This window comes from Gopherus flavomarginatus, chromosome 5, assembly GCF_025201925.1.
Source record: "Gopherus flavomarginatus isolate rGopFla2 chromosome 5, rGopFla2.mat.asm, whole genome shotgun sequence".
NCBI lineage: Eukaryota > Metazoa > Chordata > Testudines > Testudinidae > Gopherus > Gopherus flavomarginatus.
The window spans coordinates 161293053-161581410 of NC_066621.1; the positions used below are offsets into that span (position 1 = coordinate 161293053).

Consider the following 288358-nt stretch of genomic DNA (forward strand, 5'->3'; position numbering starts at 1 on the left):
CTTGAAGAGGTGGGAACCTGCTCTATCGATCCAGAGGCTGGTAGAGGGTTACTGATTTGAATAATTTGCATGTTAGACATGTTGCTGTTCTTGCAACTCTGGTGCTAAATTCAGTGAGTGCTTGAGGGGAGCTGGGATGACATGGAAAATAAGTTTTTTGTTGTTTTTTAAATATCTGTGGTTCATATTTCACGAAGCTTGAGTCTGACAATGCTGCATTTTTTAGTGTTGCTTCCCCACATCCCCAGCCCTGCAATGAATTCTGAGTTACAGATGGTAGCAGTCTGAAGCTGCATTGGGCTCTCAGATAAAAGGCCTCGCTGCAGACAGGTGGAGTTTGACGCTGGCAAATAAAAACCATGTGTATGTGCATCTGCATTTCAGTCAACAGGTAGTGGATTTCCATGGATGATCCAAAGGTGTCTACTTTGGGCACTTTAATTTCTCTAGTGAAAGTGCTTCTAGGACAGTCATCACTGTACAGTAAAACCTCAGTTAAGAACGCATCAGGAATGGAGGTTGTTTGTAACTCTGAAATGGTCACAACTTTGAACAAAATGGTTTGTTTGTTTGTTTGTTTTTAAAGTTTACAACTGACCATTGACTCAGTACAGCTTTCAAACTTTACTATGCAGAAGAAAAATGCTGCTTTTCCATTGTTTGTTTGTTTTTAAGTAGTTTACATTTAACACAGCACTGTATAGGGGTGTTGGAACAATTTTTATAGTGGGGGAGCTGAAAGCCAATGAACCAAACTGAAAACCCTGGATATAATGGAAACCACCTCAAGTCAGAACCGCTAGTCCCAGCACTTATGGTACTGTACTAGATTTGGGTTTTTTGGTCTCTGCTGCTACCTGACTGCACACTTCCAAATGAGGTGTGTGGTTGACTGGTCACTTTGCATCTCTGGTGTTCAGAATTCGACGGTTCTGCTGTCCTTTCTAAGCACCAACACAGTAATTAGAGATGTCAAAACCAGGTCTCGCTCAGAGCCAGTGCCATTGGGAGAGTTTAGTACCTTTTGTCTCTGATAGTTTTACATTTTTATTCAGTGAATAGTCATTGAGCCACAGGAAGAAAGTGCCCCCCCATAAATGTAGGAGACTGAAATTCAAGTACCTGCTCCAATAATTATTTATTTATACAAAGTGGACCAACCTCAACAGGAGAAATTGAGAGCCATGGCCCTATGGCTGGGGAACAAAGATCATGTTCAAATCCCTTCTCCACATCAGGCGGAGAGGGGACTAGACCGGTCAGTCTCCCACATGTCAGGTGAGCACTGTAACTTCTGGGTGAGAGCTGATAAGGGGAGGTGGGGGCAGCAGCGGCACTTCCCCTTTAGTGACTCTAGACTGCTTGTCCTTTGCTTCTGTCCCAAAAGCCTGAAATGGAAACAGGTTTTCAAGTGTCAAAATGAAATTTTTCATTGGGACCTGACTCAATTTTTTATCAACTTCTCAGTCCACCAAAAATTTATGAGATTTCATTTTCGGTTTGACCCAGAATGATTTTTTTCTATTGTTTCAGAATTCCCAGCTGTCATAAACAGATAAGTAAGAGTTAATAGAACAGAAGTACATCATGTCTCTTTTGCCTGTAAAGGGTTAACAAGATCAGTAAACCTGGCTGTCACCTGACCAGAGGACCAATCAGGGGACAGGATACTTTCAAATCTTGAGGGAGGGAAGTTTGTGTGTGTGCTGTGAGTGTTTGGTGGTTGTTCTCTCTGGGTTCTGAGAGTGACCAGACGTGCAACTAGGTTTCTCTCCAATCTCTCCGATACAGGCTCTTATAAGTTCAGACTAGTGAGTACTAGGTAGATATGGCGAGTTAGGCTTATGTTTGTTTTCTTTATTTGCAAATGTGTATTTGGCTGGAAGGAGTTCAAATTTGTATTTTGCTGAAAGGATTTTAATTTGTACTTGTATACTTAGGCTGGGAGGGTATTCCCAGTGTCTATAGCTGAAAGACCCTGTAACATATTCCATCTTAAATTTACAAAGATAATTTTTACTGTTTTTTCTTTCTTTAATTAAAAGTTTCTTGTTTAAGAACCTGATTGTTTTTTTATTCTGGTGAGACCCCAGGGGACGGGGTCTGGATTCACCAGGGAATTGGTGGGGAGAAAGGAGGCAAGGGGGAGAGAAAGGTTAATTTCTCTCTGTGTTAGGATTACTTTCTCTCTCAGGGACAGTCTGGGAGGGGGAGAGAGAAGGAGAGGAGGGAGGTGAATTTTCCTCTCTGTTTAAAGATTCAAGGAGTTTGAATCACACAGTGATCTTTCAGGGTAACCCAGGGAGGGGCAGCCTGGGAGAGGCAACGGTGAGGGAAAGGGTTTACTTTCCTTGTGTTAAGATCCAGAAGGACTGGGTCTTGGGGGTCCCCGGGCAAGGTTTTAGGTGGACCAGAGTGTACCAGGCACTGGAATTCCTGGTTGGTGGCAGCGCTACAAGTACTAAGCTGGTAATTGAGCTTAGAGGAATTCATGCTGGTACCCCATCTTTTGGACGCTAAGGTTCAGAGTGGGGAATTATACCATGACACCAGCAAACCAAAAAACATCCATGATTCACCTTGCTCTAGCAGGACAGTGGGGGGGCTTAGCTTCTTTTACGGCTTCTCCCCATGGAAACTCATAATTTGCTCCCTCGCTTTGTTTTTTACCATATGGGATTTTTGTCTGTCTGATCGTTGATGTTATGAAACTGATGTTATGAAACTATTCGTCATGGAGAAGGATGAGAGTAAATTGGCACGTGGTTTGTTCTAGCTTTAATCTAATGCAGCGTCAATTTCATATCATTGAATAATGAATGGCCTCATACCAGGGAGCAGGGAGGATTAGAGAAAAGGTGTTGCCCATTTAATGCTTCTGGGCAGACAACTCTGTAACTCCAGCCTGATACTGACCCACCTGTAGAGCTTGTTTAAAAAGCAGGAGTGATGACTGGCTGTGTGTGAAAGTGTCCTTGCACTGAACTGTTTGGATGCTGAAAGGGCTTAGTTCTGCCGCCATATCTGCAGACAGAAACAAAGGATTTACATGTCAAAACTAAAGAGGTACCACGCTGCAAAGCAATCAGCATTCTGAATCTGCTGCACAAGCAGCCAAGATCTAATGGGCCAGATGCACTAGTAGCTTTGTTTTCCGCTACCTCGGAAATACTCAGCGTAACTCACCGCTGGCAGCCTGAGGGATACGGTGTGCAGGCCTGGCAGTGGTCACCCCAGCTGAAAGAGCAAATGCAGAGCTCGGAAGGGTTCAGAGAGAAGCAATGAGCATAACTGAGAACCTAGAAAAACTCTTTTCGGGGGAGAGATTGAATAGAGTGGGATTATTTCATGTAGAAAGGAGATGAATAGAAAAGGACATGATAAAAGTAGATGAAATAATGAATGATAAAGAGGGTAGATCATAACTGGAGCTAGAACAGATTCTCCATCAGAAAATGCCATTTTGACAAAACAAACCATTTTATTTCACTGATAAAACTTTGCAAAAAAGAATTGAAAGACAAATTGGAATAAAACATTTCAAAAAATGCGGAAGTATCCTGTTTCACTATTTTCTGACCCCCAAGGTGAGGCAAATAGAACAAGCCCAGACTCCCTGCGAGTTATCTGGGTGCTGATAGAAGTTGCTGATGCACCGTGATGTCACATAGCCTGCGCGGCCTGTGATTTGTCGGCCCTGCTGCTGTTCTAAGAGCGCTTTGGTCACTGCGATGACGAGCTTGGAGATGGTTGTTTCTCAGCTTTCCTTTGTGCCTGAGGCAACACGTTGTGCGAGGTCGTGGCCACTCATTCCCTGTGTGCTTGGTCAGGCCACAGACCCTCACTCTCAGCTCAGGTCTCCTTTGCTCCCAATCCCATGAGCCTCCATCTTCCCCTGCAGAAAACTGCCCCTGGGCCTCCCCTGCTCTCCACACATGCATCCCAGGTCTCTCTCAACCCCAAATCCACAGTGGGCCACTGCCAAGTTACCCACAGGCTGCTTTCCAGGCCAGGTCTGGCTTCTGACCCTTCTCTTCCTGGCTGCTAGGGGCTGCCTGGCGTGGGACTTCATTGTCCCTGTGGCACATTCTGGGTAGGAACAAAGGTACACAACACACAGAGCAGTTGTTGCAGCAGGTGTGTTAAGCACACTGAAGTCCAGCACAATGCAGCCAGTCTCCAGGAGTGTTTACTGGTGTATCCAAAACCCGCTGTGGGTGGGCTTTGGTCCCGCTGGAGAGGGAGCTGGTAACTTAGTGCCAATGTAGCATTGTTACCTGCTCTCCTTGGGGAGCGTCAGGTTGCACCCCTGGGGCATGAGTAACTCTCTCTGCACAGACATCCCCCTCTGGCTGTAGTGCATGTCTGGAGCACAGGGTGGTCTCCCAGCTGTAGGTTTTAGGGAGGCAGCTCCCTCTTCTGGACATGACCCCAGTCCAACACAACAGAAAAGACACACAAAATAATTCTGCAGCCCAGCAAGCCGCCCAGGCTCATGCCAGTTCCCTGCAAGGCAGAAGGTAAATAGCCTCTGTGAGAGGGGCTGGGTTCCAAACCCCAAACATCTGGAAGGCCCAGGCTGTGTGCCCTGGACTCGCATGGAAACCAGCATGAGGATGGTTTCTGTCCCTCTCCCGAGGGCCAAGCGGCAGAGACTCTTCAGCAGCTTTGTGGATAAGCAGCCCCTGCTCTGGGCAACCAGGTTGCTTGGTCTGCTAATCTGCTTCTCTGCATCTGCCCAGCCCCAAGCAGGGTCCTGCCAGGTTCACCAGGCCTCATGGGTGCACCGGGGGCGGGGAGGCTGATTGTGCCAGGGGAGCTCTTGAACCCCTTCCTTAGCAGGGTGGAAACCTGTCTCTCCACAGAGGAGGAGAGACTCTAGGAACTCCTCAGGGCCAACTGGCAACGGGTTCCTGTTCTAGAGCAGCAGCTCCTGACAGACTCACTACCCAGCTCATCGCTTTTGAGTGTTTATCCCTAAAGAATGTCAGGTGAGATCCTGGCTGAAAGCCAGAATGACTCTGGTTATTAGTAGAAAGCCAGGTGAGATCTACACACACACCCCATGGCTGAAGTTACACATACATATACTGGAAAATACGTGTTCAAGTCCAAACTGAGTAGGGTTAACAAATAGTTTTGCCAGGCAAAGGGATATGTATTCCCTTGTCTGCCACGTAACTGAGCATGGTAACCCAATGCAATGGAAGTCCCATTTGCATCTGAAATCAACGTGCAGCTGTTATGTCAACATGAAGTCAGCACACCAAAGAAGAGGGCTACCCTGAGACCGGGGCTATCTTGATATTGGGATCCAGCAGTGAATGATGGCAATGGCGGTTATAAGGAGAAGGCGAAAGGACACTTTTTCATCCCTCCCTGAGGAAGTGACAAGGACAGCGGTTTCTGCATTCATGAAAGGGATTTCCCAGCTAGGTTGCTTGGAGACACTGGGAGATTGCTGTAGGTTGGATAAATACTTTAGACTAGGGTTTGGCCCACTACAATTATGTTTAGACTCTGACAGACCTTTTGTTGTGTATGTAACCATTTCTGTGTCTGTTGTTTACTCACACAAACTCTCAGGTCTTAGCCATTAGCAATAAATGGATGATTGTTTTCACTCTCAATCTGTCTCAGTGCTGTGATGGTGTTGAGGGGCTGAGCCTCAGCTGGCTCAAACGAGCTAGTGTGGACGCTGTCTCTGTGGTACAGAGACCTGGTGGTTTCTGCGCGTGCCCAGTGGTGAGGGGCTGGACACTGCAGGGAGCGCACCAAGGTGGACATGGGCCTATACCGAGCATGTACAGACACAGCGAGGCCTGAGGAGGCCTAGCAGGCAGGACTTGTGTTGCCAGAGTCTGTGGGTTTCAGGGAACTGAGATACATCAGGCACTCACAAGGCTGTTTTGTGCACAAGACCCCTGGCAGAGAAGTTCCTCTTGACCTGGGGGAGCCCTGGGAAGGGCCCCAGTGGGATTTCACACAGGCCTCCCTATGTCTCTATTTACAGGCTCAGAATTTGTGGTGAAAGGATGTACTCTAGCAGGTGCTGCGCTTTCAGACACTAAGAGCTGGGCCAGAGCTCCCACAGCTGAAAGCTGGCGTCTCTGCCCTTGAGCAAGTAGCCAGGTGCCATAGCCGGGCTGTTAACAGGCTCCATACGCAGACCAGCGACACATCAGCACTGACCAGCATCTCACAGAGCCGAGGGGGAGGCTGTCTGGGTTCTCCCTGTGTCAATGAGGATGACATGATCCTTGACGTTTCAAGAGTGCCTCCGGCAGTGTGGGAATATCCTCACAGCACCACATGTGGGGCTGAGGTCTAGCTTTTGATGGGCACATTATCCTTCATTTCTTCATTTTTCTGGTGCTGTCCAGCTTCCTAATGTCGGTGCTGCTGGCTGAGTGAGGATTGCCAGGCTCTTGTAGACTGCATTAACCGAGCTGATTCACTGTGTCCCTGGGGGAAGATAATAACCACCCTGCTGACAAGTGCCCTTCAAGAAGCATTAATGTGAGCTTCAAAGCTACCTGCTGCCTCTCTCCCTGAGCAGAGAGAAGTGTGAGAAGAGCAGCAGGCACAAGACGAATGCCAGCGAAAGAGGAATTAGAGGAAGCATCTTTCCAGGACAAAGCCCCTTGAGTTCTGCCTTCATTTCCGGTTTCAAAGCCTGCCAAAAGGCACCATAGGCCCACCTGGATAAGGTGATGGGTGACATGCCCAGGTTAACCAGGAGAATGATGAAAAATCTGTGGCAGTGCCCAGCCAGGACCGTATTCAGTGAGGTCCAGCCTGGTAGTGACCTTTGACCCCGCTGCTGTGCAGAGAATTACAGGGCAGACACGGCTTTTCATTCTGGTTCTGGTTCTGCCACTGCTGAACGAGCTTCTCCCGTCCCCTCTGCAGCCTTGGCCTGAAACTGTCTTAGCTCTGCTTTCCCTGGCAAACAGAAATGCTGATGTCACCGAAGATCACAGGCACTTTCATTTATCCCTCTTTGCAGGGCCAGGTCTTGAACTGCAGTTGCAGCATGCGTATTCATCATCATCAGAGAGCCGAGCAGTGGAGTAACCAGAAACAATTAGATGTTGATTTGCGAGACCTGGCTGTAGCATATTTGCCCATTAAATAGAACTGTGTACAGGAGTGAGGCTTTTAGGCTCCTGGCCAGTGGAAAGCAAGCACATTGTGGAGGTGATGCACTTAGTCTGTGGTGAGGAGGAAGCGGTCAAACCGCACATGTTCTGTGCTGTGCTCAGCAAATGGTAAGTGTGTCAGGCACTTTCCTGGGGAAAAGTGCTGCTACTGCAGCTGCCAGAGAGAGCAAGAGAGCTGGGTCTGTGGAAAGAGCAAATGAATGGCCTGAACAGTGGAGGCCAAAGCGAGCCTGAGAGAAGGATTGCCTAGAGCTGCTCAGAATGCTGACAATTGTAACATTTAGCAATTAAAATACAGGACACACTTTTTGCAAAAAAATTTGCAACAACTGTCATGTGCAAGGGACGCAATATTGATCTTCACAGCAATGTGACAGCTTGTGCATCTCTGCTCTCTTTATGGCTGACAGCAAGGTGCGCTGTCTGCTGTCCGTCTGGAGTTATCCCTCAGAGAAAAACTTTAATGCACAGATATCCCAGGTAAAATCTGTCTCTGTTCTAGTAAAAACAGCATGTGAAAGCTTTCCTTCCCTCTCAGTGAGGTGATGGAGAAGGAATGAAGGGTATGCTTTGATCCGCCATCCTGCATTGCAGATAACACAAGCCAGCAGCTTTCCTAGCAGCCTTTTGGGAAGGACCTGGCTACCACAGGCACTCTTGTAAGTCCTGCATTGCTCGATTTGTACATGCAGTGGCTTCCTTGCTGTTTACATGTGTGGAGGAGAGCAGCACTCAGTGGGTCCCAGCGGGGAGGGAGGAGGGGGAGAGCTGGCTATCTGGCACTGTTCTCCTTCCCCAGCCCTGCCTAACACTAAGGCGTTCTGCCCTGCTCCCTGAACCTGTCCCTGTGATTCCAGTTCTCCAGTCACCTCCCCTCTCCCTCATCTCTTCCCTGCCTTCATCTTCACCACTCCCTGTGCCGCTTCCTTTCCCTCCTGACTCACCCTTTACTGCCCCCACTCCAGCAGCAAGGGTCTCGAACTTGCTGGCTGCTCCAGGCCCTTCGACTTACTTTCCTGTCGCTCCCCCGTGCTGGCTTCTGCCTTCTCCGGTCCACAGAAACTGCCCTCACTACAGTTACTGTTGGTCTTTCCTCCCCTCTTTCTCGCGCTCATTCCCCATGGTGTCTCTGGTCCTGGGGCCTTGGGCACCATCCTTGGCTCCCTGAGCCCACGTTCCTCTGGCTCTTTCATGTTGCTGCCTCTGCTTCAGCCATTCCTCCACTTCTCCCTTGTGTAGACGCTTGCCTATGCTCTGTCCCGGTCTCCTCCCTTCCCATGCCAGTCGCCCAGGACGTTCATTACCATCAGCATGCTAAGGGCTTCCACCCCTGGTCTCCTGTCCCTGGTAGCATCAGTGCTCACTGCCACATCTCTGCCGTGCTCAGCACCGCTGCTGTGCAGTCCCTTGCTCACACTCCTAGGAGTCATTTCCTTCCCAGCAAACCGGCTTTGCTCATGAAGAAGCCCCACCCTGGCCTCCCAAACGCCCCAGCCCACCAGCATGAGCCAAAAAAACTGGGAGGCGCCCCGTCTCCCCTTCTCAGAACCAATTCCTGTTCCCCTTCCTGAACAGGGCTCTGTTCCCATCCCCACAGAAGGCCTGAGGGTCCGGTGCAGCCCTCCCTCGTCACACATCCCTAGAACGAGGTCAACTCATGGGGGACCCTTACCCTGGCATGGCTGCTGCTGAGAATAGAACTAGTCTTGTTTAATCAAATTAATGACAAATGAACAAAACCATTGTCACTGTTACCTTAGGTCAGGATATCCCTTACCACCCCGGGCCAGCCAAACGCCTGCATTCCTAGCAATGCCGCCCAGAGATATGCTAATCCTGCCTCGGCCTTGGCTTACACATGGAGAGCCCTGGAGACCATGCTCCAATGGCCACCACCAGCTCTCAGTCCTGGCACCCTGGTGGAGGGGACGGGGCCCCTAGGCTGGGTGCCTACAGCCTAATACTAATTAAAGTATCAAAGTGTTAATGCCCAGCAATGGTTTCAGCTGCTAACCTTTGGGAGAGGTACAGTTCCAGGAATGCAATATCCATTTTGATCCGATTTGTTCTTCCAGGCTGTGACAGGGCGAGATCAGTCCAGAGGCCCAGATTAGACTCCATTTATTTGAAAATTCAATTGGGTTTTATGGCTCTAAGGGTCAGACCATTTTTTAGGGATGGGCACTCCTAAATAATGAAGACAAATATTAGCCCACTTCAAGGGGAGCAAGCATGTAAGAGCTGTATAATTACTATCATCTCGGGGCATTATCAAAGGTGTAGTCCTGGGTATCTTGTAACCTAAAATAGCTCCAGAAGATGACATCATTTCTCAGACAATTGGTAAAGAGGCTACAGGGTCATTAATGTACAATAAAATGTCTGCATTAGGGAGGTGGAATGAACATGTGATTCCTCCTTATGATATAAATCCTGAACTCTCTTACCTACAGACACCAGCACCTGCGTAGTTAATTAGGTTGTATCTACAGTAGCTTCCTTCTCTGAGCCTGATTTTAACATGTATCACCCACTTGTCTGGGTCAAAACAGAGCTGATCAACTTGAAATTTCATATATATGAGTTAAACTTATGGAAGAAATTTTCTGGCTAGTGTAGGGCAAATCAGACGAGGTGTTTGAAGAATATGGAGGTTCAAAAATGGAGGTAAAGAGCACTCAGAGTTGTTTTCTTTTTTTCCCCCGTCACACTTAGAAATTCTACATGTCTGTTCATGGTCAGGCTGGTAACTACTGGGGCACCCACTCGTGAGCACCGGTTCGCTTTATAGAGTTCAGGCAGCTGTGAGACATGTCATCCAGACCCCTAGTCATGGCCCCGCATGCTGCAGAAAACACGCCTGGGTAATACAGAATGTAGTAAAGCCATAGCAGCACCAGGCTTAAATGATTAAAGGTCTCAAAAACAAGACCTACAAGGGAAGATGGTAAAAACTGGGTTTGTTTAATTTGGAGAAGAGGAGCCGGCGGGGGAAGATGATCACAGTCTTTAAGTATGTAAAAGGCTGTTATGAGGAGGAAGGGGATAAATTGTTCTCCTTAGCCACTAAGGACAGAGCAGGGAGCAATGGGCTTAAATTGCAGCAAGGGAGATGTAGGTTCAACATTAGGAAAAAAGTGCGAACTGTCAGGGTGGTTAAGCACCAAAACAAATTACCCACACAGAGGGTGTGGAAGCGCCATCACTGGAAGTTTTTAAGAGCTAATTAGACAAACACCTGTCAGGGATGATCTAGATACTATTTAGTCCTGCCTCGGGGAAGGAGACTACGCTAGATGGCCTCTCAAGGTCCCTTCCAATTTTCTATATCTATGATTCTCTGAGTTATGTCCCAAGGGGTGTGAGCTCCTGAGGTTCAGCTTGGGAAGGTGACACCCACCTCCTCAAAATTGGCTGCCCAGCGCCTAGAGAAACTAGCACAACTGGGAGCCAGTAGGTCCCGTGAAGTCTGTTCCCATGTCTTCTTCTGAGAGGAGTTCACCCTTTGCAGGCGTTATGTAATCAGGCCTCCCTGTGAGTTCAACATTCATCATCAGCCCCTGTCTGCAGCTAGGGCCAATGCTACGTGGGGCAGAGTCTCTGGCTTTCTCCTCTCCAGCACAGCAAATGTGAGTGAGAACTTCCACAAGTCCCTGCTAGGAACCGCCAGGTGTGGGGGAGTCTCTAACCAGTGGAGCCAGCTCCTAGGCTACCTGCCCTGCACCACTCCAGAGTATCAGGGACCAGGAGGGGCACGGTCAAGTGGAGAGGAGCAGGAAGGGGCCAACGCTGTGGCTAATGCCAGCATTGCCCTTCAGTGCAATATGCAAAGGTCCTGCATTTGCTGGGACCTTTTCCTCCTTTGAAATGAATGAGAGCTTCCAACTGACTGTCTGGGCACTACTATTGATACCTGCCTCTAGCACTGCCAGAAATTGGCCAGAACATCATGGGGCCCCAGGCCACGGGCCATACGAACCACAACAATTGCCTTGGTATACTCTGCAGCCGAATACTGTGTGCCAGTGCAGTCTCACAGTCGTCACACTAAACTCCTTGATACTCAACTCAATAATGCCAGGGATGCTCCAATAGACTCCAGTTCACCGGCTCCTGGTCCTATCACACATCCAGCCTCCACAGATGAGAAGAGCTGCCCAGACATCTTGCTTTCGCAACCACATCAACACAAACAACAAGGATCCCGCTGCACAATGACCTGCAGAACCCACCAAAGTCAAGATTAAAATCCCGCTACCCTCTGTGGAACTGCATCGAGACCCTGACACTCAGCTGTGCCACTGTGGCTCAGTGGAGAGTTACATGGAGCACTTCGACCAAGCAAAACAAACAGCTCCTCACTGACCTGCCGAGGAACCCCTGGGCTTTGATTTATGTCAGAGAGACTGGTGCAAACTGAATCGCAACAGAATAGTTCATGGGAGAGGTGGACACACCCTCTTTAAATGGAAAATGAGGCAAACACCTGTAGACGACGCTGGTCACCAGGCACAAGTGATGGAGCATGTCACAGCTGAGTGTCCCCTTCGTTCTTTCGCTGGGGCCCTGAAGGACATTTACCAGCCCGCTGCTGTGGCAATGTGCTGGCTAGATATGACCGTGTAGCCACGCGCAGGAAGAAGTGCTGCCCCAGGGCATGAGGCAGGCATCCTGGGCAGTGGCTGCAATTACACTGTTGTCCTTTGTCATTTGAAAGCCAATATTACAGAGATTCCCATTCACAGCTGGTGCACTTCAGAGCAGCACCAGAAGGATGGTAATCTGAGGTCCCCGTCCCTTCCTGATAAGGAGAGATCCTCTGGAAAGAGTAAAGGTAAATGTAAACTGCATAATAATGTGTGTCTCTGCTTTGGGATGATCCATTCTCTCAGTAAGGTGGCTTTAAAAAGAAAGCCAAGAGCACTGTGCTGGTTGCAGATGTATTTCTGCTAATTTGACCATTGGAATGGTTTCAGGTGTATATTGCTCTGGCCACAGCTTCCTCACAGACTGTCATGCCACCAGTTTATATTTCTCGGTCTTCCCATATACTTGGGTTTACGTACGTAAACTTAAATTCAGCCACTGTCCTATTCAAAGTATTAAGCCTGAATTTTGTATTCAGCAGTAATTTTGTGTGTGTCAGCACTGGTCATCTATCTATGATGGTTCCAAGTATCAGAGGGGTGGCCGTGTTAATCTGGATCTGTAAAAGCAGCAAAGAGTCCTGTGGAATTTATAGACTAACAGACGTATTGGAGCATGAGCTTTCATGGGTCCTACCAACAGAAAGTTAGTCCAATAAAAGATATTACTTCACTCACTGTGTCTCTCTGATATCCTGGGAACAACATAGCTGCAACATTGCAAATGTTTAGAGTGTAATTCAGTGAAAAGAAATGTGAAACTAATAATTGTTTGTGAACTGTCTTGTGGTAAAGACTGGTACTCGAAGCTCGAAGCCTTTGGTAAGTGGCTGAGCCTTAATCAGTGGGCGGGGCATTCACTCAGGCCAGGGCTTTATAAAGCTGCGCACAAGCGACCAGGGAACTTTGCAAACAGGGGCTGCTAACAGGGAGTTTCGCAAGGGAGTTCTCCAGGTGAAGGAGGAGCAAATACAGCATCTGTGGGGTAAGTGACTCTCTGTAGTGTGTGTGTGTTTGTGTTTGGGGGTTACTTGCTGTGTGCTGAGCTTGTGTTTGTCAGTCTGTTTGGTTGGTTGGTTGTTTGAAGGACCATGTGCTGTGGCTGGCAGTTGGAGGCTGTGAGCTTCAAAGGAAGGTTTGAAAGCTTGAAGCCTCTGGAAATTGGCTGAGCCTTAATCAGTGGGCGGGCATTCACTCAGGCCAGGGCTTTATAAAGCCACGCACAAGTGACCAGAGAACTTTGCGAACAGGGGCTGCTAACAGGGAGTTTCGCAAGGGAATTTGGAAGGGGAGTGGGAAGGGAGCGGGGGTCCCTTGTCGGTCCTATCTGTTCCCCTGCAGTCCCCTTAAAACCTATAATCCAAACCACATTTCAAAACCTCTTTCTCTAAAACACCCTTTTTTTAACTAGGAGATAATGCAGGCAGAAGCCCAGCAGCAGAGTGAGGGCTATCCAGTTTATTGCGCTGAGTGTAGCATGTATGATTACTTGCCCTGTGGGCGGGTGGCATATGTGTGCAGTCGGTGCAAGGAGCTCCTGGCCCTCAGAGACCACGTACGGACTTTGGAGGCCAGAGTGGTGGAACTGGAGGAGCTAAGAGAGGCAGAGAGGTATGTTGATGAGGCTTTCAGGGACACTGTAGAATTGTCCCACCTCCGCTCAGACAGACCCTGTGCTGTTGAGGAGGAAGAAAGGTCCAGGGAAGCAGAGCAGTCAATGGGAGCAGAGGGAAATGTTCCCATAGTTGGGACCCTCCTTCCAGATGGTGCTGGGGTTGCCTCTTGCACTGAGATTACCTCTCCGGGGGAGGGAAGTCCAGTTTCTAGGAAAAGGCAAGTGTTAGTAATGGGAGATTTGATCATTAGAAACGTAGATAGCTGGGTTTGTGATGACTGGGAGAACCGTATGGTGACTTGCCTGCCTGGTGCGAAGGTTGAGGATCTCTCAAGGCATCTAGACAGACTTATGTGTAGTGCTGGGGAGGAGCCAGTGGTCATGCTACGTGTAGGTACCAATGACATAGGGAAGGGTAGGAGAGATGTCCTGGAATCCAAATCTAGGCTGCTAGGGAAGAGACTGAAATCCAGGACCTCTATGGTGGCATTCTCAGAAATGCTCCCAGTTACACGCGAACGGCCAGGTAGGCAGGCAGAGCTTCAGAGTCTCAATGCGTGGATGAGACGATGGTGTAGAGAGGAGGGGTTTACGTTCATTAGGAACTGGGGAAACTTCTGGGATGAGGGGAGCTTATACAGGAAAGATGGGCTCCACCTAAACCAAAGGGGAACCAGACTGCTGGCACGAAACATTGAAAAGGTTGTAGAGCAGTTTTTAAACTAGGAGATGGGGGAAAGCTGACTGCTGCAGAGGAGCATGTGGATGGGACACAGACTTCTCTTAGGGGAGAGTCTGATGATAGGGAATCTCCAGGTTATAGACAGGAACAGAGGACGGAAGAGGATTATGTAAGGGCCGGATCAGATGATAAACAGTCACATAAAAAAGAATCTGGCACATCAGAAAAGGACAGACAAAGAAACAGGGACAAGTTTTTAAAGTGCTTGTACACAAATGCTAGAAGTCTAAACAATAAGATGGGTGAACTAGACTGCCTCGTGTTAGAGGAGGATATTGATATAATAGGCATCACAGAAACCTGGTGGACTGACAGCAATCAATGGGACACAATCATTCCGGGGTACCAAATATATCGGAAAGACAGAACAGGTCGTGCAGGGGGAGAAGTGGCACTATATGTGAAAAAAAAATGTATGTTCAAATGAAGTAAAAATCTTAAGCGAATCCACATGTTCCATAGAATCGCTATGGATAGAAATTTCATGCTCTAATAAAAATATAACATTAGGGATCTATTATCGACCACCTGACCAGGACAGTAATAGTGATGATTAAATGCTAAGGGAAATTACAGAGGCTATCAAAATTAAGAACCCAATAATAGTGGGGGATTTCAATTATCCCCATATTGACTGGGAACATTTCACTTCAGGACGAAATGCAGTGATAAAATTTCTCAATACTTTAAATGACTGCTTCATGGAGCAGCTGGTACAGGAACCAACAAGGGGAGAGGCAACTCTAGATTTAATCCTGAGTGGAGCGCAGGAGCTGGTCCAAGAGGTAACTATAGCAGGGCTGCTTGGAAATAGTGACCATAATACAATAGCATTCAACATCTCTGTGGTGGGAAGAACATCTCAACAGCCCAACACTGTGGCATTTCATTTCAAAAGGGGAAACTACACAAAAGTGAGGAGGTTAGTTAAACAAAAGTTAAAAGGTACAGTGACTAAAGTGAAATCCCTGCAAGTTGCATGGGCCCTTTTTAAAGACACCATAATAGAGGCCCAACATCAATGTATACCCCAAATTAAGAAACACATTAAAAGAACTAAAAAAGAGCCACCATGGCTTAACATGTAAAAGAAGCAGTCAGAGATAAAAAGACTTCCTTTAAAAAGTGGAAGTCAAATCCTAGTGAGGCAAATAGAAAGGAGCACAAACACTGCCAACTTAAGTGCAAGAGTGTAATAAGAAAAGCCAAAGAGGAGTTTGAAGAACGGCTAGCCAAAAACTGCAAAGGTAATAACAAAATGTTTTTTAAGTACCTCAGAAACAGGAAGCCTGCTAAACAACCAGTGGGGCCCCTTGACAATCAAAATACAAAAGGAGTGCTTAAAGACGATAAAGTCGTTGCGGAGAAACTAAATGGATTCTTTGCTTCAGTCTTCACGGCTGAGGATGTTAGGGAGATTCCCAAACCTGAGCTGGCTTTTGTAGGTGACAAATCTGAGGAACTGTCACAGATTGAAGTGTCACTAGGGGAGGTTTTGGAATTAATTGATAAAGTCAACATTAACAAGTCACTGGGACCAGACGGCATTCACCCAAGAGTTCTGAAAGAACTCTAATGTGAAGTTGCGGAACTATTAACTAAGGTTTGTAACCTGTCCTTTAAATCGGTTTTGGTACCCAATGACTGGAAGTTAGCTAATGTAACATCAATATTTAAAAAGGGCTCTAGAGGTGATCCCGGCAATTAGAGACCGGTAAGTCTAACGTCAGTACCAGGCAAATTAGTCGAAACAATAGTAAAGAATAAAATTGTCAGACACATAGAAGAACATAATCTGTTGAGCAATAGTCAACATGGTTTCTGTAAAGGGAAATCGTGTCTTACTAATCTATTAGAGTTCTTTGAAGGGGTCAACAAATATGTGGACAAGGGGGATCCATTGGCCATAGTGTACTTAGATTTCCAGAAAGCCTCTGACAAGGTCCCTCACCAAAGGCTCTTACGTAAATTAAGCTGTCATGGGATAAAAGGGAAGATCCTTTCATGGACTGAGAACTGGTTAAAAGACAGGGAACAAAGGGTAGGAATTAATGGTAAATTCTCAGAATGGAGAGGGGTAACTAGTGGTGTTCCCCAAGGGTCAGTACTAGGACCAATCCTATACAATTTGTTCATAAATGATCTGGAGAAAGGGGTAAACAGTGAGGTGACAAATTTTGCAGATGATACTAAACTACTCAAGATAGTTAAGACCAAAGCAGATTGTGAAGAACTTCAAAAAGATCTCACAAAACTAAATGATTGGGCAACAAAATGACAAATGAAATTTAATGTGGATAAATGTAAAGTAATGCACATTGGAAAAAATAACCCCAGCTATACATATAATATGATGGGGGCTAATTTAGCTACAATGAGTCAGGAAAAAGATCTTGGAGTCATCATGGATAGTTCTCTAAAAATGTCCACACAGTGTGCAGAGGCGGTCAAAAAAGCAAACAGGATGTTAGGAATCATTAAAAAGGGGATAGAGAATAAGACTGAGAATATATTATTGCCCTTATATAAATCCATGGTACACTCACATCTCGAATATTGTGTACATGTTTGGTCTCCTCACCTCAAAAGAGATATACTGCCACTAGAAAAGGTTCAGAAAAGGGCAACTAAAATGATTGGAGAGGGTCCCTACAAGGAAAGATTAAAGAGGCTAGGCCTCTTCAGCTTGGAAAAGAGGAGACTAAGGGGGGATATGATAGAGGTCTATAAAATCATGAGCCATGTGGAGAAAGTGGATAAGGAAAAGTTATTTACTTATTCCCATAATACAGAACTAGGGGTCACCAAATGAAATTAATAGGTAGCAGGTTTAAAACAAATAAAAGGAAGTTCTTCACACTGTGCACAGTTAACTTGTGGAACTCCTTGCCTGAGGAGGTTGTGAAAGCTGGGACTATAACAATGTTTAAAAGAGAACTGGATAAATTCATGGTGGCTAAGTCCATAGATGGCTATTAGCCAGGAAGGGTAAAGAATGGTGTCTCTAGCCTCTATTCATCAGAGGATGGAGATGGAAGGCAGGAGAGAGATCACTTGATCATTGCCTGTTAGCTTCGCTTCCTCTGGGCAGGGCCGGCGCTACCATTTAGGCAGCCTAGGCAATCGCCTAGGGCGCCAGCATTATTAGGGGGCGGCATTTTGCCGGAGGGGGCGGCAGGCAGCTCCGGTGGAGCTGCCGCAGTGGTGCCTGCGGACAGTCGGCTTCTCGCGCGCCTCCGGTGGTCCTCCCACAGGGACGACTGCGGCAGCTCCACTGGAGCCGCGGATCACCGGACCCTCCGCAGGCACCACTGCGGCAGCGCGCGTGGCGGTGAAATTGCTGGCCCCCTAGGGCGCTCAAACCCCTAGCGCCGGTCCTGCCTGTGGGGCACCTGGCATTGGCCACTGTCAGTAGACAGATACTGGGCTAGATGGACCTTTGGTCTGACCTCGTACGGCAGTTCTTATGTTCTTATGTACTGGATTTCTAAGAAGAAAAAGAAATAAAATAAATCCTATTACAATTTCCACTTTTACCATTTAGAGAGTTCCTATAGCAAATCCAGCTGTGGTTTCTTCCAACGGTATGAATTCATGGTCTGTGCAAACACTCTGAGTCAGATAAAGAAGTTCTGTAATACAGAATTGGTAAGTAAATCAGCTGACCTCCTCTCCATGTAGGTTACATGACCGGCCACAGCACTCCCTCCTGAGGTCAGTTTTATTAGTGTAAAAGACACTCAAAATTCCATCTCTATCTGCCCAGTCCCAAGCTGGGCACAGCTCTGTCTGGGTTCACACTCCCGACCTAGGCTTAGCTCTGTCTGGGTTCACACTCCCGAGGTGGGCACAGCTCTGTCTGGGTTCACACTCCCGACCTAGGTTTAGCTCTGTCTGGGTTCACACTCCCGAGGTGGGCACAGCTCTGTCTGGGTTCACACTCTCGAGCTGGGCACAGCTCTGTCTGGGTTCACGCTCCCGAAGTGGGCACAGCTCTGTCTGGCTTCACACTCCCGAGCTGGGCAAAGCTCTGTCTGGGTTCACACTCCCGAGGTGGGCACAGCTCTGTCTGGGTTCACACTCGCAAGGTGGGCACAGCTCTGTCTGGGTTCACACTCCCGAGGTGGGCACGGCTCTGTCTGGGTTCACACTCCCGAGGTGGGCACGGCTCTGTCTGGGTTCACACTCCCGAGCTGGGCACGACTCTGTCTGGGTTCACACTCCGGAGCTGGGCACAGCTCTGTCTGGGTTCACACTCCGGAGCTGGGCACAGCTCTGTCTGGGTTCACACTCCGGAGCTGGGCACAGCTCTGTCTGGGTTCACACTCCGGAGCTGGGCACAGCTCTGTCTGGGTTCACACTCCGGAGCTGGGCACAGCTCTGTCTGGGTTCACGCTCCCGAGCTGGGCACAGCTCTGTCTGGGTTCACGCTCCCGAGCTGGGCACAGCTCTGTCTGGGTTCACACTCCAGAGCTCGGCACAGCTCTGTCTGAGTTCACACTCCGGAGCTGGGCGCGGCTCTCTCTGGGTTCACACTTTCGAGCTGGTCACATCTCTGTCTGGGTTCACACTCCGGAGCTGGGCACGGCTCTGTCTGGGTTCACACTTTCGAGCTGGTCACAGCTCTGTCTGAGTTCACACTCCTGAGGTGGGCACGGCTCTGTCTGGGTTCACACTCCCAAGGTGGGCACGGCTCTGTCTGGGTTCACACTCCGGAGCTGGGCATGGCTCTGTCTGGGTTCACACTCCGGAGCTGGGCGCGGCTCTGTCTGGGTTCACACTCCCGAGCTGGTCACAGCTCTGTCTGGGTTCACACTCCCGAGCTGGTCACAGCTCTGTCTGGGTTCACACTCCGGAGCTGGGCACAGGTCTGTCTGGGTTCACACTCCGGAGCTGGGCGCGGCTCTGTCTGGGTTCACACTCCCGAGCTAGTCACAGCTCTGTCTGGGTTCACACTCCGGAGCTTGGCGCGGCTCTGTCTGGGTTCACACTCCAGAGCTGGGCGCGGCTCTGTCTGAGTTCACACTCCGGAGCTGGGCGCGGCTCTGTCTGGGTTCACACTTTCGAGCTGGTCACATCTCTGTCTGGGTTCACACTCCGGAGCTGGGCGCGGCTCTGTCTGGGTTCACACTTTCGAGCTGGTCACATCTCTGTCTGGGTTCACACTCCTGAGGTGGGCACGGCTCTGTCTGGGTTCACACTCCCAAGGTGGGCACGGCTCTGTCTGGGTTCACACTCCGGAGCTGGGCACAGGTCTGTCTGGGTTCACACTCCGGAGCTGGGCGTGGCTCTGTCTGGGTTCACACTCCGGAGCTTGGCGCGGCTCTGTCTGGGTTCACACTCCGGAGCTGGTCACAGCTCTGTCTGGGTTCACACTCCGGAGCTGGTCACAGCTCTGTCTGGGTTCACACTCCGGAGCTGGTCACAGCTCTGTCTGGGTTCACACTCCGGAGCTTGGCGCGGCTCTGTCTGTGTTCACACTCCGGAGCTGGGCGCGGCTCTGTCTGGGTTCACACTTCCGAGGTGGGTGCAGCGTTTCAGCCCTTCCCAGGCTCCCCTCAATCTCCTCACAGCGCACCCTGGGCTCCTTTGGGTCACTCTCTGCTCTCTCTGAACAGCCACTCCCAGGCCTTGCTCCCAGGCTCACATTGCCCAGGTGCCTCTGCTGGCCTGACCCTTCCCCTGGGCAAGAGTTTCCTGCAGGGGCCTTCTGTTCTCTGCAGCCTTTGCTGTGATGTCTTCATTCACCCTCAGGGCCTCCCTTCCATTCCTAGGCCTGGCCCCGCTGAGTCCTAGTCTGCCTGCGACTTGGCGCGTGTGCTCCACCTGGGGAGGTGAGAGAGTCTCGCATAGGTGAGGCAGAAACCAGATACCCAGCTGCCTAGAAGACTGAATTCCAGGGGAGGGAGTTTGTCCCGGTGCTTAGAGTAAGGACTTGGGAACAAGCTTCCTGGAGTCCCTTCCTGACCCAGCTGCTGACGTGCTTTGCATCCTTGAGAAGACTCCTTTGCTCGGCTGTGCCTCGGATTTCCCATTAAATAGGTCTAGTGATCCCCTCCATCTCTACCTCACAGGGTTAGTGTGGGGCTAAAAAGTCACCTAAAGTCCCATCCTTGGTTACAAGGTGCCAGTAAAATGCAAGAGTGATTAATTAGTATCATGATTGTCGAAACAAAACCTGGCAACTGAATTTTCATTTCGTGGAAAGTTCTGAAACTTTGGCTTTTCATTCGGATTCAGAAGAACAGCAGCAGCAAACCTGAAATGTCAGAATGTCTGGCAGATGGAAATTTCACTTTCTGGCCTCCGCTAGTTGTTACCAGTAGATCTCTGGGTCATAGGTGAAAGCTGCCCAAGATGGCCTTGTGGGGACAGTACTGCACTAGGACTCACGAGTGCTGGGCTCAATTCCTGGCTCTGACCCAAGCCCCTTTGGGCTTGCAGGACGAGTCACTTAATGTTAGTTCTCATCAGTGCAATGGGGAAAACACCGCCTGCTTCACCCTGGGGCCGTGGTGTGTATTGACACTGTCTCTGACTATGTCTATGTACAGCTCCCAGCACACTAGTGTCCTGGTATCGACTGCGGTTGCTAGGGGTATAGGTATCGACTGCGGTTGCTAGGGGTATAGGTAAGTAGATCTCACTGACTTTGGGTAGACACATGCTTCTGCTGTTCTCTGGCTTCAAGGTCTCCTGATCAATAACCTGTTGTTGTGGCATCTTTGCTGACACCATTGGGAGGACACATTTCCGCCAGCGAGGAGGACTGGACTTGCTGTGCATTAGAGGCGAACGATTAATATAAAACCCACCCCACCCAAACACCATTCCTTCAGAGTGCCTGGGACCACTGCCCTAGATTCCTGGGGGGAGCGCTGAGCACTTTTCCATAGATTCTTAGGCCATATGGGATCACTGTGATCATCTGGTGGGACCTCCTATATTGCACTTCTCTGAATTAATTCCTTCTGAACGAGAGCAGGTCTGTTAGACAAACATCCAGTCTTGACTTAAAAATGGCCAGTGAGGGAGAATCCACCACAACCCCTGGTAAATTGTTTCAGTGATTAATTACCCTGAGTGTTAACAAACTTACACAATATTGCCAGTCTGAATCTGTCCAGCTTCAACTTACAGCTATTGGATCATGTTTGACTTTTGTCTGCTATACTGAAGAGCCTATTATCAATTTCTCTCCCATGTACTCAAAGATTATGATCATGTCAGCCCTTAACCTTCTCGTTAAGGTAAATACATTGAGCTCCTTGAATCTGTCACTATACGGCAGGTTATCTAATCCTTTCATCATTCTCCTGGCTTGTCTCTGACCCCTCTCTGATCAGCATGGCACAGTATGCCAGCAGCAGTCACAACTGTGCCAAATAGAGAGGTAACATTATCTCTCTCCTTCTTCTCAAGATTCTCCTGTTTATACAGTCTACGGACAAGCCTAAGGAAAGCCAGACTCGTTTGCTTTCCGTAGGGTGACGGTGCTCTTTGACTTTCAGGGACTGTGTCCTGAGGACTTGCTGAGCCATATCAATTAATGCTAGTACGTAGGTTATGAAGAAGAAAAAAGTCAGATGTCCCTAGGTGATAGACAAGCCCATGACAAGTCAAATGGAAGCCCCAGAGCCTGGCAGCCCCCCTTCTAGCATAGAGTAAGACCTGCCTTCATGTGTCTCTGTCTGTATGGAAAGCAGCCCGCTCTGATGCCATCCTCAGCGAGGATACCAGTGCCGGCACTCACAGGAGCACCCTCAGAATCAGATACTCAGCTACTCCCCCAAGACCCAGCTGATCACTCTTAAAGGACAGCACACATCATCCTGGTTGAAATTGGCCGTGCTCGGCTAGCCGGCTAGGCTTTCGCCTCAGCACTGCAGGACATGGTTAGGCATTCAGCAGCCATAAAAACAGCAGGTAGCCACGCTCTAGAGGAGTCCACACACGAGACAAGGATTCACACAGGCTTTTGTTGACCAGCTGCGATTAAAGCTCTTCACATTCTGCCTCGTGCGGTGAGCAGCAGCTTGGGCTAATGTTGCTCCAATATGAGAATTTCCTCCATTAACGGACTGAATGCAAGTGGCAGATGAGAGCAAAGCCCCTACCTCTTGAGACTGGGTCTGCTAGGTCTGCTCTCTTCTCAGCCCCCTGCCCCTGCTCTGCATAGGCACAAAAGCTGAAAAACAGGGCCAGTGGTTGGCACTGTCACCTCCTGGCACTTACAGACTGATAGACTGGCCATCCACTCTCACAGCTGGTCACCAGCCCCCAAGGAATGTCCTGGGCCTCTGGAGCCCTTGGGTCATCAAACACCGAATGAAAAGCAGCTCCCGTTTGCACTGAAGATGTGACGGGCAGTTCATCTCTGTCTCTTCAAAGATGACATCCGGTACCATTAGTGACTTTGCAGACTCAGCCAGGGTTGGGTTTTTTAAGGGTGGCAGCAGCACATGGCTGAAAACAGCAACGTTGCTAAGACCAAGCATGCCAGTGCTAGGCAACCAGACAGGGAAAAGATTGCTGAACCACGGGGCTTATCATGCAAATGCCATCAGATGCTGCACGGTCGTGATGGGACCACATGGCACTGAAATGACAACAGAGCCCACTGCCATTTGTACTGCCATGAGCTGCAACCCCCGCTGTGCAATGAGCAGCCTGTGACAAGCGAGGCCGCCCACCTGAGTCTCACAGCAAGATGGCAATGCAGCTGTCGGCACCGGGGCCAGAGCCACGGACATATTTATATGCCTAGCAGTCCTGGATGTCAATGGAATTTAGTGACCTAAACACCTTTGTTGGTCTGGGCCCTGGGCCCTAGATCTCAGGGCCATGGGTGCACTATAGAGACACACAGACAGACTGAGATGGACGGACAGATGGATTGACAGACAGACAGACTGATGGACTGACAGACAGACAGACGTCGTCTTTGTTGCTGCCAACTCTGCTGTAGATCTGCTGATGTCAGAAGGGGCTCCATGCTGATGATAGGGGAAGTGGTCCCTTGCGTACAGGGGGCCATATGCAGCCATGGCGGTGCAGGGATGTGCAAACGACACCCTCTGGCATCATTCTGGCCTCTTGTGGCCCAGACCTTTGCCCTCAGGGTAGGGCCGATGGTGGATTCCCTTAGGGGGCACCTACAGAGATAGCAGCTTTAGTACGTAGGAGCTCCAGATGCAGAGGATGATACCTCCTCCAGGCACGCTAGCCATGACCCCTCCTAGCCAGCTGCACTGATTCTGGTCACTGCTTTGGCCAGCTGTGGCCCCAGCCCTACCTGGCAAGTGGGATGTTGTGCCGCTTTGCACTGCTCCCTCCCTCTGATGGCCTCTCCTTCCTGGGGGCTGGGAATTACGATCGCCTCTGGCTGCTGGCAAACACAGCTCTGGGGAGCATCTTGTGCAGCCAGTGATATGCTGACAATGGTCAACAAGAGTCGCCCGCAAAGTCTTCTTAGTCTGCAGTGTACCTTGGGCCAGGAGGAGGCCATGTGCTGTCAGAGGGGAGCCAGGGCACCTGGTCATTGGTTTCCATCTGAGCCAAGAGCAGGGAGTTGGCCCCCACCTGGAGAACCAGCATGTCACGCTGCACTGCCCTCACCTGGGCACGTAGAGTGCAGCGATAGGAGATGCTCAGGGAGCCAGCAAGGGGCACTGGGGCTTTCGTCCCCCTCAGAGCTACGTGCGCCTGTTCACTTTACAGCCCTGCAGCTGGCTGAGATCTGGCCCATTCCTGGGCAACCAAATGTTCTTCTGACTCACGTGGGACTCAGGGAGCTGCAGCAGTAGCTCCTGCCCAGGCACAGAAAGGATGTGGAAAAATTGGAGAGAATCCAGTGGAGGGCAATGTAAATGATTAGGGAGGTGGGGCACATGACTTCTGAGGAGAGGCTGAGGGAACTGGGATTGTTTAGTCTGCAGAAGAGAAGAATGAGGAGGGATTTGATAGCTGCTTTCAACTACCTGAAAGGGGGTTCCAAAGAGGATGGAGCTCGGCTGTTCTGAGTAGTATCAGATGACAGAACAAGGAGCAATGGTCTCAAGTTGCAGTGGGGGAGGTCTAGGCTGGATATTAGGAAGCAGTATTTCACTAGGAGAGTGGTGAAGCACTGGAATGGGTTCCCTAGGGAGGTGGAATCTCCTTCCTTAGAGGTTTTTAAGGCTCGGCTTGACAAAGCCCTGGCTGGGATGATTTAGGTAGGGATTGGTCCTGCTTTGAGCAGGGGGTTGGACAAGATACCTCCTGAAGTCCCTTCCAACCCTGATGTTCTATGATTCTAGGATTCCCTGCAGTTTGGTGGCAGAATTGTGAGCAGAGGCCCTTAGGAGCCTGCTTCAGCCCATGGCTGTCTGCAGGGCTGTGAGACATGTAGGAGGACACGATCAGCACAGACGGATCAAGGCAGGAGAAGAGCTTGTTGGTTGGAAGCGGTTGAAAGGGAAATCACAAAGATGGATGCATGGAAAGATTTTAAAATTGAAATAAAATCCACCAAACTGACAGCAAAGCTGGTGGCAGTGTGACGGTGACACAAACCGACCTGTAGAACAGGCTGCTGCCTGGTGAGGTGCTGTGTCCTGTGTATTCTCAATGAGGCACTTGCAGCCTGCCTCACCTGTAGGGTGACCAGGTGTCCTGATTTTATAGGAGCAGTCTATGTGTTCTATAGGTACCTATTACCCCCCACCCCGTTCCCCATTTTTCACACTTGCTGTCTGGTCACCCTACTGACCCGCACATCTCCTGCATGGCCGCAGAGCAGAAATCATTGTGCAGTGTGACATGCTTTGGCCTTGTCTGGGTTATAGTGGGTGGATTTATACCTGGTGAAGTAAAAGATCCATTTTAATTCATTAAGGGAGGAAAATATCCACCAGTGTCCATGTGACGAGTCCTCTGGCTGGGCCTTTGGCTTTTCCAATCAAACTGTTAAACAGGCAGTGTTGACGTGCGCTGGAGGAGAAAAGTGTGAGAACACATTTTGAAATCTTCCTTCAAGTACAAGACCTGAATCTGAGGGTGCAAATCAGGTTGCTGAGTTAGCAGTTACCAGGTGCCAGGTTTTGCACACACATCTGACCCTATGGAAAAGTCCCATAGCATTCGATAACATCGACAACCCCATTATGAAATCCTGGAGGATGGTATAAAACCTATAGAAAGGGTCTAATCTCCATTGCATTCTTTAGATTTTTAGAAACATGTATATGGAACCCTATTACTTTTCTATCCACCGCTATAGTTTTCTCATCCCTGTTACAGTATATAGGACTTATCCATTAAGATGCATATGCCAAACCTATAACTGTTTCCAAACGCAGTCATTTCCAGTGCTAATCTCATGTAGTTAGCCATGCAAAGCTGTGACATTTGTATTTGGATAGTGAAGATACAAATGCATGTTTTGCGCACACAGAAAAATGAAGACTTGCTGAAAAATTGGCCTTTGGAGTTAAGGTCACTGTGTTCTGCTAGGAGAGTTGGAGATGTACTTATGTACTTCAAAGGGACCTGAGCATTATTAAAATGTCTCTTTTTATTTTTTGTTAAATAAGTTTAGTATAAAATGGTGGCGGTGCCTGAAGACTCCACTGCATTCACTACTAGCTGCAGTAGCAACACGTCCTCTCCCTTTCGGAAATGCTGCATGAAGGCCTCTCGCATTCGGACTCCTGGGATGTTAGGAAAGGGACTCCCAGCCTTAGCAGACAAAACCCAGCTCCGTTACTGTGCAAAAATATATTCATCAGCAACTCATGAATAATTCACAGCAACGGACTAAAACAAAAGTTATAAGTGAAATCAGTTTGGATCTGTCAGGTGAAGCAGCCAGCACTGCAGTTTTCTCCTGCCAGGATTCATCGGCATATTCGTCTTTTCTTCATGTGGTGGCTCTGACGGGAGGTTGTTGATTGCCCCTTTCCACCTTTGCCGTCAGGACAGAGTTGCAAACATCCTCTCTCCCGGCAGGGCCGGCTCTGGCTTTTTTGCCGCCCCAAGCAAAAAATAATGAAAAAAAAATCAGGGCGGCCAGAAAGGCAAAGCAAAAAAAAATTAAAAAATTAAAAACTAAATTAAAAAAAAAATCCCGTGTAGAGCGGCCGGAGCCAGGGTGTAGGGTGACTCCTTGCGCTGCAGACGTGCCCCGGCTAGCAGGGGGAGAGAGGGAAGGGGGCCAGCCCGGGCTTCAGCGGGGCGTTCACCACACGGCCCTGACTGCGGCACCGCCTGCCGGGAGGGCTCCGCGCCGCTCCGGTCGGCGGGGAGGGAAGGACGCTGGCTGCCCTGCCAGGCTTGCTGCAGACCTGGCACCGGCTGGGGCAGACGGAGCGCGCAGCCCGCTCCCAGCAGGGCGCTCCCTCCTCCGCACCGCCGCCCCCTACAGGGCGGCCAGAGCAGCGAACAAAACCAAACCAAAAACCAAAACAACAACAACAACAAAAGGGCGGCACGTGACTGGCCTTCCAGAAGGGGCTCTCTAAGGGCGGGTGAACCTCGAGGGGTCCAGGGCTTTGGTGCACAGGAGAGAACTAGTGACTCACCAGCTGCCAGGATTACGGAGCTGAACGGAGGCCCCACTGAAACCCTTTCCTGCAGCACACGGCTCAGACTGCCCAGCCCGTTACTAAGTGCAGCTGCGCTAGCACTGAGCAAGGTGCCAGGTGGTGGAGCCTGCTGCCCGCCCCAAAGCTAAACTCATCAGGGGCCTGCTCCTGGGCCTCCCTTGGGAGCTTGGAGCTCAGAATCATTGGTGGGAAGTGGCCCTGGGTGGGGGCCTGACAGAAGGTCTTAGCTCCAGCAGCCCAGGGCGTGGGGCACGCAATGATGAGACTCTGCCCACACATTCTTCGAAGGATTTTCACACTCTTTCCCTCAGACACACACAATCGTCCCCCCTTCCCTCTCACACACACACACAGCTGCCCCCAGCTTGGGCACATGGACATGCATGCACTCCCCCCCCACACACACATATGGACATGCATGTGCACAGACACACACATGGACCTACACACACACACACGGATCTACACACACACAGAGCCAAGCACAAACACATGGCCAAGCACATGTGTATGCATGCACATGCGCGCACACACACACACACATATATTGCATTGCAAAGCAGAGGTCAAACAGCTGGCACTCAGGAAGAAGGATGGCAGAGCAGCTTTTGGCACCCGTGCTGCCAGTGTGATCCCTCCCCGCCCAGGGCATGAGCGTTGCCTCTCCCCTTCCCCAGACCCTGCTGCCTGGGAGTCTGGACAGCTGAGCCTTCCCCCGCCACCCCCACCTCTACCCAAGCCTGCTTGTCCCTCCGGTCTGCACTGGTTTAAATTAATCTCTCCTCCCTTTCCCTTCATCCCACTTCTGTTACCATCTTATTCAGTTCCCAGCACCTCCCTTGCACCCACAGCTCTGCTCCCTCAGCTCACCACAACAGCAACACCCTGTTACACAACAACAGCAACACCCTGTTACACAACAACAGCAACGCCCTGTTACATAACAGCAGCAATGCCCTGTTACACAACAGCAGCAACACCCTGATACAACAACAGCAGCAACGCCCTGTTTCACCACAACAGCAACACCCTGTTACACAACAGCAGCAATGCCCTGTTACACAACAGCAGCAACGCCCTGTTACACAAGAACAGCAATGCCCTGTTTCACGACAACAGCAACGCTCTGTTACATAACAGCAGCAATGCCCTGTTACACCACAACAGCAACGCCCTGTTACATGACAGCAGCAACGCCCTGTTTCACAGCAATAGCAACACCTTGTTATGCAACAGCAGCAATGCCCTGTTACACCACAACAGCAACGCCCTGTTACACCACAACAGCAACGCCCTGTTATGCAACAGCAGCAGTGCCCTGTTTCACCACAACAGCAACACACTGTTACACAACAGCAGCAATGCCCTGTTTCACCACAACAGCAATGCCTTGTTTCACCACAACAGCAATGCCCTGTTACATGACAGCAGCAACTCCCTGTTTCAAAGCAATAGCAACACCTTGTTATACAACAGCAGCAGTGCCCTGTTTCACCACAACAGCAATGCCCTGTCACACGAGAACAGCAATGCCCTTTTTCACCACAACAGCAACACCCTGTTACACGAGAACAGCAATGCCCTGTTTCACCACAACAGCAACATCCTGTTACATGACAACAGCAATGCCCTGTTTCACCCTAACAGTAACACCCTGTTTCACCACAAAAGCAACACCCTGTTTCACCACAATAGCAACACCGTTACACAACAGCAGCAATGCGGTTACACAACAGCAGCTGTGCCCTGCTTCACCACAACAGCAACACCCTGTTACATGACAACAGCAATGCCCTGTTTCACCCTAACAGTAACACCCTGTTTCACCACAAAAGCAACACCCTGTTTCACCACAATAGCAACACCGTTACACAACAGCAGCAATGCGGTTACACAACAGCAGCTGTGCCCTGCTTCACCACAACAGCAACACCCTGTTACATGACAACAGCAATGCCCTGTTTCACCCTAACAGCAACGCCCTGTTTCACCACAAAAGCACCACCCTGTTTCACCACAACAGCAACATCCTGTTACACAACAGCAGCAATGTCCTGTTTCTCTACAACAGCAACGCTCTGTTTCACTACAACAAAAATGCCCTGTTCTATGACAACAGAAACACCCTGTTACATGACAGCAGTAATGCCGTTACACAACAGCAGCAGTGCCCTGTTTCATCACAACAGCAACACCCTGTTACATGACAACAGCAATGCCCTGTTTCAATACATCAGCAATACCCTGTTCCACCACAACAGCAACACCCTGTTCCTTCACTGAGCAGATATTTGAAATGACGACTCATTGGGAGCACTCGTGTGCCATCCTTTCTGTCTGCTGACCCTAACTCCCCTGCTCGTCCCTTACCTGTCTTATCAATGCTCTCCGTTAGTTCTTCTGACCCCTCTCCCACTACTGACGAAAGTGTCCTCCATTTCTTTGCTGGGGGCAGGGTACATTTATCTCTTAGCTTGCTGAGTCTCATTGGCTTGGCTGCACCATAACCATACCCATACAATGGCACTGGTTTCATTCCCCCACTCATAAAGGAACTCAGCCTAGTGTGTCGATAGCTACAGACACAAAGTGGAGCCCTCTCCTGCTCCTCAGTTACTCTGCGGCAAAGCTTCCAAGGGTGTGAGATCAGATGCTTCTGTTGAAAGCTGGCGAATGTTTGGGGATTGACTGACTGACCTGAGGCAGGTGGGGCGAATCCAGCACTGGTGGTTGACTCAACCCCAGTGAAGGATTCTGCAGCACCCGTTGAATCCAGGGAGCTGTGATGACTCTCACCGGCCTGGTTCTTTGCTCCTACCACGTGATGTAATTTGCAAGGTTTGCCAATCAATGTGCCACTAAATGAGTGTGTTCCACAATGGTGACGTTGTTCTTTGGTGATAGGAGGATGCAGTCCTAAATCTGAATCAAGTGCCCAATGTGTAGACATGCTTTGAGCCTGTACTAAATAGCAGCTGTCCAGGGTCACCAATACAGCAGCAGACTCGCTAATTATTATTTGCCATCAGAATGCAGTCCTCAGAAAAAGTGCTTCACGTTTCTCCTTGCAAATCCTGATTCATGACTCTGGCAAAGCCTGTCACTACAGAAGGTGGCTTGCTAACGAATACCAAGCTGACGGGCGAGACGTACCTTGACAATTAATTAAACGGCTATAAAGAGGAATCAGCAAATGAAAAGAAACGCTGCTATGTGCATGAAAGCTTGAAATTGAAGCTATGGAACAAGGTAGTAACATGATATTAATATGAAATGAAACCGTGAGAGCTAAGCTGGCCCATGCCTGGAGGTCTGGGAGCTAGTGTTCTGGTTGAGTAGAACTTTCTGCAGCTGCATAGGCTTGGAGGTTGACAGAGAATTTGAAAAGGAGGCAATCTAGGTCTGATCCTTTCTCTAGAAATTGTGGGGTTTGCATCATAGATCCACATCTTATTTAGTGAGGCATTTGTCTTGGAGGCTTGAATGACACTTGTCTCTTTAGGGAAAGGTCCTGTGCCCTTTGGCTCCTGCAGTGGGCTCCAATATGAGATGTGGTGATGTATGGGCACCAGTTTCTATGTCATACAAACTAAATACGTTTCTTGGCAAAATTAATATAAGCCTTTTTTCAGACTGGAGACAAGCACACCCAGGCAGTACAGCATCAAACCCATGGTCGTGTTCTGGGTATTTCCAAGGAACAGGTAAATACCATTATTACAATCCATGTAAAACAGAGTGTGGGCTGTGACACTCATTGCAAGCGTGAGGGTGGTAAGTTCAGTTCCTGATCCACATTGTAATTACATTTTGCTTCTTTAAAATCCTCTTGAAATGTCAAGTGAATATGGAATTGTTCTGCTCCTCCCGTCCTAAAGGCCACCCCTTTACACTGCTTGCTCTCTGGGGCAGGGACTGTATTGTTGATATATTTGTACAGCAGCAAGCAGAATGGGCCCTGCCCTAGGCACGGCCCTGAGGCCTTAGTGCAACACAAACAGAAATAATACTAGTTACTCGGAGCTGTTAAATAGATGTTCTCATGAGCTGTCTGCTTTCCTGTGCCTCGTGCAGACACTGTAATGGTGGCGTCTGTAAGGCCGTTTGAGATCCTTGCAGAGAAAGGCACGTGCATCCCCAAACCCTCTAGCTGAAGAATAGTCTGCACCTTGAACCGTTCAGTGTCACAGGGCAGCGGCAGGCACGTGTGGAATGCAGGAGGCCCTGCACTCTGGCCCTAGCTCCCCGCTGACGGGTTGTGTCTCCACGAGGGAGGCTCGTCAGCTGGCTGTATCATAGGGCTCACGAGACACCGGGGCATTGGGAGGAGTGTGTGGAATGTTCAGCAGGTCACGTGCCCAGTGTGAGATCCAGTCTCTGTTGTCAGAGGTGCCATCATTTGGCTGAGACATAACCCACACCTGACCATGCCGAGAGAAGCGGTGTTAGGCCTGGTGCCCAGGCCTCATGGCAACTTGATTTAGTGCATGGTCAGTGGCTTCCTCACTACCTACATTTCCCCTGCAGTATTGATGGGATGCAGTGTTCTGAGCCACTTGCAAAGGGAAGGGAGGAAGACTCAGGGCACACCCTGTGCTGGGAAAACAGATGGAAAATACATAATCCCCCAGTGCCACCCAGAGCACCAAACAGCACAACAAACATGTTCTTCTGCAGGGTCTTCTTGAGCCAAGGGGAAGAGTTGTTCTTGGCACAGATGGCTCAGTAGTGCCCAGAGAGGGAGGAAGGGATCTGCTTGCTACTGAGCTATTCTACCGGAATGAGCACAGCATAAAGGGTGGACAGATGCTGTAGGGAGATAGGAAGAATTCCAGGGGAGCCAGGTGAAATACTTCTAGTGCCTCTTTAAATGCAAACACTGATTACTCTTCTTCTCTCTGCCTTAAACCAGGCTGTGTGTTGCACAAACAGCTGCCAAGTGCCAGCCTCAGAAGGGGAAGCATGTTATTAGGGGGAGGGGTGAATTGATTAGTGTTAAATCATAGAAACATAGACTTTAAGGTCAGAAGGGACCACTATGATTGTCTAGTCTGCACAACACCTCCTGCACAACGCAGGCCACAGAATCTCACCCACCCACTCCTGTAACAAACCCCTAACCTACGTCTGAGTTATTGAAGTCCTCAAATTGTCATTTAAAGACTTCAAGGTGCAGAGAATCCTCCAGCAAGTGACCCGCATCCCACGCTGCAGAGGAAGGTGAAAACCCCCTAGGGCCTCTGCCAATCTGCCCTGGGGGAAAATTCCTTCCTGACCCCAAATATTGCGATCAGCTAAACCCTGAGCATGTGGGCAAGACTCACCAGCCAGCACTCAGGAAAGAATTCTCTGCAGTAACTCAGATCCCATCCCATCCAACATCCCATCACAGACAATTGGGCATATTTATCACTAATAGTCAAAGATCAATTATTTGCCAGAATTAGGCTATCCCATCATACCATCCCCACCATAAACTTATCAAGCTTAGTCTTAAAGCCAGATATGTCTTTTGCCCCCACTACTCCCCTTGGAAGGCTGTTCCAGAACTTCACTCCTCTCATGGCTACAAACCTTCGTCTAATTTCAAGTCTAAACTTCCTGATGGCCAGTTTATATCCATTTGTTCTTGTGTCCATGTTGGTACTGATCTTAAATAATTACTCTTCCTCCGTGGTATTTATTCCTCTGATATATTTAGAGAGAGCAATCATATCTCCCCTTCGCCTTCTTTTGGTTAGGCTGAACAAGCCAAGCTCTTTGAGTCTCCTTTCATAAGGCAGGTTTTCCATTCCTTTGATCATCCTAGTAGCCCTTCTCTGTACCTGTTCCAGTTTGAATTCATCCTTCTTAAACATGGGAGACCAGAACTGCACACAGTATTCCAGATGAGGTCTCACCAGTGTCTTATATAACGGTACTAACACCTCCTTATCTCTACTGGAAATACCTCGCCTGTTGCATCCCAAGACTGCATTAGCTTTTTTCACGGTGATATCACATTAGCGACTCATAGTCATCCTGTGAACAACAAATACTCTGAGGTCCTTCTCCTCCTCTGTTACTTCTAACTGATGCCTCCTCAGCTTATAATAATAGTTCTTGTTATTAATCCCTAAATGTATGACCTTGCACTTTGCACTATTAAATTTCATCCTATTACTATTACTCCAGTTTACAAGGTCATCCAGATCTTCCTGTATGACATCCCGGTCCTTCTCTGTTTTGGCAATACGTCCCAGCTTTGTATCATCTGCAAACTTTATTAGCACATTCCCACTTTTTGTGCCAAGGTCAGTAATAAAAAGGTTAAATAAGATTGGTCCCAAAACTGATCCTTGAGGAACTCCACTAGTAACCTCCCTCCAGCCTGACAGTTCACCCTTCAGTACGACCCGTTGGAGTCTCCGCTTTAACAAGTTCCTGATCCACCCTTCAGTTTTCATGTTGATCCCCATCTTTTCCAATTTATCTAATAATTCCCCACGTGGAACCGTGTCAAATGCCTTACTGAAATCGAGGTAAATTAGATCCACTGCATTTCCTTTTTCTAAAAAGTCTATTAGCTTCTCAAAGGAGATCAGGTTGGTTTGGCACGATCTACCTATTGTAAAACCATGTTGTATTTTGTCCCAATTACCATTGACCTCAATGTCCTTAACTACTTTCTCCTTCAAAATTTTTTCCAAGACCTTACATACTACAGATGTCAAACTAACAGGCCTATAGTTACCTGGATCACATTTTTTAACTTTCTTAAAAATAGGAACTACGTTAGCAATTCTCCAGTCGTACGGTACAACCCCTGAGTTTACATATTCATTAAAAATTCTTGCTAATGGTCTTGCAATTTCTTGTGCCAGTTCCTTTAATATTCTTGGATGAAGATTATCTGGACCCCTCGATTTAGTCCCATTAAGCTGTTCAAGTTTGGCTTCTACCTCAGCTGTGGTAATATCCACCTCCTTATCCTCATTCCTGTTTGTCATCCTACCCTGTGAGGTGCGTAGGGATGCTTTGGAAGGAATGGCATCATAGACCTGGTACAATCAGTTAGCATTTGCCAAGCCCTGCCTTTATAAATCAGTCAGCAGGCACACTCTGCCATAGTAAAATGTTTATTTGTTAAGGTGATATAAGTTACTGAGCGCTTTACAGTCTGTGAATTCACCACTGGCAACATTTAACACGAGGTCATATGGAAGCTGTTGCCACCATATTATTTATTTAAAAAAATCTTGAAGGCCAGAAAAGATATTTATAATAAATGTCAAAGTTGGGGGGTGCGGAATCCAGGAACCAGGAAAACATGTTAATCCAACGGAGCCCGACTCCATGGTCTATTGGTGCAGGCTGTAGATGTCAAATGAGAGTTTCTGCTTGGGTGAGAATTGGTTCAACAGATTAATCTTCAGTGAGTTGGATCATGTTGCTTTTTGCTGAGTGAAAACATCAATGGTAACACTTTCTGGAGGTGGCAGAGGGCAGGTGTTCTTCAGCTCAGTTCCCGGGTCTGTGAAAAGAACCAAAACAAAGACAATAAGGAAATAGGGGGTATGCCTCAGCCAGGCAGTTAATCCCATGTCCTACAAATGCAGGGCAAAGGAGAGGAGCAGAAAAGCTTTTCAGACAGGTATAGCCCAACTAGCACAGCATAACGAGACCAGCACACTCTGTGCCTGTGAGCTGCAGCCGAACGAGGAGACAGGGTTTGGCAGATCAGTTTTGAAAGGTCAAATAGAAATGAGACCACTTGCCATTTAGCCACCCGCAGCTGACCAGCTGACCAGCGCTTCTCAGCACAAGGGGGGGGGGTGAAAAGAATCCCTCTTGCACTATTATAGGGTGGCTGTTTGCAAACACAAATGCCAACCCATGGCAAGCAGAGCCGGGGGAATAATGAAGAAAAAACAACGAATGGAATAAGTTATTCCCCGCTCCCCCCAAAAAATTGCAGTTAATTGAATACATTATTTAACGAACCCCTCGTATTCAACCAGCAGTAAATGAAAGGCAGAAGCCAGAGTGATGGAGCCCACTGGAGTGCAAATGACTAAGACAAAACACATGGCTCTGTAATCGATCTTTTGTCTGTAAATTCCAGGGCTGCTCCTTCTCTCATTCAAGCCAATGACAGAACAGTTATTTGCTTCTGTGGAGGGAATCTCACATTTCGTGTGCTTTGACGGATCTGTACTGAATCCCCTCCCCCCCGACACACACACACACACACACACACACACACACACACACACTGTCCCAACAACAAAACTTCACCTGACCCCTTCCTAGCTCATCTAGCACCCCGTTGGGTGGGGAAAAGGAAGGAATTTTTTAGACACCAGTCGAATAGCTGACATTTTAAAATGCCATGTTGTATGTGTGGCAGTTTAATAGGACCTAGACTCTCTATTTCAAAACTGCTTCCTAGTTTGCTGAGTTTTTCGGAGGCCTTCAGCCTGCTCCCCAAGATTAGTTATTCCAGGTCCAGCGGTCCCATCCGGTGGGTCCAGTCTGCAGAAGGTTGAAGCTGGGCTGTGCTACCCACTCCAGTGGAAATAGGATACATTCTACAAATACAGTGGCAAAATGCAACCAGCTTTCTACCTGCTGCACCATCTTGGGGTGGGATTTTCCCTTGCAGGGCAGGCGGAGAGATCTGTATACAACCCCCTTGGCCCAGGATCCTGAGGGGTTGGGGGGATTCCAGAGGATTCCCATGGAGACCCCATGGCTGCACCCGAGTTCCAGCTCCCCATTGCCACCCTCCCTGTCCTGCCCCCACAGTACAGCGCCAATGGTGTGCAATGGGTGTGAATCCCAGGGCTTGTAGGTCTGAAGGGAAGTGTCATGAAGCTTGTTGGAAATGAGGACTAGGAGCATGACTGGGCCAAAGGCTCCCTATGCAAACTGGGATGGGGTGAATTTTCAGATGGCCTCCTGTCTCTGACATGCAGCAGGTGACATTTCCATGGAGGGATCATCTGTCTTCTGTAGCACTCAGAAGCCCCAATGAAGGGCAGGGCCCCATTGGACCAGGCCCTAGATACGAACATGGAAGTGGAAGATGGTCCTGCCCTAGGGTGACCAGACAGCCAGGGTGACAGTTTGGGACAGGTGGGGGGTAATAGGCGACTCTATGAGACAAAGCCCCAAATATCAGGACTGCTCCTATAAAATGGGGACGTCTGGTCGCCCTCTCCTGCTCCAAAGAGCTGAGTCTCAGGCAAGTGACAAAGGCGCACGGGTTAAATGCACATCACTGCAGAGGTGGGGCGAGAGTTCTACAGGCAGGGAAAACCACCTCCTGGTCTCAGCATCGTGGGGGGCACGTGTCACCCTCAGCTTCCAAAACCTGCTGCTGCTCCAGTGCTGGGTGGGCACTTGTGCGGGTGCAGTTTGAGTCAGCGTCCTTGCAGGCAGGCGAATGGACACCCAGAAATGAAGTGGTATTTTTCCAGGAAGTTGGTTGTCTGAAAGCAAATGAGTGCACAGCCAGCTAGCTGTGTTATCTTGGTCCTAAGTGCTGGCTTTATCAGGAAACAACCTGTCCCTACAGTGCAAAAGTAGGATACAGAGCTCTTAAAAATCTTCTTACGCAATGTAGCTTGTCACAGACAGCAGGTTTTTTCTTCAGCCCAAACAGACAGGCAATGCTCTTCATTGGATTCAGTGCTTGTGTGGTAGTGGATTCTCCAGGAACAGTCAGTTATCATCTCTGCAGATTAAGCTTACTCCTTTCTTATGACATCATCCTGGACACTTGACTCTTGGGAGTTGGCCAGTTGCATCCAAAGCCTCCTGTGAGTAAGGTGAGCAGAGTTTGGTAGGATTCGACTATCCACTCTGCTGGTGTTGCTCAGATGTATTTACGTAGGTGGGGTGACCAGATGTCCTGATTTTATAGTGACAGTCCCGACATTTGGGGATTTGTCTTATAGAGATGCCTATTACCCCCCCCCACACACCCACACAAAAAACCCCTGTCCTCATTTTTCGCCCTTGCTATCTGGTCACCCTATATAGATCCTCCTGTAACCGGAATGCCCTGCATGCCCCATTGCCCCCCTGCAAGCAATGGTGGATTTGGGTCTCTCAGGAAAGTAAGTCATACACACGTTGTACTGTCAAAGGGAGACCACTTAGCTGGTACAAATTGTTACTTACAGTGTTGACTTACTCTGACAGTCGAAATCTAATGGCTAATTTATCTTCCCACCCCTGTATAGAAAAAAGAAAGAATAACGGCATCACTCTTAGCTGGTGTCCCGGTTCGATAGGCTTCAGAAAACAAAGCAATGCTAGACTGCTGTGAGCGCTAGAAGTTGTAATTTGTTGCACCCACATGATCTGAAGTGGCACTTACATTGTGAAAGGCGAGAATAAGAGGGATAAGAGCTCTACATGCAGGGCTATAGGCGGAATCAATATTTTGATACTTCAAAGTAGAGCAATGTCAGGAGACACCACTTAGCCCAGCACTGGTCTGGAACTGCAAGCAAGCGCCATGATGCAGGAAGTGTGCAGAAGCAGAACCCAGACATTTGTAATGCAAGAAATGTAATGCGGTTTAGGTTTCTTACTTGAATGAACACTCCTGATAGAACAGAGTTAAATTCTATCTGTCAGCACCTCTGGCACAAGGGGAGACAACTGTCCCTGGAGACAATTTCCTAAAATGTTTGATGATACGCAGTAAAGCCCAACATAGCTAGGAAAAGACAATACAGCCATTTATGTGATTACAGGAAACTAGCCAATGACACAACCAGAAGCTAATAAGAGAGGTGGCCCATGGGGCTGCCTCACTCATTGGTAGCTTCTGTAGCAAACTCTTTAATATAAATGATACTGCATCTGTCACACCTAGTGGTATCCTAAAAGGTCTGTAGGCACCGGTTTGCAAATAACAAGCACTGGCTAGATGGTTGTAGTGAATAGGACACTGCCAACTGGTTGGTTTGTTTTTTAACCAGAAACCCGTGCCGCCTTAAATAATTAAATCTGTTTGGTGAATTGCCTGGGGCAAGTAATTTTTTGTATAGAGGGGTTCAAATACTTTACACTCAGCAGGGTAACAGTGACGGGGAGACTTTGCGACTGAGCCAGTAAATGTTGATACAGATTTAGTGAGGCTACAAACTAGTAATTCTGCTGAGCAGCAACTTCTAGAGTCACTGTTTGCTTTTAATAAGTACGAGGCAATGGGAAATAATAACAAGGACAACCCCTAATACTATATTACGAGATGGGCCTGCGTATAAACTCCCCTTCTGCTGCTTGTTGTATTAACTAATTAGAAAAAAACATGTTTCTCCCTCCTCTGCATGGTGCATGTTGCCACTATTGTCGCCAGTGTTGCTGCTGGAGAAACAGACCAGGAATTCCACAGAAGGATTCACATTGACGTTGCAATATCAGGAACATAGTAAAATGTAGCACAGTGTTTGCTACAGGCAAAAGCAAGCATCAGAGCCTCAGCTTGTGTAAATGGAAGTAGCGCCATCGACACGCCGATTTACACCATTTGAGGATCTGATTTGTAATGTGGTTTTCAGCCTTCTGAAAGGTTATTGCCTAAATAATGGACAACAAGAGCATGAAAAACAGTTGCCAGTTCTTTTGAATGTTCCTTGGGAAATATGACCATGTTTTCCTTAGCAGCAAAGCCAAGCCTTCTTACAGCATTGCAAAGGCCTCGCTCTTCCCAGCTGGTCTAGCAGATTGTTACCGCTCTTCTGCTCTGGAACCACGCATTATGCACCAATCAAAGGCAAGCTCCCAATTTTGCTTTCAAACTCGCACACAAAAGCGTAATGCTGATTAGAGGAGTGCTCTGTGAATAGTGCAGCGGGGGCTCCAGTTTAGAGGTGCCCATGGCTCCTGCGGGCGCCGCCGTTTGCAGAGAGGTATAATGCAGCAGTGCAGGGGCTCCTCTGAATTAACGCACTAGCAAACCTTCTCTGATTTGACACCCTGTATTTATAAGGCGCTCAGGTTCCGTTTACGGGGAAAAGGGTTGAGCTAGACTTGGCTGATGTTTACAAGGTTTGCAAGTCAGCGACCAAGAGTCCAGTGTGAATGTTCGCCTGGCACGCACACTGAGAAAGTGGAGTTCTACCTAAAGGTATGTGATGCTCATGATGCACCTGAGCACTGCAACAGAGGTGGGTCAAAGAGTTTTCGAACTATAACAATGATTTCACCTGGGTATTGTGGACAGACTAGGCCACAAAACATGAGGGAGCAGAGTTTTCCATGGGACAGACAAGATTGGCTAATTTAGGAACAGTACTTAGTAATGGGATAACCATCCACATCCTTGAGAGGCTGAATCTTCTCCAGTACTCTCGGATACTAACACATCCAGTGGCATTTACCCTCTGCTTTCCCAGCTGCACGGTTCTGCATGCAAACCATGCTTCACTGGCGGGCCCTTGCCTCTACTTTCTGCATTCCCTGAGAGCCAAGGCAGGGAGCCAGAATTTGGGCTAAAGGACAACGTGGAGCTGAATGGAAGCTCGACAGGCTGACAGCTGGGACTCCATCTTTTCCTGGAGGGGGCGAGGCTGGGACACGTTGTTCTGACTGATGGTTCTACTGTTGCTCTTTTGCATAGGAGCATGAGGAAAATGGAGCATTTTCAAGTAAATAAAAGCACAATGGACAAGCCACATCTGCACCTAGAACTGAACTGTCCCATATTGAGCACAGAGCAAGGAACCCCCCAAAGCCCAACCAGAAAGGCAGCACGTGTAACAACTAACACAGCAAACACACTCTGCACCCAGCTCTGTTCCTCCCACCAAACCCAGGGCATTTTCTCTCAGTAGAACAGTTAATGTCGTCAGAAGGGCTGGGAAAGGAGACACGTGCTAGCAAATTTTAGAACCAATGACACACTTGTGAATTTCCCGCCTCTGGTGATTCTAGGAGAAGACACCATTTCACTGCTGAGCTCTTGGCAGTGTAATCCAAGTTGCACTGCCCCTTTGGGTGTGTATTTTACAAGCCACAGACACTGAAGTAATTCATTGCGGAAAGTCCTCTGCTGACTAAGGGCTAAACACAATCACTACTGGGTGAAAGGCGCCCGTGCAGGGAGCCAGCATATGAGGTAGGTGCCACTATGTTCCACTTACTGCCCGAGGATTTAGAGGTACCTAGTTCTTATGCTGGCCTCCCTGCACAGGGGCCTTGCTAACCATCTCTCTTCTTTTCTGCAGGGTGTCCAGTAGTTCACACTGCGCACGTGTGGGTGAGTTTTGTTCTTCTGAATAATGAATGCCTTTGCCCCAGCACTCTGCCCAAGCAATTGGCACAGCTGGCTTTGCAGAACTGGAAGAATACAGATTCCCCTCCGTCCTAGGGCGTTCCACCCTTTGGAGGAGTCGAGTCCCTAGAAAACCTGAATAAAATGAAAGGTCCTGTTGTACATTTATTACAGTGGAATAGCAGACATTTTATCCCCAATGCATATACACGGCATATCTTTCAGATGAAGGGAGAGAGAGCCATGTGAATAACCTTCTCTGATATCCAATCTAAGTATTCCTGTAATGTTATCATAGAATTAAACCAAACGGTGCCAGCTGGTTCCCGTAAGCCTCTGATAGAAATGCATGGTGGATGGAGTTTTTAGCTTTAGATTTATAAAACTGACTCTTTCATGTAAAGAAGAAAAGCCCAAGAAGCTATTAATATTTTGGTACTTGCACAGCACATTAGACACACATTAGTTCCAATTCAGACAACAGATATAGCATTGTCGTTTGGTACTTTTAAACTGCACATGACTGAAACAAACCGATCAGCAGAAAACCCTGTGAAGCTACCTTCTCACCTACACACAGGTTCAATACGCCAGCTCCAGAGGTTTTTATTCCCTCCGAACAGATCATGTCTGACAACACCTTCACTTTAAGACTATGGGAATTAGAATAACGAGGTGGGGTCCTTCGTGACATAGCATTTTAGCAGCTAGCGGTGTGTGCCCCTGCCAAAAGGAACCAATAATGCATGGATGGCAGGGAAACCCTGAGGTTTTTAACTTGCTCATTGGGAATTGAATATCATCATTTTGGGCTTAGGTTTCCTTGTGAGTCTCTGCAGTTGCATGGGGAAAAGTGGGCTCTTTTAGAAAAAGGGTTTCTCTCCTTCCAGCACAGCATGACAACATGGTCTGTCTTCTAGAACACTCTGATGGGGCCCTTTCTGAGCCCAATCCTGCAATGCCTTTGCAGATGCAATCCAATGATGACAATAGGAATGCTGCAATATCGGCCTGATGAGAGGCTAAACTGATGCAGAACAGGGCTGTCCTGCAACAGATCATTGGGATTTATTTGGTTTCAAGCACCAAATTACTGGATATAAAATAAGATTTTGACCAGAGTGCAAAATCTCTCACTCGGTTACTGTAATCCACATAACACCAATACCGCTAAGGAAAAATGGCCTGCAAGCTTAACTTCTGTATAGGTCTGATCTGTTGCCAAAGTGAGGCTAAAACTATTGACTTGCGTTCAGCAGCATATTACTATTGTCACACCACTGAAATATCTCTGATGTAGACACGGAGACTAAATAAGCTGAGGTGAAGTGAAGAGTGGAATGGGGCGAGGGGGTAATGGACACAACAGAGCAATAGAAACACTTGTTTTCCTTGTGAAAATGACGGTTCCAGTAGTTATGGATCTATTTCTGCACACTGATGTTTTATGCAACAGACTGGAGTGGCTCTGTCAGCAGCTCTATCCCACCACTCCTTCACGGCACTGCTCTTCTCTCTTTGTTTCCTACTGTAACATTGAAAAAGGGATTTAAATCCCAAGGCACAACAATCGCATAACAGCTGAGTTCATGGCTGGGACTGCCTTCCATGTCCCTTGTTATACCCAGGCAGCGGAGAAATCGCCAGACAGTATGTGAACATACAGAAATGCCAACCAAAAGAAGCACCAGGGCTGGGAAAGGATTGCATTAATTATGAATTAATTATTAATTAATATTATTAATTTGCCAGAAGATGATCCACCCGCCTAGTCCGGCTCTGCAGCCTCAGAGATTTATCTTACCATGAAAGTGGAAGTGCCTTCCTTTCAGCCATCACTAATAGTCATGCTATGCCCTCACATCTTATCCAAGGCCGGTATCGGGCCTGTACTGGGGACAGTGTCTTGACAGATCTGCTATTTCCCATGTATGAGAACAGTTGGGTTGTCACCAGGCAGGGTCATGGGAAGACTCCAGCACCTGGGACCCAGGCCGCTAGTCTCAGATGGCTAAACTGAGCACTGGTGTTGCCTGGCACTGCAGTGTACTGTGGCTGGGTACAGTGTCAAGGCTGCCATCCTGCCAGGTCCTTGCTAAAGTGAGGATGAAGACTGGGCAGGTTTCCTGCTAGCGAGGGTGGCTGCAAATTTCTGAGCCTGATACTCCTGCCCTTGCACTCGTAACCCCCCATTGCAATCACCATGTGTCTTTACTGATTAGGGATGGTAGCTCTGGGCCCTGCATTATTGTTTTTCTCCATTTATTCTGAGCCTAATAAACCAGGCCTTAAACTCCCCCATCTCATGAGACCCAACTATGCTCACAAGGAAAGACCTGTCATGCTCTGAGCCTTTGCTGCCCCCCACATAACACACATCAATGCCCTGAATGCCGACACATCTGCATTTGGGATTCTGGCTCGGAGCCAGGTCCTCTGCTGGTGCACAAGCATTGTCACTGGCTGTGGAGAAGCAACACCTGTCTCCACCAGATGAGGATCTGGCCCCGTGTCTTCATTCCTGCACACTAAAACAGAGCTTTTACTCACCCCAGAACACTGAAGGCATCTCCTTTCTCCTCCCTTCCCTGCCCCAGCTGGGAAAACGGCTGGTAATGTCAGTACCAGGGAACCCCTGAGGAACCTACACCAAGAAGACTGCTTCCAAGGGGACTTCCTTTAACACTGGCTGGGTACACTTATTGAGTCTTTTATTTTACACAACATAACAACACAGAGTTGTTGTTTCTGTACAGCACTTGCCTAAAAACAAAGGCAACACCATTGTCACTGAAAAGAAACATACAGTCTGATCATTTTAAAAAATATCATTTTACTGATTGATCCATAAGTTGTCTTTTGTTAGCATGGAGGAAAGAGCATTTCCTTTAGAAAAGGCTTTTTCTGTGAAACTCTCTTTTGTTTTCTGCTACTGCAGAACCAGGAAACCAGTCCTAGAGTAGGGGAAGGCACTGGTGCTGTTTCATGCTTTTTTCCTTTAATCATTTTATCTTTGAATGTTGCCTTCGGTTGTTATATTAAATAAAATAAAATAAACAGAACAAAACCTGTGTGCCCCGGGCAGCTCACACACAACCCTGCCTGGACAAGCCAGAACTCAGTAAGCCAGGAGTGGATTCCAAAGCCCCATCTCCTAGCAGGGAGGTCTCAGACAGTGTTTGCTGTTTTGTTTTTCATGACAATAAAATAAAATACACTTTAAAAAGCAGGTCACACAGTGCTTTCCAATATCCACTCAGAACTCGAGAAAGTTGCTTTTCCACTATCCACATCAGAATTGTCTGACTGAATTAGCATCCCATTCATAGACATGCTCCTTTTAGACCATAATCCACCTGTGCTGTGGGAGTTACCATACCAATGGCATTCCATTAATTCTCCGTTCAGGGAGTACCTGCGCTTTGCTCTGGATGTTTCAGCTGGCAAAGTGAGAAACTTACTTGGCTTTGCTTGTGCTCTTTTGTAGGTGGGGGGCCCTTTGGCAGGGGCCGGGGAACGACTAGCTAGCTGCAGCGCAGTGGAGTTATTTCGGTTAGTGTTCTGGGACTCGGTATTTGTGAGAGCTTCGCTTGGTGGCTCGTTGCTTGGCTTTGGCCCAGGCTTTCTCTTCTGCTTTTGGGAGGCAGAAGCGCTGGAAGTCCACGTGTGAGGCAGTGCAGAGGTAGTGGTACTGGAGTCCTGGCTCGAGCAAGTGTCTGAGGACTGAGTCACACTGTCATTGGGGACTCTGGAACACTGGACGCTCTCCTCATGCCCGACGGCCTGTTTGGACATTGACGGGGGCATTGCACCACTGCAGCCTTGTATCTGAGCGCCGTTGGTCTGAGAATAAACATTGCTGACCTTGGTCACCTTGTGCTGCCCGTTGTTGTTACATACCTTGTAGCGGATCATGAGGATGATGATGAACACGAGCACAGAGGCCACGATAATCCCACCAATGATGATAATCATGGTGCCGCCCAGGAACTGGGATTGCATGAAATGGCAACGGACATAATCCTGCTCGGTAGTGAACTGTATGCACCCAACGACCCTGGTGGCCGTGAGGGAGGTGATGCCGTCGTCATAGATTGCCAAGACACACAGGTCATAGACAGTCCCAGCGGCCAGGTTGTTGACCAGGAAAGTTTTGCTCGTGGGAGGTATCATTCTGGGGGACAAGGGAACTGATGTTATTAAACAAGTCACTCAACGTCATCTCCCATCTCCAAATCTCAAATCACTCACGAAGGCGATCGCCCTCCAGGGACACTAACATGCTGCACCTGTGGAGTTACTCAGGGCCGACTCCAATGGCTCTGAGCCCATGGCGGATCTGGCCCTGCATTAGCAGCACTGGATCTCCCATTGGCAAGCCCACTAATTGCCTTGCTCAGCAGCGCAAAGCTCCTGAGACGAGCCACTGCTAAATAAAAAAAAAAAATCATTTATGACAAATTGGTTTTGAAAGGTGTGACTGTTACATTAGCTGACTTGAAAACAAATCCACTTAGCACATAAAACACCTCTGCGTGCACTGCACCAGGCTGAGCAGCAGAGAGACTGACGACAGAATTAGAGGGCCTTAGTGGACATACATTTATGGACATCTTTCTCCCAGGCCTTCAAAAACTGAGGGTGTAAGATCCATTTAACTCATCTAACTTTTCAATACTTCTGCTAATCAGATTACCGCAGGGGATAAAGGTCAGATTGGATTATCCAAAAATAACACTATTCAAAGTAATTTTCCTATTTGTTAGTTGAAAATTGCATTAGTTTTTCACAAGCCCTGCACCATATGCTTCTGAGGACAGTGTTCTGATCTGGTTAAGTGGTACTGTAACCACTCCTCAATAATGGACTGCAATGGAACAGCGCATTAATAAATCAATAGGAAACAAGAGCTAAGTGCACATACAGATGTCATTGGATCTGTCTTACCTGTAAACAAGTGAGTCATCGTAAGTACCATTGTACTGGATTTGGAACATACGTATTCCAGGTATATTTCTTTGAAAATTAAATTTGAGTAGCGCAGTGGATGATGTTGCTTCTGCTACTACAACTTTCTTATCCTGGCTGACTTTAGTATCCCCATTATTACTACTTGCATTTGACCCTGACTTGGTGGATGTCGAGATGTCCGAGGAGCCAGGGTCAGGCTCGTGAATGTGGTTTGTACTGTTTAGCAAATGAGGAAGTTTGATTATGTGAAGATCCACCATTTGAGTGGCTTCTCCTGCAGGGTTTGATGCTATGCAGGTGAAGGAGCCTGTATCCTTCACAGTTGTTATAAGTATGTCTAGTGTTCCATTGTTGTACACCAGCGACCTTGTTGCATTTGAAATAAGTTTGCCTTCTGGTGAAATCCAATGAATGGCTGGCTCTGGATCACCCCGGGCCTTACATCTCAGAGTTGCCCGTTGACCCTCCAGCACTCTAAGCTCATGGGTATGTCTAGTAATGAGAGGTGGTTCACACAGGAACTCTTCCTCTGGAATTGACCAAAAATACCGACCAGATAACAGTGGAGGAGAAGCGCAAGTCTCTAGGTCATCTTCTCTGGAAAGACGCCTCAGCCACAGGAGTTCACAGTTGCAATGCAAAGGGTTTCCACCAAAGCTTAATGCAAAAGTAGAAGGGCTGATGATTCCTGAGGTTGCTAATACCTGAGCTCGTTGAAAGAGAGGATCAGGTGGCAGCTTCTGCAATTTATTTGATGTGACATCTAACCTGGTCATCTTGTGGAGGTGGGAGAAAGTTCCCTTAGGAATGTGGTCAATCATATTGTGGTCTAAACTGAGTGTGTGCAAACTAACCATCTTCTCCACGGCATCCCAAGGGATAGTTTCTAGATTGTTATAGGACAAATCCAGTTCCTCAAGAGCTAAAACATCATCAAAGGCTGTGGAAGAAATTAAAGTCAGCTGATTGTTGTTAAGTATCAAATGGTGCAGGTTGGAAAGCCCACTGAACATGTCATTGGTGATCTTAGTCAGCCTGTTGCTGTTCAAATGCAAAGCTCGCAAATTGCGCAAATCAGCAAATGCATGAGGTGTAATAAAACTTATTGTGTTCCTGGATAGCGTCAGGTCCACGAGGCTGGTCATGTTGGCAAAATCTTTCCTTTTGATGTTTGTAACAAAATTGTCCGCCAGTCGCAGTTCCACAGTCCTTCTGTCAATGTTTGGGGGAACAAATAGAAGCCCTTTCTTGGCACAAAGGGTTGCAAGATTTGGAGACAAAATCTGACAGACACAGCGCTTGGGGCAGATCTGGGCTCTCACTGCTATGCCAATGAACAGCAGATACAAAAGCAGCTTTTCCATTGTAGATCAGGTTTCAGAGCCTGCAAGAGAGCGCAAAGCACATTGTTAATATCCCCCATGTGGAACACAATCCATGCAAAGACAGGAAGGATGGGCTAGTGGATACAGCACTGGGTGTGGCCCAAGGGATTGGGAAGCTGCCCATGTCTATTTCGACTGTAAGCTCTTTGGGGGAGTGGCTGTCTCTCAATACATGTCTGTACACTGAGTAGCACAATGAGGCACCAGTCTTGGTGCTACTGCAGTAAAAATGATGACACCAACAGGAAGTGGTCCCATAGGCTGAGAAGAACCCCACTACAATGAATATGTGATAATAACAATGGACATTCATAAGCCATGGATTTACTTTTTAACTGTGACAGGTGTCATCCATTATCAAGCAGCAGAGCAATACAGGAGTCTTCGGTGGTTTATACGTTATTTGTTTGGTCTTATGGAAATAGCAGTTGGATAACAGAGGCACAGAATTTTATTTTCTATCAGCAGCACATTTTGAAGCCCCTGCCAACGCAACTCATTCTTGGACCTGCATCACCTGGTTATGCCGCTCCTTGGCCTCTCCTGAGCAGACACTGTCAACCCCTTAATTTTTTGTGTGTCTTTGTGATACTGCTAAGTAGTCATCTGGGTGGAAAAGGAGTCTTGCACCTGTTTGTACAGACCTTGCAGCTGTTCGGCCAGTCTCCCTAAAACCAGCAAGTGGAACACACAGGTCTACCCAGCACCTAAGCTCTTAGTGTTATGTGCAGAACAAACTTTAAGGAGTTTGTTGTCTACCATTCATAAATTGTTAACCATTTGGTTGGCGGAGGGCTAGATAAATAGGGAAGCCAACCAAATTTTAGATGATTATCACTTTCTCCAACTCTCTGGGTAGCAACACTGTATTCCTCCAGCCCCCAGAAAATTCTGCCAGTATAATTACAGCCTGAGACTTAGAACTGGGTTCTAGCAGATCCGCACACACCACAATTACACAACCACTTCACCAGCTACATAAATATACTACTATAAAGAGAGTACATTTGAAATTGCCATAACACACAGAAACCAGGTGGGTGAGGTAACAGCTTTTATTGAACCAACTACTACTGGTGAGAGAGACAGAAGTTGGTCCAGTAACAGATAGCACCTTGCCCACCTTGTTTCTCTAATATCCAGGGACTGACATGGCTCCCACAGGCCTGCATACACAAACATACAAGGTGTTTCACACCTGTCCAGGGTTCAAAGCTTGTGACAGTCGTTAGGCAAGCCCTGGGAACTTTGAACGGGGAACAGTAATCCAGTCTGTCCATGAACTGGGAAATGAAATGAAGTAAGAGTCTGTAAGATGCAAAGATAATCAGTGATGATATCAAGCCCCAAAGCACTGTTCCTCAGAGATGCTGAGCACCTAAAAGTCCTTCTGAAGCTAATGTAAGCGGGAGCTGTTCCAAACCTCTGACTCAGACCACTGAGTTCCTCGGACAAGAGGGGTTCACCCAACAAATTATAGTTTAAAAAATTAACACGGCCTTGAGGGTGAGGTTGATGATTCTTAGTGCTGCTGACCATCTCCAACACATGATGAACTCCTGCAGAAGGTTTATTTCTAATAAAGTCAATATACTGAGCTACCTATTTCTGATCTTGAATTAAAAAGTTCTTACTCAACATAAACTATTGCTGTATCATTCGTTAGCAAGACAGTATTTGCACTTCTATGCAGGTGCTGAGGTTTTCCTCTCTAACAAATTCCTTTTAGGCAGGTTGTATTTTTAAACAGAGAAGAGCATATCACCTGGGGACTAGAAAATCGTCCTTCATCACTGAATCAATCTCTCCGCCAATGGCTCTCCCATAATACATGCTCTAGAGAATCAGCATTTATCTGACAACTGGAAAAGGATATAAAAACAAATTTATTTTTTACAGCCAGCTGAGAATGTAATTCTTTCTCTGTAGAATCCAATGTTACACCAATTTATACTGGACTCCTTCAGAGACAACTGGCTATTCTTGGACTATAAATGCACCAATTAAATTAGTTCCCTTTTCTGCTAGCCTTAAACTCATGGGAAGCAGGCTGTTCCTTTCAGAAACAGTAAAATTTTAGAATAAAACCTTTTGTAGCTCCACGGAGCATCATTTTTGCATTAATTTTGACAGCAAGTGAACTTCGAGGGTGATGTTTAAATACATTCTGAGGATTACGTTTCAGGCCTTTTATGTAAGTAATATATGTTGGAAAGATTGTACTCCTGTAAATGGAATCAACACAGTGGGAATTCAGATGCTGAATAGGGACTAGAACACCACAAAAATAACCTTTCTAGACAACAACTAAGAAGCTTAATTCATGATGATGCTTGTTTGCACCTGTTTAGTACGTTTCATGTTATTTACTATGCAGCATGATTTAAGGTCCATAAATCTTGTTCAATGTTTTCCTCTGGTCTTGTTGTGTCAAGGCCAATAGATATTAGAGCATGTATCCATGTTCCCAACGAACGTGCATCCAGGCAGCTTTCATCCTGTGTCCTAAATATTCTCACCATTGCTCCGGTGTCTAAGCATGCTATTATTTATATAATACAGCAATGACAACAATGTGCTAGACATGCACAGATGCCCAGCACAAACTGCACAGACACACCCAGAGCACACTGCACAGAGACATAACACAGACACACCCACAGGCACAGTGCACAGATACACTGTGGCACACAGCACAGAAATGTGGGGCACATTGCACAGACACACCTGGCGCACACTGCACAGATAAATGCAGGGGCACACTGCACAAGCACACCCAGAGCACACTGCAAAGATAAATGCAGGGGCACGCTTCACAGACACACCCAGGGCACACTGCACAGACACACCCAGGGCACACTGCACAGACACATCTGGTACACACTGCACAGACACACCCAGGGACACACTACACAGACACATCTGGTACACACTGCACAGAGACACCCAGGGACACACTACATAGACTCACCCAAGGACACACTACACAGACATGACCGGGGCCACACTGCACAGAAACACCCAGGGCACACTGCACAGATAGGCACAGGGGCACACTGCACAGATACACCAGTACACACTGTGCAGACACACCCAGGGACACACTACACAGACACATCATAGGGTGCACTGCACAGATACACCAGTGGCACACTGCACAGAAACATGTGGGGCACACTACACAGACACACCCGCAGGCACACTCCACAGATACACTTTGGAACACTGCACAGAAACACATGGGGCACATTGCACAGACATACTCAGGGGCACACTGCACAGACACACCGAGGACACACTACACAGACACACCCGAGGCCACACTGCACAGATACACCAGTGGAACACTGCACAGAAACAAGTGAGGCATACCATACAGACACATCCAGAGCACACTGCACAGACACACCTGCGGCACACTACACAGAGACACTCGCAGACACACTGCACAGATAAATGCAGGGACACACTGCACAGGCACACCAGTATGCACTGCACAGACATACCCAGGCACACTGCACAGACACATCTGGTACACACTGCGCAGAGATACCCAGGGACACACTACACAGACACATCAAGGGACACACTGCACAGAAACAATCAGGACACACTACACAGAAACACCCAAGGGCACGCTGCACAAATACACCAGTGGCACACTGCACAGAAACACCTGGGGTACACTGCACAGAAGCACATGGGGCACACTGCACAGACACACCCAGACCACACTGTGCAGACAAATGCAGGGGCACACTGCAGAGGCACACCAGTACACACTGAACCGACACACCCGGGGCAAATTGCACAGACACATTCAAGGACACACTGCACAGGCACACCAGGGCACACTGCACAGACACACCCTGGGGCACACTGCATAGGCACACCCAGGGTACACTGCACAGACAAATGCAGGGGCACACTGCACAAGTACACCAGTACATATTGCACAGGCACACCAGTACACACTGCACAGACACACCCAGGGCACACTACACAGACACACCCGAGGGAACATTGCACAGATGCACCAGGGGCACACTGCACAGATGCACCAGGGGCACACTGCACAGAAACACCTGGGGCACAATGCACAGAAACACCTGGGGCACACTGCCCAGGCACACCTGGACCACACTGCCCAGGCACACGCTGGGCACATTGCATAGACACACTCAGGGACACACTGCACAAACACACCGAAGGCACACTGCCTAGGCACACCGGTACACACTGTGCAGGCACACCACTACACACTGCACAGACACACCAGGGCACACTACACATTATCCCTGCTCCAAATACCCAGCACTAGAGTAGCTCTCAAGAGGAGAGGGAGTGCACAGCTGCTGGTGGCTGCCATCCCCAGTCTCAGCATGACATGGTGAGGAAGTACTGCCTTGGCAGAATGCAGCACAGGGTGGGGATCAGGGGAGAATTGCATCTGAATGGACTCATAGACTCATAGACTCTAGAACTGGAAGGGACCTCGAGAGGTCATCGAGTCCAGTCCCCTGCCCTCATGGCAGGACCAAATACTGTCTAGACCATCCCTGACAGACATTTATCTAACCTACTCTTAAATATCTCCAGAGATGGAGATTCCACAACTTCCCTAGGCAATCTATTCCAGTGTTTAACTACCCTGACAGTTAGGAACTTTTTCCTAATGTCCAACCTAAATCTCCCTTGCTGCAGTTTAAGCCCATTGTTTCTTGTTCTATCATTGGAGGCTAAGGTGAACAAGTTTTCTCCCTCCTCCTGATGACACCCTTTTAGATACCTGAAAACTGCTATCATGTTCCCTCTCAGTCTTCTCTTTTCCAAACTAAACAAACCCAATTCCTTCAGCCTTTCTTCATAGGTCATGTTCTCAAGACCTTTAATCATTCTTGTTGCTCTTCTCTGGACCCTCTCCAATTTCTCCACATCTTTCTTGAAATGCGGTGCCCAGAACTGGACACAATACTCCAGCTGAGGCCTAACCAGCGCAGAGTAAAGCGGAAGAATGACTTCTCGTGTCTTGTTTACAACACACCTGTTAATGCATCCCAGAATCATGTTTGCTTTTTTTGCAACAGTATCACACTGTTGACTCATATTAAGCTTGTGGTCCACTATGACCCCTAGATCTCTTTCTGCCATACTCCTTCCTAGACAGTCTCTTCCCATTCTGTATGTGTCAAACTGATTGTTCCTTCCTAAGTGGAGCACTTTGCATTTATCTTTATTGAAGTTCATCCTGTTTACCTCAGACCACTTCTCCAATTTGTCCAGATCATTTTGAATTTTGACCCTGTCCTCCAAAGCAGTTGCAATCCCTCCCAGTTTGGTATCGTCCGCAAACTTAATAAGCGTACTTTCTATGCCAACATCTAAATCGTTGATGAAGATATTGAACAGAACCGGTCCCAAAACAGAACCCTGTGGAACCCCACTTGTTATACCTTTCCAGCAGGATTGGGAGCCATTAACAACTACTCTCTGAGTACGGTTATCCAGCCAGTTATGCACCCACCTTATAGTAGCCCCATCTAAATTGTACTTTCCTAGCTTATCTATAAGAATATCATGAGAGACTGTATCAAATGCCTTACTAAAGTCTAGGTATATCACATCCACCGCTTCTCCCTTATCCACAAGGCTCGTTATCCTATCAAAGAACGCTATGAGATTAGTTTGACACGATTTGTTCTTTACAAATCCATGCTGGCTATTCCCTAGCACCTTACCACCTTCCAAGTGTTTGCAGATGATTTCTTTGATTACCTGCTCCATTATCTTCCCTGGCACAGAAGTTAAAGTAACTGGTCTGTAGTTTCCTGGGTTGTTTTTATTTCCCTTTTTATAGATGGGCACTATATTTGCCCCCTTCCAGTCTTCTGGAATCTCCCCCGTCTCCCATGATTTCCCAAAGATAATAGCTAGAGGCTCAGATACCTCTTCCATAACTCCCATAATGGAGTTATGTCCCGATGTAAAGCTTGAAGCCTTTGTGTGGGCCATATGCAGAGCAGTGATCACCCAATGGCTGCAGCTGCCACTCGCGCCATCCCAGCCACTCTGACTGGTTTCTGTGTAAATGTGCTGATTGGACAGAATTGAACTTTCCATCGGCACACGTCAAATCTATCAAAATGTTCAATGGAAAGCAGGCTGGGCTGTGGGCGGGTCAGGCAGTCAGGGGCACACTGCCTGCCCGGTAGCCAGGCAGCGGGGTGCTGAAACGGATGGTTCCATTGGGCAGGAAATCCCGCAATGTCAACGCAGAACAAAGAAAGTGAAATGAATTGTCAACGTCCCAGAATTCCCATTCCCTTTCCTGGCCAGCTCCTGCTGCCACCACACTTGGTATGTCTACACGGGACCTGGAGCTGGGATTCAGAGGCATTCCCTCACTAGATCTGATCTCATTAGCACACTTAAAACTGAGCCTTGCCACGGCTGCATACGGGGTTAGCTGCCCCCTGTATGTACCCAGCACCGCAGATGGGATGGCTCTCCCCTCCCACCACTCCCACTGCTGCGTCTACACTCTTAGTTCCAAGGCAATAACTTGGTTAGAGAGAGTGCAGGCAAGCCTCCTCAAGCTGGAGTGCACACCGCCAGGGAGACATGTAGATGCAGTCTTGAACTGGACCGGAAGGAGCCTCTGTATTGGTATAAAAATCAAGGGATGGGGCTGCTGCTCCTTACCCAGAAAATGCGGATATTGCTGGGGCCAGTTTGAAAATCAGAGCAAAGATTCGGTGTTAAACTGCTCTCATATTTACGTGTAATGCTTCCCACTGGCAAGCTATGAAGCCAGGAGAACCTCTGGCCCCAAACTCCCTCAGATATGTCCCCACTTGCCTTCGGCCAGGGGCAGTGATGTGAACACAAGGCCAGCCAAAGGGGCAACAGCACTGCTACTGGCACCCACAGGCTGGGGTCTGAAGCCTTCTCCCACACAGCTGTGACCTGCTGGCCAAAAGCAACCGTGACTGGCTAGTTCTCTGCAATGGTTTGCTACCAGACAGTTTAATAACATTGTTTTAAAAAAAAACAATCTATTGAGTGTTCTGTTATTTCTCTCTCTTTCCTGGTCCTTTCCCTCCATCCGCCTCTCATTCTGTATTCCTAATAATGATCATTTCTTCCTCACCTTCATGTGCCCACCACCTTCCTCATTGCAACTGCTCCCAGCTCACCACAACTCTTGGCCCTCAGGAAAGCAGCAACCCTTTGCATTGGTAACGTGCCATACCTTTTCTGAGCCCTGTGCAGAAATACAGGGCCTGGCCCAGGCCTGTAGGCATGCCAGGCACACAGATATGAGTGACATCACTGCAGGGAGACCTGAGGCAGAGAGTCAGGTGACTTTCCCAAGGCCACATGGCGCCTCAGTGGCAGGGACAGGATTGGAACTCAGAAGTGCCTAACTCACATCCCGGTGCTCGCTCCCCAGAGCACAGTGACTCTGTTGCTAGCTGGGGGCTGGGGCATGGGAAGGGCGCCTGTCGGGAAAGACGCAGTCGTCCCCTCTGCCTCCTGCCTTTCTCCTTGCATGGTCCCTCCCCCATGCCCATGACTCCCTCCCCCCTTCCTACTTCTGGCCTCTCCTTTCTACTCTCCTGCTCGTTCTCCTGCTCCAGGCGTTTTCGTCCTATCTACATTGCCATTCCCAGCTGGCCTGTTCCCCCCCCCCTCACTCTGGGGGGGCTAAGTAGGAGAATATGGTTTCAAGACTCCACATTAAACAAAATAGTCAGTGATGGAGAATCCACTAGGACCCCTGCTCGGCTGTTCCAATGGCTAATTCCTCTCACTGTTATACAATTTATGCTTTATGTACCGTCTGAATTTGTCTAGCGTTAGCATCCAGCCATTGCATCATATTACACCTTCCTCTGCTAGACTGAAGAGCCCACTGCTAAATATTTGTTCCCTATGCAGATACTTACAGAGTTTGATTGTCATCACTTAACCTTCTCTTCGTTAAGCTAAATTGATTGTGCTCTTTTGAATTTATCACTATAAAACAGATTTTCTAATCCTTTAATCATTCCCATAGCTCTTCTCAGAACCCTCTCCAATTTATCAACAGGCATCTTGAATTCAGCACACCAGGACACAGTTATCCTAGCAGTGGCCTCACTACTCCCAAATATCGAGGTAAAATAACCTCTCTACTCCTACTTATGATTCCTCTGTTTACGCATCCCTGGATCGCATTAGCTCCTTTGGCCTCAGTATTGCACTGGGAGCTTGTGTTCAGCTGATTATCCACCATGGCCCCAAAATCTTTGTCAGAGTCGCTGCTTCCCAGCACAGAGTGCCCCGTCCTGCAGGAATGGCCCACATTCTATGTTCCTAGATGTGAACGTTTATATTTAGGAAAATTAAAACACATTTTGTTTGCTTGTGCTCAGTTTTCCAAGTAGCCAGAACACTCTGAATCAAGAACAGGAGTACCTGTCGCACCTTAGAGACTAACAAACTTATCTGAGCATGAGCTTAACATGGCTGCTACTCTGAACTCTGAATCAGTGACATGTCATCTTCATTAGTTAGCACACCCCCATTTGTGTGTTATCTGCAAACTTTATCAGTGAAGATTTCATGTTTTCTTCCAGGTTATTGATTAAGATGCTTAAATGGCACAGGGCCAAGACCCAGTCCCTGTGGAACCTCATTTGAAAACACAGCCGCTCAATGATCATTCCTCATTTACAATAACATATTGAAACCTATCCGTTAGCCAGACTTTAATCCATTTAATGAGTGCCATGTCAAATTTATACAGTTCTAGCTTTAGAATCAAAATGTCATGAGGTGCCAAGTTGAATATCTCACAGAAGTCTAAATATCTTAGATCAATACTATTACCTTTATCAACCAAATGTGACATAAAAAAAATCAAGTTAGTTTAATAGGATCTATTTTCCATAACCCTTTTTGATTTGCATTAATTACATTATTCTTCTTTAGCTGACGATTAATTGAGTCCTGTATCAGCCGCTCCCTTATTTTGCCCAGGATCAATGTCAGGCTGAACAGATCAATAATTACCCAAGTCATCCCATTTACCCTTTTTGAATATTGGCACAACATTAGCTTTCTTACAGTCTTCTGGAACTTCCCCAATGCTCCAAGACATATTGAAAATCAGCATTAACAGTCCAGCGAGCTCATCAGCCAGCTCTTTTAAAACTCTTGGATGCAAAGTATCAGGGTCTGATGATTTTAAAATGTCTAATTTTAGTTACTTCTGTTTACCATGCTTCCGAGATATTAGTGGATTTGAAAGTATGTTATTACCACACCATGAGGCTGCATCATCTCTTTTATCCCCAATTACAGAACAGAAATATTTATTGCACACATCTGCCTTTTCTGCATTATTATTGATCATTCTTCCATTTCCTTCCTGTAACAGTGCAGTACCAGTGTCAGGGTTCCTTTTCTCCCCCTCTTATATATATATATATTTAAATTCCTTTTTATTGTCCTTAACTCAGATGACCATAGATTTCTCCTTGTGTCCATGTTTCCCTCATCAATTTTCTACATCTAACAACTTTTGATTTACATTACCATCAACTTCCCCTTTCTGCCATTTGTTATATTATGTTTATTCATTTATTTTTTACAGCTGCCTTCACTTCCCTTCTAAACCAGGTCGGTTTTTAGCCAGCACAGTCTCCTTCCTCAATTGGGAAATTGCGGCTTTGGGGCCATCTAATAGGGTGTTCTTAAATGATTCCTAATTATCATTCACATTTTTCTGGTTAGATTCTTCCTCCCAGCTGATGCGGTTCATAATTGTTTTTAGTGTTGTGAAATTGGCTCTCTTAAAGCATCACATAGACATATCACTGGTCTGGACTATATTCTTTTTGCACATTAGAAATGTGACCAGGTCATGATCGTTTGTATCTAAGTTATCATTAATTTTCTGTGCTGTGATCAGTTCCCCTTTATCTGTCAAGACAAGATCTAATATAGAATTCCCTCATGTTGGATGCAAGATTTTTTGAGTTAGGAAATTGTCATCTATCATGTTTAGAAATTCCAAGGATGTTTTAGTACTGGCAGCATAAGACCTCCAGTGTATGTCACTGAAACTGAAATCTCCCATGATCACACAGGTTGTTTCTCCCCTACACAGAGGTGAAAGTAAATGGGTACGGGCCAATACGGAGGACCAGTAAGAAAAGGAAACTGCCTGAGGGAGCGAGAAGCCGCCTCCTGCATAAGAATAGTTTAAACTCAGCTGTTCTCAGAGTGATTCAGCCCTTGGTGTTAGGAGTGGTTTCTGGCATCTTTGTTAATTTCACTCACAGTAGCTGGGGTGAGTGGGGAGGGTGTGTTTGACATGGCAGGGGCAGTCCTTGTCTAACCCCAGGATAAGGGGATCTCTCCAGTACTAATATACACAACAAATACAAGCATTTGGCTGCACAGCTTAAATCCAGAGCTAATAAAAGCAGGTGGAAGAGGAAAACTCACTGTCACATTGGTTTCTCATCTCCTCTCTCCCCCTCCTCCAGCCAGGCTGCAGACAAGGCTCTGCATTCCTCCTCCCCGCAGCAGGGGTTCTCCTCTAGGCTCTAGCTTGCAGTAGGGACACTGGCTGAGATGCCTGCTGCTGCTGCCTGCATAAGAACAGTTTAAACTCAGCTGTTCCCTGCGCAGTTCAGCCCCCAGGGTTAGAAGACGTTTCTGGCATCCTTGTTAATTTCACTGTCAGTTGGTGGTGGTGGTGGGGAGGGTGTGTGTGACCATGGCAGGGGCAGTTCTTTTCTGCCCCTGGGATGAGGGGATCTCCTATACATGAAAAACACAATCAAAATCAGGAACCATTTCCAAGTTCAAATCTATCCCATTCCCTCCCCAGCAGAGGATCATGGTTGTGATGTCCAAACTGTTCGCAGATCCTCTTTGAAACGTTACTGAACCACACAGGGTACAGCTGAGTTTAAACTGATCTTATGCAGGAGACAGGGTTCTCCCTCCCTCAGCCGGTCTCCCTGCTGCAAGCTAGAGGGAAGCCCCTGCAGCTGCTGCTCAGTGCCAGGCAGGGAGAAAGCATGGAGCTTAGTGTCCGCAGCCTGGCTGGAGGAGGAGGGAAGACACGGAGAAAAATGTGATAGTGAGTTTTCACTTTTTCAGGCTTATTTCAATAGTAAAGTTTTATTACAGACAGTACTGGTAGTAGTAATAGTAGCTTTATTTTCTCTATCTATGTCATGCAATGGGAGGGATCCAGGAAGTACGTAGGAAAGGTGGGTTGCTTGCAATTGGACCATATGGGTAAAAAATGTAAATTACTTTCACCCCTGCCCAAACCCCAGGGCTCCCAGCTGCCTCTGCATCTGATAACTCCAGGGGTGATTTAAAGGGCCTGGCTTCTAGCTTCGGCTGAATCCCTGAGCCCTTTAAATCCTGATTTAAAAGCCCTGGGATTTAAAGGCCCCACCTCTTCTGTTAGAGGCCACGCCTCTTCCGGTTCAGCCCCCTCCTTCTCTGCAGGACTGTGGAGTACCAGCAAGTCCTTTAAGTTAGTTTCACCCCTGCCCCTACACATTGTAGATAGGTGCATGAGGAGCCAATCACCCTGCTCCCTAAAGTGATTTGGGGGTCTGCAGCAGACGCCAAGTAACACCCCATCTCTTATGCTTTATCTGTTAGGACATTGATCCAAAAGCATTCAAAATCATTTCCTTCTGACTTACCAGTGACCTGGGAGCTGGAAAAGCCATTGTCCAGGTCTAGACTGGTGCGCCGTGAGTGAGAGACTCCACAGACGGAAAAGGCAAAGGTCTCCTAGCACAGTGTAAGAACTTGGCATGGGAACAGAAGTTATCTGAATGTAAGATGGTAGTTCAGCTTTGAGGTCCCACTGCCACACTCCATCCCTCCTGGCCCTGCGAGTCCAGCGGCGGGAAGATCCCTGACCCCAGAACGGAGAGCAGAGAAGGGGAGGATCCCGGGGCCTGGGGACTGTGAAGGCCCCAGGGGAGGAGCTTGCTGAGGGAACCCAGACCTCAGCCTGGAGTCTGGAGCTGCCTGCAAACTCAGGCTGATGCTTGTGCATGTCCAATCGCCAGTGCCCAGCCTGATCAGGGAAGGCGCTGGGACTCCGGGTGCCCGGCATGCACACTCCTCACAGAGAGTCAGTCGCGTGAACCTCAAGAGGAGGCACAAGCTACATCCAGACACCAGAAAGTGGCCGTGCCAGCGGGGATGGGAAGGGATCTGGAAACAGGTGAGATGCAGCTACCTCTGGGAACCATGGGAGGAGCCAGAGGTGGCTCCGGTCCTCGGGCTCAGGAGCAAAGGCTTGGCAGGCAGTCCCGCAGCTGCTCAGAGGAGGTGAGCGGGACGAAAGGAAGAAGCTGGTGTTTCATAGATCTACAGAGATTAAGGCCAGAAGGGGCCATTGGATCATCTCGTCTGATCTCCTGTAGAGCACAAGTTCTTACATCTCACCAGTTACTCCTGTACTGAGCCCCATAACTTGTGTTTGGCTGAAGTATTTCTGAGGTTATAGAACTGGATCCCATGTGCAGCAGGGATGGAAAGTTCAGGTCCCAGCCCCAGAACCTTTAAAGCACCCCTGGCATCCAGGACCATTTAAACAGAAATGGGGCATGTGTTGGGGTTAAGCTCTCCTGCTCTGCTCAACTCTGCCAGGCTGCTGCAGGCAGATGTCCTACATCTGTCTGTTTCCTTCCATCTCTATCTTCTCTCTCCCTGACCCTTTCTCCGCTGTCTCATCTTTGCCTTCCTCTGCCCTTGCCAAGCGGCTCAGCCATTGCTCGCAGAAGGAAATCCTGCAATCTTATCTAGCTCATGTTGATGCAGAAGCAGATTACATGTTTCTTAAATTCTGGGGTACCATGATGCTTGTATTAAAAGCCAAATTCCATCAGGAAATCCAGCATGGCAAAGACTGCAGGGATGCTGAAGAGAGACCCTCCTCATTCCCCCAGGCTACAGCTGGCCAGGTGTGATGTGACTATTTCCTCTTTCAACTTTTTTGATCCTGAGAGCTACTTTGTGACTGAATTCACAGCCCAATCATTGGGGAAGCAGAGGAGGAGCACAGGGGCAGGACAGTGCTGTCTGCTGGACTCTGCCTCTTCCAGGTATATGGGAGCGTGCACCAGCATGGAGTCCATCAACCTTGTATAGAGGAAGCACCTGCTGTTGTCCCCACTCGTCCTGCCTGGTCTGTTGTGGGGAGCTGCATGCTGGTAGTGCTGCTGCCCTCCTTCAATCTCTGGGGATACACTGACTCCTGAGCAGGATGGGGAGGTAGGAGGCTCTCTGCAGCCTTTGTGCCTCACACACAGGGTCCATCACACTCCCCGTCTGGCTGACACTCCTGAGAGGAATAGTTGAAAACCCTGATGCTAAAGGTAAGTAATGAGGCTGAGACTTTCAAAAGTGCTCAGCACAGGCCTAACTCTGTTTCACTGAACCCGTGGGCCTTTCACCACTGATTTGCATGGGAGCACAGTTAACAGAGTCACAGCTGTTAAGGCCAGAAGGGAACATTGTGGTCATCTAGCCTCACCTACTGTGTAGCACAGGCCGGAGAATTTCACCTGCTGAATCCTGCATCAAGCCCGGAACTTCTATTTGAGCTGCGGCATCTCTTCAAACAGACATCCAGTCTTGACTGTAAGGGATGGAAAATCCACTCCCCCCCTTGGTAAGTTGTTCCAATGGTCAGTTGCCTTTATTGTTCATAGAACCATAGAATATCAGGGTTGGAGGGAACCTCAGGAGGTCATCGAGTCCAACCCCCTGCTCAAAGCAGGACCAATCCCCAACTAAATCTAAACGCAGGTGGAATTGAAAATTCATGCCTTATTTCTAGGGTGAGCTTGTCTCGCTTCAGCTTCCAGGCATGGGATCTTGTTATATCTTTGTCTGGTGGACTGAAGAACCCAGAGGCTACGTCTACACAGCAATTAGATAACCACAGCTGGCCTTGGGCTCACAGGGCTTGGGCTAAGGGGCTGTTTAACTGATGTGTAGATATTCCAGCTTGGCAGGAGCCTCCCACTTCGTAGGGTATGAGAGCCCGGAACTGCAGCCTGAACCCAACTGTCTACAACACAGTTAAACAGTCCATTAACATGAGCCCCACAAGCCTGAGTCAGCTGGCACAGGACCACCACAGGGTTTTAATTCCAGTGTAGACACACCCACTGTGACAGATTGGGGATATGTCACATCAAACTGTTTGTGATGTATCCACCTTGTGTGTGAACACCATTTCTTTTCAAGGGCTCCACTTTAAACTGTAAACTTCATGTTGGAAAGCAACCTCCCCTGTGAACTAGAAGAGCTTACACTTTGTAGCAAGGGCTTGACACATAATGGAACAACTGTCTGAGAAGCTATCACAGCTCAGCCAAGGACCATCAGCTCTGATTGTCTCTCAGTGACCGATCCATCCACAAAAACTATGAGATTTCTATCTAGAAGCATGGCTGGGGGCAGCAGCCTGGATACATGGCCAAAGGGATCAGAACCGGTACTAAGGAGGAATGCTTTCTTTGAACGTCCTCCCAGTCCCCGACCTCCATATCCAAGAAAACCAGGCTAAGGAAAGCGAAGGCAGGAAGGGCTGGCTAGGATATTGATGCTGACCAGGATTCACAGGAAGGGATTGTGTTCAGGACTGTTTGGTGTTAACATTTGTAACTCTAGTGATTTCAAGAGTAAAGTGCCTGTGGTTAAGAAATCCCTTTACTAAGCTTAGAATCGTAGAATCATAGAGTATCAGGGCTGGAAGGAACCTCGGGAGGTATCTAGTCCAACCTCTTGCTCAAAGCAGGACCAATCCCCAACTAAATCATCCCAGCCAGGACTTTGTCAAGCCTGACCTTAAAAACCTCTAAGGAAGGAGATTCACCACCTCTCTAGGGAACCCATTCCAGTGCTTCACCACCCTGCTAGTGAAATAGTGTTTCCTATATTATATATTATTAATATATTATTACCCTTATATAAATCCATGGTACGCCCACATCTCGAATACTGCGTACAGATGTGGTCTCCTCACCTCAAAAAAGATATTCTAGAACTAGAAAAGGTTCAGAAAAGGGCAACTAAAATGATTAGGGGTTTGGAGAGGGTCCCATATGAGGAAAGATTAAAGAGGCTAGGACTTTTCAGCTTGGAAAAGAGGAGACTACGGGGGGATATGATAGAGGTATATAAAATCATGAGTGATGTGGAGAAAGTGGATAAGGAAAAGTTATTTACTTATTCCCATAATACAAGAAGTAGGGGTCACCAAATGAAATTAATAGGTAGCAGGTTTAAAACAAATAAAAGGAAGTTCTTCTTCACACAGCGCACAGTCAACTTGTGGAACTCCTTGCCTGAGGAGGTTGTGAAGGCTGGGACTATAACAATGTTTAAAAGGGAACTGGATAAGTTCATGGTGGTTAAGTCCATAAATGGCTATTAGCCAGGAAGGGTAAAGAATGGTGTCCCTAGCCTCTGTTCATCAGAGGATGGAGATGGATGGCAGGAGAGAGATCACTTGATCATTACCTGTTAGGTTCACTCCCTCTGGAGCACCAGGCATTGGCCTCTGTCGGTAGACAGATACTGGGCTAGATGGACCTTTGGTCTCACCCGGTACGGCCGTTCTTGTGTTCTTATGTTCTTAATATCTAACCTAAACCTCCACCACTGCAACCTGAGACCATTGCTCTGTGTTCTGTCATCTGCCACCACTGAGAACAGATGAGCCCCATCCTCTTTGGAATCCCCTTTCAGGTAGTTGAAAGCAGCTATTAAAACCCCCTCATTCTTTTCTTCTGCAGACTAAACAATCCCAGTTCCCTCAGCCTCTCCTCATAAGTCATGTGCTCCAGCCCCTTAATCATTTTTGTTGCCCTCCACTGGACTCCTTCCAATTTTCCCACATCCTTTTTGCAATGGGGGGGGGACCAAAGCTGGACACAATTCTCCAGTTGTGTCCTCACCAGTGCCGAATAGAGGGGAATGATCACTTCCCTCGACCTGCTGGCAAAGCTCTTAGTAATACAATCCGATATGCCATTGACCTTCTCCTATTCCTTGTTTGCCTGCCACATTTCTTGAGAAACCCAGAGAACCTCAGCCAGGCGGGGGAGTGTGTATACTCAGCTGGGGAATCAGGAGAGCTGTGGAACTGGTTTTGGGGTCCAGGCAACCAAACTGTGGGTCCCACTGCCCAGGGGGATCAGAACCAGAGGGTGCACTGGAAGTGTGCCTGAGAAGCCCAGAGCTGGGAACAGTGACCAGTCACTAACCAGACCTAGGAGGCTTGGAGGTACCAAGGTTGGGTCCACTCCTAACAGACTGGCATCTGTCCAGATGGGGGGTTGTGCCACCCTCATCTATCAGAAATCTCTTCCCTCTGTGGGTACTCACACCTTACTCACCCCAACCCTTCTTTTGGATAAATTAAATAATCTGAGCTTCCTTATTGTCTTTCTTCCTCTCTCTGTGTAAGGCAAGTTTCACAGCCTTCAAATCACTCTTGTAGCTCTTCTCTGAACCCTTCCCAATTTGGCAGCATCCTTTCTGAAGGCTGAGCACCAGAGCTGGATGGAGTTAGCTACTGCTAAGCGTTTTTAAAGATCCCACCAAGTCTGTCAGAGTGCAGAGCAAATATTTCCCTGCAGAGCTCTGACAGGGCTGAACAGCTATGAAGTAGAAGTGAGCTGTGCCTGGGGGTGCTCTCAGCTGATCACATTTCTTTGGGGGAACTCCCGGCACGGCAGGAAGTGAGGGAGGAGCACACTGCCCTCTCTCCTAAATGTCCTTCCACTGTTTGGTTTTACAACAGAGATAGGATGTCCAGAGCCTGTGACTGTGCAGAGGAAGCCGTGCTAGACTCAGGGCATGGGCAGAGCTGGTTAGGCAGAGGGGGCAGCATGCTGGCCGGGTGTGCAGCACCAAAAGCAGTGTAGTAACTTTCTCCCCTCCCTACCAAGAGGAATTGAGACTCTGCTCTGCTCCTAGAATGGTCCAGCTAGGCACCGCCCCAGCCTCTGGGCACAGCATAGCAGGAGGATCTAGCCAAGAAGTGACCATTGGGAAACAACATGAAAGAAGTTTCAGTTGGCGACTCCAGCACAAGGATTATACGTATCCAGCACGTGCCTTTTGCTTTGCTATAACCCCCTCATGTCTGACACCTGAGACTGAGCCAGAGACCTCCAGCGCTGACAGCAGGCATCAGGCTCTGTAGCTGGGCTGTAACAGAATCACATCCTCTGAGAACTGGGCCCCGAGGGAGACACAGAACATGCACTGACCCCTTGGCCACACCCTCACTTGTCTATCCAAGTAATAAAGAATTGGAAGCCAGGATGTCGGGCTCTACCACTGGAGTCTCTTCAGACTAGGAAGACTGCTGAAAAGTGGGTCCCTGTGGACTCCTCATGGCTGTTCATAGCTCACTGAGCTATTGCATCTGCAATATTGTTCTGGAGGATTCATAATGATTGCTTTAAAAGTATCCTACACTGTAATATAAATGTAAGCAAAGCTTGAAATGAAACCGAATACACAATTCCATGCCCATGTTTCATAATCTGTAGATACTGCAAAGATTTGCTGACATGTATAACAAGAGATCTTTGCTTTGTTCAGCTAAAACACATATCTTTGCCAGGCAACCATCACAGTCAGGACCTTGTGACTAGCTTGCTCTGCCCATGGCATCATTTCTTGGCTGTAGGAACAGAAGCACAAACCTTCAGCTTGCTGAAAGAAAGCAGAGGATTTTCTAATAGGAATTTTCTAGTAATGATGAAGAAGGGGGGCTTTCCAAATGGTGTCTGAAGTGACGGTTCAGATGAGCTATGGAGGAGTAAACGCACGAACCTGACTCAGAGCCGAACCTTCTGTACTAAAAACTGAACAGGCTTGGCCCAGGTCCCCAAGCGAGGCAGCTGGAAACTCTGATACACACTCTCCAGTTTGTTTCTCTCCTCTTCATTTCTGATCCTCCTCATGCCCCTGGTTGTCACAGATAACTCACAGATGCAGCATCGCTGCAAAGCACAAGAACCATTTCAGAAAACAGCTCCTGGGTCATAGCAAATCACAGCTTTTCTGCTGCTAGCCGCTTTGTAAACAATACATTTAAAAAACAACGTCCTCTTAAGGAAAGGAGACACACTGCTTTCATTTACACTCTCATTGGCAGGTACACAAAAGGTTTGAGAATCTCATATTTCTGAATTGAGATTTGTAATTCCAATAAAGAGGCCATGCAAATGAAATGGGTTTTTAAAAATCAGCTTCACTATGACATCTGATACTTCAAGGCATTCAATCTGTGTATTAAAAACTGAACTGCGGCCACATTTACACTGTCTTATAGAAGAGCCCTCCTCAGAAGAAGCCTGACAAAATAAATCAACAGTCACTGGTTTGCCTTTTAATTAGCTGGATGTAAGAGTTCCAAATAGCCAATGCACTCTCTTCTGCCAAGTTCACAGATTAAAAAAAAATAGTTGTGATTAATTGCAACTTTAATCATGTTGTTAAAGAATAACTGGTTACCAATTTAAATCCATTATAAATATTTTGCCTGTTTTTCTACTTTTTAAAATATATTGATTTCAAATTTTAATTACAACACAGAATAGAAAGTGCACAGTGCTCACTTTATATTATTATTTTTATTATAAATATTTGCACTGGAAAAAAGATTAGTTGAAGCAAGTCAACGCATGAATGCACCTAATAATGTTTAGCACATCTGGCACATAAATACCTTGCAACACCAGCTGCAATAAAGCCATGTGAATGCCTGCTCTCACTTTCAGGTGACATTGTAAATAAGAAGCAGGCACCATTATCTCCTGTACATGTAAACAAATGTGTTTATCTTAGCAATCAGCTGAACAAGTAGGACTGAGTGGACTTGTAGGTTCTAAAGTTTTGTTCGAGTGCAGTTATGTGGAAAAAAAATCTACATTTGTAAGTTGCACTTTCACGATAAAGAGATTGCACTACAGTACTTGTATGAGGCGAATGGAAAAAATACTATTTCTTTTCATTATCTTTTTACAGTGCAAATATTTGTAACAAAAATAATAATATAAAGTGCGTACTGTACACTTTATATCAGGTGGGCAGAGGTGGGGCCTTGGGGAAGGGGTGGAGTGGGGGCGGGGCCTGGGCAGAGCCAGGTGGGAGCACCCCCAGCAGGTTAGAAACTTGGCTCCTATGTCCTGGGCCCTGCATCCTCCTAGGGATGGCCCTGACTCCAGCTGAGGCCTCACCAAAGCAAAGTAGGGTGGGACAATTACCTTCCATTTTATAGTTGTGCATTTAATTGTTCCTTCCTAAGTGCAGTACTTTGGACTCGTCTTTATTGAATTTCATCTTGGTTTCGACCAGTTCTCTTTTTTCAAGGTTGCTTTTAGTTCTAATCCTATCCTCCAAATTGTTTGCAACCTCTCCCACTATGGAGTCATCCACCAATAATATAAGCATCCTCTCCACTCCATTATCCAGACATTATTGAAAAATGAAGACCATTACTGGACTGCAGACTGACCCTTTGGGTCATGAGATATGTCTTCCCAGCTTGACAGCAAACCACTGCTAACTACTCTTTGAGGATGGGCTTTCAACCAGGTGTACAGTCCTTTATAGAAATTTCATCTAGATCTCATTTACCTAGCTTGCTCCTGAGAATGTCAGGTGGGATTGTGTCAAAAACCTTATTAAAATTAGGATATCTCTCATCTACTGCTTTGCTCCTATTCACTAGGTCAGTACCCTGTCAAAAAAGGAAATTAAGTTGGTTTGGCAGAATTTGTTCTTGACAAATTCATGCTGGCTATTCCTTGCAATCCTCTTATCCTCTAGCAGCTTACAATTGATTGTTTAATCATTTATTCCATTATCTTTCCAGGTATGGAATTTAGATTGACTGGTCTTTAATCCCCCATGTTCGTCTTTGTTCCCTTTTTAAATATGTTGCCCTTCTCCAGTTCCAAAGGTCCATCTAGCTCAGTTTTCCAACAGTGGCCAATGCCAGGTGCCCCGGAGGGAATGAACAGAACATAGAATCATCAAGTGATCCACCCCCTGTTGCCTATTCCCAGCTTCTGGCAAACAGAGGCTAGGGACACCATCCCTGCCCAGCCTGGCTAACAGCCATTGATGGACCTATCCTCCATTAACTTATCTAGCTCTTTTTGGAACCCTGTTATAGTCTTGACCTTCACAACATCCTCTGGCAAGGAGTTCCACAGCTTGACTGTGCATTGTCTGAAAAAATACTTCCTTCTGTTTTAAACCTGCTGCCTATTCATTTCATTTGGTGGCCCCTAGTTCTTGAGTTATAAGAAGGAGTAAATAGCATTTCTTTATTAACTTTCTCCACACCAGTCATTATTTTATAGATTTCAATCATATTCTCCCCTAAGTCGTCTCTTTTCCAAGCTGAAAAGTCCCAGTCTTATTAATCTCTCATCATACAACAGTCGTTCCATACCCCTCATCATTTTTGCTGCCCTTTTCTGAACCTCTTCAAAATTCAAATTACTTTTTTTTTAGATGGGGTGACCACATCTGCATGCAGTATTCAAGATGTGGGCATACCAGGGATTTATAGAGAGGCAATGTGATATTTTCTTATTATTATCTATGCCTTTCTTAATGAGTCCTAACATTGCTCACTTTTTTGACTGCCGCTGCACATTGAGTGGATGTTTTCAGAGAACTATCCACAATGACTCCAAGATTTTTTTCTTGAGTGGTAACAGCTAATTTAGACCCCAGCATTTTATGTATATACTTGGGAAGATGTTTTCCAATGTGCATTACTTTCCATTTATTGAATTCAGTCATGTCACCTCTTACTTTTCTCTGTTAAGTTAAATAAGTGGAACTCTTTGAATGCTCACTACAAGGCATGTTTTCCTCATCCTTTAATCATTCTCATGGTGCTTTTCTAAACCCACTCCATTTTATCAACATCCTTCTTGAGTTGTGAACATCAGAGCTGGTCACAGGATTCCAGAGGTGGTCACACCAGTGCCAAATACAGAAATAAAGTAATCTCTCTACTCCTACTTGAGATTCCCTCATTTATACATCCCAGAACTGCATTCGTTCTTTTGACCCCAGTGTCACACTAAGAGCTCATAAGAACATAAGAATGCCCATACTGAGTCAGACCAAAGCTCCACCTAGCCCAGTATCCTGTCTTCCAACAGTGGCCTCTGCCAGGTGCTTCAGAGGGAGTGAACAGAGCAGGGCAATTTATTGTATCCGAGGGGTAGCCGTGTTAGTCTGGATCTGTAAAAGCAGCAAAGAGTCTTGTGGCACCTGATGGACTGTTAGGACGCCTGTTAGTCTATCAGGTGCCACAGAACTCTTTGCTGCAATTTATTGTGTGATCCAACCCATCATCCAGTTCCCGCTTTCGGCAGTGAGAGGCTTAGAATCCCCAGAGCATGGCTAATAGACACTGATGGACCTATCGTCCATGAATTTACCTAATTCTTTTTTCAATATAGTTTTATTTTTGGCCTTCATGACATCCTTTAGCGAGTTCCACAGTTTGACTGTGTGTTGTGTGAAGAAATACTTCCTCATGTTAGTTTTAAAACTGCTGCGTCTTGTTTTTGTGTTATGTGAAAGAATAAATAACACTTCCTTATTCACTTTGTTCACACCATTCATGATTTTATAGAACTCTAACTTATCCCACCTTAGTTGTCTCTTTTCTAAGATGGCAGAGCCCATTCTCTCTAATCGTTCTTCCTACTGAAGCTGTTCCATCCCCCTAATCATTTCTGTTGCCCTTCTCCGCATTTTTTCTATTTCTAAAATATCTTTTCTGAGATGGCGTGACTAGATTTGCACGCAGTATTAAAGAAGTGGGCGTACCATGGATTTACATAATGGCATTATGATATTTTCTGTCTTATCATCTATCCCTTTCCTAATAGTTCCTAACATTGTTAGCTTTTTTGATTCCCGCTGCACATTGAACAGATATTTTCTAACTATCCATGATGACTCCAAGATCTTTTTCTTCAGTGGCAGTGGCTAACTTACATCCCTACATGGTGTGTGTATAATAGGAACTTTTTTCCAATATGCCTTACTTTGCACTTATTAAAATTGAATTTTGTCTGCCATTTTCTTGCCCAGTCACCTAGTTTTGTGAGATCCCTTTGTAACTCTTTGCAGTCAGTCAGTAATGGACTTAGTTATCTTGAGAAATTTTGCATAGTCTAAAAACTATGCCACCTCATTATCTTCTTTTCCAGATAATGTATGAATAAATTGAACACCATAGGTCCCAGTATAGATCCTTGGGGAATCCTTCTCTTACTGATCTTTTATTCCAGTCTCTTGTGTCCTGTGTTTTAATCACTTCCTGATCCATGAGAGGACCTTCCCTCTTATCCCATGACTGCCTACTCCAGGGGCTGGCAACCTTGGGCACATGGCCCAACAGGGTAAACCACTGGTGGGTCGTGAGACATTTTGTTTACATTGACCATCCACAGGCATGCGCCCCTCCCCCCACAGCTCCCAGTGGCTGCAGTTCGCCGTTCCTGGCCAGTGGGAGCTGCAGTAAATGGCAGGCCGCAGGGACATGCTGGCCACCACTTCCCGCAGCTCCCATTTGCTGGGAATGGTGAACTGTGGGCTCTGGGAGCTGCCAGGGGCCAAGCCTGCAGACAGTCAATGTAAACAAAATGTCTCACGGCCCTCCAGCGGATTACCCAGATGGGTTTTGTGCAGAAAGTTGCCAATGCCTGGCCTTCTTTGTTTAACTGCCTTTGGTGAAGTACCTTATCTGAGGCTTTCTGAACATCCAAGAAACTATATCCACTGGATCACCCTTGTTCACATGTTTTTCACACCCTCAAAGAATTCTAGTAGATTAGAGAGGCATTATTTCCCTTTACAAAGGCTGTATTGACTCTTCTGCAACAAATCATGTCCATCTATTTGTCTGATAATTCTGTTCGTTTCTGTAGTTTTAATCAATTTACCTGGTACAGCCTGTAATTGTCTGGATCACCTCTGGAGCTTTTTAAAAAATGTGGTGTGACATTAGCTATCCTCCAGTCATCTGGTACAGAAGCTGATTTAAATGATATGTTACATACTACAGTTAGCAGTTCTGCAATTTCATATCTGAGTTCCTTCAGAACTCTTGGATGAATACCATTTGGTCCTGGTGACATGTTACAGTGTAATTTATCAGACTGTTCCCAAACCTCTTCTATCAACCTCAATTTGGGACTGTATCTCAGTTCTGTCATCAAAATGAAAGGCTCAGGTGTGGGAATCTCCCTCACATCTTCTGCAGTGAAGACCGATGCAAAAAATTCATTGAGCTTCTCTTCAATGGCCTTGTCTTCCTTTAACACCTCTACTGTCTACTAGCACCACTGATTGTTTGGAAGGCTTCATCCTTCTGATAGCAAAAAACAAAAACAAAAACAAACCCCACCCGTTTATTTTTGCATCTTTGCTAGATGCTCTTCAGTTCTTCTTTGGTCTCTCTACCTATATTTTTATTTGACTTTCCAGAGTTATGTTCCTTTCTATTTTCCTAATTTTCAGCTGATTATCCACCACAACTCCCAAATCTTTTTCATAGTCACTGCTTCCCAAGATAGAGTCTCTCATCCCCTAAGTATGGCCTACCTTCTTTATATTACATGTATACATTTACATCTACCTATTAAAATGCATATCGTTTACTGTGCCCAGCTTACAAAATGATCTAGAGAGCTCTGTATCAGGAACCCGTCCTCTTCATTATTTACTAGTCTCTCAACTTTTGTGTCATCTGAAAGTTCTATCAGTTGCGATTTCATGTTTTCTCTCAGGTCACTGATAAAAATGATAAATAGTACAGGGCAAAGAACATATCCCTGCTTCATGATGATTCCCCATTTATAATTACATTTTGAGACCAATCAGTTAGCCAAGTTGTATCCATTTAATGTGTGTCATGTTAATTTTATATCATTCTAGGGTTTTTTAAATCAAAATTCCATGCATTACAAAATCCAATGCCTAACAAATGTCTATGTCTGTTACATCAACACTATTACCTTTGTCAGCCAAACTTGTAATTTCACCAAAAAGAGATAAGTTATTTGGACAGGATCCATTTTCCACAAACACATATTGATTGGTATTGATTATATTACCCTCCATTCATTTTTATTGAGTTCTTTATAGAGTCATAGAAAAGTAGGACTGAAGGGGACCTGAAGAGGTCATCTAGTCCAGTCCCCTGCATTCATGGCAGGATTAAATATTATCTAGACCATCCCTGACAAGTATTTGTCCAACCTGCTCTTAAAAATCTATAATGATTGAGATTCCACAACCTCCCTAGGCAATTTATTCCAGGGTTTAACCACTTTGATAGTTTTCTAATGTCCAACCTAAACTGAACCCCAATTTAAGCCCATTGTTTCTTGTCGTACCCTGAGGGTTAAGAAGAACAGTTTTTCTCCCTCCTCCTTATAACAACCTTTTATGTACTTGAAAACTGTTATCATGTCCCCTCTCAGCCTTCTCTTCTTCAGACTAAGCAAATCAAATATTTTTAATCTTCCCTCATAGGTCATGCTTTCTTGACCTTTAATCATTTGTGTTGCTCTTCTCTGGATTTTCTCCAATTTTTCCACATCTTTCCTGAAATGTGGCACCCAGAACTGGACACAGTACTACAGCTGACAACTAATCACAGCATGTGTGAGGAAGTGGGAATGTTCTTGCTGTGTTATGTTAATGCTGAGTGGGGAGTATTGACCGGGGAAGGTTGCACGGGAGTTTTGCTGGGATGGCCTGCCTTGGGGAAGGGAGGATACCTGAGCAGGTAATCTGAGAACCCAGGAGGGGTGTTGGAGGCCAGGTAACACCTCTGCCTGGGAAATTGGACAAAGGACACAAAGGCTGGGAGAGTAGCTGGGGGAAGGCCAGAAAGGAGTTGGCTGGAGGGAGTTTCAGTTTGGAGCTGGCTGGGAAATGGAGAAGGGCGCCCCAGCGGGGCTTGGGCTTCCCAATGGGGCTGTGGCCTCCCTGGGGCCCCAGATGGACCTAACTAAAGGGGGTCTTGTTGTCTGTACTGGCAAGACCTGTCCTGGACTGTTCCTGTCATCTAAATAAACCTTCTGTTTTACTGGCTGGCTGAGAGTCATGGTGAACTGCAGGAAGCCGGGGTGCAGGGCCTGGTCTCCCCCAAATTCCATGACAGTGTGGACTAGAGCAGAAGAATTACATTTTGTGTCTGGCTTACAACATACCTGCTAATACATCTCAAAATGATGTTTGCTTTTTTTGAAACCGTGTTACACTGTTTACTGATATTTAGCTTGTGATCCACTATGACCCTGAGAGTCTTTTCTGCAGCTTTCCTTCCTAGGCAGTCATTTCCCATTTGGTATGTGTGCAACTGATTGTTCCTACCTAAGTGGAGTATATTGAATTTCATCCTATTTACTTCAGACCACTTCTCCAGTTTGTCCAGATCATTTTGAATATTAGTCCTGTCCTCCAAAGCACTTGGAACTCCTCCCAACTTGGTATTGTCCGCACATTTTATAAGAGTACTCTGTATGCTATTATCTAAATCATTGATGAAGATATTGAACATAACCGGACCAAGAACTGGTCCCTGTGGGACCCCACTTGTTATGCCCTTCCAGCATAACTGTGGACTAGTGATAACTACTCTCTGAGAATGGTTTTCCAACTAGTTATGCACTCGGCCTGCAGAAGTTTGGTCGTATTTCCCTAGTTAGTTTTTTTTTAATAAGAAGGCTACGCGAGACAGTGTCAAAAGCCGTACTAAAGTCAAGATATATCACATCTACTGCTTCCCCCCATGCACAAGGCTTGTTACCCTGTCCAAGAAAGCTATTGGGTTGGTTTGACACAATTTGTTCTTGACAAATCCATGCTGACTGTTTTTTATCATCTTATTATCTTCTAGGTATCTGCAAACTGATTGCTTAATTAGTTTCTCCATTATTTTTCTGGATGCTGAAGGTGAGCTGACTGGTCTGTTATTTCCTATTGTCCGTATTTCCCTTTTTGTAGATGGGCACTATATTTGCCCTTTTCCTGTCCTCTGTAATCTCTCCCATCTTCCATGACTTTTCAGAGATAATTGCTAATGGCTCAGATATCTCCTCAGTCAGCTCCTTGAGTATTCTAGGATGTATTTCATCAGGTTCTGGTGACTTGAGGATGCCTAACTTTTCTAAGTAATTTTAACTTGATTCCCCCTCCCTCCATATTTTAGCCTCATTTTCACTGGCATTCACTATGTTAGCTGTCCAATTGCTACTAACCCCTTTGGTGAAAACTGAAACAAAGAAGTCATTAAGCACGTCTGTCATTTCCACATTTTCTGTTATTGTTTTCCTTGCCTCACTGAGTAATCACTGAGTATCAGCAACTTGATAATCTTGCTCAGGATAGATGTCAGGCTCTACTGCCTATAATTTCCTGAGTTATCCCATTTGCTCTTTTAAAATATTAGCACATTAGTTTTCTTCCAGTTTTCTGGAACTATACCAGTGCTCCCGAGCCCATTCTTTTAAAACTCTTGGATGCAAGTTATCTGGATACGCTGATAGAAATAAGGGCACAAGGATGTATTCTTATAGGAAGCAGCCCCAAGCCTGATGAAGGAACTCTCCACTGTGAGAAAGAACATTTATATTCCAATACAACATGTCAGAATATCCAGATTCTTAACTGATGAACAGATCTTCATACTCTTCCCTCTCAGTGTTTGTGGAAGGTGCTTGCTTCCCCTACGGCAATGGGAAACTTATATAGGCTCCTATTACCCCCCACCCCTGTCCCAATTTTTCACACTTGCTGTCCAGTCACCCTACCTGAAAGACTCTTCTTCACCATTTCTGTGGTTCTGGTTTTCTGCGCTGTCGCTCGTTCTTAGGGTTAAATGCCACTTTTGCTTAAATGTTTTAACATTAAAAATAACAATTGAGGTGTTAGACAATGAGTAACCACCCTCAGCTCAACGAACTCTGCCACGTCCATGTCGTAGGGCAAGGCTATGCCACACGGTACTTCGCAGTGCAGTCTGTGAACAGAGACCAAGGGAAACTGCTGTCATTTTTTACAGCTAAAATGCAAATTGATGCCAAATCCCCCCTAAAACCTAATAGTGGTTGAGATAGTGTCCATGGAGTCAGGTGACTTTGGCGCTGAGGTGGTTAAGCTGTGGCTCCGTCTCAGCATGGACCAAAGGGTTCCCTATAAGCAGCGTGCTATAGAAATGAATGACTAGCTGCTGCCCTAATGACAAACTGAGGTCATGTGAAGAGCTAATGAAATTGAAATTATAATCTGGAATTAATTCAGTGAGCAGGGGAATGAAATATCACGAACATCACAGAGAAGTAATGCTCTTATTCACTGTGCTGCCTACCTCTAGTATTACCTTTCCTCCCTCTCCCCATCTTTTATCAGAACAAATTCATTTCACCTGATGTGGCAGCAGCTGCCATGTCTCTGTGTGGGGAAGTTTAACGCATTTTCATTTTGTGCATCACAACTGAGGGAAACTTTGGAGGACAGCGTCAAAATTCAAAATGTTCTGGACAAATTGGAGAAATGGTCTGAGGTAAACCAGATGAAGTTCAATAAAGACAAATGCAAAGTGCTCCACTTAGGAAGGAACAATCAGTTTCACACATACAGAATGGGAAGAGACTGTCTAGGAAGGAGTATGGCAGAAAGAGATCTAGGAGTCATAGCGGACCTCAAGCTAAATATGAGTCAACAGTGTGATACTGTTGCAAAAAAGCAAACGTGATTCTGGGATGCATTAAAAGGTGTGTTGTAAACACGACACGAGAAGTCATTCTTCTGCTCTACTCTGAGCTGGTTAGGCCTCAACTGGAGTATTGTGTCCAGTTCTGGGCACTGCATTTCAAGAAAGATATGGAGAAATTAGAGAGGGTCCAGAGAAGAGCAACAAGAATGATTAAAGGTCGTGATAACATGACCTATGAAGGAAGGCTGAAAGAATTGGGTTTGTTTAGTTTGGAAAAGAGAAGACTGAGAGGGGACATGATAGCAGTTTTCAGGTACCTAAAAGGGTGTCATTAGGTGGAAGGAGAAAACTTGTTCACCTTAGCCTCTAATGATAGAACAAGAGGCAATGGGCTTAAACTGCAGCAAGGGAGATTTAGGCTGGACATTAGGAAAAAGTTCCTAAATGTCAGGGTGATTGAACACTGGAATAAATTGCCTAGGGAGGTTGTGGAATCTCCATCTCTGGAGATATTTAAGAGTAGGTTAGATAAATGTCTATCTGGGATGGTCTAGACAGTATTTGGTCCTGCCGTGAGGGCAGGGGACTGGACTCGATGACCTCTCGAGGTCCCTTCCAGTCCTAGAATCTATGAATCTATGAACCTATGCATCAAAGGGAAAGCAGCTCATTAGAAGCTAACCTAGAAAATTAACAAAACAAACCCAACTTCTTTACAGTGAACATTTCAGGTAGCTGATGTGATTCCGAGCACAAGGAGGGTCTCCCTCCGTTGGAGACTCACCATGGAAGCAAGTTTTTGGTAGGAATGAAACACAACAAACTCTAGTGGCTGCTGCTATCACATCTGATTCAAATATTATCTGTGAGCACAAAGGTCAAGTCAGAGGGCTGTTGAGCACATCTCCTGCTCCTCCAGTCCTTGAGAGAAGTCATGATCATCAAGGCTTCACAAATGGGTAGAAGAGACCAAAGGAAAGGCCGGGGCACTCCCTCCACTAGGAAGGGAGGGCAGGAGGGGTTAATTTTGTGGGCTTTCCTGGGGGACTTTCAATCAGATTCTTTGAGCAGAAGTTTGCGCTCCTCACCAACAGCAGCAGGGCATCCCACCAGCAGAGCCAATGATCTACACTCTGTGGTAGGCCGGTGCCGTCCATGGGATGGTTGTGTGCCTGTGCACTGGCCCTGGGGCTCTTGCTTCCATTCATGATGATGATGAATCTGCACTTCCAGCTGCTCCCAGCACCCTCACCCCCTAGAGAGAAACCCCAGTGCACAAAGGGGGACTGCGAAGAGCTAATTCAGTCTGAGGGCTGGGGGATGGAGGGTGTATTTTTCACTTAGCCCCATCTCCATCTCCGCTCCTGGATGCCTGGCCCCACACAGGTTCCCCTGTGGTGTGAAGGGAAAGGGGAAAGGAATAGTGCCCCTCCCTTCCGTGCTGGAGCGAGATCAGTGTGTAGGGGCATCCTGAAGGGCCACATTCACTGACCTGCTCCGGATACTCCATGCTGCTCTGCTGATGCAAAGCAGCTGCATGTGTTGCTCAAGTGCCCAGTGGACTACGTGTACAAGCTGCTATGAACGGCAGCACAAGGTAGCCAGGTAGCCATGGCAGTGTCAATCAATGAGCTGCTGCCCTGCTAACACACCTCACAGGAATCCGTCTCTGGCTGAAGAGTAGCAATAAACAATGGTTGTCTCCTGCACCCCACTCATCCAACAGGGTCTGAACTCTACTCTCCAGGGAGATGTACTTCAAAGCCTGCTTGGGCCCATGCAGTGATGATGATGATGATGATGATGATAGTATTGTCATAACATTTTTCCCAGATTTGGACCTTAGCGTCCAAAATATGGGTGTTAGCATGAAAACCTCCAAGCTTAGTTACCAGCTTGGACCTGGTAAAGCTGACACCAGCCAGGGATTTATACAGTGCCTGGTGCACTGTGGTCTCCCCAAAACCTTCCCTGGGGGACCCCCAGACGCAGATGCCTTGAGTCTCACAACAAAGGGGAATAAACCATTTCCCTTCCTCCCCTCCAGGTGTTCCCTCCCTGGGTTCCTGGAGAGATACACAGAAGCAAGCTCCGTGAATCTAAACAGAGGGACTCCACCCTCCCTGTTTCCAGTCCTGGAAAACAGAAGTACCGAGATAGCTGATCTCCCTTCCCTCTTACCCAGAGGGTATGCAAAGTCAGGCTAGTAAATCTAACACAAAGGGATTTTCCCCCTGACTTCTTCCTCCCACCAATTCCCTGGTGAGCTGCAGACTCAATTCCCTGGAGTCCCCACTAAAGAAAAACTCTAACAGGTCTTAAAAAGAAAGCTTTATATAAAAAAGAAAGAAAAGGACATAAAAATGGTCTCTCTGTATTAAGGTGACAAATACAGGGTCATTTGCTTACAAGAAAAAAATGAATAAACAGCCTTATCCAAAAAGAATACAATTTAACACATTCCAGCAACTACACACATGTAAATACAAAAGAAAACAATATAAACCTATTGTCTTTCTATCCTTGTACTTACAACTGGGAAACAGAGATTAGAAAGCCAGGAGATAGAAAAATCACTCTCAGAGCTGAGAGGGTCAGACACAAGACAAAGAACAAAGAACTCACACCCAAAGTTCCCTCCACCCAGATTTGAAAAAGTCTTGTTTCCTGATTGGTCCTCTGGTCAGGTGTTTCAGGTTACTGGTGTTACCCTTTTACAGGTAAAAGAACATTAACCCTTAGCTATCTGTTTATGACAAGTATACCTCACCCTTCTATAGCACTGATGACAGGAAGCCCAGAAAGTGGTGCTGCTGCTGCACTAATTTAATTAACTCTTATCACAGACCCATGAAGGTACTTTAGGTTGACTGTTTTCGCCATGTTGCAGACGTGGAATGGAAACAAAGTGATAAGTGACTAGCCTGTGGTACCCAGGTTAACTGCGGTGCTAGAACAGAATTCCGGTCTCTTGCCTGCTGGTCCCGTGTTCTAATCTCTGGACCAAGTTCACTCCCATGTGTTTTTACCCATTCTGCACTGACCAGGAAAGACATCCTCAAACCATGCTAAAACAGGGTCAGCTAAATAAGCTTATTTTTATAATGGAAATGAGGCCTTTAACGCGACCATTATTTAACATGGGCAATCTAAGACCTCACTTCTTTAATCAAAGTCAGTGGTACTGAAGCATGTGGTTAGGTGTTTTGCAGAATCAGAACCTAAGAAACAAATCACAGCTGAAGCTAAACCACTTTTAAAGCGTTGTTGTTGCTAATGTTTGCACTAGGCCAGGCTGTTTTTGACAGGCACGGTGTTTTGTGGGAGGAACCATGGCAAGAGTAACAAGAGCAACTTTCAACAGTTAAAATTAGAACCAAGTGCCCAGATCACCAGCTGACATAAGCTGGCTGAGATCCACTGAGGTCTTCACACCGTATCAGAATCTGACCTAAGCTATACAAAAGGATTTGAGACACATAACTAGAACTTTCAAATCAACACCAGGTTCTCATTATGGAAACTTTGGAGATATCTCTCAATATTCAGAAAGTCCAAGGGAATGGAGAGGCATAGGGGATATGTGTGGATGGCAGCTTGGCCAAACCTGTAGGAAAACCACGCTTACCCACAGAGAATTCTCCAACCATCCATGGAAAACATATGATTCTTGCTGGAGATTCAATACCTAGAAGAAGAGAAAGAATATTCTCAGGGGGACCGGCAGACAAGAGGACAGTGTGCTGACTTCCCAGAGGCATGGCATAAAACATCACTCTAAGATTGGATAGGATTTGAAGTCTATGGGCTTGGATAAACTGGTGATGGTTCACGTCGGTACTAATGACACTGTGTTGTGAGATATCTTGCAGATAGCAGATGACTTCAGGGAACTCAGAAGCATGCTGAAGAAGAAGAATGTCCAAGCAATCTTCTCTGAGATCCTTCCTGTCCCATGAGCAAAGGAAGGACTCAGGCAGAAAATTCTGGAAGAGAACTGCTAGCTAGAGAAGTGGTGTAGAGTGGAGGATTTGGGTTTTGTGGAACTCTGGTCCACCTCCTGTAGGGAGAGGAAGCTGGATAGTTTGGATGGCCTCGACTCAGTAGAAGAGAGACCAATATCCTTGGGGACAGACTGGCTTCAGTTGTCAGGAGTGGCTTAAACTAACAGCAAAAGGAAAAGGTAAAAAGAGGGAAGATATGAGCACTTAGCACAAATTCAAGATGTTGAGAAAAAAACTAATCAAGAAACAAAAGAACATGAAGAGAAGAAATTCCTGAATTGCCTATATGCCAATGGTAGGAGCTTAGGTAGCAAAAAGAAGAAAAGGAAATGTTTATTAGCATAAATTAGCATAAATTGAATCTAGTTAGCATTACTGAAACCTGGTGGGATGATTCACAATACTGGAATGTTGAAGTCAATGGTTATAATCTATTTAGGAAGCAATGAGTGGGTAAAAGGGGAGGAAAGAATGACACCTTATGTGAAAAAAAATGGCATTTTCTGTTTCTGAGTCACTGATAACTCAGAAGAAAATGATCCTGAATGCTTATGGATCTCTATCCTAACAGATAAAACACAAGATGGGGTCTTAGTTGGTGGCTGCTAGAGACCCCCAGATCACACTAGGGAACAGTATGACTGCCTCATTACATCTATCTATATGTGATAATTGGGGACTTCAATTTAAGTGACATATGATCAGATGTCATCCTGCCAGTAATAACGAGTTTGGAATTTCTAAACATTACACATGACAGTTTCCTAACTCAGAAAGCACTGCAGCCAACACAGAGAAGTTCTATATTAGACTTTATTCTACCAGATGAAGAGGAACTGATCACAGAAGTAAAAGTTAACATTAGTTTGGGTACAAGTGATCATGCCTTGACTACATTTATATGTGCAAGCAGAATAAAGGCCAGACCAGTAGTATATATCCTGGTGCTTTAACAGGGCCAGTGTCCCAAAGATGAAAACAAGTATGAGCCAAATCAGCTGGGAGGAATAATTTAATCAGAGAAATGTGAACAATCGTTGGGAATCATTTAAGAGCACCTTACTAGATGCCCCTAAAGCCACAACTCCAAGGAAGGAGGCTGTGCTGGTAAAAAAGTGACCTAATTTAGATGGGAGGTGAAAGCAGCCCTGAAATAAATAAATAAATAAATAAATATAACAAATGGAAGAAAGGGGAAATAGTAATGAATATAAATCAGAAGTTAAGAACTGTAGAAAACTGAAAAGAGAAACCAATGGACACAAGGAGAAATCTAAGGCCAGAAGAATCAAGGACAAGATAAAGATTTTTTTTTTTAAATACATTATGAAAAAAAAATCTTGACTATAATACTGGTCTGTTACAAGGTAGAGATGGTAGAAATATCAACAGTAACACAGAAAAGGAAGAGACATTCACTAAATATTTCTGTTCTGTAATTGGGGATAAAACAGATGATGCAGTCTCATGATATGGTGATGATAACACTATTTCCATTCCACTGGCACTCTGGAGGCTGTAACTCAGATGTTATTAAAGTCAGACATTTTAAAATCAGCAGGTCCAGATAATTTGCATCCAAGAGTTTTAATAGAGCTGGCAGAGGAGCTGACTGGACTGTTTATGTTGATTTTCAATGTCTTGGAACGCTGGGGTAGTTCCAGAAGACCTAATGTTGTGCCAATTTTTAAAAAAGGTAAACTGGATGATGCAGGTAATTTACAGGCTGTCAGCCTGACATTGATCCTGGGCAAGATAATGGAGCGGCCGGTATGGGACTCAGTTAATAGTGAACTAAACGAAGATAATGTAATTAATACAAATCAATATGGGTTTATGGAAAATAGAACCTGTGAAACTAACTTGATATCTTTCTTTATGAGATTTCAAGTTTGGTTGATAAAGTTAACATTGTTAATATAATACATTTAGACTTTTGTATAGCATTTGCTGTGGTGCTGCATATTTTGATTAACAAATTAGAATGATATAACATTACCATCGTGCACATTAAGTGGATTTAAAAACTGGCTAACTGATAGGTCTCAAAATGTAACTGTAAACAAAGAACTATCATTGACCAAGTCTGTTGGGGGCGGGGGGAGAGGTTCTACAGAGTTCAGTTCTTGGCCCTGTGCAATTTCACATTTTTATCAATGACCTGGAAGAAAACACAAAATCATCAGTGATAAAATTTATAGATGATTAAAAAAACATGGAGGGAGTATTAAATAATGAAAAGGGCCAGTAATTGATACAAAGTGATCTGGATCTCTTGGTAAACTGGATATAAGCAAACAATATGCATTTTAATACATCTAAATGTAGTCTAGGAACAAAGAATGTAGACCATGTTTACCAAATGGAAGACTCTATGGATAAAATGATTGACAAAGATTTGGGGGTTGTGATGGATAATCAGCTGAACATGATCTCCCAGTGTGACACTGTGACCAAAAGAATTAGTGCAGTCGTGGGATGTATAAACAGTGGATTCTTGAGTAGGAGCAGAGAGGTTATTTTACCTCTGTATTTGGCACTGGCGCAACTGCTGCTAGAATACTGTGTCCTGTTCAAGAAGGATATTGATAAATTGGAGAGGGTTCAGAGAAGAGCCATGAGAATGAGGAAGGATTAGAAAACATGCTTTGTAAGACTGAAGGAGAGCAATCTATTTAGCTTAACAAAGAGGAGGTTAAGGAATGACTTGATTACAGTCTACAATTACCTACATGGGGAACAATCCAACAGAGGAAGGTGTGACACAATCCAACAGCTGGACGTTGAAGCTAGTCAAATTCAAATTGAACATAAGGCACACATTTTTTAATGGTGAAAGTAATTGACTAATGGAACAATTTTCCAAGAATTGTAGTGGACTCTCCATCACAGTCAATGTTTAAATCAAGACTGGATATTTTTCTGAAAGCTCTGCTCTAGGAATTATTTTGGGGAATTTCTCTGGCCTGTGCTATGAAGAAAGTCAGACTAGATGATCACAATGGTCCCTTCTGGCCTTCAAATCTATGATTCTATGAGACATAACTGAATCTCATATTTTAGTAGTAGTAACACATATTAATAGGCTCTGCTGAGTGGCTACATGAATCTTTAGGGCTATCATATGAAAAACTCTAAAGTTACTTTTTAATCTCATCTTCATAGACATTTTGTGCTATCAGGATTGTCCATCACATTTGCAGTACACACATTTTGCACAGGCACAGGTATCTTGATGTTTAGTAACTGCTTCTGAACTCATTTCAATCCATATTAGATTATGATCCTGCGTACTGGCATTGTATGCACTTCACACTGTATATTTCAGATTCAGATACAAAGGCAGAAGTTTCAACAGTTTCTGACTCAGACTCTTTGTGCCCAGTATACTACAGAGCTTACTAAATTCTTTTTGTTTGAAAGAGAAATAATTATACCCAAGGTAATTTGAGTATGCGTAAGAACTGGTGTTGAGTTGCAATGATATAGCTTGCTCTTTTTTTTAATACAGGCAGAATATGCCATGAACTTTTCATCACTACAATGTATATTATTGAGGCCAACTATTTAACAAGATTTTTAACACAGAGACATGAATAGAACAATGCTCAAGCCAACCTTAACTGAATTAAAAAGTTACAAGAGATAAAATTCTCATGCTTCAGGGCATCCCTGTTTATGTGTGCCCCTCGTCACAGCTGCCGAAAGCACAGCTGATCAGGTTCATGATGGGGGGTTAGATCCTGTGGTAAATAATGAAGTATAAGCCATTGCTGGAGGCAGGATAATGAGGCAGTCTGTCTAATGGTCTGTTCCAATGTAGCGATTCTCATGTTACTACAACCTTAGTGCCACAAATGATGCACATTCAAAACAAAACAAAAAAAAATGCATTTGAAAGCAGCTCATGAGACAGAAATTTCTTTCAATATCTAGATCTAAACTAGCAACATTAAGATGAATGATAATAATGCATTAAAACTATAGCTAGAAACAGGACAAACATCAATAAGGACCGTAACAAAGTCTACACACTGCTGCAGTCTGTCAATGTACTATTGTTCACTTCACGGCACCCAATGGTGCGCTAGCCACCGCACAAAGCTATGAGACAAAGCAGCTCTGGTCCCAGGGAGCTCACAGTCCAACGTCAACAACATGAGACAGACTAGAAAAGCCATCCAGAGTGGCGACGGTTACTGCAGCGCTTATTATGGCCTATTGCATCTGGTTTGAATATTCCAGAATGGAACATGGTGAATGCTGAAGCCCGGGTTTGCCAAGCACCTGAGCGCTTTTGGATGTTTAAGCAGGTTGGAAGTTGAAGTCCCATTGAAGTGAATGAGGTTTCACCAGGTGGTGAAATGCTTTGCGGAGTTGGGCTGTTAGTCCGGCACTGGGCCTTGGTGGAGCCCAGCAGACACCATGCCAGCCGGGGCAGCTGCTGTGCGGAGAGCTGTGTCTGACTAACATCTGCTCAGGAGGGAACCACTGTCTATGTGAGAAGGCACATGCAAGACCCATTCAGACCACTGCCTCCGCAGGGCCTGCCAGCCATGCAGCCACATAAGTGCCAGATGGGACAGGGGTCTGTGACATGGAAACGGATGGACACCAGCAATGGACTTCACACAGACAGACCCCAACCCCCGGCTAGCTGGTAATAGCGGGTCGGTGTCAGATACAAACCCGTGACCCAAGAGCCATCTGCCTCCCAGTAGCAATGCTCCGAGCCATCCCTCGGAAGCTGGTTTTCAGGGCTAGTTTGCACCTAGATTCTACAGAGGTGTGTGGGGCACGGGAGGGCTCAGGGACCTAACCCCACCCCTGGCCACACGGCCCATGGAACAGCAATGTCTGACTGTGACTCTCGTGCTCAGGGGGCAAAGACGTGCTCACAAGGTCGCCATGATGCCCAATGACCTTCCGAGGGTGACCACCTGTCCTGAATGGGCGGGACAGTTCCGAAATGCAGTGCTCAAGTCACAGTCCTGGGCTGAATGACTCCGGGATGGTATTTGTCCCAGATTCCACGGACAGCACAGCCTCTTCCCAGTGGGGGGAGAGGGCTGAGATGGGCCTTAGTCCCTCCTTGTCAAAGCCTCCCCCCCGGGCCAGGCCAGAAGCCAGAGCTAGGCAGTAGTAAGAGCTGCCCAGAGAGACCAGGCTGCTATGGGGAGTCCTGGACCCTCCACCTCGGTGGGGAAACAGGGGCAGAGGCCAAGCGGGGGGTGGGGGCTCAGGGGAAGAGGGGAAGGGGCGGGACGTGTAAGAGTAGGAGCAGGGGTGGGGCCACACAGCAACCGGGGCTCCTGCATGTGTCCTGCTTTTGTCTTTTAAAAAGATGGTCAACCTAGGCCTGCCCTATTCCCCAGGGGCGTGCAGTGCTCACCGGGCTGGGTGGTGGGGGTGGGGGGCAGAGCCTGTTATCCCTCCCGCCCCTCACACACACTCTGGGGGTGGAGGCAGAGCTTGTTATCCCCCCCCCACCAGACACACACAGACACACACACTCTGGGGGTGGAGGCAGAGCCTGTTAACCCCCCCCCCAGACACACGCAGACACAAACATTTTGGGGTGGAGGCAGAGCCTGTTATTCCCTCCTCCCTCGACACACACAGAAACAAACACTCTGGGGGTGGAGGCAGAGCCTGTTATCTCCACAAACACACACACGTGTGCACACACACACATACGTACACGTGCGCACACGCACACGCACACACATGAACACCTGTGCACACACACGCTTGCAGAACTGGGTCAGCAATGCAGGGACAAAAAGCTTCACCCCACTCCTGCCCCACTGGAGGGGTTAGCGTTCAGTGACACAGGGAAAGGGCAGAGCTGAGCCCCTAGATGTGCCTGCAGAGCTCATAGATTCATAGACTCTAGGACTGGAAGGGACCTCGAGAGGTCATTGAGTCCAGTCCTCTGCCAAATACTGTCTAGACCATCCCTGATAGACATTTATCTAACCTACTCTTAAATATCTCCAGAGATGGAGATTCCACAACTTCCCTAGGCAATTTATTCCAGTGTTTAACTACCCTGACAGTTAGGAACTTTTTTCCTAATGTCCAACCTAAATCTCCCTTGCTGCAGTTTAAGCCCATTGCTTCTTATTCTATCATTGGAGGCTAAGGTGAACAAGTTTTCTCCCTCCTGCTGATGACACCCTTTTAGATACCTGAAAACTGCTATCATGTGCCGTCTCATTCTTCTCTTTTCCAAACTAAATAAACCCAGTTCTTTCAGCCTTCCTTCATAGGTCATGTTCTCAAGACCTTTAATCATTCTTGTTGCTCTTCTCTGGACCCTCTCCAATTTCTCCACATCTTTCTTCAAATACAGTGCCCAGAACTGGACAAAACACTCTAGTTGAGGCCTGACCAGCGCAGAGTAAAGCGGAAGAATGACTTCTCATGTCTTGCTCACAACACACCTGTTAATGCATCCCAGAATCACGTTTGCTTTTTTTGCAACAGCATCACACTGTTGACTCATATTTAGCTTGTGGTCCACTATAACCCCTAGATCCCTTTCTGCCATACTCCTTCCTACACAGTCTCTTCCCATTCTGTATGTGTGAAACTGATTGTTCCTTCCTAAGTAGAGCACTTTGAATTTGTCTCTGTTAAACTCCATCCTGTTTACCTCAGACCATTTCTCCAATTTGTCCAGATCATTTTGAATTATGACCTTGTCCTCCAAAGCAGCTGCAATCCATCCCAGTTTGGTATCATCTGCAAACTTAATACGCAAACTTTCTATGCCAACATCTAAGTTGTTGATGAAGATATTGAACAGAGCTGGTCCCAAAACAGACCCCTGCGGAACCCCCCTTTTTATACCTTTCCAGCAGGATTGGAAACCATTAATAACTACTCTCTGAGTACGGTTATCCAGCCAGTTATGCACCCTCCTTATAGTAGCCGCATCTAAGTCATATTTGCCTAGTTTATTGATAAGAATATCATGCGACACCGTATCAAATGCCTTACTAAAGTCTAGGTATACCACATCCACCGCTTCTCCCTTATCCACAAGACTCGTTATCCTATCAAAGAAAGCCATCAGATTGGTTTGACATGATTTGTTCTTTACAAATCCAGGCTGGCTATTCCCTATCACCTTACCACCTTCCAAGTGTTTGCCGATGATTTCCTTAATCACTTGCTCCATTATCTTCCAGATGCAGCAGGTGCAGGGTTAAGGTCTGAGTGGGACTTTCACACAGCAATGAACCAAAGCCGTTACCCCTTGTCCCGGGCAACAGGGGCTGTGAGGAGCCGGCCCAGGCTTCTCTTTGTCCCTGATGTGTTCCATGGGCCAGTTGTGCCGCGTGGGCTGGGGGGATCAGGGCTAGGTCTCAGGTGGAGGGGAGCAGCCGTGTGACAGGACCGGCAGGAAAGTGATGATCCTGCGGAGAAAAATAAGCCCTTTCTGAGGTGAATGTTGAAGCCAGACATCTTGTGGCTTCGTCCCCCCGCGGCAAGACCCAAGGAAGCCAGGCCTCAGGCTGTGTGTGGAGGGTGTTTGTGGCTGGATGGCAGGAGAGGGGGTAGGGTGAGGCACACACTGAGGACAGAATTTGAAGGGTAATGTGGCCACTAAGGCTCTGTGACAGCAGGCCCTGCTGAATATCCCTGAAGCACCGAGGAGGGCCCGTTAGGAAGGCACCCAGGCCCACAGGCAGATGCAGCAAGAAAGCTCACCCTGCCCCCCCACGCTGCTCCTCAAACCAGCCCAGGTTATTCCTTTCCATCCCCTGTGCTCATGGGCGGCTGATGGGAGCCACAGCAGCTCCCTGTGAATAATTTACAAAATGAATAATCTGGATCAAGAGCCCAGAGAATAGGGACCCACAGGGCCATCACGGAGGCTCTGTAAAGAGCAGGCTGCTGCAGTGTGCAGGAGCATTCGGCTCCTGGGAACACTGCTACCAACACCTCCTATAAACCTCAAAGAACCTCAGAAAACAAATGCAATTTTTTCAGAGCAGCTTTTCTCCCTCCCACAGCACCCTCCATGGCAGCCAATTAACTGGCATTTGCAGAGAAGGAATAAGGAAAACAACAGCAGAAGGGGCATGAAAAGCTAAGTCACAAAACCAGAGCCGCAAACAGTCAGTGAGGACATCTACACTGGTGAATACAAGCGTGGAGAGGAAGGCAGCATCGAGAATGAGAAGAGATAAGGCCGAGGAAAGAAGAGGAATACATGACAGTTAAAGTTAATGGGGCTGCTGGACTCGTAAAGGGTTTATCTCCGTTTCAGCGGTAGCTGCGTGCCTGTTCCCAAGTGCAGAATGTAACTGGATCGTGCTGCATGGATGGAAGAGTGGTGTAAGCAACTTCCCAGCCTCGCAGTCCAGCTCTGCAGCAGGCTAGCCAGTCCAGAGCCCCGTACTGCAAGGACTGAGGAGCTCTCCCCCTTCCTCATCTGGAGCAATGGAGCCACAGGAACAGAAGCCTCCTGCAGAAGGGCTTCCCACCCACTCTAGCAGCCTTCGCAGGATCTCAGAGGGCTGGGTTACTTCCGATGGGCCCTGGCTCCTCTCCTGCCTATCAGCTCTCTTTCAAGTATAATGAATTAAGAACAGCTCTGCTGCGGTCCAGAAGGGGAGGAGTGCAGACTAGGAAGGCTTAGTCAGCCAGACTACAGAGACCCATCACACAGCTTGCTGCAGTTCTAATGAAATGTCATTTATTTCTGCACACGGGGACACAAGACGCTAGAAAGATACAGCAAGAGTTAATTCATCCATGAGCATCATCCCTGGTGGATTTGTTTTGCCCTGTATCTTAGCGCTCTTGATTTGGTTTATTCTGTCTGATCAGCTCTTGTTGGGGCAAGTTACTCAGAAGTGTGTCATATGGGATCGCGGGAGCTGAGCACAAGGACTCCAAAGACTCTGAGAATGCAAAACTCATAATTTAGGGGCACAGAGCAGGTGCATGTTCCAGACAGAGACTGCTGTATCATCACATTCCATAAACTGGGCTCAATGAGACTGTTCTAGAGATCAGACACAGAAAGCCGGGCATGAAGCATAATCTTCTCCCTGCTCAGACAAAGACAAAGGCAATTGTGTGTCCTGTCTTATTGCCACACACTGAATACAGCCTTGAGGGGGCATGGTCCCCGTTCACTGTGCAGCTCTTAATGTCACTGGGAGTGGTGTCTCAGAACTCTGGTTCTCAGAATATGGTAATTAACTACTTCAGGCTAATGCAGTAACATCACTAACTATGAATGAATAAATCTGAAGACTGAAGGTCTATGTTTCTAAAGGAAGCTCTAACGAGTCAGTGGCATATCGGGCAACCAATTCTCATCTCTCTGTGTCTGCTCTACTCCCACCACTTCTCTTGCAGGCTACCTTGATATATCATGTGTTTTAGGTTAGGGTTGCGCCGTACAGATGGTTATAATGAAACACAGCGGGACAAAGTGCCAAGCAGGTCAGGATACAAACCGTATATGGCATCTCTGCATTCACGTGGATTAGGGTTGCCATGTGTCCGGTTTTCCATGGGAACACACAGTCAAACAGGGACCCTCCCCAGCCCAGTGAAAATGAGCGAGTGAGTGAGAGTGCTAGCAACACTGAGATGAGAATACCTTTGGACCGTTTGTCTGGAAGATCTGAATTACAGTTCAGAAAAAGAATAGGCATTTAGATGGGAACAGGAACAACCAGACCAGACTAGTAAATCTTAAGAAAAGATAAAAAAACAAATGAGCATTTGTAAGGGCTGCAAACCCCCCTGCTTCAGGGCCTGAGCTGCCCTGTAACTGCTGGAGGTCAGCTGGGAACTTTCTGTGGGGCAGCTGTGGGGTTTCCTGCACCTTGCTCTGCGGTATCAGATACTGGACAGGTCAGAAAAAAGATCCTGGATCAAATGGACCTCGGGTCTGAGCCAGTCTGGGAATTTGTTTCTACATACAGCGATTGCATTCTAATAGATCCCAGAGGTGGTACTATAGTCCTCTCTGAACAACAGAAACAAGTAAGGCCATAGCATTCATATCTCAGCTCTTGAATATCAGCTCAGCACATGTAAACCCCCAACACCATCCCACAACACTAGGCCATGTCTTTCCCCTCCTGCCCTTATCTCAGCTGAAATTGATCATCTACTTTACTGATTTATAAGATGAGGAAGCTGGACTACAATTGTCCTTCTGACTTGCTGTAGCTCTTTGATTCATTTCTGCCATGTACATTGGCCAAGCCGGACAGTTTCTATGCAAAAAAATAAATGGACACAAATCTGACATGAGGAATCATAACATTAAAACACCAGTAGCAGAACATTTCAACTTCTCTGGTCACTCAGTAACAGACTTAAAGGTGACAATTTTGCAACAGAAAAGCTTCAAAACAGACTCTAACGAGAAACTGCTGAGCTTGAATTAATATGCCAACTAGATACCATTAACCTGGGTTTGCATAGAGACTGGGAGTGGCTGGGTCATTACACATATTGAATCTATTCCCCATGTTAAGTATCCTCACAACTTCTTGTCAACTGTATAAAATGGGTCATCTTGATTATAACAACAAAAGTTTTTTTTTTTCTACCGCTGATAATAGCTCCTCTTAATTAATTAGCCTCTTACAGTTGGTATGGCTACTTCCACCTTTTCATGTTCTCTGTATGTATATATATTTCTTACTATATGTTCCAATCTATGCATCTGATGAAGTGGGCTGTAGCTCACGAAAGCTTATGCTCAAATAAATATGTTAGTCTCTAAGGTGCCACAAGTACTCCTGTTCTTTTTGCAGATACAGACTAACACGGCTGCTACTCTGAATCTCAAACTTTTAAATCTTCCTTAATGTAACAGTTTTTCCAGGTCCTTGATCATTCTTGCTGTCGTTCTCTGACTTCCTCTACTTCTGAACTCTCGTATTTCAGATGGGGTGATGATGAGTATTGCACACAGTATTCCAGATCAGGCTGTACCACTGATTTATACAAAACAGTAATATTCACCATATTGTTAACTATCCCATTCATAATGGAATTTAACATTTTGTTTGTTTGTTTTGACTGCAGCTACACGCCGAGCAGAGATTTTCATTGACCTGTCTATGGTGAGACCTTTCTTGAGTTGATACAGTGAATTTAGTATCCTGTAAAGTGTATGAGTAGTTTAAAATTTTACCCTTTAATGTGTGTTGCTTTGCATTTATCAACATTGGCTATTAGCCAGGATGGGCAAGGATGGTGTACCTCATCTCAGTTTGCCAGAAGCTGGGAATGGGCCACAAGGGACAGATCACTTGATGACTAGATTTCCCTCTCCTGTGCTGTGGCTGGCTATGGTCTCACAGTGACATGGAGCACTTATACGTTAAAGCACATCCATACATTAAATTTCAGTTCAGAGCTGCTGCAAGGAGAAAGGGAGAAGTCGGTGATACCTTAATTTGTGCTGTAAACAGGTGGTCTACGAACCAATATATTTTATTTTATTCTCTGGTTAGGCCTCAATTGGAGTATTGTGTCCAGTTCTGGGCACCGCATTTGAAGAAAGATGTGGAGAAATTGGAGAGGGTCCAGAGAAGAGCAACAAGAATGATTAAAGGTCTTGAGAACATGACCTATGAAAGAAGGCTGAAGGAATTGGGTTTATTTAGTTTGGAAAAGAGAAGACTGAGAGGGGACATGATAGCAGTTTTCAGGTATCTAAAAGGGTGTCATCAGGAGGAGGGAGAAAACTTGTTCACCTTAGCCTCTAATGATAGAAGAAGCAGCAATGGGCTTAAACTGCAGTAAGGGAGATTTAGGTTGGACATTAGGAAAAAGTTCCTAACTGTCAGGGTAGTTAAACACTGGAATAGATTGCCTAGGGAAGTTGTGGAATCTCCATCTCTGGAGATATTTAAGAGTAGGTTACATAAATGTCTATCAGGGATGGTCTAGACAGTATTTGGTCCTGCCGGGAGTGCAGGGGATTGGACTTGATGACCTCTCGAGGTCCCTTCCAGTCCTAGAGTCTATGAGTCTATGAGTCTTTTAAGTCTCCTAATTAAATAAGATACATGGATTGAGATGGTTGCTAGCAAATTTCAGGCCACACAAACACAGCACACATTTTTTAACTGACCCGCTCAAGCGTTGCCTACGTTTTCATTTTCAGATGTGCGCACGGCATTAGAATTATGCACTTGCTCTCACAAAATGAGCCTTTCAATGTATTTACGTATTATTTTGAATGGAACAGTAACTTTTGCTCACTTTCTAGGCTTTATTGTTTCAACTCATGTAGCTCATCTAAAACTAATTTAGATGTTTCACTTAAACATTAGTTTTCTCCACGTTTCAAAGCAATCACAAGGAAATGACTTATGAGTGTACATGATCATAGAAAAGCCGTTTCACAGCACCGAGATAAAGCTTCACAAGGAAAATGAAGCTATGCACAGGACTGGGAGGACAAGGTTACAGCGCACATCCTGCCTCCTGCGTCTAACCAGGGAGTCACTCCTGGTCCTACTGGACCCTGATCTGCCCACAATGGTCCTTACATCTACAACCCACAGCATCAAGTCTTGCAATCCCTACCCTGGGGAAGGAAACGCGATGGCCTGAGGAAGGCATCAGCTCCCCATAAACCACTCCCTGCACTGGCTGATTACAGAATCCATTTCAAGGTCAGTGCATTGATTTTCAAAGCCCTGCAAAGTACCGGCCCCAGAGATGCCTCTCCTTCTTCAACAGTGATCTTGTATGACAGCTTCCTTCCACAGCAACAACAGAAGAAGATGCATATCGATGAGACACAGATGCATTCCTGCAGGACCCAGCTGTACGGAACCCATGGCTGGATGACATAGGAGCAATCACAAAGCCAGCTGCACTGAGAGCTGGCTGCAAAATCACAGCTCTCCTGCTATAACCCACTTTCACGCAGATCATCGGCCACACACTGGGTTAGGTGACCAGACGCCCCTAGATTAGAGGCTTTGTCTTATGTAGGCAACCATTGCCTCCGCTGGTCCTGATTTTTCCCACTTGTTACACATCCTCCCCCCACAATGGAATGAATCCCAATAATAATTTTAAACTTGCTCATGTCATCGGGAAGGTATTACCTCCATATAGGGGACAGTAGTGAGACGTTACCAAATACTATATGAAGTTCCGAGGTTCACATTTCACAAGGACATTGACAGACTAGAAGAGGTTCATAAAAGAGCTACTAGAATGACCTGAAGTCTGGAAACCAGGCTTTAGAGTAAGAGACTAAAGAAGCACAATCGACTCAGTTTATCCAAGAGAAGGGTAGAGGTGACGTGACTGTGGTCCATAAGAACACTCATGGGGAAGGGATTTCTGATACTGGAGGGTCCTTGATTCTAGGAGAAAAGGGCAGAAAAAGGAGCCTGCTGGTGAGAGTTGAAGTTGAAGCTCAGAACAGAAATAAGATACACATTTTTAACAGTGAGGCTAATTAAGCACTGGAAAAGCTGTCCAAACCACGTGGTGGATTTGCCATAACTTGCAGGTCATCGTAAATGATCTTCTCTGACACAAGCACAAGCCTGGGCTGGAAGCAGGAGTCTCCAGGTGGAATTATCTGGCCTGTGCTATGCAGGAGGTCAAACCAGATGATCCCAATGTTCCCTTCTGATCTGTGAATCTATGAATAGTTTCAAACCAGGTGCTGATTCTACTCTCACTTACACTGGTGCAAATCAGCGCTGACTCCACCAAAGCCAAGTTAGTTACACTCATGTCTAACTCTTATGAAGAAAGGGGACTTGTCCCTGCAATGGCTAAGCCTTTGACAGTGTTCTTTGGTTTCATTATGGAACACAATACATATACCTGGCTCTCCCATGCTGTTTCAGCCATCTCACCACCACAGGCGCTAGCTCGCTCGTTCTCTCTCACATCCAACCACCCTTAACTGCAGCCACCTTGTAAGAGCCAAGAGGATCTCTCCCCGCTCACCTTAGACTGCCCACTGGGCAGCAACCTGGCCAGCTCCTTCCTCCTCAGGGGGAGTTGGCTGGTTCACTTCCCACCTCCTGCTTCTTGATGGGGAAGGACTCTGGTACCCTGCCTGCCAACCACTGCACCAGTGGGACTGGGCATATGCTCAAGAGCACTTCTTGGTTTTTCATTCACAGTTGTTATAGAGCCTACACTGATGCATTGCCATAAACACGCTCCATGAACCCAGCCTGAGAGTTTCTAATGCAGATTTTGGGTGTCTTGTCAGGACACCTTCTTAGGCAACAGGTTAAGAAGAGGGCTCTATATTGGATTGTTCTAATGGCAGCCTATTACCTCTAAGCATCCCTTCCCCACATCGCAGCTGTCACTCTATCTGGGAGAAGATGTGTCAGAGCAGGAGGGGTTGTGGTGTTGTAGCAGTTGATTTCTCTTTTCATGGTTCATCTGCTTCATGAGAAACTAAATTTCCCTAATCTATTTGTAATCCTCAATGTAATTTGCAAGTTTAAACCCCTGCTATTTGTGTATCTTTTTTCTGCTAATTTTGCTGTAACCCAAAACATACACACACACACACATGTGCTCAATGTGCGGTGAGCCTCACTTTGATGATATTACCCAAGGCAGAACTGCTGGGTTTTCTACTGACAGATACACAAATATTTATGACCTATGCCATATGGGGAAGATAAACCACAACTTCCCCCCTTCCCTGTGGCAATGAGCTCTGAGCAGTGCTAGCACTTCCCTGACTCTCATCCACTCCTTTGTTACCCCCCAGCCTGGCTGGCAAAGCACCTTGTTGGGTAACACAAGGAACGAAAACAGGTTCTGGGCGCTGGTGTGCAGCTGTGTTATTCATTCTGAAGAGCGAACAAGAGTGTGTGTTTTGTCCAGTGATCCCGAGCTGTTTGTACTACTAAGAGGCAAACTGGCTTGGTGAGGCCAGTAACTTCTCTCTCGCTCGCTGTAAACCAAGGAAAATGCCCCCCTAATGCAGCTTAATGAATGCACAGTTAAGGCTCAGGATTTAAATGCCGTGAGTAAGCTGAGTTCTGGCCTGGTTTTCATCAGAGTGCCAGTCAGGACAGAAGCTGGCCCAGTTCTCACCTCAGATCCCCAAGACATTTTCCACATTAGCCATTATGCCCCTGTGATGCAGTAGGGACTGTCTGTGTGGGGAGTGGGAGAGCAGGGGAGGACTTTAGGGGATGGACGATGCCAGGGCCTGTAACCTGAGCTAGGTAAGGGAGGGGAAAGGTCAAACACCTTTGCCCGGGAAGGGGAACAAAGGAAGGGAGTGGCAGGAGGGAAGCAGTTTGAGTTTGGGCTTGGGGCTGTGTGGGTGGAATTCAGGGTATCCTAGCTAGGATCCAAGCACCCTGAAAGCCCAGAAGGACTCGGTGGAGGGGTCCTGACTGTGCCTGCAAGCTCTGCTGTAACCGGTGTTCCTGTTGTCCAATAAACCTTCTGTTTTACTGGCTGGCTAAGAGTCACTGTGGGTCCCAGGAAGAGGGGTGCAGGGCCGGACTCCCCACACTCCGTGACAACTGGTGGCAGCGGAGGGAGATACTGCACCCCGTGGACGGCGCTTCCTGCAGTAAGTGACTGGGGAGCAGTAAAATGAACGGGTGGTTAACCCCTGGGAGTGTGTGCCCAGTGAGAAGGACTTTGCAGTAACAGGGTCCCCCGAGGGATTGCAGCGAGCGGTCCCAGGGGCGGAGGAGTCTGCAGCTCGACCCTGGCAGAGAGGTGGTGACCTCACGAAGGGCTGGTGCACTAGGGGTCCCCCTGGAAACCGTGGGGAGCGGCGAGCACCCCGGCCTGTGAGTGGCCAGCAGGAAGATGTATGCCAAGCGGCGCAAGTGTGACCTGCTGGAGCTGTGTAAGCAGAGGGGGCTGCACCCAGGGAGGCTCAGCAAGGACCAGCTGATTGCCCAGCTGGAGCAGGGAGACCGCATGAATGAACGGAGCCCTGTCTCTGAGGGAAGCAGCCGAGAAGATGCAGCGCAGGCACCAGTGACTGTCCCCGCTGGGAGTGGTCAGCCGGCGGACGAGGGCTTCCCGAGACCCCCCCTTCCTAGGCGTAGAGGAAGGGTGGGGAGGAGCCCAGTGTATACCGAGGGCACCGTGACACCCCCGGCCAGCAGGGGAGCCCCACGGCGAAGCTCACCCCCCAGCAGGGGATCCTCCCGGCAACGCTCAGCATCCGTGGAGCGGATGCGGCTGGAATATGAAAGGGAGCTGAGACGGGAGGAGCTCGAGTTAAAGAGGCGAGAGCTGGAGAAGGCGAAACAACGTGAACATGAGCTGGAGGAGAAGGCGAAACAGCGTAAACATGAGCTGGACCTGGCCCGGCTGAGGAGCAGTGAGGCCCCGGCTGCGGTGAGTGAGGGGGGACCCAAGCCTACAAAGAGCTTTGATAAGCACTTGCTGCCCCGGCGTAAGGAGGGGGAGGACATAGATACCTTCCTGACGGCTTTTGAGAATGCCTGCGAGCTGCACAGGGTTGACCCTGCAGACAGGATTGCAGTTCTCACCCCCTTACTGGACTCCACAGCCGTGGAGGTGTACAGCCGACTGAAAGGGGCGGAGGCAGGGGACTATGAACTGTTCAAACAGGCCCTGCTCCGCGAGTTTGGGCTGACTCCTGAGATGTACCGGAAAAAGTTCCGGAGCCAGCGTAAAACCCGTGAGGTCACATACCTACAACTGGTCAACCGGGCGCAGGGGTATGCTCGCAAGTGGACAGCTGGGGCCCAAACTAAAGAGGACCTGCTTGACCTATTTATACTGGAGCACCTGTACGAGCAGTGCCCGTCCGACCTGAGGCTGTGGTTGATGGACCAGAAGCCGGAGAACCCGCAGCATGCAGGCCAGCTGGCCGACCAATTTGTGGACAGTCGGGCAGGGGATGGCAGGGAGGAGTCTCGAAGGAGCAGGCCTGCCTCAACGCAGAGAGAGAGTCATCATGGGACCTCCCAAAGGGGGCCTATGGAGAACCCCCCCCCAAAAGGGGAACATCCAGCGGCAGGTCCCTCCGACCCACTCAAGGGGACCCACGAGATATGGGCTGCTATCGCTGTGGCCAACGAGGTCACATACGGGCCCAGTGCCCCAAGCTCAGGGACAGACCAAGCAGACCCAACCCGCAGAGGGTGGACTGGGTAAAAACCCAATCGGAGGAGGGGCTACGTTCCCAGGAAAGGGGGGTTGGCAACATACCACCTGTTGATGCTCCCGGTTCCGGGTTTTTGGTTTACCGGGTGGGCGCGGGGCTGCCCCTCCGGAAAGAGTGCATTGTTTCCCTGGAAGTGGATGGGAGGAAGGTCACTGGGTACTGGGACACGGGCGCAGAGGTGACGCTGGCCCGGCCCGAGGTGGTGGCCTCAGATCGGATGGTGCCCGACACCTACCTGACCCTGATGGGCGTGGGCGGGACCCCATTCAAGGTACCCGTGGCAAGGGTACACCTGAAATGGGGGGCCAAGGAGGGCCCCAAGGATGTGGGGGTACACCAATATTTGCCCACTGACGTGTTAATGGGAGGGGACCTTGAGGACTGGCCTAGTAACACCCAGAGTGCCCTGGTCGTGACTCGTAGTCAGAGTCGGCAAATGGCACTGCTCCCCGACAACGGGGAAGGTACTCGACCTGAGGTGCAGGCCCCTAACTCAGGGAGCGGGGAACGCCCAGGGGCACGGTGCAGAGAGGCTGCGGCCTCAGACCCAGCCAGCAAGAGAGAGCCGGTCCCCATTCCTGTCCCAGCTGCTGAGTTCCAGGCCGAGTTGCAGAAAGATCCCTCCTTGCGGAAGCACAGGGACCGGGCTGACCTTAGTGCGGTACAGACAATGAGGAGAGGTTGCAAGGAGAGGTTCCTGTGGGAGAAGGGGTTCCTGTACCGAGAATGGGCTCCCCCAGGGGAAGTAGAGTCATGGGGGATCAGGAGGCAGCTGGTGGTTCCCCAGAAGTTCCGTCACAAGCTGTTGTACCTGGCCCATGACATCCCTCTCGCAGGGCACCAGGGAATCCGGCGCACCAGGCAGAGGCTGCTACAGAACTTTTACTGGCCTGGGGTCTTTACCCATGTCCGACAGTACTGCCAATCCTGTGACCCCTGCCAGAGGGTGGGGAAGGACCGGGACAAGGGGAAAGCGGCTTTGAGGCCTTTACCCATCATAGAAGAACCTTTCCAGAAGGTAGCCATGGACATAGTGGGACCTCTCAGCAAGACGACCCGGTCAGGGAAGAAATACATCCTGGTGGTCGTGGATTTTGCCACTCGCTACCCCGAGGCTGTGGCCTTGTCCTCTATCGAAGCAGACACAGTGGCAGATGCGCTGCTGACAATTTTCAGCCGGGTGGGGTTCCCCAAGGAGGTCTTAACGGACCAGGGGTCCAACTTCATGTCGGCCCTGCTCCGGTCCTTATGGCAGAAATGTGGGGTCCAGCACAACTGGGCCTCAGCGTATCACCCCCAGTCCAACGGGCTGGTAGAAAGGTTCAACGGGACGCTGAAGATGATGCTAAAAACATTTATGAACCAGCATCCGCAAGATTGGGACAAGTACTTACCTCACCTGCTGTTTGCGTACAGGGAGGTACCCCAGGAATCTACTGGGTTTTCACCTTTCGAACTGTTGTATGGAAGGCAGGTGAGGGGGCCCCTAGACCTGATGAGGGACGAATGGGAGGGGAAGGCCGCTCCCGAGGGAGAGTCAGTGGTGGAGTATGTCCTGACCTTCCGGGAAAGACTGGCCGAGCTCATGGGCCTGGCCAGGGAGAATCTGGCCCGAGCCCAGAGGAGGCAGAAGGTCTGGTATGACCGCACAGCACGAGCCCGTACCTTCGCCACCGGGGATCAGGTGATGGTTCTTATCCCCGTGAGGAGAAACAAACTCCAGGCCGCCTGGGAAGGGCCCTTCAAGGTTATCAAGCAACTGAATGAGGTAAACTATGTGGTGGAGCTGTCAAACCGGGCACATCACCGTCGGGTGTACCATGTGAACATGATGAAACCATACTATGACAGGGGGAATGTGGTGTTGGCCGTGTGTGGACATTGGGAGGGGCAGGGAGATGACCCCTTAGTGGATCTATTCCCTGGGACAAAAGCTGGTTCCCCCCTGGAGGCGATTCCCCTCTCTGAGCAACTGACCCCGGGCCAGCACGCTGAGATCAGAGGGGTGCTGCATCTGTACCGACAGCTGTTTTCCAACCAGCCTGGACGCACTAATTTGACTGTCCACCGGGTGGAGACTGGGTCACATCCCCCTATAAGATGCTCCCCTTTTCGGGTCACTGGTAAAACTGCCCAGGATCTTGAAAGAGAGGTCAGGGACATGCTGGCTTTGGGGGTGATCCAGCCGTCTTCCAGCCCTTGGGCCTCGCCAGTGGTGCTAGTCCCCAAGAAGGATGGGTCAATCCGGTTCTGTGTGGACTATCGAAAGCTCAATGCCATCACCGTATCTGATGCCTACCCTATGCCCAGGCCTGACGAGCTCCTAGACAAGCTAGGAGGTGCTCGGTACCTCACCACTATGGATCTTACCAAAGGCTACTGGCAAGTGCCGCTGGACGCAGATGCCAGGCTGAAATCGGCCTTTATCACCCCTCTGGGGCTCTATGAGTTTCTGACCCTGCCCTTCGGCCTCAAGGGAGCGCCAGCCACCTTCCAGCGCCTGGTGGATCAGCTACTGAGGGGGATGGAGAGTTTTGCCGTGGCGTATATTGACGACATCTGCATCTTCAGCCAGACCTGGGAGGACCACATGTCCCAGGTTAAACAAGTCCTAGACCGACTCCGAAAGGCTGGGTTAACCGTAAAGGCTGAGAAGTGCAAGGTGGGGATGGCCGAAGTATCTTACCTGGGCCATCGGGTGGGGAGCGGCTGCCTGAAGCCGGAACCAGCCAAGGTGGAGGTGATCAGAGACTGGCCTGCTCCCCAAACCAAAAAGCAGGTACAGGCCTTTATTGGGATGGCGGGGTACTATCGAAGGTTCGTGCCCCACTTTAGTGCCATAGCCGGCCCCATCACTGAACTATGCAAAAAGGGGAAGCCAGACAAGGTGATCTGGACTGAGCAGTGCCAGGAGGCTTTCCGGGCGCTGAAGGAGGCTCTGGTTAGTGGCCCAGTTCTGGCAAACCCAGATTTTGACAAACCCTTTATGGTGTTCACTGATGCCTCAGACACGGGACTGGGGGCAGTGTTAATGCAGGAGGATGAAAAGGGGGAGAGACACCCCATCGTGTACCTGAGTAAGAAGCTGCTACCCCGGGAACAAAGCTACGCAGCCATCGAGAAGGAATGCCTGGCCATGGTGTGGGCCCTTAAGAAACTAGAGCCATATCTCTTTGGGCGACACTTCACCGTGTACACCGACCACTCTCCCCTGACCTGGCTGCACCAGATGAAAGGAGCCAACGCCAAGCTCCTGAGGTGGAGCCTGCTCCTGCAGGACTATGACATGGACGTGGTCCATGTGAAAGGAAGTGCCAACCTGACAGCGGATGCGTTGTCCCGGAGAGGGGGCCCTGAACTTCCCCAGGTCACTGGGCAGAGTGACCCCGCTCAGTTCAGTCTCGAAGGGGGGAGAGATGTGATGCAGTAGGGACTGTCTGTGTGGGGAGTGGGAGAGCAGGGGAGGACTTTAGGGGATGGACGATGCCAGGGCCTGTAACCTGAGCTAGGTAAGGGAGGGGAAAGGTCAAACACCTTTGCCCGGGAAGGGGACAAAGGAAGGGAGCGGCAGGAGGGAAGCAGTTTGAGTTTGGGCTTGGGGCTGGATGGGCGGAATTCAGGGTATCCTAGCTAGGATCCAAGCACCCTGAAAGCCCAGAAGGACTCGGTGGAGGGGTCCTGACTGTGCCTGCAAGCTCTGCTGTAACCGGTGTTCCTGTTGTCCAATAAACCTTCTGTTTTACTGGCTGGCTGAGAGTCACTGTGGGTCCCAGGAAGAGGGGTGCAGGGCCGGACTCCCCACACTCCGTGACAGCCCCACATTACAACAGTGTCTTGCCAGTCAGAATCACATGACATAGAGCGTTTACAAGAGGGCAGACACTGCGGCAGCATGGGGCACGAGCTAGGGAGCAACTTACTGGAGCATCGCTGGGCTGCAGTCTTGGGCCACACACCCCACACCCTCCCACGCCCAGCTGTGCCTCTCCTTTGCAATCTTCCCAACTCAGTGTCCACCCCCTCAAGCCACAGGAGAGAGAACGACAACATGGGAGTCAGAATATCACTCCCAGCCACGGCCCGTGGGCAGAGCGCCCTGAACGGGATGCTATGAGGGTTTCGGAGGACCTGATGTGGCTGACTGTTGAGAGGAGGCTTCCCCAACAGCAACAGGGGGCTCCCCCCACTCTCTGTGGCTGCAGGAACCTTCCTCCAGAGAGCCCCTGCCCTTCCCTGACCAGCAGGAGTTTGAGCACCGGGAGATATGGGTGGGTTGTTGCTGTCCCTGCTGAATGTTACGGGGCCTCCCTGGTGTGAGGTATGGTGTCTGGAAAGCATTGCAGCTGGTGAGGCTTCCATGAGGTGCTACGTGCCTTGAGGTGCTATTACCAGAGAGAGAGAGAAGAGCTGCAGGTCTGGGCCTGGTTCCATCAGCACAAAGCGGGGTGGGTGGTACCTGAACTGGCCCCTGGGCTCTGTGGCTTGGGAGACTGGCAAAGCTCAGGGAAGGTTGATATTTAGTGCAAACTGGTTCAGGGAACCCTACCTGAACTGTGGGCATAGGGCAGGAGCAGACAGGGGTGGAACCCTGCATGCTGGGAGACCTACATGAATTCTGTGTATAAAACTCAGTCTTCACTTTCCAGGACCAGGTATTTCCTTGAACAGAGACCACACACCCAACACCTCCAGTTCCACTCATCCCCTTGCGGGCTCCTGCAGCATCCCCCTTGTTCTCACACTCACTTCCAGCCACCCTGGCCTGCTGGCTCTGGGAGCTTAGACCTGGCTCGCCCGGCATGCTGGTAACACGGACTCCCGGTCAGTGAGAAGGGCAATACTGGGACCTGCCTCCCATCTCAGCGAGGGAGGGCTCCGCAGGGATCGAGGAATTTAGAAAAAGAGAGTATGGTGCCCCCATTTGACTCCTTGTGTGACTAACTCAGAGTCTGTGACTGGGCTGCTTGAACTGGTCCGTATATATAAGTGCTGATCCAAGCCTCTTTCTGAGCCCAAACCTTTATCCTCCCAGCATCCCTCTGGGACAGGGTATTCCTCATCAATTACCTCTCCCCAAAGGAGCTACCCAGCACCACAGCACTGACAATACATGTCTTTGTCACTTGTACCGGCCGCACTAGGCACATAAGCCAGAGAGAAGAGGGAGAAGATGCATTATCAAGATGCTACAGCCATTGTGAGGTATCTTCCATGTGATCACCCCAATCAAACATTTGGCTCTGCTTTGACACTATGCACCCCTGATTTATCAGCTGAAAAGCAGAGCTTACTCTGAAAGAGCAGAACAGATTGTGGAGGGAGGAAATCATCCTGATTTGCATCACCACAGCCTGACAGCATCAGCCTACTCCTCTGACTGCAGTAATGGTGACTGATGCTCATTGAGATCAGTAACCTGGGAAAACAAGATTTGCTATACAAGATCAGATCACTGGGCCATCTAATCCAGTATCTCACTTCTAACAGCAGCCAATATGTGATGACTAAGTGGAAAGGAAACCAACACAAATAACATGAACATGCACATAACCATTTCTCCCAGGGAGAGGAATACACCTTCCAGGTCCCTCTAACTCATCCACATATGCCCTGAAACATGGGATATGAGTACCCCACCTCAGCTGGAACCGATAGTAACGGCGATAAATTTACCCATCCCTTGCAGAAACCTGCCTCCGTTTGGCCTCTCAGCCCTCCTGCAGCAGTGAGTTCCACAGGGTGACCGCACAGCATGAGGAGAAATCTTTGTACTTGTCTTAAAATTTAGCAGCCATTAAATATCTGATAGGTTTTCACGACATCCTTCATTATTCTCAACACCTCAGTCAAATCCCTTTGAATGCTGGTATTTCCCAGTTCTCTTCTGCTTCAATCTCGCCCCTCACACTCTCAGCCACCAATGACACTCGTTTGCATCCACTGTCTCTGCCACTGCCATCTGCACCCCTACAACACATTCACTTTCAAAGGTCCGTAGAGCTTAGTAAATCGCAGTGCTGCATCCTATGCAGAACGCTCACTTCCCTCATTGCTCTTCCTCATATGGATGTGGAAATAGTCAAATTAAGTCGTGTTAAGGAGAGAACCCTTGATTGTCCCACGTATCATTCTCTTACAGCGCTCCTAGTTATCCTAGCTTTGGACCAGGTGCTGAACTCCCCTCCCCCCTGATAGCAGAAGTCTCAACCCTCATTCCTTGGATGGACCCTACTGAAATCCACTGGAGTTTGGTCATTGGACTGGGCCTCGTGACATCAGAGGGTGCTCTCGTCACCCGGCGGGAGCACTAGCACCTCACCATCTCGTATCCTTCCAGCTAGAGAGGGTGGGAGAGCTAACGGAACAGCTCCCTGGCCTGGTCTCAGTGCCTCTGCCCCTACCCCTGTGTCCCTGGGGCATGCACATGACCACAAATGGCCATGTTTCAGTCACCAGGTTTCCCAGGAGCACACTCAGCTGGGAATATTTTAAAATGTCTGTGTTAATCCTGCTTCGTCACAGAGTCTTTTCAACGATGCAGCAAATGAACACAAGGGCTCAGGGAACTGGTCTGCCACCCATCACTCCAGCTTTTTTAATCAATTCTGTGAAGACTTCCTAGGCCCATTCAGTGGATCACACACTGTACGCAATCCACATCCATTTTAATCCTAGCGTTGTACCAAAGCTCGTGGGGCTTTTTCTAGAATCCAGACAAATCAAAGGCCTTTGACATCTGTGGCTCATGTGCAAATCATATGAATTCCTCCTTGCACAGCACAGGACTTGAAACATTCTTAATGAGGGGTAGCCATCATGGAAAACAGCACAGCATACGACCTGCCCAGGCCCCAATGTGGGATGCAAAGTCTGATAAAAGCCCAGCATGATGGACACAAAAAGAGAGTTCCCAACTGTCACCAGTGTATTATACGTCTTACAATATTTGGTGTTTTTCCAGAGGGTATGTCTACCCTAGAAATTCTACAGCGGGACAGCGGCAGCTGCACCACTGTAGCACAACAGGGTAGATAAATATTGCAGCAATGGAAAGAGTAAATTCACTTCACCAAGAGTTGGTACCTAGGTTGATGGAAGAATCATGGTGTTTACACTGGTGCTTAGGTCAGATTAATTACATCACACGGGGCATGCAATTTTTCACAGCCCTGAACAATGTAGTCAAGTTGACCTAACTTTGCAGTGTAGATCAGCCCTTAAGGCCCCAGCTTCTTGAGTCATGTGATTACTGAAAAAATCAGCTTTCATTTAAAATACTATTTCTAGCCCTCATGTTTGCAGAGAAAAGCTTAAAACTGTAACTTGAGTGTCCCCCTGAAGCCACAGAAACCAGAAGGCAAATACAAACAAGCTCGAAACTTATTGATTTGTTAAATGTCATTATTTTGTAGGCCTAGTTATGATTTTCCAATGCTTGCGGTTGACAATACCACGTAAGCATCACTACTGCAGGGAAATTAACATGCTGCAGGATACCTTCCTTTAGTGCAAATAACTCTCTCGGTAACCTCAGATTCATGGTTCATTATGTCTTGTGTAAATAATTTTCACCAATAAAAGTGAGGGGGTATAAACTCTGGGTAGAATGTAGTTATTGTGGGGATTAAAATGGATAATGTCCCCCAAAATGAGGGCCAGAGGAGAAGTACGCTGCATATCAAGTGACTTGGAAGGGCATTGATCTTTGTTCTGGTCAGCTATTGGGACATCTTGAAATGTTTCCTATTTGCCCCAAAATAAATCAGTGGGAGACAACACCATTAGGCAAATGTATTCAGTTGTCAAAATTACATCAGCATGTGTTTATCTGTTTGCCCATTGATGAAAAACTGGCAGCTATGACAAAAAAGAACAACAAGGACACTTTTAGCCATGGAGAGACTACTTACTTCTTTCAACTTTTGTTTCCAAAAGAAATGTCCTTTTGAGAGAGCTAGTGATGAGCCAGGTTTAAACTTTACTTTGTTCAGAGATTCCAAGGCCAGAATGACCACTGTGATAGTCCAGTCTGACTTCCTGTACAACACAGGCCAGAGAACTGCCTCACAATAATCCCTAGAGCAGAGCTTTAAAAAATCAGAAGAAGTGAAATACAGACTATATCAATATAGGCTTTTACATATAAATATAGAGTGTGCTAGCTTCTTGCCAGCACAAACAGAGAAAGAGAAGGTCCTTATAATCTAGTTCAGGTGCAATGGGTGGGATTATCCAGTGCTCAGATCAACTCTGCTTCCCTCCTTTATGACAGACTTCAATGGACGTTGAGTCAGGCCAATGCTAAGTGCTTTAGAAATCCCCTCTTCCCTCCCCCCACCGACATAGCCTGCGTGGGCCAGATTGGTGATAACATGAACAGTCAGTTGAAGAAGTAGAGATGTGGTGTTTTCAATTATTACAATTTGTTTGATTTTGGTTTTTGTTCTCTTTCCTTCTCTACACCAGTGATGTCCATAAACAAACAGCAGAACCCCCTGCATCCTTCTCACCATTAACCCCCTGCCTGGTCTCCATTAGTTGTGGGCATGTGATAGAGAATATCATGGTAATTCATCCTCACCAGGAAACGGAGCCTTCTGCAATGTCTAGAACATGCCTGACATGGTCCTTTGTCAGAATACTTCACTCTGAGACAAAGTTAACAGACATCAAAAGAACAATGCACAATACTGTACCACTTCCCTGCCAGTAATGAGCTAAAATTAATACATTTGAAACTTAATAAACCAAATACAGAGGAAGGAATATTCAGATGCACAAATAAAAAATGAAGGCAACTCATTAAGCAATAGCATCACAGAAAATGAGCTCGGAGATATACATTGAATGAGTCATGGCAATAGTGTAGGAACAAGACAAAAACTCTGCTGGGTTGCAGTTTATTAATAGTGGTATCATATGCAAACCAAGCAAGGTAATCACTCCTCTCTCCCTCTTTACAATATGGTAGGAGCACCATTCAGATACTGCAATTAGTTTGGGAAAATGAATTTTAAAAAAGATGCAGACAAATTGGAATTGGTTCAGAGAACAACAAAGGTGACAAATGGCTTCAAAAGCGAGATCTACACAATGATGACAAATAAAGAGAACTGGCCATGTTCATTCCAGACAAAAAGGATCACTGAAAGACAGGAGACACAAACAGATGTCACAGAAAGGGCAGGAACTGGTTAGTTTCATTGGATGTTCAGGACAGAATAAAGTAATGGGCTTAAGAAGAAGCCAGGGAAATTGTGGTTGAATATAATGAAGAGCTGTATCAGTGCATGAACAGTTGGGAGATGAAGCACACTGTCAAGAGGGGCTGTGGAGTTACTTTAATTTGAGATAATCAAGGATCCTGGGTGGTTTACGGCCAAAGAAATCACTTGCCATGATGCAATTGGAGGATGCATGGCCCACTGGATAGCCATCTAATCTAACCCTAATATGTTAGGGAGGACAGTTATGCAGAAACTAATATTGGCATTAAGAGCCTCTGTCTTACAAGTGTCCAAAGAGAAAGCATTTAGCCAGCCCTCACCACTTTGGGCCAGGAATATCTTGGCTCCCTTTTTTCTCATGTCTCTTCTCCATAGGGAGGGTTTTCTTTTTTAAATAATATATGGAGATATACCTATCGCATAGAACTGGAAAGGACCCTGCAAGGTCATTGAGTTCAGCCCCCTGCCTTCATTAGGCAGGACCAAGTACTGATTTTGCCCCAGATTCCTAGAGTGGCCCCCTCAAGGAGGGAACTCTCAACGCTAAGTTTAGCAGGCCAATGCTCAGACCACTGAGCTATCCTTCCCCTCCAAAGTGGCCTATGACAAAGGAACAAGACTAAAACCTGACATTGCAGAAAAGGGAGTGTCAGCCATATGAGACCAGTCTCTGAGAAAGTGATATCTGCCCACTTTCCCTTCCTCTACAAAGGGCAGGTCTGGTTCCGCAAGGCAGGTATCTGTTATTTCACTCTATTTCTCTCATGAATGTTCTTAATGGAATAATAACTTTAAAACCTATGTGATACTACAGCCCATTAGGCCCAAAAGGTTTGGCTCTACAGCTGGACTTTGCATGGCTTATCCAAACCAACCCTTTCTTAGCTTGCCAGTTGTGAGTGCTTAATACATTTCTGAAAACTATCTGGAAAATTTCAAATTGTTATTAACATCTGCATCACTCATTATTTCACAGCATTGCTACATCAGCTCTTACTACCCACATCCTGCCTCCAGATTTATAAATAAGCAGGTTGATTATCGTTTGGAATGTTTTGTTATTCTGCTACATTGAAATACGTTTTGCTTTGAGAACGTATTTGTTCTCTCATGTACATCTGGGCCTTCCTCCCAGTATCTGAGCACCAAGACGCAGTGTTTCTCAGCTTGCTAACTCTGGAAGAAATGGCCTATTTCATCATTCACATTTTAAAGAGGAGGGGTCAAACTCTAATTTCAGTTACTCCACTGCAAAGCTAGATTAATTCCATGGACTTTCATGGCCTGGATTCAGATGACGGCAGAACCTGGCCCTGGTGCTCGTTCTGATTTTTCCCAGCTCCTGAAATAGCATGTCCCAGTGATTCATCTGTGCTGCTAGAGAAGCACTGATCTCAACAACCAAATTAATTTATAGAACAAGTCTAAGAAATTTTATAACAACAATTATCCACAAAGGAATGATCATATCAATGAATTAGACAGTCCCAGTACATGTGTGTGTATATCTAGGCATGGACAGAAGAGTATCTTCAAAAAAATCAGTTTGCACAGGAAGAGAAAGCAAATGAGTAGTTAATGGGTCTACCATCAATCAAACATTGACCTCTGACCTCATAAGGCCCTCCCCATGGGGTATTACTTCCAGGGTAGAAGTTGTCATGTGACTGGAAGCAAAGGGTGGCATGTGACCCCCCTAAAAACTACCCCCTGCCCCGCTCTACCAATCAGAATGGGTTTCAGTCCCATAGAGTGGATTTGACCAATCAGGGCAAGTTCTTGTGACCCGTCTAAGAAGCAACTAGAGGGGATTTCAGCCCTGTAGGACCTCCTTGAAGGGAAACGTAAACCAAGTAGAACAGCTATAGCTCCGGGGTCTAGGCTGGAAACCCCCAGAAGCGTAATGGTTGGCTAGCTGGCTGGCATCACTGCCCCGAAAGACCATCACTGGTTGGAAGAGGCCACCATGTTTCAAAAGTGTATTTTCGGAAACCATGGAAACACTGAGAGGAAACATGTCTTCCTTCACCACTGAAATGAGCACTACAGAACACTTTATATCTCTGAGGGTCCTCAGCTGTCTGTAAAGAAAGCACTGCACAGCACCCTTCTGAGAAGGAGGGAGCAACAATGGGGAGCCCCTTGGCTCAGCCATTGCTAGAGATGCTAGAACCTGACAGTAATCACCAGTCAGACTGACCAGCATCATGAACCCATGGAAGAAGGCAACCATGGCTCGTCAGACTTGGACAAGGGGAACTGTGAAGACATTGCACAGACAGAATACAAAATGTGAAGGTCAAGGATTATAATGGAGTAGGAACTGGGTTACATAAATCTAAAATGGGATTTACAGCTCCTTCTTTTCTAAAACTCTCTCAAAAGCTCAAGGATGACTTTCTAGAGGACACACAGAACCTAGACTCAGTTGCATCAGAGAGTAAAGATGAATCTGGCCCAATTTGTTTTTGCTCAATACTGAGGCAAATTGTTCAAGTGGACACCACGTGCAAAGAAAACTGTGGCTTTGTGAATTTAAGGAATACCCTTGGCATAGAACTAACTGAGGAAGTGCCATGTTGCGAGTGGAAAAGAGGTATGTGGTCTGTTGTACCTGTTTCTGTTCATGCTGTCCTTAATCATTGTCTTAGGGAGAAGATTTTTTGAAGAGTGTCAAGGTTGTGTTATAGATGTGCCAGGCCAGCAGCATCATGACTGTGTGAATTGGTCTTCAGAGGATATAAACTGCAGGCTTCAGATCCTGTGTGCTGATCCACATTTAGAAAGCTTATTAATCGTGGATATTGCCACAGGTTATGCAATGTAGTATCTGTGCTTAACTCAAGAAAATGCCATGCAAAACATTCACGACCCTAACAGTGTTTTAAAACAAAATTACCAAATCTAAGGATACCCACTTAATATAGTGTATTGATCACCTGATCTGCACAAAAAGTAACACAATCCTGCTGAGGAAAAAGACTATTTATATGAAATCTAAAATGATTAAGTTAGAGACTGGTGAGGAGACAAACTGGAGATAAAATATAATAAAACTTGGTATCTGTTAGTAAAAATACCTATTGAAAAGGCTTTTGTGAATATCTGTTTCTGTAATGTACAAGGTCTGTGTGGTCCTTAAATAAAATGAAGGGTTTGATGTGACATTTGCTTCGTTTTCAAGGGCCATCGTCTTTTAAATAAAATACTTTTGTGGCCCCTGCTATTGGGAAAAAAGGAGAAATTTACAGCAAAAAGCTGAAATGCAGCCAGTAGAAAATTTTAAAAAACGGCGTTAAAAAAAATCAAAAGCTTTATAAAACTTGGAGATTTGAGATACCTACCTGAGTACAGTGGAGCTGACTCAACCCCACTGAACTGAACAGGCTGAGCGCAACCTACTGAACAAAGGGCGTTGGTGGAACTATTGCCTTCAAATGTAATCACCCACCTGGGGCTCCTTCACATCTCATCAACCGTACAGATACTACGCCTCATGGAGGCTGCAACTTTATCACTAAACCAGTTTGATGAGTGCTCAGACTGAGCATCCCCACAGGCAGGGGGTGTGCATGGATTAGCATCCAAAATGCTGTGAGGTATTCTTCCTGGGAACTCAGAAAGACATGAAATGTTTAAAAATAATATATTTCCAAAAAATAAACCCAGGTCTAATCTATAGTCTGCAGAGAGAGCCCACCCTCGAGAAGGCAGAATTCCAAGCACGATGTCAAGCAGTAGGAGATGTATGACAAACAGGACAAATGTACAGAGCTCAAGAGATGGAAATAAAAAGATGTGGGGTGACTGCGACACATCGAAGAGGTCAGAAGAGAAGGATAGCCGGGGGAGCGGCTGTAGCTAGGGATCGGTAACAAGCTATGTGACTAGCTGTATTTCCGCTACAAGGGCCGTAATTCAAAAGGGGGTCAGAGGGGTTTTCAAGGGGCTGTATGTCTTTTAAATAAACATAGTCTGTGAGAATCCTGCTGCTGAGTCTGGCAACCTAATTGCAACAAACAGCTAAAATGTTTGCAGTAGAACCTGGAGGAAACAAAAAAGCCATGAGTATAAAATAAAGCAAAGAACTGCTGCCCTTCACAACTTTATAAACCAGGGATGTTTGAGATGGGCTTGAGGACAACAGTGATCACTCAGCTCCTGTGAAAAACATTGGCGTAGTTTGGGCTTACCCATGCCCCAGCGAAATGGCCAGAGTGACTGTATTGCCTTGGTCATGCTGCAAGCATTGGTCTCGCTGTGATCCACCTAAGTTTCCCTAACATTCTGCCAGGGTTAAAGATAGTGTGACTTGGTGGTGGTTGGAAAAATGATCAGTAAATAGGTCTGGCGAGTCCACCCGCAGAAACATCAGTCAATAAGTTTGCTGAGTGATCACCCACAGAAAAGGGAGTTGTGAGTGCTGATTATTATTATATTAAATTAAACCTCAAGAGTTTGTAGATGCTATTGGTCAATCTTACTAGCAACTCAAAAAATCACAAAAAGTTTACAAATCATTTATTTTCAATACTACTCCCTGGTCTAACCCAAAACTGAAAAGCTGCAGGGAGCCACAAAGCATCACTGGGTTTATCAAAATAAGCATGTGCTTTAAGAACAAACAGCAAAGAATCCTGTGGCACCTTATAGACTAACAGACGTTTTGGAGCATGAGCTTTCGTGGGTGAATACCCACTTCCTCAGATGCATCTGAGGAAGTGGGTATTCACCCACGAAAGCTCATGCTCCAAAACGTCTGTTAGTCTATAAGGTGCCACAGGATTCTTTGCTGCTTTTACAGATCCAGACTAACACGGCTACCCTCTGATACTTGATTTAAGAACAAAATCACCCTATTAAAAAGTGGAGGGTCTTTGGGCTCAGCTTGCTACTTAATACTACACAGACAGAATGGGCTCTGTCCATTTTTTTATTTAAAAACAAAACAAAACTTTAAGCGCATATGAAATATAATTGACATTGAAAAACAAGCAAACAAGAAAACCCATGAGACATTCACTAGCAGCTGCAAGGTAAGCAGTCAGGTGTGAGGGTACAGAAACATTCATCTTTAATATTGTCTGAAGGCTCTGTAGTGCTCTGCTTTTAATTGAAACAGAAAATATATTTTAATTAAAAATTAACCCAAAGCAGTCCTGTTGTGTAGACAGATTAATTTTCACCCAGAGGTCATAGAAGGGAACGTTTGGGGTAGGGTACATAAATTCCTTACTTATCTATTAATTAAGAGCTGGAGTCAAATCAATCTGCTAACTGCAGACATTGAAGTTTGTTTGAGACAAAGAGGTAGGTTAGTATAAAAACCTAAGCTTTTCTGGAGACTCTCTTTTTACAGCAGGAATCATCCAACAGAAGGGCTGCTGCTGGACTGCAAGGGGAGGTAGGTTGCTCGTTTTAGAAGTGTGAATACATATATTGTATGTTCTAATTCTTTGTACACACTGTCCTAACTAATAACCATTACTGCAGTGTGTTCTGTTTAGTATAGAAACAGCAACCTCAAGCTAAAATTCACCAGAGCAAGCTAAATCCCTGTTTTAACTATGGATAAAATGATTTAGGAAAAATGCAATGCTTTGTTAGAAAACTGATGGACAGCGTATCTTCTGGGGTTCAAAGGAACAAGTGAGTGGAAACTGTCAACAATACACAAGCTCTTGTGGCTGACTGAGAAATACGTGTTTTCCTTAGGGTGGTTCTGGTTCTGAGCAGGTCTGACTAGTCGTGGAAAGGGGCACAGTAAAAAGGGTAATCTCCAGGGTATGTATCAGCTGTCAGGAGACAAACGGGGGTCGCCAATTGTATCTTCAGGGTGTGGGGGACAAACAGATGGCTGCAAAAAAGCTATGACTCAAAGTGGTCGACTTTTTTTTTTAAAGACTAGAGAGGTGATGAGGAGAGAAGAAAAAAGAGGCCCCCTAGTGGAGACTTTCAAATGGCCATGTCAGAGAATGAGGACCAGCCAACCAGTAAGCTCAAGAGGTCAGCATTTCTAGCCTATACCTATTTTGATTGGTATGCATACCCCTACAGGGAGGCGCTGGGGGCTAAAACCCACTCTGATTGGTTGAAGGCAATGAGAGGAGTTCTTAGAAGGGTCACATGACCCTCTTCTGGATGGGTCACCCCCACCCCAGAACTTGCCTTGACTGTCAAATCCACATTTGGGGGAGGTGGTCCTACAGGGCTGATATCCACTCCCACTGGTAAAGGGCAACTGGGAAAAGTTCTTAGAGGGGTCACATGCCACCCCTTGCTTCCAGACACACATCAAACTCTGCCCTGAAAGTGATACCCCGGGGAAGGGTTGTATGGGAACAAGGGGCAGGGTCCAAGTGGTCAGGAGGTGGAGTCAGCATTTTACAGTGGACCCTTTAACTACTCAGATGTTCCAAGCAGTTTGCTTACTCTAGTGTGGAAGGTAGCTCAGATCTATAAACACATTCAAGTGTGCAATGATAGACTGCTTTTCCTGCCCGATGTCTATAACCTCTGTGTTCTACAAAGTGCTTTCCTCACCTCTATGCCACCAACTGCTCTTCATATCACTTTATCTGTAGAAGTAAATATGGTGTAATTTTCTTAATTATGTTATGTTAATATGATGCCAGCTTTCAGAGAACAAGATCATATTCCAGCAATAAGGTACTTATTTTCCTCTTAATAAATTGGGATTTATATGCATAAGTCACCATGTGTTGAGATGAGACTACGACCCAGGGCCTCCTCCAAGACTTCTGTTACCATTCTGACCGTCGCCTAATGCTTATAATGTTAGGTAGGCTAAATAGTGATGCACTTGCAGACTAGCTTATTGCACAGAAAAGATGATGGCTTCTCTGACCGATGCATCAGGTAGCAGCACATACACCCAGCCAATTCCCTGCCACCAAAGGTGCCATGTGCTCTCTATAATGACTGCCAGCTTTAAGCACTACAGGACTATTTTCTCTTGCTATGTAGTTAGCACAGGCATGGAAAGCATTTGAGAAGACTATAGGCATGTTGGGAGGTACCGATATAAGATGTGCACATGAACGCTTTCCCCAGCGAGGGCACACCACGCCTGTCAGGAGGAGGGGCACAAAGGGAGCATAATCCGGCACATATGTCTAGGACTGACACTGTATAAAACCAGGCCAAGGGAGCGGGTGCCTGAGGACAACGCCAGACAAGAGAACTTAATCCTGTTACAATAAGCCACTAACCACCCAATGTAAATATCACTAAAGCAGCCTGCCGAGGGCTGCTTGGGGAAGGGTCTCCTCCAGTTGGAGACCCTGGGAAAGGAGGATGACTTTGGGCCATGACTCTAACAGGCCGCGCTGACACCAAGTGCACAGGGTGCGGCACTGAAGAATCAAAGAACTTAGCTTTCCCTCAATAAGTGCTTCATTTTCATCTGGCCACAGAAAGAAGATTCCAAGAACTGCCAGCATTCCCAGCTGCTCTAAGGACAGCTCTGCACAGGGCATCGGGGTAACGCTACAGGATTTGGAAACAAACCACCGAACGCTTCTAGCTGACAGAATATGCAACATATGGGGCCCCAGATGACTCTGGTGCATCCTCTCGGCGGTAACCCCTAAGTTAGAAAACCTGACACTGTGCAAAGCAAAGAGCTAACTGCCCTCCCCACTGCCCCACAACCAACACCCTAGCTTCCCCATCGAGACACAGAGAGGGCAACACAGACGGATATTTACTTTTAAACAAAATGCAAATCAGATCTGTCAGGGGGTTTTCCTCTCTCTCTTCTAAGTCAGGAAATAATGTCGGTAACAGGAATGTGGAGAATGCACCCAAACAGGGCTCGCTCACTGGGACTCTCCACGCAGGACACCAATCCCCCAAACCAGGTCATGCAACGCTGCTCCTTCCCCCGTTTCCCAGATAGCCTTTCCAAGCTACAGGCACCAGGAACACCAAGTACACGTCTCAGTCACTTACTATCTGCAAACACAGGCTCCAGGCCCTCAGTCATTGGACCTTTATCCCATGGTTTCCCCTATCCCCTGATCTCAGACTAAACCCTCTCTAGAAGAAACAAGGAACTAATCTTCATTCTATTGCTTCCATATTAATCCATGTAACTCTCATTTTATTTTTTTCCTTGCAGTTGCTTGGTCTGCTTTGCTCTAAACCCCGCTGGCCACTAAAATGTGTTAGCTAGCTCAGAAAGGCAAGCAAAACCAGCAGTGTCATGGCTCTGTGCTACCATATTCTCTGCACTTTTTTCTTTTGCTCTTTTAAAGTCAGATCTTTATATAAAATGGAAGCCCCAGGTCCATGGGCAACTAAGCGGCTACCTTTACATATTGAACTGCCACAGCTGTACATTCAGCAGGAGCAAAGGGGTAACCATCTGTCGCTAGAGTTGCTCAGACAATGCAGTTCTGTGTCATGGAATTTCTGATACTTCAAAATCTGGTGTCATTCCAAATCAGAACAACAAGTAAAATTTCTCACAGAATGGAACCTCTGAACAATTTTGATTTGGAATCATCAACGTGTTACATTTTGATAATACAGAATCATCATAACATAAAATAAATATTAAATATATAATATAATTAATATTACAATGTAATATGAAAGTTAAAACAAAAATAAATGAATGATATACTTGAAACAAAATGTTTTATCTTATCAAAACAAAACCTCTGAATGTTAACAAAACGTTTCCACATCATCAAAACAGAGCAAGAAACTGGAAGTGATTTGCTTCAACATTTTTCCATTAAACTTTTTTCCAAAACTCACCATTTCTGTGAAATGTTCGGATTTTGACAAAACTAAACTTTCCGATGGAAAACTGTGCCACTGTGAACTTTCCGACTAGCTGCACCTGTGAGGAATGTGAGGGTGCTCTTTGGTATTATTATCATCGAATCAGGACCCGCCCACAATGTGGCCTTCTGTCCCATATACAGGGATGGATATCTCACCCGGGGGCAGGCAGAACATACACACCTAGCGAAACAGGAGATGTTGCTAATGGTCACTCAGCAGCTTACACTTAAGGTTGTTAACAGCCCAGCGCCAGCTCAAGTAGCTACAAGGGTCGTCTAGCCCGCTGTCTCTGGGCAGCACCCAGCCCAGTTTTTAAAGGGTGGCTCTAGGGGACTGCGGAAGACTGTGTCACGGCCTAGCTAGGATATTTCCGCTTTCTCAGCGGCCTTGTGGAAAGCCCCTGTTTGTCTAGTGGCCAGTCATTGTAGGACATGGCATGCCAGTTATAACTTGCTTTTAACTGGTTGAAACTAGTTTGTATGGCCTTAGGCCAGAGGGCGTACACTGCCCGTGGACAGTCCCTGGCCTTTGGCCAAGGGGCGGACATAGCCTGTGGGAAGTCCCTTTTTGCATATGTATGAGTTACTGTATTGTGTCTATATAGCTGTCTGCTCCCGGTCCCGCCTTTGGACTCCGACCAGGCCGAGCTGAGCTTCGGTGGTGGGTTCCCCGCCAAAGTGACAGCAACGTCGGGGGTCCCCGTTGCGGATGTGTCACTTTACCTTCATTAAAGCCAAATAACTCAGAGTGTGTGTGGGCCTCGTTCTTGCAGAGCATCCAAGCACGTTACAGTGGCTGAAGCAGAGAACCGGAGTGAGAGTCACACAGACTCACAGGAGGCGCTGGGCGGGGCAGTGGAAGAAAGCTACCTTCCCTGAGCTCATAGGGAGCCTGTTAGATTACACGAAACATGGCTGGAGGCTCTTCATTGTTTTAAAATCCTTTATCCTCTGATGCTTTTTCCAACTGCTAAGGAAAGATACTTTGGTCACTACTGCTGGTAACTGGTTCCCAAGAGACGAAACGCCTGTGCCTGAAGCCAGTCAGATCTGCAGGCTGATGAGTGCTTGGTAGACAGGGCAGCATACCCAGCCTGGTCTAAGAGTGGAAGAATCACTAGATTTCCACACTGCCTCCACCTCCCGAGGTAGGTAGGGGGCAGAGATGCAGCTAGCGCCATAACCACGACTTATCGAAATAGCTCAGTGCACAGCGGGCTGCCCAGTTTGGTGTATAAGTGCACACACACTTTTGCAAAAGCACTTCAGTTCCCAGTTTTCTAGAACGTAACTTGGACAATCTGAACCAAATATGTTTGATGAAAGGAGCTGGAAAGTGCTTTTAGAGCAGTGGTGAATGGTGGGGGATCAAAGAAGATAGAGACAGACGTGATCGGGGATTTTTGGTCAAGTGGCTGCAACTTTGTTAATAAACTGTGCAAGTTAATCAGGATAACTCCTCAAGTCAGCCTAGCTGGCTAGCAGCAAGGAGCAGGAGTGAAGCAGCCACCCAGAGCGATTGCCGGCAGGATCAGATCAAGGCACAGGCACCATAGCCCCACGCCAAGGGCCCCTATTCATGGAGCCATGAGCTCACTGCAGAACTGAACTCGCAGACCTTATTATTTATTTTCTAGCCCCTCCTAGCTGGGAAAAGCTGGAAAACAGGAAATAGGCATAATAGGGGGTGTGATGTCTGCCTGAATCTGCAGAGAGCCTGAAACAGCTCTGCATGTCCTGAATTGCCCTACACCTACAGCTGTGTCTTGACCAGCCTAGGCTACAACATGCCCAGCCAGAGGGAACTGCAGGGCCACCGACTCCTGCCATTGCTCCTCCAGGCGTGAGAGCAGAGCCCTGCTACTCCCAAGGAAGGGGCCCTGGCCGCCGCTCCTGAGCTGCCCCGGCTCATGAGGGGAAGGGACACAGGGCCAAGGGACAAGGATGGGACCACAGGGGCTGATCCACAAGGTGGGTTATGTTGTGTGGTGCCCAGGGCCCCGAATTGCCTTAACCCAGCCCTGGCCACTGATCTGTCTCACCTTTTGATGCCAAATCATCTCAAGTACCCTGGGCTTAGTCTGGCCAATCTGAGCAAGGCTAACCGCCCCCCCCCCCAACAGGCTCCTCCCCTTGGAGAACCACTGGGCCTTGGCAGAGGTCAGCCATTCCTGCAAACCAAACCCCTTTCTGCATGGCAGGGGGGCTGATGTCTATTTCCCAGGAGTCCCCACCACCCCAGCCCCTTTGGGTTCAGCAGAACTGCTACCACCTCCCAGCTGAGGGTTTGTGTAGCATCCTGTGCAGCACATCTGCAGCCATGTCAAATCAGCTACCACAAAATAGCCAGCACAGTTCAAAGCAGCAGCATAGCTAGATTTTTTTAGCTGTGCTTTGCAGGGGGTGACATGCTGAGCACCCCTGGCTACAATGGGCTACTAAATCCATGTCCCGAGCGCACATGTACTGAACGACCTGGTGCCCACAGACTTCAAGTTATAACTGAGGTCCAACCAAATACTCTGCTGACTCTGACAATACTATTAGGTGGGGACATAAGTGGAGGAAGGGCGGCGAGACAGGCTGGGCCACAGTCATTCAGGACTGAGTGCAAGGCAGTGAACTTTGAAATCAATACGGGATTCGGAAAGAAGCCAATGCAAAGACTTTCAGACAGAGCAATATGCTTGGGCAGGCAAGCGTCTTGAAGGATGAGAGCTGCTGTATGTTGAATCTGCTGCATCTTCTATCGAACGTTAAGGGAAGCTCCTGAAAACAAAGGCACTTGTCAGCGGCTTTCTATCTGCTTTGCTGAGCTCTGTGTGTCACAGAAGGTTAAAAACAAACAGTAATGCACCCAGGCTGCATCTCCATGGCTAGGCCTGCGGGTAGTCTAACACCCAGACGGTTCAGGCTTGCCGCTGGAGTCAGTAATACATTATGGAACAGCACAGCCAGAGTGGGAGCAGCTCTCAGTCACTGCTGAGCACTGACAAACAAGGGCTTCAGCTTGGTTTGGATTCTGCTTTACGGAGCAGACAGGGCAGAACAGCCCTTAAACGACTCGTCAGGGCAGGATCTGCATTACAGCTCTTGGACAGAGGAGAGCTACAGAACTCAGCATCACCAGCACCGCTGTCTTGCTGCCAATTCCACTGCTGTATGGCAGTGCGGAGTGGAGGATCGGAAACAGTGGGGAAGAGGCCTTAGCGAACATTCCCCAAGGGACACTGTAAGAAAAGGAGGCAGATTCTCAGGTCTATACCGACCTTCCCCAAGCAATTTAAACCATACCGGAGATAAACCAAACAGCCTCAAAATCAGCTGCACAGGTGCAAACAGAACTCCCTCACCACCCCCGCTAACCCTCTGCAGAGACTGGGGACACCAATGGCGACAAGGTCCAGCTTCCAACTCAGTGGCAAATCACTGCATGTCCTTAGCAGTGCTCTCTCGGGGCTCTGACAGACTCCAGTCAGGTTTGGGAGTGTTTCTAATAGAGCAAGATGAATAATGTTGTTTACGACTGTCTGGCATTGCTCAGATGTGCAGAGCAAGGACGCTGTCAGGCATGACTTCCTCTGGATGCTCGCATGCAGCAGCAGCATTCCTCAGAACAGAGCTCTCCAGCCTGGAGACTCTCATAAATAACTAAATTTCCATACAAACGGACTTCACTGAAATCAGACAGGAAATCTAAATTACTCACTTCACCTCTCTGCAAAGGAAAAAGGACTGTAAGCTGTCTAAACTCCTACCTGCCACATGGGGCCACAACCGTGGTACCCCCAACACACCCAGCAATATCGTCAATCTATCCAACCGCACACTCAGCCCAGAAGAAAAGTCTGTCCTATCTCAGGGACTCTCTTTCTGCCCTGCCACCCCCACCAACATGATACAGTTCTGCGACGATCTGGAAGCCTACTTTCGCTGTCTCCGACCCAAAGAATACTTTCCGGATAACACTGAACAGCCCACTGATACACAGTTACCCTCCCACATGGACTCCTCTGGAGGGTCGAAATGACAGTCTGGACCTATACATAGAATGCTTCCGCCGACGTGCACAGGTAGAAATTGTGGAAAAACAACATCGCTTGCCTCATAACCTAAGTCGTACAGAACGCAATGCCATCCACAGCCGAAGGTTTCTAACCATTAGAGGAATGAAGTTCTGGAACAGCCTTGCAAGGGGAGTAGTGGGGGCAAAAGTCATATCTGGCTTTAAGATTAAGCTTGATAAGTTTATGGAAGGGATGGTATGATGGGATAGCCTAATTTTGGCAACTGATCTTTGATTATCAGCAGATAAGTATGCCCAGTGGTCGATGATGGGATGTTGGATGGGATGGGATCTGAGTTACTGCAGAGAATTCTTTTCTGAGTGCTGGCTGGTGAGTCTTGCCGACATGCTCAGAGTTTAGCTGATCGCCATATTTGGGGTCGGGAAGGAATTTTCCTCTGGGGCAGATTGGCAGAGGCCCTGGAGGTTTTTCGCCTTCCTCTGCAGCATGGGGCACGGGTCACTTGCTGGTGGATTCTCTGCAGCTTGAGGTCTTCAAACCACAATTTGAAGACTTCAATAACTCAGACATAGATTAGGGGTTTGTTATAGAAGTGGATGGGTAGGGTTCTGTGGCCTGCTTTGTGCAAGGGGTCGGACTAGATGATCACATTGGTCCCTTCTGACCCTAGAATCTATGATTCTATGAGTCTACCTCATCATCTCGGGCATTGGCACTCTCACTGAAGGACTGTCTGGATATGTGGACTCTCTACTCAGACCCTATGCCACCAGCACTCCCAGCTATCTCCGTGACACCACTGATTTCCTGAGGAAACTACAACGCATTGGTGACCTTCCAGAAAACACCATCCTAGCCACCATGGATGTAGAGGCTTTCTACACAAACATCCCACACACAGATGGAATACAAGCTGTCAGGAACACTATCCCTGATGATGCCACAGCACAACTGGTTGCTGAGCTCTGTGCCTTTATCCTCACACACAACTATTTCACATTTGATGACAATATATATCTCCAGATCAGTGGCACCGCTATGGGCACCTGCATGGCCCCACTGTCATGGTACAATTCCCCACTCTGAACCTTAGCGTCCAAAAGATGGGGTACCAGCATGAATTCCTCTAAGCTCAATTACCAGCTTAGTACTTGTAGCGCTGCCACCAACCAGGAATTCCAGTACCTGGTACACTCTGGTCCCCTCAAAATCTTGCCCGGGGAGCCCCAAGACCTAGTCCCTCTGGATCTTAACACAAGGAAAGTAAACCCTTTCCCTCACCGTTGCCTCTCCCAGGCTTCCCCTCCCTGGGTTACCCTGGAAGATCACTGTGATTCAAACTCCTTGAATCTTAAACAGAGAGGAAAATGCACCTTCCCCCTTTCTTCTCTCTCCCCCTCCAAGACTCTCCCTGAGAGAGAAAGTAATCCTAACACAGAGAGAAAATAACCTTTCTCTCTCCCTTCCCTCCTTTCTCCCCACCAATTCCCTGGTGGATTCAGACCCAGTGCCCCGGGGTCTCACCAGAATAAAAAAACCAATCAGGTTCTTAAACAAGAAAAGCTTTTAATTAAAGAAAGAAAAAAAAACAGTAAAAATTATCTTTGTAAATTTAAGATGGAATATGTTACACGGTCTTTCAGATATAGACACTGGGAATACCCTCCCAGCCTAAGTATACAAGTACAAATTAAAATCCTCCCAGCCAAATACACATTTGAACTCCTTCCAGCCAAATACACATTTGCAAATAAAGAAAACAAACATAAGCCTAACTCGCCTTATCTACCTAGTACTCACTATTCTGAGCACATAAGAGCCTGTATTGGAGAAACTGGAGAGAAACCTGGTTGCACGTCTGGTCCCCCTGAGCCCCCAGAGTGAACAACAACCAAAATCTAACAGCACACACACAAACTTCCCTCCCTCAAGATTTGAAAGTATCCTGTCCCCTGATTGGTCCTCTGGTTAGGTGACAGCCAGGCTCACTGAACTTAACCCTTTACAGGCAAAAGAGACATGAAGTACTTCTGTTCTATTAACCCTTGACTATCTGTTTATGATACCCACAATATGCCAACATTTTTATGGCCGACCTGGAACAACGCTTCCTCAGTTCTCGTCCACTCACGCCCCTTCTCTACCTACACTACATTGATGACATCTTCATCACCTGGACCCATGGGAAGGAGACTCTGGAAAAATTCCACCACGATTTCAACAGCTTCCACCCCACCATCAACCTCAGCCTGCACCAATCTACACGGGAGGTCCACTTTCTAGACACCACGGTGCAAATAAGCGATGTTCACATTAACACCACCCTATACTGAAAATCTACCTACCGCTATGTCTACCTTCATGCATCCAGCTTCCATCCCTGGCACACCACATGATCCATCGTCTACAGCCAAGCACTGAGGCACAATCGCATCTGCTCTAACCCCTCAGACAGAGACCAACACATACAAAATCTCCACCAAGCATTCTCAAAACTACAATACCCGCATGAGGAAATAAGGAAACAGATCAACAGAGCCAGACGTGTACCCAGAAGCCTCTTACTGCAAGACAAACCCAAGAAAGAAACCAACAGGACTCCACTGGCCATCACATACAGTCCCCAGCTAAAACCCCTCCAACGCATCATCAAGGATCTACAACCCATCCTGGACAATGATCCCACACTTTCACAGGCCAGGTGGCAGGCCAGTCCTCGCCCACAGGCAACCTGCCAACTTGAAACATATTCTCACCAGTAACTGCACACCACACCATAATAACTCTAGCTCAGGAACCAATCCATGCAACAAACCTCGATGCCAACTCTGCCAACGTATCTACACAACGACACCATCACAGGACCTAACCAGATCAGCCACACCATCACCGGTTCATTCACCTGCACGTCCACCAATGTAATATATGCCATCATATGCCAGCAATGCCCCTCTGCTATGTATATCGGCCAAACCGGACCATCCCTATGGAAAAGGATAAATGGACACAAATCAGATATTAGGAATGGTAATACACAAAAACCTGTAGGAGAGCACTTCAACCTCCCTGGCCACACCACAGCAGATCTTAAGGTGGCCATCCTGCAGCAAAAAATCTTCAGGACCAGACTTGAAAGAGAAACTGCTGAGCTTCAGTTCATCTGCAAATTTGACACCATCAGCTCAGGATTAAACAAAGACTGTGAATGGTTTGCCAACTACAAAACCAGTTTCTCCTCCCTTGGTTTTCACACCTCAACTGCTAGAACAGGGCCTCATCCTCCCTGATTGAACTAACCTCATTATCTCTAGCCTGCTTCTTGCTTGCATATATTTACCTGCCCCTGGAAATTTCCACTAAATGCATCTGACAAAGTGGATATTCACCCACGAAAGCTCATGCTCCAAAACATCTGTTAGTCTATAAGGTGCCACAGGCCTCTTTGCTGCTTTTACAGATCCAGACTAACAGGGTTACCCCTCTGATATTCCTCAGAACAGCAGTAGTTCTGCTTCTCTGTAAAGCGATCACCTCTGGCCACCTAGAATACATCTGTCCCTCTTGTCCTGTGTGCAGTCAGGATGAGTTCCCTGTCACAGGCTCTGCACACATTCCCAAGGAGGTCAGGGTGCTCTGGCAGGAGCATCACAGGCCCACTAGCCCAAATCACTCTCTGCATTTACCAGGTGTGTGGGCTGGAGTCACCTTCGCTGGTGTGAGTCTCACAATGGTGCATCCTTGTGCATCAGCCATGTCTCTTCCTTCCTCCTGGGGCAGGGGCTGCTAGCGCCAACCACAGCATGGAATGGGGGCAACAGGAAACTTGCTTCACAGTAACCCATTACAGCCAGCTCCCACACCAGGGTCGCTGCACCGGGATGGGTTCTGCCAGAAGAGAACCTGGTGAATTGATCCCTATGTCCCTCATGGGAGTGGCTCCTACTGACAGCTCTTCTTGTTCCTGCTTGGATTTCACGCAATTTTGCTAATAACCTGGGGGGCGGGATTTTCCACCTAAATGATTTTGTGAAGGAAAATGCAGTTTCCATAAAATGGAAGTCTCCTGCAAGAAATAGCTCAATGTATCAAACTGTTCTTGATTTTCCATCAGAGGAAACAAAATTCAATATGTTATTTTTGGTCGGTTTGACCCAAATAGGAACATTGTTTTAAACTAGACTGAACTGTTTTGTTCTGAATCGGTTCAATACAATGTTAAGCTGCAGTTCCTTGCACTTCTGGCCCGTGTTCTTCCCTCTGGGCCACGCTCCCGGGAGGACTTACACTTACCACCAAACAATGCAGATTCCCCCTGACCAAGCTCTAAGCGGTTCATCGTGGGAGTGTCAACACTCCTGGAGGATCATTGGAGATGCAGGCTGGCCAGGGAGCTGAGCCCACTGGGGAGAATAAGAGCATCCGGCTGCAGAACTACAGAACTCCATGAATCCATGTGCCTGCGACACAGACGTGCATTGGTGGTTCACTACTCTGTGTCAGCAACACCTGCTCACTGCACCTCACAGACTGTTGCCAGAAGCTGTATCCTACACAAACCGGTAACATGCTGGCCAAAAATCACTGCCTGGCATGCAGGGTGTGCACAGAGATACATAGATATGCTGGGATGATGTTCCCAAAGTGTCTGGCAAGCGGTGCACAAGCCCAGCCTGGCCTAGACGAAGGAATGTGCATTGGCTTGTCTCATCAGTCTGCTCGTCAGGCAGAGGCAATGAAGGTCCATTTACATGCAAGGTAAACAAAGCCATCAAAGTAACAAGCAGGGGAGGAGCCGGCATGAGTTCTTCACCAGACCGTAGAGCATCTCTTCCCAGCTGGAGAAAAGAGTTGTATTTACGAATCCATTGCAAAAGTTTACTGGGCTATAGAGACAGGTGTGTGTGTCTCAAGTGCTAAGCGACTGAATCACAGATTGTATGCACTAGTACGGTACTAGAAAAGTGTACCTAGAACGGTGTTTTGTGAAAGGCTGTGACACATTGGTGATAAAGGGCACTGCGAAGCATGCACGGTAACACTGCGCAGAACTATGGATGCTTAGAAAGGCAACCATGCTGTGATTGACATTATCTCCCAGCTTAGAGGGTTACAGATAAGAGAGAGGAAAACCCCAGGGCATGATCTGTCTTTTTTAAATTCTTAAATTTCAGATTTTTGTCCTGATTTGGGACAAACACAAATGTTGGAGTTTCCCATGGGATGGAAATTCCAATTTTCACTCTGCTCTTCTAACAATCTCACCTTGCAAGGGCTTTGGTCTCATCCCAGAGGGAGGAAGGGGGGATCCGTGCCTAGGCACTAGCCTGGAACTTCGGAGATGTTGGTTTAATGTCCTGTTTCGCCACAGGCTCCCTGTGTAGCCTTGGGGCAAGTCACTGACTCTTGCAGTACCTCAGTTCCCCTGGTGACATGGAGATGACGAAACTGCCCTATTTTGCAGGGACCCTGTGGGGATGGCCAGGTGCTCCAATACTATCAGAATGGAGACACAGATGTGCCCAAGATAGAGATGGAAACTGCACCATATACCGGACTGGGAGCTCCCCTTTGAAGATGGTGTGGCTTAGATAGCTTGTCATACCAAATGTATGTGCTACCCCCTAATGTGGGTATTTTTTAAGAAAGGGTATTTCAGGCTCCTCAGCAATTTATGTATCAGAGGGGTAGCCATGTTAGTCTGGATCTGTAAAAAGCGACAAAGTCCTGTGGCACCTTATAGACTAACAGATGTATTGGAGCATGAGCTTTCGTGCGTGAATACCCGCATCTGACGAAGTGGGTATTCACCCACGAAAGCTTGTGCTCCAATACTTCTGTCAGCAATTTATGCAAGCAAAAAGAGTTTCTGAAAATGAAACAGGTTGTGGTGCAATTTTCAACTCAAATACCACTTAGGATCGCGTATTAGGATCTCCATCTGCATCAGAGGGCTGATATCTGCTCTCACAGATCAATTTTTCAAATATATCACAAAGCTGAGTTCATTCAACCCTGGCCCCCTAGCTCTCCCAGCATGGGCCAGGCAGCTCTTCCCAGCCCCGTGCCACAACAGATCCCTGAATATCACCTCTCTCCCAACTCCCACTCCACAGAAAAGGACGACAGTGAACAGATCCATGGATTTCCAATCACTCGGTTCCCTATTTCAGGTGGAGACTTAGTCTGTAACTTATGGGATGGCTCTAGAAACAGACCAGCTCAGCAAAGACATAACAGCACGCACTAGAGATAGCATCATCGTTCCTTTTCAATGCGCTTAGCCATTCTCTCTCAGCCTTGACGATGCTCAGGAGCTGCTTTCCCCTACGTTAGTGACTGCCCAATTAGTACAGGTTAGGGTGATATCTACTGACCCTTATCTGACAAAGGCGGTCGCCAAGCACTGCAGAGCTTAACATATCAGTCAGGGTCCCTCTGCACACACACCTAGATCTGCAGCAATACCTCTTTGATTCTTTATACACCTCTACCCTGATATAACACTGTCCTCGGGAGCCAAAAAAATCTTACGGCGTTATAGGTGAAACCGCATTATATTGAACTATAGTATACAATTATAAATAAAATGAGAAAGACTAAAACAAAATAAATAAAAAAAATTAGGACAATATACTGTATTTCAATTTTGAAAACTGTCAAAAATCTACCTACTCCTGCAAAACTTTTCAGTTTCAATGAAACAGCATTTTATGGAAAACTGTTCCCTTGAAAATCCTTCAACCAGCGCTGTCACTATCTAAACTATTCTGCCCAAGCCTACAGGCGCATTTCACACAGCAAAACACAACATTTCCAAAAAGCTCTTGGGGACAATTTTTTGTTTCAGACAGCGGAGAAAGAAACCAGGGGAAGAGGCCTTTTAAACTTGATCCTGACAGACAGGGAGGAATGGGTTGCAACCTCTGAAAGAAGAAGGCAATTTGGGTGAAAGTGACCATGAAATGGTAGATTTCACGGGTCTCAGAAAAAGAAAAGAAAGACAGGAAGAATATGAGCTGTTTAATTATGTGAAAATCGAAAAGGAATGCTACAAAAAGTGGAAACATGAACAAACCGCTGAGTACAAACAAATAGCACAGGCATGTAGGGACAACCTAAACACAGTTAAAGTGCCAAATGAGTTACTCCAGCAAGGGACATAAAAGAAGAGGTTCTTCAAATGAATTAAGAGCAAGAGAAAGATGCAAAAAGTGTAGAGGGAACAAAGAGTACCCATCAGCCTAACTTTTAAACCTGTACAAATACTGGAATCCGTTGATAAATACCTAGAGGGGATTAGGGTTATGAGGAATAGCCAGCATGGATTTGTCAAGAACAAATCATGCCAAACCAACCTAATTCCCCTCTTTGACAGGGTTCATGGCCTCATGGATGGGGGGTGGGGGAAGCATTAGATGTGATAGATCTTGATTTTAGGGAGGGTTTTGACACAGTCCCACATGACAGTCTCATAAATAAACTAGGGAAATATGTTCTAGATTAAATGACTATAAAGTGGGTGCACAACTAGTTGAAAGGCTGTACTCAGAGAGTAGTTATAATAGTTCACAGTCAAATGGGGAACATACATCTAGTGAGGTTCTGTAGGGATTATTCCTGCTTCCTATACTATTCAATATTTTCATTAATGACTTGGATAATAGAGTAGAGAACATGTTTATAAAATTTGCAGATGATACTAAGCTGGGAGGGGTTGCAAGCACTTTGGGGGACAGGATTAAAATTTAAAACAAACTTGACAAATTGGAGAATTGGTCTGAATTCAACAAGATGAAATTCAATAAACACAAAATGCAAAGTACTAGGCTGGGGAATAACTGACTAAGTGGTAGTACTGTTGAAGTGGATCTAAGGGTTATAGTGGGTCACAAATTGAATATGATTCAACACATGATGCAGTTGTGAAAAATGGCTAATATCATTCTGAGGTGTTTTAACAGAAGTGCCATATGTAAGACACACCGATAACTGTCCCACTCTCCTTGGTGCTGGTGAGGCCCCAGCTGGAGCATTGTGCCCATTTCTGGGCACCGCACCTTAGGGAAGATGTGGACAAATTGAAGAGAGTTCAGAGGAGAGCAACAAAAATGACTGGAGGTTTAGAAAACCGGATCTATGAGGAAAGGTTAAAAAAACCTGAGCATGTTTAGAGTAGAAAAAGAAGACTGAGGGGGGACCTGATAAAGGTCTTCAAATGTGTTAAAGGCAGCTACAAAGAGGACTGCGATCAACTGTTCTCCCTGTCCACTGAAAGTAGGACAAGAAGTGAAGGGTTAATGGGCCACAAGGGAGATTTATGTTAGATAGTAGGAAAAACTTTCTAAATATAAGCACAGTTAAGCACTGGGATAGTCTTCCATTGGATGTGGTAGAATGCCTGTTCGTGGAGGTTTTTAAGAACTGGTTGGACAACCACCTGCCAGGGATGGTCCAGGTTTATTTGGTCCTGCCTCAGTGCAGGAGGCTTGACTTAAGGTGCACTCCAGCCTAACACTTCTATGATCAGCTCTCTCCCTTTTGAGATTTAATGTCCACCTTCCATTGTCACATTCTTCCAGGGAGATCTCCTCTGCTAGATGCATTGACCCAATGGGCTGGAGCACGGTACACCACCACCTGCAGCACAGGAACAAATTAATATGCACAGGGCATGGATTATTTGTCTTCCAAATAGCCCTTGTGATTTATAGAAGCAATTCTTATTCATAGGCCAAGGTTGCCCTAGGCAGGCATAACATAATGGAGAACGCGCTAATGTGTCCCATAAGAAGGGACTGCAGAATGCCCAATCCTCATTCCATGCAATGCAGAAAGCAAGGCCTAGCAAAGAAGTAATTCATCATTTTATTCTGCATAGGAGTGTCATCTCACTAATTTCTGCAAAAAGCTGGCATCTCTGCACAGCTGCACCTGAAACCCAGCCTGGCATATCACAGTATGCCAGAGAAAGTAAACAGACGAAGGAGCCAGTGGGAACTGCAAAGCCCAGACAACAGCTGATGTTACGCTCCAGTACAGGAGCGGGGACATAATGCACAAAGGGAATGGCAGACTTCTGGGTCAGAAAACCAGCAGGCCACAAGATCCTGTCAGAACAGCTCTCCTTGGAAAACAGACAGGTTTGGGTCTCCTCTGAGTCCAACTCACTCCTGCGCAGAGGGGCCTGGGCACCACTTAGGACCTATTCTGAAGGGTTAAGTGTGTAGAGCTTGTGATAGTTTCTGCAGGGGGTGAATTTCACGCTCTCAGAACTTCAGTCCCCTCTCTTGGGGCTCCAATCGGGGAAGGCTGAGTGCTCTTAGAGTGCATGACATTCTCAAGACTAAGCTTTTCATAAAGAATTCAAACATTTCTATTTCGACATGGAATTATTCCAGCACCGGGATAACCAACAGGGCTGTAGTGTAGTGTCACATCTGAATGAAGACAATCCTCACCTTTGCCTGGCACTGAATCTAGAATCTGGCATGGTCTAGATACTACTTAGTCCTGCCATGACAGCAGGGGACTGGGCTAGGTGACCTCTTGAGGGCACTTCCTGTCCCATGATTCTATGATTCTTCCTCCCTCTCTAATCACTGATCTGGGACTCACACTTGGAAACTGCCAATTTAGCACCTTTGCAGAAGCCTTTGGCACAGGATTTCGCAGCCACCATCTCACACATGTCTGCGCTCAGAGATAAGTGCCTGACGCGGTTTGAAAGCTGAGATCCCAAACTGTTCGAGCGTATAAAGCAGCTGATTGAGCTCAACCTTGGAGTCAGACGTGGGTCACAAACACGTTTCCTGAGGATCATGTCTTCTGCAGAGTATGTGCTTTCACCTTCTTTCTCCATTTCACGCAAGGAGCAGCAGGGCAGGCGACTGGGACTGTAAAAGGACATCACTGCCTCTCGACACCCCCTCCCACAGCTGAATGTGGTGCTGCTGCCTCAGTTTCCCCCTCAATGAGGTCTCTTTAGCTGCTCTGTCAAGGAGAAGCCAAATACTCAGTGTATCTCCATTTAGTAACACATTCACTAAGGAGCACTTCTGTAATGGTTACCTCCGAGCCCAGGCAAATTGAGATGTCCCAGAACCACACTGCCAGAATCGGCTCAGACAGCTCATCAGAGAGCGAGGCCAGGATCAGTCCCCTGCCAGATGTGTCGCTGCCTGAGCAGTTGTCTCAGTTTCCACTAGCAGCAGCAGCAACTTTGGCCGCCCGGTCCCAGGCTTCTGTGCTGCCGGAACAGCTTTTCAGTCTGTCCCCTGCTAGGTTAGGGTCTCTCTCCTGGTTCCCTGCCTGTCCTCCCTTCTCTCTCTTTTACTCTGATCCCTGCGGAGGAGGAAGTAATCACTCAGATCCTAGGGTGGGGCAGATCCAGGCTCCAGTCTGTTCCCCTTCTCCGGCACTGGTGCTTTCACAATGACCGTCCTCTGTGATGATACACAGCTGCACACGGTCCTCAGCTCCTTGTGCACCTACACACAGGCTGACATTGCCGTACTTTACTGTGCCTCATCGAGTTCATGCTGCAAACATTTCTATCCTCACGGAATCTTACTTGCAAATAGGCTGGAGAGCAGAAATATGAAAGTGACCTGGAGGCTGATCATAGAAGCAAATTAGATATGAATTTGCAATGCTCTAGCACGGTAAAAGACTACATCAGGGAAGGGAGAGGATTTACATCACTGAGCGGAGATGCAATCATCCTTCTCAAGGCAGCACTGGCCAAACGGGCTGGAATATTGTGTTTTGATGGATTCAGATTTTAAGGCCAGAAGTTGTGTGTATTACGATGACATCTAATCTCATTCATTGCACAAGATGGAGAATTTCACCCAGTGAGTCCTGGCTGAGCTGGAGCAGGTCTTTTAGAAAGAGACATTGAGTCATGATTTAAAGTCTTCATGCGATGGAGATGCTAAACATCCCCCCAAAAGTTGTGCCAGTGGTTAATGATCCTGCCTGTTAACAATTCACATATTATTTCTAGTCTGAATCCACCCAGCCTCAGCTTCCAGCCACTGAACCCTGATGTGCCTTTTTACGCAAGATTAAAGAGCCACCTACTATCAAAGGTCTTCACCTCATTTCGATACTTATGAGAGAGACATCTCTTCACCTTCTGTGGGACAAATATAACTAGACTGAGCTTTCGCCTCTCGCTTTCAGACACGGTTTCTGATCGCTCTTGCTGCAGGTTTCTGAAACCTTTCCAGTTTGTCCACAGCCCCTCTGAACTGCAGATCCCCGAAGTGGTCATCGTCTCCAGTCCTGCTGTCATAACCAGAGGCAATACCACCTCTTTACGCCTACTTCACGTCCCCAGGCTACAGATCCCAAGATCACGATTGCTCTCTCAGAAAACTCGGCAGAAACCTAAGACCTTCCAGGGTCATTGCTTACCTGGCTACTGCCTCCAGTGACCTTGCAATTGCTTGATTTAAATGCAGTTAACATAGAGGCATGTGCGTCGGGCTGTGGGAGGAGGGTGAGTGTCGAGCTGCAGGAGGAGGTTGTGCATTGGTCTGTGGGAAGATGGCATGTGTCGGGCTGCGGGAGGAGGGCATGTGTCGGGCTGCGGGAGGAGGGCATGCGTAGGGCTGTGCAAGGAGGGTGTGTGCGTAGGGCTGTAGGAGGAGAACGTGGGCGTAGGGCTGCAGGAGGAGGACGTGTGTAGCGCTGTGCAAGGAGGGTGTGTGCGTAGGGCTGCAGGAGGAGGGTGTGCGTCAGGCTGTGGAAGGAAGGCGTGTGTAGGGATGCGGGAGGAGGGCGTCTGTCGTGCTGCGTGAGGAGGGTGTGCATAGGGCTGTGGGAGGAGGGCGTGCGTAGTGCTGTGCAAGGAGGGTGTGTGCATAGGGCTGCAGGAGGAGGGCGTGCGTCAGGCTGCGGGAGGAGGGCGTGTGTCGTGCTTCGTGAGGAGGGTGTGCGTAGGGCTGCAGGAGGAGAGTGTGCGTAGAGCTGTGGGAGGGCGGTGTGTGTAGGGTTGCGGGAGGAGGGTGTGCGTCAGGCTGCGGGAGGAGCATGTGTCGTGCTGCGTGAGGAGGGTGTGCGTAGGGCTGCAGGAGGAGGGTGTGTGCGTCAGGCTGCGGGAGGAGAGTGTGCGTAGGGCTGCGAGAGGAGGGTGTGCGTAGGGCTGTGGGAGGAGGGTGTGCGTAGGGCTGCAGGATTAGGGGGTGCGTCGGGCTGCGGGAGGAGGGCGTGTCGTGCTGTCTGAGGAGGGTGTGCATAGGGCTGTGGGAGGAAGGTGTGCGTAGGGTTGCGGGAGGAGGGCCTGCGTCAGGCTGTGGGAGGAGGGCGTGCGTCAGGCTGTGGGAGGAGCTTGTGTCATGCTGCAGGAGGAGGGTGTGCGTAGGGCTGCAGGAGGAGGGTGTGCGTAGGGCTGCGGGAGGAGGGTGTGCGTCGGGTTGTGGGAGGAGGGCGTGTGTCGTGGTGTGTGAGGAGGGTGTGCATAGGGATGAGGGAGGAGGCGTGTGTCGGGCTGTGGGAAGAAGGTGTGCGTCGGGCTGCGGGAGGATGGCGTGTGTCAGGCTTCGGGAGGAGGTGCGTAGGGTTGCGGGAGGAGGACATGTGCGTAGGGCTGCGGGAGGAGTGTGTGTGTAGGGCTGCAGGTGAGGGCATGTTGGGCTGTGTGAGGAGAGTGTGCGTAGGGCTGCAGGAGGAGGGTGTGTGTGTCGGGCTGCGGGAAGAGGGTGTGCATAGGGCTGTGGGAGGAGGCGTGTGTCGGGCTGTGGGAAGAAGGCGTGTGTCAGGCTTCGGGAGGAGGGTGTGCGTCGGGCTGCGTGAAGAAGGCGTGCATCGGGCTGCGAGAGGAGGGTGTGTGTAGGGCTGAGGGAGGAGGGTGTGCGTCAGGCTGCGGGAGGAGGGCGTGTCGGGCTGTCTGAGGAGGGTGTGCGTCAGGCTGCGTGAAGAAGGCGTGCATTGGACTGCGAGAGGAGGGTGTGCGTAGGGCTGAGGGAGGAGGGTGTGCATAGGGCCGCGGGAGGAAGGTGTGTGTAGGGCTGCGAGAGGAGGGTGTGCGTCGGGTTGCGGGAGGAGGGTGTGCGTAGGGCTGCAGGAGGAGGGTGTGCGTAGGGCTGAAGGAGGAGGGTGTGCGTAGGGTTGCGGGAGGAGGGCATGTGTCGTGCTGTGTGAGGAGGGTGTGTGTAGGGCTGCAGGAGGAGAGTGTGCGTCAGGCTGCGGGAGGAGGGCGTGTCGGGCTGTCTGAGGAGGATGTGCATAGGGCTGCGGGAGGAAGGTGTGTGTAGGGCTGCGAGAGGAGGGTGTGCGTCAGGCTGCGGGAGGAGGGTGTGCGTAGGGTTGCGGGAGGAGGGCGTGTGTCTGGCTGCGGGAGGAGGGTGTGCATAGGACTGCAGGAGGAGGGTGTGCGTCAGGCTGCGGGAGGAGGGTGTGCGTAGGGCTGAGGAAGGAGGGTGTGCATCAGGCTGCGGAAGGAGGGTGTGCGTAGGGCTGCGGGACGAGGGTGCGTAGGGCTGAAGGAGGAAGGCATGCGTAGGCCTGCGGGAGGAGGGTGTGTGTCGGGCTGTGGGAGGAGGGTGTGCGTAGGCCTGCGGCAGGCGAGTGTGCGCAGGGTTGCAGGAGGAGGGCGTACATAGGGCTGCGGGAGGAGGGCGTGTGCATAGGGCTGTGGGAGGAGGGTGTGTGCAGGCCTGCGGGAGGAGGGTGTGTGCGCAGGGTTGCAGGAGGGGGGCGTGCATAGGGCTGCTGGAGGAGGGCATGCATAGGGCTGTGGGAGGAGTGTGTGCGCGTAGGGCCGCGGGAGGAGGGTGTGTGCATAGGGCTGTGGGAGGAGTGTGTGCGCGTAGGGCCGCGGGAGGACAGCATGTGCATAGAGAGGAGGGCGTGTGTCAGGCTGCGGGAGGAGCGTGTGCGTAGGGCTGCAGTAGGAGGGTGTTTGCATAGGGCTGCAGGAGGAGGGCGTGTGTCAGGCTGTGGGAGGAGCGTGTGCACAGGGTTGCGGGAGGAGCGTGTGCATAGGGCTGTGGGAGGAGGGCGTGCGTAGGGCAGCGGGAGGAGGGCGTGTGTAGGGCAGCGGGAGGAGGGTGTGTGTAGGGCTGCGGGAGGAGGGTGTGTGTAGGGCTGTGAGAGGAGGGTTTGTGTGCAGGGTTGCAGGAGAAGGGCGTGCATAGGGCTGCTGGAGGAGGGCGTGCACAGGGCTGCGGGAGGAGGGTGTGTGTAAGGCTGTGGGAGGAGGGTGAGTGCGCAGGGTTGCAGGAAGAGGGCGTGCACATGGCTGTGGGAGGAGGGTGTGTGTAGGGCTGCGGGAGGAGGGTGTGCATAGGGCTGCGGGAGGAGGGTGTGTAGGGCTGTGAGAGGAGGGTTTGTGTGCAGGGTTGCAGGAGAAGGGCGTGCATAGGGCTGCTGGAGGAGGGCGTGCACAGGGCTGCGGGAGGAGGGTGTGTGCGTAGGGCTGCGGGAGGAGCGTGTGCATAGGGCTGCGGGAGGAGGGTGTGTGTAAGGCTGTGGGAGGAGGGTGTGTGCGTAGGACTGCAGGAGGAGCGTGTGCATAGGGCTGCGGGAGGAAGGCATGTGTCAGACTGCAGGAAGAGATGATGTGATAAGCATCTTACAAGTGCTACGTGGGAACAGAATGTCTGCAAGGAGGGAGAGTTGCATAGGGTGTGTAAAGAGTAGAACCTCAAGGGCCCTTTGCTGGCTCCCCGCTGGTACAGACAAGCACTCGCTCGAGTATGCATGCCGGGGCCCTGCTTCTCCAGAACAGGGCAACAGGCCACCCAGATTGCCCTGAAAGGTATTAGCAGAGAGCTCTTGGAGGAAAGAAAAGTAGGCACTGTGATATCATGATGAGGAGCACCATCAAAGAACCTAGACAGACAGATAAGACCTGACGTGTCCCTTGGGCAACGCAGAAGAGGGAATTGGCTGTCCAGCCTCCATTTTTCTGTGCTGGAAGGAGGATAAAGCATACTAGCCACAGTACCCTTGAGCCCCATAGTGCCCCCCTGGGTAAGCCGGCAGCCGCCACTCCTCGGGCCCGCAGTGGTGTTGGAGAAGAGAGGAATCGGGCAATGCTCTGGCCATCCATCAAGTTTTGATAGTGGTGCAGTCTGCATGTCCTGGAGCCGTGAGCAAGACCCTGACGCTCTGCAGGACCTTGTTGCTTGGGGGGTACAGGCTCCTGTGTGTTGGAGAGCTCAGCACCTTGGCAAGGAGCTCCCAGACTAAGTATCAGCAACTGCACTTCGTGCATCTCCAGACCAAAGTACGTGTCTTCACTTCCTAGACCCTTTGTGGACTTCAGTGGGTTTCAGATCAGCCCTGAACTGCACCTCTCATTGTCGGCCAGGATCTCAAACTGATCTAGAGAAAGAGCTTTTCTATCTGCCATCCCCAGATGCCCCAGGGCTGGGAAGAAATAAGCAGGGCATTAGCATTGTGTTGTGGTAGTGCTTATGCATCCCAGTCCTGGGCTAGGACTCCACTGGGTAGGCACTGCACAAATACAGAATAAAAACAGATGACCCCCACCTCAAAGAGCCATTGTTGTAAATTTAGATGGACTACGTGGGCCCAAAGAGGTACCAGAGTTACCATGACTCCAAAACTGTCCAACCTCAAACAGTTCCAAACAGCATCTGGGGGTTTGTATACAGAGACCTCAGCCTGCTTAGTACACTGGCAAATATGCCATTACACACTCTTGAAATCTTTTATTAAGGATATGGAAAAAATCATCTGCTTATTTCTTCCCAACTCTGGGTATCTGGTGATGCTGCCTGTGTAGAAGAGATGTACACAACAGCTGTATGTCAACCACAAACACACCGGGCAGCCCGATGAGGATTCCCTTCTGGTCAGGATTACATATGAACTCAGCCACATTCAGGAGAATCGTATTTGGAGGCTTACATGGGATGGTGAGATTCACTCCCTGCTCCTTTTGAAGAGTTTGCAGCCTCTAAAGGAGGAAGCTTGACTAATGCAGACTGGGAACAAGGCATCCATTTTTAACGCTAACCAGGGTTGTGGGGAATTCTCCATCACTCACCATTTTAAAATCAGGATAGGATGTTTTTCTAACGGATCTGTTCTAGGAATTATGGTGGGGCAGGTCTCTCGTCTGCAACGTACAGGAGCTAAGACTGGTCCGTTCCGCCCTTGGAATCTATGAATCCTCCCTCTATGTCACTGTACCAGTAAAATCATTTTCTCAGAAAACTGAGAGCTACTTGGCTATGACAAGACTTGGGATGCTCTGAAGCACATGCCGACTGACAACAATACGCTGCGTTATAGCAACACACAGGACTCTGGGCACACTGAGCAGCAAGGCTGAGGGTCTGCTTTTGGGAGGGGGAGAAATAGGAGATACATTTCCAGCTAATAAATAAAACATTAGCTTGCTGGGCACAGCAGTCCCAGCCGACTGTCCCAAGCACGTCACACGTCAGTGCTTTCAGGCGCTGAAGCTGGGCTGTTACTGCAATTCTCTGGCATGTGTTTACAACCTGGGAATGGTTCTCCTCATTTTAACCCTGAGTCCTTAGTGGGCTTGTGCAAATCCTGCATGTCTGGGCTTGCACAGTCTCCGCAAACCCCAACTGGTGATTCTGGTCAGCAGAACATGGAATCATAGAATATCAGGGTTGGAAGAGACCTCAGGAGGTCATCTAGTCCAACCCCCTGCTCAAAGCAGGACCAATTCCCAACTAAATCATCCCAGACAGGGCTTTGTCAAGCCTGACCTTAAAAACCTCTAAGGAAGGAGATTCCACCACCTCCCTACATAACCCATTCCAGTGCTTCACCACCCTCCTAGTCAAAAAGCTTTTCCTAATATCCAACCTAAACCTCCCCCACTGCAGCTTGAGACCGTTACTCCTTGTTCTGTCATCTGCCACCACTGAGAACAGTCTAGATCCATCCTCTTTGGAACCCCCTTCAGGTAGTTGAAGGCAGCTATCAAATCCCCCCTCATTCTTCTCTTCTGCAGACTAAACAATCCCAGTTCCCTCAGCCTCTCCTCAGAAGACATGTGCTCTAGCCCCGTAATCATTTTTGTTGCTGTCCGCTAGACTCTTTCAAATTTTTCCACATCCTTCTTGCAGTGTGGGGCCCAAAACTGGACACAGGACTCCAGATGAGGCCTCACCAATGCTGAATAGAGTGGAATGATCATGTCCTTCGATTTGCTAGCAATGCCCCTAATTATACAGCCCAAAATGCCATTAGCCTTCTTGGTAAAAAGGGCCCACTGCTGACTCATATCCAGCTTCTCATCCACTGTAATCCCTAGGTCCCTTATGCAGAACTGCTGCCTAGCCACTCGGTCCCCAGTCTGTAACAGTGAATGGGCTTCTTCCGTTCTAAGTGCAGGACTCTGCACGTGTCCTTGTTGAACCTCATCAGGTTTCTTTTGGTCCAATCCTCTAATTTGTCTAGGTCCCTCTGTATCCTATCTACCACTCCTCCCAGTTTAGTGTCATCTGCAAATTTGCTGAGGGAGATTATGAAAATTTGCCCTTGCTGCTTGGCACATGTGAAGGACCTGGAAATCCAGGACACAGGAAAAAGCCTTTAAACCACTGGGCATGAGTCTTGGCAGCCACAGCCTGGGTTTGCTTCTGCTAAAGGAGAAGTGGAGAAGATGTAGGGAAGGTGAGCAGAAACCCAGCTCCCTGAAGATTTCTAACCTAAGATTTGAACAGTCAGCCATCCACCCATTGACGATCCTGAGAGTGGGAGATTGCCAGCTTGCTATCCCATGACACCAGGCCACTACCTCACCAAGAAGACAACCAATGGTAAGGCACGGTTCCCAGGCCTGCTGGCAGGGTTGAGATACTGGGGGGAAGGAGTCTGCGATTGGCCAGAGGGTCTGATGAAGTCAGAGGCTACCTCAGCTCACATCCTCTCTTCCCCCAGCTTACATGCCTCTTAAAGAACATAAGACTATAAAAAGAAACAGACTGCATTAGACCAATGGTTCATTGAGCCCAGTATCCTGTCTTCTGACAGTGGCCAATGCCAGGTGCTTCAGAGGGAATGAACTGAACAGGGCAATTATCGAGTGATAAACCCGCTCTTGTCCACTCACAGCTTCTGGCAGTCAGAGGCTGGGGACATTCAGAGCATGGGGTTGGATCCCTGACCAACTTGGCTAATAGCCATTGATTGACCTATCCTCCATGAACTTACCTAGTTCTTTTTTCAATCAACTTATACTTTTGGCCTTCACAACATTCTCTGGCAAGGAGTTCCACAGGTTGACCATGTGTTGTGTGAAGAAATACTTCCTTTTGTTCATTTAAACCTGCCTATTAATTTCATTGGGTGACCCCTATGTCTTGTGTTATATCAAGGAGTAAATTCATGATTTTATATATCACAGGGGTAGCTGTGTTTGCTGCCTTTACAGATCCAGACTAAGAGTCCTGTGGCATCTTATAGACTAACAGACGTATTGGAGCATGAGCTTGCATGGGTGAATACGACAAAGTGGGTATTCACCCATGAATGCTCATGCTCCAATACGTGTGCTAGTCTACAAGGTGCCACAGGACTCTTTGCTGCTTTTACATGATTTTATAGACTTCTTATCATCTTCCATTTTAGACATCTCTTTTCCAAGCTGAAAAGTCCCAGTCTTTATAATCTCTCCCCATATGACAGCTGTTCCATAACCGTCATCATTTTTGTGCCCTTTTCTGTGCCTTTTCCAATGCTAATATATATACATTTTTAAGATCAGGTGACCAGAACTGCACACAGTATTCAAGATGTGGGTGTACCATGGATTTATATAAAGGCAATATAATATTTTTTGTCTTCTTATTTATCCCCTTCCTAATGATTCCCAACATTCTGTTCGCTTTTTTGACTGCCGCTGCATATTGAGTGGATGTTTTCAGAGATCTATCCACAGTGACTCCAAGATCTCTCTTGAGTGCTAACAACCAATTTAGACCACATCATTTTATATGTATAGTTGAGATTATGTCTTTCAATGAGCACTACTTTGCATTTATAAACACTGAATTTCATCTGACATTTTGTTGCCCAATCACTCAGTTTTGTGAGGTCCTTTAGTACCGCTTGGCAGCCTGCCTGGGACTTCACTATCTTAAATAGTTTTGTATCATCTTCAGATTTTGCCACCTTACTGTTTACCCTTTTTTCCATATAATTTACGAATATGTTGAAGAGGACTGGACCTAGTGCAGACCCCTGGGGGACACCACTATTTACCTCTCTCCATTCTGAAAACTGACCATTTATACCTACCCTTTGTTTCCTATCTTTTAACCAGATATGGATCCACAAGATGACCTTCCCTCTTATCCATTGACAGCTTACTTTGCTTTTCTTTGGTGAAGGAATTTGTCAAAGACTTTCTGAAAGTCCAAGAACACTATGTCCATGGGATCACCCTTGTCCACATGTTTGTTGACACCTTCAGAGAATTCCATTAGATTGGTGAGGCATGAATTCCCTTTACTAAAACCATGTTGACTCTTCCCAAACAAATTGTGTTCATCTATGGTCTGACAATTCTGTTCTTTACTAGAGTTTCAACCAGACGATGATTTAAATGATAGATTAGAGACCACAGTTAGTAGATCTGCAATTTTACATTTGAGTTCCTTCAGAACTTGGGTGAATATCATCTGGTCCTGATGAATTATTGCTGTTTAGTTTATCACTTTGTTTCAGGAATGTGCGCAATAATTTAAATTTGACCCTTTTATTTCAGGGGGGGTGGACAGAAGCTTGCTGCCCCCCTCACCCGCAGCCCTAGAAGGAGCTTGTTGCTCCCCTCCCCACTCAGCTCTACTCATTGCCCCCCCCTTTCACATCCCCTGGGAGGAGATTGCTACCTCCCCCTGCATCCTGCCCCAGCCTCAGCTGAAGCTTTATCTTTCCTGTCTCTGTGGCCCTGGGGCCCGAAGATTATGGAGGGGGGGCATTCCCTTGCTTCCCCCCGCCCTTGTGCATGCCCCTGATTTCTTCCAAAATCTTCTGAACTGACAACTGAATCTGGGACAGTTCCTCAGATCTGTCACCTAGAATGAACAGCTCTGGTTTGGAAATCCCCCTCACATTCTCTTCAGTGAACATCCATGCAAAGTATTCATTTACCTTCTCCACAATGGCCTTGTCTTCCTTGAGTGCTCCGTTAGCATCCTGATTGTCCAGTGGCCCCACTGATTGTTTGGCAGGCTTCCTGCTTCTGATGTACTAAAAAAATGTTTAGCTGTTAGTTTTTGTGTGTCTGGCCAGCTGTTCAAATTCTTTTTTGACCTGCCTAATTATACTTTTATACTTGATTTGCCAGAGTTTATGCTCCTTTCTATTTTCTCAGTAGGATTTAACTTCCAGTTTTTAAAGATGCCTTTTTGCATGTAACCTCCTCTTTTACTTTCTGTTTAGCCATGGTAGGACCTGGGATTTCATTTTTGTAACTGTGCCTTTTACTGTCCATTTAAGTAGCTGCTTCTTTTTTTGTGTAGTTCCCATTTCTGAAGTTAAACTGTCAACATGGATTCACCAAGGGCAAGTCATGCCTGACTAACCTAATTGCCTTCTATGAGGAGATAACTGGGTCTGTGGATGAGGGGAAAGCTGTGGATGTGTTATTCCTTGATTTTAGCAAAGCTTTTGATATCCACAGTATTCTTGCCAGCAAGTTAAAGAAGTCTGGGCTGGATGAATGGGCTATAAAGTGGTTAGAAAGCCAGCTAGATTGTCGGGCTCAACGGGTAGTGATCAATGGCTCCATGTCTAGCTGGCAGCCAGTGTCAAGCTGTCTGGGGGCCAGTTTTGTTCAACATCTTTATTAATGATCTGGATGACGGGATTAATTGCAGCTTTAGCATGTTTGCAGATGACACTAAACTGGGGGGAGAGGTAGATATGCTGGAGGGTAGGGATAGGATACAGAAGGACCCAGACAAATTGGAGGATTGGGCCAAAAGAAATCTGATGAGGTTCAACAAGGGGAAGTGAAGAGTCCTGCACTTAGGAAAGAAGAATGCACTGCTACAGGCTGGGCAGCGATTGGCTAAGCGGCACTTCTGCAGAAAAGGCCCTGGGGATTACAGTGGATGAGAAACTGGATATGAATCAGCAGTGTGCCCTTGCTGCCAAGAAGGCCAATGGCTTATTGGGCTGCATTAGTAGGAGCACGGCCAGCAGATCGAGGGAAGTGATTATTCCCCTCTATTCGGCACTGATGAGGCCACCTCTGAAGTATTGTGTCCAGTTTTGGGCCCCACACTACAAGAAGGATGTGGAAAAATTGGAAAGAGTCCAACTAAAATTATTAGGAGGCTGGAGCAAATGACATATGAGGAGAGGCTGAGGGAGATGGGATTGTTTAGCCTGCAGAAGAGAAGAGTGAGGGGGGATTTGATAGCTGCTTTCAACTACCTGAAAGGGGGTTCCAAAAAGGATGGATCTAGAATGTTCTCAGTGGTACCAAATGATAGAACAAGGAGAGGCAGCAAAGAATCCTGTGGCACCTTACAGACTAACAGACGCTTTGGAGCATGAGCTTTCGTAGGTGAATACCCACTTCGTTGGATTCATGTAGTGGAAATTTCCAGGGGCAGGTATATATATGCAAGCAAGAAGCAAGCTAGAGATAACGAGGTTAGTTCAGTCAGGGAGGATGAGGCCCTCTTCTAGCAGTTGAGGTGTGAAAACCAAGGGAGGAGAAACTGGTTTTGTAGTTGGCAAGCCATTCAGAGTCTTTGTTTATTCCTGAGCCGATGGTGTCAAATTTGCAGATGAACTGAAGCTCAGCAGTTTCTCTTTCAACTCTGGTCCTGAAGTTTTTTTGCTGCAGGATGGCCACCTTAAGGTCTGCTATAGTGTGGCCAGGGAGGTTGAAGTGTTCTCCTACAGGTTTTTGTATATTGCCATTCCTAATATCTGATTTGTGTCCATTTAGCCTTTTCTGTATGGACTGTCCAGTTTGGCCGATGTACATAGCAGAGGGGCATTGCTGGCATATGATGGCATATATTACATTGGTGGATGTGCAGGTGAATGAACCGGTGATGGTGTGGCTGATCTGGTTAGGTCCTGTGATGGTGTCGCTGGTGTAGATATGTGGGCAGAGGTGGCATCGAGGTTTGTTGCATGGTTTGGTTCCTGAGCTAGAGTTACTATGGTGCGGTGTGCAGTTACTGGTGAGAATATGCTTCAGGTTGGCAAGTTGTCTGTGGGCGAGGACTGGCCTGCCACCCAAGGCCCGTGAAAGTGTGGGATCATTGTCCAGGATGGGTTGTAGATCCCTGATGATGTGTTGGAGGGGTTTTAGCTGGGGACTGTATGTGATGGCCAGTGGAGTCCTGTTGGTTTCTTTCTTGGGTTTGTCTTGCAGTAGGAGGCTTCTGGGTACACATCTGGCTCTGTTGATCTGTCTCCTTATTTCCTCGTGCGGGTATTGTAGTTTTGAGAATGCTTGGTGGAGATTTTGTAGGTGTTGGTCTCTGTCTGAGGGGTTAGAGCAGATGCGGCTGTAACAAGGAGAAATGGTCTCAAGTTGCACTGGAGGAGGTTTAGGTTGGATATTAGGAAACACTATTTCACTAGGAGGGTGGTGAAGCACTGGAATGAGTTACCTAGGGAGATAGTGGAATCTCCTTCCTTAAAGGTTTTTAAGGTCAGGCTTGACAAAGCCCTGGCTGGGATGATTTAGTTGGTGTTGCTCCTGCTTTGAGCAGGGGGTTGGACTAAATGGCCTCCTGAGATCTCTTCCAACCCTAAACTTCTATGATTTTTTATGCCACTCTGGTGGGTGTGTTTGGTATCCTCCGAAAAAGATATTAAAAATAATTATGTTACGGTTGCTATTGTCAAGCAGTTGAACTATATTCACCTCTTAGATCAGATTCTGTGCTTCACTTAGGACTAAATCAAGAATTATCTCTTCCCTTGTGGGTGCCAGGGGCACCTGCTCCAAGAAGTAGTCATTTATGGTATCAGAAACTTTACCTCTGCTTCCTCGCTTGAGATTACAGGTACCCAGCAAATACTGGGATAGCTGAATTCTCCCTTTATTAAATTTTCTGTTTTTTAACCTCTATAATCTCCTGGAGTATTTCACACTCAGTATCACCATCCTGGTCAGGTGGTCGGTACTATATCCCTACTGCTATAGTCTTATTATTCAAGAGTGGAATTTCAATCTATAGAGATTATGTGTTACAGTTTGATTCATTTATGATTTTTACTATATTTGACTGTCTGCTTTCTTTCACATACAATGTCACTCTCCCACCAGCACGACCTACTCTGTCATTTCTACATATTTTGTACCCGAATATTACCATGTCTCACTGACTATTATTATTCCACCAAGTTTCTGTGATGCCTATTACATCTATATCCTCATTTAATGCCAGGCACTCAAGTTCACCCATTTTACTATTTAGATTTCTAGCATCTGTATACAAGCATTTATAGCATTCATCACTTTTTAGCTGTCTGTCATTATATGATGTAATTGAATGCGACTCGTTTTCATTTGACTGTTTCACTTCAGTTCCTACCTGTATTTTATCGTATTCCATCCTTTTCTCCTTACTAGGACATAGAGAATCTCCATTAATAGATGCTCCCCCCGGATATCTCTGTCCGAACTGTGTGCTCCTCTGCACTTCTTTGCTTTCCCTCAGTCCTTAGTTTAAAAACTCCTCTACGACCTTTTTAATTTTACATGCCAGCAATCTGGTTCTATTCTGGTTTACATGGAGCCCATCCTTCCTGTACAGGCTCCTCCTTTCCCAAAAGGTTCCACAGGTCCTAATAAATCTAAACCCTCCTCCCTACACCATCATCTCATCCACACATTGTGACCCTGCAATTCTGACTACCGAACTGGCCCTGCGCGTGGAACTAGAAGCATTTCAGAGAACGATACCATGGAGATCCTGGACTTCAAACTCTTTCCCAACAGCCTAAATTTTGCTTCCGGGACCTCGCCCATATCCTTCTCTATGTCATTGGTACCTACATGTACCACGACCACCAGCTTGTCCCCAGCACTGCACATACATCTATGTAGACGTCTTGAGAGATCCGCAACCTTCGCAGCCAGCAGGCAAGTCACCATGAGGTTCTCCTGGTCATCAGAAACCCAGTTATCTACGTTTCTAAAGATCAAATCCCCCATAACTATTACCTCTCCCTTCTAATAACCGGGGTTCCCTGCCCCCGGGGGGGGGTATCCTCACTGTGGGCGGATACCATGGCATCATCTGGAATCAAGGCCCCAAATATGGGATTGTTTCCCTCTGCTCCAGTTGGATGTTCTCCTTCCCAGCAACTGACATTCTCCTCAGCAGCACAGAGGCTGTCAGACTGGGGGTGCCCCAAAAAGGCTCGTCTCTGTCTCCCTTAGCTCCACCAGTTCAGCCACCCTATTGTCCAGAGCCCATACTTGGTCTCTGAGTGTTGCAGGCTGCATGGACTGAATGCAGACATACGCCACCTGTCCACAGAGCAAGTAACCATACATGCTGCATGGAGTGAGATATACTGGGTAGCCCCACTCTGCTGCCGGACTCCTGCCTGCAGTCTCTTTATCCCTGAAGCTTGTGCTGTGTTTTGGTTTTTGATTTGTTTTTTTTGGCAGAGGGGGTGTTAATTGCCCTACCTTTAGAAAACGTTAATCAAGTCTAACTAGCGCTCACCTTCCCTCTCTAAAATCCTTCCACAAACTCCCTTCTTAGCTGCTCCTGTGTGCGAGACTCCAGTTTGCACCGAGCTTGTTTAGATGTGAGGGGCTCATCAGAGATCCTGATGCAAACCCACAAAGTCAGTGGGCAGATGGACCAGCTCTCATTGACTTCATTACATTTTAGATCAACCCTGGACTGCAACTCTCTTTGAGAGAGAATCTATCAGCCAGGATCTCCAACTGAGCTAGAGAATGATCTTTTCTGTACAAACAGCCTGGCACATGGTAACTATTAAACACACACACACACACACAGAGCTTAGGCCAACATTTTGCACATCTGGAACTGCAACCAGAATAATGATATTTTAACATCTTGTGTTTCTGTGTATAATATACACAGGGAGGAAGCCTTTGAATTCCCTGCTCTGCCACAAACTCCCTGTGTGACAGGGGGCGTTACTTAGGGTCAGATTTTCAAAGACCTTTAGGCACCTACAGACGGAGATTAGAGACCAAGTAGGATTTTCAGAAGTGCCTGTCTGCATCTTCTGGTGCCTAAATACCTTTTAAAATTCTGGTCTTTAGCTTCTCTGTGCCTCAGTTCCCCAGCTGCAGAATGGGAACTGTTGCTCATCCCCACGTCCCAGGAAACTGTGAGAATAAATACACTAAGGAGGGTGCCCAGATACCCCGACCATAGGGGCCAGATCAGTATCCAAACCAGACAGATCATTTACCAAGAAGAGCTTGTTACATGTAATCTCCTTTTAAAGAAACAGGAACAAAGAGAGGAAGTTATCCATCGCCTATTGCATCTACACTCTAGTCCCGATCAGGACTTACAACCTTAGTCATTTCGAACCTTAGTGCCATGACAGAAATATAATTACATTATCCTGGATGTTTGCTTTCCTAAGTACAACATCTATTTTTGACACTGTAGCAATCTTTAGATGCATCATTTTACTCCGCCGGCAAACCTCCATTATTAGTCTCTCAGGAGCGTGGGATGAACCTGACTCAGGAATAACACACGTCAGGGAAGACTGTTCACCATCCCAGACGCAAAGCTGATCTGGAGGCACAATGCTGTCGTATGTCGATTTTAAACAATACTCCTGTCTCGTCACTATGTATCTACCTGACACTTGTCAGTAATAGTCACAGTTGCTGCAACTCCAGGTTCTTCATGAAAATGCAAAACAATGAGAGAAAGTAAAATAATCTAACTAGGTGTTTTTTTTAATAATAAGGCAGCAAATATTAGGCTGGGGATGGTAGGAGCATCAAGGTGAGGTGAACAGTGACTGGCACAGATGTACCACGTACAAACACATGATAATTGCTACAAAGTGATGAGTCTTGTTGACATTTGAACCCTTGATGCAGGGAGAAGACTGCAGCCTGAGGAGAGAGACATTTTACCCCATTAAAGACCGCAAACTGTTCCCCCACTCCCACACAGTCATGCTGCCTACAGAACATCCAGTTCTTCCAAATCAGAGACCTAGAAAAGGGTGGAAATAGTCGGCTGATATGAGCTGTAAACAGAAGGGCAGGGAAGGAGATGAAAGGAGTAGGGAATCCCAGGGGAAAGGTGTGAGAACATGCAGGGAATGGTGACCGATGAGCACACTTGCTGGTTGAATCGTCTCAGCCAGCAGCGTTAGAGGAACTAAAATGCTGCAGGGGTGTCTCTCCTGGAGAAGGCTTTGGACTCTCATGTTCACAATATTTGAGAACCCTGCAGCATGTATCCTTATTCACACCAGGATGCACCTGGCAATATGCAAGAAGTATAGGGAATAAATAGGAGGAAATGGAAGTATTAGTATATAAGCTAAATTATGACTTAATTGGCATCACTGGGACTTGATAGGATAAATTGCATGACTGGAGCGCTGGTACAGAGCAGCATGGCATGCTCAGAAAGAACAGGCAGGGAAAAGGAAGGAGGTGTTGCATTACACATCCAGAATAGATAGACTTGTTCTGAGGTCTGGAAAGAGGTAAGAGGCAAACCAGTTGAAAGTCTCTTAGTAAAGCTAAAAGGGGGGAAATATAGGGGTGACATCATAATAAGGGTCTATTACAGACTGCCAAATCAGGAAGAGGAGGTGGATGAGGCACTTCTAGAATAAACAACAGCTCTATTCAAAACACAAGACCTGGTAGTACAGTAATGGGGGAGTTTAACTATCCAGACATCTGTTGGGAAAGTAACACAGGAAACACAATATTTCATATAGGTCCTTTGGGGACAACTTTTTGTTTCAGAAAGTGAAGGAAGTAACTGGGGGGAGGAGAGTGGCAGCCATTTTAGACTTGGTTCTGACCAACAGGGAGGAACTGGTTGACACTACGGACCCTGGACTTCAGAAAAGCAGAGTTTGACTCCCTGAGGGAACTGATGGGCAGGAGCCCCAGGGAAGCTAATATGAGGGAGAAAGGAGTCCAGGAGAGCTGGCTGTATTTTAAAGGGGCCTTATTGAAAGAATAGCAAATATGACAGGCGACCAGCTTGGCTTAACAGTGAAATCTTCAGTAAGCTTAAACACAAAAAGGAAGCTTACAAGAAGTGGAAACTTGGACAACTGGTTAGGGAGGAGTACAAAATATTGCTAGAGCATGCAGGGGTGTCATCAAGAAGCCAAGGCACAACTGGAGTTGCAGCTAACAAGGGATGTGAAGGGTAACAAGAAGGGTTTCTACAGGTATGTTAGCAACCAGAAGATGGTCAGGGAAAGTGTGGGACCCTTACTGAATGAGGGAGGCAACATAGTAACAGATGATGTGGGAGAAGCTGAAGTACTCAATGCTTTTTTTGCCTCGGTCTTCACAGACAAGGTCAGCTCCCAGACTGCTGCACTGGGCAGCACAGTATGGGGAGGAGGTGAGCAGCCCTCTGTGGTGAAAGAACAGGTTAAGGACTGTTTAGAAAAGCTGGATGAGCACAGGTCAATGGGGCCAGATCTAATGCATCCAAGAGTGCAGAGGGAATTGGCGGATGTGATTGCAGAGCCATTGGCCAGTATCTTTGCAAACTCATGGTGATCGGGGGAGGTCCTAGATGACTGGAAAAAGGCCAGTGGAGTGCCCATCTTTAAAAAAGGGAAGAGAGAGAACCTGGGGAATTACAGACCGGTCAGCCTCACCTCAGTCCCTGGAAAAAACATGGAGCAGGTCCGCAAGGAAACCATTCTGAAGCACTTGGAGGAGAGGAAGGTGATCAGGAACAGTCAGCATGGATTCACCAAGGGCAAGTCATGCCTGGCCAACCTGATTGCCTTCTATGAGGAGATAACTGGCTCTGTGGATATGGGGAAAGCGGTGGATGTCATACATTTTGACTTAGCAAAACTTTTGATACAGTCTCCCACAGTATTCTTGCCAGCAAGTTAAAAAAATATGGGCTGGAGGAATGGACTATAAGGTGGATAGAAAGCTGGCTAGATTGTCTGGCTTAACGGGAAGTGATCAATGGCTCCATGTCTAGTTGGCAGCTGGTATCAATCAGAGTACCCCAAGGGTTGGTCCTGGGGGCGGTTTTATTAATTTATTAATGATCTGGATGATAGGATTAATTGCACCCTCAGCAAGTTCGCAGATGACATCAAGCTAGGGGGAAAGGTAGTTATGCTGGAGGGTAGGGATAGGGTCCAGAGTGACCAACACAAATTGGAGGATTGGGCCAAAGGAAATCTCATGAGGTTCAACAAGGAGAAGTGCAGAGTCCTGCACTTAGGACGGAAGAATCCCATGCACTGTTACAGGCTGGGGACCGACTGGTTAAGCAGTAGTTTTGCAGAAAATGACCTTGAGATTACATTTGATGAGAAGCTGGATATGAATCAGCAGTGTGCCCTTGTTGCCAAGAAGGCTAATAACATATTGGGCTGTATTAGTAGGAGCATTGCCAGCAGATCAAGAGAAGTGATTATTCCCCTCTATTCGGCATCAGTAAGGCCTCATCCGGAGTACTGCATCCAGTTTTGGGCCCCACACTACAAGAAGGATGTGAAAAAGCTGGAAAGAATCCATCGGAGGGCAACAAAAATGGTTAGGGGGCTGGAGCACATGAGTTATGAGGAGAGGCTGAGGGAACTGGGATTGTTTAGTCTGCAGAAGAGAACAATGAGGGGGGATTTGATAGCCACTTTCAACTACCTGAAAGGGGGTTCCAAAAAGGAAGGATCTAGATTGTTCTCAGTGGTATTTGATGACAGAACAAGGAGCAATGGTCTCAAGTTGCAGTGGGGGAGGTTTAGGTTGGATATTAGGAAAAACTTTTTCACTAGGAGGGTGTTGAAGCACTGGAATGGGTTCCCTAGGGAGGTGGTGGAAGCTCCTTCCTTAGAGGTTTTTAAGGTCAGGCTTGACAAAGCCCTGGCTGGGATGATTTAGTTGGGGTTGGTCCTGCTCTGAGCAGGGGACTGGACTAGATCATCTCCTGAGGTCCCTTCCAACCCTGATATTCTATGAGTCGGAAGGTAGGAGGCAATTTGGGTAAAAGTGACCATGAAATGATAATGTCATGATTCTATGGGAAGGAAGGAGTGAGAGGAGCAGAATAAGGACAATGGACTCAAACCAGCCGACATTAACGAGCTCAGGGCACTGGTAGGTAGCCCCATGAAAAGAAAATCTAAGGGATAAAGGATTTCAGATGAGCTTGCAGGTTCCCAAGGAGACACTATTAAAAGCACAAGTGCAGCCTATCCCAATGCAAAGGGAAGAAAGGAAGAACAAAGAGAGGCCAACATGGCTCATCGGGAGTTATTGAATGACCTAAAATCAAAAAGTGGAAACATGGGTGAGTTGCAAAGGAGGAGTAGAAAAGAACAGCACACGCATGTAGGGACAAAATCAGAAAGGCGAAGGCACAGCATGAGTTCTAGCTAACTAGGAACATAAAAGGCTATAAGAAGCCAAAGGAAGAAAATGAAAGGGACCACAAGAGGCCAGGTACACAGCCGGTGTAGAGCCAGAAAGTGCAGAGAGACGTGGCAGTAACTAGACCTTGCATTTGCCCAAGAGAGCTGGGTGGCACTGACAATACGTAGCATATGCCTTGGCAGCTGGAAAGCAAGAACTAGTGAAATTATTCTTGTCCAATAAAAAGTACGTTGTGCCTGTTGGTTCTTGGCATCTGTCCCTCTTAAAGGATGGAAGGGGGAGTGTTATCGAATGCTCAAGAGCTATGGAAGGCACTCGCATACTATAGCAATAGGGCCATGTATGAATTCAGTGAGCTAGATAGATATGTACATTGTTCATGTCCAGACTAATTGATTGTTTTGTGAAGCACCATGTCAATAGCCTGGAACTTCATTTCATTCCCCATAACAACTCACTGTAAACACGATTCAAGAAGGGAAATGTTTAGCGTTCAGTTCTGCCACCCGCACTCATGTTGGAATTCTCTGAGGGTAGGGTCCTGAGGAAGGGTGCTAAGATTAGGCCTTACTAATCCAGACCTGATCTGAATTCCATAATATGGCCACAGAGATGGGGCTTGCAAACACTTATGCATGTACTTAGCTTTAGACATCTGAATAGTTCCATTTAAATATGTGCATAATTTATTTACAAGATTGGGGCCATAATTTATACATAAGTTGCTAAGAATACAGCACAGAGCACTTTTCCAGAAAAGTATGGTCCACAATAAGAACGAGATGTATGAATGAAAGACCAAAAAATGTCAGGCGTGCCCTACATGTATAAATCTGACTTGCACCAAAAATCTCTTCTGCTATGTATTATATTTAAATCAAATCTCTATTTCTTACTTTTAAAACATAACTATGATTTGAATGTGGTATTCTGAAAACAGAAGAAACTGCACAAAACTAAGCAAGAGATTCTGAATATTATATACCAGAAAATTAAACCTTGTTTTAACATAATTAAACTTCCAAATCTAAATATTTAGTGGGTTTTGTCTAAATGCTGTAAAACTAGTTTGCAGTCTGACTGCCTCACGTATGCACACTTTGCAAAACTTAATCTGAAAACTAATGCTGATTTAGTTGAGTGTTATTTATTAGCTGAATAAAATATCTTGCATTAATATAAGATTAACTGAGGTCTATTCTTCTCCTAGTGGCTCTATTCTTTCATAAACATAATAAATTGAATGATATGAGAACAGATGAACATTTATTATAGCTCTTCGCATACCTGCCTGTGGCATCATTTGTAGATTTGTATCATAAAAGAAGCTGGGGTTTTATTTTTCACCTTCTTTCTCAAGTTTAATGTAACATTAGCAAACACTGGTATCTATGTGTAGCTTTCTCTTCAGGAGGAGTACGTTTGCTATCTGGGCCAAACCATTTCATTGATAAATCAGGTGACTCACTGCATACTCATACTACTATAGACAATACTCGGAATGGTCTCAGGGTACTAAAGCCTCATAAATACTGAAGACAAAGTCAAGGAATCCCAAGGAGATAAAGTATTTTTATCAAAATAAAAAAATTCAGTTTAGGTAAAATACATGTAAGAAAACAAGGACAAGAGCTTAAATGGAAATTTATTCTGCAGAAGCCAAGAATGGTAAATGATTTCTAAGCACTTATTTTAATTTATTTTTGGGCTCAGTACAATTTTTCTTAAGTCATCAAAAATGAATAAGCCACAGAGAAAGGAGTTTTAATAAACTGAAACGTAGGGGCACCTAATGAGCTCGGCTCCCCTGAATGGATATTAGCATTGTACTGTCTAATTAATCTGCTGTGTTGTCTCAACTGGCAATACCCTCTTTCTCCCAGAAACTCATCAATGACAGAGAGTTGCCCACTGATACAAAAAGAATTTTGCATGTCCAATACCATTAAGAAACCATCCAAGGGTAGGCTGAGTCCTTCACTCAACACAAGCGAGTTGCAAGTAGCATTTGGTCTCTGAATGAATCTGTCTTGATAAACTCTGCTGGTCTCTCCTAGCTAACGAGCTTCACCCATTCAACAGATCCGTCATCCCTCCAGATTCTGGAATGGGCCCCTCCCTCACACACACAGCGTTTGGCTCTGTTTGCTTTCCGGACAAGGACAAATCCACACACAAGCTGCCCCACCCCTCTATGTGACAAAGCGCGTGGGAGAAGGCAGGCGGGTTAGGGGCATGTTTGCGGAACCCCTGGTGAGTGTATTTCACGGCCTTGCAGTGCTGATCCACAGAGGATAGGGGTTGTTACCGCCCCCACGTCCAGGGGCTTGACTCTTCAGCTCAAACTGTGGCAGCTCATGCTTTTAACTTTGGTGGTCCCTGATTCAGGCCCTAGGGTGTCAGCCAACATGGCGGCCCTGCAGCACGTAGCAGTGCAGCCTCCCAAGTGATGTGTGAGGCTCCAGGCTGCTGGGAGGGGGTAACGGCAGAGCTGATCTTCCCCTCCTCAGAGCAAGCATCCTGAGGAAACCTGGGGCAGCTGCTGGCAGAATTCCCTGCCTGGGGGGTGCTGAAAGCCTGGTTCGCTATCCTCCTAGAGGGAGCAGTCGACTCAGCTCCCAGCTTGGGGGCCATACAGAGCAGGCGGTAACACCCTGTCACAGATCAGGGAACCCTCAGCTATACAGACCCGTGTCTGCTGGGGATGGGGAGGAGTGAGGTGGAGATGTGCCCCCATGGGCAGCTTGGGCCGTGATCCTCTCGGTACCCTCAGGCTCTGGGCTATCACACGACACGGCTCTCTTCACGGTGGCTGAGGAGGGAGGCTGTCTCCACTCTCCAGCTGGCACCACCCAGAAGGAACTCTTTCTCTTCCTTGGATTTCCCCATGGCAGCAGATTGTTTGGCTGGAAGTCACTTGACCATGTACCAGCAGCACCAATAAGTCTTTCCAACCTCCAAATCTGGGCATTCTACATGAGGCCAAGATGCTGGCAGTTGTCAGTGCCCAGGCAATTTCCGCGCGGTTACCTCATTCTGAGGGGCATTTATGAAATCCTTACAACACTGGTTACAGATTGTATCCCCCGGTTAGCACACTGCGCAGCATACACGACGGCATGGTCATGAAAGGGACCAGAGAAGAGCCCATTTTCCTTGTTTTACAATAAATGACACAATACAAACTTTTAAAAAAGGACACAAGTTTTTTAATTGTCTTGATCTGGCTGGACACTCCTAAAAGCGTCCGTCTTTGCCTGACTCACCCCAAATCTAAGTCATCCTGATCCCAGGTGACTCTAAACTGATCAGACCCTTCACTGTCCTTTACAAGTAATCCCAAAGGATCTTCCTTTAGTGTGAACTCTCCTGAAATTCATCCCATCTCAAATTTAAATCTCTCCAACTCTGAACTGATTCAACATTTAGACTGGCCCTGAGATAAGATCCACTCAGATTGTGGTTCAGAGTTCAAATTGCCTCAAGGTTTAGATCATTACAAAGAGAAAATGCTTGATAGCACTGCTAATGCTGTGCACCACTTTAGCTGTTTAGATTGACCTATAAACTTAATGGCAATTACCATTGTGCCTGCGTGAAATATCCCACTTTCAATGTCCAGAACTTCAAAACGACTAAACCAATCTTCTTCAAACTTCCCTTAATCCTCAGTTCAGAATGAGACTTACAAAACAAACCAACTTTGAATGAAATTGGTTCAGGGCTTTGGAGGCACATGTGCACAACCTTTCTGATCAGGGAAAATGGGAAGAGTGAATTCATCGATTTTAAAAATAGAGGGGACCATTCTGATCATCCAGTCTGTCCTACTTCATCACGCAGGCCATAGAATCTCGCTGAGTAAGATACTGAATAGCATTGGGCTGAAAATTGATCCCGGCTGGACCCCGCTAGAAATATCTTCGCTAGGATATGATTCAATGTCTATTGATTCTGTATAGTGCTAGGATGTGCTTTTTCTTCCCCAATCAGAATGTCATGAAGGACAAGGTTGAATCCACGAAGAAGTCAAAATATATTATGTCTACACAGGTACCTTTGTCAACTGAACTTATAATCACATCAAACAATGATATCAAATTTCTTTGACAAGACCAATTTTCAACAGAACCATGTTGACTGGTATTAATTATGTTACCATCCTTTAAATCTTTACTGATCCTGTAGCTCCACTAAAGCCTCGCCATGATAGCCTGAAAATGGCATTAGGCTCACTGGCCTCTTGTTACCTGGGACATCCTATTTATCCGTATTTAAATATTAGCACAGCCTTAGGCTGGGTTTTTGCCAGTCCTCTGGAACTTCCTCAATGTTCCAAGATTTGTTAAAAATCAATTTTAATGGTTCAGATAGCGTGACAGATATTGTCATTTCCTTAGTACCCTAGACAAAACATACTGAACCAAGTTAAACCTTACTGAATTACATGCAAGTCTCTTAGCAGCTCATTGTACTAAAAATGCACATTTGTGTGTCATTGTGGGATTGTGTGTAACTTGTCCAGGGGACATGACTAAGAGAAAGCCTGGAAAGTGTTATGAGCTTCAAAGGACTTGTAAACAATGGGCTAAGACAAAAATGAAATATTAGTTGAGTGGGTTTCCTAGGAAATACTTGGAAGGAGAAGAATGGCAACTACCCACCAATGAATCCATCCTTTAGCAGCTTCACCCTGGGGAGGGGACATTTCTCTGTGCATCACCAGCTCCCAGGATCAAAAGGCCCAAACAGCAAAAAGAAATAACTTACAGATTAACTGGGGAGGGGGAGTATTCTGAGCAAAAGAAGTTATGAACTTGCAACCACAGGAAAAACCCTGGGTGGAGTTTGAAGGATTGTTCACCTGCCAGCCCTTGTTGGAGCTGGGGCAATCTCTGGTAAGCTGTTTAGCAGGCATGTAGGTTCTTTTATTGTTTTAAATATGTTTCCCCTGTAATTCTTTTACCTTAAGAATAAATGTGCTTGCTTAGAAAGAGCTGGGTGGTAACTTAACTGTGGCAATGATCCTTTTTACGGTCCCCAAAGAGAAACACGGAGCAGGCCTGCTTAGGCAGTCTGACTTTGCTGAGAGATTCACAGCATAGGCAGGGAGTTGTGCAGCCTGGAAATATCCCAGTCAGCGGGGAGAAAGACATGTGTCTCTGCCCAAGAGAGGTGATGGTTCTGGAGCCGGAAGACTTGGAGCAGGTGCCCTTGCTGGACAATAGAAGAGGAATACAGATTCAGTTGCCCTGTACTCTGACAGAGAGCTCCTCAGCCAATTCCTTTAATACTCTCAGGTGCAAGTTAAGCAGTCCTGCCAATTTAAAAATGTTTTACTTTAATAGATGCTATTTAATATCCTCCCTACAATAGAAACTATTTCATTATCTGTGTAAGATTTCATCGTCCTATTTCTTTCAACATACAGAAGAGCTACGATTATAGAATCCATCTCCTTTTCTGTGTAGTGATTGACAAATTTACCATCATTATCTAATATTTGACCTAGATCATGGTTAGGATTTTATTTGTTCCTGAAACTGAGTTATTTTTATGTACATAAAGCCTGAAATTTAACTAAAAGACTTACATTGACTTAGGATCAGGCCCACAGAATGTAAAAATCACTGTGAAACTTAAAAATGTTCTCCTCAGGGCTTAGACAAAGCATGACCAAATGTCAGCCAGGAAGAAATTCGCTTCAGAAAATTATGTGCAACTGCAGGGAAAAAAGGAGGTTAAATAAGGGAGGTTGTTGGAATTCTCCCTGAATTACAACACATGCTCCCACACCCATTCTGCTCAGAGTATATAAAGAGGAGACCTGCATTTCAGAGGAGACTGGTATTGCATCTGTGCCTCATTGTTGTACTGAAGCAGGAAAAGCTGTTTTATTCTGACACTTTTAAATAGGTATTTGACTAAGTGACTGCACCATGACTTCATTTGTTAATTAGCTATTTTTCCATCCTGTATTACATCACATAAATAAACCTTGTTGTTTAGTCTAGGCAGGATAAGAATCTACATAAGTGTTTACTGGTCATTAAGCACTGAGCTTTTGCTAATTAATAAAGTATCCAGCTGAAATTAAGGTCAGTTCCTTCAACAGCACTGCACCCAGTCCTTCAAAAAGGGATTTACTGGTTAATAACTTAACTGACCCATGCACAGGATCTAGAATAATTATTAGTAGAGACTCGAACCTAATTTCTGTGTTACAGTTTGGAACTGTTTCTGAAATTAATTATTGCAAATCATTTTAATTAATCCAGGAAGGGCTCACAGAAAAGTATTCTATCTTTCTCTGTCTTTTCAAAAAGACAGATCAAACTTCTGACCAGATCTGAAAAAAACTCATACAAAGCAGGCTTCCTTTTAACTAGACAGAGTCAAAATCTGCAAGACATTTTTTTGGAATGGGAAAACATCCCAAACCCTTTGTTAATTTTCAAGGCACCTTTCCTAGCAAGTATAATTATCCCAGAAAGTCTCCCCCACTCCCCCTTAACCCTGGCATGTATAAAAACTATCAGATCCGCATTGTGAGATTGAGCAAGTTTACAGGTTTTATAGCTCTCTTTCTGTGCCAGAGAATTTTATTGGTCTCTTGGTCCCTATGTTCTTAACTCAGTAACGTGTCTGAGCGTCATAGATAAGAGACATACTTAAAAGCTCTGGCAAGGAAGAAAATTTTAGATTTTAATTGCGACATCAAAAATTGATCAAGGGTGTTTCTGCTGCAAGGTCTTCATACGTGAACTCAGAGAACAACTTTCTCTGGGACACTTATAAAGCCCAGACTTTCTCCTATTGGACTCCATTTAAGTACAAAGATGAGCAAAACTAAAAGTATTTATTTCATTTTGTAAGTTTGATACATCAGAATAATCTAATCTGGGTTTCACACCTGTGATCATTTTTATTATTTCATAATTCTTTTCCTGGCAGGATCAGAGCCCAATTTTTGTAGGCGCTGTACAACAGACACAGATGAAAATGTTTCCTGTCTCAAAATACTTACAATGTAAGGCCCCAGCCCCACAAGCACCTACATATGGGACTCGAAGGAGCAGTCCCATTGACTTCAATGTTATTCACCAGTCTGCAGAATCAAGCTGTCAAAATGAAACCTAAATCCTGTGCCTCTGGGATGTGTTCCTAGAGCTCACATACCATTCCCCGTACTGATTACGGGCCATAGGACATGACTGCTCTGAGCAGAACAGTGCCCTTGTGGGGTAACTCACTGAGGACAGCCGCCCCAATCTCTAGGCTCTGTTGAGTTCTGTGGGAGGCCGTTCCAATTCCCACCTTATCTCAGTGCATTATAACCTCTAATTGCTTGTTCTTACATCTCAAGTGATAAATTCAGGCTCCAAGTGCTTTTAGACCCATGCACAGTAACATCAGCATTCATGTGGGCCAAGCCCCAGACCAACCACCCCCAGATAAACTACCAGGAACCGTCCACACAGGCCACCATCCAGACAGGCCCAGCTCACTGGAGACAGGGGGCTGTAGGTGCTCAGACACAGAGACCACAGCCCTGTTCCCAAATGCCTTTTGTAGGGCACAGGTCACAAAGGACCTGTCCAGTTTGTGGCCTCCACACATCAGAGAAGATGAGAGTGAGGCACAAAAAATTTGCCCTGTAATTTCCCTGTGTGGTCACAGCCTGTAATATTTGAATTTCTCTCAAATCTTCCCAAAAAAAGGTCTCTCAAACTTTATACAGGGAGAATCTCATGCACAATGAACCCTAGTGCTAACCTAAAGGCAGCTGATGGCAAAATGTTCACAGATTTCTGAGAATCAAAGCACTCAATAAGAATATCCATTTTCCATTGCAAAGATGATTCAGCATCAGGACATTTCCTAAATGTGAATGGCTTCCGCCCACCAAAGTATTTTTCCTGATGCATCCGATGGGCGAGTTTTCATAAAAGGCCTTTGTAAACATCATCATCTTGTTCAGGCACCTTAGGGCCTTACAGCTCATCGAGTGAACCTGGTTGCAGGACGGTTTTGTGCAGTTTTGGTTATAAAACAAAAGGGCCCGGAGATGTCATGGGACTGTCTGCCATTGAGCTCAGCAGAAGCAGAACTGGGCCCTGTCCCAAGCAGAACTGCCGAGAACCCGAGATAGGAGGAGAGCCAGAGACTCAGCAGAGTCCACGAGGGACTTGTTGCCGATCTAGTTAACATAGTACAATAGCAGGTGGCAGCACAAACCCTCGGGGAGACAGACACCGACAAAGGTGATTCGGACTGAAATCATTGGGATTCTTTACCCCAAGTGATTCTTCTTCCTCACTGAACACGGAACCCAAAGTGCCAGCCAGAGGAGACCCTCCTGCTTGTCACAGGTCACAGATGTTCCAGAAACAACTGAAGATAAAAACGAGCAGACCCTCACACTTGGATGTTTTCATCCTCCCAGCAACGATCAGTTCAGAACATGGTTCCTCTCATGCCACATGCCCAGCACCCTACGGTGCCTCTGCCAGGCGAGGGGCAGCGGGACCCAGAGGGCAGCACAGGCTGCTCCTTCCTTGCTGCAAGTGCCACTAAAATGACAACTCTCTGAAGCCCTTGTACCCGTACTCTAGCCTAATTCATTTATTTTAAACAGTCTATTGTAAATAACAAACTGGTCAACTTCACTTTAGTCTACCATATATGGACAACTGAGTATGCAAACCGCTATAGAGACACTGTAAAAACCACTAGCCACGCCAAGTCTAACTGTGATTTAAACTGTATATTATTAAACAAAGTGAGTGCATCCATATACCCGCAGTTGTAAATCTTTCTCAGTGGATTTGGTTATTGTGTAAAAGCAAATGGATATCTACTGTATACTTCTATGTAAGCTCATATAATAGCTTCTTCTCAGGAACATGCGCATAGGATGACCACAAAGCAAATGTGAAAGATCGGGACACTTTTTTGGGGGGTGGGAGGGTGGCATAGTAGCATGTGTAAGACAAAGCCTATAATATCAGGATAGTCCCAATAATATCAGGACTTCTGGTCACCCTACATGCACATGACTCAAAAGCTGGGCAAAAGACTATTATGTGGTTTAGTATCTTTTAAAACAGGAGACTCCAAAATCTAGATGGAATTATTGGTTACATTTCAAAATTATCTGAATCTGTCCCTCTGCCCTGAGCCCCACAGCCCCGCACATGCCCCAGCCCCCTGCCCTGAGCCCTGTACCCCCCTCACACATACCCAGCCCTCTGCCCTGAGCTGCCCATGCCCTGTGCCCCCCTCATACAAACCCAGCCCTCTGCCCTGAGCCCTGCAGCCCCGCACGCACCCCATGCCTTGAGTCTTGTACCCCACTCATACACACCCAGCGTTCTGCTTGACTCCTTCACCACACCCCCCATGACCCCAGCCCTGACTCTGGCACCCCCTGACATACTAACCCCCCTACCCCCTGCCCTGACACCTGCACCCCACTCTTGTGCCCCCAGCCCTCTGCCCTGACTCTTGCACTCCCACACATATTCCCATCCCCCCCACACCCCATGCACCCCTCACATTCTGAATCTTATACCCCTCACATCCCCACCCCCACCCTGAGCACAAAACAGGAGCACTTGCAGCCCCCCCCCCCGCCCACATTTCCCCTGCACCCCTCACACCAAATGGGAGTTGCCCAGGTAAGTGCCCCCACACTCAAACCTCCTGCCCCAACCCTGAGCCCCCTCCTTCATTTTAGCTCCTGGCCAGACCCTTCACCCCCAGCCCTGTTCTCAGTGCAGAGAGAGGAAGAGAATGGGCCAGAACCAGGGAGAAGGTAGGTACCCACTCTCAGTGGGCAAGGCCAGGACCCCAGACCGGCAGTGGGCTGAGCGGGTCTGGCAGCTGGGATCCCGGCTGGTAGGAGCCGGCAGATGGACCCCTGAGTGGCAGTGGGCTGAGCCGCTCAGCCCACAGCCGGTCTAGGGTCCCGGCCACCAGCCCCGCACAGCCCGCTGCCGGTCTGGGGTTCTGGCTGCCGGACCCTTGCCAAGCCTGGGTCCTGGCTGCAGGCCCTGCTCAGCCCACTGCCGGCTTAGGTGAACAGAACCCCAGACCAGCAGCGGGCTGAGCTGGCCGGCGGAATAAGATCAACATTTTAATTTAATTTTAAATGAAGTGTCTTAAACATTTTGAGAACCTTGTTTATTTTACAATACAACACTAGTTTAGTTATATAATATGTAGACTTATAGAGAGAGACCTTCTAAAAACATTAAAATGTATGACTGGCACGCAAAACTTAAATTAAAGTGACTAAATGAAGACTCAGCACAGCACTTCTGAAAGGTTGCCAACCCCTGCTCCAGGGAGTGGAAACCGTCCCTAGTCCTATAATTTCTGGTATTGAGGGCCTGGCTACTGAGAAACAGAACACCATTTACAATGTGCACGACTTTGCTACTCTGTCTATTCAAACACAAGTGAAAATTAACAAACTAGCTGCAGTAAGAAATATGAAGGCATGCAAAACCTGGTTTCATAAAGCAATTATGTATACTGCTCATGGGAGTTACATGGTAACTACCATAACCAACTCCTTAGGGAACACAGAAAAAGGAAATTGGCTTGACCCTGTTAGTGATGAACAGTTAGGGCAATGTAAGTTAGCTGAGCATGTAACAAAAATACGGGTAACTGGCAACATGTTGAACCTTGCAGACAAATTCCCTTTTAGTACCAGTCATAATCTGGGGCTAGAGACACCACCTGCTAATCAAGGAATATGCTTTTCACAACAATCTTGCTCAGTATCTGGTTCCACGTACATTTCTTTTGTGGTATCACTACCAATACCGGATCGTGCCACAGCAATATTTGAAAAATTGGTTACTGTCCATCCGGCAGGTTATCCGGACAGCAGCATTTAGAAGAAAGAACTGTATCTATGTCAGCTATCAGTGTATCACTCTGCAATGCAAACATGAAGAGCACCACACACAGCTTGTTATGCCAGGGATGTTTTTGATATCGCAACCCCCGTGAGTGGCCACACTGGCTCAGCCTAGTACAAAGAGACAGAGAAGCTAGCCTCTCCTGTCTCCTTCCCGGGAAAGATTTCCAAATGCTGACAGCCAGCTATAAGGATGGACAGTACTGTGTAGTAACTAATTACAAGAAGTGTATACATGGAGGCCTCACTTGTAATGCCATTACTCCAAATTTCTCTTCTAGGCGGAGCACTATGGGGTACACGATAATAAAACCAATCCCAGTTTTTCAAAATGGATCTATTACCCAAAGTGAGCCCCAATACCAGGATGAAGTTGAAACTTATCTACCAGTTTTAACCTGCATAATAATCACTTTACATTTTAAAACAGCATTAGACAAAGGAGCAACACACTTTATTCAGATTAGCAGTGACATGCACAAGGCACAAAGAGCCTTGAATGACTTTAGCCATGATGAGGATCTTGAAATACTAATTTCCCACCCTTGAATAAAAAATGCATGTAAGGCTTTGCTTGTCTTACACGGTGTATTAGTTTTAGCTGTGTTAATTATTTATTGCCACTTACGCAGTTTGTTAAAACACTTTAAATCACATACAAAGGCCTTCATCACTAACTCATGCATTAATTTGGCAAAGGTATCGCCTTAACTATAACAATCATCAAGGCGACAAGTGGGCGGGGGAGGACTGTTGACTAATATATGCTGGCTGGTATACAAATAGATATATGAATAATATGTATTATCCACACCCTAGAATATTAGTATGTATTAAGCACCAATAAACTTAAACACAAATATTCTAACAGTGATATAGACTAAGCTGGCCTATACCATCATCCTGTTCACTTATGCTAATATCCCATAACTCCTTGCATTTGCTGAAGTGACCATTTGGCATAAGCAGAAAGGAAACTTGTTAAAATCAAGATACGTTTGTTCTAAATCTAAGCTAGGGAAATACCTTCTCTTCACTGACCAGTACCTGGAATTCTAGTATCCAAACGAAAGATAAGGAGGAACACATCAGCAAGTTAGGAAACAGGGGCAAACTGATGGGGTAACTAATAAAATCATCATATAAGTAACACCAGCTGAAATGTGTAACTTGGGGAGCCCACCTTCTGCATAGGGTGAATGTAATATCGCTGTACAGGATGGCTCCATAGAGACCAGTATCACATTTGTTCCTGTACCATACTAATAAACCTGATTGGCATTGGTTACTTGGTCTCTTGAGCATATTTCATAATGAACCGAAGTGTAGTCAAGCAGCTGACTGTAAAATTTATCAACACTAACTTCTCAGATGTGTGCTCTTCCAGTTTTGGTGCTACACTCACACATATTTGAAATCATATTTGAACTTTATGTACCCTGAAAAGAAATTGTTATAGACAAAAGGAAAAAAGACTGTATGATACATGTAATGATGTGTACTTGCAGCATAATATTCAGCCACTAGATGTCTTTATATGCCAATAGAATTGCAAAAAGGTTATGGTCCTTGGTGATCAACAGAGACAATGCTGGAACTCAAGCTATGTGGAAGCATGTTTCTATAGTTGTAATTGTTTTCTAGAATAAACACCAGCTGTTTAAGGGCTGTGATTCCACATGTCATGAACCATAGAATCACAGAAGATTAGGAAGCGACCTCAGGAGGTCATCTAGTCCAACCCCCTGCTCAAAGCAGGACAAAACTCAATTAAATCACCCCAGCCCTTAAAAGATGGAGATTCCACCACCTCCTTGGAGAACCCATTCCAGTGGTTCAACACCCTCTTAATGAAATAGTGTTTCCTAATATCCAACCTAGATATGTCTGTATACCTCAAATAGCTGACTAACCAAGTGTTCTTGGTTTGTTGTGGAGTTGCAATATAAGGGTAATTTTAACAATGTCTCAAGCCATTGTTTTAACACACAACAGATCTTCAGAATTCAAAACAGTAACAAAGAAAATACATACAATTTTTCAGGAGATATAATTTAAAGCTCATCAATCTTTGTGAGTTTAGTCCTTGAGGGGGCCACTTGGGGATCTGGGGCAAAAATCAATACTTGGTCCTGCTAGTGAAGGCAGGGGGCTGGACTCGATGACCTTTCAAGGTCCCTTCCAGTTCTAGGAGATTGGTATATCTCCTATTATTATTATTATTATTAACAGGGTCACTCTTTGTCAACCCAGACATAAACTTTTTCCAGCTCCAAAATTCTTCCAAAGTCATGCATATAAAGCAGGTAGTTGTAAAATATTTTGCAGTCTGTGTTCCTTAGCATCTGGTGACATCAGCTGATCAGTGCAATATCAGATACTTAGGAATCCCGCCATTAAAATCTCTGAGCAGGTTTCTCTGCACCTTTGGGGATATTTTTAAACTGTTTCTTCCACTGAATAAATTTTTGTATCATTTGCACTTATATTAATTGATATAAGCACAATAGTCCATTTTTCATAAAGGCAAAGGGATAACGTAACATATGACAGTGCTTGTAGAAACAACGGAGCAGACCCTCAGCTGATATAGATCAACACAGCTCCACTGAAGCCAACGTAACTCCACCAAATTACACTGACCGCAGGTTTCCGAAACCAACTGAGCTACTTCAGGGCCCCCCCGAATGTCATATTTAAATATTTATGACCCTTTTTTCATAACAAGGCTACTGCACATAGGAGTGCAAATGTGTGGGGATGGATGTGTACTTCATGCCCTATCTACTTAATGCGGCAGCCTGGAGAAAAGGATGTGGGGTAAGGAAGAGGCGGGTGTATGCCCTTCTTTGAGCAGTCAGGATTTGTACCTGACGTGTCTACAACACAGAGAGCAGCATATGCCAAGGATTTAGATTTACTCAGAGATTTCTCATTCTTTACTCTTGCCGCTCAGATGTTATTCAGATTTGCATGAGAGAGGGAAAAAAAAAAGAAACCCAGCAAAACGGGGCTGTTTCTCCTTGTGAAATATGCACAGCTTCCTGCTCATGAATTAAATAGCAACAGTTAACTGAACTTCAAAGGTCTGCCCGTGGGGGCGGGGAGGACTGGCACAGAAGAGTTGCTGCAGTTCAGCTGGTTTACAGCTTTGCAGAGGTTAGCTGGGAGATGGGGGGTGGGACATGGAAAGAGGCTAGAATTCATTTGTATCTGTTTTTTCAAATAAAGTTCATAGCCCCTTGTGCTTGTCACCTAACAACACAGCACTGTGCATCAGCCCACAGACATACCTGATCGACAGAGGGAAAAGTCTCTAGGCCTCATTCATAAAGAAACCGACATGGTTAAACTCATATCTACACCAATTCCATGTTACCCAACCCTGCACTATCTTCAGGTGCCACCAAAAAAGGCAGGGGGGAGGGGTTGGGAAGTAGGGGCTCTAGAGAGGAAGAAATGGCCAGTGGCAAGGGCCCCCAGCATAGGACTTTGGAGTCCTGAGGTCAGTTCCCTGCCCTGCAGGAGATTCCCAGTGTGACCTCAGGCAAGTCACTTAGCCTCTCAGTAAATAACAGCCCTGCCGCACGGCAGCGTGAGAGGATAAATTCCTCATGATGAGGTGACCAGATACTAGGGCAGGGGGTCTAAAATGGGGGTCAGGACCCCTCAGGGGGTCACGAGGTTATTCCATGAGGGGAATGCAAGCTGTCAGCCTCCACCCTAAACCCTGCTTTGCCTCTAGCATTTATAATGGTGTTAAATCTATTACAATGTGTTTTTAATGTATGAGGAGAGGTCGCATCCAGAGGCTTGTTATGTGAAAGGGGTCCCCAGCACAAACCTTTGAGAACCGCTGGACTGTGGGGATGGCAGTTGTGTAAGTGTCTAAGAGAGAACAATAAATATGCTGCCCGGCTCATCCAGGGGCCTAGTCCCCTTTTGCGTTGCTAAATCTCTGTTTGGGTAGGAGGGGAGATGACAGAATCACCTGAAACAAGCCAGGCAGCTCAATAACCCTAGACTGCCTGGCCAATATGACCGTGGGCTGGTATCCGCGATCAGCATTTTGACCGAGGTGTGAAGCCAGCCGGACACAAGTTGATATCCAGGGATTTTGTCTGTGTCTTTGTTGCATGCTTCCAGGCTGAATTATGTCCTTGTAGCACCTAACTGGCTGGTTCTTGAAAAGTCAACTTCGAGGGACGGTGTCCAAGGACTCAGGAAAATGTATCTGGTTTTCACACATCAGCTGTTGTCTGCAGAGTGAGCAGAACACTCCAAGGAAAACCTCTCCAGCATCCAAGGCCAAGCTTTGCTGCAAGCGCTCTTTCTTGGTGCCTGCCTTGTCTGCTAGGCACACACCCACAATGTGTGTGTGAGGTGGGGGAAGCTCCGTTTAGAGTAAAAGATCCAGCGCACACATTGTTCTGGGAAAATACAGCCCTCACTTGCCAGCTGGGTACACTGGATGGGCGAAGCACCTTCCAGGGCTGTAGCAATTTAATCATGTCAGAGCTGTGAAGAGTCAGGGCTCCTGCAAATCTGCAAATGGCCGGAGAGACTAGCAGGTGCCTGCCTTGGACGTTCTCGCTACCAGTGACATGCATGCAGTGTGCTGAAAGCTGCCAAAGGGCCAGCCACAAAACTGACCCTGAAAAGCCACTGAATTCAAAGCACTTTCAGGAAAAAGTCCCTTCCAGAAATACAACTACAGAGCAGGTGTCCCTTGTTCACAGTGCTACAGCATTATACTGCAGAGATGCAAAGTTCTGCAGTATTGCGACTGCAGTACCTTGAGTGATTACTACAAAAATACGGCGATTCTCTGAAATATTATGATGTTTGGTGCTTTTCTTTTACTGTACAAAATGTAACAGAAAAAACAGAATCAAGATCCCCACTCCCACCCTTAACATCCTCCAACATCCCACAACTGCTTTCTCACAGGCTTTACTTTGGGTGGAACTGGAGCTGGGCACATTTTTGTCATTTGAAACTTATTTTCCAATTAAATAATTGCCTTTTTTCAGAAACAAAAATGTTCATTTTTTCTCTCTTTTCTCCTTTTTATTCCCATCACCTCCTCCCTTTTTCAATAGGAAGGAAAAAGACATTTTCAATTTCCAGTATTTTTCACCAAAGAATTTGAAAAAAAATCATTTTTTAAAAAAAAATATATATATTTGTAACCATCTCTAAAAGGCCCTTGGTAAAATATTAAAAAAAGGGCTCAAGTGATAATTGACCGTAAAGTCTGTCTACACTGCAATATAAACCCAGGGTTGGTAGAACTCGAGTGAGCAGACCCTGGGTTTGTTAACCTAGGGCTTGAGCATCTACACTCATTTCTAACCCCAGATTAGGAACAGTTGAACCCTGACTCCCAACTTGGGGCTTAGCATCTACACTGCATTATGTAGGCCTGAGTCCAACCACCCATATCCCAGACTTCCTAGCACCCTCTTTAAATATGAATGCTCTAGCCTCTTGTTTGCGGTGCAGCGTGGGGAAAACTTGACTGTCCACAGAACAAAGGAAGTCAGCCCATGGGACTGTGGGATACTTTTGGCTGAGTCCTTGAGCAGGAGTCCAGTGGGGCTGGGTCTGCACTGCAAAGCAGCAGGGTCCCAGCTTCACTCAGGCTCAGACCCTCCACCCCTGTGGGGCCCAGGGACCCTGAGTCTGAGCCCAGTGTTAGCGTGATTTGGGCGTAGATGAAAGTGGGGTTAGCCTTGAGCCTGACCTCGAACCCTGGTCTTACATTGCACTGAAGACAAACCCTAAGTCCCACTGACTTTCAATGACGTTTAGGCTTCTAAGTTCCATTTTATAAATGAAACTGGGGCTCTTTTGACAATTGTATTCCCTTTACTACACCAGAAACATGCTTTATGATCACTACATTTCTATTTAATATATTTATATTTTATTTATACAGGAGACCTTTCTATGTGAGTCAATGAGCTCCCAATTATTTCATGTGCATCAGTTATTTGTTATAATAAAAATTACAAGAGCAGTGATGGCCTTGTGGGCCAGACACAGACTATGGACTCAGGAGATCTAGGCTCAGTCACCAACTCCCTGGGCAGGTCAGTTAATTGTTCTGTGCCTCAGTTTCCCATCTGTTAAATGGGGATGGAAATCTGTTTGTTCTATCTAGTCAGGGCAGGGTGTGTCTCTCACTGTGTGTTTGTGGGGCCTCCATCTCAATGAGCTCTCTTGGTGTTACTCTAATAATTAAAAAAAGGAAGGGGAGGGATAGCTCAGTGGTTTGAACATTGCCTTACTAAACCCATGGTTGTGAGCTCAGGCCTTGAGGGGGCCACTTAGGGATCAGGGGCAAAGTCAGTACTTGGTCCTGCTGGTGAAGGCAGGGGGCTGGATTCAATGACCTTTCAGGATCCCTTCCAGTTCTATGAGATAGGTATATCCCCATATAATAAAAAGGAAACAATTACTAGAACCTTATAGCTCTGTGTCACCCACTCTAAAAATCAGCATCCTGGAGAGGCTTATCCTCTGACAGCTCCTTTCCCAATGACATTCTTATTGAGTCAGTAACACTCCTTTATTATACAAATTTTTCCACTGCGGAAGATGGATTCTCCTTAGAGGAAAATCCCTTACAAGAGGCTTTTTCTGTGTTGGCAGCGTTTTGTGAAATAGAAGAGCTGAACATTTTCCCTGCACCAGAACTGAATCCCTCTCGACATATCTAACTTACATCTCCTGTCATGTGAGATGGGGGAAAGTCACAGCACATTCAGTACATTTCTGTATTGCAGCATCTACAGATCAGCTTGGCCTGTTGGAGCCCCATCACATTAATACAATAAAACACTAATGTGCTAACATGAGCAACCTGCCAAGTAATATCGGAATTGTTTAGAAGCAGCCATTGACATTGGCCTTGCTACTGTAGAAATGAGATCACTTTCCACATTAGGACTCATTAGAAACAAGCTTAAACCTAACCTGTTAGAGGAGAGAGACCAGAAGGTCAATTGCTACTAAACAATCTGGCCCTTGTTACTGCTCAGAAGCTCGGAGACCTGATGCTCTCCACAGCACTAGAGCATAATAACTTATCCAGTGCCTCAGCACCCCCGGGCCAGCAGGGCATCCCACCAGTCTTGCCAGGGTGGAGAAGACAGCGTACGAGTTAGTGTCTGAGGGGAACACACACGTCCTTAAACTCCTTTGCGGTGCTGCTTTGAAATGATGAAACATCAGCCTTCTCTTACTTTAGCGCTCACCAAGCTGATTGCTTTTAAAGTTAGCGAGCAGGAGCACCAAACAGGAGAGTTTGCAAGGAAGTTTTGAGGGGCAGTGTGAGGGGTGGGAACATACACTAAACATTCCATAAATTCCTTTAAACTTAAGCCAAAAAACATCCCCAATAAATACAAAACAACAACAAAGGAAGGAGCTGCAGGAGTGAAAAGAGAGTGCAGGCAGGAGTCCAGCACAGAGTGGGGGCTACCCAGTTTATTGCACCCAATGCAGCACGTCTGATTACCTTCCCTGTGGTCGGGTGGCATGTGTGTGCATTTGGTGCAAGGAGCTCCTGGCCCTCGGAAACTGCATACAGGCTTTGGAGCCCAGGGTGGCTGAGCTGGAGAAGCTGAGGGAGATAGAGAGGTACATAGATGAGACTTTCTGGGACACAGTAGAACGGTCCCACCCCTGGGCTGACAGCCTCTGCGCTGTTGAGGAGGATGAAAGTCTCAGGACAGGAGAACATCCAACTGGAGCAGAGGAAAACGGATCCCATAGTCGGGAGCCTCCTTCCAGATGATGATGTGGTTTCCTCTCACACTGCGGATACCTCTCCGAGGGAGGGAACTCCAGTTATTGGGAAGAGACAGGTATTAGTAACACATAGAAACATAGATAGCTGGGTTTGTGATGCCCAGGAGAACCGCATGGTGACGTGCCTGCCTGGTGTGAAGGTTGTGGATCTCGAGACATCTAAACAGACTTACGTGTAGTGCTGGGGAGGAGCCGGTGGTCGTGGTACATGTAGTTACCAGTGACATAGGGAAGGATAGCAGACAGATCCTGAAGGCTACATTTAGGCCGTAAGGTAAGAGATTGAAGTCCAAGACCTCTATGGTAGATTCTCTGAAATGCTTCCAGTTCCATGAGCAGGGCCAGTTAGACAGGCAGAACTGCAGGGTCTCAGTGCGTGAATGAGATGAGGATAAAGAGGAGGAGTTTAGATTTATTAGGAACTGGGAAAGTTTTGGGAAAGGAGGAGCCTATACAGGAAGGATGGACTCCACCTAAACCAAAATGGAACCAGATTGCTGGCACTTAAAATTAAAAAGGTCATAGAGCAGTTTTTAAAGTAAGGGTTGAGGGAAAGTCGACAGATGCGGAGGAGCACATGGTTTGGACAGAGACATCCCTTAGGGGAGGATCTACTAATGGAGATTGTCTATTTCCTAGTAAGGAGGAGAGGATGGAAGAGGATAAAATACAGGCAGAATCAGCGCAAGCTCAGATAACAGGAGAAGAGGCCATCCAGGTACCTAGACACACTTGTAGAGGGGTGCCTAGGACAGCACACAGCTGCTGAAACAACACTGCTGACCTCTGAGTCTGAGAAATAGCAGCTTGCCATTCCCTATCTCCGGCCATACACACCCTCTGTTTGGTTAATAAACTGAACCATCAGAGAAGCACCGCGGCACAGCACGCCCGGCCCCACACCTCTGACTGGGGTAGACACACATCATTTCTTGAGCATTGCACAACCTTTTACAGCTTTGCACTGGCTGAAAAACAACTGGTGGGCTATGAGCTAAAACAGACAGCAGAATCTAATCATCTGTGCTCAGCACAGCTCTTCGAATGGACAAAAATAATGTTTGGCTGCAATCCCAGCTGCCTCACGGAGGTTTCCTTCCATGGTGATGAGATATAACTTGAATGTCCACCTCTCCCAATGTGCCGTGATATCTTCCTGTTCCTCTGTCCCAGCTGGAAAACCCTCTGTTCACAGCTGACTCTTCATACAATGAGGGAAAGAGTGCCTCATACCATTCCCTAACTATTTACAATGTATCATCCAGCTCCTTGCACTGCAGCCTGGTACCATTGCCTAGAACCCTCACATAACCCATTGCAGCATCCTCTCTTTGCATCCTGCTAATTTTTCAGGGGAGGCCACCTCCATTCTTGCTTTATGGACATTTACAACGTTTGCTGTAACCTATGTACGTAACTTATTCATTTAAATCAGCTTCTGTACCAGATGACTGGAGGATAGCTAATATGATGTCAATTTTTGAAAAAGGTTCCAGAGGTGATCCCGGAAATTATAGGCTGGTAAACCTGACTTCGGTACTGGGCAAACTCATTGAAACTACAGTAAAGAACAATTGTCAGACATATAGATGAACATGATTTGTTGGGAAAGAGTCAACATGGTTTTTGTAAAGGGAAATCATGCCTCACCAATCTACTAGAATTCTTTGAAGGGGTCAACAAGCATGTGGACAAGGGGGATCCAGTGGTTATAGGGTATTTAGATTCTCAGAAAGCCTTTGACAAGGACAAGGTCCCTCATCAAAAGCTTTTAAGCAAAGGAAGCTGTCATGGGCTGAAAGGGAAGGTCCTCTCATGAACTGGTAACTGGTTAAAAGACAGGAAACGAAGGATAGGAATAATTGGTCAGGTAAATAGTGGTGTCTTTCAGGGATCTATTCTGGGACCAGTGCTATTCAACATATTCATAAATGATCTGGAAAAAAGGGGTAAACAGTGAGGTGGCAAAATTTTCAGATGATACAAAACTACTCAAGATAGCTAAGTGCAAAGCAGACTGAAGAACTACAAAGGAATCTCACAAAACTGGGTGACTGAGCAACAAAATGTCAGATGCAATTCAATGTTGATAATTACAAAGTAATGCATATTGGAAAACATAATCTCAACTATACATATAAAATGATGGGTCTAAATTAGTTGTTACCACTCCAGAGAGAGATCTTGGAGTCATTGTTGATAGTTCTCTGAAAACATCCACTCAATTTGCAGCGGCAGTCAAAAAAAGCGACCAAAAATGTTGGGAATCATTAAGAAAGGGATAGATAATAAGACAGAAAATATCATATTTCTCCATATAAATCCATGTTATGTTCATATCTTGAATACTGCCTGAAGATGTGGTCGCTCCATCTCAAAAAAGATATATTGGAATTGGAAAAGTTTCAAAAAAGGACAACAAAAATTATTAGGGGTATGGAACAGCTGCCATATGAGGAGAGATTAATAAAATAAGGACTTTTCAGGTTGGAAAAAAGATGACTAAGGGAGGATATGATTGAGGTCTATAAAATCATGACTGGTGTGGAGAAAGTAAACAAGGAAGTGTTGAAGTGTAATTTACTCCTTCTCATAACACAAGAACGAGGGGCCACCAAATGAAATTAATAGACGGCAGGTTTAAAACAAATAAAATGAAGTATTTCTTCACACAACACACAGTCAACCTGTGGAACTCCTTGCCAGAGGATGTTGTGAAGGCCAAGACTATAACAGGGTTTAAAAAAGAACTAGATAAATTCATGGAGGAAAGAACCAGCAACGGCTATTAGCCAGGATGGGCAGGGATTGTGTACCTAGCCTCTGTTTGCCAGAAGCTGGGAATGAGTGACTGGGAATGAATCACTTGATGATTCTCTGTTCTGTTCATTCCCTCTGAAGCACTTGGCACTGGCCACTGTTGGAAGACAGGATACTGAGCTAGATGGCCCTTGGTCTGACCCAGTGTGGCTGTTCTTATGTTCTTATGATGACTCCAACTGTCTCCTTTAGCACTGAACAATTCCTTCCTTGACCTCCTGGGCACTCTTCCTCCAGGCTGTGCTCAGCTGTGAAGAGCTGTGAAGAGCTCTGAACCCACCTGCCATGCCAAGCAATGCTGGTCTTCTGTGGCAGACAGTTGATATGAAAACATTGATGGGAACTGAGAGGCAGAACCCATCTCCCCTTTTACCATCAGCCACAGGAAGCACAATAGGAAACAACCTGCACCCTTCTGAACCCCCTTATTCACTGACATTCCCAGGGCCACCAGGGCAAGGAAAACAGAGCATCTCTGTCCTTTGCGGAGTTACTTTCCCATCAATCTGACTTGGATCTTTAGCACCCTTGTGAAGAGAGTCCCCTACAAGAGAAGACTGTTGGCTACCAATACAGGGGGAAGCAAACCTTACCCTCAAATCTCCCAACAATCCCTGACACTGGCAGAATCTCACAGCATTCCTGCCTCTCCTAGCCCACCCGAGAACCCTGTTAATTCAACTCTCAAAGCAATTCAGTTGCAGGACCCACATCACTTCCTCAGGCAGCTGCTCCCGGAAGCAGAGAGGCTTGAAATTAGCCCCTTTACCATTCAGCTACCTGCATTCCTATTGCTGGTCCCTGCGCCGCAAACCCCTGTCTGCCCACACCACTTTCCCTGTGCCATGTACTCAGACTCCCGAGGCAGAGGAACGAGGCTCATAATATCTGTTTCCAGGACAGCAGGCAGTGCTGCTAGTAGCACCAATGTCTCCAGAATAACTTCCCTACCAGAGAAATATGGCTGCCTTGGGCCCAGCGTCCCGAGGCTACAGCCCTCTTGGAAGGAAGATATCTCTCTCTCTCTCTCTCATTTGCCCATGTCCAAACAGTGCAAGGGCGGAGGGGCAGGATGGGAATTGGAGGCATGGGGGAGAAGGGGAGGACAAGTGAAAGGCAAGGAGTGAGTGGTAACAGAGAATGTGGGGGAGGGATTGTGACTGATGTGGAAGGGAAGAGAGAGAAGGAGTGAATGGAAGGGTACAAAACACAAGGAGGTGAGGGGTGGGGGAGGGTCCAACTAACTTGAGCTTTGGGAATCATTTGTTCTGCTCACAGGAGGGAGAAAGAAAAGAAAGAAAGAAAGAAAGAAAAGGAATATTGGCTGCCATCAAGTATCCAGAGCTCTCTGGTGGGACATGACAAGAGAAGCAATGTCCTACTTACAGGCCAGGCTGGTGAAATATTACTGCTCAAGAGGAATGATATCTAAAGCCCAACACTGAGATAACGGAGGCAGTGACAGCATACGGAAATCACAGAGCTCTCGCTCATGTGGACAGGGTTCTAGACTGAGGACATAGCACTCCTCATCAGGCAATGGTTTTACAGTGGGACAAGCTCGTTTATACCATTTTCTGAATGTTCTATCATCATCAAAATTGCTTTTCTAACCTGACAAAATGTGCAAATATTGTGTTTTATTTCTAAACAATTAGCCTGAGGTTCTTATAAAAAGATTGGACTGCCAAGAATTAGTGGTATTAGAACCAATTGAGAACCTCTTCAGGGCGGTGGCTGTGTCTGTCTGAATCACAGCAACACACCATGCACAGTGCTGGGGCCACAAAGATCCCTCACAACAGCGCAGCAGAAATATCCCCTGGCAGGTACACCCTCCACATGTCATTTATGTGGCTTAGAAGCCTAATAATGACACCACCACCTCCAAGCCAGATCCTAGGTATGAACCCACACACACACGCAGATCACACACTCACACACACAGATGACATAAACACACGCAGATGACACAAATGGACGCTGACGACACAAGCACACACAGATGACACAAACACACGTACACAGCAGAAAACGTGAAGTGCTGCCAGCACATATTGCCGTAGTTGCTCATTTTGGACGCACATTAACTTTTTAGGTGGCCCGTGGGAAATGAATTTCCTACAAGACGGGGAAGTTAGACTGACATAATAGAATGGGTAGCTGAGCATTTATCTGCTTACACATCTGAGAGAGGGGAAGGAGCTACTTTGCTATTTGGAATCAATATAGTCTGCATCTCACTGGTTTCCAAAGCTGTCTTTCCTCTCAACGCGTAGCTGCTCTCAGCACATGCACTCCACCACCGCACAGTGGGAAATATACTGGAAACGACTGTTTTTAACACACAGTGATTTCCCTGCAAGATCTGGTGCCTCTCAGGAACCAAACACAAGGAAATAAGGGAGAGGGCCACCTGGATCATAGGAAGCCTCAGCTGTCAGGTCTGACCTGCACAACGACACACTGTAACCGATCGATGCAATGTGCACAATCTGCATTACTAGGGAAATAAACATAATCACTCAAGCAAAAGCAATAGAAAGTCATTTACTGACAAATTACAACGCAGCCTGGGAGAATGTGCTGACCTGAGCTGTCAGATGCAGCCATCCTGGCTGGAACTTGAGCACTTGGCAATTGCTCTGATGATGGGATTGCTGACATCAGACACAGCCCGGATATTAATGTTGGGCTTATTACCCTCCTCACCCCCAGTGCCAATAGGCACCCTGATTTGATTTACCCCACATCCCAAAACATCAGTCTAACCCGCGCTTGAGAGAAAACAACCTGGATTTAAAGTACACTTCTACCCCGATATAACACGAATTTCGATATAACGTGGTAAAGCAGTGCTCCGGGGGGGAGGGGCTGCGCGCTCCGGTGGATCAAAGCAAGTTCGATATAAGACGGTTTAATCTATAACGTGGTAAGATTTTTTGGCTCCCGAGGACAGCGTGATATCGGGGTAGAGGTGTATTAATAAGAAGATCATGGGAAGAGAATGTATTTGATGGTGGCCCAAGGGTTTCACTGGCCCTCATTTGAGACATTACATTATTCAGGAGCAGTGAAGCCATGACAGTCTGAGTTGTGCAGGCCATCCCAGAGCAGCCCTGCCTGCTGCACCAGCCCGTGTATGTACCAGTGACACACATCACAGGCTGGCATCAGCGTAGGAACATCTGCTGTTTCTCTCTGCACTGACAGGCAGACGGACCCCGCAGAGCCGGCCGGAAGGTTTGTGAGGTGACATTAAGTGGCTGGAGGCCTGCCTGGTTCAGCACAGTGGGGATTTTCTAAAGGCTTTATGACAACTCTCTATTCTCCAAGAATAGGGCCCTAAGGGGAGGAGTCAGGCAGCGTGGAGCAGTGGGCAGGGCCCTAGCCTTTCCCCTCTCACCCTGTATCTGCCTCGTCTAGCTCCCCATGAACTCTTCGGGCCAGGCACCGTCTCCCACTATGCATCTGCACAGCACCCAGCACCTGATCTCAGCTGGGGCCTCACTGAACACGATGTGCACGCCTTCCTCCCTCTCCCACGGGGAGACCTGCACCGCAGACTCCCTGCAGAGCCAGAGAAGCGATGAGGTTGGAGTGCTCTCACTCTGACATTTTGTCCTGAAATTCAGCGGATTTCTCTCCATGCCACTAATCTGCATCTCAGCAGGGACCATTGATCCCTGTGCAAAGATGCCATGTTATTACCCTGTGCTTTGTGTGTGCAGCACATTGCAGGTGGGATGGAACAGCCTGGGTGCAGAGAGCAACCCCAAAGCAACACGCAGCAGCTAAAGGAGCTGACAGACACCCAGGTTAGTTGCCACTGTCCTCAGTCCAGCCCTGCCTCTGGGAACTACTCTTTAATAGGGCCAACGGGCTTGCTGCACAGCTGACCCAGGAGCTCCTCACGAGGATGAGAAGCATTGAAATTCTGAACAGCTGGAGAGGGGAGGAGACTGCCCCAGACATGTGCAGGGCACCCACTGGCGACTCTGGAGTTCTGGCTGCTGGAAAACATATGCCAACATAGCCTCATCTGACAGGAGGAAAGTCAGGGCAGAGTGCAGCCTTCCTGAGTGAGCCCTGAGCTCTGTGATTCCCTGCAGCTGAGCTCTCTCCCCAGTCCACTCCCCTTTTTCTCTCGCCCTCCCTGTCCTCCCTTCTGGGACCAGCTGAGCTGGACAGCGCAGGGCAGGGACAGGCAAGGCAGCTGCTGGCTGGGGAAACAGGCAGGAAGGTGCTGTACGGGGAGACTTTGGCAAACCAGTAAAGCACCTGAAACCACTATGGCTTATTGTTAAAGACAGCCTAGTCAGCAAGCTGTTAAAAGCAAGTCTCAGCTTGACCAAGGCAGGAAGGGAGGGGAATTTAGGGTGCCACTGAAAGGGCAGCTTGACCCCGCGTTCTTCCTGATAAGAATTGGGTTAAAAGTTGCTGATACATGCGTTTTCAAAGAGTAGGATATGCCCCAGGAATGTCTATTGAGGTCTCAAGGCTGCAAGTTCTGGAAAACCCACAGCTGGTTAATCAATAATCAGAAGGAACCTCTTGCTTGAAATGGCTGACTTAACAAGGTTTCTTTAATTACTAATATATAAATGAGGGGAAAAAGCTTGAGACAGGTGGGACTCGTTTTGGGACTGGCCTCTCCCTCTGGATGCATCTTCTGTTCCCCAGCGGCAGACGAGCTGTCGCTGTATCACTCGAAAGCCACATTCAGCTTTGGTAATTATCAAGGGCTGGGGGTGTTTTACTAACTTGTTGTGGACGTGTGTAAGTGCTTGAGACTAAGTAAAGTTTAGCCTTAAGTGAAAGCACTCTTGTGTTGTCCTGTTTGTGCAGCCATCTATCGGTCGGACGGCCATGTCTCCTCTGATTTATTTCCTGACACCTCCTCAAACAAAGTAAAGTTACCAAGAGCTTTGGGTTGAAAGAACCCCAGGTAACAGTGCCTGCTCAGGCTTTAATGAAAGAGAACTGGAGTGTGTTAGACCTTCGGGCTTTTTCCCTTGGCTGCGGTACGTGAATCGGGATGAAGGGCCACGCAGGGATAATCTCTGGGGCAAGAGACCCTCCATGCCCTGTCGGACACTCAGCACCACTCACATACACATTATCATTCTAGCCTGCGTGTGAGGAGTCTCTAGGACACTAGGTCCTTTCTCCCGCTATGTGCATCTCTCTCTTCTGCCAGAGGATACCAGAATGGCTCGGGGGGGCATGATCATGCTGCAGCATTGAGCAGGCTGATAGGACACCGTACTGGCCTCTGGAGGGCCTGGCATTTTCCCCAGGAGTTGAAACGGGGGTGAGGGTGGGGGGTTGAAATGACACACTGTTAATGGGCTATAGGGAATGCTGGCATATGGAACAACCTCACCATGGGTGTCTACACTGCAATCAAATACCCACAGCTAGCCCGTGCCAGCTGACTCAGGCTCGCAGGGCTCGGGCAACGGAACAGTAAAACTTCGGTGTAGATGTTCAGCCTCGGGCTGGACCCTGAGCTGGGGGAGGGTCCCAGAACCCAGGCTGCCGCCGGAGCACAAATGTCTGCACAGCAATTGTACATCCCTGCAGCCGGAGCCCCACAAGCCCGAGTCAGCTGAGCTGGGCCAGTTGCAGGTGTTTGATTGCAGCGTAGCCTGACCGGGACACCCAGGGATTTGTTAGTAGTACTGCAGTGCTAGGGGAATGCCCATTGTGCTAGGCACAACACAGACCCACGACAGAACAGTCCATGGCCTGAAGATCCAGGTCTGTTAGCGCTGACATGGGCTCAGTGCCCTACACACAGAGAACACGCATTAGCTGCAAGAAGCCAGTCGCGGTCAGAGCCTTTTAGTGCGAGCATTTTGGAAACCCTGCTTCAGAGCACAAGGCCTTTCTAAACACATCTGTGGCACATTCTCAGCCCATCTCCTGGTACTTAAACACCCAGTCTTTTGCCATTTTCTGTTTCCGGATGTTTAAACAATATATACCAATGTAATACTGTAAAGTATTGCTACACTCTTTAACGCTTCCTAGATGCACATCTCTCATTGAGAACAGCCAAGCAAGAATCAGAAATTACCCACCTGCGTCCATGGCGCTGCCTTTTAAAACCTGTCTCTCTGTGTATTTTTTCTGAAGTCTAATCAACCTTCTCTGAATCCTTATATCACTATTGCACGTGTCTGAGTATAACGAGATCACATGCACATCATGCTGCTATAATGGTGACTGAATAAAGGTGACAGTAAGAACATGATGGCATCAGTCAATTAATAGCAAAACCCGTAAACGTGATTTGCTTTTATGCAGAAATGTATTCCAACTCGGCCACAAATCCTGGAAACCAAAAATGACCTGCTGGGCCCAGGCACAATCTCAGCAGTAGAGTCATGGCTGCTTGCTCCTGCCTCATTTCAAATAAGGGAGGAGCTTTCGTGTTCCCAGTGGCAGAGCTGCTGGAATTATGAATAGTTTATCCAGCCAGCGCAGTCCTTTTCTGTTTGTGAAATGCTCAGGAATGAAACGTGATTTTCACTGATTCGGTCACTATTCCCAGAGGTTTAACTGGCAATTTGTACAAATCCATTTGCACACTGGTGGCTATCAGTATTTGCTACAGCATAGGCATGCCATCAGATTGGTCACCTAAATCACATGCCATTGCTTCTGTTTCCTGATTGGATGCCCTAAGACTTCTGAAGCAGGGGCTGCTTTTCTGTTTGCAGATCACCTGTGAGAGTCACAGCGGAGTGGCTAATAAACAGCTGGCCAGAGGGGCCATGTGCCCTGCTGGTGGGAACACTCTGGTCTGTTTCTGTGCCCAATGTGTGCTGGGACCTGCCAATCTGTTCAGGGCGTGAGGAGCTCCTGCAAATGACTTTTTCTTGCCCCCTCTCTCCAGCCTTCAGTGGATCCCTTCAGTCCTTGGTAAAGCTGCAGAAGATGCAGACGACACTAACTAGTCACTGCTCCCAGCCCCCTATGCCCTGTGCCACTCAACAGCTCTGTCATCTGGTGGGAATTTTGAAGTCCTGCAGTTCTTGCAGGTTACTCCATGCCCATGAACTGTAGAGAACCTCACCCAGCGACTGGCTGTGGAGCTGGGGAAGGTTTATGTACATCAAGACTTGCCCATGCCACATCTATGGGTCTGAGAGGGCGGGGGATCTCAGACCCTTCTCCTGGGCAGCAGTGGGGTTTGGTGGCTGTGTAGAAAGTACCCGGCTGCCATGGAAAGACTGTTTGCAGGGTGGTTGTAGCCATGTTGTGCCCAAGGTATTAGAGTGACAAGGTGGGTGAAGTAATATCTTTTATTGGACCAACTTCTGTTGGTGAGCGAGAGACACTATCGAGCTCCACAGAGCTCTTCTTCAGGGCTGGGAAAGGTCCTTAGGGTGTCATTGCTAAATGGAAGGTCAAACAGATAGTTTAGCATGGAGAGACTGAATATCGGGATATCAGCCAGGTCCCATGGTTGCAGAGGGTCAGGTTTGGCAGAAGAGTGCAGAGCGCCCTGGGATGGGGGTTGGTCCATTGTTATTATGCATCTGAAAATTGGACAGCTTTGTAGGCTCATATTCAGTTTACTCTCTACTCTCACACCTAGGCTTTCAGAATTAGAACTTTCCAGTTCTCTCTCAGTGAACGGCAGAATTTCACACTATTTCCCACTAGATGTACGGCAGGAGGCTGCATTTTGCATGCTGAATGTCACTGTGTTCTTTCCTGCCCATACCGCGAACCTCTCCTGGTCCCTTTTCATTAGTTCCCACCGCACAGGTGTTTGCAACCCCTCCCCACTTAGCACCAGATGAGAACTGAGTGGCTGGCCTAGTTCAGCCATTCCTGAATTTTGAATGTTACCCCCATTTTGAATGTTAACCCCAGGTCAAGTTCTGGTTTCTCTAGCCCTGGGCCCCTGAAAGGCATATGGTTTCGTTCTGCTTGTTGGGGATGGGGCCCAGGGCCTCACTCATGGGAACAGCACAGGAACATGGCGACACGACACCCACCCGGCTCTGGATACAACCCCACTGAGCCCTGGCAATGACTGGCCCAGTGTGGCATGAAGCATTCACTAGGCCTCCGTCGTAGGGGGGAAAATCCTCGGCCTGGCCGCCAGCTGAGCTCAGACTGAAGTGTCTTCTCCCCCTCCCCCAGCAATAAGCCAGACCTGCTGACCCAGGCCTAGCAGTCAGGAGGGTTGTGAGCAGCACTGCCGCTGGGCCTGTTCCTACAACAGCAGAGATGGACTAGCCCTCCCCAGCTCAGACAGGGCCTCCCCGTGCACTGATACCAGCCCCGCCTAATGACAGGGGAAATCCTGCCTGACCTCAAACTGGGGGCTCGCTCCTTCTGAGCACATCGGGACCTCGTGGAGCAGCACGGCCAGTGCCTCCCTTGGAACTTGCAGGGAGTCAGCGCAGGTGCCAGCACCACGGTGTGCAGTGAGTGGGCAGCCCCTGCCCCAGACAGCACCCAGTCTTGGTTCAGGAGGATGACAAAAGTTGTCGGGGGGGAGAAGAGTGCAGAGTGAGCAGCATTCTCAGCTCAGCGCCAGCCTGGCCCTTGTCAGCAGCCGGATTCAAGCCTTGAGGAGGCTTTGGGGGGAGATATGGTTGTAGCCCTAAGGATTAATCTGTTGGTCTGTATAAATATAGCTTTCTTATAAATTTGCGTATTTGCTGTAACAGACTTATAGATTTATATTAAGAATAAGTTTGGCTGTAATGCAAGAGACCTCAGGCCAAAACCCTGTATGTGACGCTAAGGCAACTTTAGCACATTTTGGGACCCTTACCCAGAAAAGTAAAAATAGAAAAAATACCTACGCAGATATCTAGAGACCTTTGCCTGAACCAATAACAGTAAAGGGTGGAAAAGGGGATTTTTGCCCACAAATCTAACAAGTACACCACAAATGCGTACTTACCTGTCATTCATACGCACATACATGTTAGCCTATGGGGTAAGTGTACCCTAACATTTCCATGGGGGGAGCATTAAATTTGTGCATAGGAGGAAGGATTTCCGACTAATGCCCTATAAAAAGGTGAGACAGCTCACCATTAGGCAGACTCTCTACCGACCTATCTGCTCCTGTCTACTCTTCATTGCCTCCACTTTTGATGCTACCCATCTACAACAGCTATTAACTATTAATAGGCTGTAGTTTCTTTCTTTCAAACTGTAAGTGTGAAGGGATTTAATTTCCCTTAGGTTTTATTTTAGTTAAGGCTTCCAAGGCTAAGTTAGAGAGCAAACAGTGCTGCATTAGCAGTAGTTCCTCTGCCAGAGGTGTGAAAACAGAAATTGCCACAGGCGTGGTCCGTATCTTCCAACATCAGGTTATTAAAACAGAGTGTGAGTATTAACCACGTTTGCAGCTTATAATATTGTATTGTCATCTGTATCTCCTGAATAACAATAATACAATTGTAACTCTGTATTTCTAACTGTTTTACCATTTGCTCACTATTTCATTGATTGTAATAAAAGATCTTTATGACTATATCTGTCTCAGTGTAAACTTCCTGTCATACCCCCAAAGTTCCTTTTATAAACCCTGTGAAGTCTAATTCAGGACAAACTTTATCTTCTGATCAAACACATTGGCAAGCCAAACCTATACTAATTAATATCCAATAATAATTAACATTATTAATTAAATAAAATTAAATTAAGTGGATAAATTAAATCAACACTACTAACATACCCCAAATCAGGCTACATGGTGATGGACATGGGGCAGCAGGGGGAGGGGGGAATTTGCTTTCCCCACACCTAGGAGTAGGACGGAGGAAAGCGCAAAGGCATCAGCGGCAGAGGCAGACTAGCAGGAGAATGAGGCAGGTGCAGTGGAGCCAGCGGTCAGCCCCCTGCCTAGACAGTAGGGCAAACAGGGAAAGTGTTGCTCCTCCCTGGCAGCAAAGTCAAGAGCTTGTGTTAGACGTGTTAGATGTGGTGGAGGAAGGGGAGCCCGGAAAGCAATGATCTAGCCTTGTGTAGTTGAGGGAAAGATGCAGCAGTCAAGACCAGAGAGGAGAAAACTGCAGCTGGCAAGGAGTGAAATGGGCCTGAACCCAGAGACAATAATAGAAAGGAAAAGCTGAATCCCAGAGACATTTCTGCAAAAAGAAACAGAAAAGATTTAGACATGGCCCAGATAGGCAGGCCTGAAGGGATGGTTAATGCAGAGATGACAGAGGAGGAGATAAAGATCCATTTTAAAGTGAATCATAGATTCATAGACCCTAGGACTGGAAGGGACCTCGAGAGGTCATCGAGTCCAGTCCTCTGTCCTCATGGCTGGACCAAATACTGTCTAGACCATCCCTGACAGACATTTATAAAACCTGCTCTTAAATATCTCCAGAGATGGAGATTCCACAACCTCCCTAGGCAATTTATTCCAGGGTTAAATCACCCCGATAGTTAGGAACTTTTTTCCTAATGCCCAACCTAAACCTCCCTTGCTACAGTTTAAGCCCGTTGCTTCTTCTTCTATCACTAGAGGCTAAGGTGAACAAGTTTTCTCCCTCCTCCTGATGACACCCTTTTAGACACCTGAAAACTGCTATCATGTCCCCTCTCAGTCTTCTCTTTTACAAACTAAACAAACCCAATTCTTTCAGCCTTTCTTCATAGGTCATGTTCTCATGACCTTTAATCATTCTTGTTGCTCTTCTCTGGACCCTCTCCAATCTCTTCACATCTTTCTTGAAATGTGGTGACCAGAACTGGACACAATACTCCAGTTGAGGCCTAACCAGCGCAGAGTAGAGCGGAAGAATGACTTCTCGTGTCTTGCTCACAACACACCTGTTAATGCATTGCAGAATCACGTTTGCTTTTTTTGAAACAGCACCACAGTATTGATTCATAGTTAGCTTGTGGTCCACTATAACCCCTAGATCCCTTTCTGCCATACTCCTTCCTAGACAGTCTCTTCCCATTCTGTATGTGTGAAACTGATTGTTCCTTCCTAAGTGGAGCACTTTGCATTTGTCTTTGTTAAACTTCATCTTGTTTACCTCAGACCATTTCTCCAATTTGTCCAGATCATTTTGAATTATGACCCTGTCCTCCAAAGCAGTTGCAATCCATCCCAGTTTGGTATCATCTGCAAACTTAATGAGTGTACTTTCTATGCCAATATCTAAGCCGTTGATGAAGATATTGAATAGAGCCCATCCCAAAACAGACCCCTGCGGAACCCCACTTATTATACCTTTCCAGCAGGATTGGGAACCATTAATAAGAACATAACAGAAGAACATAAGAACGGCCGTACTGGTTCAGACCAAAGGTCCATCTAGCCCAGTATCCAGTCTACTGACAGTGGCCAATGCCAGGTGCCCCAAGAGGGAGTGAGCCTAACGGGTAATGATCAAGTGATCTCTCTCCTGCCATCCATCTCCACCCTCTGACAAACAGAGGCTAGGGACACCATTCCTTACCCATCCTGGCTAATAGCCATTAATGGGCTTAATCTCCATGAATTTATCCAGTTCTCTTTTAAACCGTTATAGTGCTACCCTTAACAACCTCTTCAGGCAAGGAGTTCCACAGGTTGACTGTGAGCTGTGCAAAGAAGAGCTTCCTTTTATTTGTTTTAAAACTGCTGCCCATTAATTTCACTTGGTGACCCCTAGTTCTTGTATTATGGGAATAAGTAAATAACTTTTCCTTATCCACTTTCTCCACATCACTCATGAATTTATAGACCTCTTTCATATCCCCCCTTAGTCTCCTCTTTTCCAAGCTGAAGAGTCCTAGCCTCTTTAATCTCTCCTCATGCGGGACCCATTCCAAACCCCTAATCATTTTAGTTGCCCTTCTCTGAACCTGTTCTAGTGCCAGTATATCTTTTTTTGAAGTGATTTAGATGTTGGCATAGAAAGTACACTTATTAAGTTTGCGGACGATACCAAACTGGGACGGATTGCAACTGCTTTAGAGGACAGGGTCAAAATTCAAAATGATCTGGACAAATTGGAGAAATGGTCTGAGGTAAACAGGATGAAGTTCAATAAAGATAAATGCAAAGTGCTCCACCTAGGAAGGAACAATCAGTTTCACACATACAGAATGGGAAGAGACTGTCTAGGAAGGAGTATGGCAGAAAGAGATCTACGGGTCATAGTAGACCACAAGCTTAATATGAGTCAACAGTGTGATACTGTTGCAAAAAAAGCAAACATGATTCTGGGATGCATTAACAGGTGTGTTGTAAACAAGACACGAGAAGTCATTCTTCCGCTTTACTCTGTGCTGGTTAGGCCTCAACTGGAGTATTGTGTCCAGTTCTGGGCACCGCATTTCAAGAAAGATGTGGAGAAATTGGAGAGGGTCCAGAGAAGAGCAACAAGAATGATTAAAGGTCTTGAGAACATGACCTATGAAGGAAGGCTGAAGGAATTGGGTTTGTTTAGTTTGGAAAAGAGAAGACTGAGTAGGGGACATGATAGCAGTTTTCAGGTATCTAAAAGGGTGTCATCAGGAGGAGGGAGAAAACTTGTTCACCTTAGCCTCCAATGATAGAACAAGAAGCAATGGGCTTAAACTGCAGCAAGGGAGATTTAGGTTGGACATTAGGAAAAAGTTCCTAACTGTCAGGGTAGTTAAACACTGGAATAGATTGCCTAGGGAAGTTGTGGAATCTCCATCTCTGGAGATATTTAAGAGTAGGTTAGATAAATGTCTATTAGGGATGGTCTAGACAGTATTTGGTCCTGCCATGAGGGCAGGGGACTGGACTCGATGACCTCTCGAGGTCCCTTCCAGTCCTAGAGTCTATCAGTCTATGAGGAGACCACATCTACACAGGATACGAGATGTGGGCGAACCATTGATTTATATAAGGGCAATAATATATTCTCAATCTTATTCTCTATCCTCTTTTTAATGATTCCTAACATCCTGTTTGCTTTTTTGACCGCCTCTGCACACTGCGTGGATATCTTCAGAGAACTATCCATGATGCTCCAAGGTCTTTTTCCTGATTCACTGTAGCTAAATTAGCCCCCAACATATTGTATGTATAGCTGTGGTTATTTTTCCCAATGTGCATTACTTTACGTTTATCCACATTAAATTTCATTTGTCATTTTGCTGCCCAATCACTTAGTTTTGTGAGATCTTTTTGAAGTTCTTCACAGTCTGCTTTGGTCTTATCTTGAGCAGTTTAGTATCATCCGCAAACTTTGTCACCTCACTGTTTACCCCTTTCTCCAGATCATTTATGAGTAAGTTAAATAGGATTGGTCCTAGGACTGACCCTTGGGGAACACCACTAGTTACCCCTCTCCATTCTGAAAAGTTACCATTTATTCCTACCCTTTGTTCTCTGTCTTTTTATTCCTACCCTTTGTTCTCTGTCCCTTTGATGAAAGGACCTTCCCTTTTATCCTATGAGAACTTAATTTACGTAAGAGCCTTTAGTGAAGGACCTTGTCAAAGGCTTTCTGGAAATTAAGTACACTATGGCCAATGGATCCCCCTTGCCCACATGTTTGTTGACCCCTTCAAAGATCTCTAATAGATTAGTAAGACACGATTTCCCTTTACAGAAACCACGTTGACTATTGCTCAACAGTTTATGTTCTTCTATGTGTCTGACAATTTTATTCTTTACTATTGTTTCGACTAATTTGCCTGGTACCAATGTTAGGCTTACCGGTCTGTAATTGCCGGGATCACCTCTAGAGCCCTTTTTAAATATTGGTGTTACATTAGCTAACTTCCAGTCATTGGGTACTAAAGCTGATTTAAAGGACAGGTTACAAACCTTAGTTAATAGTTCTGCAATGTCACATTTAAATTCTTTCAGAACTCCTGGGTGAATGCCATCTGGTCCCGGTGACTTGTTAATGTTGAGTTTATCAATTAATTCCAAAACCTCCTCTAGGGACACTTCAATCTGTGACAGTTCCTCAAATTTGTCACCTACAAAAGCCGGCTCAGGTTTGGGAATCTCACTAACATCCTCACCCTTGAAGACTGAAGCAAAGAATCCATTTAGTTTCTCCACAATGACTTTATCGTCTTTAAGCGCTCCTTTTGTATCTCGATCATCCAGGGGCCCCACTGGTTGTTTAGCAGGCTTCCTGCTTCTGATGTACTTAAAAAAAGATTTTGTTATTACCTTTGGAGTTTTTGGCTAGCCATTCTTCAAACTCCTCTTTGGCTTTTCTTATTACACTCTTGCACAGAATTTGGCAGTGTTTATGCTCCTTTCTATTTACCTCACTAGGATTTAACTTCTACTTTTCAAAAGATGCCTTTTTATTTCTCACTGCTTCTTTTACATGGTTGTTAAGCCATGGTGGCTCTTTTTTAGTTCTTTTACTGTTTCTTAATTTGGGGTATACTCTCTGAGTACAGTTATCCAGCCAGTTATGCACCCACTATATAGTAGCCCCATCTAAATTGTATTTGCCTAGTTTATCGATAAGGATATCATGTGAGACCATATCAAATGCCTTACTAAAGTCTAGGTATACCACATCCACTGCTTCTCCCTTATCCACAAGACTCGTTATCCTATCAAAGAAAGCTATCAGATTGGTTTGACACGATTTGTTCTTAGAAATCCAGGCTGGCTATTCCCTATCACCTTACCACCTTCCAAGTGTTTGCAGTAACAGTCATTGTAGAACTACTGTTAATTCCACTTCTCCTCACCCTCATAAGAACATAAGAATGGCCATATTGGGTCAGACTAAAGGTCCATCTAGCCCAGTATCCTGTCTTCCGACAGCGGCCAATGCCAGGTGCCCCGGAGAGAATGAACAAAGCAGGTTCACTCCCTCATTAATGGGCTGACTTTCCCTCCAACATTTATTTATTTTCCCCTTGACATATTTGTAAAGGGTCCTCCTGTTCTCCTCAATGCCTTTGGCTGTCATTAACTCATTTATGAAGTCCTTATCTTTTCCGTGCAAGCATTAACTGATAACTGTGTGTATTACGGAGACTATTGTTCCAGGATGCCCAAAGGTGCTACACTTGCAATGAATTTCATGCTAGAACTGCCTCTCAGCACGGACATGGATCGACATCTTATACATTCTTAGATATCATCTTACTCTAACATGATTGTATCGTACTCCTATCCAACCCACTTTACTAGAGTTACTGGGATCCCAAGGTTATGTACAGCATTAACGACTTGCACATACTAAGAGCAATTATAGGGCACGGGGAAGCAGAAAAATCAGAGGTTACTTTATGCCACCCAAAGTGAGAAGGGAAAGATCCTCCAAAGGTCAGTTATAGTTTGCTGCAGGTGTGTGATACTCCACATCCAGCCTTTGAGCTGAGCCAGGCTGCTTAGTTGTGACTGGTCACACAAGTCCCGTGCTATTGTTTCTGTTCCCTGACTGGATGAACATATTCCTATGCTGATACGAAGGGCTGGAAACAGCTGCTGGGGGTGAGGCATCTTCAGGACAGTGAGCAGAGAGGTCGAGAATATTTTAAACCTTCCGAGCCTCACAAGCCTAGTCCCCAACAGGACGGACAGGGAGTGGAGCTGTTGTAATGCGTGCTGGCCGGGGGCCAAGTTCAGCTGACTCTCAGCTGGTGTAAATTGGCACAGCTCCACCATCGCCAATGCCACTTTACACCCGCTCATGAGCTGCTCCTGCCTGTCTGCTCCCAATTCCGCTCCCACAGAAGCCAACAGCTTTGCCATTGACTTAAACAGGAGTTGGACTGAGATCGTTGCTGTCTCTCATCACCGTCACACAAAGCAACGTACACTGGTGTCCTCCTAGTCAGTTTCATTTAACTGTCTTGGGGCCAGGGCTCTGGCAAGGGGCTTGGAGAAGTTTGTCCCCTCATTGCATCAGGCTGCCATGTGCTGCCCACCAGCATGTGAGCAAGTCTGTTTTCTACAAGCATCCCTGAGCGCCTTCTCTGCAAGATTCCCCCAGCTGCCCACTGCAGTGTCCCACTTCCCCCAGGGAGGGGTCTATGCAGAGAGAGACAGGGAGCTCTTGGTGCACGGCAGCATCTGGCTGCACCAAAACATACACCTGTTTTCACTGAATGCAGCTGAAAATCATCCCCTGCATTTTGTGATCAGGTGACTTTGCCACCTGCCTCAGGGCAGCTCTGCCATACAACCTGCTGATGCCAGGCTGTGCTGGCAGGAGCTTGCACTGGTGAGACTCCTCAGGAGGGAAGCACACCTGGCTGTCCAGATTGGTGCTACTAAAAGCCTCCTAATGCACCTGTCACGTTTTGCTCATGCCTCAGATGTCAGAAGAAAAAGCAATTTTAGAAACTTTTAGACTCTGAAAGAATGTTCCTGACACTATGTTTTGTAACACTTTGCCTTTCACACCTGGTTGCCTTAGTTACAACAGAAAGGCTGCAGAGTAACTGAAATATAACAGCTAATACATTTTCAAAAAATTTAAACATTTTCTGTCGGAGGCATTTCTGGAAACCAGCCTGCTGACTTTTAGATTCAGCATCTCACCACCTGCTGGGGCACAAAGGAAATGGTTTCCACCATTAACTGGAATCCCAGTTCTCAGGCAGGAGGCAGCTTTCACTTCCAGCTATGGCAGCTTGTAACCTGACACTGGGTCAGGAATGGATGCAGCAAGGCTTGCCTGGGACAGCCAGCAAGATGCCTTGTGATATGGCTGCATGTAAACACGTACATCTAGGAACAAAGAACACAGGCCAGGCCTGTAGGAACTGGGGGCTCGACCCTGGGAAACAGCGACGCTGAAAAAGATTTGGGGTCATGGTGGATAATCAGCTGATTATGAGATCCCAGTGCAACGCTGTGGCCAAAAGAGCTAATGGGATTCTGGGATGTATAAACGAGGGAATCTGGAGTAGGAGCCGAGGGGTTTTTGTATCTCTGTATTTGGCACCCTTGTGAACACTGCTGGAATCCCGTGTGCAGTTCTGGCGCTCCAATGTACAAGGATGTTGATACATTAGAGAAGGTTCAGAGAAGAGCCATGAGAATGATCGAAGGATTGGAAAATATCGCTAATAGTGATAGACTCAGGAACTCACTCTATTTACTTTAACAAAGAGATGGTTAAGGGGTGACTTGATTACAGTCTATAGGTATCTACATGGGGGGAAATATTTACTAATGGAATCTCAGTCTAGCAGAGAAAGGTGTAGCACAAGTCAACGGCGAGACGTTGAAGCTAGACAAATTCAGATGGGAAATCAGGTGTAAATTTTGGACAGTGAGGGTAATTAAATATGGGAACAATTTACCAAGGGTCATGGTGGATTCTCTGTCACTGACAATTTGTAAATCAAGATTGGATTTTCTTTCTTGAAGATCTGATCTAGGGATTATTTTGGGGCCGTTCTCTGGCCTCTGTTAAACAGGAGGTCAGATTTGATGATCACAGTGGTCCCTTCTGGCCTTGGGATCTATTATTCAGTGTGCTTTACCATCTCTCCTTTCACCTGCTGCCCACACGGCGTCTGGTGGGGGTAGGAACTGCTTTTTTCTTCAGTTCCTTTTCTTAAATAAAAAACAGCAGCAGCAGCAGACCTATTGGCAGGTCTGAATTGTTAATCTTGACAGAAGTTAGTGGGCAGAATGCAGGTAAGGAAGTAAATGGTGCAAAATAAATGTAATTTATTCCATGGATAACAAATTATTCCTTGGTTCTGGGAGTTTATTCCCTTGTTCTGTCTTGGTGATTATATGGCCACATTACAGCTGTATCTGAATGCCTCAGATTGTTGTAGAAATAAAGTGATTTGTTGCAGGTTAGTATGCTCAGATGTATGAGATTTATATATCTCCCTTTACATTTGCAATCACAAATTATATATAATCCAACACTATACTTTGGTGGTACCTGGCCAATACATATTACCAGGTGTTGAAATTAGGTTGGCAGCATTTCATGGCAAGCACCTTGGCTTGAAAATGAAATCTTGGAGCAATTCAGCTATCTCATAGATTCAAGATCACTTTAATTTAATCTCCAAATCCTTCATGCTCTCAGATACACACATTGATTTGAATGAGTTTGCACATCTGTACCTATCCATCCAAATCTCTGTGCTGGTATATGTGTTTCTAACACGCCCATCTCTGTAACACCTAGGCTCCTTGTGTCACTTGACCAGAATTTGTTCCAGTATCTCCAGGCAAACGTCAATAGAGGCACATGCAGTTTGTATTAGAATGGGAACTCCCTGACAGAATGGTTTGAATCAGAAAACACCAATTCATCAAAAAGACGAACGGAATTTTTGGTGAAAATCAGAGACAGACCCCAGAGACTGCTCTGATCATCAGGCGAGTCACCTGGGAGGTGGGAGCCCTAAATTCAAGTGGCTGGTGAAGTTGGGTCTCCCACATCGCAGGTAAATGCCCTGACCACATGACTATTATGGGATGGGTGGACGTTCCCTTTTTTGTGAAAAATTCCAAAAGGTCCTGGTTTCATTCCACACTGGAACAGAAACTAATTCCGAAACCCTGACAATCTTTGCAAAACAGAAATCTTGTTTTCCGGTAAGCTCCAGTCTGTATTGAAAACCTGGGCTGACCATGTGACTTAGAATTTGAAGACTTCTTGTGATACCACAGTCCTAACATTTGGGATCTAAGCATGGGGGACATTTACCCCATGTTGGCATTTTAGCTCTGAGATGCCCCCACTCTGTAGTATGCCTCAGTTAACCACAGTGCATGCTGTGAAATACTGCAATCCTCCCCCATTCTGTGCCAGTGGATTCCATTCTGTGGTGTTCCCTCATACAGTGTTCTGAATCCATTTAATAAAAGGAATAACACGTTACCCTACTGTTACTCACACCTTCTTGTCAACTGTTGGAAATGGGCCACCCTGATTATCACTACAACAGTTTTTTTCTCTTGCTGATAATAGTCCACCTTAATTGATTGGTCTCATCAGAGTTGGTATGGCAACACCCATTTTTTTCATGTTCTCTGTATATATATATATATCTTCCAACTATATTTTCCACTGCATGCATCCGATGAAGTGGGTTTTAACCCATGAAAGCTTATGCCTAAGTAAATTTGTTAGTCTTTAAGGTACCACAAGTACTCCTCAATCTTTTAACCTAGACTAGTAACTTCTAGTCAATATTGGGGTGTGGGAACAGATATTTCAGAGCAGGACTTCAGGGGTGTTGTACCATCGGAAGGCAGATCCTGATCTATCCCCCAGGAATGGGACTAAGACACAGCCAAACCCTGGAAAAGACAAATTTCCTTTCTCTGCACTGCACCCTTTCCCTGTGATATGGAATTGGCCTTCTTGTCTGGGGTGTGTTGCTCCAGTAAGGGTCTCTAGCAGCAGGGAGCAGATGAGTCAACAGTGTTTGACATTGTTGCAGAAAAACACGAACATTCTTCTGGGATGTTGTGATGTTATTGATATAAACTGGGACCATATAGAACATGGGTTGCAACCAAGGTCCTGTAGTGGCACCAGACCTTATGTAAAGCGGGTCATATAAGGTGTCTAAGACCAAGTTATGAATTACTGGTTATGATTATGTTGTCTGTATGTCTGTATCATTTTGTAGTTGAAGTTATAAGTACTGGCTGTATACTGTCTGTATTTCAAATTGGTGCTGCAGTTCTGGGAAACACCCCAGACAAGTTGGTGTTAGCTCTGCTTAGCCTGCTTGATGGCCCATTAAGGACCATCAGCTACAGAAACGACCCACTGAGAGGAGGCAGATACGCCTTGTGACTCAGCAGGGTGTGCAGGGACTTGCCCATGTGACTCCAAACTCCATTTTGCTGTAATTTTCCACAGTAAGAACAAAGAAGTGTTCTTACACCTGGAAGTGCCTATATCAGGCAGATGCCTCATCTCTATTTTGTCTTCAATCCTGCTTCCTACCTCTGGAGGGACTTTGCTACAAACTGAAGCTCTACACAAGGGACTGATGACCCATCCCAGCGGGGAATGTTCTCCAGAGACTTGATTTGAACCTGCAGTTTACTCCATCACTGCTACAAGCCTGAACTAAGAACTTTGCCATTACTGGATGTAATTGATTCCATTTAACCAATTCTAGCTCTTATCTCTATTTTTTCCCTTTATAAATAAACCTTTAGATTTTAGATTCTAAAGGATTGGCAAACAGCGTGATTTGTGGGTAAGATCTGATGTGTATATTGACCTGGGTCTGGGGCTTGGTCCTTTGGGATCGAGGGAACCTTTTTCTTTTACTGGGGTGTTGCTTTTCATAACCATTCATCCCCAGGACGGGTGGCACTGGTGGGAGACTGGAGTGTCTAAGGAAATTGCTTGTGTGACTTGTGGTTAGCCAGTGGGGTCAAACCGACGTCATTTTTGTCTGGCTGGTTTGGTTTGCCTTAGAGGTGGAAAAACCCCAGCCTTGGGCTGTGACTGCCCTGTTTGAGCAATTGGTCCTGAATTGGCACTCTCAGTTGGGTCCCACCAGAACCGCATCGTCACAGATTTATTAGCAGGAGTGTTGTAAGCAAGACACAATTAGTAATTCTTCTGCTCTACTCTGCTCTGATTAGGCCTCAACTTGAGAATTGTGTCCAGTTCTGGGTGCCACATTTCAGGAAAGATGTGGACAAATTGGAAAAAGTCCAGAGAAGAGCAACAAAAATGATTAAAGGTCTAGAAAACATGACCTGTGAGGGAAGATTGAAAATCTTGGGTTTATTTAGTCTGAAGAAGAGAAGACTGAGTGGGGACATAACAGTTTTCAAGTACATAAAAGTCTGTTACAAGGAGGAGGAGAAAAAATTGTTCTCCTTCACCTCTGAGGATAGGACAAGAAGCAATGGGCTTAAATTGCAGCAAGGGAGGTTTAGGTTGGACATTAGGAAAAAGTTCCTAACTGTCAGGGTGGTTAAACACTGGAATAAATTGCCTAGGGAGATTGTGGAATCTCCATCATTAGGGATTTTTAAGAGCAGGTTAGACGAACACCTGTCGGGGATGATCTAGATAATACTTAGTCCTGCCGTGAGTGCAGGGGGCTGGAGTAGATGACCTCTCGAGGTCCCTCCCAACCCTATGACTCTATGATTCCATGTGTGTGATGGGTGAGTGAGCACTCAACCAGCTACCACTCTGGAGTAACCTGGGGGGGGGGGGCGGTTAGAGGTGGTAGTAGAAAGATCTTGTTACTACAACCTGCTAAACAAAGCCAGTGGGAGAACAGTCATCTGTCACCTCCTAAAGAACCCCGCAGGAGCTTGGAGGCCTGTGGTCCCTCCTTACAGAAGAGAGCAGCCCCTGAGCTGGGGTGCTGGAGGGCAGAAAGGGAAGCCAGAATTATGGTCCTCTCCCAGGATGAGCTGTTCTCTTGAGATTTCCACCATTTTGCTTCAGATGCCAGCAAATCTAGATCTGTGCACCTGGCTGGGGTTGGGTCGAAAGCAGAGCTCAGGACTCTGATCTGGCTGGGTTCTGCATCCTGACAGCACCAGGTCATGTCAGCCTGTCGCTAATTGAATTATAGCGGGATTACTTAATGAGCAGAGAATACTCTCCATGCTCTATTGGTGAAATCCATTAGTGGGTTTAGCAGCACAAAGTCCTCCAACGAGTGTCCTGAGCACTGGATTTGTGAGCTGGAAAGAGGAGAAAAGTCACATGAAAATAGTAAATGCCACATTGATTATGCATCTGGGCAGACTCATGCACTAATTATCTCATCAAACACAATGGAATGTGTTTGTGGTGTGAGATACGCCAGTGATAAGCTAGCCTCAGACTGGAGAATGCAAATAACTGGTGCCAAGGCATTAAAAAAAGAAATGCCGTTTGTGGTCAAATCTTCTATTTGGAGGAATCTTCTAGCACAGGCATGTTACAGCTGAGTAACTGACTTAAGAGTAACACATTTTATGAAGGACAAAAGTGTTTAAATAGATTTGGACAGAGGCTGCAGATAGCAGAGACACGTAGGTTACTCCACTTTTTGATGCTCTGAATGTATGGCTTTGAGATCACAATCAAGCCATTGATACTAAATATGCTTCTGCACCTGGGTATTCAAATGTAACCTCTAGTCTTTGCGCTCCAGGTAAAATCAAGAGCACAGCGTGTGACAGTAGGGAAATCCATGTGCTACAGCACAAGTTCATTCATCTTTCAGTCCACAACATTTGCTGTTCTTGTGGGACAGCACATGGATGTAATCTGCTCACTGGATGACACACGGGTTCCTCTACCGAGCTGTTTTTGTTTAGAGTCACTGATGTCCAGCAACACAGGAGAAATACACTGCGCTTCCAAGGTATGACTTATGTGATAACTCTCATGCTTTGGCCCTTCACTCCCATCCTTCAACCTTCACCTGTCCGAACATTTTCGACATAAATCAAGGAACCATTACTGAATATCAGGGAACCATTTGAATATCTGATTTCATGTATACACAGCTTGGCAATGAGTCGAGTTTTTGCATAGCATGTTGGGAGTCTTGACAGCATTTAACTGGCCAGGATTTCACTTCTGAATTTTTTCTGCTGATTATCTTAACGGACTAGATTCATTTCAAATACAGTAGAACTGTATGTACATGGGGGTTTTCATTGCTACCTACAAGGAGTTCTGTTTACAAAGTCCAGCTTTTGTATCCATCAACAAGAACTTAGCTGATAGTAAAATATACAAAGTAGTATATTAGATAATGTGAAGGTTGTGACACAAACGAAGAGAGCTAATGCTGAAAATGCAGCCTGACTGACAGCTCTATAAACAAACAGTAATGTGTCGTTCACTTCAGCTGTCTGTTTTTGGTCAGTGCCCAGTACTATTTTCATAGAAAAGCTATTTCAAAATATTTGTTTAATGAATTTTCTTGGAAATGGTTAACATTATATGGATATTTACAAAATATCTGTCATTTTTAAGAGTGACCTGAACTTCAGCCTGGAAACAGAATATTTTAACAGAAGATACAGCTAAAAAAAATAGCAGCCAGGACTATTAATTAGCAGCCCTTTCTGAGCAGGAAATTCATTTAAAGAAAAATACATAAATGGATAGCGCTTGTATTATGAAGCTGCTTCAGCAAAACTGTTTTGTAATTCAAAATCCCTATATACCACATTTCTAGCCATTGTGATTTTGTATTGCCTGTCACTAAACCCTTGAAAGCCAACACTTTGTGGGATGTCTTACTTGTTATTTTTAAAAGATTCTCAATAGCACTGCTTTGGAAAATAAGATTTCATGTCTCAGTTCCTCTTTAGGTCAACCCTTTCAGCACACACCAGTGCTCCGATACCCTGCATTCACACTGATCTGTTGTGTTCACCCAAGCCTTGGCTCTGTAAACTCTTACGAACACCTATTGCATTGAAGCCTACGGCTTCACACAGGTAAAGCTAGACATGCGCATATATGTTTGCAGGAACAAGGCCTAAGGATGCAGACACAATAGGGCTTTGAGCCAAACAAGGCTTAAGCATGTGATACTTTTCAGATTTTGCATAGTCCTACGGACTGCAACGGGTTTATTGATGTGTTTAATGTTAAGTACGTGCTTAAGTGCTTTGCTGGATCAGGGCCTAACCCATCAGCAAAGCCAGGAATTCAATGAGGATTCAGTCCCAGAATGCAATGAGACAAAGGGCCGTATTCGGCTCCCACTTACATAAATGTAATTTTGAAATAGCTCCAGTGGAATTACTGCAGATTTACACAGCGGGAGTTGAAAAAACAACCAAAGGTGCTAAGCTCTCCCAGGGAGATAAAAAGATATAGCTAAAAAAAGAACTGCCTTTGTATTCTGCATACACTTGCCCTTAAGTTTTAAATCAAGAAAACAATCACAGATACATCTGGCTCTAACTGCAGCTAATACCTCCAGTGCTGCTGTTCACTGAAGAAAGGGGAAATATCACAACTGTTGGCTACTACTAACTAGTTTCCGTACCTAAAAACAAAGGTAAATATCCTTCTCCTGTTCCAAATACGAACAATATTCATTGGCCATTCTCAGTGCACATGCCACTGGATTCGTTCTATGGCTTTTTTGTAATCAAACCCAGACCCCCGGCGAGGGATTCCTCATGCATGGACGCCCACGTGTGAGGGTGTAGGTGGGTGAGGGGTGCTCAGATCCTGCTCAGGTCCTAAGGCAGGAAGGCGGGCCTGGGACCCAGATCAGGATCCATGTTTTCAGATGCTGCTCTCCTGATCTGCAGCATGAAACTCCTGCTTTGGGTTGGCTGGCTTTGGAGTGCTCCTTTGGGTCAGGGCGTTCAGAGTTCAGCCAGCATCTCTGACCTTCAAAACACCCCTTGCCTTCCCTGTGGCTGCAAATCAGCAGAGCTGTTTCGGAAAGTAGCCAGAGCAGCACTGGTCTGCTGCTTGGAGAGTACGAAAATCACCCGCAAAGCCACAGCCCAGTGGACCAGAGTCCATAGCGCAAACCCTCAGATACACACTGGTACCATTGACATGAGCTACTCGAGGGGCCCTGCGCTCGGCAGACGGGAAGATGAAATTAAAACACTGTATTGAAGTTTAACAGGCACTTCTGTAACCCAGGCACCAAATGCACAATGTGAGTCTTTCTGCCGCTCTGTGTGACGCTGGCAATGTCTGAAGACACGGCCCTCAATCACTTCAGTTGGGGACTAGCTTCTGAGACTTGCCAGCCAAATCCTGCAGACCTCACCTTGCCAAAACTGACCACGGGCAGAATGCGCCGCTTGCATCCCTGGGAAAATTCACCCAAAATTGGCCAAGTAAAGAACCTCTGAAAAATCTCAGTTCGCACACGCTCAGCAGACACTTGTTAGAGTTTGGCAACGAAATTCTCGAAAGGTTCCCCCTGCACTGAGCATGTTCCAGCCCTTCCCCGCTGACGGTACCAAACATGCCACATCCCCACAGAGTGACTGAGCATGCTCCGGCCTGGAGCTAGGCAGGATGGCAGCTCGGAGCCACCCAGGGCTATTGTGGTGCCATGCCCCAGAACTGTCTCACCTGGACTCTTAAAGCTCCCTCTGCTGGGTGCAGGCAGCAAGGAGGAGGAGGAGGAGGAAGATGTCTGACTGGAATGCAGAGAGGACAAGAGCCAGATCTGGGGCATAGGGTGAAAGGACGGGGGGAGGGAGAGGATTAGGACAAAGAACGTGTAGGGGGCGGGAGGTTGGGATTGGGCTATGTGTGGGGGGCAGACATACTGGATGAGAAGCGAGCCGGGGCAGGCAAATTGAGAGTGGCTGTTAAGACATTAGGACTTGGTCAGGGTAGAGGAGACTGTGCCTGAGGGCAGGGACCAGCAGCTGGTGTGGGACACAGCTGGGACTTGGACGGAGAACTCAGAGGGTGAGAGAGGGACGGGCTGTGCAAGGAGATGGAATGAGAAGCCTGAGGAGGACTAGAGAGGGGCAGGACTGGGATGAAGAGCCAGGAGGGGAAGAGACAAGACTGGGGGTTGGGGCAGAAGAGTCACACTGGTGCACAACAGAGACAGAAGGGTCTGTGCCCACTAAAACATGCTCCCTTTACAATATGGAGCGGAACCAGGATTCCTGAGTCTCACCATTCCTCTGCTGCTAGCAAAGATCAGTGAGATCCACTGGCAAAGTGTGTCCCATCCCCCTCTAGTGCTGGTCCAAACAGAGGATGACTACCTACTACTGCTGTCAGTTACACCAGGAGCTCAAGTGGCTGACATCTGTGCCCTGGATCTAAAGGTTCCAACTGGCTGATGAATCATGTGGGTGTCAGCATGGTCCCACGTGACGGAATTGCTGTCTTTGAACTTTGCGTTTTTAAACACCTCCAAACTTGCACAGATGCTATATGTGTGTTCACATTACCCCAGCAGCAAACACAAACATTCACAAGCTAGGGAACCCCAGAGTTAAGTTAGGAGTACAGAAAATAGGAGCAGAAGGGCCCTCCTGGGTCCTCAAGTCCCTTCCCTGTTACCGCAGACAGCACTGTCAGACTATCCCCTTCACAGACTTTTCATACTCTGTTTTCAGACTAGTTAATCGTCTGACCCCAAGGTTCTAGAACCGCATCGCTCTGAGGGATAGAAACTGTCTAATTTCCAGTCAACACTGATTCCTGGTCAGTTTATCCCCATGTGCTCTCGTGCCAACACCATCATTTATCTTCACCAGCTCGTCTCCCTCCCTGGTGTTTACTCCCACACCGCCCCATGTATTCATAACAGCCAGAGCTCCCCTCTCAGTCTGCCCTGGGCAAGACTACACAAACCAAGTTCCTTGCGTCTCCTCTCCTGAGATCGGCTCTCCATCCCCCTGAACAGCCCACGAGCCGTGCTTGACTCCAGGTTGCCTATGCAACCATAATTTGCCCCCTATGTGCATTACGATACAATCTTTAACTATATGATCACAATTATTTTTCCACAGGGAATCTGCCTCATTCAGTGCCCAGGACAGACTGTCATGTTGGGTTGTGTAGTGAAGGAGCCCATCGTCTGTAGGACCCCCACTGGTGCAAGGACTGAGGAAGAGAAAGGACAGTCTAAGACTTCCTATGTGATGCTGGGCAAGTCACTTACATTTAAGTCTTTCACGAATTGCACTTTTCTAGCTTCCTCAGTGCCTGGAGTCTAATTGGCAGAAGTGCTGAGTGCTCACAGCTGCAACTGAAGCCAACGTGAGCTGCTTGTTGAACACAGAGAGTGTTATACAATGCAAAGGACTATGAAAAGGCAGCTCCTCACCATCTCAAACTGGGCACCCCAAAATGAGCAGACACTTCTGACTTTCCTCCTGCTGTTCCTCTGGTCCCTATCTGTAAAACGGAGATAATGCCACCCCCTTCTCCCACAGGCATAGTGAAGATCAATTCATTCATGTTTGTGAAGCACTTGGAGACTAAATGATGAGTGCTGCAGAAAAGCCCAAGAGGAAATTAAGAATTGTGTCCTCAGCAAAGGGTTTGAATAGTGCTCCTTCAACGCAGAGTGGGGCCACATACGAACTATGAGCAGAAAACAAAATATTGAAGAGCTGCTCATTAAATGAGTTCTGCTCATCCAGTGCAACAAATGAGGCAAGGTCTTGTGGGGGGGAAGATCACATGTGATCAAGTAATTAAAGACTGCAGCATAAGGCATCCCTACAAGGAGGCTGAACTGTGATTGTACAGACAACCTTAATTCTGGCCTTTCCTACCTTTGGAGGGCTTCCCGTTGCCACCTTAATGACATTCTGTAACAGTTCTTGGTGTGTGTAATATACACATTGACCGAGTGGGAGGTTTCATAGGGCAGCCTGCATTGGTGACAACTGGGACCAGCTAGGGGGTTTTCCCCAAGGTTTCTGCACTTGCTGAAAGATCCATAGGCTGCGGCGTGGGAGGGGCTTGGCCCACACTTTTAAGCTGTGGTCCTGTACTAAATCTGTGCCGTTGCTGCCAGGGCAGTCTGGAGCATCGCCCTGGCTGCATGGTCCCAACACCACTGAAATGTGACCCAGGGCCACCGACATCCACATGGGGGGCAGCCAGCCAAAGGTGCTGTGACCAGGCGCACGGGGAGTCTCTTCCTGTTTGGCACAAAACCATGGGCATGGGGGGAGGAGACCTGCCAAGAATCTGCCTCCTCATGACACTGACTCATGCGCTGTGTGGCTCAGAGACATGGGGACATTCCCTAGCCAAGGGAGACCTGGGGTCCCTGTGCAGGGCTAAGGGATGAGAACAGGATCCCCTCAGGGGTTGTGGGGAGGGATCAGAATTCCCCCACCCCCAGGAAATAGCTGAATTGGCTCAACTGACAAATTAGCACCCAAGTGTAACTAAAAGCCAGTGGGAGCAGAGCAGCCATCTCCATGGCTGCCTTGGAAAATACCCCACTTACTTCGTAATAAACAGTATTTCATATACAGGGCTTATGCCTGCTTCCATCTCCACTGGGAATTTTGCCTGAGCCTACAATACAGCTGCCATTACAAAGCATGTTTGGCTAATCTACCAAAGGACATTTCACCCTGTATTACTTATTGCCTTGATTGGTTTGCAGTTACGGTATCATACTGATTCTCCTGCTAAGCCAGGTGTGCAGACATCGGACTGCATTCCAGTATGTCACTGTGACCGTTTCCATCTGACGGCTTCTATCTGCCAAATTATCTCGGCATTTACATTACGACCAAAATGAGCAGTTTAACTGCATGGAGGTTCCTGTCTAAGGTCACCTGGCCTGAAAGTAGAAAGAAATATCCAAACGTCATCAGAAAAGTGGCCAGAAAACCCAGTTGAGGCAAAGGAAAAATGAAGAGAGTTTTATCTGTCACTAGTCCAAAATCATCCATCATTTTCACAGGGAAGATTGAACAGATCTTTCAAAAACAAAAACACACAAGTTTAAAGTTAGCAAATTATCTACTTATAAGAAAATGATTTGCTGAGAAGTACAGTAGTTGCCATCTGAGTAACGTTGTAACTCACCAAAGAGCTTTACAAAACAAGGAATTGGATATTGATTTCCTAGTGGCTGGCACTGATTTCTAAGGCTTGGGGTTACAGTTGGTCACAGACTAACATAATATATTCACTCAATGTTGCCATTATTTGATGAATAAGTTATCTAGCAAATCATATTTTGCATTATTCAGCCTATTGTTTAACTGGTCAAATACTGCTTTAGAATCATAAATTATCAGGGTTGGAAGAGACCTCAGGAGGCCATCTAGTCCAATCTCCTGCTCAAAGCAGGACCAACACCAACTAAATCATCCCAGCCAGGGCTTTGTCAAGTCAGGCCTTAAAAACCTCTAAGGATAGAGATTCCACCACCTCCTTAGGTAATCGATTCCAGTGCTTCACCACCCTCCTAGTGAAATAGTGTTTCCTAATATCCAACCTAGACCACCCCCACTGCAATTTGAGACCATTACTCCTTGTTCTGTCATCTGCTACCACTGAGAACAGCCGAGCTCCATCCTCTTTGGAACCCCCTTTCAGATAGTTGAAGGCTGCTATCAATCCCTCACTCTTCTCTTCCACAGACTAAACAATCCCAGTTCCCTCAGCCTCTCCCCATGAGTCATGTGCTCCAGCCCCCTAATCATTTTTGTTGCCCTCCACTGGACTCTTTCCAGTGTTTCCACATCCTTCTTGTAGTGTAGGGTCCAAAACTGGACACACTACTCCAGATGAGGCCTCATCAATGCCAAATAGAGGGGCAAAATCAAGTCCCTTGATCTGCTGGCAATGCCCCTACTTATACAACCCAAAATGCCCTTGGCTTCCTTGGTACCAAGGGCACACTGCTGATTCATATCCAGCTTCTCATCCACTGTAATCCCCAGGTCCTTCTCTGCAAAACTACTGCTTAGCCAGTCAGTCCCTATCCTGTAGTGGTGCATGGGATTCTTCCATCCTAAGTGCAGGACTTTGCACTTGTCCTTGTTGAACCTCATCAGGTTTCTTTTGGTCCAACCCTCTAATTTGTCTAGGTCCCTCTGTACCCTATTCCTACCCTCCAGTGTATTTACCACTCTTCCCAGTTTAGTGTCATCTGCTATTAAACATAGAACAGGAATAGTTGGCAAATAAATTACTCTTTTTATTAATTAGTATTATTATTATTCAGCATGGGTTGGTAGAGCACAGAACCGGGAGCCGGACTCCCAGATCATCTACCAGCTGACTGTGCAACCTTGGGAGATCACTGGGCCAACTGATTCGTGGAGGCCCGAATTGGGCCTAATGATCAGAGATGCTGAGCACCCTGCAGTCCCATTGACTTCAACAACAGTTGTGAGCACTCAGAACACCAGCCCCAAATAACTCAATTCAGATACAGCAAAACTGGGTGATCTCAGATCACTGGCCACTTCTGAAAATGACGGCCATAACCTCTCCATATTCTATCTCCTTTGTCTGTGAATATTCATCCTGACATATCTCCCATAGTGCTGTGAGGCTTCTTTAGTGCCCCAAGATACTCCAGTAAAAGAGGCCAGAGCAGAAGTGAAAATTATCATCAGTTTTATTCTGTTATGGACTGTAGGCCAATGAGACAGATGTTGATATTATACGTGTACCACAGCTGCCTGTTTTGGGATTGGTGAACATACCAGGGCCCCTCTGCTGGTTTGAAAAGTCCCATGGGATCTATATCTGGTACTAGACAAATGTACCTTCCCACAGATGTAACAATTACTGACTCCTTTTGCAGAATAGATGTACTGAGACTGTGACTGCTTCGGTATCATGACCCTATCTTTCACACCTGGGACAGGAAAGGCCAGCTTTCCAAGAAAAATACCTGAAAGTAATCATTGTTACTTTTCTCTTGATAAGTGATCAGATTGCTTCTCAAAATCACATTCTTCAGGAGTAATTCACTGTAGCAGTTACTTTAACAATCCCATGCAGCATTCACAAAGGACTATAGGGCAATACAGGCAATAGACTGGAGCCTGAGCACTAAGATGGGCGTTTAACCCGTCATTTTCTAGCTAAGAAGCAGAAGTGCCACTAACTTCCAGTTTATTCATCCAGGAAAAAAATCCTGGTTTCTTTTAGTGTATATTCCTAGACACAGAGACGGTCTATTTTTATTTCAGTGCTCTGATGGCATCAGCTTTCACAGGACTTTCAGGTGAGCACCAGCAGGAACCCACAGACTCTACGTTAGTTAAAGGTAAAGGATGGGTTCCACTGCAACTGCATAAATGCAGGGTAGATGAGTGGTTAGCTCAAGATTTGCCATTTTGTTTGCAAATAGGCCTTTAAAATGTAAGGACATTAGAGACAAGATAGCAAATGAACGAGAAGCACAAATTTTGTTGTTGGGTTTGTTTCTTTAGATTTTTTTGTATTTTATTATTATTATTATTATTACACATATAGTAAGGAACAAAATCCTTAGATCCAATGGAGAAGTCCAAATGTTCCAATCTGGATTTTTAGGCTTGGACTCATCTCCAGTTTTGTTTCTGATCAACTAATTTTCTCCTCTGCGATAGATTTGGATGAACATAGTGAAAACGTATTCATTTTTGAAGCATTTTGGAGAATTAAATTAAGATGAATTTGATGTAAAGCCACACTCATATCCTTTTGTCCAAAAAATCATCAAATGGTGATGCACTGTGCATTTTACATGTTAATGGGACAGCGCTTAACAGTAATTTTAACCCCAGCTAGTAACAAGTCTCTGAAGACCATGTGGAATATATTTAGACACGTAAACATAGAATAGATTCAGTGATGTCTGCTCAAAGTAATACCAATTTTATCTAATGCATGGAAAACGGTTTCCATAAAATGCTACAGTAGCATTTACACAAATCTTTCCTAATTGGCTCAGATTCTGCCTGGCCTGTTAATGGCAAAGCTCTTATAATGATTTTCTGGTCTGGATGTTTGTTCAGAGAGTAGTCAAAAGGTTGTTCTATAAAACTGAACCTGTTGTCAAGCCTCAAAGCACAGAACGTATTGATCAACTATGGAGGGCCATGAGGTCTTCACTGTTCTGCAGCCCTTTCTAAACCCCACTTGGATGTGGGTGTAGGTTAAACTCTGCTAGCTTGGGAACATCTTCACCAGCCTGCCCGCTAACTCCGTGCCAGCAGAGAACCCACGCAGTTTCCTTTGACCTCAGGGGTTAAAAGTTCTCACTCTGACCTCATTCCCCTGCTTGCTCACCTACAGTGGCTCTAGACCCCAGGAAAGCTGCTTTGAGGAATCCCCCACACACACACACTCTCTCATTTGCCATTTGCTGTTCTTTCAGATACTCTCTGGGAACCATGTTTAGCCAAAGTTCTTAGTCTACACTTCATGGGATGCCCAGAATCTTCTCTTCTCTCCAAAGGCCTAATGACCTCGGCTCGTCAGTGACGGTGCACGTACTGAGAATTGTACCGACATTCATTAAGTCCACCACAGAAATTAACAGCCCTGGGAAAAATGTTTTTCATTTGAAAATGAGCCTCTGCAAATCTATAATAAGACAAATACTCCAGTTCAGCTGGTACCCAAGAGTCCAGTCCATTGCTTCATCACAAATGGAACATCAGGTAACTCTCTTGCTACCTCGCCACTCATAAGCCTTTGAGCTCTGTCTGATTTGATTATGACTGAACTAAGTAGCAGTAATTTTGAATCCACTCCAGTAACAGCTGACTTTTTCAGGAAACTGCAACACATGGAATGTTCTAACAAAACACAGTTATTCCAACTTGGAAATAGTGTACTTAGTACATGAATGATCCAAGATCTATTTAACATTGTATTTGTTGCCATAAAATAATTGACAGCTATTACTGACATATGAACAAAAGGATTATGGCTAAAGTGAGGCTTCTCTCTAAATAAGGGAATGTAGATCTTACACCACAGACTGTTGCTACAGTTATTGAGTTGGCATTTAAAACAAATATGTTATTGCTGAGTGCAACATTTTAAAATGTGTGAATTTGATTCCAGCATTATAACTAATACAAGGGTCAGCCTCCAACACCTTTACTCTTGGTGAATAGAACCTGACTCCACAGATCGTTCCCTGAAGGCAACGATAGGCCTTGTGCAGTAAGGTGCCACCACCATGAGCACATAAGGATATCAGAATCCCACCCAAAGTGATTAATGATTTTAATATGACTTATCTATGCCCTTCTATGGCCCTACCCAGGTAGTATCTGAGCATTGTCAAACAACCAAAGAAGTGTCCACACACAAATTCCAGACAACCATTGCTCCTCCCATGGGGATCAGACCCTAAGTCTGAGTCCTTACTCATGGCGAAGAACAGTTACTCACAAGAATAATTCCAATGAAGTCAATGGAGTAAGTGCTACTCAGTGAACTGTTGCAGAACTGGGCCTTTGACAGGAGCTCCTCACCATGCAGCTGGCCATCCTCAGCTCACATCTCCTCCCAAGGGAACTCATGGGATCTTCTCCCTCTTACTCTGAGGAACACTGGGGTGTTCTGTGCTCAAGTCAACCTGGCTGCAACTTTCCCAGTCCTTATTCCCCAGCTGCGATGCCCTTCTTACCAAGGCCTCACTTTCTCCTGAGCCTGTTTTCCATAGAAATGCACAGGAAAAGCAAGAGGCCTGCCTGGGGGACACCACCCAGGGAAAACTCACCGGCCAACCCTTCCAAGCTGGAGGGGGGTGGCTTCTTTCTTTTTAAACAAAAGGCAAAATGGCTCCTCCTTTCTCTGCAGGAGAGCGGCTCAGGGAGAGGTTGCAAAGAGGGAAGGGGCTGCTGGGGGGACAGCAGAGACCCAAGGCAAGAGACAGGCGGGAGAGGACCGTTCCCCACCCCGCAGTCTGATCTCTGCAGGGGCTCCAGCTAGTTCATTTTAACCGCCCCCAGCCGGGAGGCAGGTGGCAAATACCGCCCAGGGTTGCATGAATGCGGTGGGCTTTGCTCGTGTAACCTCAGCTCCCCCGGCTGGGATCTGCACCTCCCAGTCCCACCCAGCCTTCCGCACGGACCCACTGCAGCCGCCCGAGCCAAGCCCTTCCCTGGGGCGAGCTCCAGGCCAGCCGGCAGCGCCTCCCAAGCCACCCGCCTGCAGCCCGGCTCCCCGGCTCGCTGCCCCGCCACGAACCCCGCTCTGGAACAGACGCGGCTAAACTTTGCTCGGACTCGGTCCGGGGCGCAGCCCGGTCACACCCCAGCCCGGCCCCGGGAGCTGCCCCTCCCTGCAGCCCGGCCCCTTCCCCGCCCGGGCCAGCGGCGGCCAGAGCCTCCCCCGCCTCCATCGCCAGCCTGGCGCACGGGAAAACGCCGCGCAGCTACAAAACCGGAGCCAGCCCGGCCGGGGCGCCTCGCCGCGGCCCCTGGAGAGCTGGCAAGGGGCGGATTAGCGCCCGGGCACCCCCCCGCGGGTCCCCGCCCTCCAGCAGGGCCATCGCAGGGGACCCGACAGCTCGAGCCAAGGCGAGCCGAGCCCCGGCCGCTGCGGGCTCGGGACGGCTCGCACCGCGGGGTTCACACCAGCGGCGTCTCTGCCAAGCCCCAGCCACGGGCCCCGAGGGGAGCCGCAGGCAGGAGGCGCCGGGCTCGGCGACCCAGAGCCCCGGCCACGCGCAGTCCCCAACGTCCCCTTGTGCCGCAGGGTTCACAGCCGGGATAACATGGCCACAGCCCGGGGCAGGCGCGGGGCGCACGGGCACCTCCCGCCCGGTCCGGTCCCTTCCCTGCGCCCCGGGAGCGGTGCTCAGCGGCTCCAGGCACCCCGGGCTGCGAGCGTCAGAGCGCGGACTGCACCTGCCATCGCCTGGAGAGCGGCAGAAGCGCAGCTGCCAGGGCGAGGGGAAAGCCCCTGGTGCAGCCGGGGACCTGGCGGGCTGGGGCTGGGGCCGGGCAGCAGCTGGCCTCTCCCCTCACACCCGGCGGGAAGAGGGAGCCGCAGGCGCAGCGCCCAGTTGAATTAAGCGCGGCTACACTACGGCATGAACCATGGATGGGCTCAGCGGGCCAGGGCGCTGTCCGAGCCCGGGGAGCCGCCCCGCGCCAGCCCCCAGCCCAGTCCCAGCCCGCGGGTCCCGTCCCTGCCCTGGGGCCCCGCCGTGCCAAGCGAACAACACAGTCTGGATCCAGGACAGCGGCGGGGCGCGTCTGCTCCGCTACCCGGGACTCCTTCCGCCCTGGCACCGCGGGGTGCGCGCCCCTGCCCCGCCGAATCCACGCCCAGGCGAGGAGCCCAGCGCGGCCCGAGGGGAAGCGAGCCCCGGGCAGGCAGAAGCTTGGCAGCAGCGCAGAGCGGTGCCCCTGGGCCATGTCCGGAGAAGCTCCAGCCCCAGCGGCCGCCACACGGAGCAAAGGCTCCAGCTCAGACCCCCCCGCCGGGCTGGGCCCGCTCCGCTCCCGTGGCGGGGTGTCTCTGCCTGCCCTGCGGGGAGAGTCGTCCCCCGTCCCCTGCCCCCCGCAGCAGGGAATGTGGCGCCTCCCGGAGCGGCGCCCGCGGCTCCCCGCAGCCCGCAATGCAGCGCAGAGCCCGGCGCGGGGAGGGTCGCGTTACCTGGCGCCGCTAGCCGCGAAAGACGGGGCCGGAGCACTTCCCCCGGCGGGTGCAGCTGCGGCGCGGCGGCTCCGGGCTGGCTTCACGGGCTGGCGGCGGGCTGGCCGGTGCCATCGCTCCGCACACGCATCCTCCGGCAGGCAGGCGGCGGCCGGCGCCCGCGGGTCCGGCTGGTGGGGCGGGGGGGTCGCCCGCGCGGCTCGCCCGGCGCAAAGCGGCGGCTCAGCTCCCGGGGAGCGGGCAGAGGCAGGCGGCTGCACAGGCGCGCACGGCGCCAGGCGGGGGAAGGAGGGAGGGAGGGAGCCGCGCGGTCCCCCCAGCGCACACCAGGCAGGGGCGCAGCCCGCCGCCACCGCCCCCACCCCGGACCCCGCAGCCGCGCCCCGCTGACCTTGCAGCGTGTACCTCCGCCAGGGTAATCCGAGCCCCGCCGGGCTTCGCCGAGCCTCCTTGCTCCGCTCCCTAACGCCGCCCCGTGCGCTGGGCGCCGGATAATCCTGCGCTGAGTCCCGCGCTCCGCCTCGGGCCAGCGCGGTTCCGCCGCCCAGCAGCCCCAGCTCAGGCACCGGCCGGAGCGCCGCGGGCCGGGGACGCGCTGCCCATGGCCCCGGCAGGCGGGCGCTCTTCCTGCGCTCCCGAGCTACAGCCGAGCTGCGCGGCCGGGCTCAGTCCTCGGGCTCCTCCAGCCAGCTGTCCGCGCCGCAGCCATGCACACCCCCGCCGAGGGACACCGACCCGCCGGGCAGCCTCATGCGGAGCAGCCGAAGCCTCGGGCGCTGCAGAGGGGCGCAGCTGTCTGCACTGGGTCCTTGCGCGTTTCCTCCACGGCTCCTGCTGGCTCCATCCTCCCCGCGGCGCGCTCCGGCGGCTGCCGCCCGGCCCCCGGGAGCCGCGGCGCTCGCTGCAGCATGAAGCCGGCTTTGCAGCCTGCTGCCAGCCCGAGCCGCAGCCTGCTCAGCAGCGGGAAGAGCGATGGCGCGGCGCAGCCGGGAAAGGCAGCTCCAGCCGCAGCGGGCGGGCGCAGAGCGGCGCCGGGAGCCCCCAACTCCCCTAATCTGGAGACGTGTCTGCGAGCCCCGGAAGCCAAGAGCAGGGGCGCGCTGGGCAGCTCGCCAGCGCCCGCGGGGATAGGGCTAGCGCTGCCCAGCCGGTGCGCGGCGAGCTGGGGCCTCCGGGACCGGGGGAAGCCGGGAGAGCGAGTGAGCAGCGGCTGCGCCCTGGCGCGGGGAGGCGCTGCTGGCGCAGGAGTGGGCAGGGAGGGGGCGTGTCGCTGCGCCCTTCCCTGCTCGGCCAGAGGAACTGGCAGCCACGGGCAGGGCTAGCCCCGCATCCCTGGGCCGGGCAGAGCGGGGCCGCAGCCCGCTCCGCAGGGGTAACAGCGCGGCCTCCGGCAGGCCGCTCCCCCGGCCTGGAGAGCTGGCTGGGACCCTCCAGCTCCGGGGCTGGGCCGGGCAGCTGCTGCAGCCCGAAAGCCGCGCTGGGAGCGGTGTCAGGGGCAGGGGCCTCTGGCTGCAGACTTTGCCCGGGCGCCGGGGACGCCAGCTGGGCAGGAGACTGGCAGGGCGTGCCGGGGGTTACTGCGCACGGGGGCTGCTCCCCGCGCAGGCCGGGCCCACCCTCCCTTCGAAGCGCACGTGGGTCTCTCCGGCCCGGGGCAGCTGGAGGGACTCGCTCTCCTCGGCCTGCCTCGGGGCTGCCGCGGGCTCTGCGGCTCGGGGCCAGCCAGGTGCGCTCAGGCGCGGGCGCGGAGGTACCTGCTTCAGCGGCGGGTCCCCCTCCCAGCCCCGCTCGGGGGTGGGGGCTGAGGCGCCGCCGAGACGAGGGAGCCAATCAGTTCATCAGCCTTTGCTCAAAACCGGGGAGGGGGCGAGGCGGAGCCGGAGTGCGCGCGGTGGCGGCGGAGCAGGTGGCTGCGAGGGGCCGTGCGCGCTGGCGCGGGGTCCCGGCGGAGAGCTCCTGGCGCAGCGGGCTGGGTCCCTGCGCTCTTCACAGCTCTCGGGGCTGGCGGGCAGCAGCCACCGCTGCCTCTCCGGGGCTCTCTGCTCCTCGCGGGGCGCTGTCGGAGCCGGGCAGAGGACAGGGGTCGCGGGGCCGCTGACCCCACCGCGCTGGCCGGGGAGCAGAGTGGGGCCGCTCGCCCGTCCTGGGAAGCCGCCCCTTGTCTCGGACCCTCCTGGGGACATGACGTGGATACGGCTGGAAACCGGCGCCTGGGACCTGAAGCAGCTTTCGGGGACTGTGGCGGGCGCTGCGTGGCTCCGGGCAGACAGAGCGGGCTCAGGGAGCGGACTTGGAGCCTGGCTTTGGGGATCGTGTCTCACCTTCCGACAGGCGCTCTCAGGGGGTGTGAGTGTGATGGGCCCCGTGCGTCTCCGTGCCTGGCTCTCCTGCTGCTCCCTGCCCAGCTCCTGCGCCGAGCCCCTGGCCAGTGGCTGCTTTGCATGGCGGAGACAGACCGATCTTGCAGCTGAGCCGCACCAGTGACCCCCATGGCCTAGGACCCATGAGCCGTGGGCTCCTGTGTCTGTCCCTTCGGATCCTTTAGCGAAGCTCTGAGCAGAGGCTGGAGGAAGCAGGGGCATGGAAGGGAGTGGGCCAGGGCAGACAAGCTGGGTCCCTGGGCTGGGCAAGGCAAGGGGATTTCACCAACCAGAGGTCCCTCAGCAAACCCTGTCCCTGTTCCTGAGTGGTGCCCTCTGCCAGCAGGGAGTGGCTGGCAGGGTTGGGCGCAGAGTTCCCCAGGCAGTCACACGCTGCTGGGTGTGAATGTCTCACTCCTGCCAGAAGTGACAAGGAGTGTTCCTGGGAGGTACTGTGAGCTGTGCTGCCAGGTTTCTGGTGTGGAGCACAAGGTGTCCAGACAAGCCAAAGGCCTGTGGGTTTGGTTGTGGTAGGGAATCACACAGGCAAAGCCTGGGGCTCTGGCACGGTTCAGGGGGCTAGAATCTCCTCAGTGGAGTGACTCGCTCTCTGTCCACCATGGCCTGGAAGTCAGAACTGCGGTACAGGCAAGAGGCTTTGTGCTCATCTAGCCATGCTTCAGCATGTGGCACTGAGGGCAAATTCCCATCCCCGGGGCCTGGGCGGCTCACTGGGTGAGCAGGATTTCAGTGTGGGGATGTTTCTCGTACTCGGCATCCTGTGGTGAAACCCTGTGCTGGAGCCAACAGAAATTCCAGCTGTAGCTGGCTGCAAATACAGATGCACCATGGTGAAGATAATGCAATAACGGGCTGTAATGAGATTGCTACTCTGCCTTGTGCCAGCTTCAGACCCATAGATGTTCCCTGGATAAGATGTGGGCCAGGTCTACAGTCAGTAGAAGAATAAATCGCAACTTTCACTAAAGTACCTCATGAAGGATGATTTCTTTCAGAATTGAACAGCCTGATTCTGCTGTGCTTAAGCAGGTAACACGTCCATGGGTATCACAGGCAGGCAGGCCTGAGGTTACAAAGGAGTCTGGCTCTTGCTTTCCAAAAGTGACCAGTGGTTTGCTTGTGCCTTATTTGGATCCACAACTAGAGATGCCTTAAAGTGGCTTTTTTTCTTCCAGCCAGTGCTGAGCCTCACCCTCTGAAAATCATTCCAGGGGTTGAGTTGCGGACCCACAATTGCAAATCATGCTTGTTAGTGTAGGCCTCAGTTGTTAGCTGATAAGCTAATACTCACAGCAGCAGAGGAGAGCACCACCCACAGCCTCTCGCTTCAAAGGGCCATACTTTGTATTGTTAATGTTCTCGCCTCAGTGCCGGTCTGGGGGGAGGAAAAAGTAAACACAATTTCAAACTTGAGTGCTTTTGTTGGGGGGTGCTCGCTCCCTCGGCAGCCTCAGGATCACGTAGGGCCCTATGCTGCATTCTCTTCTGACCCAGTCTGCCAGGGCTGGCTCAGGCCCATCTCTAGCTACTGGGTGAGTAAATAAGGAAAGGATTGACAGCACTAGCTTATGTCTGTTTATGTTGACCTCATTATTTATCTGACCAATGTACCTGCAGCATTAGCTTACAAAGTCACAGGCGTGAGATGAATGACAAGGAGATAGAAAGTGACAGCAGTGTAAACACTTCTAGGAAACCATTGCCGACCTGCCTGACTCATTAATGTCTGTGCATGTAGTTTGCATAAGCAGGGCATCTTCCTGGGTCACTTTTCCCCATGATTGACAAGTCTGCTCCTCCTAAGGTCTGTCGAATGACCCTCGTAAAAAGCAGAATCGGAGATTAAAAGAGAGGGCAATCATCTTAAATTCCTCTCTCTATCAAGACTAATAGGAAAAGTGGGGGTTTGGACTAGGCTCTGAGTTCTGGGGCAGCCCTCTGATACTTCAGTGACAGTTTCTGGAGCTCAAACTGTTTTGAGTGTGTGTGTGGAGGTTGTATTTAGATTTAAGCTCAGCAAACTTTGGAGTAACATTAGTTTGAGCTGCCTGGCTGTACCCATCTTAGAGTCTAGCAGGTAGTTGTACTTTAGAGTTAGCAGAATTTATCACGGTTGTTAGACTTCCATAGCTTGACTCTAAACAAAGTAAGCGTAAAACTTTGTAGGGTTGTATCTGACAAAGTGACTTTAATTGTAGAAAAATGTAAAAGATTTCTTTCATGACACTAAGTGGTTTTATCTGTGCTGACTCTTAAATGATGCATGCTTCAGCATTATGAGAACTAAACAGAACACTCTCTCTTCCTTTTCCCCCCCATACTGTGTTCTTAGGCTCAGGAAAATGGGCAGTTCTTTCTCCAGACATTTTAAGTGAAAACCTAAAACTTGTGGCTGAAAACAACCAGAGAACTCTGTTTGATAGTGATTTTGTTAGTGGAAATGGACACTTTGTGCAAAAAGTTTTGTTTCCTCAAAGCACCATTTCCCCTCTGGGGTGTGTGAGATCTTTCACCAGCCTCGCACTCACACCACCTACTCCCCTCTTGGTGCAGCTCGAGGGCCCAGGACACCCTGGGCCTGCCAAGGGCAGGGCAGGACCTTCACCTGCTCCCCAGATCTGAGAAGGGAGAGGGGAATTGCTGCTGCAGGGGCAGGGGACAGCAGCTCCCCAGCCATGGCAGAATGCTCCATGGAGGGCAGAGGCGAACTCCCCAGAAGTGGAGAGCAGAGGCAGGGCCTGGTCTATGCAGCTGCTCTGACTGGCTTCCTTTCCCCAGCTCGAGGATTTCTTGTAGGGGAGTGGGACACCCCAGTCCTGAGGAGGGAGGGAAAGGCAGATGGGCTGAGCCCTGCACTGGCACAAATGAGGGAAGATTGTGGCCCCTGATGTCACATTTCTACAGGTCCACAAGCGAGATTTTGCTCTGTGCTGGAAAATGCCCCAGTCGCAGCCCTTTGGCATGGGCCAAGGCAAACACTTGTGACCTGACCCCACTGGAACCCAGCTCTTCAGCAGCAAAGGGCGAGAGCTTCAGGAAGCCTGGTGCTGGCAGACAGCTGCCAGCTCCGCTCGCCTCTCCAGCAGGCAGGAGTGGGCAGGGCTCTGCGCAGGCCTCACCCGTCCTGGAGATCACCGTGAAGCCCCTGCTGCTAGAGCCAGGGGTGCTTTGTTAGTCTTTCAATACATTCAAAGTTTCTTGCCCCCAGGGGAGCAGGAGAAGCTTGAAGCTGTGAACCCCAAAGGACCTAAAGCCAGAAGGAAAATTTAAAAAACAAGCAAAAAGTGGGGGTGGTTTTTAACTTACGGTTTATAAGCCAATCACCTGACTCTTCTGCTGGCAGGTGTGGGGGAGGGGAGAGATTGATTGGCTTTGTAAGGGTTGGGGTTGGCACGACTGAACTCATGAGCTGTGTGGAACCTTCAGCAGGCCCCAGCTCAGCGTCCTGCCCTACGGCTGCAGGTCGGGGGCAGGAAATGCTGCCTGAGGTGCCCGCACTCAAGTCTGCTTAGGAACTAACCTGTCCCCTGTAGCCCCTTCCCCAGTCGCTTCACCTCAGCTTCGGTCTAGCCTTCTTCCCTCTCCTCCCTGCCCTGTGCCACCCACCCTTTCCCTTTAGCTGATCCCTCCTAGCTACGCCCCCCTAGTGCATTATCATGACATTTGCTGCCACCCCACTGTTCACTCTGTGGGTGTGTTCCCCGCCTCCCGGTACCCCTCCAGTCAAGTTATGCTGTAAGTGCCTCAGGGTGGGGACCTCTGCAATTGTGCAGCACCTAGCACAGGGGGCCCCAGTGCTTGGTTGATTCTTTGACACCACCTACTACACATGCATAATAATAATGTCATGCAGAGAGCCACTTCCCAGCTCTGAAACCAATTCCCTTCCTTCTCAACATACATCCCTGAGCACTGGCACCCGGCTTTGGCTCTATTCTGTTCACTGAGGTTTGTGGTGTTTGGGGTTTTTCAAATACAATATTCCCCATCAAACGGTGACCATCATCTCTGGGGGGCAGGCAGTGCCAGGGGGAAGCTGTGTGCTCTCGTTGGACACTTGCTGCTACCCTGCTCCCACCCTTCGTGCATACATGGGGAGCAGGCAGGAATGTGGCTCTGGCGGGTGGGGCAGGCCCCCAGGCAGGGGTGTGTATCTGTGGGGCTGGAAGGGAGGGGGTGGGGAACCAAAGTGCTGGAGATGGCAGAGAGGGAAACAGAAAAGCCTGTCAGCACATCAGTGACCATGTCCAATATTCACTCCCTCCGAATCCTACTGCCTGTTACCTAGCATCAGAGAAAATTTTCTGCTTCCTGGTAACAAATGGCTGAGTCAGGCGCTGGCCTGGGTTAGCTCTATCACCGTTTGCCCAAAGCAGTTCTCTGGCCTCCTGCTCAGCCTCTTCTAAGAACAAAGGTCGCGGTCTCACTGAATTATTAGAAAAATGACAGTTTATGCCCAGAGGACAGGCTGTGGGGCAGGCAGAACTAACCTGAAACCCTTCCCAGCCCCAGCGCTGCAACTGCTACTGACTCTAAGGACCCCGCAGATGAGAGTCACCCTCCCCCTGCCCTGCGCACACCCTGACAAACATGGCATGCAGGGAGCCGGGGTGAGGGGGCTTTCGGATGGAATCATCCCCCAGCATGGAGGCAGGTCAGCCCTCGTTGGCTGTTCTTCCAGCCTGTGCCTAGAGTAAAGGCCCCTGTGTGCTCACTATCACACCTGCCCCAGCCACTGGCCAATACCACCCCCTGGGGCTGGAGTGCACAGACCCACGTGACTGTCCATGGGTACTGCCCCCCATGTGCATTCATCCAGCCCGTGCAGCAGAACTGGTGAAATTCCATTGCACTGGAGTCTTCTGGGGCTCCTAATTGGCTGGGTGGGTCTCACAACAAGGCCAGGTCTTGAGCAAAGACAATATGCCCTGGAAAGATGAGACCATGCATCCCACTGCTGCTACCCGGGCTGCTGCAGCCCTTCCCAGCATGCTGGGGGTCTGTCTGGCATCCCACTGCTCACAGCCTGACCCTTCCCTCCACATCCTCTCTCTGTTCACTGGCTGGGGAGGCCAGTGGAAAAGGTGCATGGGGACACTCATGGCAGGGGGCCATGAACCCCCTGGGAGGTCGCTCTGAGCCCTCTGCCCCAAACACTCAGGGTCTGTCAAGTTCCTTCTTGAGTCGCAGGGTTTGGCCATTTGTGTGCATTAGGAGTGGAGCGTGTCCAGCCCTCGGTTACCAGAGCTGGCAGCTCCCCAGTGAATCCAGGTTCCCCAGACATGGCCACAGCCCTTGTGTGGCCTGGGGGCTGAGGCCGGGCTGGCTATCCAGGCACAAAGAGTAACCGTGGTTATCTGCGGGGTCGGACACTACTTCCCACTGAGATCCCTTGCTTTGAGTTAAAGGATCAATCCAGCAAGCCTGAAAGGAAAAAGGAAACGACTCCTCCCTTCCCCCCACCATCACATACTCTCCCACTTGGCGGCAACCCTCCCCTCACTTCTAGTCCCCCCGCCCCCCATACACACACACTGCTGTATAAGCCATAGGCTCATGGACCTACAATGAGGGGAGGAAGGGAAGGAGAGAGAGAAGGGAGAGGAGAAGAGCTATTAGGAGCTTCCCATCCCCCTGGGATCTCTGCCCACATCTGGCAGGTGGAGCTGACAGCCCCTGTGCCAGCCGGGAGCCTTTAACACTCTTCTATGCAGCTGGGACTCCTCACGCCCACTAGTCACCATCCCACATTTGTCCTATTCCAGGCTGATCTTCACCCGTGCTCCCAGCCTCTCCTGGAACAGGTTTTTCTGTGTTTCCTGTATTGCAGTTCCCTTTTTACCTGTTCCAGCCAGCTAGGCCTAGTGGCAGCACAACGGATAGCTAAGGTGTGCTCTGCTAGCCGCAGGGGAGCTCTTCCAGGTTGGGACGGACCAGAATGCTGCTGCGAGCAGACGTCCGTCACGGTGTCCATCACTTCCTGCGAGCACAGTAGAGCACCCCGAGCAGAGGCAGCACCTTGGATTCAACACCTCTCAACAAGTAACAGCAGTCCATGCAAAGCAGTACATCAGGCCCAGGGCTCCCCTTCCAGGTTCCCAGCACCGTCTACACTGCCATGTAAGCCCAGGGTCAGTGGGACACAACCTATGTTAGGGAACCCTGGGCTTGAGCATCTACATTGTATGTAATCCCTGCATTAATCCTTTTCTAACCCATGTGCAAATCTAGGACTCTGATGTCCACACTGCAGTGTGCAGACCTGAGTCAAAGTAAACATGTCCCAGAATCCCTAGCACCCCCCTCACCCTGCCAATTGGTCACTCTAACCCTAGGACCGTGGTGCATGATGGGAAAAATGTACTGGCTGCCCTGCATGTCACAGGAAGTTTGAACAGCCTGCCAAGCCATTTTCAACAGAGTGGATTGCAGATCGTTGGGGTAGCGAGGACTGAGGAAGTGTCCCATGGAATTGTGGGACACTTCTGGATGTCTGCTGGGACCAGAGTCAAGCACAGCTGCAACGACACTGCAAAGCCATAGAGCTTGGACCCTGGGTCCTGGCTAGACACGAACTCGGACCCTCCAGGGGCCTGGTCTGAGCTAGCAGAATTGCAGAGTAGACACAATGTGGGAGTTAGGCTTGAACCCGGGCCCAAGCACAGGCTTATGCTGCAGTGTAGACATACCCTTAGAGACACTGAGGGTCTGTTGAGATAAAAACAGCGCTTTACATCAGCACAAGTACACAATTGGGACATTTCTCCACCACATCCTTAGGCAAGTTGTTCCAGTGGTTAATTACCCTTACTGTTAAAATAACTGCATGTCATTTCTAGTCTGAACTTGTCTAGTGTCAGCTTCGACACACAGGATCCTGGCCTACCTTGTACTGTTAGAGTAAGGAAACTCTGAATATCAGAAATCTCTTTCCCATGTAGCTATTTATTGGCCATGCTCAAGTTACCTCTCACCTTTCTCTTGGTTAAACTGACTAGATTGTGCCTCATACATCTTTCATAGACTCATAGACTCATAGGTCAGAAGGGACCAATCTGATCATGTAGTCTGACCTCCTGCACAAGGCAGGCCACAAAACCCCACCCATCCAATTTTATAACAACCCCTATCCCAGGACCGAGTTACTGAAATCCTCAAAAATGGTTTGAAGACCTCAAGCTGCAGAGAAACCACCAGCAAGCGACCCATGCCCCACGCTGCAGGGGAAGGCGAAAAACCTCTGGAAGGCTTTTCTTCCAGACGTCATGTCATTCTTGTGCCTCTTCTCTGAACCCTTCCTAGTTTTCAACATTCTTTCTGAACTGGTGACAGCAGAACCAGACACTGCATCCAGTGGTGGTCTCACTAATACAGAGGTAAAACCACCTCACTGCTATTACTTGATCTTCCCCTGCTTATACCTCCAAGACTCATGTTTGCCCTCTTAGCTACAAGATCACACGGGGATCTTGCATTCAGCTGGTTATCAACCAATGCCCCAAGGCCATGTCAGTGAGTTTGCATTTCAGGTTTGTCTCCCACCTTGTAAGTGTGACCTAGATTTTTTCTCTCTAGTGTTAGTGTCACAGACCTAGGCAGCTTTTGCCCTGGCCTCCATGTTCAGGAAACGAGCATGCACGTACTCTCAAGCGAGAAGCATTACCCAAAAGTTACCGTTGGGGCTAGGCAAATTTTGTGGTCAGCCATTTCCAGGAAACCCCCCCCCCCCAAGGGTGGTAACGAGGCATCTGTAAATCTCCTAATTAGGAGAAACCTGGCCAAAAAACTGAACACGTCATTATCCTTATAAATTGCCCACCGTGCAAGCGATGGGCAGGGAGAAAACGCAGAAACCTGTACCCGTAACCGAGCCTGATCAACTCGAGGTCTCCCTCGGCTCCATGTTCTCAGAAGCCTACCCGTCTGCCGGTGGTAATGAAACGTTTGTGGTTTGTGTGTGTAAGTATGCCTAGCTGCTAATTCTGCTAATTCTGCTAACTAACTGAGCCTGTAATCGTGTTGTAAGCCAGAGACGAAAGCCGATCCCAGCCGCCCCAAGGATCCTGGGAGGGGAAACCCGCTAACCAGGAAACCTTGAACGTAAGGGGGATTGGCCGGAGTCTCACGGCAATCTTTAACTGTCTTATTGCATTTTTTTACTTAGATGAGTAATTGCATTTATGCTTAATAATAGCACCAATAGCACCTTTACTAACCCTTGGAAGGACCTGAATAACTACTGGGACTTAGAGCGGTACCAGGGTCAGCTTCTGTTTGTAATTGCAGTATTTTTATTATTTGTTCTAGTATTATATTGTAGGCCCAAGTTGTAACTAGTATTAAGTTGTTCCTCATCCTCACTTGTGACCCATTCAATAAACCCTCAATTTTAACCCCACGACTCATTGTTTGCGTTATCCCCATTGCTACCTTCAGGGCACTTGTCACCCCTCCCGAGGACATCTAGTGATCGAGCCTCCGCCCTATCCCAATGCTCATTACCCGGTAGATAACGGGCACCTTGTGACCATATCGGTGGAGCGAGGGGCGAGAGTAATCAGTGATCAACATCTAGCTGTATTACCTTGCCTCATGGAGAGACACTGTGGTCCGGATAACACAACCGTGATGACAAGGGGAGCAGAATTTGGCCCGTCTTTTTTTTTCTTTCTGTCCCATGAATAACAAACTATTATTTACTATGGACATGGCAGTAGCACTTGGATCCTCAGACATGGGTGAGGGGCCCAGTGTGCTAGGCATGACAAACTATAACAAATCTGCATAAATTAGAAGCCTAATGAAGAATCCTCATCTCTTCACTTCCTCCATTGCCTACCACAGTGTGAGGTTTGGAGTCAAGTTTATTTCCTCTCCTAGGCCCTTCGTCTGCCTTGTCTCTTTAGAGTGTGCGCCAGGACAGAGCTGATTCTTTGGGCTTGTGTACACAGCACCAGTGACATGTGCCAAAGGGGTGGGATTTGTAAAGGCTCCAGCATGTTATGCCCTTACTGCGCCAGGTACCCCCTGCTGACGCGCTCTAAAAGGAACCGAGTTCTCATTCACCAGGGACCCGGTAGAGCACCTTGCAGGTGGTACTCGGGGTAGTTCGAGCACAGCATGCTAGTGTGCTTTACAAATCATATCCCTCTGGTGTGCTTTGATGTGCCATGTACACAAGCCCTTCCTCTGGATTTGTTCAGTGCCTGGCACAATAGGGCCTGTGGCTGAGTCAATACCTCCAGGCACTAGGGTAATATCCATAATTAATCACAGGGATAGTGCACACTGGCAGTGGGAAAATCACACACCGAAATTCCTGCAAGAGAGAGAATCCATTCCAAAACCTGAACACGAGAAGTGGGTAAATGTAATTTTCTTCATAATACATTGCTGAACCTCAATGAAAAAATACTGGGAAACCACAGCATTTACTCATCCTTGCAAGAAGCACATTCAGTCCCCGAATCAGCAAAATGTCACCACATTAGTCTGCAGAGGTGGGTGGGATTTGGGTTTCTGGTGGTTGTTTTTTCCTTTTCTCCCAAAGTGGTAAGCTGGCAATTGTAAACCATTTGTAGCACAGCCAGCCTAGTGATTCCCTCTGTCTCTAAAATAAAAGCAGTTAAACATGTTGAGTTCCTCCAGTACTTTCCCATGGAAGTTTTTTCCCCAGTTTAAATTCTTCCTTCTGTAAGATGGGGGAGCTGTTGCATTGTACAAAAGCGAAAACTGTGGCTGGATCATACTAGTTACTAAGTATTATATTTTCATTAGACCTGTTTGCGGTTTGAATTAGGTGGAAACCCTTTCAGAGTGTATCACGTGACACTGTAGCTAAAGTCTGCTTCTCTAGGAAAAGAAGTTTATCCATATTAGGGCCTCCATTTATTACAGTTATCAGCCAAGGAGGAAGTGCTGGAAGTATAGATCTAAATTCCAGCTCTGACAGACAGCTTCCGAGATGAGAAACCCCTTCTGCAGAGTTACGCTTCTGACTTTATTTTAGGCAACTTGATATCAAATTATTCATCTAGGCTACATTTGTCTAAGATTAATACATCACCCTCACAGCTTGATTTCACTCTCCTATCCAGGGTGTTGCCTAATGGCACTATTTATGACTGACCAATCATGTTAATGTATCAGTAGATTGCACTGGGGATACAAAACGTTGATGAGGTTGCACCAGGGATGAATTTGGCCTCACACACTTTTGCTTTTAAGTACAACTGAAACTGAAAGCTGGTAATGTTTGAATGCTGATGCTTTACATCTGAAGTGCACCCCTGTACTTGTCAGAGTTAGTCCTTATTTTAAAATAAAATGTAATCTGTATATCTAATCTTCTTTTGAACTACATGTGTTACAAATTCATGACTGGAAGAATTTGTACAGTTTCTACTTGAAAGTGAGGATATTCCAGATGTATTTGTTTGTGAGAAACAATCTTTTGAATGAAATAAAATACCTGTGTATCTATGTTTCTAGACACCAGAATTGCACTGACATACTCATATAATGAATATTTGCAAATTTCTGTTAATCTTTCCTTAGCCTTCTACAAAATACATTTTCTTAGCACTCTTTCAGGTTTTGTTAATTGTTGGACATAAGCTTAGAAACTAATCAGATTAGTGCTAGGTTTCTATGAATAATTATCACATTCATTATGATTTCATTTTATATGGAAGATAGTGAAATTGTACTGATTATATGGCAGTAAACATTTTTTTTTTCTAGTTACTAAATGGCTACCTTTCTTAATGTTAATGGTGTTTTAAACTCTTTTTTTTAAAATCCTTTTATTAGATTAACACTTTTTTGGACAATTATTAATTTAGGAAACTAAGATACTTCTCATCAATAAATGATGAAAGCTTTTGCTTAAAATAACTTTCATATAAATGACTCACCCAAAAGTATTTTGAAAAGGGAACAAAATCGGCTTGGCAGCCTGAGTAAAAGTGGCTAGACTCAGCTGTGCCAGAGACCCACTTCCTGTCCTAAGGGAAACCCCGGCACACTCATTCTGAATGGCAGCATATGCTGTCATTGGCTCAGACACTCTCATACCATGATGACTTTATTCTCACTTCGAACAAAAGTATTGAAAATGTCCTCCTCCGTGCCATTATTCCCACATCAGCTCTGTCTGTGTTGCTTGTGATGCATTTGCAGCCTTAGGGTGGGATGGTCCAGTTTAGAAAAGTTTGATCTGAGGTTAGTCTAAAACCTGCTATGACCCTTTCTCCCTCCTCAGCACCACAGTGAGCATGTACAAGGTGGCTCTGATGAAATCCCATCTCCCAAAGAGAACAACAGCTCTGAGGTGGGCTTAGTGTAACAATGATCAGGGATTGCAATTCCCCTCACCGTTACCCCCACATGTACTTGGCTTGTGTTCCAGGCTGGGGGATGCTGTTTACCAGGGCTGGTTTTCTGGTCCCTGCATCCATGCAGTTTGGCTCCCAGTTCTGAGTTAATGAGGCCATTCATATCCAAGACTCAAGCCGGTTGAGTCTTAGATAGGAGGATTAGAAGAAAGAAGGAGATGAGAGAAGGAAACCATGTGGCCAAGCTAGGGAGAAAGTGACTCATTGGCATAGCAGGGAGCACTTCAGCATGATTGATTGATTTATGTAGCGTTTGCACACTGGCTCAGCCAATGAATAGCATTCTTAGCAGCCAAGTGGAGCTCTTGGAGTCCATCGCTGAATTAGGTTAGCAGGCAACCCTCAACAGTGCATGTCATTGTTGGAGCCGCAGCTGCAGCTTGGATTGTCTCAAAGAACCCAACGATGCTGGTTGGCTGCACAAAGGCCTGGCCCAATCTGGAATCGGATCAGAAAGGCCCACTGATGATGTCGCAGGTTGAAGCCGAGAGACAAAAACAGGATCTGTGACGAGGAACTAATTGGTAGTTGGCATTAAGCACCAGTCTTCCCGCCACATGGGCGCCACTGTCACATGCTGAGGTGGCAGCTTTGACGACACTGGGTGTCATGATGACAGACATGTGGCTGGTGGGATAAAAAGGTCATTGAACAAGGGCAAGCATGGTTTGGCACGTACCTTCCCAAGCAGCTTGCCAGCTGTGATCTCCCTTCCATGTGGCTCAGAACTGGAAGCCATGGAAGATGAGTCAGTCGGAGAGTTTCTGTGATGATGCACATTGTTGAATTGAATTGTATGTCAACAGATTTGGTGGTTGCTGACCGACTCCACATTGGTGCCCAGTACTCTGCTGCTGAGTATAAGATGGCAAGAGTTGAGGTCCTTAGGGCTGGAGCAGCCGCTCCCCATAAATAAGCTCCCCATGAAGATGGTGAAACCTAGAATCATTACAGGAATAATCTGCATAGACAACAACTTCCTATACCCACATTCTACTGCTGCCTTCAAACCAAAAGACAAAAGTTGCTAATAAAATAATAAATCAATAATAATAATAATAATATAATAAACAAGTGAAACATAAAGGAACAACTTAGAAACTGTCCCTGGCTGCAGAGAAGTTGCACAGTGTGGCCTGTAAGCTGGAGCAGAATTTGACCCTAAAGGGGTGTGGGGGGAGGACACCAAAACCTTTATTAAATTCCAAAACAACAATACAAAACAAAACAACACACACCAATGTTACCAAGGGAACCCACCAACCAATCCGATAACTGTTTTCACAATTTGATAGTGACTTTTCCTAGCCACACCTCAATCAAACCAGTATATGCATCCACGTGAAGGAGAGTTTTCAAAAAGTACAAGTGAACCTCAAACTGGAGACCTGGGGCGTGAATGCTAATGTTTTGGCAAAATAACTACTCTCCTCCTCCTAATGTACAGAGTGTGGCTAATACTTAGATGAAAATGCTAAAATTTGTATTCAGCCTGCACCTTGAAACTAACTGCACAGGAGAGGGGCCATCAGTGATGCAGCTTTCATGCCTGTACCCTTGTTAGACCCCACAATCTCACAGGAAAAGCCAGTGATTGTTAAATCTTCAGGCAAGCGGATTATACAATGTCCTTCTGGGCTCTCATTGCCTCAGACCTGCCAGCATGTCAGGCTGCTCATTTGGGGTTGTCCACCAGTCCTGTGTGGTGAGCGTTTTCACCTAGGTCCCCATTAATCTACCGGTAAGTGGACAGCTCTAATACAGTGGTAAGAGCTGTGCCAGGGCCACCAGCGGCACATTGACTGCAACTCGCCCTCCTGCTAGAGACAAAAAGGGGCTTGTGCCAAGTTAGAACACACGGAGCCTCTTTCCTGCCTTCCCCCTCTCATTGAACAGCCCAGCCCTGCCCCCGCGAACCCTGGGCCCATGGCTCTTTTCCTTTCTAAAGCCAGGACACAACTTGTATTTGAGGCTCCTTCCACTTGGCTGCTAGTGACCGAGCGGCTGTGTGTGACCGAGCGGCTGTGTGGGACCGAGCGGCTGTGTGGGACCGAGCGGCTGTGTGTGCTTGTGGCCATCAGAGTCCCACCACCACTGCTATGACATGGCCAGTAATATCATCAAAGACTGTTCAGCCTGCACGGCTTCTACTGTGCATCTCAACAACTGAAACATAGGACTCATCTTCCCCCCACCCCCACCCCCACCGTGCCGCTGCACCGGTAGATCCACACCGGCCAGCCCAGCAGAAAGAAGCAGGTTGTGCCCCTCAGGCCTGGCACTCACAGAGGGGTGTGTGGAAGTAATGCCAGTTGTCATTCAGGCCCCTGTAATAAGCTCATCTCTGGACCCTCTGGCAGCCTGCACATCATCCCACCAGTGGAGTCTTCGCATTATTTGGCTCTGCAGCAGTCTGAGTCAGCCTGGTAGGCAAGGACAATGGACAGTGCTCCAGTCATGTGAATTATCCCACCAAGTCTCTGTTATTCCAATCACATCATAGTTCCCTGACTGTGCCAGGACTTCCAGTTCTCCCTGCTTGTTTCCCAGGCTTCTTGCATTTGTGTATAGGCACTTAAGATAACTCACTGATTGTCCTGCTTTCTCGGTCTGAGACAGGAGTCCTCCCCTCTTGCACTCTCCTGCTCGTGCTTCCTCCTGGTTGACTGTGCCAGCAGCCAGCAGGTAGGGGATCTTGGGGGACAACTACTGCACTGGTGGGGAGCAAAATAAACTTTATTAAGAAAATGCAAAAACAGGGAAAATTCAATAGTGAGGGGTATGGGGTTTGTTAAGGTAGACAATTGGGGAGGGGTTTCTTTTAGTAAATAGTATAGGGGGTTTCAATAGTGGGGTACGATACAGTGGGGTACAATACAGTTGGTAACCAATTAACACTGAAGTATAAATATAACAGGTAGCTAACAATTTCTGTGTAAAGGTGTCAGTAACCTAGTCCCAGATTTGGACCTTAGCGTCCAAAATATGGGGGTTAGCATGAAAACCTCCAAGCTTAGTTACCAGCTTGGACCTGGTACTGCTGCCACCACCCAAAAAATTAGAGTGTTTTGGGGCACTCTGGTCCCCCCAAAAACCTTCCCTGGGGACCCCAAGACCCAAATCCCTTGAGTCTCACAACAAAGGGAAATAAACCTTTTCCCTTCCCCCCCCTTCAGGTGTTCCTGGAGAGATACACAGAAGCAAACTCCGTGAATCTAAACAGAGGGATTCCACCCTCCCCGTTCCCAGCCTGGAGAACAGAATTACCGAGAGTCAATCTCTCTTCCCCCCTCACCCAGAGTGAATGCAAAGTCAGGCTAGTACATCTAACACACACAGGTTTTCCCCTGACTTCTTCCTCCCACCAATTCCCTGGTGAGCTGCAGACCCAATTCCCTGGAGTTCCTCACTAAAGAAAAACTCCAACAGGTCTTAAAAGAAAGCTTTATGTAAAAAAGAAAGAAAAATACATACAAATGGTCTCTCTGTATTAAGGTGACAAATAGAGGGTCAATTGCTTAAAAGAAATATGAATAAACAGCCTTATTCAAAAAAATACAATTTAAAGCACTCCAGCAACTATAGACATGTAAATACAAAACAAAAAACCAACTTTGTACTCACAACTTGGAAACAGAAGATTAGAAAGCAGGAAATAGAAAAAAATCCTTCTCTAGCTGAGAGAGATTCAGGCAGAAGACAAAGAACTCAGACACAAACTTCCCTCCACCCAGAGTTGAAAAAAGTCTGGTTTCCTGATTGGTCCTCTGGTCAGGTGTTTCAGGTTACTTTTTTTTTCAGGTGAAAGAGACATTAACCCTTAGCTATCTGTTTATGACAAAAGGGTGTGTCACAGCAGCATAAAACCAACTAACAGTTATGGGTAAAATGTGTTAAATAATCAACAACTCTAGGTAAAAATGTGTCACAGTGGTGTAAATGTAAAATGTGAGGTGTGTCAGAGAGAAAAAGGGTAACCAATGGGGTTTTGTGCTAGACTTCAGTAATAGAATTGAGGTTTGGCAGCAGTAGGAGCGGGGTGAACACGTGGGGGAAGGGATTAAAAGAGAGAGAGAGAGAAAGGCAGTGGTAGAGGAATGAGGTTAGGGGTTGGGGGAAGAGGAGCACGTGGTGGAGCAGAGACCAAAGGCAGAGGCGCTACAGAGGGATATTTAAACTCAGGGAGACACAGAGAGCAGACAGGCTGCAATTTTAAACAGCAGAGAGACTGCAACGAGTGACTGGAGAGCTCGGGGGGAGACACGGGCAAGCTTGGGGGGCAGGGTGGTTAGGGCAGCAGGAAGACAGACTTAACCACAATTATACAGAACACAGCAAAATCTTATTTACGATCTAACTTAACCAAGACTACACAAATTAGCAAGTAACAGAACACAATGCAACAATTCTTTTTTAAAACTAACTTACAGAGCACAATACAAACAATTCTTTAAACCTAACGTAACCACAGCTATGCAAAATGAAGTTACAACTTATCTAGACTAAGAACCTGATTCTAATAGGTGCACCTTACACTATGCCAATTCTTTGATCGGGAAGGGGAGCAGTTCCAGAGGGCAGAGTGTTGTGTGCCCAGGGTACAGCCCCCGGGGAGGGTGGGGGGGTGGCTGCAGCAGTGGGGCGGCTGCAAGCCGGCGGCCCAGGATACAGTCCAGGAAGGCACAGCTTAGCAGCGGCACAGGCTTATTTTTAGCAGCAAAGACGCTGCGAAGCAAGAAAGAGATTACAGATACAGACCAAGGAATTAGCTTGGGTCTGTCTGCTGGGGAAACAAGGCCAGCAGCTAGGACAGGGGGAGTCTGCGAGAGGGAGTTCTTACCAATCCCCAGGACAGCAGCAAGCACAGAGGCAGGAACAGCAGTAGCATCAGAGGAGGCAGAGAGGACTCGATTCGCTTACAATAATCAGGAGATCTCCAGGCACAAATTCGTTGTTAGTGGGAGGGGAGTTTAAAAACGGAAGTACGCTCAAAAACAAACGAGAGCGGGGATAGGGCACCCCCAAGATCCCTAGCTGAATAGACCAGGTGGCAAAGCAAGGACCTTCTCCGAGATCTGATCAGAAAATATCCGGCTTTAAAGGCAAACTCAGGCAGTTTCCCACCAGTACTTTTGTCATAGTGTTCTTTTCCAAATCTGAACTTTAGAGCCCAGAAAATGAGATACTAGCATGAATTCCCCTAAGCTTAATTACCAGCTTAGATCTGATAGGCTGCCACCAATCAGGACTTAGGTAGAGTGCCTGATAGACTCTGGTTTCCCCAAACCTTCCCCAGGGACCCCAAGACCCAAATTCCTTGAGTCTCACAACAAAGGGGAACCATTCCCTCCCCCACCTTTACCTCCTCCCAGATCTTTCCTGCCCTGGGTACACTAGGAGATCACCATGATTCAATTCCTTGAATCATCACATAGAGAGGAATGATACCTTTCCCCCAGAGGCAATCCAGATTCAAGCTCTGTGAATTTAAAACAAAGAGGAAATTTACCTTTCCCTCCCTGCTCTCTTTCCCTTCTCCCCACCAATTCCCTGGTATATACAGACTCAGTTCCTTTGAGCCTTAAGTAGGAGAAAAAAATTAGACAGGTCTTAAAAGCAAAACTTTTAATAAAAAAGAAAGAAAAAAGTAAAAGGTTTATCTCTGCAATTTAGATGGTAAAAAGTTACAGGGTCTTTTAGCTTATAGAAAATGGATAAACAGCCTTATCCAGAAAAAAATACAATTTAAACTATTTCCAGCAAACTACACATTTGAAATACAGAAAAACAATGTAAAAGCCTATATTGTCTTTCTACCATTGTACTTACAAATTGGAAACAGAAGATTAGAGAGCCTGAAGATTCGTGTGGTCACTCTCAGAGCCCAGAGAGAGAACAGCCCAAGAACAAAGGACTCATACCCAAACTTCCCTCCACCCAGATTTGAAAGCATCTTGTCTCCTGATTGGTCCTCTGGTCAGGTGTTGCAGGTCACTGTTTGTTAACCCTTTACAGGTGAAAGAGACATTAACCTTTAACTATCTGTTTATGTCAACTTTTGATTGGCTCCTCTTGATATAGGGGAGGAGAGAAGGCAGGGAAAGGCTGCAGGTCAGCATAGGCATGCCTGGGCATGTTCTGAGCCACAGGTATGACTCATATGCTTAATTAGTTGGCCACTTTAGATCTTGCATTTCTGGGCAGCGCCCCTCACTCCTAGCCCGGGTCTGAACAAAGGAGCCAAACAAAGAAGCAAGAAGCCCCCTCCCTAGGCAGAGCAATGGCTCCAGTTAGTCTGTACAAGCCATTCCTATGAATAGGGCTGTGACTTTAGTTAGCACAATGGCTAGGAGGGGCGGCCACACAGGACAAACAGAAAGGAGAGGGGAAAAGGAATGCAGCAGGAGGACAGCTGTAACAGACACTGGTATCCCATTTCCCCACTTATCTCTGGGCTTTGGTCTCCTTCCCTCATGAACCTAGTTTAAAGCCCTCCTCACTAGGTTAGCCAGCCTGCTTGCGAAGATGCTCTTCCCTCTCTTCGTTAGGTGGAGCCCGTCTCTGCCTAGCACTCCTCCTCCTTGGAACACCATCCTATGGTCAAAGAATCCAAAGTCTTCTTGCCGACACCACCTGCATAGCCATTCGTTGACTTCCACAATTCGACGATCCCTACGCAGGCCTTTTCCCTGCACAGGGAGGATGGACGAGAACACCACTTGTTCCTCAAACTCCTTTATCCTTCTTCTCAGAGCCACGTAGTCTGCAGTGATCCGCTCAAGGTCATTCTTGGTAGTATCATTGGTGCCCATGTGGAGAAGCAGGAAGGGGCAGCGATCCGAGGGCTTGATGAGTCTCAGCAGTCTCTCCATTACATCGTGAATCCTAGCTCCTGGCAAGCAGCAGACCTCTTGGTGTTCTCAGTCAGGGCGGCAGATAGATGACTCAGTCCCCCTAAGGAGGGAGTCCCCGATCACCACTACCCTCCTCCTTCTCTTGGGAGCGGTGGTAGTGGAACCCCCATCCCTAGGACAGTGCATCTCATGCCTTCCAATTGATGGATTCTCCTTCTGCTCCCTTCCCTCAGATGTATCATCTAGTCCATTCTCCACATTAGTACCTGTGGAAAGAACATGAAAAGGGTTGCTCACCTGTATCTCCATTGCTGGTACATGGACACTCCTCTTTCTTCTTCTAGAGTTCACATGCTGCCAAATTTCTTCACCATCCCTCAGTCCCCTCTGCACAGCCTGCTCCGATTCTTCAGGATATTGTGCCGGTAGAAGCATATCCTGATGTCTGTCCAGGAAATCTTCATTTTCTCGTATACAATGCAGGGTCAATACTTGTTGCTCCAGATCTCGAACCTTCTCTTCCAATATGGAGACCGGCTTGCACTTTGTACAGACAAAGTCACTTCTGTCCTGTGGAAGAAAGACAAACGTGGTACAACCTGTGCAGGTCACAACAGCTGATCGCTCACCATCCATATCACCTGCCCCCTAAGAGCTGCCTCAGCTGTTGCAGAAACTACTCAGAGGAGCCTGCAACATGAAAGCCTCAGTGGGCTCTCCCCAGGGAACTCCCAGTCAAACTCCCTCTGTTAGCCTCCGCTGTTCGCCGCTCAGCCGGTTCACAGCTAACTGGCTTTTTATAGCAGTCAGGCCCACTGAAGGCCCACTTGGAACAAAGCACTCCCAAGTCACACTTTTCAAACAAGCAATCAAGCACATGGTCAAACTGACAAACTGTCCCTGCAACAGACACTTAGTTACCGACTATGTTGTCTTTGTAGCCTCTATTCCTCCTGTTGCTGCTGAGACAGTGTCTCAGTGTAATAAAAGATAGCTGAATCCACACTGCCAGCCAGCACCATGTCCCTTGGCCTGGTCACTGCTGTGAAAAAGCAGCTTGTAGGGCACCTTCCCTTTATGCTCTGGAAGGCTGCTGAATGTTCTGAGAGTCACCAAATGAACTATTCACTGTGGGACAATTTTGATCCCTCCTGCTGGATTCCCCATGTCTGCACACTGAAGATTCTTCCTTTACAGGGTCTTTCTCCTCTCTGCAAGAGTAAATGGTGAGAAGTGCACATTTCACAATTCAGTTCTGACCTCCTGCATCACCTAGGCCAGAGGGTTGCACCAGTGGATATGACTACACATGGAGGGAGTGTGATTTGGTCTCTGATGGGCATGTACCCTGGGCGTCTAGCTCAAGATACCACTCCCACCACAGATACATTCTGGCTTTAGCAAGGTAGCTCAGTCAGAGCTAGCATGAGTCTGTCTGGAGCTGAGTGTCATGCCTCCAGTGCCAAGTGTAGATGTACCCAATAATTCCTGCATTGAGCCCAAAGCTTATGTCTGAGTGACAGCGTATCTTTAGAAAATGAGACACTGTCTTTGGCTATACACTGCAAGTGGTGGAGAATCCAGCACACTTCTTGTGAGTTGTGCCAATGGTTAATTACTCTCACTGTTATATGTTTCCTTATTTCTAGTCTAAATTTGTTCAGCTTCACTTTTCAACACTAGGTTTTGTTTTGTCCTTGTTTGGTAGATTAAAGAGACGTCTTTAATGGCTTTAACATGGGACTGTTTGCTCACTGTGTGGGTGCTGATTCTAGCGGCCTTCTAGGCAAGGCTGAAAGCTGGGAGCTTCTTAACGAGGCTTTGACCCAAAAGCCCTTTAGCCTCCATCAACCCTTAACCAAGGGGTGGGGCTACTCAGGCAGACCAAGGCTTTAAAAAGCCTGCTCCTAAGCAACCAGATGATCTAGCAAACAGGAGTGGCCAACAGAGGAGTTTTGAGAGGGAGTTTACAGGAGCACTGTGTGGGGGGCTAGACACACTTATGATTCCTTAAAGTGCTTTAAAATTAAGCCAAAAACCATCCTGATAAAAACAAAACTTCAACAAAGGAACGAGCTGCAGGAGTGAAAAGAGACTGCAGGCAGGAGTCCAGCACAGAGTGAGGGCTACCAGTTTATTGCACCCAATGCAGCATGTCTGATTACCTGCTCTGTGGGCGTGTGGCGTGTGTGTGCATTCGATGCAAGGCGCTTCTGGCCCCCAGAAACCATGTACAGGCTTTGGAGAGCAGGGTGGCTGAACTGGAGGAGCTGCGGGAGACAGAGGTACATAGAAGGGACTTTCCGGGACACAGTAGAATGATCCCACCCCTCATCTGACAGCCTCTGTGCTGTTGAGGAGGATGAAAGCCTCAGGGCAGGAGAACATCCAATTGGAGCAGAGGAAAAAGATCCCATAGTTGGGACCCTCCTTCCAGATGATGCTGGGGTATCCTCTTGCACTGAGGTTACCTCTCCGGATGAGAGAACTCCAGTTATTGGGAAGAGATAGATACTAGTAATGGGGGATTCGATCATTAGAAACATAGATAGCTGGGTTTGTAATGACCGGGAGAACCTCATGGTGACTTGCCTGACTGGTGCAAAAGTTACAGATCTCTTGAGATATCTAGGTAGACTTATGTGTAGTGCTGGGGAGGAGCCGGTGGTTGTGGTAGAGGTAGAGAACAGCGACATGGGATAGGAGAGAGATCCTGGAGGCCAAATTTAGGCCACTAGGTAAGAGATTGAAGTCCAGGACCTCTATGGTAGATTCTCTGAAATGCTTCCAGTTCCATGAGCAGGGCCAGGTGGACAGGCAGAACTGCAAGGTCTCAATGTCATGTGCTGGAATGTTTGTCTTTGGAAGAAAGAAAGAAAGACCACATCACAAGAGAATATAAAAAACTGCTGCAGCTCCTCCTCTAGCCTTCAATCCTGCTTCACACCTCTGGAGGGACTTTGCTACAAACTGAAGCTCTACACAAAGGACCCATCCGAGCTGTGGCTGTACTGTACTCCAGAGACTTGATTTGAACCTGCAGTTTACTCCATCACTGCTACAAGCCTGAACTAATATCTTTGCCATTACTGTATGTAATTGATTCCATTTAACCAATTCTAACACTCATACATATCTTTTTCCTTTTATGAATAAACCTTTAGATTCTAAAGGATTGGCAACCAGGGGCGGCTTCAGGCACCAGCATGCCAAGCGCGTGCCTGGGACGGCAAGCCAGGGGGGGGTGCTCTGCCGGTCGCCGCGAGGGCGGCAGGCAGGTTGCCTTTGGCGGCATGCCTACAGAGTGTATGCTGGTCCCGCGGCTTCGGCAGACCTCCCACATGCGTGCCGCCAAATCCGTGGGACTGGGGACCTCCCGCAGGCAGGCTGCCAAAGGCAGCCTGCCTGCCGTGCTTGGGGTGGCAAAATACCTAGAGCCGCCCCTGTTGGCAACTGCCCTGTTTGAGCAATTGGTCCTGAATTGGCACTCTCAGTTGGGTCCTGCCAGAACCAGCATCATTACATAAGGGCTAGAGGAAACCTAACACGTGCAGAGAAGCACGTGGTTCGGACAGAGACAGCCCTTAGGGAAACATCTATTAATGGAGATTCTCTATGTCCTAGTAGGGAGGAGATGATGGAAGATGATAAAATACAGGTAGGATCTGAAGAGAAACAGTTAAATGAAAAAAAGTCTCATTCAATTACGTCATGTAATGGGAGACAGCTAAAAAGTGACAAGTTTTTGAAGTGCTTATGTAACAATGCTAGAAATCTAAATAAACTGATGGGTGAACTAGAGTGCCTCTTATTAAATGAGGAGCTCGATATAACAGGCATCACAGAAACTTGATGGAATGAGGATAATCAATGGGACACAGTAATACCAGGGTACAAATTAAGACAGAACAGGTAGTGCTGGTGGGGGAGTGGCACTATATGTGAAAGTAAACGTAAAATCAAATGAAGTAAAAATCTTAAATGAACCAAATTGTACCATAGAATCTCTAGTGATAGTAATTCTATGCTTGAATAATAAGAATATAGCAGCAGGGATCTATTACTGACCACCTGACCAGGATGGTGTTAGTGACTGTGAAATGCTCAGGCACATTAGAGAGGCTATTAAAATAAAAAAACTTCAATAATAATGGGGGATTTCAACTATCTCCATATTGACTGGGGACATATCACCTCATGACAGGGTGCAGAGATAAAGTTTCTTGACACCATAAACGACTGCTCCTTGGAGCAGCTAGTCCTGGAACCCAAAAGGGGAGAGTCAATTCTTGATTTAGTCCTAAGGAGAGCACAGGATCAGGTCCAAGAAGTGAATCTAGTTGGACCGCTTGGTAACAGTGACCATAATATAGTTAAATTTAACATCCTGGTGGGCAGGAAAACACCACAGCAGCCCAACACTGTAGTATTTAATTTCAGAAAGGGGAACTACACAAAAATGAAGAGGTTAGTTAAACAGAAATTAAAAGGTAAAGAGCAAAAAGTGAAATCCCTGAAAGCTGCATGGAAAATTTTTAAAGACACTATAATAGAGGCTCAACTTAAATGTATACCCCAAATTAAAAACATAGTAAGAGAACCAAAAAAGAGCCACTGTGGCTAAACAACAAAGTAAAAGAAGCAGTGAGAGGCAAAAAGGCATCCTTAAAAAGTGGAAGTTAAATCCTAGTGAGGAAAATAGAAAGGAGCATAAACTCTGGCAAATGAAGTGTAAAAATACAATTAGGAAGGCCAAAAAAGAATTTGAAGAACGGTTAGCCAAAGACTCAAAAAGTAGTTGAACATTTCTTTTTAAGTACATCAGAAGCAGAAAACCTACTAAAAAACTGGTGGAGCCACTGGACAATCAAGATACTAAAGAAGCACTCAAGATGGTAAAGCCACTGCAGAGAAACTAAATGAATTCTTTGAATTGATCTTCATTGCTGAGGATGTGAAGGAGATTCTCAAACATGAACCATTCTTGCTAGGTGACAAATCTGAGGAACTTTCCCAGATTGAGGTGTCATTAGAGGAGGTTTTGGAACAAATTGATAAACAATAATAAGTCACCAGGACCAGATGGTATCACCCAAGAGTTCTGAAGTAACCCAAATGTGAAATTGCAGGACTATTAACTGTAGTCCATAACCTATTGCCTAAATCAGCTTCTGTACCAAATGACTGGAGGGTAGCTAATGTGATGCCGATTTTAAAAAAGGGCTCCAGAGTTGACCCCAGCAATTATAGGCTGATAAGCCTGATTTCAGTACCAGGCAAACTGGTTGAAACTATAGTAAAGAACAAAATTGTCAGACATAGAGATGAACATAATTTGCTAGGGAAGAGTCAACATGTTTTTTGTAAAGTGAAATCATGCCTCACCAATCTACTAGAATTTTTTCAGGGGATCAGCAGGCATGTGGACAAGGTGGATCCGGTGGATATAGTGTACTTAGATTTTCAGAAAACCTTTGAAAAGGTCCCTCATTACAGGCTCTTAAGCAAAGTAAACTGTCATGGGATAAGAGGGAAGGTCCTCTCATGGATCAGTAACTGGTTAAAAGATAGGAAACAAAGGGTAGGAATAAATGGTCAGTTTTCAGAATGGAGAGAGGTAAATAGTGGTGTTCCCCAGGCGTCTGTACTGGGTCCAGTCCTAGTCAACATATTCATAAATGATCTGGAAAAAGGGGTAAACAGTGAGGTAGCAAAATTTGCAGATGATACAAAGCTACCCGGGATAGTCAAGTTCAAAGCAGACTGCGAAGAGCTACAAAAAGATCTCTCAAAACTGGGTGACTGGGCAAGAAAATGGCAGATGAAATTCAATGTTGATAAATACAAAGTAATACAGATTGGAAAACATAATCCCAACTATATATATAAAATGATGGGGTCTAAATTAGCTGTTACCACTCAAGAAGGGAGATCTTGGAGTCATTGTGGATAGTTCTCTGAAAACAGCCATCCAACATGCAGCGACAGTCAAAAACCAAAGAGAATGTTGGGAATCATTAAGAAAGGGAGAGAGAATAAGACATAAAATATCATATTGCCCTATATAAATCCATGATACTCCCACATCTTGAATACTGCATGCAGATGTGGTCGCCCCATCTCAAAAAAGATATATTGGAATTGAAACAGGTTCAGAAAAGAGCCACAAAAATAATTAGGGATCTGGAACATCTGCCGTATGAGGACAGATTAATAAGATGGGGACTTTTCAGCTTGGAAAAGAGATGATTAAGAGGGGATATGATAGAGGTCTGTAAAATCTTGACTGGTGTGGAGAAAGTAAACAAGGAAATGTTATATACTCATTCTCATAGCTCAAGAACTAGGAGCCACCAAATTAAATTAATAGGCACCAGATTTAAAACAAACAAAAGGAAGTATTTTTGTTCACACAATGCGCAGTCAACCTGCAGAACTCTTTGCCAGAGGATGTTGTGAAGGCCAAGACTATAACAGGGTTTAAAAAAGAACTAGATAAGTTCGTGGAGGATAGGTCCATCAATGGCTATTAGCCAGGATGGGCAGGGATGGTGTCCCTAGCCTCTGTTCACCAGAAGGTGGGAATGGGCAACGGGATGGATCACTTGATGATTCCCTGTTCTGTTCATTCACTCTGGGGCACCTGGCATTGGCCACTGTAAGAAGACAGGAGACAGGGCTAGATGGATCTTTGGTCTGATCCACTGTGGCCATTCTTATGTTCTCCTATTAGAAATGTTTTCCTCTTATTGGTACTTGTAGACTGAAATCAAATTGCATCTTAATCTTCTTTTGGATAAAACAAATTGATTGAGTGTCTTTATTCTCTCACTAGGAGTCAGATTTACTAGCCCTTGAATAATTCTTGCAGCTCTTTTCTGAACACTTTCCCATTTTTCAAAATCCTTTTCAGAGTATGGACACTGGAACTGGACACAGTGTCCAGGAGTGATCTCACTAATGCTGTTTGCAGTAGTAACAACATCTCCCTTCCCCTTGCTAGTCCCCTGCTTATACAGCCAAGGGTTATATTTGCGTGATTTGCTACAGTGTCACATTAGGAGCTCGTGTTCCGTGGGTAATGGAATTATGATGATGATAGCTCTGTGACTATTGTACACATTTACAATAAAAGACAGTCACTACCCCAGAAGACCTTGCAGCCTATTCAATCTCCTATAGGAGAGAAATCAGATGGGTGATGTTAGGCAGAGATAATAAGAGAGACGGAAAGAGAAGAAACACAAACTTTGGGATCTCATGGAAAACTTACTGTTAATGCCCTTTGAGCAATGATTTGATAGAGTGGCTCAAATTTACCCTGGAGTAACTCCATTAAAACCAGTGGATTACACCAGGAATTAATTTGGCTTAATACTCCCACAGGAAAATTGTACTCTTACTTGCATTCAAGAGCTGATTTTTGGCAGGTATCTTGTTCAGCAAAAAAAAAAAAAATTCCTTTGGAAGGGGGGAATGAAAAGGGAAGGGGCTTAGCAGCCACTAACCATACAACCATCTCATCTATGTGGGAAGTTTCTAGTTTGAAAAAAAAATGGAAAAGGAGGCTAGTAATAATGACCCTGCACAAGAGATTTGGACAAAATCTGGTAACGGCTCCCTCTGTTCCTGGACAGCTACAATTCAAGCCAACAAACTCAATTTTCTTTCACTTCTGTTGCTAGTGCAGCATTCCCCGAAGGAATATTAAATGATTGATGTGCATGTGGGAGTGGCAGGTCAGATGGAATTACAAAGTGAGACGGGTTTGGGATGTTTGCACAGATCTTTAGGAGGAAAAATATTTCAGCAAGCCCAGAATCAGGCATCCTACAATGGCAGAGAGAAGAGGTATGGAAGAAACTTAACAAAAAGGATGAATAATTCCTGGTCATTACTGAATTGCTTGATCAAGCCATGGCAAGCTATTTTACTTGGTCCTGGAGCCCTTATTCCTGTGAGTGGTCACTAGGACATCTGATGTGAAAGATACTTGTGTTGCACAGCCTTCTAATGCCATATCCATGCAAGTTGCACTACTTTCCCACATACATCCATGTTCCCATCAACTCATAGCTAATGTGTAGTGTCACTGTGGAATTGGCCCCGGGTTCAGCGGGTGCCTGCACACTCCTAAGTGAGGAGTTAAAACAAATACCTTACTATATGTCTTCTGACATGGAGGTGAAGAAAATTCATGTCTATGCCCCACAGACACAATTACTGGTGCAGCAGGTGACTTGCCAGAGCCAACTGCTCTTGAAACTATTACTCCTGATGAGGTGTCCTACACAGACACAGCTTTTGATCTCGACTCTTCACCCTCCAGTAACTTGTCACATGTTAAGAGGCAGACAAGGGAACTCAGATGTCCAGTAATGAGACTTTCCTCTTGCTTTGGACACGGCTTTATGTTGTTCAAGCCATGAAGGAGAACCAGCAGGGAATCACCTACCTTTGTTCAAAGGAAAGCATCTTTGTGAGTAACACATTTGAAAAGCTATTCAGGACCAACCCTTCAGCCATGTACACACATGGCACCTGCAGGGACATAGGGGCCCTTCGCAGACAGAGTTTTCTTTCACAAGTGTTGCCACTACAATGGTCTCCAGCTCAGGGTTCCTCGGGGTCCCTGTTCTGAAAGGTTCTTAAATTCTGCATTTGTGATGCCACATGCCTCAGTCACTCAGGATTATTTACCACTCCCCTTCCCTCCCCCTTTGCCACTTTCCCACGTGCTCATGTGCACCAGGGCATCAGAACACGTCTCCGACCTGCAGGTGTGATCCATGGCCATCAGGGCTGGTGACACTGAGGTTCTGCCTGGGTCACAAACTATGCTCCTCCATTCTTGCTCTCCTTTATGGCTGACTGTCTTGCGGTGTTGCTTCGTTACATGCTTGCCAGGAGAGAGGACTCTGAGATAGACGGTGTAGATTCACGTTTGTGGCCCATTCCAATTCCTAACCCAAACTGGGCCAGTGGTTCCAAGGCAGGTCTGGTTTTGATTCTTTTTGGAGCTTTGTCAAGGCCAATAACAAAGCGATTTATTGTGTTCGCCTGACACGGAGAGCACATTGCTTCAGTGCATTTCTATGGCTATTGGAAAAGCATGTCCTCGCCTTGCCCTTTGGATCACTGCTTCCCCCGGGGCCGAGCAGGCAGCGTCTAAACACATGGGCTTGAGGGTAAATTGTGACAATTACTTCACACATGGGAAGGTCATATTAGGCTCTAGACAGCTCCCTTCCAGAGCCTCTGAGCAATCACAGCTGCCTGGTCATGACCCACCAGAGAGATTTACCCCCTGGTTCTTGCTGAGACAAGCCTGTGTCTAGTGCAGTGAGGGTGCCTGTCCTGTGCTGCAGCCCTGTAGGGAGTCAGTGCTCAGGCTGGCACGTGCTGAGCTCCCTGCACACCAGGATTGGGTGCTCAGTGCCTTGCAGGATCAGTCCTGGGGATTCATTCTCTAGTGCATTCATCTGACTCCTTTCAAGACAGGCACGTAGATTCAGAGCTCTCAAGGGCAGACGGCACAGTTCTGATCGTCTAGTCTGACCTGATGGCAGGCCCAGGGCAGAGAGCTTCACTCAGGGATTCCTGCCTCCAGCTCATAACTGTGAGTTGAGCTACAGTGTGTCTGTTAGAAAGAAACTTTCACTTTCTACAGACACTTCAGTGCTGACTGGAGCAGGCAATGGAAGGTGGGTCTCCTCTCTCTCTCCCAAATGAGTGCCCCCATCCTTGGGCTGCAGATCCAGTCCCATGCTCTCTGGGCTAAGTAGTTCACAGACAGTGGAACAGTGCTAGCTGGAGAGGTGGAAAGACTCCTGCCCAGGATGGCAAGAGCCTCGTGGTCAGGCTGCTTATCCAAGAGGAGAGAAACCTCTGTTCAAATCCCTGCTCCAAAATCAGGCAGACAAGGTGTAGTAGCAGGATTTTATGTTTGTATTTTGTAAAATGAAGGATAAGGAATAATGAGGGGCGGCTCCAGGCACCAACACAGCAAGCACGTGCCTGGGGTGGCAAGCCGGGGGGGCAGCACGCTGGTCGCTGTGAGGGCATCATAGGTTTCACTGCCACTCTGAACTTTAGAGTACAGATGTGGGGACCTGCATGAACACCTCTAAGCTTAACTACCAGCTTAGATCTGGTCTCGTTGCCACCATCCAGATGTCTAAGTCATCTGGAAAACTCTGTCTTCCTCCCCAAAACCTTCTCCTCCCTGGGTAGCCTTGAGAGACTCCTCCACCAATTCCCTGGGGAGTCCAGATCTAATTTCCTTGGATCTAAAAACAAGGAAGAATTACTCCTTCACCCTCCCTCCTCCCCCCACCAATCCCTGGTGAGTCTAGATCCAATCCTCTTGGATCTAAAAAACAGGGAAAAATCAATCAGGTTCTTAAAAAGAAGGCTTTTAATTAAAGAAAAGAAAGATTAAAGAAAAAAAAACTCTGAGAGACAGCATACAAGCTGATTTCACAGATAACAGATTTAAAACACAGGATGTTCCCCTGGGCAAAAACCTTAGTACACACAAGAATATCCAAATTTGATTATTCCTCTAATTGCACAAAGCCAAGTTACAAAAGAAAATAAACATAAACCTATTTATTCCTTTCTAAAATTTACTGCTCTGATAAGAGACTGGTTCCTTGATCTTTTTCACTCCGGCTGAAACTGAAACTGACTCTAAACAAAGGAAAAACTTTCCTCCTTTCTTTTGAATCATCTTGTTCCCCCATTGGTTCCTCTGGTCAGGTGTCAGCTAGGCTAGGTGAACTTCTTAACCCTTTACAGGTAAAATAGCCGTTAACCCTTAACCATCTGTTTATGACAGGGCGGCAGTCAGGGACCCTTCAGCGGCATTTCTGCTGGTCCTGCAGCTTCGGCAGCAATTCAGAGGACAAAGGCATGGGACCGGCAGATCACCCGCAGAAACGGCGCTGAATCCGCATGACTGGGGTGGACCTCCCGCAGAAACGCCGCCGAAGGCCGCCTGACTGCTGTGCTTGGGGCGGCAAAAACATAGAGCTGCCCCTGGGAATCATAATGTAGCATGAATTAAATGTATTGGTGTATGATTTGACCATATCCTGCCAGCCACCCTTTCTGAAAGCAGAAAGGAAATACCTACTGGGCCATTGGTAAAGATGGATCAGCCGAATCTGTATCTGAACTAATTTCAAGGCAGTAACAGACCTTCTAGGGTCACTGCTTTGTTGTAGGTTTAGTATTTTAAAATAAGTAAAAGATTGCAATGATTGTTTTCTCTTGCATTGCAATTTGATGTGCCTATTCAAATGCTCCGTGTAAATCAATTCTGTGTTGTGTGTGAATGAGGAATGTGTGTGTTAGGAGATAAGTGTGAAGGCCATCTTGAGATCAGAAGTTCTAGGGAGGAACCGAGGACAGACCTAAGGGCACCAGGAGATTTCAACACACCCCTATTGAGATGTCAGAGGAGGGCAGATTGGCAATTCTAAAGATGAGACTGGCACCTATCAATCGGGACAAGATAGCTGTGATCAAAACCAGCATGGGGTAACTCCCTGAGAAACCTAATGAAAGAACAAGATAAAGGATGAGAAGGACAATTTAAGAAAACAAGCACTCGTCAAACCACAATTGATTACATCATGACCGTGCAAAACTCATTGGTCCCAATGAATTTTGAAAACTTGTGGCAATCAAGGGAGGTCCTGGATGACTGGAAAAAGGCTAATGTAGTGTCCATCTTTAAAAAAGGGAAGAAGGATGATCCAGGGAACTACAGGCCAGTCAGCTTCACCTCAGTCCCTGGAAAAATCATGGAACAGGTCCTGAAGGAATCAAGTTTGAAGCACTTAGAGGAGAAGAAAGTTATTTGGAACAGTCAGCATGGATTCACTAAGGGCAAGTCATGCCTGACTAAGCTAATTGCCTTCTATGAGGAGATAACTGGGTCTGTGGATGAGGGGAAAACAGTGGATGTGTTATTCCTTGACTTTAGCAAAGCTTTTGATACGGTTTCTCACAGTATTCTTGCCAGCAAGTTATTTTTGCCAGAAGTGTGGGCTGGATGAATGCACTATAAGGTGGATAAAAAGCTGGCTAGATCATCGGCCTGAAAGGGTACTGATCAATGGCTCCATGTCCGGTTGGCAGCCGTTATCAAATGGAGTGCCCCAAGGGTCAGTCCTTGGGCTGGTTTTGTTCAATATCTTCATTAATGATCTGGAGGATGGCGTGGACTGCACTCTCAGCAAGTTTACAGATGGCACTAAACTGGGATGAGTGGTAGATACACTGGAAGGTAGGGATAGGATACAGAGAGATCTAGACAAAGTAGAGGATTGGGCCAAAAGAAACCTGATGAGGTTCAACAAGGACAAGTGCAGAGACCTGCAATTAGGATGGAAGAATCCCATTCACTGCTACAGACTAGGGACCGAGTGGCTAGGCAGCAGTTCTGCAAAAAAGGACCTAGTGGGTACAGTGGATGAAAAGCTGGATATGAGTCAACAGTGTGTCCCTGTTGCCAAGAAAGCTAAAGGCATTTTGGGCTATATAAGTAGGAGCATTGCCGGCAGATTGAGGGACGTGATCATTCTCCTTTATTCAGCATTGGTGAGGCCTCATCTAGAGTACTGTGTCCAGTTTTGGGCCCCACACTACAAGAAGGATTTGGAAAAATTGGAAAAGAAGGCCAGCAGAGGGCAACAAAAATGATTAGGGGGCTGGAGCACATGACTTATGAGGAGGGGCTGAGGGAACTGGGATTGTTTAGTCTGCAAAAGAGAAGAATGAGGGGGGATTTGATAGCTGCTTTCAACTAACTGAAAGGAGGTTTCAAAGAGGATGGATCTAGACTGTTCTCAGTGGTAGCAGATGACAGAGAAAGGAATAATGGTCTCAAGTTGCAGTGGGGGAGGTTAAGGTTGGCTATTAGGAAAAGCTTTTTCACTCAGAGAGTGGTGATGCACTGGAATGGGTTCCCTAGAGAAGTGGTGGAATCTCCTTCCTTAGAGGTTTTTAAGGTCAGGCTTGACAAAGCCCTGTCTGGGATGATTTAGTTGGGGATTGGTCCTGCTTTGAGCAGGAGGTTGGACTAGAAGACCTCCTGAGGTCCCTTCCAACCCTGATAATCTATGATTCTATGCAGGAAAATCACTTTATAAACAGAGTGCCTTGCCATGAAACTTTGGGTTCATCCTGCTGAGAGTTCCTTGGAGTATCGTGTCGCAACCAACAGAACCCGGCTCATACCTACCCATGATCAATCTAGCTGGCCAATAGGCTGATCCAGACTCCAGACTGGTAACTATAACATCGACTGGCGGGACAGTGTGTGTGTGTGTGTGTGTGTGTGTTTGAATGCGTATCCTAAATGTTGTATCTTCAATAAATGCAGCATATTGCCTTTTCCCCTGAAGAAGATCCTGTGTGCTTCTTATGAGCATAACAAAGTGACTTGAATTTGAGGCTCCCACCTCCCTGTCGCGTGCTCAAACCACCAGGCTATTGGGTATAAAGGGATCTCCACATCTAATCCTCCTATGTTTGGTGAACCTAGCCTGACATTTAGGATTGATTTATTTTGACTGAACTGAATCACCAAAATCAGTATAAATCCATGACATGTTTACATTGACTGAAGTGTGCATTTTTCAGGGGAAAAATGTTTTGGCTGAAAAGCAGTACTTAAATCATGACAGGAATTGCCAGAGCTGAGCCTTGGCACCTCTTGGCATGGCAGTTCATAGCCCTGGCACCTCTGGGTTTGCTGTTTCACTCATGACAGTAAAAAAAATTGCTTGAGGCCTGGCAGCTCTTTCATTCCAAATTCATAGAATCATAGAAATACATAATTGGAAGGGACCTTGAGAGGTCATCTAGTCTGTCTCCTGCAGTCATGGCAGGGCTAAGTATTATCGAGACGATCCCTGACAGGTGTTTGTCTAACCTGCTCTTAAAAATCTCCAATGGTGGACATTCCACAACCTCACAAAGCAATTTATTCCAGTGCTTAATCACTCTGACAGTTAGGATTTTTTTTTCTTAATGTCCAACCTAAACCTCCCTTGCTGCAATTTAAGCTGAATTCTTCTTGTCCTATCCTCAGAGGTTAAGGAGAACAATTTTCTTCCCTCCTCCTTGTATCAACCTTTTATGTATTTGAAAACTGTAATCATGTACCCTCTCAATCTTCTCTTTTCCAGACTAAACAAACCCAATTTTTTCACTCTTCCCTCATAGGTCAAGTTTTCTAGATCTTTAAGCATTTTTGTTACTCTTCTCTGGACTTTCTCCAATTCATCCATATCATTCCTGAAATGTAGTGCCCAGAACTGGACACAATTCTCCAGATGAGGCCTAATCAGCATGGAGTAGAGCAGAAGAATTAGTTCTCATGTCTTACTTACAACACTCCTGCTAATACATCCTAAAATGATGTTTGCTTTTTTTGCAACAGTGTTACACTGTTTAGCTTGTGATCCACTCTGACCCCCAGACCACTTTCCATGGTACTCCTTCCTAGGCAGTGTGACGGTGCTGCCCGTGGGAGCCAGCTGAGGTCACTCAATCAGGGTGAACTGCAAACAAAACGGGGCAGACAAATCCCAAACGCTGGTGTTTATTCCAACACTTAGATTTACCAACCAGCACAAAACAGCTTCTGTTGTACCTCACTGGTTACTTAGAAGTTTAAACAATGCAGTTCCCTGAAAGTGCCCAGCCTCAGGCCTCCGTCCAGACACACTTGTCAAACATATGATGATGATTCCTGAAAATCTTATCTCATCATATAAAAGAAAAGGTTCTTCCAATCCCAAAGGATCAGCCACATACCCAGGTTCAATTATAACTTAGATCTTACCCAAAATACACCCTACAGCCAATTCTTATTAACTAAGCTAAAATGTATTTAAAAAGAAAAGAGAGAGAGTTGGTTAAAAGGTCAATATACATACAGACTTGAATTCAATTCTTGAGGTTCAGATACATAGTAGAGGTGAGCTTGTAGTAGCCAAAAGTCCTTTTAGAAATAGTCCATAGGTTATAGTCCAATGTCCATATTCAGGGTGGCTCCAGTCAATGACTGGGGATCTCAATCCTTATGGCTTAGGGTTTCCCCCTCTTGAAACCCAAAGCAGATCTGAGATGAAGAAGGATCGTGTCCCAGGGTTCTTACACATTTCCAGCAGCCTTTTGGCCTGAGAAGACAAGAGGCTTAACTCCTTCTCCCAAACATCCTGGCAATTAGCACAGAGTAATTTATCCATTAAACAGTTCAGATACAGGTTACCACAACCTTCAAAGAGACACATAGACAATAATCCTATTTCATCAAGTATCATCTTAAATGCTAATATTTCTTTTTTGATCTTTGAATTAAAACTATAGCAATAGACAAGACTTGCTTGCTTACATCACAAGACCCGAGCAAACATCTGACCTTCTACCTCTAACAATGCAATTTGCATTTCAAAGCTCTATTAATTTACCTATCTTGCTAACCAGTTCTCAAGGTTCACCCATGGATCGGATCAGTTGGTGAGGTGAGTTAATTAACTCTTTCTGGCCCTGTCACCTTTCATTGAGATATTATATTATACTCATAATATCACAGGCAGTCATTTCCCATTTTATATGTGTGCAACTGATTGTTCCTTCCTAAGTGCAGTATTTTGCACTTGTCCTTATTGAATTTCATCCTGTTTTCTCCAAAACATTTCTCCAGTTTGTCCAGATTGTTTTGAATTTTAAATCTATCCCCCAAAGCATTTAGACTCATAGACTTTAAGGTCAGAAGGGACCATTATGATCATCTAGTCTGACGTCCTGCACAACGCAGGCCACAGAATCTCACCCATCCACTTCTATAACAACCCCCTAACCTATGTCCGAGTTATTGAAGTCCTCAGATTGTGATTTGAAGACCTCAAGCTGCAGAGAATCTTCCAGCAAGTGACCCATGCCCCATGCTGCAGAGGAAGGCGAAAAACCTCCAGGGCCTCTGCCAATCTGCCCTGGAGGAAAATTCATAGACTCATAGACTTAGACTCATAGACTTTGGGGTCAGAAGGGACCAATGTGATCACCTAGTCTGACCTCCTGCACAAAGCAGGCCACAGAACTCTACCCATCCACTTCTACAACAAACCCCTAACCTATGTCCGAGTTATTGAAGTCCTCAGATTGTGATTTGAAGACCTCAAGCTGCAGAGAATCTTCCAGCAAGTGACCCATGCCCCATGCTGCAGAGGAAGGCGAAAAACCTCCAGGGCCTCTGCCAATCTGCCCTGGAGGAAAATTCATAGACTCATAGACTTAGACTCATAGACTTTGGGGTCAGAAGGGACCAATGTGATCACCTAGTCTGACCTCCTGCACAAAGCAGGCCACAGAACTCTACCCATCCACTTCTACAACAAACCCCTAACCTATGTCCGAGTTATTGAAGTCTTCAAATTGTGGTTTGAAGACCTCAAGCTGCAGAGAATCCACCAGCAAGTGACCCATGCCCCATGCTGCAGAGGAAGGCCTCCAGGGGCCTCTGTCAATCTGCCCTGGAGGAAAATTCCTTCCCGACCCCAAATATGGCGATCAGCCAAAACCTTAGCATGTGGGCAAGACTCACCAGCCAGCACTCAGGAAAGAATTCTCTGCAGTAACTCAGATCCCATCCCATCCCACATCCCATCACTGACCACTGGGCATACTTATCTGCTGGTAATCAAATTCCTTCCCAACCCCAAATTTGTGACTCCTTCTGGCTTGGTAGCAGCTGCAAACTTTATAAGTGTACTCTCTATGCCATTATCTAAATCATTGATGATGATATTGAACAGAACCGGACCCAGAACTGATCCCTGCGAGACCCCACTCATTATGTCCTTCTAGCTTGACTGTGAACCATTGATAACTGGTTGGAAAACTATTCCAGAGGGAAGTTATGCACCCACCTTATAGTAGCTCCATCTAGGTTGTTTGCTAGTTGGTTCCCTAGTTTGCTTATGAGAAGGTGAGATAGTACCAAAAGCCTTACAAAAGTCAAGATATATCACATCTACCGCTTTCCCCCATCCACAACATGTGTTACCTTGTCAAAGAAAGCTACTAGGTTGGTTTGACATAATTTATTCTTGACCAATCCATGCTGACTGCTACTTATCACCTTATTATCTTCCAGGTGTTTGCAAGTTGATTTCTTAATTATTTGCTCCATTATCTTTCCAGTTACTGAAGTTAAGATGACTGATCTACTGCTGAAAAGTTTTGCCCAGGTCTACTTCTAACATACCTATTTACTTGGTTTCTGTTTGTCCAGCTAAATTTGCCATGTTAGCTCTCAGACAGTTCTATTCTTCTAGAAATTATAAAGAGACGGCAATGCATGTGTGAATAGCAGCCAGCTATTTCGTGAGAAATGATTGCTTCTAAAAATAGAAAATCCATTTTTCCATAGGCTCAGAACACAGGGGATTATGAAAATACAAAACCTTAATAAAGTCAGAGGATATGTTGTAAATATTCATTCAATAAATTGGAAAAAAATAAACATGAAGCAGCAAAGGGAAATTGTAGCTCTGGAAAAGGTGAGACACTGTTTTAAGATGAAAAGCAGCCACAGTTGAGTAGAAGAATCATTGTTTGTGTACAGTCAATGAAAGAAAATGTTAGCTGTCTCTCTTCGGTGAGCGTCTTTCCAGAAGCGTGTGTTAACGATAACATCATCATTTAAAATACCTTTCCCGGTATAGATTGGGTACGCTCTGCCACAGCTGCAGAATCGCAGTCGCAGCCTTGTCACTTGCAGCTGCCCATATTTGTTTCTGAGATTCAATGTGAATCCTGCCCTGCCAAAGGCAGCCAGTTTTAATGAAAATCGTCTTCCAAGCAGCAGCATCTTCCATTTCAGGTTTTGTCACAGCAGTTTTCCTGATTAGCCCCTGCAGGAGCTGAACTGAAAATCCGCTCTCCCAGTTTCTGAGAGGAATAACATAGGGCTATGGGTTACTGAGATTTGCACACTCAACATGAGACCCTCTGGGGTTGGTTTAATCACCTGTTACACTTCGAAGGGCCTCAGAGGATACATGATCTGCACTGTAGCTGAGCATTCACCATTAGGGTCGTAGTTTATTATGCGTTTTTGCCCACTAATGCTCGGTAGCGCACAAGTCAGAGAGTGAGGAGATTGACAGCAGCAGCAGCAACTACCCGCAGAGTTCCACTCTGATCTTTGGTACTTAATCACAAGCAGCCTTTAATTGTCCAGCAGATTATTTTTATGCAGCCTGACAGGTGCTTGCTCTGCATTTCCCATACAGAAAATGCACAGCATCTCTTGGGGCAGGCTTTGCTTATCCTGGGTTATAACACATTTCACATACTGCCATGAAGGAACAACACCAGGCACACACTCTGGGAGGACGAAGCAGTAAAATCTGGGTGTGTCATCGACACAGATGTTGATTCAGGATCAATGAGTTAATATTTATTATTTGTGTGAGAGCAGTACCTAGCAAGCCTCATTTAGACCTTTGGGTCTCCTTTGGACTAGGTCCTGAATAGACATATAGAATAACAGACAGTCTCTGCCCCAGAGAAATTACAGTTGAAATGGACATGTCAAAGAGTGAGGAAAAAGCAGGATTATTATCCCCCTATTACAGGTGATGGGCTGATTCCCAGAGATCACAGAGGTGTCTGCAGTGCAGCCCGCAGTTGAACAGTCTAGTGCCTTAAACGCAAGAATAACCTCTCTCTTGAAGGCCTGATCCATAACTCATTGCAGTCAGGAGTTTTCCCACTCCCTGGCCTTTGGAGCAGGGCCTAAATCAATCAAATCAATCAATCAATCTTATCCACATGTACTGGGACAGGTGTTGGTCATGGCTCCATAGCAGAAGATCTGTTCCGAAATGGTGCACACATTTCTGTTTCTCTCCACAAGATGGAGGCGTCTCTGTGTGAATTTTCACATCTTGTTAGTTTTTGTGCCCTTTCAATTTTCTTTGGTAGTTCTGTTTAATTTCTTTTCCTCCATTTTAATACAAAGCATTTGCCTTTGGTCTCTTGGTGAAATTCATGTCCCTGGCACTCAGATTGTTTATTTAAACTGACATTTTATTCTTTTAACTATAAAAGCAGTGGCCACATTCTGAAGCATGGCAAGGTCACTTCACACCACATGGGGTTTCAGTGTAAAGGGTCCTTCAAGTGGGTCCCAGTGACATTTACACCCTCTTCAATGCCCCATTACACTGTCTGAATAGTGAGAAGGGGATTTGCTGTCACAGAGAATCAGCCCCATGGCCTATCTACACAAACATGGATGACAAACTGGCTAACCGATAGGTCTCAAAATGTAACTGTAAATGGGGAATCATCATAACCACTTTGCATGTAGATTAGTACATAAATTCAATATGATTTATTTGGCATCAGAGAGCCTTGATGGGCTAAGTCTCATGACTGGTGTATTGGTATAGAGGAGCACTGTTTGTTCAGGCAGGCGCGGGGGAAGGGAGGAGATGTGGCATTATACACCAGTAATGCAGACACTTGTTCTGACATCCAAAAGGAGGTGGAGGCAGACTGGCTGAGAGTCTCTGGGTAAAGATAAAAGTCTAAAAAACAAGGGCGACATCATGCTAAGGGTCTACTAGAGACAACTAGATCAGGAAGAGAAGGTGGGTGAGGCATCTCTAGAACAAACAACAGATAATCCATAACACACGCCAGGGGAAAGTCATTTTTTACTTGATTCTGACCAACAGGGAGGAACTGGTAGCACATCAGAAGGTAGACGGTAATTTGGATGAAAGTGACCATGAAATGATGTCAAGATTCTACAGAAAGGCAGGAGTGAGAGCAGCAGAATAAGGACAATGGACTTCAAAAGAGACGACATTAACGAGCTCAGAAAACTGCTACGTAAAGTCCAACAGGAAGAAAATCGAAAGGGAAAAGGAGTTCAGGACAGCTGGCAGTTTCTCGAGGAGACACAACTGCACACTGTCCGGATATGAAGGAAAGATAGAAAGAATAGTCAGAGGGCAATATGACTCCAGAAGGAGCTCTTTAATGACCCCCAAATCGAAAAGGAATCCTACAATAACTGAAAACATGGACAAATCGCTAAGGAGGAGTACGAAAGTATAGCACACTCAAAGGAAGGAAATCAGAGCAGCTAAGGCAAAATATGAGTCACCCCTGGCAAGGGACCTAAAAGGCAATGTTGTTAACATACATTAGGAGCAAGATAAAGATGAGAGAACATGTAGGCCTTCTGTGCAGCAGGCAAGGAGAGATAATAACTGATGACATGAAGTGAGTTGATGTGTTTAATGCCTATTTTGCATCAGTTTTCACTAGAAAGGTTAATGGTGACCAGATACTCAAGACAATTAATTCTAACAACACAGGGGAAGGAACACAAGCCAAAACAGGTAAAGAACAGATGACAGAATATTTAGATATTTAGAGGTATTCAAGTCAGCAGGGCTTGATGAAATTCATCTTAAGGTACTTAAGGAACTAGCTGAAGGAACCTCAGAACCATTCACAAGTATCTTTGAGAACTTCTGGAGGATCGGTGAGGTCCTAGAAGACTGGAGATGGATAAACACCATAGGCACCGACTCTGTGGGCGCTCCAGCCCTGGCGCACTGATAGAAGGAAGGACTTCAAAAAGATCTCACAAAACTAAGTGATTGGGCAATAAAATGGCAAATGAAATTTAATGTGAATAAATGTAAAGTAATGCACACTGGAAAAAATAATGCCAACTATACATACAGTATGATGGGGGCTAATTTAGCTACAACGAATCAGGAAAAAGATCTTGGAAACATTGTGGACAGTTCTCTGAAGACGTCCACACAGTGTGCAGCAGCAGTCAAAAAAGTTAACAGGATGTTAGGAATCATTAAAAAGGGAATAACAAATAAGATGGAGAATATATTATTGCCCTTCTATAAATCAATGGTAAGCCCAGATCTTGAATACTGCATACAGATGTGGTCTCCATATCTCAAAAAAATATATACTGGCATTAGAAAAGGTTCAGAGAAGGGCAACTAAAATGATTAGGAGTTTGGAACGGGTCCCGTATGAGGAGAGATTAAAGAGGCTAGGACTTTTCAGCTTGGAAAAGAGAAGACTAAGGGAGGATATGATAGAGGTATATAAAATCATGAGTTATGTAGAGAAAGTAGATAAGGAAAAGTTATTTATTTATTCCTATAATATAAGAACTAGGGGTCACCAAAGAAATTAATGGGCAGTAGGTTTAAAACAAATAAAAGGAAGTTCTTCTTCACACAGAGCACAGTTAACCTGTGGAACTCCTTACCTGAGGAGGTTGTGAAGGCCAGGACTATAACAGGGTTTAAAAGAGAACTGGATAAATTCATGGAGGTTAAGTCCATTAATGGCTATTAGCCAGGAAGGGTAAAGAATGGTGTCTCTAGCCTCTGTTTGTCAGAGGGTGGAGATGGATGGCAGGAGAGAGATCACTTGATCATTACCTGTTAGGTTCACTCCCTCTGGAGCATCAGGCATTGGCCAGTGTCGGTAGACAGGATACTGGGCTAAATGGACCTTTGATCTGACCCAGTACGACCGTTCTTATGTTATGTTCTTATTAATGGTTCCCAGTCCTGCTGGAGAGGTATAACAAGTCGGGTTCCTCAGGGGTCTGTTTTGGGACGGGCTCTGTTCAATATCTTCATCAATGACTTAGATATTGGCATAGAAAGTACACTTGTTAAGTTTGCAGATGAAACCAAACTAGGAGAGATTACAACTGCTTTGGAGGATAGGGTCATAATTCAAAATGATCTGGACAAATTGGAGAAATGGTCTGAGGTAAACAGGATGAAGTTTAACAAAGGCAAATGCAAAGTGCTCCACTTAGGAAGGAACAATCAGTTTCACACATACAGAATGGGAAGAGACTCTCTAGGAAGGAGTATGGCAGAAAGAGATCTAAGGGTTATAGTGGACCACAAGCTAAATATGAGTCAACAGTCTGATGCTGTTGCAAAAAAAGCAAACATGATTCTGGGATGCATTAACAGGTGTGTTGTGAGCAAGACACGAGAAGTCATTCTTCCGCTCTACTCTGCGCTGGTTAGGCCTCAACTGGAGTATTGTGCCCAGTTCTGGGCACTGCATTTCAAGAAAGATGGGGAGAAATTGGAAAGGGTCGAGAGAAGAGCAACAAGAATGATTAAAGGTCTTGAGAACATGACCTATGAAGGAAGGCTGAAAGAATTGGGTTTGTTTAGTTTGGAAAAGAGAAGACTGAGAGGGGACATGATAGCAGTTTTCAGGTATCTAAAAGGGTGTCACAAGAAGGGGGAGTAAACTTGTTCTTCTTAACCTCTAAGGATAGAACAAGAAGCAATGGGCTTAAACTGCAGCAAGGGAGGTTTAGGTTGGACATTAGGAAAAAGTTCTTAACTGTCAGGGTGGTTAAACACTGGAATAAATTGCCTAGGGAGATTGTGGAATCTCCATCTCTGGAGATATTTAAGAGTAGGTTAGATAAATGTCTATCAGGGATGGTCTAGACAGTATTTGGTCCTGCCATGAGGGCAGGGGACTGGACTTGATAACCTCTCGAGGTCCCTTCCAGCCCTAGAATCTATGAATCTATGACAATTTTAAGAATCATTTTATAAATCTTCTTTTTATGTACGTTTGTGGTAAATGTCCCTGTCATAAACAGATAGGTAAGGGTTAATAGAACAGGAGTACTTCATGTCTCCTTTGCTTGTAAAGGGTTAACAAGTTCAGTGAGCCTGGCTGTCACCTGACCAGAGGACTAATCAGGGGACAGGATACTTTCAAATCTTGAGGGAGGGAAGTTTGTGTGTGTGCTGTTAGATTTTGGCTGTTGTTCTCTCTGGGTTCTGAGAGTGACCAGACGTGCAACCAGGTTTCTCTCCAATCTCTTTGATACAGTCTCTTATATCTCCAGAATAGCGAGTACTAGGTAGATAAGGTGAGTTAGGCTTATGTTTGTTTTCTTTATTTGCAAATGTATATTTGGCTGGAAGGAGTTCAAATTTGTATTTTACTGAAATGATTTTAATTTGTACTTGTATACTTAGGCTGGGAGGATATTCCCAGTGTCTATAGCTGAAAGACCCTGTAACATATTCCATCTTAAATTTACAAAGATAATTTTTACTGTTTTTTCTTTTTTTAATTAAAAGCTTTTCTTGTTTAAGAATCTGATTCTTTTTTTTTATTCTGGTGAGACCCCAGGGGACTGGGTCTGGATCCACCAGGGAATTGGTGGGGAGAAAGGAGGGAAGGGGGAGAAAAAGGTTAATTTTCTCTCTGTGTTAGGATTACTTTCTCTCTCAGGCAGAGTCTGGGAGGGGGAGAGAGGAGGAGGGGGGAAGGTGGATTTTCCTCTCTGTTTTAAGATTCAAGGAGTTTGAATCACAGTGATCTTCCAGGGTAACCCAGGGAGGGGAAGCCTGGGAGAGGCAACGGTGAGGGAAAGGGTTTACTTTCCTTGTGTTAAGATCCAGAGGGTCTGGGTTTTGGGGGCCCCCGGGCAAGGTTTTGGGGGGACCAGAGTATACCAGGCACTGGAATTCCTGGTTGGTGGCAGCGCTACAAGTACTAAGCTGGTAATTGAGCTTAGAGGAATTCATGCTTGTACCCCATCTTTTGGACGCTGAGGTTCAGAGTGGGGATTATACCATGACAGTCCCCTATCTAAAGGAAATGTGTGTATTTGCTTGTTTTGGATTTACATAACAGGATACCCAGGAAGAAAGTCTTTTATATTTGTTACAGCATTGAGCTGTTGATAATGCAGTTAAGTCTGAAATGTATTAAGGATTATTATGGCTACGTGCTTCAAGCACTTTTTAATTGCAAACCAGGATAAAAAGTTGAGATGCTGTAAATAAGAAATGATTTAGAGGCTTTATTAATAGTAACTGAAATCACTTATTTTGTACAGAAACACAAAATAATTGGTATAAAAGAGGTTTGTTAAATAATGATCCACTAACTTCCTGGGCAGCAGGCTCATGGAAAGGAAAATAGTTTATGTAGGGCAGTGACACTCAACCTTTCCAGACTACAGTACTCCTTTCAGGAGTCCTCCCTACCCCCAAGTTTCACCTCATTTAAAAAGTACTTGCTTACAAAATCAGATATCAAAATACAAACGTGTTCCAGCACACTAGTACTGAACTATTGATGACTTTCTCGTTTTTACCATATAATTATAAAATAAGTCAATTGGAATATAAATATTGCCCTTACATTTCAATGTACAGTATATAAAGCAGTATAAATAAGTCATTTTCTGTATGGAATTGTGCTTTTGATGTAGCTGGTTGTAAAACTAGGCAAATATCTAGATGACTTGATGTACCTGCTTGAAGACCTCTGCGTACCCCTGGTTAAGAACCACTGATCTAGTCCAGTTACCTGCACTCAAGGCAGGACTAGTATTATCTAGACAATCCCTGACAGATGTTTGTCTAACTTGCTCTTAAAAATCTCCAATGATGGAGATTCCACAACCTCTCTGGGCAATTTATTCCAGTTCTTAACTGCTCTGACAGTTAGGAACTTTTTCCTAATGTCCAACCTAAACCACCCTTGCTGCAGTTTAAGCCCATTGCTTCTTGTGGTATCCTCAGAGGTTAAGGAGAATAATTGTTCTCCCTCGTCGTTTTAACAACATTTTATGTACTTGAAAACTGTTATGTCCCCTCTCAGTCTTCTCTTCCCCAGACTAAACAAACACAATTGTTTCAGTTTTCCTTCATAGGTCATGTTTTTTTAGACCTTTAATCATTTTTGTTGCTCTTCTCTGGACTTTCTCCAATTTGTCCACATCTTTCCTGAAATGTGGTGCCCAAAACTGGACAAAATACTTCACTTGAGGCTTAATCAGCACGGAGTAGAGCGGAAGAATTACTTCTCATGTCTTGCTTACAATATTCCTGCTAATACATCCCAGAAGGATGTTTGCATTTTTTTGCAACAGTGTTACACTGTTGACTGATATTTAGCTTGTGATCCACTATGACCCCCAGATCCCTTTCTGCAGTCGACTCCTTCCTAGACAGTCATTTCCATTTTGTATGTGTGCAACTGATTGTTCCCTCCTAAGTGCAGTACTTTGTACTTGTTGTTATTGAATTTCATCCTGTTTTCTCCAAACTATTTCTCCAGTTTGTCCAGGTCATTTTGAATTTTAATCCTATCCTCCAAAGCACTTGCAACCCCTCCCAGCTTGGTATTGTGCACAAACTTTATAAGTGTGCTCTTTATGCCATTATCTAAATCATTGGTTTTCAAGCAGGGGTACACATACCCCTGGGGATTCACAGAGGTCTTCCAAGGGGTACCTCAACTCATCTAGATATTTGCCTGGTTTTACAACAGGCCAGAGCTGTGTGGGGGGAGTGGGGCACCCCGGATCCCTGGCCAGGCGGTGGTCTAGGCCTTCGGCAGCATTTTGGCGGCAGGGGGCCCTCCAATCACTCCTGGTCTTTGGCGCATTTCAGCGGTGGAGGGCCAGGGCCCTTCAGTGCTGCTGAAGACGTGGAGCGACTGAAGGGTCCCCCGCCGCTGAAATGCCGCCGAAGACTCGGACCACCGCTGGGTGAGTACAAGCGCTGCAGCTCCCCCACTTTGCCCCAGGCCCCTTGAATCCTACATCAAAAGCACTAGCAAGGTCAGTACAAACTACAATTCCATACAGATAAGGACTATACACTGAAATGTAAGTACAATATTATATTCCAATTGATTTGTTTTTAATAATTATAGGGTAAAAATGAGGAAGTAGCGATTTTTCAATAATAGTGTGTCTGAGACACTTTTCTATCTCTATGTCTGATTTTGTAAGCAAGTAGTTTTTAAGTGAGGTGAAACTTGGGGGTACAGAAGATAAATCAGACTCCTTGTGACAGCATCAGCGGGGACCCTGTCCAGTGAGGGGCAAGTGCACCATGTCCCCCTTGGGGTGTAGGGGGTGTGGTGTCAGTAGCCTGTGTTCATGTGTCTCTTGGCAATGTCACTATACTCACCCCTATTAGCAGGACACTAAGGCCTAATGGTCAAAGTCAATGTATTCACCCTTATTAGCAGGGCAGTATGGCCTAGTGGCCTGAGTCAATAGATTTTCCCCTGTTAGCAGGGCAGTAAGGCCTAGCAGCCAAAATCAGTAAGTTCACCCCAGTCTGCAGGGCAGTAGGATCTAGTGGCCAAGTGGCATCAGTCAGGGAAGGGACCCTCCATGCACAAACAATGGGGTGGTGATGGCCCAGGGAGGGGGTCCTGGGCCTTTCCTCTCCATTGGGCCCTAGTCCAGGTCCCTGGTAGTTGCAAGAGCACATGCCACTGAATCAGGAGGAGGGTCCGACTGAAATATGCTGATTCAAATTTCCGGTTCACTAACTGGGCCACTATCTAATTTCCGTGGGCTGCTTCCTACCATGGTTACTGCTGCTGCATTCTGAGTGTCTCCATCGTCTACAGGTTCCCCGGTCTGTGCTGTTCCTGGCAACTCCAGACTCTGCGGGGCCTCCGTGGGTATCCTGGCGCTCGCCTGGGTTGCAGCATCTCCGACTCCCATGACCTCAGGCTTTGGTTGCTCCTTTGCTGCAGCCTGCGACCTGCATTCTTCCTCTCCGGCAGTCAGCCCCAACTGAGCTGAGCTGTTCCCTTTTATACTAGTGCATTTGGAGCATGCCCAGTAGTGTTGAGGGGGCGTGGTTTCCTCAGCTCACAACGTAGGCTTAACCCTTCCCCATCCAGTGTGGGACAAGCGCGCCCCATCACACTCCTGAAAGGGGTACAGTAGTCTGGAAAGTTTGAGAGCCACTGGACCAGATGACCTCTTGAGGTTCCTTCTTGTCCAATGATTGTACGATTTCACTGCTGATCAAAGCACACATGAAAGGAGAGGGATAATCATATAATGAGGAACAGTGGCATCTGCCATGATTGGCATATTTTCGTATCACAAGTGGGTAGAGAGTGGGTAGCACATGGAAAAGCATCCCTCAGTTTTCTACAGTCTGATTCTTGCACATCACCATAGTAGCTAAGCACTGAAACACAATAAAATAAGAGCAGCAGACATGCAAATTCTCAGGGTATTACACCTGCTTCAGATTGGACTCCTCATGGAGAATAAACAGCAGGCCAAACTCAAACTCCACTCAGGGTAAGACTCAGCACGGCTGGGTAAGAATGTTTGACAATACACTACCAGGGAATGAAAATCAACAGAAACACTTACAATTAATTAATGCTCTAATTATGATAATTCAGACAGACTACGGCTGCATTTCCTCTCTTACTGTGAGGGTTATTGGATTACCTTGCTAAGAACTTTGCAGCCACCTGAAACATAAATAATTGAATGACCCACAAGCCTTGAAAGTCTATGTCTTCTCCAGAAAGCGCTACCATTGTTCAAAGCACAAATGTTTTTTTATACCTACAGTTGCTAATATCATTAATTTAATGCAATCCCTCAAAAGAACCCTTTTTGTCATACAATATATTAGGTAAGATTTGCATATTGCCTATGATAGACTTCTCCTCTATAATGCTATTCAATGCCGCAGTATTCAAGGAAAAGACTTCATCATCCTGCAATATTGTACGGCTCTATTTAGTCAATTATCTCCTTTATGTCTTAGAAAGTTTCCTGCCTGCTTTTTTTACTTAAACTATCCCCCTTGTCAGGCTCTCAGAGTTGACCACATGGCAACAGGTGCCTTATTGCTGCTGCCCAGCTGGCTGGAGGCACCTTACCTTGTAACTGACTTCACTTGCCTTGTGTGTGCTGTGAACACATATCACTAAGGGCTAATATGCCACATATTTTATGCAAAGAACATCTGAACACAGTGGAAGGTATTTATTTCTTTTAAATATTTCACAGAATTTTTTGGTAATACAAAAATTGTACTTATTTTTGAGAGGTGGGGGTCAGTTTTCAAAACCTCTTTTTTCCCCAAGCATTTGGGGTTCCCCTCTCTTTGCTCCATTTTTTCACTACTGGAAAAGGGGTAACATAAGAATGGCCACATGGGTCAGACCAATGGTCCATCTAGCACAGCATCCTATCTTCTGAAACTGACCGATGCCAAATGTTTCTGAGGGAATAAACAGAACAGACAATCATGAAGTATCCCGGGAGGTATGCTGCCTGCCAGGGGCCCGTATCTGAGATGTTACAGAGGCATTGTCAAGGATTATCCGGCCTTCTGACTACTACCCCATGCTACTCATCCATGTGGGCACAAATGATACTGCGAGGTGTGACACTGAGCAGATCAAGAGTGACTACAGGGCTCTGGGAGTACGGGTTAAGGAGTTTGGAGCGCAGGTGGTATTCTCTTCGATTCTTCCTGTTGAAGGTAGGGGCCAGGGCAGAGACAGATGCATCGTGGAGGTGAATGCCTGGCTGCGAAGATGGTGTTGCCAGGAGGGCTTTGGCTTCCTTGACCACGGGATGCTATTCGAGGAAGGACTGCTAGGCACAGATGGTGTTCACCTTTCGAAGAGGGGAAAGGCCTTATTTGCGCACAGACTGGCTAACCTAGTAAGGAGGGCTTTAAACTAGGTTCGACGGGGACAGGTGAACAAACCCCACAGGTAAGTGGGGAACAAGACCTGGGAGATAGGGTTGGAAACAGGAGGGAGCACGGGCTATAATGGCAGTGAGGAAGGAGGGTCAGGGCAAAGCTGGGAGGCAAGATCAAACCAGTATCTTAGATGCCTATATACAAATGCAAGAACTATGGGTAATAAGCAGGAAGAACTGGAAGTGCTAATAAATAAGTACAACTATGACACTGTTGGCATTACTGAAACTTGCTGGGATAATACACATGACTGGAATGTTGGTGAGGATGGGTATAGTTTGCTCAGGAAGGATAGACAGGGGAAAAAGGGAGGAGGTGTTGCCTTATATATTAAAAATGTACACACTTGGACTGAGGTGGAGATGGACATAGGAGATGGAAGTGTTGAGAGTCTCTGGGTTAGGCTAAAAGGGGTAAAAAACACAGGTGATGTCATGCTGGGAGTCTACTACAGGCCACCTAATCAGGTGGAAGAGGTGGATGAGGCTTTTTTCAAACAACTAACAAAATCATCCAAAGCCCAAGATTTGGTGGTGATGGGGGACTTCAACTATCCAGATATATGTTGGGAAAATAACACCGCGGGGCACAGACTCTCCAATAAGTTCCTGGACTGCATTGCAGACAACTTTTTATTTCAGAAAGTTGAAAAAGCTACGGGGGGGAAGCTGTTCTAGACTTGATTTTCACAAATAGGGAGGAACTTGTTGAGAATTTGAAAGTAGAAGGAAGCTTGGGTGAAAGTGATCATGAAATCATAGAGTTTGCAATTCTAAGGAAGGGTAGAAGGGAGTACAGCAGAATAGAGACAATGGATTTCAGGAAGGCAGATTTTGATAAGCTCAGAGAGCTGATAGGTAAGGTCCCATGGGAATCAAGACTGAGGGGAAAAAGAACTGAGGAGAGTTGGCAGTTTTTCAAAGGGACACTATTAAGGGCCCAAAAGCAAGCTATTCTGATGGTTAGGAAAGATAGAAAATGTGGCAAAAGACCACCTTGGCTTAACCACGAGATCTTGCGTGACCTACAAAATAAAAAGGCGTCATATAAAAAATGGAAACTAGGTCAGATTACAAAGGATGAATATAGGCAAATAACACAGGAATGCAGAGGCAAGATTAGAAAGGCAAAGGCACAAAATGAACTCAAACTAGCTATGGGAATAAGGGGAAACAAGAAGACTTTTTATCAATACATTAGAAGCAAGAGGAAGACCAAGGACAGGGTAGGTCCACTGCTCAGTGAGGAGGGGGACACAGTAACGGGAGACTTGGAAATGGCAGAGATGCTTAATGACTTCTTTGTTTCGGTCTTCACTGAGAAGTCTGAAGGAATCTCTAATATAGTGAATGCTTACAGGAAGAGGGTAGGTTTAGAAGAGAAAATAAAAAAAGAGCAAGTAAAAAATCACTTAGAAAAGTTAGATGCCTGCAAGTCACCAGGGCCTGATGAAATGCATCCTAGAATACTCAAGGAGTTAATAGAAGAGGTATCTGAGCCTCTAGCTATTATCTTTGGGAAATCATGGGAGACTGGGGGAGATTCCAGAAGACTGGAAGGGGGCAAATATAGTGCCCATCTATAAAAAGGGAAATAAAAACAACCCAGGAAACTACAGACCAGTTAGTTTAACTTCTGTGCCAGGGAAGATAATGGAGCAGGTAATTAAAGAAATCATCTGCAAACACTTGGAAGGTGGTAAGGTGATTGGGAACAGCCAGCATGGATTTGTAAAGAACAAATCGTGTCAAACTAATCTGATAGCGTTCTTTGATAGGATAACGAGCCTTGTGGATAAGGGAGAAGCGGTGGATGTGATATACCTAGACTTTAGTAAGGCATTTGATACAGTCTCGCATCATATTCTTATAGATAAACTAGGAAAGTACAATGTAGATGGGGCTACTATAAGGTGGGTGCATAACTGGCTGGATAACCATACTCAGAGAGTAGTTGTTAATGGCTCCCAATCCTGCTGGAAAGGTATAAAAAGGGGAGTTCTGCAGGGGTCTGTTTTGGGACCGGTTCTGTTCAATATCTTCATCAATGATTTAGATGTTGGCATAGAAAGTACGCTTATTAAGTTTGCGGACGATACCAAATTGGGAGGGATTGCAACTGCTTTGGAGGACAGGGTCAAAATTCAAAATGATCTGGACAAATTGGAGAAATGGTCTGAGGTAAACAGGATGAAGTTCAATAAAGATAAATACAAAGTGCTCCATTTAGGAAGGAACAATCAGTTTCACACATACAGAATGGGAAGAGACTGTCTAGGAAGGAGTATGGCAGAAAGAGATCTAGGGGTTATAGTGAACCACAAGCTTAATATGAGTCAATAGTGTGATACTGTTGCAAAAAAAGCAAACGTGATTCTGGGATGCATTAACAGGTGTGTTGTAAACAAGACACGAGAAGTGATTCTTCCGCTTTACTCTGCGCTGGTCAGGCCTCAGCTGTAGTATTGTGTCCAGTTCTGGGCACCGCATTTCAAGAAAGATGTGGAGAAATTGGAGAGGGTCCAGAGAAGAGCAACAAGAATGATTAAAGGTCTTGAGAACATGACCTATGAAGGAAGGCTGAAGGAATTGGGTTTGTTTAGTTTGGAAAAGAGAAGACTGAGAGGGGACATGATAGCAGTTTTCTGGTATCTAAAAGGGTGTCATCAGGAGGAGGGAGAAAACTTATTCACCTTAGCCTCTAATGATAGAACAAGAAGCAATGGGCTTAAACTGCAGCAAGGAGATTTAGGTTGGATATTAGGAAAAAGTTCCTAACTGTCAGGGTGGTTAAACACTGGAATAGATTGCCTAGGGAAGTTGTGGAATCTCCATCTCTGGAGATATTTAAGAGTAGGTTAGATAAATGTCTATCAGGGATGATCTAGACAGTATTTGGTCCTGCCATGAGGGCAGGGGACTGGACTCGATGACCTCTCGAGGTCCCTTCCAGTCCTGGAGTCTATGAGTCTATAAATAATCCATCCCCTCTTGTCCACTCCCAGGTTTGGCAATCAGAGGCTGGGAACACTCAGAACATGGAGCTGCAACCCTGACCATCTTGTCTAATAGTCATTGATGGACCTGTCCTTGCTGAACTTATCTAGTTCTTTTTTCAAACCACTTATACTTTTGGCCTTCACAACATCCCCTGGCAATGAGTTCCACAAGTTGATGGGTGTTGTTTGAAGAAGTTTTTTATGTTTGCTTTAAATGTGCTGCATATTAATTTCATTGGGTGACCCCTGGGTCGTGTCTTATGCGAATGGGTAAATAACATTTGCCTATTCACTTTTTCCATGCCATTGATGATTTTATAGATTTCTATCTTATCCCCACTTAACTGTCTCTTTTCCATATTTAAAAGTCTCAGTTTTATTAATCTCTCCTAATATGGAAACTGTTCCATTCCCTTAATCATTTTGTTGCCCTTCTCTGTACTTTTTCCAATTCTAATATATCTTGTATGAGACAGGGTGACCAGAACTGCCTGCAGCATTCAAGATGTGGGCATACCATGGTTTTATATAATGGTATTATGATATTTTCTGATTTATTATCTATTCCTTTCCTAATGGTCAACATTGTTAGTTTTTTTTTTTTTGACTGCCACTGTATATTGAGCAGATGTTTTCCTAGAACTATCAACAATAACTCCAAGCTGTGATTTTTGATAGGTAATAACTAACTTAGATCCCATCATTGTGTATGTACAGTTGAGATTCTGTTTTTCCAGTGTGCATTACCTTGTATTTATCCACACTGAACTTAATCTGCCATTTTGTTGCCCAGTCACCCAGTTTTGTGAGTTCTTTGTAACTCTTCATAGTCTGCTTTGGACTTAACTATCTTGAATAATTTTGTACAGTCTGCGAACAGGTCATTTATGAGTATGTTGTACAGGACTGGTCCCAGTACAGACCCTTAGGGGACCCTGTTATTTACTGCTCTCCACTGTGAAACTGAGCATTTATTCCTATCCTTTGTTTCATATTTTTAACTAGTTACTTATCTCAAAGGACCTTCCGTCTTTTCCCATGACAGCTTACTTTGCTTTAGAGCTTTCGGTTTGCGACTTTGTCAAAGGTTTTCTGAAAGTACAAGTTCACTATATCCACTGGCTCCCCCTTGTCCAAGGGCTTGTTAACTCCCTCAATGAACTCTAATGGATTGATGAGGCATGATTTCCCTTTACAGAAGCTATGTTGATTCTTCCCTACTATATCAAGTTCATCTGTGCATCTGATCATTCTGTTCTTTACTACTGTTTCAACAAGTGTGCCTGGTACCGAAGTTAGGCTTAACCTCCTGTAATGACCAGCATTGGTTTTGGAGCATTTTTTTGTTTGTTTGTTTGTTTGTTTTTTACATAGGTGTCACATTAGCTATCCTCCAGTCACCTGGCACATAGGGTACAATAGCTTACGTACCACAATTAGTAGTTCTGCAGTTTCATATTTGAGTTCTTTTAGAAAACTTGAGTGAATACCATCTGGTCCTGGTGACTTATTATTGTTTAATTTATCAGTTTGTTCTCAAACCTCCTCTATTGATATCTTCATCTAGAACAGTTCCTCAGATTTGTCACTTAAAAAGAATGGCTCCAGTGTGGGAATCTCTCTCACATCCTTTGCCATGAAGACAGATGCATAGAATTCATTAAGCTTCTACACAATGGCCTTGTCCTTCTTGAGTGCTCCTTTATTACCTGATTGTCCAAAGGAGCTACTGATTGTTTGGTGGACTTCCTGCTTCTGATGTACTTGGAAAAAAATTGCTGTTAGATTTTATGTCTTTAATAGTTGCGCTTTAAATTCTTTCTTGACCTGCCTAATTATACTTTCACACTTGACTTGTCAGAATTTATGCTCCTTTCTATTTTCCGCAGTAGAATTTGACTTCCAATTTTTAAAGGAGGCCTTTTTTGCTTCTAACTCCTTGTTTAGCCGTGGTGGCATTTTTTTGGTCCTCTTACTTTTATGTTGTTTTTGTTTTTTGTTTGTGTATATATATTCTTTGAGCCTTTATTATGGTGGCTTTGTAGCATTTACATGAAGCTTGCTGGCCTTTCAGTCTAGGGAATGTTCATTTTAATTTCCATTTAACTAAGAAGTAGCATGTAAAAAGCAGTTGGGAGAACACAACCCTGAAGCGCAGAAATTGTTTAGTTTTTGGATTTGCCACCCAAAAGTGGGGGAGGGATATTGATAAATATGTTAAATTTTCCATGAAGGTTATTGTTTCCATACAAAATGTTTCTTTGTATTTTTTGAATCAGAGCTCAAACTATCACCTCTCTGAACTCACCATGAGTGACCTCTCTTGCCTGTTGTCATTTATCACATTATTTACTAGCTCTTTGTCACACCTGTTGCTGTGGTTAATTACTTGCCCCATTAAAATTTACATCTTATTTCTAATCTGAATTTGTCTAGCTTCAACTTCCAGCAATTGGATAGTGTTAGACATTTCTCGGCTAGACTGAAGAGCCCATTTTAAATATTCGTTTCCCATGTAGGTAATTATAAATTGTGATCAAGCCACCCCTTAACCTTCTTTTTGTTAAGCTAAATGCTATGTCAACACAAAGTAGGTCATTTTTACAGCTTGTCAGCCCAGTCTACATGGGGCAATTAGAGTGCAACTCTTTAGAACACTTTACAAATTACCTCCCCCCCGGCACGCTTTGCCACGATGTGTAGACAATCTCTTAGTGTTTCTAGGAAGAAAAATAAGATGTGAGAATGCTATTGTGCAGAATTCAAAGACATCAGAGTTCCCCAACATTCCATTAGAGAGAGTATCTCATTAACTGTTTCCCCAGGTAGACACTGAACAACCTTGTCTGTTCTCTAATTAGTAAGAAATCATTTTGGATTAAAAGTATGTTATTGCAAAGCTGCTAAATGCCTGAATTAAGAATCATTACTGTATCTGTGTAAAAATAATGAAAGACACAGGCCTTGTCTACACTACACAGTTTTGCTTTGCCAACAGGACAGCGGAGGTGTACACACCGCAAAGCTACTTTTGGTGGCAAAACTCTGCTGATTTGCTGACAAAATAACCTCGCCTCGATGAGAGGCAAGGACCTTTCTGTGACAAAGTTAAAGTGACAAAGCATCAGTTTGCAGATGCTGCCATTCCATAACTGGCCTCCCCCAGTATCCCACAATGCTGTTTTGAATGTAGTGGCCCTGCAAACATGAGCTCCTCCCCTGTCACAGCTCAGGGAAGCTTTGACATTCGCTAGCTGCTGAGGAGGCTGTTGGAGAACTCGCAGGGAATCAGAGTCATAGGCAGGCAGGCAGAGCGGGCTGCTGCTGCAGGGGTGGAGGAGAGAGACTGCTGTGCTGTGCAGAGCTGGGGGTTGATGTTAGGGGGTGTTGCCCTCCTCCAGAATTGGTTGCTCAGGTTGCTGCCTGAACTTAAAGAGAGGGCATGACAACACACTCCTCCAACACACACGGTCTCTCTCACATATACACTCCCCCCACACACACTCCCCTCCCCCAACAAACACACACACTCCCCGTCCTCCTCTCCATACACACTTCAGTTGAAAAGTGGCTGGCAATGTAGCAGGATGCCCATGGAACAATGGGACTCAGAAACCTGCATCATGTGACACTGTACCCATCCCATGATGCATTGCAAACCCTCCCCAAAGCACCCTGTAGTCAGTTGCACAGTGCGATGCTCTTGCTCTCTTTGTGGATGGCAGATCTGCTAGTGTGGACACGCTCTGCCGACACAAGGAGCATAGTGTGGGCATGCAACAACAGGTTAATTAAAGCGGCATAACTTTTGTCTACGAAACTCTGTAGTGTAGACATTGCCACAGACACTGTATTATTTTGGGAAGGGACATAACCTAAGTAAATTGAGTCCAGCATAGGCTGCATGTTCAGAGCAACGTTAGGCTAAACACCCAGGTGAGAATCTATAACAAAATGATTTTAAGAGTTATACTTAGTTAAAATAAAGGTGAGAGACACTTGTGTTTTGGCAGACTCTTAGCCCACTGATTAGATTAAAAGAAAAGTGCCCTTCCTTAACTCGTGGCAAACCTAGAGTTAACCTTGTCAATGGCCTGGTCTACCCTGGCGGGTGGGAGGTCAATTTAAGTTAAGCAACTTCAGCTACGTGAAAAACGTACTTAGATCTACTCACCGCGGTGTCTTCATTGTGATAAATTGATGGCTGATGCTCCCCCGTCGACTCCTCCTGCGCCTCTCGCTTTGGTGGAGTACCGGAGTCGATGGGAGAGCACTCAGTGGTCGATTTATCGTGTCTAGACTAGATGCTTTAAATCAACCGCTGCTGGATCGATCACTGCCCGTCGATCCAGCGGGTAATGTAGACTAGATAGATAAATCGAACCACTGACCTACTGATTGAATTTCAATTGCAGGCTTAATTTGCTCATTGCATTGTGTTATACTGGACTATTTTATGGAAATTAGAAGAAAATTAGTTAGTGATGTATTTGCTCAGCTTCATATTTCTTTTAATAAATCCATAAAACTACATTAGACTTGTTCCTTTCTTAAAACTTCAAAGCAAGGATACACTCTATTTAGAGATAAATACTCTGAGTTGCTCCTGGACCTGTATTTTAGTTATTTGGTTAAAATCCTATAACCACTACACAGTACTGCCAGAGTGGGCACTATGGATGCACAATCATGAACCTGCTACACCCACAAATTAATGCTAACCTATACTAGTATTATTTTAGTATTAGGAGTATTAAAGTATTTCTTTGTCCTTTTAAAATCAACAGTCAATTGGTTTAAATGTGACTTTTGAGTAAGAAAGCTCAACACTCCCAAAACGAAGGGTCAGCTTTGCCCAGGATGTGTTGGTGGATTATAGACAGGTATTCAGTTGTACTATGGATTAATCTGGGCCAGCAAATGTAACAAAGGACAGCGTATCATTTTAGCGATGTAAGGAGCACCTGTGATCGCAGTATGTAGGTATCAGCTTCAGCACTGGGAACTGCTTTGCCATCCTACAGTTCTGCTGATTCACTGCGTAGAGAACATATTGCTTTCACTCCTTCCTTCTCCTCTCTCCCATGTGTTGTTCTTCAGCTTCTGCTACTAAAGACTGGTGTTGGCACAACAGTAGGGTTTACGTGTGCTCTGCAATGAAGCTGTCGTAGTGGTTAAGCACTGGAATAAATTGCCTAGGGAGGTTGTGGAATTTCCATCATTGGAGATTTTTAAGAGCAGGCTAGATAAACACCTGTCAGAAATGGTCTAGAAAATTAGTCCTTCCAAGAGTGCTGGGGATAGGACTAGTTGACTCTTCGAGGTCCCTTCCAGTTCTATGATTCTATAATTCTGTGATTGCCCTGCCTGAACAGGGACTAGCAGGATAAACACAGTTGGGATTGTGAAGCACTCCGATATCATGGTGACAGAGGCCTTACAAATAATTCTGATTAGATACAGCATGTGGCTAAGCAGTCTTAGAAAGACTCCAAAAGAGTTCACTTGCGTTGTTGTGAAACAGGTAAATCTGCCCCAGTGAGCGATCTCCCCCCTTTGAACTGGGACATGTTTCTCACTCAAAGCATACAGAGAACGTTTGTAATGGGTGGCAAAGCATGTTTTGCTGCGTCTGTAGTTTTTCTGTTAATGGAGTGTCATCGGAATGTTCGCTGTCCTAGATGCTACATCCCATCAGCTTGTCAATAGCTTTAATTTTCACTGAACCGGCTGAGCGCTGGCCCCAGAGTTCTTCTTTGAAGTCAGCCGGGTTTAAAGATGGACTTGTTTGGTATGAGCTATGTGACCAGAGCAGGACGTTCTCGCACACAGACCAGCCCTCTCAGAGACACTCCGGGGAACATAGCAACATCATGTAGTGCTGTGAGGAAGGAGCAGCATGGCTGCCTCTCTGCTCCGCGCAATCCTGGCCGCTGCAAACACTGAGGCTAATCACAAACGTACGTTATTGGGATAAGCTCACCAATTGCACCAGCTTCACATTAGCATCCGACCACCTCAAGACAGGCCTTGATAACTAGTCTGAAACCAGCTTAATTGCCAGCATGCCAAGGATAATGGAAACGGAGCTCAGCTACTGTCAGAAACAGCTTACTTGGAGAAACGATGCTGGAGTTTATCTGCAATGGCTGAAATCATCAGCTGCCTTGTCAATGGTTATTTAAAGAGTCACATTTTATACAGTGCTATTGTTTTCTTAGTTTGATGTCTCTTACTCTAAGGGTACATCTACACTACGGGATTATTCTGATTTTACATAAACCGGTTTTATAAAACAGATTGTATAAAGTCGAGTGCATGCGGCCACATTAAGCACATTAATTCGGCGGTGTGCGTCCATGGTCCGAGGCTAACGTCGATTTCCGGAGCGTTGCACTGTGGGTAGCTATTCCGTAGCTATCCCATAGTTCCCGCAGTCTCCCCCCGCCCCTTAGAATTCTGGGTTGAGAGCCCATTGGCTGATGGGGCAAAAATCATTGTCTTGGGTGGTTCTGGGTAAATGTCATCAGTCATTCCTTCCTCTGGGAAAGCAACGGCAGACAATCATTTCGCACCCTTTTTCCCTGGATTGCCCTGGTAGACGCCGTAGGCAACCATGGAGCCCGTTCAGCATTTTTTTTTTACAGTCACCATATGTGTACTGGATGCCGCGGACAGAGGCGATACTCCAGCACTACACAGCAGCATTCATTTGCTTTTGCATGATAGCAGAGATGGTTACCAGTTGTTCTGTACTGTCTGCTACCAGTGTAATTTAGCAATGAGATGATGGTTATCTGTCTTTCTGTACTGTCTGCTGCTATCATGGGTGCCCCTGGCTGAGGTCTGCCAGGGGCGCAAAAGCAAAACTGGGAATGACTCCCCAAGTCAATTCCTCCTTTAGGGTTTCTAAAAATAGAGTCAGTCCTGCCTAGAATATGGGGCAAGTGTACTCGAGAAGCAGTGTATCAGAGAGCACAGCTGCTCCATGTCAGATCCCGCAGAAATGATGAGCTACATGCCATTCATGGGGGGTACCCTTGCAACAACCCCACCCGTTGCTTCCCTCCTCCCCCAACCTTCCTGGGCTACCATGGCAGTGTCCCCCTCATTTGTTTCATGAAGTTATAAAGAACACAGGAATAAGAAACAGTGACTTGTTAGTGAGATAAAATGAGGGGGAGGCAGCCTCCCCATGCTATGACAGTCCAGGCAGGACATTAAGCGGTGCAGGGGAGAGGAGCCCAGCATGCCGCTGCTATGATAGTCCAGGCAGGACAGAACCTTTTCTTTACACAGAAAAGGGAGGGGGCTGATGGAGCTCAGCCCCCAGTGGCTATGATGAAGATGGTTACCAGCCGTTCTGTACCATCTACTGAGAATGACTGAGAATCATTCCTATTTTCACCCAGGTGCCCCCGACCAGCCTCACCGGAAGCCAGCCGGGAGCACTCACGGGTTGATAAGAAGGATGGTTACCAGTCCTACTGCACCGTCTGTCACTGGGGAGGGGAGAGGAGCGGATACTGCTCTTCACTGCTGCAGCATTGCGTCTACCAGCAGCATTCAGTAGACATAGGGTGACATTGAAAGAAGTCAAGAAATGATTTCTTTCTCTTTTCTTTCACGTGTGTGGTGGGGAGTAAATTGACAAGCTATTCCCTGAACCATGCCGGACAATGTATTTGAACCTACAGGCATTGGGAGCTCAGCCAAGAATGCAAATACTTTTTGGATACTGCTGGGGACTCTGGGATAGCTGGAGTCCTCAGTACCCCCTCCCTCCCTCCATGAGCGTCCATTTGAGTCTCTGGCTTCCCGTTACGCTTGTCACGCAGCACTGTGTAACCTGTAGATTTTTTTTTCAAATGCTTTGGCATTTCGTCTTCTGTAATGGAGCTTTGATAGAACAGATTTGTCTCCCCATACAGTGATCAGATCCAGTATCTCCCGTACGGTCCATGCTGGAGCTCTTTTTGGATTTGGGACTGCATTGCCACCCGTGCTGATCAGAGCTCCATGCTGGGCAAACAGGAAATGAAAATCAAAATTTCACAGGGCATTTCCTGTTTACCTGGCCACTGCATCTGAGTTGAGATTGCTGTCCAGAGCGGTCACAGTGGTGCACTGTGGGATACCGCCCGGAGGCCAATACCATCGATTTGCGGCCACACTAACCCTAATCCGATATGGTAATACCAATTTTAGCGCTACTCCTCTCGTCGGGGAGGAGTACAGAAACCGATTTAAAGAGCCCTTTATATCGATATAAAGGGCCTCGTAGTGTGGACAGGTACAGCGTTAAATCGGTTTCATGCTGCTAAAATCAATTTAAATGCGTAGTGTAGACCAGGCCTAACCCTGTGTCATGCTGGAAAGACCATCTTAGCACAGCTCTGGCAACCAGCAACATTTGGCTGGAGTCGGAGTACTCATCACTTGCAACCTTTGTTATCTGAGCCCCAGGCTCCCATCCCTGGTAAGAGTGTTACTGAAATCTTCCTCTGTCCTCCAGCTGGACCTAAAGCAGAGTGGGGGAGCTCTGCTGATGAGACGTGGAACTGGACCAACTGCTGGTATGTTTGATGGGGTGTCTCCTCCACACAGGCATAGAAGGGGTTAATCATGTCCTGCCCTCGAAGCAGCAATGGAAGTGAGTCCTCTGAGCAGCCCAGAGGGGCTGCATGAAGCACAGCCAATCAGGGAGGAGTTGCAGGGGGCAACCAATTCGGGGCTAGCAGGCTCAGATAAAAGGGAGCCGCAGGGCAGAGCAGGTCAGTTGCTTCTGGGAGCCCAGGAGTAAAGGCTGCGTCCCTGGAGGGCTGAGAAAACTGTAAGCCCCTTGGACAGAGCAGTGGCTGTCTGCGGCGCTGAGTAGCTGAGGCCCTGAGCTGAGGGTGAAGAAGGTGCTGGGGGCATGGGAAAGTGTCCCAGGGAAATAGAGCAGCATTGACAGAAGTTACAGAGTACCAGCAGGAGGCTGCTATTTACAGGGTCACTGAGCTGTCCCAGGAACCCCCCCACAACTCTCCACTGGGGAAGTGGCTGGAGTGTTGGACAGAGATACCCCCACCTCCTGGAAAGGGGATATTCAGACAACAACCCAGTCGGAGCGCTAGGTTGCAAAGAGGGTGCTACGGTTCTGGGCGCTGAGGAAGGAGCTGTAGGTGGGAGCAGAGACAGAACGCTGGTGTGCAGAGCACAGACGAGGGTGTCAGCCTCTAGCTAATCCGCAACATGACCAGGAGGAGACGACACTTTGGCGGTGAGGGCTGCACCCCTGACAGTATGTTTTAGTGATCACATGAGGGTTTCAAGCAAGACTTTAGAAAAGACTTAATATAAGAAAAAAATCTCAGCTGTAACTTTATAGAGCTGCTGCCATATCAGCCAATTTGTTCTACTTTCCTTTTCTCCTTAGCTGCTTTTGCAAATTTACAGTTTATGTTTTTTTTTTCTTCAGGAATAATGTTTCACTGATTTGATTTTGAGAATTTTCTGTCTCATTTCTGGCCAATACTCCACTCTGCTGGTCTGGTAGGTGAGCGATTACAAGCTCAGGCAGAAGGGAGTACGACTGGAGATCTAGGTCACCTGCCAGTACATACTGTTCACTAGTCAGAGATTCCTACGGCTGCTTTACTGATTTAGAAGCAGAGAGCACCAAAAACTTGGAATGAAATTTTAACCACTTATCTTAAATACATAGTTTTATGTAGCAAACTCTTGATTAAAGACAGGTTTAATATAGTATTGAAGTCTATGCATAACACTCAGTATTGAATAAGTGAAGTAGAATAGGATGGATTTTGCTAGCAGAAGCAGAGAGATGTGAGCTAAATAAAACAGAGCATGATGTACAGTGTCTCTGTCCAAGCCGGTGCTCCTCTCTCTGCTTTAATTTTCAGAGGAGATGAACAATTTGATGGGAGAAGTACAGTAGAAAGGACCAGTGACCAGATCTGAAGGGATTGATCCTTTTGTGCTAATAAGGCAGGTTGGATAATATAGTTTTTCTTAGATTCCAAGGCTAGCAGGGACCCCTGTGATCATCCAGTCTGGCCTCCTGCATAACACAGGCCCATAGAACTTCTCCAAAATAATTCCTTGAACAGATGTGTTAGAAAAACATCCAATCTTGATTTCAAAATTGCCAGTAGTAGAGAATCCACCACGACCCTTCATAGCTTCTTCCAGTGATTAATTGCTTGTACCATTAAAAATTTACACCTTATTTCCAGTCCGCATCTGTCTAGCTTCAACTTCCTGCCATTGTATCATGTTATATCTTTGTCTGCTAGATAGAATAGCCCCGTACTAAATATTTATTTCCCTTGTAGGTGCTTATACACTCTAATCAACTCACCCCTTAACCTTTTCTTTGTTAAGCTAAATAGATAGAATTCTTTTAGGCATTCACTCTAAGGCAGGTTTTCTAATCCTTGACCTTTCTCATGGCTCTTCTCTGCACTCTTTCCAATTTATCAACCTGCTTCTGTAACTGCGGACACAGGACACGGTATTCCAGCAGTGGTCACACCAGGGCCAAATACGGTGATAAAATAACACTCCTGCTTGAGATTTCCCAGTTCATGCATCCCAGAATCACTGCTTGTTATCTGATGATAACACTCTCTCTTGGAGTGTTTCCACTACTCCTGGTGTCCTGCATCCTACTGCAAAATGTCTCATTTTGTGATATCTCTTACATTCTGCCTCTTTAACTGGGCATTGCTGTCAGCTATGGCCTGGTGTCTTGCCACATCTTCCACAGCTTTTCTAAGCTGCCTTCCTGTTAAGATTCTTTGGTCTCCCCCCACCTAGCTGTCCACTGCTCTTGTGAGTTTGGTCCAACTCCTCCTTTTGCATGTGTCTTTCCTTTTTACTGTATCGATGTAGTCTGATGCAGTCTGCCCCATGCTGCTGGCATATAAGTCACATTGCTCTTTCTGTGTGGTCTCTTGCATTCTTGCTTTTGTTACAGTGAGAGCTGTGTCTAACAGAAGCTGTGCAGATAAACTGGTGTCTGTTATACCAACAAGTGCCCCGTCTCATATTAGTTCTTTTACCATTCCACATTTACAATGTTCAGCAAGACTATGACAGTGATAATAGGCTCAGGCATTCCCCCTGGCTTCTGGCACCTCCCGTTAACTTTAGCACTTCTGTATATAATATTCTGTCTGCCTGTGACAAGGGCATGAAAAACCTCTTTTGCTTTGGTGTATTTTTTCTTTTCCTCATCAGTGAGGGGTACAGCACACAGGATGTCTCCATCAGCATCACCCATGGGCATTTAACTGGTATTACAGCATTTAACTGGTAAAACATAAGAATGGCCACACTGGGTCAGATCAATGGTCCATCTAGCTCAGGATCCTGTCTTCCGACAGTAGCCAATGCCAGATGATTCAAATGGAATGAACAGAATAGAGGAATCATTGAGTGATCCGTCCCATGTCGTCCGGTCCCAGCATCTGACAATCAGAGGCTTGGGGACACCTGGAGCATGAGGTTGTACTGCTGACCATCTTAGCTAAGAGCCATTGATGGACCTATTCTCCAGGAACTTATCTAATTCTTTTTTGATTCCAGGTTATAGTTTTGGCCTTCCCAACATCCCCTGACAATGAGTTCCACAGATTGACTGTTCATTGAATGTGGCACTTTTGTGTTTTCTCTGTTAAACCAGAAGTCATCTGGAATTGCGCAAATCTTCAGATCCAGTGAGGCCAGGCACTAGAGGTGCCAAAAAAATCAAACTAGAGCTATTTGTGCTACTGCCACACAGAGACGGGGCTCTGGCTCCTACCTTCCTGCTGCAGCAATCACAGGTCTCCTTCTTGATTTTTCACTTTGCCACTCACTCACCATGCTGGCTGTTGGGGAGTCATTTCCTTTACTTTCTTAGAGAGAGGCAGTCACTCACTTCTGACACCATGTAGTATGGGGCTATAAACAAAGAGCCATGCATCAAGCAGCTGCTAGAGAACTCTTTAAGTTCTCCCAGATTTGGACCTTAGCGTCCAAAATATGGGGGTTGGCATGAAAACTTCCAAGCTTGGTTACCAGCTTGGACCTGGTACTTGCTGCCACCACCCAAAAAATTGGGTTTTGGGGCACTCTGGTCCCCCTGAAAAAGCTTCCCTGGGGACCCCAAGACCCAAATCCCTTGAGTCTCACAACAAAGGGAAATAATCCTTTTTCCCTTCCCCCCTCCAGGTGCTCCTGGAGAGATACACAGACACAAGCTCTGTGAATCCAAACAGAGTGACTCCCCCTCTCCGTTCCCAGTCCTGGAAACAAAAGCACTTTCCTCTTCACCCAGAGGGAATGCAAAATCAGGCTAGCAAATCCATCATACACAGATCTCCCCCTGATTTCTTCCTCCCACCAATTCCTTGGTGAGTACAGACTCAATTTCCCTGAAGTAAAGAAAAACTCCAACAGGTCTTAAAAGAAAGTTTTATATAAAAAAGAAAGAAAAATACATACAAATGGTCTCTCTGTATTAAGGTGACAAAATACAGGGTTAATTGCTTAAACGAAATATGAATAAACAGCCTTATTCAAAAAGAATACAAATCAAAGCACTCCAGCACTTATATTCATGCAAATACCAAAGAAAAGAAACCATATAACTTACTATCTGATCTCTTTGTCCTTACACTTAGAAACAGAAGATTAGAAAGCAGAAACTACTTCTCCAAAGCTCAAAAAAAGCAGGCAGACAGAAAACAAAGACCTCAGACACAAAATTCCCTCCACTCAAAGTTAAAAAAATCCAGTTTCCTGATTGGTCCTCTGGTCAGGTGCTTCAGGTGAAAGAGACATTAACCCTTAGCTATCTGTTTATGACACGCCCCCCAAATTGCAGACAGTGGGGAAGCTCACTGGCGGCGATTTCCTTCTAGAACTTGAAAATAAACAGATTACTACAACACATGCACCTTTACATATACCACTAAGTATATAACTAACAGACTTGTACATTTTAAGAACACTTTTTAACTACTGAATTCTGGGAAACTCTCACGGGAGAGAGCATCAGCAACTTTGTTAGAAGCTCCTGTGATGTGTTGAATTTCAAAATCAAAATCTTGGAGAGCTAAACTCCAACGAAGAAGTTTCTTGTTGTTCCCCTTGGCAGTATGAAGCCACTTTAGTGCAGCATGGTCAGTTTGTAGTTGGAACCGCCGTCCCCAAACATATGGGCGTAGCTTTTCCAGGGCGTACGCAATGGCATAGCATTCCTTTTCACTGACTGACCAGTGACTTTCCCTCTCAGACAGTTTCTTGCTAAGAAACACGACAGGATGGAAGTTGTGATCTGTTGCTTCCTGCATGAGCACTGCTCCTATACCACGCTCAGATGCATCTGTGGTTACTAGGAATGGCTTGTCAAAGTCCGGGGCCCTGAGCACAGGGTCAGACATGAGCATCGCCTTAAGCTGGGTAAAGGCCTTTTGACACTTATCAGTCCACTTAACGGTATTTGGTGGGTCTTTTTGGTCAGGTCGGTCAATGGGGCAGCGATTTGGCTGTAGTGTGGTACAAATCGCCTGTAGTATCCGGCCAAGCCTAAGAAGGATTGGACCTGCTTCTTGGACCGTGGGACAGGCCACTTTTGGATAGCATCCACCTTGGCCTGTAGGGGGTTTATGGTTCCTCGACCCACCTGGTGCCCCAGGTAAGTCACTCTGTTTTGGCCTATTTGACACTTTTTGGCCTTAACAGTTAGTCTGGCCTGCCTGATGCGCTCAAAGACCTTTTCCAGGTGTAGTAGGTGTTCGGGCCAGGAGTCTGAAAAAATGGCCACATCATCGAGGTAGGCAACTGCAAATTCTCCCATTCCAGCTAGTAGACCATCTACCAGCCTCTGGAAGGTGGCGGGTGCATTTCGAAGGCCGAAAGGAAGGACATTGAATTCATACACCCCCACATGGATGACGAATGCTGACCTCTCCTTGGCAGGTTCATCTAGCAGTACTTGCCAGTACCCCTTGGTTAAGTCTATTGTAGAGATGAACTGGGCACGTCCCAACTTGTCCAATAGCTCATCGGTACGTGGCATTGGATAGTTGTCCGGACGAGTTACAGCATTTAGCTTACGGTAGTCCACGCAAAAGCGTATTTCCCCATCTGGTTTGGGTACCAGAACCACTGGAGATGCCCATGCACTGGTAGATGAGCGGATTATACCCATCTGCAGCATGTTCTGGATCTCCCGTTCTATAGCAGCTTGGGCATGAGGAGACACCCGGTAGGGTGGGGTTCTGATTGGGTGAGCATTACCTGTATCAATGGAGTGGTATGCCCGTTCAGTCCGTCCTGGGGTGGCTGAGAACAATGGGGCGAAGCTAGTGCACAGCTCCTTGATTTGTCGCCGCTGCAGACGTTCCAGGGTGGTTGAGAGGTTCACCTCTTCCACGCCACCGTCTTTTTTCCCGTCGTAGTAGACACTGTCAGGCCACTCAGCATCATCTCCTTGGACTGTAAATTGACAAACCTGTAAATCTCTGGAATAGAAAGGCTTGAGAGAATTAACATGGTACACTTTAGGCTTTAGTGAGGAATTGGGAAATGCTATGAGGTAGTTCACAGTTCCCAGGCGCTCTTGGACCGTGAATGGCCCTTCCCATGATGCTTCCATCTTATGGGCCTGTTGCGCCTTCAAGACCATAACCTGGTCTCCTACCTTGAAGGAACGTTCTCTGGCATGTCTGTTATACCAGGCCTTTTGCTCTTCCTGAGCATCCTTTAGGTTCTCTCTAGCAAGGGCTAAAGAGTGTCGGAGGGTGCTTTGTAGGTTGCTTACAAAGTCCAGAATGTTAGTTCCTGGAGAAGGCGTAAACCCCTCCCATTGCTGCTTCACCAACTGTAATGGCCCCTTAACCTCGTGACCATACACAAGCTCAAATGGTGAAAACCCTAAACTGGGATGTGGGACAGCCCTGTAGGCAAACAGCAACTGCTGCAACACTAGGTCCCAATTATTGGAGAATTCGTTGATGAATTTTCGTATCATGGCCCCCAATGTTCCATTGAACCTTTCCACCAGGCCATTGGTTTGATGGTGGTACGGGGTGGCAACCAAGTGATTCACCCCATGAGTTTCCCACAGTTTTTCCATGGTCCCCGCCAGGAAATTAGACCCTGAATCTGTAAGGATGTCGGAGGGCCAACCAACCCTGGCAAAGATGTCTGTTAGGGCCAGGCACACAGTGTTAGCCCTGGTGTTGCCTAGAGCTACTGCTTCTGGCCATCGGGTAGCAAAGTCCACTAAAGTCAGGACGTACTGCTTTCCTTTGGGTGTCTTTTTTGGGAAAGGACCCAGAATATCCACAGCTACTCGCTGAAATGGGACCTCAATTATGGGGAGTGGCTGGAGAGGGGCCTTGACCTGGTCTTGAGGCTTTCCCACTCTTTGGCACACCTCACAAGACCGGACATACTTGGCAACGTCCTTGCCCATCCCCTCCCAGTGGAAGGACTTCCCCAACCTGTCTTTGGTTTTGTTCACCCCAGCATGGCCACTGGGATGATCATGGGCTAAGCTTAAGAGCTTCCCCCTGTACTTAGTTGGAACCACCAACTGTTTTTGCGGATGCCATTCTTCCCGGTGTCCACCAGAAAGAATTTCCTTGTATAAAAGTCCTTGGTCTATAACAAACCGGGATCGATTAGAAGAGCTGAGAGGCGGTGGGGTGCTCCGTGCCGCCGCCCAAGCTTTCTGAAGGCTGTTATCTGCTTCCTGCTCAGTCTGGAACTGTTCCCTTGAGGCTGGGGTCACCAGTTCTTCCTCAGACTGTGGACTTGGGCTTGGTCCCTCTGGAAGCAATGTAGGTGATGGGGTTGTTTCCGGTGCTGGTGAACCGCTCTCCGCTGGTGCACCTGAGGTTATTTCAGGCTCTGGCTGAGCCTTTTGGGGATGGCTGTCTGTTGCTTCTGCCAGTTGTGGCTCGCTGGCACCCTCTGGCGTTGAGTTTGAAGATGTGGTTGCAATTGCTGGTGCTGGTTGCTGTTCCAGTTCCGGGCCTGGGACTGGAGGTGTTGTGGCTGTTTCAGTGGTTGGCATGGAATCCGGGTCCACTACCTCTGTGTGGGTGTCTGGTAACCCAGACGGGGCGTCTGTGGACGGCTCAGGAACAGGAATGGGTCTGGAAGCTTGCCTGGTTTGGCTGCGTGTAACCATTCCCACTCTCTTGGCTCGCTTCACCTGGTTGGCCAAGTCTTCTCCCAGTAGCATGGGGATAGGATAATTGTCATAGACTGCAAAAGTCCACATTCCTGCCCCGCCTTTGTACTGGACAGGCAGTTGAGCTGTAGGCAAGTCTACAGCTTGTGACATGAAGGGGTAAATTGTAACTTTGGCCTTTGGGTTGATGAATTTGGGGTCAACGAAGGATTGGTGGATAGCTGACACTTGTGCCCCCGTGTGTCTCCACGCAGTAACCTTCTTTCCACCCACTCTCAAATTTTCCCTTCGCTCCAAGGGTATTTGAGAGGCATCTGGGCCTGGGGATCTTTGGGGTGATGGTGGTGTAATGAATTGCACTCGCATGGTGTTCTTTGGACAGTTGGCCTTGATATGTCCCAGTTCATTACAATTAAAGCATCTTCCATCTGATGGGTCACTGGGCCGAGGTGAGTTACTGGAGACTGGTGAGGTGGAAGAGTAGGGCGTCTGTGGCTTTACTTGGGTTGTATGTGGGGTCTTTGGCTGTCCTCGGTTGTAGGGTTTATGGTCGGTGTGCCCCCTGGGGTATTCGTTCCCCTTGACAGTAGCTTTCTTGCTTTCTGCCACTTCCATCCATCTGGCTCCAATCTCCCCCGCCTCAGCGAGATCTTTGGGTTTTGCATCTTGTATGTACCGTGTGATGTCTTCAGGAACACCATCCAAGAACTGCTCCATTTGTATGAGGAGGTGCAGTTCTTCCAAGGTTTGAACGTTGTGTCCTGTTATCCAGGCCTCATAGTTTTTTGCAACGTAGTAGGCGTGTTTGGGAAATGACACATCTGGTTTCCACTTTTGGGTTCTGAAGCGCCGACGGGCATGATCTGGGGTTATCCCCATTCTGTATCTGGCCTTGGTTTGAAAAAGTTTATAGTCATTCATTTGCTGCTTAGGCATTTCAGCTGCCACCTCTGCTAAAGGTCCATTGAGCTGTGACCTTAATTCTACCATGTACTGGTCTTCGGGGATGCTGTACCCAAGACAGGCTCTTTCAAAATTTTCCAAGAAGGCCTCGGTGTCATCCCCTGCCTTGTAGGTGGGAAATTTCCTGTGCTGTGGAGCAATAATTGGTGCCGGGTTGTTAGGGTTGGCTGGCACATGCAGCCCAGCTTTTGCCAAGTCCAGTTCATGTTTTCTCTGTTTTTCCTTCTCTTCATTTTCTTTTTGTTGCTTTTCCATTTTTTTTTGTTGTTTTTCCATGTCTCGGCGGTGGTCCGCCTCTTTGGCTGCCTGTTCTCTTTGGTAGGCTGCCTCTCTTTCTCTCTCTCTTATTTCCATCTCTGTTTGTTTTATTTCCAGTTGTCGCCTGTGTTCAGCTTCTCTGACTTGTTCTTCGGCCTCAATTTTTGCCTTAGAAGTCATGGTTCCGGTTTTCTTGTGTTGGGGTGCCCGCCGGTGGTTATATTCTGAACTGCAGGCTCTGTTGCCTCCTGGAGTCTGCCTAGCAACAGAGCCTTTAGCTAATCTTCAATGTTAAGTAAACCTGAAATACCACTTTATTTGCATGTATATAGGAACAGCTGGTAATGACTCTCAATGGGAGTGCTATTGTGTGACAAAAGACTCTTAATAGCACCTTAATGGTTTCTTGCTTAAGATGCAAGCCACAAACTGCCAGAGAGAGCAGAAAAAAAAATTCTCTTTGGTTCCCTTTTAAAACCAACTGTTTCTCTCTGCTAAAAAGCCCTTAGCAGAGAAAAGAAAAATATAATATTCCTACTGGCTTCTGGATTCTGTCTATCTCCCAACCGCTGCTACTCATATCATAAACCTTATCCCAGATTTGGACCTTAGCGTCCAAAATATGGGGGTTGGCATGAAAACCTCCAAGCTTGGTTACCAGCTTGGACCTGGTACTTGCTGCCACCACTCAAAAAATTGGAGTGTTTTGGGGCACTCTGGTCCCCCTGAAAAAGCTTCCCTGGGGACCCCAAGACCCAAATCCCTTGAGTCTCACAACAAAGGGAAATAATCCTTTTTCCCTTCCCCCCTCCAGGTGCTCCTGGAGAGATACACAGACACAAGCTCTGTGAATCCAAACAGAGTGACTCCCCCTCTCCGTTCCCAGTCCTGGAAACAAAAGCACTTTCCTCTTCACCCAGAGGGAATGTAAAATCAGGCTAGCAAATCCAACACCCACAGATCTCCCCCTGATTTCTTCCTCCCACCAATTCCCTGGTGAGTACAGACTCAATTTCCCTGAAGTAAAGAAAAACTCCAACAGGTCTTAAAAGAAAGCTTTATATAAAAAAGAAAGAAAAATACATACAAATGGTCTCTCTGTATTAAGGTGACAAAATACAGGGTTAATTGCTTAAAAGAAATATGAATAAACAGCCTTATTTAAAAAGAATACAAATCAAAGCACTCCAGCACTTATATTCATGCAAATACCAAAGAAAAGAAACCATATAACTTACTATCTGATCTCTTTGTCCTTACACTTAGAAACAGAAGATTAGAAAGCAGAAACTACTTCTCCAAAGCTCAGAGAAAGCAGGCAGACAGAAAACAAAGACTCAGACACAAAATTCCCTCCACCCAAAGTTGAAAAAATCCAGTTTCCTGATTGGTCCTCTGGTCAGGTGCTTCAGGTGAAAGAGACATTAACCCTTAGCTATCTGTTTATGACAGGAGCTATAAACAAAGAGCCATGCATCAAGCAGCTGCTAGAGAACTCTTTAAGTTCTGCATGTTTCTACATGTATTAAGCTCCCCACTGTAACACATTCTGGTCCTCTCTGGTAACTGGAGGAGCAGGAACTCCATAACCACTCTGCACAATGCACAAAATACCGCAGAGTCCCTGTCCCAGAGAACTTGGTCCTCACACACAGAGATTCCAGCAGCAATGACGGGGGGATTCACTGTGCATGTTACAAAATGCTGTGCAGAGGGCAGACTGGGGAATACATAGTAGTGGGTGGTTTTTGAGCATCAGAGGTCTTGGGATATTCCCAGTTCAGTGGTCTGGGTATGCTGCCAGTTGCACATATACCAAAAGAGTTGGTCGTATGCATGTTACAGGATAAGGAGGCTTCTGACAGTCCCTACACGTCCCTATCAGCTAAGCTCTGATTTTAAAGACTGTAAACATCTCTGAGCTGACATATTTTGGACCAGGAAGAAGGCCACAGACATCATCCTAAATAAACAATACAACTCACATTCAGCTCTACATTTTCCTGAACTGTTTTCCTTAAGACTTCAGACGTCCCTGACAATACACAGGAAGTTTCAAAGCTAGCATTTGCTGGCTTTATGCCTGCACCGCCTGTTCTTTCTCAGGTTTCAGAGTAGCAGCCGTGTTAGTCTGTATCCGCAAAAAGAACAGGAGTACTTGTGGCACCTTAGACCTTAGTCTCTAAGGTGCCACGGGTACCCTTGTTCTTTCTCAGTTTGGCCCCATCTTCCATCAGCCTTTCTGTCTTCCCCCTAGGTGCAGCCTATCAGGTTAATTGACCTCACGCAGCCTGTGTGGGGTGAACACCCCATCACATAGACCTAAAAGAGAACTGGAAGAGTAATTAGCAAAAGGCACAAAAACTAACAGCAAAAAAATGTTTAAGTACATCAGAAGCAAGAAGCATGCCAAACAATCAGTGGGGCTACTGGATGATCTTGGTGCTAAAGAAGCACTCAAGGAAGATAAGGCAGTTGTGGAGAAGCTAAAGGAATTATTTGCAAGTGCAAAGGATGTGAGGGTGATTCCCACACCTGAGCTATTCCTTCTAGGTAAAAATCTGAAGAACTGTCCCATGCTGGAATGTCAGTAAGGGAGGTTTTGGAAGAAATTAATAAATTAAACAGTAATAAGTCACCAGGACCAGATGGTATTCACCCAAGAGTTCTGAAAGCACTCAAATGTGAAATTGCAAATGTACTAACTATGGTATGTAACCTATCACTTAAATCGGCATCTGGAGCTGATGACAGGTGGATAGATAATGTGACACCTGTTTTTTAGAAAGGCTCCAGAGGCGATAACAGTAATTACAGACCATTAAGCCTAATTTCAGTACCAGGAAAATTAGTTGAAACTACAGTAAAGAACAGAATGTTAGAGACATAGAGGAATATGTGTTGTTGAGGAAAAGTCAACAGCTCTTGTAAATGGAAATCATGCCTCACTAATCTATCAGAATTCTTTGAGGGAGTCAAATAAACATGTGAAGAAGAGTGATCTAGTGGATATAGCATGCTTGGACTTTCAGAAAGCCTTTGACTCACCAATGACTCTTATGCAAAGTAAGCTGTCATGGGATAAGAGAGAAGATCCTCTTATGGAGCAGTAACTGGTAACAACATAGAAAACAAAGGGTAGGAATAAATGGTCAGTTTCCAGAATGGAGAGAGGTAAGCAGCAGAGTCCCCCAGGGGTCTTTACTGGGATAAGTTCTATTCAACATATTCACAGATGATCTGGAGAAAGGGGTAAATAGTGAGGTGGCAAAATTTGCAGATGACAGAAAACTACTCAAGATAGTTAAGACCCAGGCAGACTGTGAAGAGCTACAAAAGAATCTCTCACAACTGTGTGACTGGGCAACAAAATGGCACATGAAACTCAGTGTTGATAAATGCAAAGTAATACACATTGGAAAACATCATCCCAACTATACATATAAAATGATTGGGTCTAAATTAGCTGTTAGCACTCAAGAAAGAGATTCTGGAGTCATTGTGGATAGTTCTCTGAAAACATCCACTCAATGTGCAGTGGCAGTCAAAAAAGCTAACAGAAAGCTAGGAATCATTAAGAAAGGGATAGATAATAAAGTAGAAAATATCATGTTGCCTCTGTATAAATCCATCACATGCCCTCACCTTACTACTGTGTGAAGTTCTGCTCACCCTATCTCAAAAATATATATATTAGAATTGAAAAAGTACAGAGAAGGACGACAAAAATGATTAGGGGTATGGACCAGCTTCCATATACAAGGAGGGATTTAAAAATTTAGCCTTTTATTTTATTTTTGTCAAAACTTTATCAGTGTTTTGAAATTGAAACCCTTTTTATCACCCAGTTTCAGGAGGCAAATTGTCCCCATTTTCCTCTTATCTAAATTCAAATTGTCAACCTAATTTCTCAGCAAAAATGTGAAAATCCAAATAACAAATTCTCTTGGTGGAGAGCGAGGTAATTCTGGGAATGAGGATCTGTTTACATGTGATGGCCAGCATGACCTCTTTCAAATGTTTTACCTCTCAACCCAAAGAAAAGGGACTGTTTGTTAAATAGTCTTTTTTTACCCTGTTTCATGAGGAGTTGGTAATCAAGCATGACACAGATCTCGTCTCTCTCTTCAGGATTGTTTCTTTGCTGTATTATTCATGGCTTGTCAGAAAGAATAATTATTGTGGAATTGGTTTATCTGTGCTGCTGGCTAATGAAGAAAACAACAACATGTGTAATGAGTAATGCAGATTAACCGTTTCCTTAGCAGTTCATGCCTATTTCACAGGAAAGAGCAATTTATTGATTGCATTTAAAATACAATGGCCATTACCATCCTCTTTGCTCAAACATGCTTTTCCATTTGTATTGTACAATATCAGCACAATACAATTTTATAAAACCCCTTTAATGCATAACTACACTCCACAGAGTTGCACAACTTTAGAAAATTCCACATGCAGATTTCCGGCCTGATATAGAAGGCAGATGTGTAGGGATCATATAACCTGGCAAGATATTAAGAGATAAATCAAGACATCATTATTATTAATCATTATTTGTATTACTAGAGGAACCCCAGACATGGAGCAGGACTCAAAAACACAGTCCTTGCCCTAGACATGGGTTTGTCACTCTAACGTTCTCAGTTATTAGTAATTATAACCCCCTCATGCCAAATTTTCAACCAGCTTCTGTTTGGTTTGCACAAACTGTGTCATCTGGAGAGGGAATAAAATATTCAGTTCTTCCATCAGCCATTTATAGCAATAATGAGAACATCCACAATTCTGTTAGAGAGAAAAAAAGAAAAATAAGGGATGGAAACTCCTATCTTTCAGGGGATAAGCCAACCAGCAACCATAGAGGGCCAGGAAAAAATCCCCTTACAGTTGGGTTATTCCATAATTGTGCTTCTTGCACTTTTCTCTGTATCAGCTAGTGCCAGCCTCTGTCTGAGCCAGTCAACTGGGCTAGAGGGACCGCTGGAGAGTTCTAAGTGCTCTGCGGATTCTCATGTGCCAGATTCAGAACACCCCACCAATGCTCAATCTATGGAAGGTGTCCCAGTCACATACTGTAGCATTTCAGAAACCGCCTGCTTTTAGTGAAAACCAAACCCCCGATTTTTAAGACATTGGCAGTCCTTTTCTATGGGGAAATGACTCTAGTCCTAAACCTCAATAAGTGACCCAGGAGTGTTCAGTTCCACACTCATTCAGAGAGTTGGAAGGGGGAGGAGAGAACTTTTGTTTTAGGTGAAGGGTTAGGAAGAGTAATTGTACATAATACATAGTGGCATTTCATATCCTCTAAGCTCTTCCCCAAGGGAGGACCAATTGGCACACAGCGCTGACAGGCCTAAGCGCTCTCATTTTCATAAATATTAAATCATTTCCTGTCACTCATTCACTGCTGTTAAACATCAGTGGCCATAGTCAGGCTGGAAATGAGGTCTGAGGTTATAAAGCACCTGTGAATCCATAGATCCCAGGTAAAATAACAGAATGCCTGATAATGGGACTTGATTAGTAAAGAATGAAAGGAGGGTAATAGAAATAATGACAATCAACACAGATTTATGGAAATTGAGATCCTGTCAAACTGACTTGGTATGTTTTTGATGAGGTTACAAGTTTGATGAATAATAAAGGTAACAGTGTGGGTGGGTTTCAAAGGGGTAGCTGTGTTAGTCTGTATCAGCAAAAACGAGGAGTCCTAAAAGCCTATGAAAGCTTATGCTCAAATAAATGTGTTAGTCTCTAAGGTGCCATAAGGACTCCCCCTAGTTTTTAGTGTTGATGGAGTATATTTAACCTCTGTAAGACTTGGTGCAGCACAAGATTTAAAAAATAGGAATAATGTGTAATCCCCTGGGCTCTGTAACAGAGTGCTGGGCAACAGCAGCGGAGCCAGCACTCTGGTCACTGCGGCTCTAATTAATTACTCCAGCATAAACCTCATTAAGACGAGCTGTATCTAATAGATGGATGCGATGGGCTGAGGAGAACAAAGAGGCTAATTAGCCCATTAGGTAGATGATACAACAGGCAGAGGAAGGAAGGGAGAAGGAAGAAGCAGGAGAGAAAAACAGAAACTTCCCTGAAGAACTCATGGCTTCCTGGATTCCAGGGGTCAGGCTGCACAGAGTACCAGGGTGATGGAATAGAATATTGTAAATTAACTGAATGGGGTGTTTTACTGGCAGAAGGTCTGTTGGCTGTTTGTGGCCTTGAAAAGAGGCAAGAGAGAGTCTGGCCTGCCACAGGCATGGAGTAAATCAATGGATTAAAAACTGGCTAACCAACAAGTCTCAAAATGTCATTGTAAATTGGGAATCCTGGTCAAATGGGTGTGTTTCTAGTGAGCTTGTGCAGGGGCTTGGTTCTTGGCCCTACAACTATTTAACATTTATATAATCATAGAATATCAGGGTCGGAAGGGACCTCAGGAGGTATCTAGTCCAAACCCCTGCTCAAAGCAGGACCAATCCTCAACTAAATCATCCTAGCCAGGGCTTTGTCAAGCCTGACCTTAAAAACCTCTAAGGAAGAATAAATTACCTGGAAGAAAAAATAACATGGTCACTGGCACAGTTTGTAGATGACACAATGATTGGAGGAGTGGTAAACAATGAAGGGGACTGGTCATTGATAGAGCGATCTGGATCACTTGGCAATCTGGGCTCAAGCAAATAAATATGCATTTTAATAGGGCCAAATATAACTGTACACATCTAGGCACAGAGCATGCAGGCCATTCTTACAGGACGGAGGACTCTGCCCTGGGAAGCAGTGACTCCGAGAAGGATTTTGGGGTCATGGTGGATAATCAGCTGAACATGAGCTCCCAATGTGATACTTGGCCTAAAAGACTAATGTGAATGAATAGGAGCCAGAAAGGTTCTATTACCTCTGTATTTGGCATTGGTGCGACCACCGCTGGAATCCTGTGTCCAGTTCCGGTGCCCACAATTCAAGAAGGATGTTGATAAATTGGAGAGAGGTCAAAGAAGAGCCACAAGACTGATTAACAGATTAGACAACTTGCCTGATAGTAATAGTTTGAGCCTCTTCAGTCTATTTAATTTAACAAAGAGAAGGTTAAGAGGTGACTTGATTACAGTCTATAAGTATCTACATGGTGTAGATTATATCTGATAATAGGCTCTTCAACCTAGCAGAGAAACATACAACCCAATCCAATGGCTGGAAGCTGCACCTGGATGAATTGAAAATGGAAATAAAAGGCAATATTTTTGATTGAGGGTAATTAATCATTGGAACAATTAATTAATGATCATGGTGGATTCTACATCATTGGCTATTTTAAAATTAAGATTGGAAGATTTTCTAACAGCTCTGCTCTAGGAATTATTGTGGGACAGGTCTCTGGCCTGTGTTCTCCAGGAAGTCAGTCTAGATGATCACAATGGTGCACGCTGCCTTTAGGATCTAGGATATGGCAAGGTCTCAACAGCGGAGAATTGTGCTCCACTAACCCAATAATTCATTGATTCGTTCAGGAAAGTAGGAGATAGAACTAGCTGACATATTTTATTTAAACTTTCAAGAGGCCTTTGTCATGGTCCCACAGAAGCAGCTATTAATTAATATATATGGAGATATACCTATCTCATAGAACTAGAAGGGACCCTGAAAGGTCATCGAGTCCAGCACCCTGCTTTCACTTGCAGGACCAAGTACTGATTTTGCTGCAGATCCTTAGGTGCTCCTCAAGGATTGGACTCACAACCTTGGGTTTAGCAGGCCAATACTCAAACCACTGAACTATCCCCCCAAATTATTATTTGTGTTGTTCTAGTGCTTAAAGATTACAGTCACATTGTGCTAGGCACAGTATAAAATCTATAATGGAGAGAGTCAATCTTTTCCCCGTAGTTTTCTCCCATCCTCCATTCTCCTTTTCTTCCCCCTCGTCTCCCCTGCCCCAGCCAGCCCTTCCCCTCCCTACCTTTGTCTCTGTTTAGTGAATCCCCTCAATACAAAACCCCACCCACAAAATAAACAAAATAAACGTAAGAACAAAAGAACAACCATACTGGGTCAGATCAATGGTATATCTAGCCCAGTCTCCTGTTTTTTGACAGTGGCCAATGCCAGGTGCCCCCAAGGGAATCAACAAAACAGATAATCATCAAGTGATCCATCCCCCGTCGCCCATTCCCAGCTTCTGGCAAACAGAGAACACTTCAGAAGATGGTTTTGCATCCCTGCCCATCTTAGATAATAGTCATTGATGGACCTATCCTCCATGAACTTATCTAGTTATTTTTTAACCCTGCTATAGAAGTGGCCTTCACAACATCCTCTGGCAAAGTGTTCCACAGGTTGACTGTGTGTTGTGTTGTGTGAAGAAATACTTCCTTTTATTTGTTTTAAACCTGCTGCCTATTAATTTCATTTGGTGACCCCTAATTCTTGCATTATGAGGAGTAAAAAACACTTCCTTATTTAGTTTCTCCATACCAGTCGTGATTTTGTAGACCTCTATCATATCGCCCCTTAGTCATTTCTTTTCTGAGATGAAAAATAATAGTCTTATTAATCTCTCCTCATATGGAAGCTGTTCCAGACCCCTCATCATTTTTGTTGCTTATTAGGAGTGCTATTGACAATGTAGGATTCAGACTTGTGTATTCACCTGCGATAGGCTTTTGGGTCTTGTTTGCCCGTATGACTTTTGATACATTTATATTCTTCACTAATATGTGTGAACAAAGACATTGTGTATGTTGCTTCTGCCTGGCCATATGAGTTTGTTAATACAATGGGAACAGATAAGAGGACTTGAAGTGTTACTGGGCATAGTGGGAGTATAACATACAAACACACACTTGAAGACTGCCTCAGCTCCTAGCTCAAGGTCAAGCAACCAATCGGGAGGGGTGAGGAAGGTTTGGGGGGAAGGTATAAGAAACACTAAGGCCAAAGAAACGCCTGTCCCTGACCATATCACAACCTTACTCCTTATCCCTCCCATGGGGTACAAAAGGGGTGGGACGAAGACCCCAGACTCACAACCCTCCAAAATGGAACATGCCCATAAATTGTAAGAGGTGAGACCAAGGGCATGTACTACAGGTATCATTATGCCTGCTTAGGAGGAGGGTGAACGGGACACTGGAAAACAAGGTTCTGATGTGTCAGAGCTATAGTTATGATTGCTTGAAATTAAACCCAATAAACATTGCATTGACGGCACCGCAGACTTCGGGTCTTCTGCTCGTTGTCTGTGTGACAAGAACCAGGGGAGGGAGTGAAGGGAAAGCCCCCTAACATTGCCATTTTCTGAACCTCTTCCAATTCCATATATTTTTTAATTTAAGATGGGGGCAACCATTTTCAAGCAGTATTCAAAATGTGGGCATACAGTGGACTTATATAGAGGCAACATGATATTTTCTGTCTTATTATCTATCCCTTTCTTAATGATGTCCAACATTCTGTTTGCTTTTTTGACTGCCGCTGCACAGAGTGGATGTTTTCAGAGAACTATCCACAGTGACTCCAAGGTCTCTTTCTGACGTGGCAACAGCTAATTTACATCCCATTATTTTATACGTATGTTTGGGATTATGTTTTCCAATGTGCAGCATTACCTTGCATTTATCAATATTAAATTTCATTTTGTTGCCCAGTCACCCAACTTTATCAGGTCCTTTCGCAGCTCTTCACAGTCTGCCTGGGACTTAACTATAATGAGTATTTTTGTATCGTCTGCAAATTTTGTCACCTCATTGTTCACCCCTTTCTCCATATAAATTATGAATATGTTGAATAGGACTGGTCCCCATACAGACCCCTGGGGGACACCATTATTTAGCTCTCTCCACTCTGAAAACTGATCATTTATACCTACCCTTTGTTTCCTATCTTTTAACCAGTTACCAGTCCATGAGACAACCTTCCCTCTTATCCCATGGCAGCTTCCTTTGCTTAAGAGTCTTTGGAGAGAGACCTTGTCAAAGGTTTTCTGAACATCTAAATAGACTATATCCACTGGATCCCATTGTCCACAGCTTGTTGACCGTTTGAAAGAATTCTAGTAGATTGGTGAGGTATGAAATAGAACAATAATAAAATCCATGGCAGTGTCATGCTGTTTGCAAACTGTTACTTTGCTAACTTGTTATATTTTCTCACCTTAACCCTGGGTGCAGGCCCATTGAAATACATTTGGGGGTGCGGTATGTCTTGGCTGCTGGTGCCACACTCCTCCCATTTCACCCCTGTTTCACCCCAGTTGCAGGCAATTTGCAGTGCTGTTTTAAGGATGCAGATAGCTGTGTTCACTATCATGACACATGCTGGGGCATGAGTAGCTACAGAGGGGATACAGGGCACAGAGGGTTACAGCAGGTGGAGAAGAAGCTGAAGGCTTATGTGTCTTCCTGATGAGTTGTTTCAGAAGTGATGCCAGGACAGGCTCTCCGAAAGAAACAGATGAAGCCTCCAAATTCAAAGAAGTTTACGTAACAGAGAAGTGGAAAAGGTGGATGAAGCAATTCTATGGTTTTGTTGCAGAGAGAGGTGGTAGCTACAATGTGCCACTCTCCAACAGCCTGGCAGGCCCATGAACCACTAGCCCCAAACTCTGTCATGCACAGCACTCCGCAAAGCATCCTTGCCAGTGAGTGAGAGCTGATCTTCCACTCCAGGCTGCAGCAGCCAGGAGCGATGTTTGAGCAGCTCCTCAGAGCTGAAGCTGCTCTTGGGACAGGAAAGGCCAAGCTCTCAGCAGAGGGTCATTAGAGGCAGACTGTGGAAGGAATATTAAGGGAGGACAGCAAGCAGGAGCTCCTATGTGAGCAGAATCTCTCTACAGGAACCTATTGATCCCTGCAGAGTAGCAGAACAAGCAGCTGAGGCAGCTTGGACAACTGCACCATAAATGCCATCAAGACACAGACAAGTAGTGTCCACTGCTACCAGGGCATAGAAAGCAATAGAGCTCTTCCCTAGCACGACAGTGACGGCACCACAGAGCTATGTAAGGAGTGGGCAGGCCTGATGTACCTGGCTGGTCGGTGAGTGTTGCACGTGCTGCTCTGTGCCAGACCCACAGAGCTATGTAAGGAGTGGGCAGGCCTGACGTACCTGGCTGGTCGGTGAGTGTCGCACGCGCTGCTCTGTGCCAGACCCACAGAGCTATGTAAGGAGTGGGCAGGCCTGATGTACCTGGCTGGTCGGTGAGTGTTGCACGTGCTGCTCTGTGCCAGACCCACAGAACTATGTAAGGAGTGGGCAGGCCTTACATACCTGGCTGGTCGGTGAGTGTCGCACGCGCTGCTCTGTGCCAGACCCAGAGAGCTATGTAAGGAGTGGGCAGGCCTGACGTACCTGGCTGGTCGGTGAGTGTCGCACGCGCTGCTCTGCGCCAGACCCACAGAGGAGGGGAGCTTCTTACAGACCCACCTATAGAGCCTGCTTTTGGCTCTGGACGCCCCTGGTTCAATGCCTGAACATCAGACAAGACAGCCACTGCCACAATAACCCCCGAATGTACCTCGTGAGGTAAGGTGCCATGCTGTCTGTGCATCGCAGAGAGGACTGGGAGCTCAGCCTTTGCAGAAGGAAATGCCCATGGCCCAGCATTGTAAGGACGGATTCCTAACCCGGCACGTGGAGAAAGGAAGAGACACTGCCCACTGGGTTCGGTTGCCATTGATTTCACCGGTTCATATGTGGCAACGTCCTGTGACCCCTTTGGACCCATCCTCTGAACAGAAGGAAAGATGTTCATTCCCTTTAGACACTTCACAGAATTTTTCAATGATACAAAAACTGAGCTTATTTTTAAGGGGTCAGATTTCAAAACCTGATTCCCCCTTCCCCCCCAGATTTTTGGTGTTCCCCTCCTTTCTCTCCATTTGTTACTAGTGGAAACGGGGGAACATCAGAATGGCCACACTGCGTCAGACCAATGCGCCATCTAGCCATTGTGGAACATTCGTGGACAAAAGACTTTGTTGATTGCTCCCCCTACACCCAGGAAGAGGGGCCATGCACAGACTGTTCCACCCCAGTTTGAAACTCTGGGGGAAGGGAATAAAAATCCCTGACAAGAAGGATCTGCAGCACTTTGCTGCTTGGAATTTGGGGAGAACAATATTTCTAAGCAAGGGATCTTGGGTTAGCCCTAACGGACATACGGAGCTTGCACATTACAGCAACTTCTATTATTTTTGACACTCAAGATTACTCCAAGTCCCAGAGGACCAGTCAGTTACCCCAGGTCAATTCTACATTGGATCCCTCACCAAAGACAATGCTTATAGCCAATCCTCTATTAAACTAACTAAAGCTTTACTAACTAAGAAAAAAGTAAGAGCATTATTTATGTAACCCTTCTGCCCCTCTGAGTTGGCAGCTACAAGGGCTGGGTTCAGTACCCAGGGGTTCCGTTTCAATAACACAATGCAAAACCGGCTCGAGCCCCCACCCACTGACCTGGGACACTTACATACCACCCCCCCCAGGAGCCTCTAGGAGGCAATACTTCCCCACTCGCAAGCACGGAGTCTGAGTGTAGCAAAATCCTTTTAATAAAGGAGGGAAACAATGTGGCATCACATTGGAGAAATACCACAAACAGGATTATAACACAAACCCACAAAAAAAACCCACCTCCAAGTACGTCTGGCAATGTTCTTTCCCCCTTAGGGTCTTAAGCCCAATCATCCCAAAGTCCAACAACCCGAAAGTCTCTGGTCAGTGCCAACCCAGAGTTCAAAAGTTTATCTGCAGAGTTTTACCCCCCGCCAGCCTGGGTGAAAATGGGGGGAGGGGAAGCCCACACAGGGTATTAAGGGGCACTTTACATGGGCCAGGGCCAACTGCTCTGCCTCTCCGTGGAGTTCTGCTGCAGCCTTCACCACAAACAGCTCCACTACACCAGCTGTGCCGCTCCTCCAACTGACCTGTGAGCCACTCCAGCCATCCCTGCAAACCGCTCCACTCCGCTCACTGTTCCATGGGCTGCTCCAACTCACTGCAAACTGCTCCGCTCTGCCAGCCGCTTAACAATAGGTCTTCAGGCTCCCCCACTAGTTAACACAGCACTCAGTGATCTCAGCTCAGCTCTTTTAGTGATTTCAGCTCTTAGTAGGGGAGCCCTGCTGCTGGTGCATCATTGGCCCAACATGAATTCAGCTCAACAGTCTCTAGATGGACTCCTAATGGAATCAAAATTAGCTCTACTCTTTAACAGCAGGAGGAGGATGTGCAATCGATGTTCCAGGCCCTCAAAAGGGGCCCATACCATCACCAGTCTCCAACCTCTTTCCATTCACTGGGTTTTGGAACCCATGTCCCTTGTCTAGCAAGTACTACTTAATTTAGGTTGAGTCATTTCTGTCATAAAGCAGTCTCATAGTTCCTCATTCACATAATAAGGGTGACAGCACTTTTTTTTCCTCCTGCCCCAATAACAAAGAAATTGGGGATCCCAGCTGTCAAAATAACCATCCCAGGCTGCCCTGGACTTATGCTAGGTGGGATTGGTGTGCCAATGCAAATACCTGGAATTCCTTTCCAAATTCCCTGAGATTCTTTCCACACTCCCCATAATTCATCACCAGATGTCAGGGTAGAGCTCATCCTGACTCTGTTTACATCTACAAGGTTAAGAACAGTCGTATTGGGTCAGACCAATGGCCAATCTAGCCCAGTGTCCTGTCTGCCGACAGTGGCTGGTGCCGGGTGCCTCAGAGGGAAAGAACAGAACAGGGAATCACAGAGTGATCCATCCCCTGTTGCAGCTGCACACTGAGCAGAGGATCTATTGAACTGTCCACAGTGACACCCAGGGTCCTCTCCTGATCCAGTTAATTTAGACCCCTGGGAGGTGTCTGAGCAGTTTACGTTTTTCCCTCCAAGGTGCATTATTTTGCATTTATCAACATTGAATCTCATTTGTCATCATGTTGCTCACTTTCCCAGGCCCCTCTGGCCCTCACTCACCTAAATAACACTGTGTTATCTGCACAGTTCTGCTGCCTCGCTGTTCATTCCCATTTCCAGATAATTAATAAATGTATTAAACATGGGACTTAGTACAGAAGCTCAAGGCTCCTGCTGTTAACCTTTTGTCCTGATGAAAATTACCCTTGAAACCTGCTCTTTGCTTTCTGTCTCCAAGGCAGTTGTTGATCCAAGACAATACTTTACCTCTTACCCTGTGACTCCTTCGGCCCAGATTCTCAAAGGTACTTAGGTTCCTAACTCACATAGAACCTTTTAAAATATAGATAAAACATTTGTTTCACTGCAACCTCTGGAACAATGGCTGGCCTGAATGAGACAGCGTGTGCCTTTGTGTTAGCAGCGCTGTAATGTCATTTTCTTCTTTCATGGCTCCCTTTAACCCCTGATGATTCAGCAGACCGACGTGGTATTTCACAGAAACTTACTTAATGCATCTCTTGTTATTCTACACCTGTAGTTATTTGTTCTCACTCTATGTGGCTCTTCTAATTTCCTTCTTAATCTGCAGGAATTTGTTCCTATTTATTGGCTTTGCTAGGGTCATATTTCCAAATATTTGTGGGATTTCTGTTTGGCTCCAATAACTTCTTCAACCTGCCATTTTGCCAGGAAGGATTATTCTTTGCCTTATTACCTTCTTTTCCTTTTTGTCCTGCATTACGAATGGCTTCTGTGATTGGGTATATTATTAGTGACTATTTAAATAGTATCAAGTATCAAACGGGTCGCTGTGTTAGTCTGGATCTGTATTTAAAAAGTATTCATTTTGTTAAATCTTTTCCTCTCTCAGCATTCAATTGATTTTCTTGATGCAGAGGCTCATATTTGCATTTTGACCTCTGGGATTTGTAGCCCTAGATACAACTGTATGCTCCTGTCCATTCCGAATTTGTATCTCATTAGATTCTGTGGACTTCTTTAGATATAATGCCTTTCTTCCAAGTCTTCAGCCTGGTCTGGCTTTCCTGCAAGAAATGTAGGACATGATTTTGCTTTCTAAGAACTGAAGACAACACTGTGCTTTTTTTGACGTGGGAAAGAGTATGACCCGAGAGGAATTAGAGCGTAACTGAAGGTGGGGAGATGGCAAATGAAGGGTGTTT

At 46.7% G+C, this 288358-nt stretch overlaps 1 protein-coding gene across 11 annotated transcripts; it reads right to left on the reverse strand.

The window, feature by feature from the left end:
* Nucleotides 1–33852: 33852 nt before the first annotated feature.
* Nucleotides 33853–204092, reverse strand: LRFN5 (leucine rich repeat and fibronectin type III domain containing 5). 11 transcript variants are annotated; one of them, XM_050954673.1, is made up of 7 exons: nt 201341–201533; nt 85356–85639; nt 73307–73515; nt 44971–46378; nt 43924–44197; nt 36931–36971; nt 33853–34263 (listed from the first exon to the last, which is right to left on the reverse strand). In XM_050954673.1, the coding sequence occupies exons 4-7, from the start codon at nt 46356–46358 to the stop codon at nt 34251–34253; spliced, it is 1716 nt and encodes a 571-aa protein (XP_050810630.1). In that variant the 5' UTR covers nt 46359–46378; nt 73307–73515; nt 85356–85639; nt 201341–201533; the 3' UTR covers nt 33853–34250. The 11 variants fall into 11 exon arrangements, with proteins under 11 accessions (XP_050810630.1, XP_050810632.1, XP_050810627.1 ...); XM_050954674.1 differs by having other exon boundaries at nt 34179–34263; nt 36918–36971; nt 201341–201532; XM_050954671.1 differs by having other exon boundaries at nt 34179–34263; nt 36918–36971; nt 43485–44197; nt 201341–201529.
* Nucleotides 204093–288358: the final 84266 nt, after the last annotated feature.

Coding starts and splice junctions, on each gene's coding strand:
- LRFN5 (XM_050954665.1), bottom strand. CDS start 46,358: ATGGAAAAGCTGCTTTTGTATCTGCTGTTCATTGGCATAGCAGTGAGA. Junction 44,198..44,970: donor GATGACTCACTTGTTTACAG/GTAAGACAGATC, acceptor CTTGTCCCCCAG/AATGATACCTCCCACGAGCA.